This window comes from Esox lucius, chromosome 18 (genome assembly GCF_011004845.1).
Source record: "Esox lucius isolate fEsoLuc1 chromosome 18, fEsoLuc1.pri, whole genome shotgun sequence".
In the NCBI taxonomy this organism is placed as follows: Eukaryota; Metazoa; Chordata; class Actinopteri; order Esociformes; family Esocidae; genus Esox; species Esox lucius.
The window spans coordinates 1,635,557-1,923,914 of NC_047586.1; the positions used below are offsets into that span (position 1 = coordinate 1,635,557).

The 288,358-nt window shown below is 43.7% G+C and overlaps 7 protein-coding genes across 13 annotated transcripts; 4 read left to right on the plus strand and 3 right to left on the minus strand.

The window, feature by feature from the left end:
* Nucleotides 1-16,286: 16,286 nt before the first annotated feature.
* On the minus strand, nt 16,287-21,254 carry mtfr2 (mitochondrial fission regulator 2). The gene is made up of 8 exons (XM_010883072.3): nt 21,158-21,254; nt 20,674-20,911; nt 20,455-20,559; nt 20,210-20,337; nt 19,712-19,944; nt 19,032-19,374; nt 18,687-18,873; nt 16,287-17,601 (listed from the first exon to the last, which is right to left on the minus strand). The coding sequence occupies exons 2-8, from the start codon at nt 20,743-20,745 to the stop codon at nt 17,557-17,559; spliced, it is 1,113 nt and encodes a 370-aa protein (XP_010881374.2). The 5' UTR covers nt 20,746-20,911; nt 21,158-21,254; the 3' UTR covers nt 16,287-17,556.
* A 71-nt stretch (nt 21,255-21,325) lies between these two features.
* Nucleotides 21,326-25,541, plus strand: armc1l (armadillo repeat containing 1, like). The gene is made up of 7 exons (XM_010883071.4): nt 21,326-21,403; nt 21,919-22,096; nt 22,538-22,629; nt 22,846-23,017; nt 23,297-23,413; nt 24,165-24,239; nt 24,674-25,541. The coding sequence occupies exons 2-7, from the start codon at nt 21,944-21,946 to the stop codon at nt 24,866-24,868; spliced, it is 804 nt and encodes a 267-aa protein (XP_010881373.1). The 5' UTR covers nt 21,326-21,403; nt 21,919-21,943; the 3' UTR covers nt 24,869-25,541.
* Nucleotides 25,542-28,502: 2,961 nt separating this feature from the next.
* On the plus strand, nt 28,503-55,114 carry si:ch73-217b7.1 (ensconsin). Of its 6 annotated transcripts, none has more exons than XM_034287827.1 (20): nt 28,503-28,788; nt 35,646-35,789; nt 36,371-36,445; nt 39,014-39,177; nt 39,566-39,677; nt 40,266-40,370; nt 42,157-42,270; nt 42,483-42,578; nt 44,029-44,145; nt 46,469-46,623; nt 48,154-48,296; nt 49,076-49,326; nt 50,715-50,865; nt 50,937-51,108; nt 51,253-51,357; nt 51,577-51,627; nt 52,346-52,379; nt 52,572-52,692; nt 52,825-53,000; nt 53,267-55,114. In XM_034287827.1, the coding sequence occupies exons 3-20, from the start codon at nt 36,406-36,408 to the stop codon at nt 53,275-53,277; spliced, it is 2,118 nt and encodes a 705-aa protein (XP_034143718.1). In that variant the 5' UTR covers nt 28,503-28,788; nt 35,646-35,789; nt 36,371-36,405; the 3' UTR covers nt 53,278-55,114. The 6 variants fall into 6 exon arrangements, with proteins under 6 accessions (XP_034143718.1, XP_034143712.1, XP_034143713.1 ...); XM_034287821.1 differs by lacking the exon at nt 28,503-28,788 and adding an exon at nt 30,148-30,749; XM_034287822.1 differs by lacking the exon at nt 28,503-28,788 and adding an exon at nt 30,148-30,749 and having other exon boundaries at nt 46,493-46,623.
* A 695-nt stretch (nt 55,115-55,809) lies between these two features.
* On the plus strand, nt 55,810-74,590 carry ppp1r14c (protein phosphatase 1, regulatory (inhibitor) subunit 14C). The gene is made up of 4 exons (XM_029114709.2): nt 55,810-56,102; nt 65,412-65,495; nt 67,854-67,886; nt 70,471-74,590. Exons 1-4 carry the CDS (start codon nt 55,869-55,871, stop codon nt 70,543-70,545), a joined length of 426 nt encoding a protein of 141 aa, XP_028970542.1. The 5' UTR covers nt 55,810-55,868; the 3' UTR covers nt 70,546-74,590.
* Nucleotides 74,591-81,930: 7,340 nt separating this feature from the next.
* ddx1 (DEAD (Asp-Glu-Ala-Asp) box helicase 1) lies at nt 81,931-91,137 on the minus strand. Its single transcript, XM_010883068.3, has 26 exons — nt 91,036-91,137; nt 90,854-90,905; nt 90,564-90,627; nt 90,438-90,467; nt 90,020-90,116; nt 89,671-89,718; nt 89,349-89,432; nt 89,059-89,142; nt 88,815-88,891; nt 88,663-88,735; nt 88,385-88,461; nt 88,129-88,243; nt 87,691-87,829; nt 87,422-87,482; nt 87,050-87,148; nt 86,478-86,567; nt 86,092-86,283; nt 85,774-85,825; nt 85,383-85,529; nt 85,186-85,277; nt 83,931-84,003; nt 83,779-83,851; nt 83,438-83,480; nt 83,176-83,271; nt 82,685-82,805; nt 81,931-82,555 (listed from the first exon to the last, which is right to left on the minus strand). Exons 1-26 carry the CDS (start codon nt 91,049-91,051, stop codon nt 82,425-82,427), a joined length of 2,226 nt encoding a protein of 741 aa, XP_010881370.1. The 5' UTR covers nt 91,052-91,137; the 3' UTR covers nt 81,931-82,424.
* A 235-nt stretch (nt 91,138-91,372) lies between these two features.
* Nucleotides 91,373-236,807, plus strand: nbas (NBAS subunit of NRZ tethering complex). Of its 2 annotated transcripts, none has more exons than XM_034287943.1 (55): nt 91,373-91,475; nt 93,551-93,602; nt 94,009-94,045; nt 95,329-95,406; nt 96,192-96,239; nt 96,490-96,533; nt 102,984-103,117; nt 108,057-108,190; nt 111,211-111,309; nt 116,172-116,310; nt 116,409-116,471; nt 116,758-116,886; nt 117,296-117,359; nt 120,161-120,354; nt 123,730-124,002; nt 127,590-127,715; nt 128,976-129,127; nt 129,829-129,966; nt 135,322-135,400; nt 136,290-136,394; nt 136,544-136,680; nt 139,457-139,543; nt 139,799-139,952; nt 146,704-146,889; nt 147,199-147,372; nt 149,135-149,268; nt 156,128-156,190; nt 159,330-159,452; nt 159,531-159,633; nt 160,141-160,385; nt 174,144-174,256; nt 176,025-176,138; nt 183,683-183,796; nt 186,939-187,096; nt 187,258-187,341; nt 189,479-189,661; nt 190,175-190,282; nt 191,211-191,334; nt 196,499-196,575; nt 198,106-198,243; nt 200,790-200,924; nt 201,084-201,172; nt 201,560-201,670; nt 203,050-203,184; nt 203,308-203,423; nt 204,251-204,444; nt 204,623-204,763; nt 208,413-208,628; nt 209,696-209,898; nt 210,749-210,838; nt 211,606-211,789; nt 227,686-227,825; nt 231,686-231,839; nt 232,291-232,422; nt 236,230-236,807. In XM_034287943.1, the coding sequence occupies exons 1-55, from the start codon at nt 91,383-91,385 to the stop codon at nt 236,491-236,493; spliced, it is 7,104 nt and encodes a 2,367-aa protein (XP_034143834.1). In that variant the 5' UTR covers nt 91,373-91,382; the 3' UTR covers nt 236,494-236,807. The 2 variants fall into 2 exon arrangements, with proteins under 2 accessions (XP_034143834.1, XP_034143835.1); XM_034287944.1 differs by having other exon boundaries at nt 149,144-149,268.
* Nucleotides 236,808-278,323: 41,516 nt separating this feature from the next.
* Nucleotides 278,324-281,307, minus strand: lratd1 (LRAT domain containing 1). Its single transcript, XM_010883066.5, has 3 exons — nt 281,150-281,307; nt 280,351-280,522; nt 278,324-279,845 (listed from the first exon to the last, which is right to left on the minus strand). Exons 2-3 carry the CDS (start codon nt 280,477-280,479, stop codon nt 279,174-279,176), a joined length of 801 nt encoding a protein of 266 aa, XP_010881368.1. The 5' UTR covers nt 280,480-280,522; nt 281,150-281,307; the 3' UTR covers nt 278,324-279,173.
* Between the last annotated feature and the right edge of the window lie 7,051 nt (nt 281,308-288,358).

The following is a 288,358-nucleotide window of genomic DNA, read 5'->3' on the forward strand; positions in this document are numbered from 1 at the left end:
AGATTGAGGGAGTGAGATAACAGAAATATAAATCTCCTGGATGGGAATTTACCTACTTTTACTGGACACCATTAAGACAAGACAAACATTCCACTCATACACACAGAGACATTTAATTGGCCAAGATGACAGGGAATGCAAATATATGCAAATTTTATGCAAACACAACTCTCGGAAAACTCTGAGGTCAAACACCCAACAACTAGACTCTCATGACTTTAACTTTGGTGTGTGTGTATCTGTGTGACTAAAGTCTATATTTTTCATATATCCTGTTGTTTTACAAGGTAAGAATGCCAAAAACACATTCTTTACAGCAACGACCTGCGAACAGTGTATGTCACAACATGGGCCCACAAAGACAAAAACAAGCAAAACAAGACACTCAGTCTCCACTAGGAAAAAATTGGTTTTTGGTTTAGGGGTTAGATTTGGGGTAAAACATTTGGGGCCCGTTACTTATTTATTTTTAGGTTTAGGCGTAATTACTTATGGTTCTGTGTTAACGCTGTGTTAAGGCATGCGTGTTGGGTCATTGAGGTTAAGGGTAGGGTTGGGTTAGATTTAGAATTAGTATTAGTATTAGTATTAGTATTAGTATTAGTATTAGTATTAGGTGTAGGTCCAAAGGATAAGGAACATGGATTTCAGTTTTTTTGGTTCCCCAGGAGGATCGAAAATCCAAGACGTGTGTTTTCTTACTGCAACAATGTCATCTTTTCATAATTTCAATCAAATGGTGACTGGATTAGTGGATAATTTGAGGACTTGATGACTTATCGATTTCCACATGCACTTTTGATCAGGAAGGCTATGTAATGATATCTGCATTATTCCCATGTTCAAATCAGAATTTTGCATGACGCGAAGAGTAAAACGAGGTGAAAACATCACTTATACTTTTGTGTGTAATTTGGGTGAAGATTATGTGGTTCTCATTAAAAGTATAAAAATAATTATCTAAAATAATTAATATATATAGGTGTAGAAAGTCACCACTCCCTTTCAAATGTTCACCTTTTGTTGCCTTGCAGCCTGAAAGTATAAAACATGAAATCAGATGTTTTCACATTTTATATAAAGTCTCCTGTGAGGTCATCTGGGGCACCAGTTGCACGCCCTATTCCAGAGGTTAGAGTCCATGACGTCTCTCATTGTGTATAAAATACATTTTGGGGATTCAAGGTCAAAGGTCATATATGAAAGAAAAAACCTGTTTGACTCCTTCTCACTCCCGAAACCACTTAATTACCCCCGTAACACGGTCCCAGGTGTTAACACTTCCCTCCCACTCTCCCTCTTCCTCTCTCTCCTGCTCCCTCTTTCTCCTTATCACACTCCCCCCTTTCCCTCCCCCCTCTCCCTCCCCCCCCCATCTCCCCCTCTCCATCTCTTTATACACCAATGTCTGTCTCTTTCTGTTTCTATCTGTCACCTCGACCGAAAAACGCTGCAGGTTTTCTCGTGGGAAAATCGCGGAATGGCATGCGGTTCCACAAGGCCGGCCCGGCACCAGACAGGAATCACGTTTTTCCAGGTCCTGTCTCTCCCCATTGCAGCCTGTATGTTCCCAGTAGAGTCATGCCCTGACTCGCAGAGCCGAGTTGTTGAGAAACTCTCACTTTCGGTCTCGTTCCCTCTTTGAATACCTTTTCCTATAAGCTCCACCTCTCTTTCGGTCTCTCTTCACTGCCCTCCCTCTCTTTTTATGCCTGTAACACCGGTAATCTACCACTGGGCCCATAGGCCTCTGGCCAAATGAGTGCACTAAATAGAATAGGGTGCCTAAGCTTTGGTCTATAGTTGTTCACTATGTGGAATGGGGGCCATTTGGGACACCTGCGATAACAGGAACTATTTCAGTGAGCAGGAAACAGGAACATTTATATGATAATTCATATTTTCCCGTAGATGATATGAAGTGGTCTGGAAGAGAGAAGTACACACTGGATATCTTTTTCTTCTAAACACAAGCATTGTGTACACACAGACAGAGAGAAGAGGAGAAGAATAGAGAAAGGGACAGACAGGGAGACTGATAGAGACAGAGATGGAGGGAGAGACAGGGAGACTGATGGAGAGAGAGGGAGACAGCTATTGACAGGAAGACTTGGTAGATGAAAAAACACATGACGGATGCTTTAACCCTGAATGTTAACCCCTGACGGAGAAGAGTTAACCCCCATACAGAAAAGAATAAACACTCTGACAGAAAAGTTTACCCCAGCACAGAAAATAGTTAACCCACAGACAGAGAAGAGTTAACCCCTGACATAGAAGAGTTTACCCCCTGACATAGAACAGTTAACCCACAGACAGAGATGAGTAAAACCCCTGATATAGAAGAGTTTACCCCCTGACATAGAAGAGTTAAACCCCAGACAGAGAAGAGTTAACCCACAGTCAGAGAAGAGGTAACCCCCTGACATAGAAGAGTTAACCCCCAGACAGAAAAGAGTTAACCCACAGAGAGAGAAGAGTTAACCCCCAGACAGAGAAGAGTTAATCCCCAGACAGAGAAGAGTTAACCCACAGACAGAGAAGAGTTAACCCCCAGACAGAGAAGAGTTAACCCCCTGATATAGAAGAGTTTACCCCCTGACATAGAAGAGTTAACCCACAGACAGAGAAGAGTAAAACCCCTGATATAGAAGAAGTTTACCCCTGAACATAGAAGCGTTAACCCCCAGACAGAGAAGAGTTAACCCACAGTCAGAGAAGAGTTAACCCCCTGACAGAGAAGAGTTAACCCCCAGACAGAAAGGAGTTAACCCACAGACAGAGAAGAGTTAACCCCCAGACAGAGAAGAGTTAACCCCCTGACATAGAAGAGTTAACCCCCAGACAGAAAAGAGTCAACCCACAGACAGAGAAGAGTTAACATCCAGACAGAGAAGAGTTTACCACCAGGCTGAGAAGTGTTTACCTCCAGAGAGAGAAGAGTTAAACCCCAGACAGAGAAGCAATAACCTCCAGACAGAGAAGAATTAACCCCATGACAGAGAAGAGTTAACCCGCAGACCGAGAACAGTGTACTTCCAGACACAGAAGATTTAACCCCCATACAGAGAAGAGTTAACCCTCAAACAGAGAAGAGTTCATTCCAAGACAGAGAAGAGTTAACTCCCATACAGAGAAAAGTTAACCCCCAGATAGAGAAGATTTAACCCTCAGACAGAGAACAGTTTACCTCCAGACTGAGAAGAGTTTAGCAATGAGTTAAGAGAAGGTGCAGCAGGAGAATTATGTAGAGAGAGACAGACATAGAGAGATCGATGGATGCAAGGAGAGGCTGGATGGGAGAATAAGAACTGAAGAGATTTGACTAGACGCAGCAGAGAGTTAGGTGACTTACCTCAGTCACAGGAAGGTTCCCAGTGGAATAGTGATCTTCATCAGAGAGAGAGAAGACATAACGGAGACCAAGAGGAGAGCAGGAAGTGAGTGATATGAGTGTGGACAAGACTAGAAGGGAGATGGAACATCACTTCCTGGGTCAGTACACAGACACACCACACACACACATGCACACACACAAAAGCACGCACACAAAAGCACATACCGGAGAACCAACACACACATACCGACAGAAGGATTGCAATGTTCGATATTTATCGTATGTTTTTGTCATATGTTTTTTTCACGTGTTACTGTATGTGTCTCTGTATTATTATGAGTATTTGAATATGAACACAGCTGTCTGTGTTAAGGGAATCAAGGCCTAACCCAGAAGTACCTATGAGGAAGTCAAAGCACTTAAATTACATGACCTCCAGGGAAAGGGGAAGTTTCATTGGACCACATATCAAGTCATAATAGTGGCTAATAGCTTTATTTGCGTAGTGTTGATCTAGGCCAAATCTTAATCCCAATCTTTAACCCCAACCAAAACCCCTAACCTTGACCGTTAACCCTAACTCCAAATGTTCCCAATCTCTGAAGAGGCCGTGCTGATTTTCTCCTCCTTCAGAGATGCCATGGTCCCCCAGATATGTTTCACTCCCCCTGGACTAGTGGGAGCTGATGTCTCAGCCCCCTGGACTAATGGGAGCTGATGTCTCACTCCCCCTGGACAAAGATGGAATACAAACGGCAGCTGATGTCTCCCTCCCCCTGGACTAACGGAAGCTGATGTCTCCCTCCCCCTGGACTAACGGGAGCTGATGTCTCACTCCCCCTGGACTAACGGGAGCTGATGTCTCACTCCCCCTGGACTAACGGGAGTTGATGTCTCACTCTCCCTGGACTAACGGGAGCTGATGTCTCACTCCCCCTGGACTAACAGGAGCTGATGTCTCACTCCTCATGGACTAACGGGAGCTGATGTCTCACTCCCCATAGACTAACAGGAGCTGATGTCTCACTCCCTCTGGACTAACAGGAGCTGATGTCTCACTCCCCAAAGACTAACAGGAGCTGATGCCTCACTCCCTCTGGACTAACGGGAGCTGATATGTCTCCCTCCCCCCTGGGACTAACGGGCGCTGATGTCTCACTCCTCATGGACTAACAGGAGCTGATATCTCACTCCCTCTGGACTAATGGGAGCTGATGTCTCACTCTCCCTGGACTAATGGGAGCTGATGTCTCACTCCCCTTGGACAAATGGGCACTGAGATTGAGATAGGACCACACCCCCACACCAGCAGCATCAAACACAAATAAAAAAATTGGTATCTCCTGTAAAAGCAAAGCATAATGTGGAATGAAAAAGTTCCTCTGTTGGTGACAACTTCCTCTCCAGAGAGACCCTAACCCAACCCATACAGTATGCTGAACTATTATAATGGGGGAGAGGAGAGAGGGGCAGTGGGGGAGAGAGGAAGAAGAGAGAAGGAGAGAGAGAAGAAAGGGAAGGAGAGAGAAAGGGAGAGAAAGACAAATGGGAAGGCTGTCTATTTCACAACACTGTTAAAGGGAAGCACCAGAGAGGTGTTTCCCTATCTGTCAATCATTCTGATGCAACAGACGGAACACAGCTAGAGACTAAATAAGGAAGCAGGGAGTTCACTTTCTCTCTCACACACACACACACTCCTCGTTTCTCCTGACAAATGATGATTCAGCTCTGATGTAATGAAACACCTCGGTTCATTAAGATTGTAAAATTACCCTTTTCCTGAAAGAAGTACAGACAACTTAAAAGTTCCATTTTCAGCACAGTCATTGATTATGAAGGTCCTTGTTGACAAGTGGTGCTAAGTTGATGTCAATAGACCTCTTTTTCCACATGAGCAACTAGTTACAATGTAAACTCACACACTTATTGTTGTGACACCTACTGACCCAATAAAATGTTATAAATGTTTTTTTTTTCTTAATGACACACAACTAGTGCCATCACGTCTACTACATGGCAGGATTTACATATATTTTTGCTAATCAAATGTGTCTGCGTGTGTCTGTGCATGTAAGTGTGTGTGTGTGTCTGTGTGTGTCTGTGTGTGTGTGTGTGTGTCTGTGTGTGTCTGTGTGTGTGTGTGTGTGTACAGTAATGTACCATGCAACCAGTTTATGGTTTTTATTTTTCATTTTTCCTGTCGAAGAGTTCAGTTTGTTTTTCAGTTGAATTGTTCACATTATAGGTCAAATTAAAGTGGAAATGGTTCTGACATGATTTCTCTTTGTCTCATTCTTTTACATCATAAAAACCTAACATTTCCACAGGGGTGTGTAGATCTTTTATATCCACTCTATGTGTGTATGTGTGTGTGTATGTGTGTGTGTGTGTGTGTGTGTGTATGTAAATGAACTACCACAGAACTCCCCTCTCTGTCTTGGACAGTCCTCTTTAAATCATGATTCATTCTCTAACACACACTAATTTCTGCTGAATTCAACAACAACCAAGAAACTCTCATGCACACTCATGTACACATGCTAGCACACTCACCATAGTAATGGGTTAGGAATTGTGTTAGGAATTGTGTAGAATGGTAGAAGAAGTAAGGTTTGTTAATGTTGCTCTCTATAAAACCACAGATCAGTCCTTAAACCAATGCTAAAAACCACAGTGTGACAAAATGTCCAACCCATGAGTATTGTAGATAAATATGTTCTATGATACACAGACAACCCCTATAAGAAGATTATACAACTTTCTAACTGAGACCAGCTCTGTGTGTGTGTGTGTGTGTGAGAATGTGTGTGTGTGTGTGTGTGTGTGTGAGTGTGTGTGTGTATACACATGTCTGTGTAATAATGAAATTGATAAAAACATGCTTCAGGTGTGATGACAGCGAGACAGGTGAGACAGGTGAGACAGGTGAGACAGGTGAGACGGGTCAAACCAGACTGACAATAACAAGACATGACAGGACTAAAGAACCACGAGGGCCTTAGCCAGGAGACACAGACATCATCATCCTCTCTGAGACAAGGAAGCGTGAATGTAGCAGCTGCATTCAAGACAGCAGGACCCTGAGTGGTACGACAATTCACAGCCTCCAGATCATCACAAGAAACGTCTCATTGGCCACACTAAAAAGCCTTTGCCATGGCTATCCACATTTCTTGATCATACAATTGAAAACCAGGATCTGGAGAGATTTTGCATGGATGATTGACTCAGACCCTTTTCTATAGTTTTCCAACCTAATCAAACACTATATGAGAAGACATTGCTGTTGTAATAATTTCTGATTACAATTGATGCAGAAAAACTAATCCATGCTTTTGTCACTTCTACATTAGATTACTGCAATGCTCTTCTCTTCGCTTACCCTGATAAATCAAGAAATAAACTTCAATTAGTGCTGAACACAACTGCTAGAATCTTAACTAGAACTAAAATAATTGAACTTAATTTCTAAACAAACAGCTGGAGGCAGGGCTTTCTCTCATAGAGCTCCACTACTGTGTAATGATTTTCCAGTTACAGTTAGAAATGCAAACTCAGTGCAAACTTTCTCTACAGCATGGTCTATGATTAAGTGTAGTCTGGCCCAGGGGAGTGAAGGTGACCAGAAAGGCTTGATACTGTCCACCCTTGTAGTCTTGCCAGGTGGGCTCTCGTCGCCACTGGGATGCCCTACCTCCAATTAAATTCAGGGGCGGAGTCACTGGCTTGTTGTTGTCTCTCTGTTGTGCCCATTGTGCAGTTGGGCTGTCCTCTGCTGGCAATACTCGGCCCTCATTTCAGTGGGGTTGTGGTTGGTGGGGGTCCCTTTGGTTGATGCTTGGCAATGTGGGTGGATTGATTTCCTGCCTGTTGGGCCCTGCCCGGGGCCTCACCTGGTTAGGGCCACAGTGTCACTGGAACCCTGTCTCAGCCCCAAGGTCTTACGCTGCTATATTAATGTGCCAGGGGGAGGAGGGTCAGTTCTCCTTTCTAAATCGTTGTAAATCTTTTCTTGTCTTCTTCTCCGTTCATACTTAGGAGGACATGAGGTCTTGGCGCACACCTCCCGAGTACCAGGCTCTAAAGACTCGTTGCTGCCACTGTCCATATTCCTTCTCGTTGTGTTGCAGCTGCCAGTTTTTAACCTGGATTCAATAATCGATACGTTTGGGACACGTCTTAGATCTTCTGGTGGTTTAGGCCAGTTGTGAGCAGCATAACAGCTAAATGCTGCTTCGCCATGTTTAGTTTGGACTCTGGGCCCTGCTAGCTGACCTGAGTTCATGGATCTAAGAGCCCTGCTCAGTTTATACTCTTCAAACATATCAGAAATGTATTCAAGGCCTAAACCATTCAGTGATTTATAGACAAAAAGCACCAATTTAATGTATTCTGTTACTGACTGGGAGCCAGTGCAAAGATTTAAGAACCAGAGTGATGTGCTCTGTTCTCTTGGTCCTGGTTAACATTCTAGCAGCAGCATTCTAAGTGAGCTGCAGCAGTTTTACAGTCATTTTCATGAGTCCAGTTGAGAGGCCATTACAGTAGTCAACCCTGGTTTTAGGTTTCTTCCTATACTTAAGCCACTGCTTCAACACTGTTGCTGCTTGCTCCTTGGGGTTTCAGACTGAGTGTTTTGTAAAAGCACTTTGTGACAACTGCTGTTGTAAAAAAGGCTTTATAAATACATTTGATTGATTGATTGATGCCTGTAACATATAGCTGGGACAGAGGCAATAAAAGACTGGAAAAGTTGTGTAATGTTAAAAAGAACCTGGTGGAATATCTCATAACTAATTAGGTAATTAGCAACAGGTCAGAAACATAACTGGATGTAAAAAGAGCATCCCAGAGAGGATGACTCTTTCAGAAGTAAAGATGGGGAGGGGTTCACCACTCTGTGAAAGACTGCGCAGGCAAATAGTGCAACAATTTAAGAATAATATTTCTCAACGTAAAATTGCAAAGAGTTTGGGGATCTCATCATCCACGGTACATAATATCATTAAAAGATTCAGAGAATCCGGAGAAATCTCTGTACGCAAGGGACAAGGCAGAAAACCAGTATTGGATGGCCGTGATCTTTGGTCCCTCAAGCGGCACTGCATTAAAAACACACAGGATTCTGTAGTGGAAAAAACTGCATGGGCACAGAAACACTTCCGAAAACCATTGTCTGTGAACACAGTATGTCGCTGCATCCACAAATGCAAGTTAAAACTCTTCCATGAAAAGAAGAAACCATAGATGAACAAGATCCAGAAACGCTGTCGCCTTCTCTGGGCCCAAAGTCATTTATGAACTGAGGTGAAGTGGAAAACTGTCCTGTGGTCAGATGAATCGAGATTAGAAATTATTTTTGGGAATCATGGATATCGCACCTTCTGGGCCAAAGAGGAGAGGGAACATCCGGCTTGTATCAGCGCACAGTTCAAAAGCCAGCGTCTGTGATGGTATGGGGGTGCATTAGTGCACATGGCATGAGTGACTTGCACATCTGTGAAGGCACCATTAATGTTAAACAATATATTCAGGTTTTAAAGCAACATGTGCTGTCATCCAGATGACGTCTTTTTCAGGGAAGGCCTTGCTTATTTCAGCAAGACAATGCCAAACCACATTTTGAACATATTATAGCAGCATGACTCTGTAGTAAGAGTCCATGTGCTAAACTGGCCTGCCTGCAGTCCAGACCTGTCACCCACTGAAAACATTTGGTGCATTATGACACAGGTGACCCCAAACTGTTGAGCATCTAAAATCCTATAGCAAGCAAGAATGGAAAAACAAGTCACTTTCAAAACTAAAGCAACTGGTCTCCTCAGTTTCTAAACACTTACAGTGCTGTTAAATGAACTTTTTTGAAATGTGTTACTAACATTCAAAATGGGCATGTATTTTTCCAAAAACAATACAATTTCGATGTTTCAACATTTGGTATGCTGTCTTTGGGCTATTTAAAATTGTATTTAGGGATACATGTGGACATCATTGCATTCTGTTTTTATTTTAATTTTTCCCAACTTTTTGGGAAACAGTGTATACACAAAGGATAACACACAGCTATACACAAACACACCAACATATACACACGTATTTACATACACACACACACACACATACACATTTATACACATATATGCACAAATACACACACCCACACACAACTGTGCACACTAGTACAACACCAGTCAAAAGTTTGGAAGTGTCCAAACTATTGGCTGGTACTTTACATAAACATAATACGCTAATGTACTAAGTCTGTATTTCAGTCAGTGTGTCTGTTTGTGGGAGTTTATTAACAGTGTGAAATCTCCAGATTAACCCCTTAGTTTCTGCTCTTAGTCAGAGGATGTGTACGTTTTTACTTACAGCTAGAAACAGACGGGAAAACACCTGCTAATTCAAGAGGCAGAGAACCAAGGGTTAACACACACAACTCTGTGTGTTTCTGGGTGTGTGTATAAATGTATGTGTGTGTATGTGTGTGTCTGTGTGTGTGTATAAGTGTATGTGTGTGTGTCTGTGTGTGTGTGTTTGATTGCTATTGATAATGATGACTCACCTGCTCCAGATTCTATATTTCTTTCAAATAGAGAGACAACAATCAGAAACAAAGAAATGAAGAGTGAAGACTTCCCATGACCAGACCAGAATGTTGGAAGTGTTTAAGCAGGCTCTCATAAGGAACATCCTACAGCAGGACATGCATATATTATCATACATTTTGACTTAATTCCGGTCCTCAGTGGGATTTGAACACATAACCCCTGCACTGCAAACACCATACTCTGCCCACTGAGTAACATAGGGACACAAGCAGGCGGTCAAAAATTCCAAATGTATATAATATATACACAATTATTAGAAAAAAATACAAATTGCAAATGCATATAACATTTACACAATCATTAGACAGAACAAAATATGCATACACAGTTAGCATTGCAAAAGAAGTGAAAAGAGATGGAGAGAGAAGGGATGAGAGAGAAGGGATGAGAGAGAGAAAAGATGTAGGAGATTAGAGATTAGAGATTAGGGAGTGTGAGATGAAGAGATAGCGATGCCAATAAGAAGAAATGGAGAGAGAGATGGAGGGAGAGAGAGAGAGTAGGACACAATAAAGAGAAGGAAAGAGAGAGTGGAGAGGGAGAGAGAGAGATAGAGAAGAGGAGAATGATGTATGACTAAACCAAGGAGAACAATATGATTAACTCTCTCAGCTCTGGACTGAGACAAGAAACCTACAAGCCTACATACAGACCACAATTAGTTTCTGGGAAGATGAATGCTCACACACACACACACACACACAGACAGAACTAAAACTTCATTGGGCTGGTGTCTTTATCTGAATGATGAAAGACATTTTCAGGGAATAGTATGCGTGTGTTTGTGTTTGTGAAAAGCTTTTGCAGGACATTGTTTGATGTATAAATATTGGGTGTTGTTGTTTTGTATATCTCCCTGGCCAGGTTTATGGGTGTGTGTGTGCGTGTGTATACGTGTGTGTGTGCGTGTGTATACGTGTGTGTGTGTGTGTGTGCATGGACTGATGATTAGATTACATACTACATAAACCTGATCGACAGGCTTTTTAACCAGAGCCAATCAGAAGTCAGCAGGCCTTTCACCAAGAACCAATCAAAAATGTATTTATTTTAAACACACACTATGTCATTCTTTGTAGGCATGTGACTGTGTGTGTGTGTGTTTGTGTGTGTGTAAAAAGTAAAAAGTCTAACAAAGAGAACTGACCAAAGCTTTGAGATCCATTCTGGTGCGTTTGATCATAAAAAAGTCCCAAACTTTCACACTCTTGTCTAAGACTTGTGTTCCACTTGGGGTGAAACCCAATCTACATTCATTTCACTCTGTACTGCCCTCCAATATAGGACTGCTCAGGCTATAAGGTGTCATCTGTGACTCTGGCCGATGGCCTACAGTAACCCTGAACGTTTCCATGGGCCAGGAGTGTAAATGTGAACAATGGATGTGTCAGGTGACCAGTGGATCAGCCAATCAGAAAGGAGGGGTCCCCCACATTCTTGTTTGACTTGCAAATGACCCATATGCAAATTTAAGCTGAGAACAGTGAGTGTTGCTATAGTAGCTGCTGAACACTCCCTCTTTATCCTACTGGATCATTATTTATTCTCCCTTTCCTCTCCATTTCTCTTCATTGCTATTCCCCAGATCTTCTCTTCATACAAACATCCTGTGTCTGCCTCCTTCTCTCACATCACCGTCTCTCTGCATGGAAACTCTTTCTCTCCTCAGTTCCGTTCTCACCTCTCTACTGCTAGATTCCCTCATTGTAAACTTTAAGTCATGTTAGCACACATCTTCGAAGTTACTCCGCTCGAAGCAACGATAAAGTGACATGCTTATTTATTAACATGCTCTTTAAGGTTTAACACTTAACTATTTTGTTTTATGAGCTTGTATTTTGTCCTAGTGAAAGTAGAAAAATGTCAAGTCCTGTCCTAAAGATGTAGCTTAAGTTTACATTGCAAAATCATACACACTCATTTTATATTAGCAGAACAGAAACAAATAGCATTATATATACTCAATAACCTAATATAAAATAATTGTTTTGGCCACTACTCAATGACTTCAATAAGTTAGGCAGTTTTGTTTTACAGTGTACCCTCCTTCTTCCTGCCCCTCTTTTACTAATACCCCCTTTATTAGCCTACTTCCTCCACCCCCCACCACCCCCCGCCCCCCCGCCCCCCCGCCCCCCCCCCCCTCCCCCACTCCATTCAATCAGATAAGGTTATATTCCTCTGTGTTTTTGTTCAACACGGCACACCTTCCCGAATAACATTCATCATGTTTGTCGTCTACAACTCCACAAACATTAAAACTCTCTCTGGTCCATTACCACCTCAGATGCACCTTTGACCCGCCTCTCTGTTTACAGACAACAGGGGGAAGATGGTCAGATAGTCCTGGATTAAAGGTGCTGCTGGGTGAGGCCCAGTCCCAAGCAGAGAAAGAGTGAGGAGAAAGGAGAGAGTTAGTGAGAACTACTGAGACAGTGGGATGAAGGGCTCCTCCCTAATGAGAGAAATAAACACATTTCTCCAGATCTTCTGGGCCACATTCTGTTAGATATTAATAATAATGATCCAAGTACCAGGATCCCAAACATAAATCTGGCCAAAATACAGGTTCAACACCACAAATATCTCCACTACAATCACTGTCACCTTAGCTAGCCATGAATCTCAATGTTTGTAGTGTGGTTTTGGTGGCATACATGGCATAGTACACAACTGGCATAATACACAACTGTAAGAATTTGCAGGGACTGCAATTTGATTGGATGAAAGCCTCTTTTGCAAATCACACATAATGGGGTTGATGAATAAGCTAATAATTATAATGTTGAAACAATCAGCATAGAATGGAAACTGTACAAGCCACTTTAATGCAGACCTCATGTTAAATGTTTTGGTTCCTGTAGGGCATTTAAAATGCTTGATAACTGAACTTTAAAATAAAGAGTGTAGTGCATTTTTGGTATTACTTTCTTGAGTAGGGCATGTTTGCTGAAAACTGTAATAAAACAATATTCAAAAGAGGACCGGTCAATGAGGCTGTTTCAGGGCTAATGTACAGATGACAGGTCTGTTAAGAAGGCCTGCTCAATATGTGTTTTCACTGACATATAAGATGACAGGTCTGTTAAGAAGGCCTGCTCAATATGTGTTTTTCACTGACATATAAGATGACAGGTCTGTTAAGAAGGCCTGATCAATATGTGTTTTCACTGACATATAAGATGACAGGTCTGTTAAGAAGGCCTGATCAATATGTGTTTTCACTGACATATAAGATGACAGGTCTGTTAAGAAGGCCTGATCAATATGTGTTTTCACTGACATATAAGATGACAGGTCTGTTAAGAAGGCCTGATCAATATGTGTTTTCACTGACAAGAGGGGAATTTGAACTGAGGAGCTCTTGTGGACACAGCTAACCAACTGAGATCTTGCAGGCACAATTTTGCCAAGGTATTCTCATGGTATAACATCAAACTCCAAATAACGCTTTGAAAGTAAAATTAAGATGGTGAACACTAATGTTCAAAATCCAGAAAAGAACTGTTGAATTCACCACCCACTTAAAGGAAAGTGACTCTTAAATCTTCCATAACAAAGATCTCATCAACAGAGAGATGACGCTAGAGCGTCTCCGAAGCCAGCTGGTCATGGGGCTCCGTTCACAAACAAAAACTGTCCCAGGAGAACAAAAAAAGAGAACTTGGCACATCCGAAATAATCCACCAAAATGTTGCTAGAGGTTGTTCTGAGGGCCTGTAGGCACTCTTCTCACTCGTCTTAATATATCATCTCAACATCCCAGGCCAGTGGAGGGGACAATGCCCTGAGTAATGTGCTGGAGTGTTACATTACTGTCCTGATTCTCTGTAGTCACTAAGATCCCACAGCACTTCATTTAAGTGTAGAGTTCACCCTGGCCTCCTAATCATATCCAGCTTCCAGTTGAATCAATCATCCACTCTCCTCCCCTGCAACCAAATGAATATACTGGGCAGCAATGTCCATTCCAAAATGTGTTCATCACTAATGTAAGTCGTGCAAACGTGCAATCACAACACCAAGCTTTGTTATGACTCACACACGGTTCAAACACACGAGGCAATAGCGATCCTCTGATGAATGACTGAAGTGCAACAATGCAAAGCGTTCACCCATGCAGGGATTCAGTCTGCTAGCGCCATCTACAGGACATGGTTGTTTTTATTACGGACTCCACCTGATACCGCCCAGGGACATTTAGCAGGATGTTAATGCTTTGTCGGGTTTAGAAAACAATGAATGGTGAGGAAGCAGTGCCTGGAGTGCAGGACGCAGCCTAATGATGGCCATTCGAGGCTTCATTAGTGTTATTTTAGCAGCAGTGTGTTATGCTGTCAACACTCTGACTTTCTTTATCACAATAAAAGCCGTCATTTAAATTTATAAAGCAACATACAGTATCTCACAGAAGTGAGTACACCCCTCACATTTTTGCAAATATTTGATTATATCTTTTCATGTGACAACACTGAAGAAATGACACTTTGCTACAATGTAAAGTAGTGAGTGTACAGCTTTTAGAACAGTGTATGTTTGCTGTCCCCTCAAAATAACACAACACACAGCCATTAATGTCCAAACCGCTGGCACCCCTAAGTGAAAATGTCCAAATTGGGCCCAATTAACCATTTTCCCTCCCCGGTGTCATGTGACTCGTTAGTGTTACAAGGTCTCAGGTGTGAATGGGGAGCAGGTGTGTTAGATTTGGTGTTATCGCTCTCACACTCCCTCATATTGGTCACTGGAAGTTCAACATGGCACCTCATGGCAAAGAACTCTCTGAGGATCTAAAAAAAGAATAGTTGCTCAACATAAAGATGGCGTAGACTATAAGAAGATTGCCAAGACCCTGAAACTGAGCTGCAGCACGGTGGCCAAGACCATACAGCAGGACAGGTTCCACTCAGAACAGGCCTCGCCATGGTCGACCAAAGAAGTTGAGTGCACGTGCTCAGCGTCATATCCAGAGGTTGTCTTTGGGAAATAGATGTATGAGTGCTGCCAGCATTGCTGCAGAGGTTGAAGGGGTGGGGGGTCAGCCTGTCAGTGCTCAGACCATACGCCACACACTGCATCAAATTGGTCTGCATGGCTGTGGTCCCAGAAGGAAGCCTCTTCTAAAGATGATGCACAAGAAAGCCCGCAAACAGTTTGCTGAAGACAAGCAGACTAAGGACATGGATTACTGGAACCATGTCCTGTGGTCTGATGAGACCAAGATAAACTTATTTGGTTCAGATGGTGTCAAGCGTGTGTGGCAGCAACCAGGTGAGGAGTACAAAGACAAGTGTGTCTTGCCTACAGTCAAGCATGGTGGTGGGAGTGTCATGGTCTGGGGCTGCATGAGTGCTGCCGGCACTGGGGAGCTACATTTCATTGAGGGAACCATGAAGGCCAACATGTAGGGCATCTGTGGGGCATCCTCAAATGGAAGGTGGAGGAGCGCAAGGTCTCTAACATCCACCAGCTCTGTGATGTCGTCATGGAGGAGTGGAAGAAGACTCCAGTGGCAACCTGTGAAGCTCTGGTGAACTCCATACCCAAGAGGGTTAAGGCAGTGCTGGAAAATAATGGTGGCCACAAAAAAATATTGACACTTTGGGGCCAATTTGGACATTTTCACTTAGGGATGTACTCACTTCTGTTGCCAGCGGTGTAGACATTAATGACTGTGTGTTGTGTTGTTTTGAGGGGACAGCTAATTTACACTGTTATACAAGCTGTACACTCACTACTTCACATTGTAGCAAAGTGTCATTACTTCAGTGTTGTCACAATATTTACAAAAATGTGAGGGGTATACTCACTTTTGTGAGATTATGTAGTTAACAATCGAGTCTGTGAAAAAGAACAGACAAAAGTAACTTTGGAAAAGACTTTAAACATAAAATGTACAGACTCGATTGTTAACTCTATTGTTTTATATATTTCAATGATTGCTTTTATTCTAAAAATAAAATCTGAGTTAGCGCTGCTAGCATAATATCCTGCTGCTAGAAGAACCGTAACCACCAACGCAGCCTGACCCTCGTCCACAAGCCAGCGGTCCTTTGTTAATCCATCCGTTTATGGCATCTCAGAACAGAGATCGAAGCCAATACTGGGTGAAACACCTGACAGGCTGATTTCTCATTCCATCACTGTGGTGCCTTTTGAACTTCACTACTGCTTTGGCAGGTGTTTTGGTTTTTAGGTTGACTTCTTTTACACACCAAGCTAAATGTTTTTCTTTTTTGTACATATTTTTTAATGCTTTATTCATCAGGAAAGTAGGATGACATAAAGGTTTCTTGTTGAAAGAGCAAGGAGCTGGAAGTAGGAGCCCAGACAGCTGCAGTAAGACCGGTTTATTTATGGAGGTCAGTGAGTGTGGAACTCAACAAAGGCTTATTTGAACAAACATGTTGCCTGGCCTAAATTTACCAAGTTTGGAGAAAAACATGTATTAACCATGTATTAAAATTCCTTAATTTGGTCAGTGCATTTCAACCAAGCAGCAACTAATAACACAAAGAATAAAGGCAGCACTTTCACAGAGAAATCAGGCATTGCATGGAGAAAATTGTTACATTTGGGCATCACTGCCACCTCATTAAAACAGACTTCCCAGGACCCTAAAGGTGGTTAAACAGTTCTCAATCTTGTCCAAGGGGCCCGGGGCCCGGAAGAAAGCCTAGCTTTGGCACTACCCAGGCATTGATCATCTGCATCAGGTGTCCAGCCCTTTGGATAACCTAAACCGTGACAGAGAAACACAGGAGTAGTGCAATGTCCAGAAAACACCATTTAAGCCTCAGATTCAGAGACCAGCATACACTCAATCAGTAACTACATTTCCATAGAAACCCTATAACAGGAAGAAAACATTTCCATAGAAACCCTAGCACAGGAAGCAGCAGGTAGTATTGAACAAGCAGATAGATCTGTCACATTATTACTATAGACAGGTGCATGTTGGAACAGGAAGTAGTAATTGTAAGCATGAGTCGTATGTTCTCAGCCCCAGACAGAACAAAATAGACTTTAACAGGGAAGAAGCTGAAGAAGTCAAATATAAAAGGCTTGTTTTTGTCAGAAAAAATAAAACCCAGTAATTATAACCAAAAGAAACATTCAACTGTACAGTAGGAAGCATTGAAAAAAATGAAAACATATTTACAGCAAAATATGAACAATTGAAATGACTGCATGGAAAAACAATACATTAATTATCAACACCTTATATAATCATAATTAAGTCCTTATATAAACCAGTACCTGATGGAAGCATTTTTATTATGACATAACAGGTTGAAAATGGAGAAAAGTAAAAACTAAATGTCAACTGACAAAATCCCTGATTGGCCCAATCCTTTCTTCCTCAAGTGGGCACTCCATCACATAATGGAGTAGACAGTACGAACTGGGGAGTAGTGAGTGAGTGTACACTTCAGGGAAGGAGGAAGTACTTTTGGGATATGCTCTGTCAGCTATTGCAATAGTATTCGGCTGGAAGCATTAGGCTGTTGGTTTGACCTGCGGGGTCAACAGTCAGGTCACATGTGAAGTCAGCGGGAGGTGATAGGCTGTTGGTTTAGTTGACCTTGGGGGTTAACAGTCAGGTCACATGTGAAGACGTCCCTGGCTGCGTCTGAAATGCTGCGGAACCTGAATCAGAGAAAACAGGAAAAGTTCAGAAGCAGACTAAAGGAGATTCCTAAAACTAAAAGGAGTTCCCCAAAATCCTACTTTTCCCCTTCAGACATTCCTGTTGGAAGACAAGGAAACAGGCAGAAAATATGGGATCCTCATGGATTTCTGGAAAACCTGTGAAATTTGCAGCCAGAAGCCCTTACAAAACACTGGAATCCCTGTGTCAATTACAGAGCCAAAGACCATCAGGCCACTAGAGCAGAGAAACAGCTACCCCTGCTGGTCAACCAGACAACATAATACAGGAACCATCTGTTAGAAATCACATCATTGCCCAATGAAATGGATGCGACTCTCCAGTATGAACAATTCCTGGATTAGATATTTGTATCGATTTCATGGAGGAATTAGGATTTGGCACAGGATTGGTTAAAGGCAAAATGCTAAACCTACTTCACTTCATTGTTTTCATCAATGACCTTCAACAGACACAGACTTAAACAACCCTACGCATGAAAATATTATTCTAACAAAGAGCTCCAGTCAGCTTTTAGAATGGGTGAGTATAATAGCTGCTCTAGTAAAGGAAAGCTGCTCTTAGCTATAAAATTGTTGTATTTGAGACAAATCACTCAGTCAATACAGCCTCCTCTAGATATACTGCTGAATATGTGATCTGTCCAGAACACAAAGCTAAGCTGCCAGATCCAGAACAGACACTGGGAGATACCCTGAGGTCTCTGCACAGTCCCCAGGTGGGTGGGGGGTTAACGTCTGTAAAAAAAATACTGTGTTTGTTTTATATAAATACTGTGTTTGTTTTATGTAAATACTGTGTTTGTTTTATGTAAATACTGTGTTTGTTTTATGTAAATACTGTGTTTGTTTTATATAAATACTGTGTTTGTTTTATATAAATACTGTGTCTGTTTTATATAAATACTGTGTTTGTTTTATATAAATACTGTGTTTGTTTTATGTAAATACTGTGTGTGTTTTATATAAATACTGTGTGTGTTTTATATAAATACTGTGTGTGTTTTATATAAATACTGTGTGTGTTTTATATAAATACTGTGTTTGTGTGCCAGTGTACTTACACAAGGCGACACATCCGGGCTACCGAATGGCGAGAGCTCGGCAGAGCAGTTTTCCTTGTCGTAGGAGTCGTTGAGGCGATGATGAGTGAACTTCCTCTTCAGGGCCTCTGCGATCATAGCGGCAGGGTCGCCCGCACACACTGTGGCCTTCCTCCGCTGGGTTCTCACTGGCGTTCCGCCCGGCGACCTGGGTCAGGGAGAGCAGGACATCAGACACCAGCTACCAAACCTTTCCCCAGGGTCATGATCCTGGACCATGTGACAGAGCCTTTAACCGCACTGTCTCAAGTCTACAAAGCTGCTGCGGTTGAGCACAAATACATCACAGGTGGCCTCCACTCCTACCTCTCCACAGAGCGCAGTTTGACTTGGTTCAGGTCCTTCAGTACATCCAGCATGGAGGGGAGTGGGCCGGCAGACTCATCCTGGGGCTGTAGTAGAACGCCCAGCCCAGCCGGGTGGCCCTTCCCCTGGACATGACCCTTCCTGGCCTCTTTGCGCTGACGGATTAGATCCCCCACGTCAGTCGGGCCCACATGGGACCTGGTGGGAGGAGGGCCGGGAGGAGGAGGGCCGGGAGGAGGAGGGCCGGGAGGAGGAGGGCCGGGAGGAGGAGGTGGAGGGCAGCGCGGGGTGGATGTGAGCACGGGGGCCGTTACAGGGGTACCAACGATGTTCTGAGGACGGTCTGGAAATGGACCACAGGAAGACGGAGGACACTTTTTCAGTAAAATACATTTTGTTATTATGCAACTTTAGCCCCGGTTCTCCTCATCTAGTGTGTAGTTACAACAGTCTCATTGCGACAACTCCCAGCAGGCTTGGGAGAATCTACACCATTCAACTGACAACCCTTTGTTAAGCGTGCAGGTGCCCGACCAGCCAGAGGGGGTCACTTGACTTTGCTCCTGTGTAACTAAGCTGGTAACAGCCATACCAGGGCTGCAGGCTGGTATGGCTAGGATGTTTTCTAGAGTTATTAACAGTAAGGCCTAAAATGATTACATCCATAGATCTGGGTATACCTGACATTGGTGCTGTGACTATCATGGCGATTTGAGCTCTTAGTTTGAGCAGCTCGTCTTCCAGTGCTGTGATCTTCCGTAGGGCTACAGGGTCTGAGCCACGTTCCACAGGCACGCCCCTTGGCCGCGCTCGATTCCCAGCCAGCCCCGCGCCTCCTGGAGCTGGAGGGATTGGCACAGCCACATCCCCCAGACTCACACCCCCCCCTCGCTGGGACCAACGCACACAGTGCCTGTAAAGGACATGAGGGGATACAGTCACCTCCAGGCTGTCCCAGGAGGAACATGACTTTCATAATAAGCAGTACTGGTGTATATTTCTACTTGATCGGCGTGCGTGGATCAAGTAGAAATTTGGGTGATGCATTCTGGCTTCATACATCACCCATCTGGCAACCATTAAGGGCAGATGAAGTCTGTTTCCCCTGTGTAAAAGGCTTTAGACAGCAACTACTAACACCACAACCACCACTACTAATTACTACCTTTCGCCATTACCTGATAGTTGAAAAGCTGTCTCCTTCGTCCTCCGTCACCCACAGCACGTCAGCCAGCGAAGGGATGGCAGGGTGGGTGTCCAGCGTGGCGTCACAGTGTCCATATGGATGGGACGTGTGTAGAGGGATCTGTGGATGGAGGGAACAGCTGAAGACATGTCACACAAAAGAAGCAGGCATGTGCAGTCCCAGTGTGGGCAGAACAGGACATGAATCTGGCAGGAAGGGTGTTCCAGCAATAATGACCTGGAAGTGGTATCGCGGCGAGGGGGTCAAAGGAAGGTTGGAGCCGATCATTCGTACCAGACTCCGGTACTGGCCGCACAGCTTGTTCTCCCACACCGGAACCAGCTGAAAAACACAAGGAGAGAAAAAAAAAAACATCCTTCAAATGGTCAACTCTTGGGTATGACCACAACAAAAAAATGTGTTAACAGAGATGCCACGATGTTGAACTCCATTTACCATGTCCGGAGGTACTCCAAAATATTCAAGGACATTTTGCAACAAATCAAGCACATCTTCTAGCAAAGACATTGAAAATCCTTCTGAATTCCTAGCTGATGGATGCAGGTGTCGTGCTTTCTGCTGACAGCTCCGGTCGGCCGACAAGGACTCCCGTTTCACGTAGCACCAAATGTCCACATGGGACGCAAGTTCCGATTCGTGACCAAAGTCAAACAATTAGACACATTCTCATAACCTGGTGGGAGACAAAGGCAAAACCCCAAGCGAAAACGGTCAATACTGTACAGCACTTACAACAGCGATACCTTAAATTTTGCAGAACTAATGCAGGAACCTCGCCGCATAGAGCGACGCAGTCGCATTTTAAAAAGCTTGGATCAGCAAAACATCTCCCACGGAGCGGTAGAATAAAAATAAAATTGTAATACATTATCTAGGCAATTACGCTATATTGTAAATAACGCTAAACATAGTGTCTTACCATATCGATAATTTGCAAGTCTTGAAATAACCCTCGGACTCAACGCTCAAGCGTCCGGAACGATGAACTCAAATAAAGCCGCGCTAGCAAAACTCGCAATGATTGGGCATTTCTGCTGGAAGAAGATGCTACGCCAATGGCAATGACGGACCGTGCGATGTGACCGTAGCAATTGAACCAATAGGCTGTTCAGGAAATTGTGCACTAAATTCGTAATTTTTGGGTGCGCGAGCGGGTTCCACGGTGGTAAGATGTTCAAATAAAACCGTTGATTTAGACGGATTAAACTAACGTAGGGCATAGTTGTTTAAGTATTACATGTTACTTAAATAACTAGTTTGCTATACATTAACCAAAAATAGCCCACAACGAAATGTAACCTATTTAAGCTTAGTAACGTTAACCAGCTACTATAGCTAGCTAAGATAGAGGGCTTGTTTACAGTACCTACTTCTGTACAGTCAGTTGCTGTCTTAACTATCGAGGTGTTTAACGCACGCGAAGTTGGTTAACTTAACTAGCTATCAACGTTTCTTTCTAAACTGTCTAGCAACTGTAACTATGTAACCATATATAAGGACGTCGTATTTCTGACCTTACTAGGTTGTCTAACTACTGCGCGTAGTCGCCAGCCTTGCATGTGCAGCCCAAACGCGTGGGCATACAACGCCATTTGCGTGGCCAGTATTTTTTGACCTGAACATCATCAGCTACTCTGATCGATCTTAAAATAATCTGTGTTACGTTCTCTTTCCCTGTAGGGAACCTCTGCTTATCTCTGGGAACATGATGGATGCGCTATCTGTGGTGACTCAGCTCCGAGACCTGGCTTCCGAGCCTCAGAACCGGGAGCCCATAGTCCAGGACCAGGGCTGTCTCCCGGGACTGGTTCTCTTCCTGGATCACCCAGACCCACAAGTATTGTTCGCTACCCTGCAGGTCGGTATAATCTGAGATGTTATGAATTAGTCATCATTGTGTGGTATCACTGTTAATGGGTCGAACAGACTGGATATTTAGAAGTTGCTGCATTGCAGCAGTACTGTGGTAAAGTTTAAAACATTCAGAAATAAAAATATATAATCAAACCATGGCCTGGATTCAGTCTGAAAGCGAGTTTGTGGGCATTGTCTGTTGTTAAAGGCGTGATCACAGAGATCCCCTTCATGATAAAATTGTTTTGTGCATACTATAACACCCTTTTGATCTTAGACCAGGCCTAACCATTCTCATCTTAAGTGAAGCCTGGGTGTCTTGAGGCAAAATGTAACTAGACGCCCAACAAGACCCATTCTCAAACGCAATTTGTCAGCCTCATGTAAACTCATTGAGAGGGTGACATTGTGTGTCTTGATGTGTAAGCCCCTCTATCATCTGCAGACTCTTCGCTACCTGGCAGAATGGCCGCGGAACATCCCCACTATGAAGAACGAACTGGGCATGATGGTCAGCCTGGAGACACTGCAAGAGAGGTTAGTCAGTAGTTGTGTTCTGTCTGACTGCGGGTCTTGCATTTAAGCACTGAGTATCAAATGGTTGTACGCTTTCCTAAACATTCTCCCATCGTTGATTTACTTCCAGGACTTGAACACGTGTAGATTTTGGCGAGGGGGGGTTAGTTAGGGGTTACTGTTGGGGCCATTTGGGGTCCTCTATTGAGACACACAGTCCCCCTGTCTGTCTTGCAGGGCTGGGTTGTCAGATGACATCACTGTCCTGTCGAGGGAGGTGTATGATATCCTGAGTGTCCCCCCGGCACCTCCCAGCCCAGAGAGGAGAAATAGACCCCAGTTCTTCCTCAACTCTTCTAGGGGGAAGAACAAGTCGGTTACCCTGCTCATCCAGGGTCTGGACAGCACAGTGAGGAGCCACACACCGACACCAGGGCCATCCCAATGGACTGGCTGACTCTCCAACTAACCAACTGATTGATCTTCCTTTTAAACCTGTCATTTTCCACATAGACAAGCACCACAGTTGTTAACACACTGTTAGAGAAAAAAACTAAACCAGAATGACCTGTTACTCTCCAGACTTTTATGTAACATGCTCAGACAATGTCTTTATAATGTAGCCTGTGATTTGGCCGGTGCTTAGTCAGTGATAATTGACTGTGTGTGTGCTTGTGTTTGTCATCAGGACCAGCGAGGTGTGTGTGAGGAGGCTCTACTGCGTGTGAAAGGAGTCATCAGCTTCACCTTTCAGATGGCTTCTAAGAGATGCACCATCCGCATCCGCTCTGACCTGCCCACTGAGGTAAAACACCTCCCCTCACCGTCTGTCTCCGTCCTCTCTGACCTGCCCACTGAGGTAAAACACCTCCCCTCATCCATCTGTCTCCGTCCTCTCTGACCTGCCCACTGAGGTAAAACACCTCCCCTCATCCGTCTGTCTCCGTCCTCTCTGACCTGCCCACTGAGGTAAAACACCTCCCCTCACCTGTCTGTCTCCGTCCTCTCTGACCTGCCCACTGAGGTAAAACACCTCCCCTCATCCATCTGTCTCCGTCCTCTCTGACCTGCCCACTGAGGTAAAACACCTCCCCTCACCCCTCTGTCTCCGTCCTCTCTGACCTGCCCACTGAGGCAAAACACCTCCCCTCACCCGTCTGTCTCCGTCCTCTGACCTGCCCACTGAGGTAAAACACCTCCCCTCATCCGTCTGTCTCCGTCCTCTCTGACCTGCCCACTGAGGTAAAACACCTCCCCTCATCCGTCTGTCTCCGTCCTCTCTGACCTGCCCACTGAGGTAAAACACCTCCCCTCACCCGTCTGTCTCCGTCCTCTCTGACCTGCCCACTGAGGTAAAACACCTCCCGTCTGTCTCCGTCCTCTCTGACCTGCCCACTGAGGTAAAACACCTCCCCTCACCCGTCTGTCTCCGTCCTCTCTGACCTGCCCACTGAGGTAAAACACCTCCCCTCATCCGTCTGTCTCCGTCCTCTCTGACCTGCCCATTGAGGTAAAATACCTCCCCTCATCCGTCTGTCTCCATTCTCTCTCTCTAGACTCTGGCGTCAGCCATCGCTGCTACCAAGGTGCTGTCAGCCCAACAGGTGGTGAGGAACGAAGCGGGCGAGGAGGTGAGCCACTAACCTCTTGAAAACAAATACTTTTTTGACCCAGTGAACAGCCTGTTGATTACAGCCACTCACTTCATAGAGTCAATTTGGGTTATCTAGTGGCTACCTGGTGAAAATGTGTAAAACAGTCGGGAGACATAGTTTCTGTACACCCAACTTTAACATTTGTGTTGCATGCTTGCCATGGCTCTCTACAAATGTAATCCATGGATTCCTGGAAAAAATATCCATATTGACTAATTCAAGGTATACTCACATTGTGGCAGGACCCTGAACTGGTTACATTCCTGCCCTTCAGTTAGGGTCTGATTGGGACATCAGCTGAACTAGCAGGTAGAATAGAACACTAGCAGAACTCCAGGTCCCCCCGGCTCCAAGTTGAAACCTCTGTGTTTGTGCGTGATGGCATTCTGTTTTCTCCTCCCTCGACGCAGGTCCTGCTCCCCCTATATGCGAGTGGGGTGGAGGCGAGAGAGGAGAACCAGATGATACCAGACTACCTCCCAGAGGATGAGAGTCCCGAAATGGACCGGAGCCACGCCGTGTCCAGAACCGCAGCCAAGGACGACGCCTCCGGCAGCTGGCTCAGCTCAGCCGCCAGTTTCCTCACTAAGACGTTCTACTGGTGAACGTGGGAGATCTCTGTAAATATGAGGGGGTGGGGGGTTCTCCTGTAGACTGGTGTCAGGGTACAGTGATGGGCAGAGGAACATAGACATGATGTTGTACTTCATAAGTAGTGTTGTATACTGATTTTGGTCCCTACATTACACTATAGCTCAACAGGCCCTAGTCCAAAGTAGTGTACTAAATATGACATGGTATTCTATTTGGGACCAAGGCAGAGGGATCTCTGGATGTCTGATGAAGCTCTACTGAACATGATCCCTCCTGGCAGATCACTGTGATCCAGGAAATTAACTGAAATTCCAATGAAACAATTCAGAATATTTCATTTAAAAGATTTCTCAATGAAATTATAATTTTTTTGTTAAACTGGCATGTAACAATTTTATGAAATGTTTCATATTCAATTAAGTTCTAATTTAAATAACCTTGCCTGTTTTGGAATTAGCGCTCTCGTGGTGGTTGTACATATTATCCTGTGGAAATTGTTTCCATTTTGTAATTGGTCATTGTCTCTTAGTTTGACCTATGCCTATTTGACTATTCTTCTCTTATGTACAGATGTTTTGTATATTTTGTCTTTTTTTCTCTTACAGTTGAAAGTCTTAGCCTTGAAGTGAATTTATTTCATAGAAACTTTGCAATGAAAATTATGCAATAAAATGATACCTGTTATCAATGTGGCTGTCAAAACATGCTTAGAAAATATTCACATTGTCTACACAGAACAAATTCTGGTATTATATACAAAATTAGAGATCAAGTCAGTTGTAGACAAATCCATCCCTAATAACAATCATTGTTGCTTGATTAGGACACTAAGACAGTTAACTGTTTAGCCACTTCAGGAATCGAAGTACAATTTTTTTTTCTGTTCCGACTTGATTACTATTACCAGCAGATGTCACTGTAGATAAGGTTTTCTCAATTTCATTTTCTCACCTCTTGTGTCCTCCATGCACTCTGGCCTCTTCATGAAAAGTTCAAAGGTTCGAGAAGCTGTATATCCACACACTTCTTTGGTTGTGTTATGATCTTTACAGTGAATTATTTGTTACATTTCAAGTCGTTGGCCATTCAAGAAATGCATTATAACATGTGTCTGCAGACTGTGGGCTCATAAAACCTGAAGCAGCTTATTAATAGACTTCTCTACGGGAGGGGCATCAGATTCATTGAAAAACCGTCGACAATTTAGCTAATCGTAAACAGAGGCAGGAGTGGGTGTGGTGTGTGTTGCTGTCCCCCACCTGTACGCGAGGGGGGCCGGTCTCCGGGTGCCATTATAGTCCGCTCGGTCGCGCGGCTAATCCCTCAGCTGACGTCAGGACAAATGGCGGACAAGGATGGCAACGACGCGTCTCCGGCAGAAACCCAAGGTGAGCTCCCATCGAGGTGAAACTTTACTCGACAACTTCGCTGAAAGTTTCACGTGTGAGTTGACTTGGTGTGTCTATGGACCGGATAGTTTTTTTCTGTTTCGCCTGTCAACGACAATTAAAAGTGATTGGGAAAAGGCTAGACAACAGTAATGTAAACGGACTAGTCACGGGGACCGGATTAACTATCAACTCATAGAACACTGAACCCGTCGGTAATAATGAAACTAACCGTGTTTTGTTTCACACTGAAAACGATTATTTAACTAATCTTATGTCGCTCTGTATTTATTCGGTCTAATTATTTTCTCAATAGACGTTAGGTTGCGCGTAGTTTGGAACCCCTGTAGTCGTCTAATTCCCGGTATTCCCCGCTGAGTTGACATGGCACAGTACGGTGGAGCGGGTGGGAACAGGTCAAGGCACTTGGCAGGTGTATTTATCGTAACATGGATTTTTAAGTCTATGAAACGTACCTGTCATGTAACTTTCACGGGAGTGTTTGACACAAAGTAGACATCGTGAACACTGCTGCGACCAGGACAGGAGTCTGGCTGGACATAGGTTGCGTAAAGTGATTAAGGCTGGCTGCGTTTTTTTTGTTTGTCAAGGCCAAGTGTTTTCTGTTGACGGAAAAACTGGGATAGATTGGACTTGTCAGAAGCTCGAGTGCTGTTTTTCGATCACACTCTCCAGAATCTTTCTTTTGGTTGCATTTAGTTGTTGCCGGGAATAAGGAATATATCCCCACCATGTTCATTTTATTTGGTCTTGGACTGCGAATAACAACCTATTCTCAATACATTTCAAAGCCGTCTCTTGGGATGAAATTACATTTTGGGGATTTAGTGTGTGTGAGCAGGGTGTGTATATCTGGTTAAAGTGTAAGGTTTCAGTATGGAGTAATATTGAATGGGGGCAAAGATCAGATTGCTTTATAACTTGTGTGTGTGTGTGTGTGTGTGTGTGTGTGTGTGTGTGTGTGTGTGTGTGTGTGTGTGTGTGTGTGTGTGTGTGTGTGTGTGTGTGTGTGTGTGTGTGTGTGTGTGTGTGTGTGTGTGTGTGTGTGTGTGTGTGTGTGTGTGTGTGTGTGTGTGTGTGTGTGTGTGTGTGTGTGTGTGTGTGTGTGTGTTTGAGAGAGAGGAGGGAGAGGTAGAGAGAGACCGTGGGTGAAGCGAGTTGAATAATAGGAGACCCAGTAATAGGGGTGTGTTAAGGACAGGTTTGAAGCAGGTTTCACCTCTACAGAATGGCTCTGTTTTATTCTCTGCTCTAATATGACCGATTTTTACCCAATTCATTTTTTAACTTATGTATTATTTAACCACATGCAATATTTCCCCTGTCATTGCGTTAATTGATCACATCAGATGTTTCCACTTAATATTTTAACTTAATGTCTACCAAAATGTCAATAAATTAAAACATTGCAATTGGGCTGTCACTGTCTGTCTAAACAATAAAATGAACATATTAACAGTATTCTGTCTCTGGTCTAACTGGGCCTTAGAGGGTAGAACAAAGCAGATTCACAGATTGACCAATAGAATTAGGAGTTAGAATACCTAATGAGTTAGATTAATAGGATCTCTGTGGTTAGACAGAACATAACGTTTCCATCCCGGGTGTAACGCTTGAAGAGTGAATCGTATAACGTCCACTTTTTACCTGGTCTTTCCCATTGGCATCAGTAACATGCATTTTTTATAAAACCGCACTTGGGCGAATATTATACAGACACTAAGCCTACAATCCCTAAAAGCAAGCAATACGATTTTCGATTTCCTTTTGGTGGATTGTTTTATTTGTCCTTTTTCGCCAGTAAATATGTATTTATAATATAGTACACCCCGACTTAGTCTTAGGGCTTATTAACATTACGAAAGAGAGAATAAAGCGCTAAATAGACTGTTAAATATGAGCGCAAGGTAGACCGTTATATAAAGCGCTGGATGGGTATCTGACGCGTCTGGACTATAAACAAAGTCCACGTGCACACGTAGGCAACGGGTTAGGTGGCGCTAATTTTACGTTAATTAGCGCATCGCAACCGTATATTCAAGACGAACCATCTCTCAGGTTGAAATACATCTCATGCGGTAAAGCGAGTTCTTTTTAGATCGGCTTGTTTTTTTTTAAATTAACATATCGTTCTGGGCAACCGCGGTAGTCTGTGCTCCAACGTGTTGTCATCACTCACGCTGGCACGTGGTCGCAAACGGTCACTGGCCAATCACGTTCACCTGAAATTCCATCACGGTTGCTATGTCTCCTGTTCTGTGTCCGAACTGCGGGTGGTTTCAGCTGTATTTGAGCCCTCATGTAGTCTGCAAGCAGTTGGTTTGAGCCATCAGAACAGCAGTTGCGCAGGCAAATCCGTGTGTGTTCAGGCAGTAATACTGGAGATACCAGGTTGAAGAGAACGTCTGTTGGAGGCAATGTCTGTCTCCCTTTTGCCAGGATTGAGTATTGCCGGTCTTTGCTGAAACATGGTTATTTACCTTAATAACTGAAGCACTGCCTGCTAATGCAGTAAAGGTCTGGTAAGTATTAGAGGGAGGTGATGGAAACACAATAGTTCCTGTATCTCACAGACGCCTTCGATCTGTAATGCTATGGTACATGCTGTGTGGATAGACCAGGTACTTCCTGGGTTTTCGCCTTCGCTCCCTCCTTGCTTGTCTCATGTGTTTGTGTGTCTGTGTGGAAGGGTAGGTGCACATGTGCAAAGTACACTGTCTTATTTACCCACAGAGCTCAGGTTACTGCAGCGCCACTGCCAATGGGCTGGTGTGAATGTGTGGGTTTCTGTGTGTGTCATGAATGTGTGGAGGTGAAGACGTACTCCACAGTGTTGGACCACATCTCCAGCATCTTAGTCCTTTGAGGATATTTATACACTGTCCATAATCAGTCTGTGAGGATATACAGTATCTATAATGGACAGTCTCTGAGGATATACAGTATCTATAATGGACAGTCTCTGAGGATATACAGTATCTATTATGGACAGTCTCTGAGGATATACAGTATCTATAATGGACAGTCTCTGAGGATATACAGTATCTATAATGGACAGTCTCTGAGGATATACAGTATCTATAATGGACAGTCTCTGAGGATATACAGTATCTATAATGGACAGTCTCTGAGGATATACAGTATCTATAATGGACAGTCTCTGAGGATATACAGTATCTATAATGGACAGTCTCTGAGGATATACAGTATCTATAATGGACAGTCTGAGGCTATACAGTATCTATAATGGACAGTCTGAGGCTATACAGTATCTATAATGGACAGTCTCTGAGGCTATACAGTATCTATAATGGACAGTCTGAGGATATACAGTATCTATAATGGACAGTCTGAGGATATACAGTATCTATAATGGACAGTCTGAGGATATACAGTATCTATTGGATGAGGATATCAGTATCTATGATGGACAGTCTCTGAGGATATACAGTATCTATAATGGACAGTCTGAGGATATACAGTCATACGGTTGCTAGTAATGTTGGCATACAGAACACTTTGATGGCCAACCTGCCAGGTGATTGATAACGGTCAGTTATAGTATTGTATGCTGCAGTTTATCTAGAATGTTTTCAGATTTAATTCTTGACAAATGTTGTGAATAGTTTAGGTCATGTAATATGTTCATTAACAGTATGAAGTCTGAATTCAGTCTTGTTAGTTCCGGTCAGCTGTTGTCATCACTTGTTGTGCTGCTGGATTCTGTGTAGTTTCTCTTCTCTCTCCTCTCTTCTCTCTCTCTCTCTCGTCTGCGTGCAATTGTTGTCACGGAAACCATTTACTGGGACCAGCTCACGTTCCTCCGGTAGATCTGCCCTGAATATTTTAGGAGCCCTGTTGATGACAGAATGTGTGTGTGATAGAGGGTGAGAAAGAGATGCTGCGTTGCATTTGTGTCCTTAAGAGAGAGAGAATGGTTGTGATGAAGGAAGTGTGCAGTAGAACTGGCAGCATCTCCTGAAGGAGAGGGAACAGAGGGGAAGCGGTTATCTCTCCCTCCTCCTGGATTAAGGGTTTCTCTAAGCCGGGCTGGGAGCTGCCACTTCTGGTTCCTTCATTTTGGTCTCTCCTCTCTGTCACTCATATAGGCTGGCAGCGCTGTTCCTCTCTGTCTGTTTGGGTGAACGTGCTTCAGTCTCCCTGTCCCCTGCTGACTCGGGCGGCTGTTCTTCCGACGGGCACAGCGGAGCTAGCCTTGGCCGTCAGCCTTTAGCCTCAGGTCCTTTATTTCCACAACACCCCCGCCTCCAGCAGCTAGCGCTGGGGGGGGGGTCATCCTGCCTGTCGCCTGGTGGGGTGGGTCAAACAGGGTGCTGGGACGTAGTGATGCCAGGGCCCTACAGGAGAAGTCAGGAGCGCAAGGAGAGGCTCAGGAAGGGGGCCTGTCGCTCTGCCATCCCAGCCCTCTTCACCATCACTGAGGAAGAGGAGGGACACAGAGGAGCACGGAGGAGGCAGCGAGGTGAGGAGGATCGATGGTGTAGGACTGCAGGAGGGAGTATGAGCAGGAAAATGGAGAGTGTGAATTAGCATACTTCCTGCTGGCTAAGCAATTTCATATGTTAGTCAGCACTGTGTCTGTGTTTGTAGTGGAAGGCTGATAAGTTGCCGTGTTTGTGTCTGGGGTCCTTGTTTTACTACACATGTGAGGACTTGAAGTCCCCACAAAGACAGTTAAAAATTCAGTCCCTGCAAGGTTCTTTAGCCAGTCTGCACTAGGAAAAAAGTATTTCCAGGTAAAGTGTCATGTTATGATTGGGGGAAGTTTAGGCATTAGGGGTTATGTTGAGGAATAAATGTTAGGTTGTTAAGATTTAAGAAGAGGGGTAGGAGCTCTGGAAAATACAGAATCATTGTTATGATCCCCACATGGTTTAAAAATCAATGTGTGTCTGTGTCGTAAGACGCTGAGGAGATGGTGTGTGTACGAGGGAGTATCTGGGCTAGAGGGACGAGGGAACTCCCTCTGTCAGTCACAGCAACAGATATGTCCATCATATCATGTAACGATAGGCACTGTCTGTCCATCATATCATGTAACGATAGGCACTGTCTGTCCATCATACCATGTAACGATAGGCACGGTCTGTCCATCATATCATGTAACGATAGGCACTGTCTGTCCATCATATCATGTAACGATAGGCACTGTCTGTCCATCATACCATGTAACGATAGGCACTGTCTGTCCATCATACCATGTAACGATAGGCACTGTCTGTCCATCATACCATGTAACGATAGGCACTGTCTGTCCATCATATCATGTAACGATAGGCACTGTCTGTCCATCATACCATGTAACGATAGGCACTGTCTGTCCATCATACAATGTAACGATAGGCACTGTCTGTCCATCATACAATGTAACGATAGGCACTGTCTGTCCATCATACCATGTAACGATAGGCACGGTCTGTCCATCATATCATGTAACGATAGGCACTGTCTGTCCATCATATCAGGTAACGATAGGCGCTGTCTGTCCAGGATATCAGGTAACGATAGGCGCTGTCTGTCCATCATATCATGTAACGATAGGCACTGTCTGTCCATCATATCATGTAACGATAGGCACTGTCTGTCCATCATATTATGTAACGATAGGCACTGTCTGTCCATCATATCATGTAACGATAGGCACTGTCTGTCTATCATACCATGTAACGATAGGCACTGTCTGTCTATCATACCATGTAACGATAGGCACTGTCTGTCCATCATATCATGTAACGATAGGCACTGTCTGTCCATCATATCATGTAACGATAGGCACTGTCTGTCCATCATATCATGTAACGATAGGCACGGTCTGTCCATCATATCAGGTAACGATAGGCACTGTCTGTCCATCATACAATGTAACGATAGGCACTGTCTGTCCATCATATCAGGTAACGATAGGCACTGTCTGTCCATCATATCAGGTAACGATAGGCACTGTCTGTCCATCATATCAGGTAACGATAGGCACTGTCTGTCCATCATACAATGTAACGATAGGCACTGTCTGTCCATCATATCATGTAACGATAGGCACTGTCTGTCCATCATACCATGTAACGATAGGCACTGTCTGTCCATCATATCAGGTAACGATAGGCACTGTCTGTCCATCATATCATGTAACGATAGGCACTGTCTGTCCATCATATAATGTAACGATAGGCACTGTCTGTCCATCATATCATGTAACGATAGGCACTGTCTGTCCATCATATCATGTAACGATAGGCACTGTCTGTCCAGGATTAGACCGGAGGAAAGTCTGCCTGCCTAGGTCACTATAGATGTAGTTGTAGCAATTTGTAATGTAGAAATACTGTTCCATAGCTCATTCATTTTATTATTTTGGTTATAATTTTTGTGCTATAATAGTTGAATACATTTTGACTATATTATCAAAGTCAACTGTCTAGTTTATGATATACATACTAACAGTGACTATATTATGGTTGTGTGGCATTGTCTTCCTGTTTGTTCTGGGGGTGTGGCAGTTGACCTGTGTAGCCCCACCCTCTACCTGGCACATGAGATGACACAATAGGATGTGAGCGTCCGCTGACAGGCTCAGTGTGCTGACTGACACAAGGCCTGGTTGGGTATTACCGTTGGTTACGGTTGACAACCATTTGACTGCGGTTAATCTAGGTCAGCCACATGCTGTCCTCCCTGTCGTTGTGTCATCAAGGTGTGACACCCAGGTGCCAGGTGGAATGCCAGGAATGGAAGTAGCCCCGCCTGTTTGAGTCTGAGGACTGGCTCACCATCTCAGGCGGCGCTGCTGAGGTAAAAGCCCTCTCTTGTCCGCGCGGAGATGGGACTCATGCCCTGGCCGGCTCAGGGACCTTCTAGAGAGGGCTTTGAGAATGGGAGTTGTTTACCTTTATTCGTACAGAGAAGTCAACTGTTCTATAGCCAAGCCCTGCATCACTTCCAGTTTGTTTTTATCTTTATAAGATATTCATTATCAGGTGTTACAGGTTTGTACCTCACTGCTGCTCTCCCTGCCTTTCAGTTTCAATTAGCCTTCACTGAACCTTTAGAATTGCCATGGTACTTGTTGTCAGTTGTTACATACACATGTCTACCTCTGGGCCTCACTGCTCTCACTGCACATGCTACCTTACTCCTTCAGTTTGCCTCGATTGCACATCTAGAATTGCCATTTGTACCTGCACAACTATTCATCCCACTTGTAACATACACTATAGTTCATACTGCTCTCCTCTGTTTGCCTTAATTGCACATTTAGTATTGCCATTCGTACTGCAATTGCCTTCATTTCACATCTATACATTCCACTTGTAAAATGCATAAACTGACAATAAGACTTGAACAGCCTAGTCATGTCATACAGACCCCCACTCCTCAGGCTGTGTTTACCCAGCTCAGAGTGCCTGGTGTGGACAGGTCTCTGGTCCCTCTCCCCCTGCCGTCTGGAGCTTAGCATTAGCGGTGGCTAATCCTCTCAGTCTGCGCCGACAGAGGGTGCCTTCCTGCTGTTAGCCTGTCGCTACATTAGCCTAGCCTGCCACATACAGCAAGAGAGAGTTCGGCTGTAATCACTAACAGTGACCGTTTAATCTGAGCTGCGGCGGGAGGAGGGGAGGTCACACACACGCACACAGAAGCTGAAGTCGGGAACATACACACCATATGAACACACACACACACACACACCACACACATGGGAACGGCGGGCAGGATTACCAGGGGGTTGGGTGTGTGGATAAAGGCCATGCTTTGGTTATCACGCCTTATGATTTGACTAAACCCAGGTGACACCCTCCAGTCTCTCTCTCTTCTCTCACTATTTTTCTGTCTTACTTGAAGGCTTTATTGACTTGGAAAACATTATTTGTTAACACTGCCAGAGCAAGTCTCTCCTGAATAAATATAAAAAAAACAGATTTGTCCTTTGTATATTTTATACATATAAAATACTTTCTGCTATAGTTAAACTGTATTTTAGCTATAATAGATAATTAAAACAGATTGGGATCTGTTGACCTTGCCCCCCCCCCCCTATGAAATAAAAACCTATGCCCTTGTATAGATGTCTTTGCCTAAACAATAACTGGCTATAAGATTTCATGGATCCTTTTCATACTTTCCTGAGTATAGAAATGAGCTTCAGTATTATGGGATGGAGGATGATGTTCCAGGTTTTGGGGAATATCTAGGGCTATCATGACACTACTCAGGGGTCCAAATCTACCAGAATCACAGAGCCTACCTGAATAGGAGGCTGAGGGTGGAATCAATGGCCTTTCTGCACTTGGTTGCCAACTGTCATTCTCACATATCTTAAGATGGTGATAAACATTTTGTACATCTTAAGATATGGTGACTCATATTTCATAATGAAAATGCAATTTTATTATTTTATGTACTTTGTACAGTTAAATTGCATTCTGTTTTGATCCTCTTCTGTTTGTGCAGAAGGAGCAGTTGGTCAGATTCAAACATGTTGCTGTAGTACATGTGAAGCTGTGCTCTGCTCCACTGGGGAAAGGGGAGTGTGCGTGTGTGGTGAGGAGTGTGTGATGAGCCACTGGCTGGCAGAGAAAAGGAAGGTGTGGATGAAGGACTATTGATTTGTGTGAACTAAGAAACACTGTGACGCAGAAACAGATTGTCAATAAATGTAAAGAAATCCACCATTTTGCCCCGTCGGCGCACTCGCCTGGACAGCTCAGTGGCATAACTGGTGTCAGTCAGGTGCTGGGTCAGCGTCTTCCACCCTGGGCTTAGTAAGGCTTTTCAAGAGACCCAGCAAACAGACCCTGGGGTTAGTAAGGTTTTCAGGAGACCCAGCAAACAGACCCTGGGGTTAGTAAGGCTTTTCAAGAGACCCCGCAAACAGAGCCTGGAGTTATTAATGCTTTTCAAGAGACCCCGCAAACAGACCCTGGGGTTAGTAATGCTTTTCAAGAGACCCCGCAAACAGACCCTGGGGTTAGTAATGCTTTTCAAGAGACCCCGCAAAGACCCCCTGGGGTTAGTAAGGCTTTTCAAGAGACCCAGCAAACAGACCCTGGGCTTAGTAAGGCTTTTCAGGAGACCCAGCAAACAGACCCTGGGCTTAGTAAGGCTTTTCAGGAGACCCAGCAAACAGACCCTGGGCTTAGTAAGGCTTTTCAGGAGACCCAGCAAACAGACCCTGGGCTTAGTAAGGCTTTTCAGGAGACCCAGCAAACAGACCCTGGGGTTAGTAAGGCTTTTCAAGAGACCCAGCAAACAGACCCTGGGGTTAGTAATGACGTTCCAGGTCCATCCTCGCTACACGTCTCGGTGGTTGCAGGAGTCTGGGTACCATTACAAAGCCTTATTGACCTGCCATTTTTGTCCCCAGTCTCTGACTCACAGAACCAGACAGCGGAGAGAAGAGCGTCCAGTGGACCTGATTCTTCATCATCAGGCCAGGCCCTGTCCAACACTCCTGCCCTGACACTCTCTCCAACACCTACTCCCAGCCACAATGCTGCTAACAAACCAGGTGATAAATCACTCCTGCCCTGACACTCTCTCCAACACCTACTCCCAGCCACAATGCTGCTAACAAACCACTCTCTCACTTTACTGACATGTTGCGTATATAATTATACACAGGTGGTTTGAATCCTGAATGCTGATTGGCTAATTGCCGGGGTGTCGTATATAATGATTGTATATAATGGGTATGACATTGCATCACTCTTTTTTGCTCTGTATTGACATACAATTTATAAGAGCAATACAGTATTTTGGTGGTTTATGGTATATTACCACAACTAAGTGTCCAGGCCTAAGAACTGCACTTGGCTGTGGTATATTGGCCATATGTCAACTTTAAAGAGATGTTGCACAACAAGTAAAACGTACGTAGATTTAGTCTTCAGTGTTTGGTCTGACTAAAAGGTCACAGGTTTGAATCCCACAGCAGATTAGGTTAAACCATGTTTTTGTGTTAGTATAATTTTTTTCCCCTGTCAGCTCTGGGATTCAAACCAAGTGACGTTTCAGTTCCTTCATGTCTCCTTTAAGTGACATGGGGTAAGAGTCTGTGCTGTGTTACTAGTATGTGTCTGTTTGTTACAGAGCTGCTGGTCCTCAAGGTCGATGAGAGACAGAGGATGGCCCGGGAACGTCGCGAGGAGAAGGAGAAACAGATTGGTGTGTATCCTGTAGAGAGAGCAGCAGAAGGGCTTCTGTTTTCTTCTTCTTTGCCCGGAAACAGAAAGGCTTAAAAGAGAAAAGTGCAGCAGAAATAAATGGTGATTCCCCTATCGTATAGAATTAGATTATTCATCCTGACATTTTTTGGCAATGTTTTTGGTCCTCTTGGGAAGAGTTCTCCACAGTCTGTAATTCACCTTGACAAGGCAGCTTGACCGCTATCGATTTGCCAGATTGGATCTCCTAACCAGCAAAATGTTATTCTAGTGCCACTTTGATCAAGTAGGCATTGGACAATAACAAGCTTTTTCACATGATATGTCATGTTATTTCAACTAAATACCAATAAGAAAATGCTCGTATAAATTTGTCACATGCCTAGTTTTCACTGCAGTGACTTATTTGTCCAATACATATCCACTTTCCCATTCTACTTTGCTATAGCATTCCCACAATGCCTTGCTCTACCTTGTGTCGTTTAACATTTGATGTCATTATGGTATAAGTTCCATAATCTTAATTAACAACTTTCTCAATATTTAAATGTCATCTGACATTTGATTCAGTCATTTATGGCCATCATAGCGTGTCAACAAAATAAAAATGGATTGACATTTGATATCGGCAGATACTCAAAGTTCAGTATCCGGATCAACAATGGAAAAAGCATCATTATATATACATCTTAATCATTTAGCAAATGTTCTTATTCAGAGCGACTTACAATAAGTACAGTCCTCTTGAGGTGTCTTGGAAAACCAACATCTGACAATCATAATAAATTTACTTTCCTTCATCAAAGCCATCTGTTGGCAAAGTCAGTGCCAGATAAATCAAAATGAAGTGCATTTTATTTAAAATGTTTATATATTTATTTTTGACAGACCGCGTAAGTGGAGCTGGCTAAGAAGAGCGAATGTCTCTTACTGAGTGACTGACTGACTGACTTTCCCTTGTTAAATAACATAGTGGTCAGATAAGCGGACTTGTGAACTATAGGTCCCGTGTTCGTATCTCCTCGCAGGCGAAAAAAAGTAGGTATTGTGAATTATTCCATATAGATGAAAACTTTGCTGGCTAAAACCGGAAACTGTATACGTTTATACAGTTGCGACTGTTTCTGCCATGGAATAGTTCAATGCTCAATTCTCCCTGTTAAAACAGAAAGTGGCAAATGCAATACAGTTCATAGATGCAATTTGTGGTGGAGGTAAACTTAATGAGAAACATTAGTCAGTTTAACACAATCCTCAATGGAGTCTAGTGACTGCTAAAACATGTAATGCTGTGGGTTAGTGGTTAAAGACAGCACCTAAGTTCGAATCTGAGAGCAACGGCATTCATTAATTATTTCTGGTAGATTGCACGTTTATCGTCGCCTTTATTAATAGTTATTGTATAAATGTAATTCACGAATGGAAGAAAAAAGTATGTTGTTTTGACATCAAAGAAATAAATATGTTCTTATGCCATGAAGTGAAAGCTTTTGCAGACTCGCTAGCAATTGCTCAATTCTTATGAGTATTCCAGTAAGTTAGTAGATACCGGTAAGGCTTATTACTGGCTAATACGCTATTCAAACGGCCAATGGCAAACGCAATACATAGTAGGAAACATTAGTCAGTTTAATTGTATCAGTGTCATTCATCAATGACAACTGTTCAAACGGCCAACGGCAAAAATGGATTTGTTCAAGATCGAGACAAAAGGCAATACTGACACCCTGCAAATGTGCAGCTCTGTGGCGTAGTGGTTAACGACACAGCCCTTCACGTGGGCGAGTTCGAAACTCGAGGTAGCAACATTTTCTATTGTGGTCAGGCTGAACTGGGTTCGCCTGGTTTCTTGTGTATAATATGTATTGGTGCATTCTTACATTATACAATGCATATATAAATGTAGTTAATAAGGTATCTGACTCTCAACAAAACTTGAACAGAGGACAAATAATAACAATGGAACAATGGAAAAATCACTAGATTAACCCTGGTTTCTCAACCACTTCTTACTGAAACTAGCAGAAAACTGCTTTTAGCTCCAGATGTGGAATTTTCCTTTGTGTTCCTCATAGGACCAGCAGCTCTGGGCAAGGCAGGGAGAACAGCCTCACACACGTAGTGGCTATCTGATAGGTCAGATCTGGGTCATGTGATGGAGCTTTAGTGCTGAACGATACAAAGAAAATCCCTCTGTTTCACATACTACCCCTCCTCCGTGCCAAAACTCATCTCACCCCCCTGCTAGCCGATCATCCAGACTGGGTCCAGACTGGGTCAAACCCCTCGCCCCCCTTCCACATGTTGGGCTGCTCTTATGAAACCAGGGTACCATGGCAACAACAGGACCTTTTTTATGTTCGGGAGCTTAAACCACAGCATCAACGCGCATTCTGTCAGTAACGCTAAGAACGGGTGTTTTCAGTTAAATGAAGATGAAGAGATGGAAGAAGTTCTGAACTCAACCGATGCTCTTCTGTCTTCTTTATCTGCCTGTCTGCCTGCCAACCTGCCTGTCTACCAACCTGCCTGTCTGCCAACCTGCCTGTCTGTCTGCTTGTCTTTGTAGCTGCGAGAGAGTTGGCGTGGCAGGAGAAAGAGGAGAAGGCCAAGCAGTACTATGAGAAGCACTTAGAGGAGCGGAGGAGGAGGCTGGAGGAGCAGAGGATGAAGGAGGACAAGAGACGAGCAGCTGTGGAGGAGAAGAGACGCCACAAATTGGAGGAGGAGAAAGTGTGGACACGCGCACACACACACACACACACACACACATTAATTTTTTTGCCCACATTTGTAGGTCAGATAAATTACTCCATATTTTCCATATTCCTTACCCTTAATAACTTAATCTTCAAGCTATCACAAACCCTGAACCAAACACCTCTAAAACTTTAACTAACACCAGTTCTAATTCTAACCCCAAATGTTCCAGTTCTAACCCCAAATGTTCCAGTTCTAACCCCGACTGTACCAGTTCCGACTCTAACCCCAAATGTACCAGTGGGAGGCTGGGTTACGTTAATGTAGATAACTAATGTGATAGTCCTTCGTGACCACGACAAGCCTGCAGCTAATTGAATGACCATTCATGTTATCTTGTCTTCCTGCCGTGGTGTTGTAGGCCCGCCATGAAGCGGTTCTCCGTCGGACAGTGGAGAGGAGTCAAAGAGCTAAACAGAACCGCTGGTCCTGGGGCGGGGCCCTGCCCGTGAACACGCCCACCACACCCCGGGGTAAACAAATGCACCGATGGACGACTATTTAACCCCCTAAAATACTTTATTTAAAAAAAAAATGTAGAGGCTACAGCTAGATATTTAGTGTAGATATACAGCTGCTGGTTTCATAGATGGCAAGCGATGTGAATCACTTAAGGCTAGGTAAAGTATTCAGAGCTTAGTCAGTGTTATCCAGAGTTAGCGTGCATTTCTTATTGCCAGTCAGATACATAGCCAAGTTCCCCTGTAGTAGTCAAACGTGGATTTGGGCCAGGTTGAAACAGAAGCAGGCAGACTAGCTAGCTCTGGCTAGCTGAAGGTCTTGTGTTGTCGATATTTGTGTCCGATCAGGACTGGTATGTTTGTAAATTAAGGACGTCTCCCTTTAGTCATTTTACGTATTTGCGACTTTTGTGGGTTTAGCTGATGCTTTCTAACAACCTAAAGTAAATTTTTTGCCTTTAAACACATAGTTCAGGTCAAAGAGAGTGTGTTTCATTTATTTGAATCTGTGCTGTGTGTTCAGCCTCTGGTGGCCCCTGTATTCTGACTCATACCCTACTCTGCCCCCCTTTCTGTTTGGTTATTTCTCTCCTGGTGCAGGTTTTGTCGAGTCGTCTTTTCTCTATCCCCTCGACCTAGCAGGCCTGGAGCACCACCTCCAGGGTGCTTTCAGTGTCTACCGCCGATACGGCCTGAGCCACCAATGTGAATATTTGCCTCTGTTAGTGGTAGCACTAGCCTGATAACTAGCAATAGATAGCATTAGCTGAGAACTAGCGCAACTGAATGCTGATGTACCACTCAGTTAGCCTTAAAGTAATGACAATGTACCGTTTGCATGTTGGGTTTGTTACGTTTGTACAGATTCATTACTTGTAGAGAACATTTGACTAGTTTCATCCTCATCGTTTAGAATTAATAATAACCTATTGATGGTAACTAGCATTTTGGGACCGTTTCCTCTGAGCTAGCCTTGTAAAGGTAACACAGTTATCAGGTCCACCATGCTAATTAACCTGGTTTTATGGTAGAGTTATTGGCCCTCATTTATCATTCTTGCGTAGAAACGGGCGTATATGTTGGCATAAGATTTTGCTTACACTCCTCTCACCGCCTGATTTATGAAACTGTGCATACCTTTAAAATCCAGGTGTACGCAATACCTGCCCTTGCTAAATGCCGCGGCTGAAAATGATCGTCATTAGAATAACACGCCCCTATATATTCAAGTCTCCGCTTCCCCCACGCCCTCATTTTACGCCATGGACACACGGAAGACGGCAAAAAAGAGAAACTTCTCTGACGTGGAGATTGAGACGATCACCAGGGAGGTAGAAAGAGTTTAAAAAGCGGAATAAAAGATGATGATGTGATGTGGAGTACCATTCATTCACATTAATAATTGCATGACAATTTGTAATATTCGTCTTATTATTTTATGATATTTATTATTAATTACGTTTATTGTTATTTAGAAGAAGAATGTCGTTATTATTATTATTTCTATTATTATTTAAAAGAAAAAGAATGTCATTTTTATTATTTTGTCAGTCTGAATTATATTTTGGTCATTAAAAGCCTTTTATTACTGAACCCAGTCCGTGTGCAACTGCCGGGCCTAACCCTGAAACGTCATGTAAAGCGCACAGGCTCGCATCTGAAGGAATACATATAAATCAAATGCTTTGGTAAAGTCACACAAATTAAACATTGAAGTCCATGTTGCACAAAAATAAACACTGAAGTTTGTAATTATTATGTAGTTGTTTTTTTTACAGTGGGTCATAATATATCATATCTTTTAGTTTGTCAGTGCGTTAACTCAAAACGTGCGTACACCACCTCCTGAGCTGGCGTAGGATTTGAGAGTGCCGTACGCCAACGTCCATATTGATAAATCTCAAAGTCACCGTGGTTTTGGGTGTACGCCAGGTGTACGCTGGAAATTTGGTGCACGCACTTTTGATAAATGAGGGCCATTGTGTGTAGCAGTAGAATAGTTTGATTGCTGCTGTTCCTCCCAGCACTCTCTTGTCGCTTTCAGAGTGCTTCCTCTGTTTTTGTTATCAGCACTCTTATCTGTGTTTTTGTAGATGTTAACAGGAGGTCTCTGTGCCCGTCTGTAGATAGTGACGGGAGGTCTCCGTGTGTCGGTCTGTAGATGCTGAAAGGCGGTCTGTGTGTCTCTCTGTAGATGCTGAAAGGCGGTCTGTGTGTCTCTCTGTAGATGCTGAAAGGCGGTCTGTGTGTCTCTCTGTAGATGCTGAAAGGCGGTCTGTGTGTCTCTCTGTAGATGCTGAAAGGCGGTCTGTGTGTCTCTCTGTAGATGCTGAAAGGCGGTCTGTGTGTCTCTCTGTAGATGCTGAAAGGCGGTCTGTGTGTCTCTCTGTAGATGCTGAAAGGCGGTCTGTGTGTCTCTCTGTAGATGCTGAAAGGCGGTCTGTGTGTCTCTCTGTAGATGCTGAAAGGCGGTCTGTGTGTCTCTCTGTAGATGCTGAAAGGCGGTCTGTGTCGACTATGAATCTCTCCAAACACCCAGCTGATCAGGTCATAACCAAGAGACTGTCCTACTCTTCTGCAACATTATTACACTCTCCTGACCGAGGTAAACACTTTGTCCATGTTAAGGTATGGTGTCTCTACAGCAAGTCACACCTGTGCTTCTCATCTGTCTGTGATGGTGGTGGTTTGATTCGTAGACTACTCCTTTAGATTGGCCAGTGTCATTTGAACTGTATATTGTTGTGGCATCATGATGGTATTGAATGTGCTGGTTTGTTCTGATGTTGTGGGTGTGTCTGTCACGGCTCCTCCTAGCATTGCAGAAGAGGACCTCATCTTCACCCTTCCTTAGCAAATCACAGTCCAAACTCCGCCCATCAGGGGGAAAGGCCACAAATGACAGTCCTGCAGGTGGTTCTGGGAAAATTCGATTTTCTTTCCCCCTCCATGTTCCACCGCCCTCGCTTCACCACAACTAATCTATCAGACCATCGGCTGGAAACTGATCTGTTACATTTACAGAAGAATGCCTTTAATGTCCACCTGAAATCCATCCAAAGATGTTGACTACTACAGAAAACATTGTCTGGGTATTTCAGCACTACAATGATAAAGCAAATTATTTCTTAGTAGACAGATTAGATTCTAGATTCCCGCTTGTCTGTAATGGGGTCAGGGGTCAGAACATGGGGGTTTGTACCCTCCTTTCACCACCCATTCCTTTAATCCAGTCCAGAGGATAATCTGTTTGTTTTTGTGGAGGGACTCATTCTCCTTCTCCTTCCTCCATCCTTTGGGTCTCGACCGTCAGGACTGAATCTGCAGTAGAGTTCTCAGGTTCAGACCTTCTGTCTACATTCATAGTCTGGTCCTTTTAGGTCAATTGGTTAAGTAAAATGACAGCTGAATCTGTCCTAAATGGGGCCTGATTTGAAGTAGTGAACTATAAAGAAAACTGAGTAATTGGGTTGAAGGAGCGCTGTGCTGGTTGGATTGTTGGTCAGTTTTCAGCCGTTCGGTGTGTCTGTCTTGTCTGGGGCGTGGGTCTAAATCCTCCAAGCGTTCTGTCCCAGACACATCGAGGCACAGAGCTTCAGCATGTTTGTGTCTTTACTCTCACTCACAACCCGATGAGTGGGTTTGGTTTTTAATCTGAGGAGAAATGATTTGACCAACCTGCATGAATCTCCCCAATCCAGTCATGTTTGTCTCTCGCAAATGAAGCCCTTGCCAGCAACATACTTTTTTGGGTGGACAAAGGATTCAGAACTCACAAGTCTGTCAGTTAGACTAATAATGATCTCATAGGCCGAAACGTTTTCCTAAGGCTTCCGAGGCCTATTCTTTTAATTTTTGCAGTACTGAAGGCAAGGCAGAAATAAGCAGAGGAACGCAGAGCAAGAAAATGCTGTCTCCAGTGTTTGAGAGGTCTGGGGGTGATTACTGTATGACCAGGCTATCATATTAATGTTGAGTTTTTGAGCTAACATCCCATTTGTTTTGGGCAGTGTGGAATCAGCTCAATACGTAGCTAAGCTACCCCGAACCTAGTTTATTTAAAGTTAGGCCTCTTTCTCTCTGGCATGAGGTCATGCTCTGCTCTCCTCCAGGGTGGGGGCATGGTGAGGGCATGGTAATTCACCCCTTCACAGCACTCGTCATGGGAGCATGTTGTTGCTTTCCAGCTAACTGGGTGCGTGTGTTCCAGGCATGCGTCGCATGTTGTTGCCTTCCAGCTAACTGGGTGCGTGTGTTCCAGGCATGCGTCGCATGTTGTTGCCTTCCAGCTAACTGGGTGCGTGTGTTCCAGGCATGCGTCGCATGTTGTTGCCTTCCAGCTAACTGGGTGCGTGTGTTCCAGGCATGCGTCGTATGCCGTTGACCCCTTGGGAGAACACAGTGGTTAGTCGTCTGCTTCAGCCAACACACTCCTACCTGGCACGCAGCCGGAGCGCAGTCAGCCTGTCAGGAGACGCAGGTAAGACACACACATTTTAGGAATCTCTGTCCAGGCTGTTCACAGTAATGATGGGGTGAGTGGTGAGGTTGTATTTGTAGATTAGACTGTAGCACAGTAATGATGGGGTGAGTGGTGAGGTTGTATTTGTAGTTCAGACTGTAGCACAGTAATGATGGGGTGAGTGGTGAGGTTGTATTTGTAGTTCAGACTGTAGCACAGTAATGATGGGGTGAGTGGTGAGGTTGTATTTGTAGTTCAGACTGTAGCACAGTAATGATGGGGTGAGTGGTGAGGTTGTATTTGTAGTTCAGACTGTAGCACAGTAATGATGGGGTGAGTGGTGAGGTTGTATTTGTAGTTCAGACTGTAGCACAGTAATGATGGGGTGAGTGGTGAGGTTGTATTTGTAGTTCAGACTGTAGCACAGTAATGATGGGGTGAGTGGTGAGGTTGTATTTGTAGTTCAGACTGTAGCACAGTAATGATGGGGTGAGTGGTGAGGTTGTATTTGTAGTTCAGACTGTAGCCCAGTAATGATGGGGTGAGTGGTGAGGTTTGAAACCCCCTGTGCCTCTCAAGGCTTTTGTAAGACTTAGCTGACTCTTATACTCTCCCAGCCATCTGTATCCAAGCCAACAGACCTCCAAGTTTCAGCATGACTCCTTGGCCCTCTGTGTTACTACAGCAACCATGTGTGTTGCCTGGCCGGAGCCACAGAGTATGTGTGTATGTGTGTATGTGTGTATGTGTGTGTGTGTGTGTGTGTGTGTGTGTGTGTGTGTGTGTGTGTGTGTGTGTGTGTGCACTGATCAGCCATGACATTATGACAGGTGAAGTGAATAACACTGATAATCTTGTTACCATGGCACCTGTCAGTGGGTGGGATATATTAGGCAGCAAGTAAACATTCAGGCCTCAAAGTTGATGTGTTAAAAGCAAGAAATTGGTCCAAAGAAGGAAAAGCAGTGAACTGGTGACCGGGTCATGGGCGGCCAAGGCTCATTGATGCACGTGGGGAGTGAAGGCTGGCCCATGTGGTCCGATCCAACAGATGAGCTACTGTAGCTCCAAATGCTGAAAAAGTTAATGCTGGTCCTGATAGAAAGGTGTCAGAACACACAGTGCATCGCAGTTCGTTGCGTAAGGGGCTGCGTAGCCACAGACCAGTCTGGGTACCCATGCTGACACCTGTCCACTGCAGAAACTACAATGGACACAAGAGCATCAGAACTGGACCACGGAGCAATGGAAGAAAGCGGCCTGGTCTGATGAATCACGTTTCCTTCTACATCACATGGATGGCCTGGTGCGTGTGCATCGCTTACCTGGAGAACACATGGCACCAGGATGCATTATGGGAAGGGGGCAAGCCAGCAGCTTTGGGCAATGTTCAGCTGGGAAACCTTTGGGTCCTGCCATTGATGTGGATGTTACTTCAACACGTACTACCTACCTGAGCATTGTTGCAGACCATGTGCACATTTTCATGGCAACGGTATTCCCTGATGGCATTGGCCTATTTCAGCAGGATAATGCGCCCTGCCACAAAGCGAAAATGCTTCAGGAATGGTTTGAGGAACACAACTAGTTCAAGGTGTTGACTTGGCCTCCAAATTTCCCAGATCTTGATGTTATGGCTGATCGGTGTGTATAATATCAGTGATGTCATAATGGGCTGTGTAGTTTCTACCAGTAAAACATCCCAACAGAGGTTGTGTACATTCTGTTTCCTGTCTGTCCAGGCAACTCTTTTCTCTCTCTTACACTCTACGCACGTGCATGTTTTACTAACCCGATGTACTGTGCTTGGTTGACTTGGTGTGGGAGGCGGAGTCTGCATTTCAGACCGCTGAAGCCCGGAGGGGTCATTTGACCTGGGTTGGTGGGTGGGCCTACCTCAAACCCTAAACTTAACCCCTTGGCCTGACCTCAAACCCTAAACTTAACCCCTTGGCCTGACCTCAAACCTGAACAGTTTTTAAATGTAACCTTCAGTTGAGTGACTGGAGAGTTGGGATGTCAGCTTCACTAATCTTATTCATTTATTCCTGCCTCAAGCATGTTTGAATAAACCCTCTGTCTTGGCCTCTCTGCCCCTCTAGACAGGCTGGTAACAGGAGGTTTAGTCTGCTGTGGTAGCCCTAACAAAGACTCTTCTCTCTTCTCCCTCTCCTTCCGTGCCGTCTGTCTTTCTCACCTCCTTCCTTTCGTCATTTCCTGCATCGCTCCTTTTTCTCATCCTGTCCGTCTTTTAACCTCTGATTGGTCAAACCTGGTGACCCTACCCTGATTGGTCCAAACCTGGTGACCCTACCCTGATTGGTCCAAACCTGGTGACTAGCCCTTCCTGTGTGTCCTCGCTCAGTGTCTTGCCACCCAATGGGATCCACTTCCTTTAAGTCCATCCAATCCCAACCTCTGGCTCCTTGCCGCAACCATGAGCCACGGCTCCCCAAGGACGTGACCAACCGGAGGAAGACCACGGGAAACCTGCTGGTAAGACGCATGGCATTATCAATATGCCTACGTAAGGCTGTTCCCTTTTTAGTTGGTAATTTCAATACATTATGGTGTCAGTATCACCTGGGCGCAACTGAACACATTATACAATACTGACCTTCTGTCTCTTTGGTGGTGATAGTAGAGTTACCTTCTGTCCCTCTGGTGGTGATAGTAGAGTTACCTTCTGTCTCTCTGGTGGTGATAGTAGAGTTACCTTCTGTCCCTCTGGTGGTGATAGTAGAGTTACCTTCTGTCCCTCTGGTGGTGATAGTAGAGTTACCTTCTGTCCCTCTGGTGGTGATAGTAGAGTTACCTTCTGTCCCTCTGGTGGTGATAGTAGAGTTACCTTCTGTCCCTCTGGTGGTGATAGTAGAGTTATCTTCTGTCCCTCTGGAGGTGATAGTAGAGTTACCTTCTGTCCCTCTGGTGGTGATAGTAGAGTTCCCTTCTGTCTCTCTCTGTTGACATTTGTTGATATTAATCTTGAGAAAGTGGGTGGTTGATGTAGCACAAGCAGCTGTGACAAATCCACTTGAAACGGCTATCAAATAGTAATTTCTGTACTCTCTGTGGTAGTTTTCTGGACCCATTAATCCTGGACTAGAAAAAGCAATTTACCAAAAGAGTCTAAAAGTGTAAATAGTCTGGAATGATGGGTTCTCTACCGCTCCGCTCATACAAAGGAAATAACAGATTGCAGTGAAAAACCGACCGTCACACATGACATCACCAAACTGCACTGGTGACACACATCATCATCATCATCATCATCATCATCATCATGCGCTCTGAGCCTTGATGCATGTGCTTGTAAAGGCACAGATCTGTCAGACACAGGAGATCAGTTCTCATCATCCTCTGGCCTGGGTCAGGTACTGTCTCAGACTGTCTTGATCTGTTGGTCTGTCTGATGTATTATGTCATTAAAGACTTAGAGCCACTGACCTTTCTCTCTGCATTGCTCATGCACACACACACACGCACACACACTCTGTCAGTCTGGTGTCAACCGACTCCGTACGTTCAGAATATGGAAATAGTCCTTGTTGTCATTTTGGACCCTCTGTGTATGTATGTGGATCCTCTGTGACAGAAAGGTATTGCAGGTCTTTGTCCAGAGCAGTGTCCTGACCTGGAACCGGTCCACTGTGACCTGAGGATCAGAACCGAGATGTTTCACGATCAATTGTGACCGACTGACTCACAAATATAAATATAATGAAGTTGTTAGATGAGTCAGTTGTCTGGGTAACAAACCGCTTGATCCATCTACAGGCTAGCTGTCTATCTGGGATTCTCTGTCTGTCTGTCTGTCTGTCTGTCTGTCTATCTGGGATTGTCTGTCTGTCTGTCTATCTGGGATTGTCTGTCTGTCTGTCTATCTGGGATTGTCTGTCTGTCTGTCTATCTGGGATTGTCTGTCTGTCTGTCTATCTGGGATTGTCTGTCTGTCTGTCTGGGATTGTCTGTCTGTGTGTGTTCTCATGTGTGTTCTCATGTGTGTGTTCTTTGCCCGTTCTTAAGGAAAAGCATAAGGACTTTGTCAGGAAGTCTTGGACCAACCTGTCACTCCCTCTGACCACTCCCCCTCGGAATCTGCCACCTGCCAAGAGGTCCCAGTCACCAGGGAAACAGCAGAGCAGAGTGACAGCGCCCTCACCTGGAAGGTTGGTGGAATAGCAGCTTCAAGTGCTTACAGGATCAATCAATTGAGGGTCTCTTTCGTGGACCCACATTAGATTAGATTAACCAAAAGTGCAAATAGAAGAGGGCAGGATATTTACAAGTATTAAATGTAGTCTATGTTACAAATGGAATGTATAGGTGTGCAATAAAGGCAAATACAGTGCAAATGGCAATTCTAAATGTGCAATGAAGGCAAATAGGGGAGGCCAGAGAATGGCAGCAGTGAGGTTTTCGAGGTAGACATGTACACATAACCTCTGAAAAATGCAAGTACAAAGGCCATTCTATGTGCATATTCAGGGACAAGAAATGAAGCTCAATGGAACACCCCAAACCTGGCCAGTGTATTTAATTTTCAGCCACATTACTAGTCTGTGTCAAGTCTAAATTAAATCCTGGTTTTAACCTACATTTCTTTCACTTAAAATTCCTTATAATTACTCAATGTCAAAATGTAATGTTTTAGAAAATCCTGTCCATAGTTTTTTGTCTCTGTCGCTCTTGTTCGCTGTGTGTGTTTTACCCCCTGTCTCTCTCTCTGCCCCATGGCTGTCTGTGTCTTACCCCCCTGTCTCTCTCTCTGCCCCGTGGCTGTCTGTGTCTTACCCCCCCTGTCACTCTCTCTGCCCCGTGTATGTCTGTGTCTTACCCCCCCTGTCTCTCTCTCTGCCCCGTGGCTGTCTGTGTCTTACCCCCCTGTCTCTCTCTCTGCCCCGTGGCTGTCTGTGTCTTACCCCCCCTGTCTCTCTCTCTGCCCCAGACCTCGTCAGAAACCGTCTCCTCGCCCCCCCCCCCCGAAGCAGCTGCATTCTCCCAGTGGAGAGGATGTAGGGAACCTGAGGCCCAGCAGGGTGGCGCCAGAGAGCTTCTCTCTGATTGGACCACAGCCAGGAGGAGGACCTGAGGGAGACCAGGCGGGTTTAACTCCTTCTCCCATGCAGCCCCGCCCCCAAACCCAGGGCCAACTGAAAGCCAGCCTCCACACAGACACTGATGACACAACAGTCAACCGTGAGTGGACCTTGCATACAGTATCTCCCTGCTCTAACCCCCCCTCCGTCTCCTCTCTAACCCCCCCCTCCGTCTCCTCTCTAACCCCCCCCTCCGTCTCCTCTCTAACCCCCCCCCTCCGTCTCCTCTCTAACCCCCCCCCCGTCTCCTCTCTAACCCCCCCCCTCCGTCTCCTCTCTAACCCCCCCCCCTCCGTCTCCTCTCTAACCCCCCCCCCCGTCTCCTCTCTAACCCCCCCCCCGTCTCCTCTCTAACCCCCCCCCTCCGTCTCCTCTCTAACCCCCCCCCCCTCCGTCTCCATCTCTAACCCCCCCCCCCCCTCCGTCTCCTCTCTAACCCCCCCCCCCCTTCGTCTCCTCTCTAACCCCCCCCCCCCCCCTTCTCGTCTCCTCTCTAACCCCCCCCCACCTTCGTCTCCTCTCTAACCCCCCCCCCCCCCTTCGTCTCCTCTCTAACCCCCCCCCCCTCCGTTTCCTCTCTAACCCCTCCCCCCTCCGTTTCCTCTCTAACCCCTCCCCCCTCCGTCTCCTCTCTAAACCCCCCCCCCTTCGTCTCCTCTCTGCCCCCAATGGTGACTGGTGTTTTGTAAGTACTGTTTAATGAATCTGCCAGTTGAGATGTCTGTTTCTCCAACTATGTCCTCTGGCTCCTTTGAAAATCAGCCATAGATAGTACAATAGTCATTCATAATATTAACAATGTCCAAACTGTATTGTGGATCAATTTGATCTCATTTTAATGCTTTCATTTAACAACAACATTTTAAGTGACCCCAAACTTTTTAACGATATTGCATTTATCAGATTTTGTTCAGTATACAGATGGATAGAGCGAAGGTATATAAATATCAGGAAATCAGTTTTTCAGATTGGCACCAGCCTATGACGTTGTCTACTATGGTACAATACAGACCGTTAAATGGTACAATTTAAACAATAAGTTGTCTTGTCTTAAGAGCATCACACATCAGTGTATTAATTATTTCATAGAACCAGCCCAAAAACAATTACCATTTTCAGTTTTTCTTAGCAGTGATTTAGTAATCCATGTTACTTTAGTCGTGATTAGTCAAAAAGCTTGTTAGAGGTGTAAAATGGTGATTCAAACTGCCAGGAGGCTTTCATTTCAAGTTCTCAAGCATAGTGGATGTGTCCAGGAGAGAGACGAGCATAGTGGATGTGTCCAGGGAGAGAGCGAGCATGGTGGATGTGTCCAGGGAGGGAGACGAGCATGGTGGATGTGTCACAGGGAGGGAGACGAGCATGGTGGATGTGTCCAGGAGAGAGACGAGCATGGTGGATGTGTCCAGGGAGAGAGACGAGCATGGTGGTTTAAATAGAGACTGGACATGACTCTGTCTCTGTCTGTGTGCGTGTCTGTCTGTGTAGAGTGTGTGGACAGTCCTCCAGCCCAAAGGCCTACAACAGGCACCACTGACCCAGAGGAGGCCACTCGTATCTTGGCTGAGAAACGAAGACAAGCCCGGGAACAGAGGGAGAAAGAGGAGCAGGAGAGGAGAGAACAGGAAGAACAGGAGAGGTAGAGTTGGGTAGAGGTGTATATGCTATGTGTTGGTGTTTATGTAATGTGTAACATGAATGTTTGTTTAGGCGTGGCAAAGAGGAGATGGCCCGGCGTAAGGCAGAGGAGCGACAGAGGAGAGAGGAGGAGGCCCAACGGCAGGCGGAGGAAAAGAATAGAAGGGAGGAGGAGGAGCGACAAGAGGAGGAGAAGAGGGTTCAGCAGCAGGAGGAGGAGGAGGCACAGAGACAACAACAACTGGTCAGATATACACCTGCATATTTGTTTAAAAATTTTAAACAAATATAAATTAAAACAACCCTGCATTCTCTCGCTCTCTTTTACCCTGTCTCTCTTTCAACCTGTCTCGCTCTTTCTCTGTCGCCCTGTCTGTCTGTCTCTCAGAGAGACGAGGAGGAGTATCGTCAGAAGGAGGAGGCAGAGAAACTGAGGATGGAGAGAGAAAAGCACTTTCAGAAAGAAGAGGCAGAAAGAATGGAGAGGAAGAAGGTCATAGATCCACACACATGGATGAATCCATAGTCACATGTTTACTGAGCTGTTGGGGACACCCTGTGTTTACTGGCCCCTAACCAGAACCCTAATCAACCCCATTCACACTGTCATTTCTATACTCCTGAGGACACACAACTGACCAGATGTACTGTCTAAGAGCCAGGTTTGAACAGGTTACAAACTGTTTCACTGTGTTTGACTGTCCTCTGATAGCGTCTGGAGGAGATCATGAAAAGGACGCGTCGCTCAGACCCAGCTGAGAAGGTATGTAGGTTCAGACTGAGAAGAGAGGGTAGACTCAATCTAACCTGGGGACGAGAGGGTAGACTGTGTCTATCTAACCTGGGGACGGGAGGGTAGACTGTGTCTATCTAACCTGGGGACGAGAGGGTCGACTGTGTCTATCTAACCTGGGGACGAGAGGGTCGACTGTGTCTATCTAACCTGGGGACGAGAGGGTCGACTGTGTCTATCTAACCTGGGGACGAGAGGGTCGACTGTGTCTATCTAACCTGGGGACGAGAGGGTCGACTGTGTCTATCTTACCTGGGGACGAGAGGGTAGACTGTGTCTATCTTACCTGGGGACGAGAGGGTAGACTGTGTCTATCTAACCTGGGGACGAGAGGGTAGACTGTGTCTATCTAACCAGAGGACGAGAGGGTAGACTGTGTCTATCTAACCTGGAGACGAGAGGGTAGACTGTGTCTATCTAACCTGGGGACGAGAGGGTAGACTGTGTCTATCTAACCTGGGGACGAGAGGGTAGACTGTGTCTATCTAACCTGGGGACGAGAGGGTAGACTGTGTCTATCTAACCTGGGGACGAGAGGGTAGACTGTGTCTATCTAACCTGGGGACGAGAGGGTAGACTGTGTCTATCTAACCAGAGGTCTGTCATTTTTCTGCCACCATGTTATTAGTTGTGACCCTTTACAATGAAAAGCTTTTAAATAATTGATATCTGTTCCTCTCTGCTCCAGAAAACCAACCCTCCGAAGACTGGAGATCAATCAGGTAGCTCTCTTTACCACCCTGCAAGATCAGGTGTCTAATTAAGGTTTTCATTATTGGTTTCCTCTCTAGACCAGTGTCTATATTTTACTGTGTATTATATATTTCTTTTAAAAGGTAACAACACCTGATTTACTGCAACAACCTGGGGTTTCTGTCAACCCAAATGTTTCTGATTGGTTGTGTTTTTTCCAGCGCCGCCCCCTTCAGTGAGTTTGTCAGAGGCAGAGGTCGAGCACAGTGACAGTAATGGGCACGGAGCTCCTGACCCCAACCGTGACCTCAATATATCAATGCTGCCCCCTACTGAGGAGAGGTGGGACAGCAGGAATAAATCTAATAGAATGTCACATTTAATATGGTGTTAACGACGACTCAAAGACCCTGTTCATAAGGTAGTAATAATGCACCCAAGAATGTTCCTGACAATTTGTCTCCACTCACTCAGCGAGGACGGGTCGTTTGAGGAGGTGCTGTTTCTCCCATCGGAGTCCAGACCACCACCTTCTGGTGAGGAGGATGAGGAGCATGACCACCACCTCCCTGTCATCGCCTTTCGTGAAAACGGCATCGTCAAGCCAATGAGTGGGGGAACAGACAACGTGTCACTACAACACAGGGCAGGTCTGTAGCCTTCAACACAACACAGGGCAGGTCTGTAGCCTTCAACACAACACAGGGCAGGTCTGTAGCCGTCAACACAACACAGGGCATGTCTGTAGCCGTCAACACAACACAGGGCAGGTCTGTAGCCTTCAACACAACACAGATCTGGAAGCGCTAGAATAAAGTGCCAAAAGCATCACTTTCAAAATACTTGTGGAGTTGGTATTTTAAATGTGCTATCAGCCTCTTAACATTCAACACTGACCGTGTTCTCGGCCTGGCAGATGTTGTCTGATGATTGGAAACCGAAGGAGATGGAGGTGGACGGATGGAGGTGGACAGCCACGGACCGTAAGAGGAACCGTTCACAACTCAACCCACCCCCACAACCATCCACCAGCCCCCTGTATGACAGAGACCCAGTTATGGGTCAAACCATTATTTGACTGTAATGGGGGTGGGGGGGGTTCAGGTGATTGCTGCGACCTGTTCTGAGATCAGTCATCTAATCTTATACTTGAAGAATTCCTATTGCTGTAGAGATAATAGGCCACACCCTAGATGGGTCTCTTTCCCCTCTAAGAAGTAGTGAAGTATGTAGGGAATAGTGTTCCATTTGTGTCGGCGATTCAAAGGTGGATGACCACAGGAAGGGTGTATCGTTGAGTTTAAGTTAAACAAAAGGTTTGTTTCCTCTCAGTAAAACACAAATACACTGTACGCTACTGATTTAATCATGTTTAGTTTTATAATTACTGCTGTGAAGATAGTGATTACTTTTCTGTTTTTATTAATGTAGAGCATAGATCTGTCTACTTTTGTTCCTATGATTCTGAGATTGGTTGACCTCTGCACCCAAAGGACCCGCCCATGTCTCACAGTATCTGTCAGATGATTGGCTTCTCTGTCAAAAGCTGGACATTGTTTAAATCCTATCAACCAATCCACACATCGTCAGGACATCATCCTGTCGTCTGAAGGACATTTGGTCCATGAAGGAAGGAGATGAATGTCTGTTGTTTGGGTCAAAAAGCCACAAGAGGGATTCAATATTGAACATTCATTGACAAAGAATCACTCCCCTTACATAATGTGTATCTGGGTGTGGTGTGTAGATCAGTAATTCTGCAGGTGGACCTCAATAATCAGTACAAAAAAATGTATTCCCAACAGAACACATCTGTTACCACACGACACTGTCTCTCTCCAGGACTCGGTTCTCCAAGTTCACACCTACATTGTTTCATGTACAGATGGAACCCTCCGACCTAGTGTAGAACCCTTTAAAATGAAACCCATAATGATCCTTTGAGGTTAGTTCTTCCAGGGATCTGTCCTGGGCAAGATTGAGGCCTTCTAGCCACAACTCTTATAAACCAATTAACTCAGACTCAGCTCAGTCCTAGATTATAAGGCATTCCTATTGGAGTACCTCCACTAGAAGAACTTCTTAGTCCAGGACTAGACTTAATCTGGGCCCAGTACAGCCCTACAATTTTGAGAAACAGATCGCCCTTTATTATGTCTGCTAGTGATGAAGGTTTGAAGTGGATAAAGGGGAAGTTCACGGAGTGAAAACCTAAAGATGAAGTTCAACGGTTGTAAGTTCTTCCCTGAGCACCAGTCTGTTCATTGTCCTTATAATGGCTGTCCTGACAATGAAGTGCTGCTGTGGAGCACCACTGATCTGTTGGCTGGATTCACAACATGTAACTCTGTTGTCACAGACTCTGATTAAGTCTAGTCAAGCACAAAAAACATCACGATCCTTGACAATGCTTAATCAGGGTTTGCGAAACAGGCACATAAATACTGTTATAATACATAGCTAGAAGTTATATTGTGTATAAATAATAAAGGTTCTATTTTATTAAGACTAACCATGAGTTCTCAGTCCTAACACCAAGAAGATAAAATGGGTCTGGAACCTTTTGGTGGGTTCTGGGGCAGAACTTATAGTTGTAAAACCACAGATTGCTCCTGTTTCAGAATTCAAGTGGTTCTACAGAGAGGTCTTTCTGCGTCTATTTGTGTTCTGCTTCTTGTCTGTTCATAGTAAGAATTGTCAAACATTTCCCAACTTTCCCGCCTGTATAGCATGTGAATAAAACACTTCTTGTCTTCACGATGAATGGGAGTGATTTCTCAGATGTTCTAATAAATCTGTCCAGCAGAGGGCACACTAAACGAGGAGACATTTGTGTGCAACTATACTATGATGACGAAAATGTCCCCAAACTGTTTTTAAATCAGAGAAATTATGAATGCGGACTTTCCTGCTCGTTCCGCTGTGACGCATTGTGTGATATGTGGACTGCGGGAGAACGTGGCCCACTTGAATCCAATTTCGACTTGCCCAAAGTTTGGACCCCAAACTATACATGCGTAATTGGTTAAGAAGCTCGATGTGCTACTGAATGACTACGTCTGGACACGAGGGATTAAAATCGGTCCTAAATCGATGTGTTCTTCCCTACAGCAGATGTAGACCTGGGGATGTAACACATTCTAAGACTGTTAGCAACAATCCTGTCAAATATCATGTTTTATGAAGGGTTTAAAATATGTCATTAGCCAAGCTTCATTTGTCTTTCAAAGTTGCTTAGCATCCAGGTTTTCGTTCTATCCCACCACTAACACATTTAAATCAAAATAACGAATGGTCTATTCGTCACTAAGAGGCTATGAACAGTATCTAATTTCACCGCGAGAAAATGGTTACAGAATGGAGCTCCATTGAGGGAATTCGGATGGCACGCTCCGCCCACTTAGGTGTCCTGTCCGCGCGCTGCGCTTTAAATAGCAGGTGTTTAAAAACGGTGTTCATTCTCAGCTCGGCAGTCTGCGCTACCCCTGCCGCTCTCCAAATCACACAACACGCACGCAATGTCGGTGGCCAGCACAGAGACGAGTGCCCCGTTGCCCGCGGCCGCCAGCCGGGTGTTCTTCCAGCCACCGGCCGGGGTAGGGTGCGCTGGGTCCGGCCCAATGCCGCGCGACGACCCGGTCCAGAGGAAGCAGGGGAAAGTGACGGTTAAATATGACAGGAAGGAACTGCGGAAGAGACTCATACTAGAAGAATGGATAATTGAACAACTCAGCGATCTTTACGACTGTGAGGTGAGCTGCAGTAGGAAACGATGGGGGCTTCTTTGACCCGCATGACAAGGGCTGATGTAGTTGCTATATGTATTGCAGAGCAAATACGGGACTAACCTATACAGTGTTGTATAGATTATTACATGCTGGCGTCATGTATCCTGCTTTAGCAGCGGTGACCACTAGGTCGGATGCGCTTAGTCAATTAATTTTTTTAACATTTGAAGCCCATGTTTCTTGCATGGTGAGGCATTGAATGATGTGCAGTTAATGCGGCCTGGCCCGAAAGATTGATCTATGTACAGACCTGCTACCACAAACTCATAACGGGCTTTTTGTGCGGTTCAGTTTTGGGTTCAGTACTATTTCGGGGAAATTTGGAATTAGCAAAATAATTGGTGAATAAAATGTAGGCTTTGGGGTTTTGGGGGAAGGGGGGCGGGGAGGCGTGTTGGTTCGGTGGGTCTGAATCCGCTGCTCTCCGGCCCATGTCTCCCCCTGGGCAAGGAATCCGCGCAGATTAGGGTCGAGCATGCCAGATCAATGACGGACTGAGGTCGTGAAAGACACCACACAGCTGCGCTGTATGGGTCAGAAGCCATAAGTAGCCTTCTAACAGTTTCTTTGTTTTCTACCCACATCTTTGTTTTCTACCCGGCACGCTTTTACTGTCAGTTCATAAATGGATGGTTTGTCTGTTACTATGAGCGGGCAGGCAACCATGCCGGTAGACAAGACAGACAAATCGACATACTATCTAAATTAGTAATTTGGCCTATTTCACTGTACTGGTTACAGAATGGCCATAATTTTGTAATAAAGATGTAGGGCATTCTGCGCAAGTGCAGGATTCTCTATCAAGCGTCCTCTCCAGTCACTGAACTGGCCAGTCTGGTGATTTTCAGTAATACATGGTAAATGGTAATTGTTTTATTGAAGTTATATCAAAGCTACATCAAAGTAGGATGGCATTTTTTGATTGTGTTTTAGGGTTGTGATGACGTCTTCCCAATTCGTTTTAAGATTTCGACCGCAGAGCACAAAAGCAGGATACTTACAAAATATTTATATTTCGTTTTATTTGTTCATTTTAGTCATAGCTAAAAAATATTATATTTTTGGTTATAATAGAATTGCTGTGCTCTTCAGGTTTGTCATTCGTGTTTATTTTACTTAACCAATTGTGTGACTTGATTTGGAACCTTTCTTTAATCTCCGGGTGGCGGGGGAGCCGGGTTGACGATACTGACCGAGACATTGGCATGCGTTCTCACGCACTCACAGAGCTGAGGAAATGTCTTCACCGTGTGTGTTCTCCATATCAGAGTGGAAAGAGGGGGATGGGGCTTGAAGAGAATGATATGATAGGAGTGGAAAGAAGAAGGGCAGTGGGTTAAATGACTAGATGCTGTGCTTCTCTTCGTTCACCAATGAGCTCCTCGCTCTTTGGACTTTACCGTGGACGGACGGACACACAAAGCAGCAGCCCTTCATCACTGACAGCCGTCCAGAAGCAATTGAGAATGCTAGTGTGTGCATTGGTGTGTATCCTCTGTGTCAAAGACAGAGGATGGGGGATGCCTGACTGTGTGTGTGGGGTCATTATATCTGTACCAATAAGAGCCAGTCAGTATTAGCACAGCTGTAGTTAGTTTTGTGTGTGCTTGTATGTGTCAGTAGTAAAGCTGGGGGGCAAAAAGCCATATTCATATGAATTGCTTGAAATGATTCAATTATAGTTTATTGGTTGAAATGCTTTAATATAAATGTTCACCCCTTTTTTTATTAACCTGTAAACTACTAATAAGAGATTTATTTTAGCCATCAGTCATCCCACTGACAATCAACCACATTGACCAATTGATTTCATTGTCAAATTTGACATTTCTGTAACATATGGTGAGAGAAAGGTTACCTATCTTAATGAACTATAAGTGGTCCGCGTTTTCACTGTTGATCATTTTCGTTTCATTGTCTTAACTCCAAGGAAGTGTTAAAGAGAGAGCAGGTTTTCACAAGGCCTCTTATGAAGGTTGGCCAGACTGTGGCTCTGGAAATCAGAATATTTCGAATCGGTTATTGGATCTCCAGATCACCTGGAGCTCTGCACAGCTGATTGTGTTAAACATTCCCGTTGTTTTGTTACACTGTGCTTGAGACAGGAAGTCACACCTACCTAATAGTGAAAACTTCCACGTCCAGACAGACAAAACAATATCGACTGTGTGTGTGTGTTTGCCTTAAGTGGTGAGGTTAAGTCCCTCCTGCTAAACAGAAGACTGTATGACTAAGAGAGATACACTGACACTGTGCTGAAGGATGAGAGTGGGATGAGAGTGGGATGAGAGTGGGATGAGAGTGGGATGAGAGTGGGATGAGAGAGGGATGAGAGAGGGATCTAGGGAGTGGGATGAGATGTTCAGCTTGTGCTTATATGATTTTATTAATGTGTAATTATGTATTTTGTATACTTTGACTGTTTTCACATACACCTTGTTCTGGGCATTGATCATATTATGGACACCAATGAGCTTTTATTTAAATAGTATTTTCCTTTAAAAATGTTTATCGTGTGTGTGTGTGTGTGTGTGTGTGTGTGTGTGTACGGGTGTACATGCTCTGTAGAAACGAAAGGCATATACAGTTTAATAAATTTGACATTTGAAGTATTCAACATGATTTCTCCCTTAACAACAAATTGAAAGCTTGATAAACTGTGTGACTGAGAGAAACAATCCATGTTACAGACATTTCCCCCTCAGATTACACAGTGCAGGGCCAGTCAGCATTGGGGGCTGAAGCTGTGCAGGGCCAGTCAGGGTAGAAGGGTTGTGGTTAACACACTTCAGGCACTGGGGGTCTGGCTCATTGTATTTTTCTGTTGTGGTTTGTCTGGACCAAATGGAGCAGAAGGAGTGGTAGACAGTTAGTGAGCTTCAGGCATCAGACACAATCCATCTACTCATGGTTATTACAGACATGCACACAGACGTGTGTTTTCTGTCTCTCTGTCTCCACTTTATTTGTCCTGCCCTGTGTGGGAGGTTTCAGTCCGTCTGAGGATCTTGTGAGTAAGATGGAGGAAAAGGCTTAGGGGATTCTGACCTTCTGCCTTTCGCCATCTAACGCTGTCAGAGTAGAACTGGAGCAGCTTGTCTCTCTCGTGTGTATGGAACAGGACTGATCTCTCCCTGCTCTCTGTCTCTATCCACCACTGTCTCTCTCTGCTGTGACATTGGCAGTAACCTATCTTTCTCTCTCCATCTCTCTCTCTCTCACTCACTCTAAATTAAAGTAAAATTGCTTTATTGGCATGACACAGCAATGTATATATTGTAATAGAATATTCTGGAAATAACATGGTTTGAATCCTCAATGCTGTTTGGCTGATAAGACATGAGGGGGTGTGGAAAATGGCCAGTGTACCACAGATCAAAGCATCATGCAGCGCTTAGCTGTGATTTATTGGCAATACATCACAAACACCCAAAATGCCAGATTGTGCTTATGAACAGGATACCAACCTGATTAGGGCTCATACCAGGGGCCATATCAGTCGGCTGAGGATTTTATTCCTGCCACAGAGCATGATGGGATGTTAATTACTTAATTGTATCATGCAGTACACCTGTATAGAATCATCCATTAGATTTGTTCCTCTGCTCGTTTATTCAGGTTCTTTAATCTGTATAAAACCAATGTATCGGAAAGAGGCATCAGGCATCCAGTTACATTCATTATATGAAGCTATACTGAGATTATTATGTTATTAGATTATGCTGAACCTTTATGAACAGTTCCAAATACCAGGCAATTTTGGCACAAAACCTTCAGGCGTCCGTTAGAGGTTCACCTTTCAGCACGACAACGACCTAAAGCACAGGCCTGAATCCAATTGAACATCTGTGGGGTGATCTGAAGAGGGCTGTGCACAGGAGATGTTCTCACAATCTGACAGATTCAGAGCGCTTTTGCAAAGAAGAGTGGGCAAATATTGCCACGTCAAAATGTGCCATGCTAATAGACTGCTACCCAAAAAGACTGAGTGCTGTAATAAAATTCAAAGGTGCTTCAACAAAGTATTAGTTTAAGTGGTGTGCACACTTATGCAACCAGGTTATTGTGAGTTTTAATTTTTCTCAAAGATTTCAGTTTGTTTTTCAATTGAATTGTTCACGTTATAGGTCACATCAAAGGTGGAAAAAGTTCAGACATGATTTATCTTTGTCTTATTCTTTTACATCACAAAAACCTGGCATTTTAACAGGGGTGTGTAGACTTTTTATATCCACTGTACTTGCATGGTCGCCATGGTGGCTGCCCCTGGAAGGATCCGGAACCTGCGTTCACAGAACAATGTGCCACAGAAAATACTAACACGAAAATGACCTAACAGAGAAACAAATACTCCCACTCCAATGCAGGCACTAGATAGTTCACCTGTCAAAAATCAGCCTAAAGATTACAGACAAAGGAGGCTTCTGGCAAGACAGACTTCATGTCGATGGACACAACTAGCCAAATACAGTACCAGACAATACTAGATTAAGACAAAGGTATACTTATCACCACTAAGTAGAGTAGGACACACTGACTATTGATCTTTGACATCATTTATTAGGTCTTGCAAGTGACCCAGGCAGTCTGATTGACAGGTCAGGCCTGAGGGGAGCAAGCTCATTGATTGGATGGCTGTTTTAACAGCAGACCCTGATATGTTTACTTAGCTGAGGGGTTTGAAGGGGTGAAGAATTATCACTCACAATTGAAAGTCTTTTTTTACTTGACAAAAAACATGTGCCCCATTAGTTTTCTCACCTCTGGCATGCCACAACTGGGATATGAACACCTGGCCGTAATGTTGCTGCTGTGCTGTGAAGTCCCCAGTCAGAGGCCCTTTTCATTGTGCCAGTGATATTATAATATGACTGTATATTCAGTCCTGTTGTGTAGGAAATGTTGATCATTGAGGGATCTTGAGTAAACAGATTCAGAAGTCCTGTCCTGCTTCAGCCATAAAAGCCTACCATTTCAGACCTGAAATTAATCCAGCTTCTGTAGAACACTGACTGGAATGGGTGTGGTGCGTGCGTGCGTGTGCATGCTTGTCAACAAGTCTGTTGTGCTATGGCGCTGGTGTTGTATCATGTATCCGGAGGTGCCACCCTACCCTGGCACACACACACACGCACACACACACTCAGAGCTGGCTAACTGTCAAATATGTTCAACTCAACTAGAATAGAAAGTTCTAGATTGTTTACACTTTTGCCCGCTCTCTAACTCTGTCTTTCATTTTTTCGCTCTTTCTCTCTGACTCTCCCTCTCTTCTGCTCTTTCTCTCAGCAAAGTCAGAGCTGTTAGGAAAAGACATGTTTATTTAAAAAAATATATCTTTACAGTAGCAAGTGAGAGATGGAGAGTGTGGGGAAACCCTGGGAGGGACAGAGGGGTCTGTCAGGGGGAGGGACAGAGGGGTCTGTCAGGGGGAGGGCAGAGGGGTCTGTCAGGGGGGAGGGACAGAGGGGTCTGTCGGGGGGAGGGACAGAGGGGTCTGTCGGGGGGAGGGACAGAGGGGTCTGTCAGGGGGGAGGGACAGAGTTGTCTGTTAGGGGGGAGGGACAGAGGGTTCAGTCAGGGGGGAGGGACAGAGGGGTCTGTCAGGGGGGAGGGACAGAGGGGTCTGTCAGGGGGGAGGGACAGAGGGGTCTGTCAGGGGGAGGGACAGAGGGGTCTGTCAGGGGGAGGGACAGAGGGGTCTGTCAGGCCAGTTGTACTGGATATAAATATATACAACAATGACTTGCATTAACATTGGCTCACCTCTTGGGGGAGAATAAAGTGTGTGGTTGTTTATGCGGAGGGTGACCTTATTGTTTACTTGGTGTTACAAACACACATAAAAACACATACTAACACGTTCAGAGACGTGGGAGGGGAGGAGATGGGGGAGAGTGGAGGAGATGGAGGAGAGGAAAGGAAGGGGGGCGGGAGAGGGGAGGAGATGGGGGGGGCGGGAGAGGAGATGGGGAGGAGATGGGGGAGAGTGGAGGAGATGGAGGAGAGGAAAGGAGGGGGGGGCGGGAGAGGGGAGGAGATGGGGAGAGGAGAGGGGGGGACGGGAGAGGAGATGGGGGAGGGTTCTCTTGCAGCATAAAGTGTTCTGTCTTGAGCCTTCCAGCGGGCAAGAGAGAAAAAGAAAAAGAGCAGCTCAGCTTCAACTCGATCTTTCTCTCTTCCTCTTTCTCTGAGGGATGGACAGATCTGCTCAGCTGTGGCATGGAGGGACCGAGCATATAACACCAGTTCATGTGTTGTCAGTCCCACAGACCAGATCTAATCACCATGACCCGTCTGTCTGTGTAAATGTCTGAGCTGTCTGTCTGTCTGTGTAGATGTCTGAGCTGTCTGTCTGTGTAGATGTCTGAGCTGTCTGTCTGTCTGTGTAGATGTCTGAGCTGTCTGTCTGTCTGTGTAGATGTCTGAGCTGTCTGTCTGTCTGTGTAGATGTCTGAGCTGTCTGTCTGTCTGTGTAGATGTCTGAGCTGTCTGTCTGTCTATACTACTGTCTTGCTCCTGTATCTGTGATGTTTGGCAGGTGAATATGTTCTTCTCAGACAGTCAGTCAGTCTTGTTCCTTGGAACAGACATTTGGAATGAATCACTTGTTTGAGTCAGCAAACTGACTCCAATCACATGTGCATGTGTGCGCATGCATGTGTGTGTGTTGGCGCATTTTTTGCAATGTGAAGGCCACATACTGTCTCCCACAGTAATGTGTTTCTGCTATGATCATGTGGTGGTATTACAGGACACACAACACAAACGTGTGTATGTGTGTGTCCGTTTATATTTTGGACTGCATTCACTCTCTTCTGTCAGTCTGATGTTTTTCCAGATATCTAAATTAAAATGATTTCCTTCCAGTGTGAGGATGGGGTGAAGCTAACAGTGTGAGGATGGGGTGAAGCTAACAGTGTGAGGATGGGGTGAAGCTAACAGTGTGAGGATGGGTTGAAGCTAACAGTGTGAGGATGGGTTGAAGCTAACAGTGTGAGGATGGGGTGAAGCTAACAGTGTGAGGATGGGGTGAAGCTAACAGTGTGAGGATGGGGTGAAGCTAACAGTGTGAGGATGGGGTGAAGCTAACAGTGTGAGGATGGGGTGAAGCTAACAGTGTGAGGATGGGGTGAAGCTAACAGTGTGAGGATGGGGTGAAGCTAACAGTGTGGACTATTTTAGGAGCACTAAACACCCTTGGCCGATGGCAAATATGTTTGGTAGGCTTAAACACCTCTTTCCTCTCCCCCTCACCCACTCACACCCACACACTCCCACTCTCCCCCTCACTCACTCACTCACTCACTCACAGAAACTGAGTCCTGTGGTTTTGCATGTGGCAGCCATCAGTGTCCACACGTCACCATCACCACTTGGGACAGACAGATGACCAGTCAGCTGTCAGAAGGGAGGGACAGTGAAGGATGACCAATCAGCTGTCAGAAGGGAGGGACAGTGAAGGATGACCAATCAGCTGTCAGAAGGGAGGGACAGTGAAGGAGGAGCAGTTAGGAGAAGAGAGGTTATTCTTTTGAGATAAATCCGCCCCTCCATCTCCGTGCCTTGGTCTTTCCTTGTGTCTTTCTGTCTCTCAATTTATGTGGCTTTATTAGCATGGGAAACAATAGTTTTATTGTCAAAGCAATAGGAAAATGAGAATTATAAAAATGTAATAACTTAAGTGGAGAAGAACATTATCGAACTAATCATTAAACACACATTTCAAAGGATAAAGTAAGGTAAAAAAAAATACATAATATAATTAATTATATACATTGTTTTCAATAGTTAACATTTTATCTTAGGCAAAATAAAGACATAAATGTTTACAATGTTATGTTCCACTGTTAGCTCGTTTCTGATTGCAATGTGGAAATATTTTATCTTTTTCGGTTCAGTCTCAGGGCTCTGGTACTCCGTCAGTGTTTACTCACATTCCATTCTGCCCCGTTTTTCCTCATGGTTTGCTGGGGTCTGTTCTGCTGTCCAGGGACTCTGCTTATGATTGCGGTGTGGTTGAGAGTTGCTTTCCTTCAGTTTGGTGTGAAATTTACCATCTCCTCTCTGCAATTCGATATTTTGTGTGTAATTTCCTAATTCTGCTTTGCATGCATTATTTTGTGTTTTGAGTTTGCTTCATGAATACTGTTGCTGCACACAGTGTCTCAACTGGGTTTTAATTTCGTTTTTTTTTGTTATTGGGTGGAAGATGGATCCCAGACCTCAAAACCATAGAGGGCAATGAGCTCTCTGTGTCTGTGTCTCTCTCTCTTTATCTTTCTGTCTCTTAGTTTCTGTTATGAAGTAGCAAACTAATAAATAATAATGAAATAGTAATGAAACAGAGTTTCATCATAATATCGATGACATTACAAGTGTGTAAATAAGCAGTAGAGTTTTATAACTGAGTAGAAGAACAATGGCTTAGTCAGCCTTGAGTCCACCTCCTCCTCTGTTTCAGTCTCTCCTGGATGTGTAGTTTTCCATATGACCTGCTTTTCGGAAGCTATAAGACTGGTATTCTAATATCCATACAACTCAGAAAAGCTCTGCCAGAGAACAGTCAAAATAACGGGTTTCCTAATGTCTCAGAGAACAGTCAGAATAACGGTGTCTCAGGATGTGTCAGAGAACAGTCAGAATTACGGTCTCAGAGAACAGCCAGAATAACGGTCTCAGAGAACCGCCAGAATAACGGTGTCTCAGAGAACAGTCAGAATAGCGGTCTCAGAGAACAGTCAGAATAGCGGTCTCAGAGAACAGCCAGAATAACGGTGTCTCAGAATGGTGTAATCGTTCTCTGGCAGCGAGGGATTATAATCTTTGTGTTTGTTAATGAGGAGGATGTCAGAGTATCTGGACACTCTTCTTAATTTATAGATTTTTTTTGCAAGGCTTTTATTGACCGCAGGAGTCATAGGGAGACAGTTCAAGGGGTGGAGACCCAGAGGTGAGGGGTGGAGACCCAGAGGTGAGGGGTGGAGACCCAGAGGTGAGGGGTGGAGACCCAGAGGTGAGGGGAGGAGACTGTTTTTGAATCCTGCTCTCTGTTAGGGAGACATACTGGACCAGGACCCGACACGAGGGAGTCTCTATAGACCGGCTGATGAAGACCAGTCTCACCATGGTGGAGATATGCAGTGTATTATATTGACCGTGTGTGTGTGTGTGTGTGTGTGTGTGTGTGTGTGTGTGTGTGTGTGTGTGTGTGTGTGTGTGTGTGTGTGTGTGTGTGTGTGCACGTGCGTGCATGCGTATGCATGTGCCCAGGAGGAGGAGATGCCAGAAGTGGAAATAGACATTGATGACCTGCTGGAGGTCAACAGTGAAGACGAGAGAGCTGTCAAACTACAGGTGAACTAATACTACATAAAAACTACAATATATGATACTGCATAGGAATTACATAATACTGCATAAAACGATGTAATGCTGCAAAAAGCACATTTAAAAAATATTTTTCATGCAATACTTAATAAAAATTTGCCACTCATAAAGATCCAAAACAAAAATAAGTCATCAAGCTAAAATAGTAAAGACAAAATCGTCTCCACTGGAAGTAAAAACTTCCTGTCATCTGCAAGTAGAACTCACACTGACCGTTACCTCAAAATTAGAATGGCTGAGAGCTTCAATAGTCATCGCAGAGCTTCCTTACATCTGAATGGCTGAGAGCTTCAATAGTCATCGCAGAGCTTCCTTACATCTGAATGGCTGAGAGCTTCAATAGCCATCGTCAGAGCTTCCTCGCATCTGAATCTGAATGGCTGAGAACTTCAATAGTCAACATCAGAGCTTCCTCGCATCTGAATGGCTGAGAGCTTCAATAGTCATCGTCAGAGCTTCCTCACATCTGAATCTGAATGGCTGAGAGCTTCAATAGTCATCATCAGAGCTTCCTCGCATCTGAATGGCTGAGAGCTTCAATAGTCATCGTCAGAGCTTCCTCGCATCTGAATGGCTGAGAGCTTCAATAGTCATCGTCAGAGCTTCCTCACATCTGAATCTGAATGGCTGAGAGCTTCAATAGTCATCATCAGAGCTTCCTCGCATCTGAATGGCTGAGAGCTTCAATAGTCATCATCAGAGTTTCCTCGCATCTGAATGGCTGAGAGCTTCAATAGTCATCGTCAGAGCTTCCTCACATCTGAATCTAAATGGCTGAGAGCTTCAATAGTCATCATCAGAGCTTCCTCGCATCTGAATGGCTGAGAGCTTCAATAGTCATCATCAGAGCTTCCTCACATCTGAATCTAAATGGCTGAGAGCTTCAATAGTCATCGTGTGTTCCACAGAGTCCCTAATAACTGTCAGAATGTCTTTTTCAAACTAATAGGTCACCTGATGTGAAAATGATGTTGTGCAATGGGAATTGATCATATTGATGTTGCCTCACCTTTTTGACAGGTCAATAAAAAACTATTCATAGCAAAATGTGCTTTTGGGACAAAAGTATGGAAACCACTAGCTTATAACTTGATAAGGCCTCATAAGAACACCATATCACTTTAATTATAGCTAATAACACATCAGAAGGCATCATAAGAACTCCATGTAACTTATAGAATAGCCAATAATACACATGGCCTCATATGAACTTCATATATAATTTCTATAACAGCCAAAAAGAAATGCTTCATAATGTTTGTGACTAGTATTAGAGTGTTTTGTGTGCGACACCCTCGCTGATTGAAGTGTATTTGAATGACTCAGGTAAAACACTTGTCCGTCCTGTTCTACACGATGCCCTCACACCATCAAACAGTCCCCGTTCTCCAGTGAGAGCATTCTTTCCATACACTCATCACTTTAACCTGCTCCACGAGATCAGCGACTATTTGAAAGGTCCTACTGGCCTAGACACTAACAACACGTTAGCTACCCCCGACAACACGTTAGCTACCCCCGACAACACGTTAGCTCCCCCCGACAACACGTTAGCTACCCCCGACAACACTTTAGCTACCCCCGACAACACGTTAGCTACCCCCGACAACACGTTAGCTACCCCCGACAACACGTTAGCTACCCCAGACAAGAGGTTAGCTACCCCCGACAACAACGTTAGTTTCCCCCTGACAACACGTTAGCTACCCCCTGACAACAACGTTCCATTCCCCCCGACAAAACGTTAGCTACCCCCCGACAACAACGTTCCTTTCCCCCCGACAACACGTTAGCTACCCCCTGACAACACGTTAGTTTCCCCCCGACAACACGTTAGTTACCCCCGACAACACATTAACTACCATGTGGGGCCACTCGTCTCCAGTAGACTGACCGTAACGCCAGCTTATGATGCGTCCTGAACAATAGTAACTAATGACAGCTACTCCAGTGTCCGCTTTCCACCCATCAAACTACATATAATATTTGTATAACTGTTAGCCATTTTTGCCAATCAGTGGCTGTCTTCATAAACTGTAACTGTCTGCTACGACACCCCCCACTCAGTTAGGGAGGAGGATCTTGGGAGTTATTTAATGTTTGCACTGATTTCTGCACAGTGCTGTGGCAGACAATTCAATTCAATTCAATTAAAGGAATGAAAAATGTTTTGGGAACTCAAACAGGAATGTCGGGGCTATCAAAGCTGGATATCTAGACTCAGACGTCGTTTTGTTATGCATAATGTTTGCAAAACCACTGAGTTACTCAGGGATACTTATTAATTCTTAAATTTTTGTTATTCTCTACCCCCCCCCCCAACAGGAATCTTTAATAGACTGCTATAAACCCACAGAGGTGAGTATACGTGTGAGTGTTAATGGAGGGTCTGAGTTGTGCATGTGTCATTCCTCTCTCAGACATTAACCCCTGTCACTCTCTGTCTCTCTCTCTCTGTGTCTCTCTCTCTCTGTGTCTCTCTCTCTCTGTGTGTCTCTCTCTCTGTGTCTCTCACTCTCTGTGTCTCTCACTCTCTGTGTCTCTCTCACTCTCTGTGTCTCTCTCACTCTCTGTGTCTCTCTCACTCTCTGTGTCTCTCTCTCTCTGTGTCTCTCTCTCTGTGTCTCTCTCTGTCTCTCTCTCTCTCTCTCTCTGTCGCTCTCTCTGTGTGTCTCTCTCTCTGTGTGTCTCTCTCTCTGTGTCTGTCTCTCTCTCTGTGTCTCTCTGTGTGTGTGTGTCTCTCTCTCTGTCTCTCTCTGTCTCTCTCTCTCTGTCTCTGCCATATACATTAACAGGACATATACGTAGTCCAGTATCTGTCCATACAAAACCGCATGTGTGTATCTCAGTTGACCGTACCTTTTATTTTGAGATTTGTGTGTATGTGTGTGTGTGCGTGTGTGCATGTGTGCGCGCTTGCGTTAGTGTGTGTGTGTGTGTCTGATACCCGATGGCTTTTGGTCAATATGTGACAGCACTGAAGCCACTGAAATACATGATGGGTGGCCAGGCAAGCTGACAGAATTTGACATGACACACACACACTCCACTAATCTCTAGAGGACGTTGGGAAACAGGCACTGAAGTCCAAACTACAGAAAAGTGACAGGAGAGAGAGATCAGGGCTGGGAGCTGTCAAAGACACCACAATACAACCATATCTGCACCCTGATGGACCCAGGCAACATGCATCGCAGTTCTCACAGTCCTGTAATGACACGGATGGACTGTATCTGCATGGCGTGTTCCTCACATGTTGGTCACGCGTGTCTGCTGCAGAGAAATGGCAGAGAGCCAAGAGCAGAACTCCTCTAAAACAGGAGAACGTGCTACGAAGGAGGAATAGTGGCATTTTGGTGTAGGTGATACAGCAAACTAGTTCAAAAACGATCAAGTGATATTTTCAAAATGACACATATCATCAAAGAGAGAGAGAGGGAGGGGGGAGAGAGGGGGGGGAGAGGGGGGGGGGACTGTACTATGCCAACTGCACTATTTCTTCCGTGTATCTGAGTCCAGTAAGAAACACATGAACAGAAATACCACAGGTTATAATGTTATTTTCCTGTTGGTCAGTTAATAGTGGTGGTTACGACACATCCTGAAGTTAACTTTTACAGAAGGTAAAGAAAAGGTCACATTTGTTTGGTTTGGTTATGTCATAGTTTGTGTGAAGGTCATGGTGTGAATGAGAGGGTCAGAAGCAGAGATGCAGGTAAATCTTCAGGAATTTCAAAAAGGTACTTGTGATATCCATTACGAAGGACGATAACAAAAGACCTTCTCACTCAACATCCAGGGTTCCATCGTCTCCCCTGCACCCAGGTCCGCAACCTTGGAATCATCCTTGACCCCACCCTCTCGTTCCTACCTCACGTCAACCAAGTCACTAAAACGCCCTTTTTCCACCTCAGGAACATTGCCCGCACTTGGCCCTCCCTGTCCTCTACCGCTGCTTAAACACTCATCCATGCCCCCATAACATCCAGACTGAACACTCATCCATGCCCCCATAACGTCCAGACTGAACACTCATCCATGCCCCCATAACGTCCAGACTGAACACTCATCCATGCCCCTATAACGTCCAGACTGAACACTCATCCATGCCCCCATAACGTCCAGACTGAACACTCATCCATGCCCCCATAACTTCCAGACTGAACACTCATCCACGCCCCCATAACGTCCAGACTGAACACTCATCCACGCCCCCATAACGTCCAGACTGAACACTCATCCACGCCCCCATAACGTCCAGACTGAACACTCATCCATGCCCCCATAACGTCCAGACTAAACACTCATCCATGCCCCATAACGTCCAGACTAAACACTCATCCACGCCCCCATAACGTCCAGACTAAACACTCATCCATGCCCCCATAACGTCCAGACTGAACACTCATCCATGCCCCATAACGTCCAGACTGAACACTCATCCATGCCCCCATAACGTCCAGACTGAACACTCATCCATGCCCCCATAACGTCCAGACTAAACACTCATCCACGCCCCCATAACGTCCAGACTAAACACTCATCCACGCCCCCATAACGTCCAGACTAAACACTCATCCACTCCCCCATAACGTCTAGACTAAACATACATCAATTGGTGTCTATTAGATCTTTTAATGGCATAGAAAATCTCCATTTGCCTTATTTTTTAATTCCTTCATGGACAGGTTGAAGGTCCCTCTGAAGCAAAACATATTTGTTTTAGTAATAAAAATAATCTGCATGTTTATTTGATGAAATAATTTTGATCCACCCTCACCACTTTGAATTAATTTCAGTAAAAGGCCTTCATGCCAAATTATATCAAATGCTTAACGGGAAACCTAGAGAGCAGGATAATGTTTTTTGGATTTACATGTTTGCCTTCCTCTCTTCCTCCTCTCTCTACCCCCCCCATCTCTCCATCTCTCCATCTCTCCAGGTCTTTGTCAGTGAGCTGTTGGGGAGAATAAGAGGAATGAGGAAGCTCAGTGCTCCCAGTAAGAAAGGTCTATAATGGACCAGGAACTGCAAATCGACCACATCCGCAACACATCAGAACTCAATTGCCACCTTACTGAAATTGAATCTAATTTCATACTCAACAAAACACAAATTGTCAAACACATCATCCATCATGTGAATTAACCTCGACTCAAAACTCAACCACAACTCAACAAGATCGTTCAAGTCAAAACAACACTGAACACCTGACCATCGTCACAAAACTCCACACTCTTACACAACTTAAACATCTGAACATTATAACGCTGAACCGGTGAACATCATAAAACAACTGAACACTGAACACTACAGCCATAACTAAATATAATGACAAGGCCACAAATCAAAGTGAATAGCCTTGTTACAGTAGAACCCATCCGAACACTTTAAGAGGACAACATACCAACGTCACCACTCAAAACATGCTAACCAAAACTACAAACCAAAACATGATGCTAACACTGTCCCTTCGAGCTACACTGCTACCATGAACAGCCGTAGTTTCAGAACTCACCACCAAGAGTTTTCTTTGTCACCAAAATCTTTTTTTAATCAAGATTAATAGTGTGTTTACATTGTCACCTAGCCAGTCGAACTGTAAAAGATACACACACTTGGTTTGATAGTTTTTTTTGTTTTTAATTAGTTGTTTTGGTGTAACAGAATTACTTTTTCTTTACCATTGTGGTAATACACTGTAATGTTAGGACTAGCCAGGTCAACTACAACGACTCTCTCTGGGGTTAAAGGTCACTGAGAAGTAAACAGGAGCCTTCTGGAATTTGTCCAAGAGAAATTCTCATTTTCGTTTTATTTTCTATATTTTTTTTAATGAAACAAAACTCTATTTAAGTCATTCAGCAGAGGCTCCAGTGCGACTTGCAGTAGGGAGCACATATATTTACATACAGTTATATCCATTTTGTACAAGGAACTTTTTTTTCCTATGGTACGTAAACATCCTTAAAGACCTACAGAGCTGGAGGACCTGGATTGGAATAACCAATGTGGACATGGGAAAGGTTTTTGGAGTCCTCCCCGTCTTGCTAAAACCAGTGGTCCCTTTAGTTGGTTCCAGAACAATCTAAACAGTCAAAAGCTGTCGATATATCTAGGACATCAGTGGAACTTGACAAAAACTATGGAAATGTTTTTATCAGTGAAATGAACAACTATCCTACATACAAAAGCAACCACCAGTTTCTGTATACTGGTTATGTTACCAGCTTGATTTGAATAGGAGGGACCATTTAGTCATCACTTAACCAGAAAAAGACAATGCAGTAAAAACAGCCAAATATAATTTAACCCGATAATTTAACTGGGCCTGTTACAACAAATAACTCACATGTCAACTTGGACAAATATCCACTCTATTAGATCATATTTATTTGGACGATACGCCAATGATGGTGTCCTTCCATCCCTCGTAGGCTTAGTTCCATTGACCTCTTTATTGTATCTATCATTTTTCACACTGATCAGAACTGCCCTCACTCAAGAGGGGCCTGATGGGTACTGTAGTTCTTACTGAAAGCATTGTATTGCTAATCACATGACTGCCATTGTTTCCTACCTTAGATGTTTCTGTGAATAGTTACCTATGTAATTTCCATTTGACGGCTAATTAGTTGATGTAATCTTCTGGTAGTCAATGATGTAACATGCCAAACATATCTACTGATCCATAGTGTGGGGTTTGTTCGAAGGAACTTTGTCAAATGGTATTAACGGAGTCAGCCCTTCTCATCAGGAACAATTACAGTGGATCCCAAAATACATGTACAAAGTAATAAAAACAGGTGAGTTGTAAAATACATTTTAAAAATAGTAGCAGCATATTGTTTTTAAAGTGTGTACATGCTTTCTCCATTGACAAAAGACAATTTCAAGGAGGACAAGGCAGAGCTTTTCTCCAGTAGTTTAACCATCAGAATCCTCAACAACATGCCCACTAGCCTGCTAATGAGGTAACATCACCTCAACCTAAGTGAGAAAACCCTGCTGTCAGAACACTTACGGTGCCATTTTAAACTGCCCGTTTCACTCACCTCTGTACTCGGGTCAGAGGCCATAGTGACATTATCAAGGTCAACTTGTCAAAGGTCAAATAAACTTTTGTCGTGACAGAACAGAAATTTAGGAGAATGTTCAGTTTGGTCCATGAGACGCTGTTTTTTTTAAGAATATGTTTTAATTCATGCTGTACTTTTTAAATTCATACTGTACTTTTTAATTCATGCTGTACTTTTTAAATTCATACTGTACTTTTTAATTCATGCTGTACTTTTTAAATTCATACTGTACTTTTTAATTCATACACTACCTTTTAATTCATACTCTACTTTTTATGTGAAATAAGCTCAGATTTCTATAGTGGAGAGTACTACTGTTATTTATTGTAGATGTATATTGTTTTTCTTCTATACCACCAACTACACCCACAGCCCCTGGAAACAAACACTACTCTTTAACTGGCCCCAGTCCATTCCAGTTCAGATATCTGAATAGAAACGGAATGTGTCCGGACTCTGCTCTAGAACTTCAGCAGCCAAAGACAGAAACAGGGCAACATTTGTTAACTTCCTGTAGGGATGAATTGGTTTAAAACAGGACAATGTTAACTTCCTGTAGGGATGAATTGGTTTAAAACAGGACAATGTTAACTTCCTGTAGGGATGAATTGGTTTAAAACAGGACAATGTTAACTTCCTGTAGGGATGAATTGGTTTAAAACAGGACAATGTTAACTTCCTGTAGGGATGAATTGGTTTAAAACAGGACAATGTTAACTTCCTGTAGGTATGAATTGGTTTAAAACAGGACAATGTTAACTTCCTGTAGGGATGAATTGGTTTAAAACAGGACATTGTTAACTTCTCTGAAATAAACGGGTTTTGCATGTAAAGATCAGAGGCCTTATGAAAATAAGAGTAGCTGTATTATCAACTTGTAAACAAGCATCAAAAAGGTTTTCATTTTTCTCAACTAAATGATGACATACCCAATGAGTGTTAGGAAAGGAATCCAGGAACTAATATGGTGCTTTTTCATTGGTGTTCTCTGTTTTGTTAACAGTTTGATTTAACATGTGTTTTTAGTTTTGAGGCTCAATTCAATCAAACCCACATTGATGTATTTACGCAGCAACATTTTCAAAAGCTCAAATGAACTACTAGACTAGTCTTAAGTACACAAACCTACGTAGGCTCCCTCAGACGTCTGCCTGGACAAATCAGAGAAGTCATTTGGCACTGGATTAATATAACATAAATAAAGGTGCTGCTTAAACATTGCTATGGCAGGTTGGATTGACTCCTGGGCTTGGTTTATGACCAGGTTTTTTGAGGTGTGTGCGCGCTCATAAAGTCAGTCTTTGTTGATACAAATAGTCTAAATCTTCATCTCCAGTTATTTCATCTTCACCTCTCATTATTCCTCTTTCCTTCTCTCATCTTCTCTCCTTCACATCTGCTCAGTTCTGCTCCCTATATCTTCTGTCAGCTCCTTCATCTGTTAATGAATTGAACAGGTGCAAAGCTCACTGAGCAGCTGCCATTTTATTTTTGTAGAATTCTGTGTGGTCAGATGAATGCTGATGTGACAACTTGAGGAACCAATGAGAGGAGAGGAAGCCACAGCAGATGTCAGCTGGGGTCAAAACATGAATTCTGTTGCAAAAATTTTTCTAATAATTGAAGCTAAAGGAGTGAAACTGGGACCTGAATTTGTCCAACAGACAACAGTTTGCAAACAGTCGGCAGAATGAACACACCCCGCTGACAAGAGACTGGTCAGTGTCCCTCCAGGGCCTCGTTTGTTCAGGGCTGCTGATGTTTTATTGAGTACATGAAGAAGTGTTCTGAGAGTGTCTGTGTCCTTTGATTGGGGAGCTTTCAGTTTGCATGTTTTACTAGCACTTTTTTTCTACCGTATTATAAAGACTGTCCTGGGAGCAGGAGTGTTGTGTAGCTGACGTCAACTCCAGGCGTCCCTGTTTTGAAACTGTAATGTGTGGTGTTCTAATAAATAGACAGAAAGACCTGTCTGGCAACAGTGTTCATTCATTTATTTTTAGAAGGCATTGTGTTCCAGAGTTTAATTTAGACATTACTGGGTGTGTGTGTGTGTGGTGTGTGTGTGTGTGTGTGTGTGAGCTGTCATTAGTCACTGTAACTTGTGGAAACTAGTACAGTTTTCTGACAAACACAACACTGCCCGCCTGGTTTATACAGCTTTTTGTTTCCTTTCCAAAAAAGTCGAAAAGGAAGGTTTTGAGTGAGGAAGAGAAGCATTAAAATTAGGAGACCACTGCAAATTGAACGCTTCTGTTCCTCACTCAAAACTTTCCTTTTCAACTTTTTGGGAAAGGAAAGAAAAAGGTGCAGTGGTTAGTGTACATCACTAACCAGTATTACAGATGCAGTGTCGTTTTTTTATAAGTAAAGAATTGGTGGGGCACAAACCATTTCAAAATATAGGACACATACCAGTAAAGCTACAAAACTCCATCTTGCTCCTCGTGTGTTTATTTAACACCAATAAACAGCGTGGCTCCACAAAACACTTTTAACGACAGAGCGGCTTGGTATTGCGAGTGAAGGTTTTTGCACCTCTTCAAGGTGGAAAAGTTCCTCTCTGACTCAGATGTTGTCATAAGTGTTATGATAATTTTCAGCAGAGTGATGGTCTCAGCAAAAGCCTCCTCTAGGTTGTTCTCATGGATGGATCTTAACAGAGACAGGGCTGTCTTACCAGTGTGAAGCTCAGTGTGGCGGGACAGAGTGGTCAGCTCAGACTTCAACTTTTCCTTGTTTCCTAGAGGTCATAGTTTCACCAGTCAAGCTCAGATGTAGGGAATGACAAAACAAATTGTGGGAAGAGCGAGCTGTCAACCAGCTTGGCAGCGATCAGGTGGTCACTTTGTGAAAACCTCTGCTCCCCCTGGGAGATGACTGTGTCGCACACCACCTTCATCACCGGCGCTGTGTTGGTTACTCGTTGGCCTGGCTCGTCTGTTCCATCGTGAACAGTGGCAGCCCATTCATCAGTTTGCTTCCGCATATTCTGGACATTCTCCTTGAAACGGGTGAGCGCACTGCTAATCCCAGATGCATCGATGCTCCGTTTTTGCAGAGTGTTGTATAAAACAACTTCTGGCATAAGGAAGAGAAAAAAAATCCAGCAGCTGCAGAAAGGCTTGGTCCCTGAGTTTCTTTGACAGGCCATATGCCTCACTTATGGTGGCCTCACCCCATCCTGGTTGTGTGCGTATGACCTCCATACACAGGAGCAGCGCAGCACGGTTTTCCCAAACTGCATTGACAGTTCCACTTTTAAAGCTCCATCGTACAGCGGGTGGCCTTGGAATGCGTCTCTGTGTTGCCTCAGCAAGTGCTGCAACACGTTTTGGAGCGCCAGAGAAAAAGGTGGCAAAAAATCTGCAAGAAACACCTCAGGATGCTCATCCTTGCTGAACAAAGTTGCTGCAAGGTCAGGTTCAGCTGGTGAGCATAGCAGTGAACAAACTGGGCATGTGGGTATGTCTCTTTCATTAGCGTCTGTACCCCTCTGACGTTTTTACTCATTACAGCCGCACCTTCATAAGTCTGAGCAGTGGTTCCAGCACACCCATGATGCTATTAAAGAGGCCGAGTCCAGTTTTATCTTTGACTTCCACAAACTCCAAAAACCTCTCTGTCACTGTATTGTCAGGGCAACATGTATCACAAAACAACCACCATTTGTGATTTACAGGAGACATCAGTTGTTTAATCTGCATGTATGACAACAAATTATGTCTCATCCACTTGTTTGGATATCTCCTCGCAGTACACTTCATACATACAGTCTAATAGTCCGTTTTGTACAGTTCTAGATGTCCCTTTGAAGATGGGCTGAACGTCATAGTGCCTCTGAAGTCTCGAATCGTCCTCACACATAATCTCGAAAATCCATCCATCCATCCATCATCTTCCGCTTATCCGGGGCCGGGTCGCGGGGGCAGCAGTCTAAGCAGAGATGCCCAGACTTCCCTCTCCCCAGACACTTCCTCTAGCTCTTCCGGGGGGACACCGAGGCGTTCCCAGGCCAGCCGGGAGACATAGTCCCTCCAGTGTGTCCTAGGTCTTCCCCAGGGTCTCCTCCAGGTGGGACGGGACCGGAACACCTTCCCAGGAAGGCGTCCAGGAGGCATCCGAAACAGATGCCCAAGCCACCTCAGCTGACCCCTCTCGATGTGGAGGAGCAGCGGCTCTACTCTGAGCTCCTCCCGGGTGACCGAGCTTCTCACCCTATCTCTAAGGGATCGCCCAGCCACCCTGCGGAGAAAGCTCATTTCGGCCGCCTGATCCGGGATCATTGCCGGCAATCTCGAAAATGCATCTGATATTGCAGGATTCAGGGAGTCCACCGACTCCTCATGTCCTCGCAGTGCAGTTTCACATTTTCCACACAGTTTCATACGTTATGCTCCGACTGAGAACGTACCTGTTTTCCACCACCTGTTTGTAATGCTGCTCAATGGAGCGCCTGTATGCACTGTCAACTTGGGCTGCGACATTTACCCTTCCAAGTAAGCCCAATTTCACAGCATTGTCCAGATGACACCCGCTGCGCTCATGTTTTGCAATCCTCTCAGAAGGATGTTTCAAATCTTTGTAACCCGTCCTCGACCAAGTACCATCTCCACCAAATAGCAGACATGGAAAACAGAAGAGTGCATTATTTTGTATGCTAACCGTTAGCCACTTTTTATTCAAAAACCACTCCATGTGAAACCCACGGTTACTTTTACCAGCAGTTTGAGTGATGACAATATCCCGTGGCTGATGGGCACCAAGTCGCTTTACTTCAAGTTTCTCCTCCAAATGAAGGGTTTCAAACCGATGCTCGAGTATGAAATCCATTCTATTAATTGCCTCAAGTTGTCTGGTGTTTGTGAAGCTAACAAGCTAGCTAAGACAATCTACCCTCCTCGCTCTTCTTGACGACTAATGTTGGTGCCAGACAGGCAGACAGTCAATCAGGTCTGAAATGACGCTGTAGTGGGGCTACTGGCTGTCAGCCCCACTTGGCATCAAATTTGTGTGATCTACATTGATCACACTAACATAATATTTTCACACGTACAATGTACATTGCATTGTGAGAGAGGGGCTAGCCCCACTTTCATGCTTAGCCTATGGCCTATTACTGCGAACTCAAATTGACAGAACAAAGTCTGAAGCAGCAAGGTAGGGACCAATAAACTGTACTCGACACCACTGTACTGTACTTTGCACCACTCTACTGTAATCTAGTCAACACCACTGTACTGTAATCTAGTCAACACCACTGTACTGTACTTTACACCACTCTACTGTAATCTAGTCAACACCACTGTACTGTACTCTACACCACTGTACTGTACTCTATTCAGCACCACTGTACTGTAATCTACACCACTGTACTGTACTCTACACCACTCTACACCACTTTGCTGTTTACTGGGGATTATAAATCACCTGCTTGATTTCTGGAATAAATAGTTTCACAACGAGGACAGAACAAAATGTCATATGATACCATAACATTGAGAAAAGGGTAATTGTGAAAAACAAGTTGGGTATGTGACCCAGGAACATGACAACTGTGTTTCCCATGAGGATTTCTGGCTTGGGGAATAGGTTTTGGCTAAAACATACATTCAGAGTTACTGTTCGCTAGAATTTGTGTCATTTTTAAGTTGAGGTGTTATGGGTTAGACATAGTGTTAGGTTAGGTTTAGGATTGGGATAGGCAAGCATGGATTTCCAGAAGAATAAACGTCTGGGTATCTTGTACACCCCAGAGTCTGAGCATGTTGCGACCTGCGTATAGATGGGGGGGGGGGGGGCGCTAACATATCGCTTCGCCTTTAAATCCAGTGACCCACTTTCGCGGCTGGCTTTCGGGGAGCATGAACATTGGCTGAATAATTGGGACTGCAAGGTGAATGTGAAGAGAATTGCAAATGACAGCCGTTCCCACCCCACGCATGTGCTGGTAACTGGCGTCGGCAGGCTAGGGATGGGTACCTCACCAGCACAGCCGTGAGCCTTCACGTCAAACCACGAAAGTCATCAATTTTTGTCACGAATCCCTTCACAAGGTTTGAGTATTGGTGTGTCCGTCATATTGTAGCTACTACTGTTAAGACTGTTATTAGGATATTTGCGTAAAGCTGTTAGTCATCTACGGGAGAGGTTTAACGCGGTCGTTCATGTAACCTGAAAGACATTTAGAGACATGACGGCTGGTTTGTTACAACGTGGCAGCAAAGCAATACTCCGAGAAAATGTCAACATCACATATTTTTCTTTTATGTCCCACCCCCCTCTGTGTTATTCCCTCTCTATCGCCCTCATTTTTCTCTCCTATATCTCTCCTCTCCATCCCCCTCTTCCTGTCATCTTTTTACGCCCTGTGTTTTCTGATGTATCCCTCCGTTTTTACTCTAAGGACCCGTGATCCATCAAGCTGGGATTTAGGAGTGAGAGCAGAGGAAACAACATGCTACTTCTATTTGTCTGTATAATCCAGTTCAGATACCCAGTGTCCTTCGAATAATACAAAAATATTTAATCAGCTTCAGAAAAATACACAAGACATATATTTTTTGGCACACCTAAAAGCTAGAAATGTGTCTCAGAATTTGTAAGGGTGGCAATAATAAAATGCATTTTCAATAGTACCCCCCCTCCCCCCCACACACACGTATCAGTGGTGCCAATAATTCCAAAGGGAACTACTGTATATGCCTACGCTTTATTTTATTTTGGCATGAAAAGCCTTCCCTCGCGCCCTATTTTGCCAATCTGGTTGTTCCTTACTCTGTGAGTCTTCCACCCTGTCAGGGTCTGGGCCTTTATGTTCCAATATTTTGTGCATTTTTATAATTTTTTACAAATCTGCTCTTTGCTGAGTTGTTGTTACCATCTCCAGTATGTTAAAGGGGTTTGCGGAGAGTGAGGGAAGTTTCCACAGCATGTTTGGTTCCTGAATCAGAGGGTTCTGCAGTGGTCTCATGGTATTGAGTTGATAAATGTTGTGGTCAGTAAATGTGTCCTTCACTGAACTGTCTCTTCTAAGGCGAGAAATGCCATTATATTAAATTATATTATATGATATAGGTCGGATGTTCTCTTTCAACACAAATCCACTACGGCTGACAGAGACGTTCGCTGTTTGATCATGGCAGGAGAGATCCACTCCGCCGTCTCCCCTTACATGCAATTCTTGTTCCCCCCAACAAATGTGTGTGTATAAGTGTGTGTGTGTTATTGAGTGTGTGAGAGTATGTGAGTGTCTAAGTGAATGTGTACATGTGTGTGTGTGGTGTGTAAGTGAATGTGTATTTATGGTGTGTGTGTGTGGTGTGTAAGTGAATGTGTACGTGTGTGTGTGGTGTGTAAGTGAATGTGTATTTATGGTGTGTGTGTGGTGTCTAAGGGAATGTGTGTGTGTGGTGTGTAAGTGAATGTGTATTCATGGTGTGTGTGTGTGGTGTGTAAGTGAGTGTGTATTTATGGTGTGTGTGTGTGAATGTGTATTCATGGTGTGTGTGTGTGTGGTGTGTAAGTGAATGTGTATTTATGGTGTGTGTGTGTGGTGTGTAAGTGAATGTGTATTTATGCTGTGTGTGTGGTGTGTAAGTGAGTGTGTACATGTGTGTGTGTGGTGTGTAAGTGAGTGTGTACATGTGTGTACACTAGTGGTGAATATTTTAAACCTTCCTATTAACCCAGTTCTTCTCCCTCAGCCAACTGCCCTCTGGGGGTCCTGGAGCAGGGTTATTGGAGGGGGGTGGGGTGCCCTGGGGGGGGGGTCAGACTGTACGATTATAACGATACCATCTGGTTGTGTCAATGAAGCTCTTAAAGATAAACAAGCCGTAGTAGTGGATGACTCCAGACTGATGGTAGCATGGCGACGTCATACCTCAGTGGTGAGAAGTAACAACAACAACCGCATTGTCTTCACCATGGAAACCATGTAGAACGCCGCTACTGCTCCTGACAGCGATCACGAAGGTCATATCGATGATCAGGAAGGTCATCCTGATGTATATTGTTCCCTGTCTTCTGTCTGTCTGCTTGCTAAGACAGGTTTGAATCATTTCCAGCCTAAATTAGGGTCAACCTAGCTCTCCCTCTTTCCTGCTACTGTGCTATAGCAGGCAGGTGTGTGTGTGTAATAGTAAGTCTTTGTGTGTGTTTTATTGATTAAACATCAAGGCTCAACTCAACACTACAGACAACCCCCCCCCCTTCTCCCCCTCCCCTGGGAGCCAATTAAAACCAACCAGACAGTCACTTTGAAGACTTTCACCCTTAACACTCAGACCACATGGCAGTATCTCCCATTGCACCATGGGTGTTTTGTAGACAGCATGAAAGCTATAAGAGAGTATGTGCTGAAATACCAGCTTGCTGGAATGATACACAAAGTCCAGAGGCAGTGGCTTAGAGCACCTGACCTTCTACGGACACTAAAGTGCCCTACTTTTAATAAGCCATCGGAGTAATTATTTTGAGATGTTTTTTTCTCAACGGTTAGCATTTAGCTAATACTGCCCTCTAGTGAGGGTTCTGTGGTATTACACTATTGAAATCTTGGACATGGAAGCAGCACGTCAAAATGTTTTGAAAACAAAATTGTAAAGACACAATTATATTTAATATTCAGGTTTTGGTAAATATCTAAAAGTAATACACAATACATTTTGCGAGGAAAACAATCGTCGACGCAGTTTCCGTTGTGTACTAGTTATCACGTTTGCCTAACAGCGAACTTGCAATATTGAACATGTACTGTCCCAACCCCCCTGCGTTGTGCTGTTTTACATGAGGATCTCAAGTGGGGTCATTGATTTGGTCAACACCACCCTCTAGTGCGGGTTCTTTGGGATTACACATCATTGACATTAGCATGGATGCAACAGGTGAGAACATTTGAAATGTTTGGAAAACAAGCGTGTACTGTAAAGCTTTTGTGCATTTAAACGCAAATCCCGAGATGAATGTATCCGGTCAAAGATGTTAGGACCCGGAGTTAAATGAACCGGTGTTCATTTTTAATAGGTTCGCTGGCTAGCTTGTTAACGTTAGCTATGATGTTTGCATTTGAATGGTTAGAGAAAATTATTTGGTGTAGTGTCAATAAATTGTCAATTTTTGTAGTAAAGACCACAAGAGAACACATTACATTTACAGAGAAACACTGTCGTCATATGGAATTACAGTAAATTTAGCAAATACCATAATACCCGTGAGATAGTACGGAGTACTGTAATGAGAGCTCATTTAAAAAATATATACCCTGATAACTACAACACTGGACACAGTTGAGTTCACATATAAACAACTTAAATACAACATTCCTGCTCAATGAATGACCGTGCATAAGAAGAAACACGATCGGAATCCATATTTATTTCAAGTCATAACAGAGCATAGTTATATTCTTATGTAGCTTTGTTAATTATATTGAGACAGTTGCTTGAAAGGTAATGCTTCACTGAAACAAAGTGTTGGAATCAGAGTCATAAAATTAAACGAAAACAAGAGGCCGTTGCCATATCAATATTTTTTCCCCCCCATCTTAAATATACCAGTTCCTTTGGTAAATGTCCAGACGATGGGCCACATTTTATTTCAAACTTAATTTCATACTATATTAAATAAATCTATGACATCTGTTACCCCCAAATAAGTAAAATCTTGAGCATCCTGTAGACTTACTGCATTCTGCTTTCAGTATTGGGTTGTTGTAAACAGCGAAAGGTTGACTGCTAGTCTTCTCATTGGAGGATCTGATTACAGCACAGACACACACCAGGTGAGTGCATGTGGTTTTGACAGGTGTGTGTGTTTAGAAGGCTTTGAACAGCTGGTTGGGCAGGTACCCAAGACGGAGGAAGGAGGTTTGAGCTTCTCTCTCCAGGTTGGCTAACTCCTGAACTGTGGGAGCTAATGCATCCACATGTCCACTGTGGACTCCCGCTGGAAGAGAGACGAGGAAATGGTTGAATTCAACCAAGTCTACATTATATTAAACCATTAGTGATGTTCTCCAAGGGAACACTGCACAGCTAAATCATAAGCAGATTACACACGTGTAAACACACATACCTCCTGTTGCTCTGCGCTTGCCGTAGGTAACCTTCCCATCAAATTCATCGATTGGGACCTTGATGTCAGGTTCACACTGAGTAACGGTGCATTTCAGATGCTCCTCTACGTCTGACAGAAGCTGGAGACCGGAGACGGGACAATGAAGACCATGTGTGTCAGTAGTGTTGAGGAGTAGCTGTGTGTCAGTGTAGTGTTGAGGAGTAGCTGTGTGTCAGAGTAGTGTTGAGGAGTAGCTGTGTGTCAGAGTAGTGTTGAGGAGTAGCTGTGTGTCAGAGTAGTGTTGAGGAGTGCGCTGTGTGTCAGAGTAGTGTTGAGGAGTAGCTGTGTGTCAGAGTAGTGTTGAGGAGTAGCTGTGTGTCAGAGTAGTGTTGAGGAGTAGCTGTGTGTCAGTGTAGTGTTGAGGAGTAGCTGTGTGTCAGTGTAGTGTTGAGGAGTAGCTGTGTGTCAGTGTAGTGTTGAGGAGTAGCTGTGTGTCAGTGTTTCCTAACCTCCTTCTCGTTGTACCAGATGGTACATCCTCCATCTTCCTTCAGTCTGGTGTTGTAACAGCCCCTGCCCCGGTTCGCACACGTATGATACCACACCTACACACACACAGACACACAGACACACAAGACACACAGACACACAGACACACAAGACACACAGACACACAGACACACAGACACACAGACACACACACAAACATTCAGCATAGAGTCTCTGGGAGATTACATATTTACAACATGTAACTACAAATTGTGGCCTTACTTTTTCTTTCTCCATGGCAACAAGGGAGATAGCCAAGCCCATCCTGAGACAAACAGAAAGTTATTTTAGATTTTCTTCAGACTTGTTGTCACAGTGTACCATTTTTCTCCCTATTTGTTAGTCGGTCAGCCTCTGCCAGTTGGTCTGTCAGTCGGTCTCTGCCGGTCGGTCGGTCAGTCGGTCTCTGCCGGTCGGTCGGTCAGTCGGTCTCTGCCGGTCGGTCGGTCAGTCGGTCTCTGCCGGTCGGTCGGTCAGTCAGTCTCTGCCGGTCAGTCAGTCTCTGCCGGTCAGTCAGTCTCTGCCGGTCAGTCAGTCTCTGCCGGTCAGTCTGTGTTTCTGACCTCTCGGCTCTCCCCACTCGGCCAATGCGATGGACGTAGTTCTGCTTCTCATCTGGCAGCGTAACGTTGATCACTGGAAAACATCCATTATTGTTTAATCACACTAGGAATCTGCACAGATCAGGAACACCGAAGGGATGTGTGTCTCTCACCATAGGGAACCCCATGGATGTCGATGCCCCTGGCCGCCACGTCTGTGCAGATCAAGAATTTAACTTCTTGTTTCTAGATGGGCAGATGGAAATAAATAAAAGTGTCACTATACAGAGGAACTGTATAGTTATAAACACTTATCAACATAGTACATTAAGTAAGTTATGTTTATTTTGATGGGTTGAAGTCTGGAAACCGTCACATCAGGATGTCATAGTTACAAACCCACACAACTAAAGATAATGGCCCTCCAACATGTCTGTGTACAGCATTATGCCCATATCATCTAAGGCAAGTCATATCGAACATGGCTAACTATCGTAGCTAACTGTATCACCATGTCGTCTAGCGTCGCTAACGTGGCTAACTGTATCACCATGTCGTCTAGCGTCGCTAACGTGGCTAACTGTATCACCATGTCGTCTAGCGTTGCTAACGTGGCTAACTGTATCACCATGTCGTCTAGCGTTGCTAACGTGGCTAACTGTATCACCATGTCGTCTAGCGTTGCTAACGTGGCTAACTGTATCACCATGTCGTCTAGCGTTGCTAACGTGGCTAACTGTATCACCATGTCGTCTAGCGTTGCTAACGTGGCTAACTGTATCACCATGTCGTCTAGCGTTGCTAACGTGGCTAACTGTATCACCATGTCGTCTAGCGTTGCTAACGTGGCTAACTGTATCACCATGTCGTCTAGCGTTGCTAACGTGGCTAACTGTATCACCATGTCGTCTAGCGTTGCTAACGTGGCTAACTGTATCACCATGTCGTCTAGCGTTGCTAACGTGGCTAACTGTATCACCATGTCGTCTAGCGTTGCTAACGTGGCTAACTGTATCACCATGTCGTCAAAGGTAGCTAACATGACTTTGTCCACAGTGGTGGATTTATTGTTATTATTATCACCGGGATACATCCAGGCACCAGGTCCTTCTCTGCAGCATGCTGATCATTGCTGTGGACCCTAATAGTCATTATCACTGGAACATCTAACCGCGCATTAAGTAATTGATATAACTACTACTCTCATTGGCTTCGGACAACATCCCATCTCCCGTAGGTTTCAGCAGAGCACCAGGACATCCCGCTACACGTTTTTGCACTAGCTCTCACACACCTGATTCAAATTTATAGATAGACAGTGATAGGTTGATTACATCAATCAAGTGTGTGCATGCTAGGGGCAAAAACTTGCCCCCTTTGGGTCCTGAGGACCAGGATTGGGAAACACTGCGCTATGGTGTGAGTTACCTTGAACCGCTCCAGGTTGGTCTTGCGTTCATTGGGCTTCCTGTCACCATGGAGACAGACGCAGGAAAACTGGTGTCCTTTTTTATCTGGGCCTAATGAAGAGAGAGCGAGTTTATGTATCTAGTACTACTAATGGGTGTAGCACAAAATTCTGGGCCCTGTGCTTAGGCAGTCTCCTTGCTGTATAAAGTACTGACCTCCTCCTTGCTGTATAAAGTACTGCTCCATGTTGTCACAGTCTATCTTGGTGCGACAGAAGATGATGGCTTGGTCCATCTTGTGTTCTTTAATGGCCCTGACGGTGTACTCCCCCTTCAACACCTTGATGGCCTCCGACCACATCTCTACACACACACACACGCACACACACACACGCACACACGCACACACGCACACACGCACACACACACAGTCCATATACTAAACTCCCCTCATGTGTTATTAGTGAGTGCTAAAGGAAGTGGACTGAATGCTGTGGTACTGCGGCTGAGTGACGGGCAAGACATTTATTTGAACTGTTGTAGTTGTGTTGGTCTCTAACAGAATGAGGCATCTCAGTCTGTGTGACAGGGTTCTGCTCGGTCTGACCTGAGGAGTTGGTTCCTGGTCTGGTGTTGTCTTTAGCATGGACCTCATCAGTCTGATATATAACCCGAAGGGAGATGATGATGGATGGACACAGAAAGAGAGGGATGTAGGAGGAGAGGAGGAGGAGGGAGGGAGGAGGGAGAAACAGCGACGAGGGAGCAAGAGGGGAAGAAAGAGAGGAGGGAGTAGACAGAATATTAAATAGTAGTAGAACAAATGTAATCATCACCTCCCGTAGCGTAGCCAGCTATATTATTACAAACACATTCATGGCCCATTATCGACCCAGAAGGGGTTCCATTCTGATCCCAGACTGACCTGGATATGTTTCTTGCGGTCGAGATGCTCCCAGCTCCGGTCCACTTTGGGGTTGACCGGGACGACTACGTGGTGGACGGTCTCCGGGACCGAGTCCTCCCCCTTCAGGTCCACCCAGGTGGGGAAGTGCATGATGCGTTCAGACAGCTTCTTCACGTCAAAGGAGTGTAGCGTGGCTGAGCAAACGATCACCTGGTGGGAGGAGCAGCAGGGCTTTATACAAACACACTCGGGTACACTGTTCTTTGGAGTCTTCTGATACATGGAATGTCTGGGGTCTTTCCCGGAGACGACTGACAAGCACCAACTTAAATAAGCAGTTTGGTGTTTGGCTCAGTACAACTCCTGGTTGTAAAAGGATCTCCGGGACCTGGGAAACAGTGTACCTGCAGTCTCTTGCCATCGGAGGTGACTTGGGGTATCTGGTTATAGACTCGCATGATGAAGTCTGTGTAGCCGGCAGTCAGCAGCCCATCCTGCAGTCAGAAAACAAAGGTCACAACACAGGTCAGAGTCCTTCCCGGTCAACATTCCTCGGATGACCTTGGATCATCTGCCTTGACGACACAAGCGACTCTCCTCGTTGTTTGTTTTAGTTCTGCGTGGTTTACTGGAACGCCCTGGGATTCAAAGATGTGCAACGGAAGAAAAAAAAGGATCCTCCTTTGCAAAAGGAGGCTCAGATAACTACCCCATTTCCAATTCCACCTGTGTATTGTGAGCAAAAAGTAAATTTAATTTTTCATTACATGTTAATCTAAAGCATATATTTTTTACTTCTATGGAAATTTTGCACAATTATGATGAATTCGATAAGAAATCAGTTGCTGCTTCTTGTAAATCACCATAAAACCATTTAATTTGTTCACAAGAGATAACAAAAAACTAGCAGCTGAGTGGAAAACACTGCAAGCTAAGAAAACAAACACTGTTACACAAGAGCATTTGGGGTACGTACACACTCATCCAGAACCAGGAAGCGGACTTGGGACAAGGTGAGTTTCCCAGTAGAGATGAGGTCATCCAAACGTCCTGGGGTTCCCACCACGATGTCCACCTGAGAGGAGAGACAGAGGAGATGGATAGACAGGAAGTTACCCAAGGCAGTAGACCACTCATAGTGTTAATAAATGCAATAGCTACTTACCGGGATATTTAATTCACAAACAATCTGAGTATTTTGCTCATTAGTCCATTATTATAAACATTATAGTTATTCTTATTAATCACATATAATTGAAATGCATTACTGCTTACTTTAACCCATTTCTGAGTTACCTAAAAGTACTTTCAGAAAAACACCTCTGTAATAACAGGATAATAAACCTACGCCATGTTCCAGAGTGGACAGTTGGTCTTTAGCAGGGACACCGCCGATGATCAGCAAATCTCTGCAACAAAGACACATTCAAACGTTGTTTTCAATCAGTGTGTCTGATTTATTTTAGCAGTCAGAGTCCCACCTAAGAACATTGTAGCTACTTTGAAATGTGCCACCCTGAGTAGAAAGAGACACTGATGAGAAGAGCGAGATGAAGACGCAGAGATGATAAGAGAGAGACAGATGAGAAGAGACCAGAAAAGATAGATTAGCTGTACCTGAGTTTGGGGTTTTCCACGTATTTCTTACACAGGTTCACGTTGTTGAGTGTCTGTTCAGCCAGCTCTTTAGAGGGCTCAATGATCAGAGCCTTGGGACCACTGGACGAGGCTTTTACCTCCGACATCTTCGCAGTACCTGGGGAGGAGTAGAACAGGAGACAACACTGCAGTATACTCTCCTCAAACCTCCATCTGCCTGGAACAGGAGACTGATGACATCCACACCTTATTCACTAAACCTAATGTATCCTCTGTTTTCTAACAGAGTCTCTCTGGAGACCATCTCCCACTCCTCACCCCCCTCATCAACTCCCCCTTGAACGCTGCTTCCCTCTGAGAGTCACCCTCTCCTCGCAGCAAATATAAAGCTGCTGACTGACTTGTACATCCCTAACCCCCTTCTATCCACAGCCCCAGTGTGACCACAGCACATACCTGTCTGGCTGGACTTGACCACATGTCCATCCTGGGCCTGTTGGAGCGCTACGAAGCCTGTTTTAGGAGCGTTCTTAAACTCCTCCCCCCCAAAATTAAACTTCAGCTCTGCATTCTGACAAAAAAAAGAGAAAGGAAGTGTGTGGGGGTTATTAAATGTTAGTCAGAACACATTGTATGATTTATTTTGAGGGTATTTCACAGTTTGGTTATTAAGGGAAATATAGACCAGGTACAGAGTTTAACATATCATTACCTTGAGAACACAGGACGCAAAGAACGGCTGGTTCTTCAGATGAGCTGGGATATCAAACGCCAAGCCTAAATCCATACCTGATAGAGACAGATTGTAAGAGAGACTGTGTGTGTGACAGTAACCCATAATCAGACCTCCCGTTGACATGTTCCCTCCTAAAACACATTGTGCTCCTGACCGGGGTTTTCACATTTCTCTGAAGGCATCATGCCAATCTAAAAAGAGTGAGAGGACACTTCCCTGGGGATCGTACGGGATGTTTCGGGATGGTATCGTACCATTCTTGGAGAAGGACATGTGTCCGTTGTCGAGGTCCAGGTAGCATCCTATGGTGTCATGCATGGTGAACTCCTAGAAAACACACACGTAAAAAGAAGTGCCATGTATACCGTTGACTTCTTAAGATGTCTCACTGTCTGCAGTAACCCACCTCTCCATAGCTGTCAAACTGTTTGTTGTGCGATTTCTTCCCAGTTCCTCCAAAGCCAAAACTGTACTTATCAGTACCTAGTAACGACAACCATGTTGATGGTTAAAACCCCAAAACTGACAGCTAAACACATGCTGCTTCATTACGATTTACTCAAGAAGCACAGACGTTTCACAGCAGTTCAGACTCAAATGAACTGAAGTGCGTAGACATAGTGTGTGTGTGTGGTTTGTGAGATACTTGCCCAAGTCCAGAGATGCCTGGCTGGTGGACCAACCGATCCGGCACAGTCCCTGATCATGACAAGTCACCTCATAGTAGTACTTTCCTGGAAGGCAGACAGACACAGGGCGAGGCAGACAGACACAGAGCGAGGCAGATTTAAAATATTTTTGGTGACAGCTTTGGTAGAGTATGGTGTGTGTTTCTGTATCCTACCCTTGGTGACAGCTTTGGTAGAGTATGGTGTGTGTTTCTGTATCCTACCCATGGTGACAGCTTTGGTAGAGTATGGTGTGTGTTTCTGTATCCTACCCTTGGTGATAGCTTTGGTAGAGCGACATCCATGCCATTCCTTGAACTCCCTGCTTTGGCAACACAGTCCGTCCGGCCCAATGGCTAAAGAGACAGAACAATAAACACAGGCAGTCGTCTTTACAGAATGTATCCCCTTTGGTCACCCAAACACAGGCATCCTTACACTTTATTATGCAATATCCATGATCAGCTGCAACTGAAAACCTCAGGCTCTGCATCTTGTAGGGTTAGACTTAATTCATCTTTAATCTAGTAGGTTATTCATTTTCCAGTGCATCTTACATAACAGGCAAAGCTCATCCTTTACTTGCAGACATACCAAAAGCTGTGCTTCGGTCATATGGGTTCATCTGCCATTTGTTGAAGACTGAAACAGGCAAAACACAGACAGACAGATAAAATGTATGGTTGACAAAACATCAGTTTATTTTGGTACTCTTTATATTTTTGAGGCAGTATTATATAAGAGGGGCCATTATGTGTCCACATCGCCTGCACGGTCTCTGCTGGTGCTACTGAATGGGTACGACTTTTCTGGAAAGACATCAAACTTCATTGTAAGGCAGACCATTATATGAGCCAAATCAAGGAAATACGCGGCTCGCGAAGCAGGCAGTGTAAAGGACCTTTACATCAGTGAAGATGTGCCTGCCTTCTGTGGGACGTACCTGGTCCACCTGTCTTCACGGCAGCCCTCCCTTTCTTCCCTTCCTGCTGGTCCTTCAAAGTCTCAAAGACAATCTGGATCACTGGGATACTGAAAGCCTGGTGAGGGGAGGAGAGGTTTCACCTTTCAGTCAAAATATGTCAATATTACCCCTACTGGGAGCCAGTCTTTTCCTTCAGGTCACAGTTGGCAGACTCATTCCATGGAGGGCAGAGTGTCTAAAGATTCTCTCCTCTTTTGCACTTGATCAATGAATAAAGATCACTAATCAGTAGGGAGTCTGGTTGTCTAGGTCTTAATTGAAACATAAATAAAAAAAAAAACAGCAGACACTCAGCTCTCCACAAAAGAGATTTGACAGCTGGTTGTAATATGAGATAGTAGGTGATGGGTTTTCACAGAAACTCCATGGTACTCACCCCTGTCTTCCCGCTGCCAGTCTCAGCCGCCTCGAGACAATAACAACAGAATCATGAATCAACGCACTGAATGGGGGAGGAGTCATAATTGGGAATGTTTTATTTAATTAACGATTAGCGTCTCACCATGAGGACATCTCCGCCTCCCAAAATCAGAGGGATTGACTCTGCCTGGATGTCCGTAGGGAGGCTGCAAAAGTCCGACAACAGTTATATATTTGGGTGAGGGGGGCTACGTGTGTACGATCTGAAAGTTATGGTCAAGGGGTGATACAAAGGGAGTTCCGTTTTTTAACACTGACTGTCACATTGCAAACATGGCTAAATCAACAGACAAGAATAATACCTAAGGACACAGCAGGTTTTCTAGTAATTTATCTGATTAGTTAGCTAATTAAGCAGCCTACAATACTTACAGCCATCCCATCTCCTCGATAGCCTGGGCGATCTCAGGCATAACACCCATTTCTGTGGACCAGAGAGAGCCGTCATTGACACAGACTAGCAGAACAACATTCACATAAGTGTTTCATATGTTCCATTACAAAAGACACATTTATTTGCCCTGTCAATACACTAAGAATAGATAAAACACTACCAGAAAACGCCGCCATAACTGCCAACGAGTTTGATGAATCCGGATGTGAAGTTATCAGCGTGCATCAAATGTAAAAAGGTCGGCTTGGTGGTCGTTCCTTTTAGTATTGTGTTCCTGCTTTTCGATGTCTTCGAAGGCATTCCATTAAAGCCATATACATGTTCTAATTTTAAGTTACATATTTAATGTATATACAATACAAAAACATACATTAATAAGGTCGCAATAATTTTATTTTATATAGTATTTTATTATTTACAACCTGCTTTCGTAAAAACCCGTTTCACGTAACAACGCTTTTTTTACCACAGCGTGCTCCGTAGTTTGTGACATCTGTCACTGCAAACATGGCTGAAGATAGTAAGACTGAAGTAGAAGAGGAAAACATTTTGTATGATTTACTAATAAATACCGAATGGCCACCGGAGACCGACACTCAGGTTTGTACGAAATCTGATTTCGTTACTTCCTAGTGTGATAGTGGACGTAAAAGGCATGACACGTTCAGTAAAATGTTAATGGACACCCATGCAAGTTTGCTGCTGCAAGTCAACTAACGTTAGCTAACTAGCTATATGAGCTAGCCATCAAAATTAGCCACGTCGCACAAATATGTCCACTCACTCATTGTTGATATCGTATTTTGAATTGGCATTGAATCACCATTAATTCGTGTAGCTGTCTTTCTATATAATATTAATTGATTATAAATATGTAAGATTAATAACTTGTGTTGATGTCAATATTGCTAAAATGTTAGTTTTTGTAGTCATTAACTAGTTTGCAATATTCTGTACTTTGTCCCTACTATCATTAGAATCATAATGTAATTCAGGTGGTGTAAATCTGACTGTTTTATTTTGCCTATTCCTTTGTAATTCACAAGAAAACATACAAATTCATTAAGGTGGTTGCCAGAAACATTCTGGCAACACCTAGGTTGGTGTAGTCCTAACTCAAATTTTTTTTTTATTATTATAACTTTTGTGTTGAAGCGCAGTTAAATGGAAATGTCTTCCATTGACTAACCCAATGAGGTTGTGTATTATTATTACACACCTCCTTACTAAAGCAATTAGTCTTGGAGACTGGTCCTATTACTGACAAGAACATTATCGTTGATGCTTTTAATAGACAGTTTATTAGAGCAGACAACCTCTTTGAAAAACATTCTACTTCTGCCTCATATGATAATATGAATATTGAATATTTTGGCAGAAAACTTTTTAAGATAGTCAAGATTTCTTCCTAAGACCATTCTCAGAAAATGAAGTGCTGGATGCTTTGATAACTATAAATGCTAGGGAATCGACAGGTCCTGATAAATTAGACCCATACTTGCTGGTCAAGGCAGCACTGTTTATCCTCAGGGGCAATAACACATATTGAATCAAACTTTGTCAGCTGGTATAATTCCAATGATTTGGAAAACTGCATATGTGCACCTCTACATAAAGGTGGCAATACTAGTGTCATGTGCTGCCTCGACATAAAGGTGGAGGCACTAGTGTCATGTGTTGCCTCGACACAAAGGTGGAGACACTAGTGTCATGTGTTGCCTCGACATAAAGGTGGAGACACTAGTGTCATGTGTTGCCTCGACATAAAGGTGGAGGCACTAGTGTCATGTGTTGCCTCGACATAAAGGTGGAGGCACTAGTGTCATGTGTTGCCTCGACATAAAGGTGGAGGCACTAGTGTCATGTGTTGCCTCGACATAAAGGTGGAGGCACTAGTGTCATGTGTTGCCTCGACATAAAGGTGGAGGCACTAGTGTCATGTGTTGCCTCGACATAAAGGTGGAGACACTAGTGTCATGTGTTGCCTCGACATAAAGGTGGAGGCACTAGTGTCATGTGTTGCCTCGACATAAAGGTGGAGACACTAGTGTCATGTGTTGGCTCGACATAAAGGTGGAGGCACTAGTGTCATGTGCTGCCTCTACATAAAGATGGAGATACTATTGTCCTTGATAATTATCCACATATTTCTAAATTGTCTTTTCTTCCTAAGATATTGGAGTCACTAGTAAACATACCGCTGTGTTCATTTTTAACTGAAAATTGTGTATTGAACACATTTCAATTTGGTTTTAGACCAGGGCACAATACTATTACTGCATCCATGTTGTTTGTAGATTATATTGCTAAGGCCTTGGATAGAACTAAGTTGTGTGGCTTTATTTATTGACCTATCCAAGGCATTTGACAATGTTGACCACTCTGTCTAGCTGGAAAACATTTCTTAATTGGGCATGACAAGGAATACTTGTTTATGCTTTCAAAACGATCTTATATATAATGTATTCATTTTTTTTAACTTATTATTTCACGTTTAGACGAAACACAGTAGGTATGTTACAATGCATGGTATACAATCAGGAAGATATTAGGGGGCTCTTAACACCCCCCCCGCCCCCCCACTCACTCAACTGCATAGTATCGTAAAGAGACAATGAAGAAGTCAGTGTAGGCCAAGGGGAAAGTAATAATCTGCAACTCTCTGCCTTTTGTAGTTACGGGGCAACAAGGAGCACAGCTCGTCTGTAATTGCCAAGGCCGTGACAGGTAAGATATCTTGTTATTATAGCCTGCACCGAACTCCATCCTCAATCGGTTTTAAACATGCTAAGAAAGGATTGATCACATTTGATAGCAGGTCCAAGACGGGTCAGCAACCAGAACCCAACATTCCACCCAGAACAGTAAACAATAGTCACCTTAATTGGGGAGGACAGCTCATGAAATGAATAAGAATAATTAAATCATTTGTTCGAATTCATTCCAGCCCTTCTTGTGAACTTTTCATCTCTAATTAAGGTGCCACAGGTGTCCTGTTTGAACAGAGCCTGTAGGTTTGAGGGGCGTCACTTGGAATTCACCGAAAGGTCACTGGGATTTGCTTATGTATTGAAAGATGTGATTGTGAACTGGACATACGCCCCCTAATTGCTCTGTTCTCTGTCTGTGATAGGCCCTTTTAGGTTCATCCTACACTATCTGTGGTACAGGTAAGCTTTTCATGTTACATTAGTTAACAATTTCTTATAAATTATTCCTTAAACACATGGTGTATTTTCTGCTATGTTTTTCACTCTACTAAAACCATTAGGGATGCATCAATAAGAAAATTCTTAGCCAATGCCAATCCTAAATAAGTCTGATAATGACTGGAAATTGTATAAATAATATGATAAATACACATTCCCTTATATACATTATACAAGGCCTGGATATGAATGTAATAAATAATGTAGGCATGGTATTTAAATCTCAAAACCTCTTTAACAAATGCCATTATTGGTCTTTGGATAGGGAGTAATTTGCTAAAGAGTAATTTGCTGCCAAGTAGATAAAATAAATATACCAGCCACACATTTTGGCAGGCAGGCCCTATCACATTTGACCATAAAACAGAAAACAAACGAGTATAACGGTTTGTGATTCAAAAAAAATATTTATAGTAACAAGGAGCGTGGTTTTGCTGGTCAATTGACAAACAATCTGGTAACCAACCTGACTCCACTGTTAGACAACATATCACGGAAATGTTCAGCCGCGCCTGAAAGGAGGTTACCCTGGCAACGGAGACAACAGCACGTGAGTGCATCTGTCTGTTTGCCGCCACTCGCTAGCTAATTTGAATCCGCTAGATCCGACTGTCCTGAGGTAATTTGACGTTGGTGCAACCAGTCGCCGTTAAACTAAAACTAAAATTGAAACCACCATGCTTGTGAACAAAATAATTAAGAATCACTTTCGGGTGAGAAGTAACTTTCGATGGAAATTAATCTTTCAACGATAAAACACGGTTAGACTACTGTGAGGTACAGGACCCGTTTTTGCTACAGGCACCACGCTCACTCTGAATTCGAAGTTGCTCGCGCGGGTATCCTGCATAGAGTGTGCGGGATTCATTGGCTCTGTTTATCAAGTCCCACATGAATACAATAGCACCAGGAGCTCAATAACTCGTATATCGACATATTATCTAAATAAGAAATGGCAATTAATCTTTACAACAAAAAGTTCATGTCCGGATTTTTCTTTTCTTGCTGTGTTGGCTATGGTTTTGGCATGCGGGTCCCGCTGTTTAACGAACACAGCAGAAACGCGAGGAAGCACAATCGGTTTTAAATGTCACGCAAATGTAAAAACTATGAACATTGCTGGCCGATATGTCGGTGTGCTTCTTTATGAACTTTACATAGCATTGTAATATTAATGTTGTATTGGTCCCTGTGTCGTTGGTTGTTTAAGTGGTATAATGGCTGACTGCTTAATCCTGTATTAGCCCTTCTAGCTCCTCTCTGCCCCCTGGCCTGGTCCGATTGGCAAACAAGCAGATCAACTGGCAACTGGTGCTTGCAAGGTACAGTGCACTGGTTTAAACTACATGGCACTGCATCACAAAACACTGCAGCACACTGCTCTGCATCAGGCCACACAACACTGCCATCGCACCACATCACACCACAAGGTGCCTCATCACACCTCACTGCACCACACTGCATCACATTACAGTGTGCTGCATCATACCGCACTGCATCACATCACACTGTACAACACTGGTTAATGCCTTGGTCTCGAAGTGCTGGCTGGGTAAAAGCATGACAGTCACTGCACTTCCCCAGCACGAATGCTAGGGGGTGCCAGAGGCCTTTATGACACAGGACAATCAAAAAACTCCATATATCCATTGTTTATCACCCCATGATTAATACTATAATAACAGTTCATGGAATGGTCTTTGTTTAAAAAATGGTATGTAACTGCACACCTGTCATTTAAATTACAACCCAATATTTTGATTAATGAAATGCTCCATGGCAAGAACAAAACATCTGTTCTAGAAGTCTCTCCCTAACCTGTCACCATCCTTTCTTCCTACTCTCTGTCTCTCTCTCTCTTTGTTTTGTTCCTGTCTGTCTGCCTCTGTTAATTTTGTGTCTGTCTGTCTCCCTGTTTTGTCTCTGGCTGTCTGTTTTGTCTCTGGCTGTCTGTCTCTGCTTGTTTTGTGTCTGTCTGTCTTTGTTTTGTCTCTGTTTGGCTGTTTGTTTTGTTTTTGTCTGTCTTTGTTTTGTCTCTGTCTCTCTGTTTGTTTTACCTCTGTCTGTCTGTTTTTCTTTTTTTCGTCTGTCTGTCTCTCTTTCTCAGTAATGGGAAGCTGCTTGCTGTAGTCCAAGACCTGTGTGTGGAGATCAGGTAGGTGTTTGTGTGTGTGTGTGTGTGTGAGAGTCAGTTGGTCTATGCCTCTGTCCTAAACTCTGCATTTCACTTGTTTAGTTAACTGTGTAAAATATCTGGTTTACTCAGCAATCAGATGGGTGCTGTGTAATGATGACTAAACTTAATTCCTAATAAACAATCAATATTAATTCACCTGACCAATTTTCAGTTTGTTCTGTTAAAGTCTGCTCAATGCTCATGTGTGTGTGTACGTGTGTGTGTACAGGTCTGCAAGAGATGACTTTGGCTCGGTCATTGGAAAATGTCAGGGTAAGAACACTGGCGTATGTTTTATAACTCATAAATCATGTTTGACTGACTGGATAAAACACACACATGCTCGCCTTTTAGTCTGTCTATGGTTGTCATATCTTTCCCTGACTGAATAAGAAATAACCCAAACACACACACCTATAAAGTGTGTGTGTGTGTGTTTATTTTTCTGACCTGGTGTGTGGAGAGTGATTGAGGACAGACAGGTCCAGAGGAAGTTCTGACTGTTCCATTTCCAGTCTCTAATCCGGCCCACAGGGTTGGAAGAGAAATGAACATAGTTCAGTCTAGCTGTTGTACATTAAAACGTGTGTGTTCTGATCGGCTTAACTGGTGGCTTTCCCATAAACGCCAGTGTGACGGTAGCAGCCTGTTGTCAGCTTAGTCCACTGACTTCCATTAAAACAGACAAAAAAGAGAAGGCTTGGAGTGAAGATTGTATTTGTGTGTGTGTGTGTGTGTGTGTATGGGTGTCAGATGATTTGAGTGTGTGTGTCTCTGATGGTTTGAGTGTGTGTGTCTCTGATGGTTTGTGTGTGTGTCTCTGATGGTTTGTGTGTGTGTCTCTGATGGTTTGAGTGTGTGTCTCTGATGGTTTGAGTGTGTGTCTCTGATGGTTTGAGTGTGTGTCTCTGATGGTTTGTGTGTGTGTCTCTGATGGTTTGTGTGTGTGTCTCTGATGGTTTGTGTGTGTGTCTCTGATGGTTTCTGTGTGTGTCTCTGATGGTTTGTGTGTGTGTCTCTGATGGTTTGTGTGTGTGTCTCTGATGGTTTGAGTGTGCATCCTGTAGGTTAAGGGTTTTCAACTCTGACCATATGAAGTCTGCAAACCGGCTGGTTTTCTGTTTTAGGTTATAATGAATTGTTCCCTCCTGGTGTCCTGTGTCTAAATCTCTCCCTGATTATAGATCTACCTACTTAATTAGCTGGTTATAACACACACACACATGCACACACACACACACACACACAACCTGAAGACAGTAGAATAAACAGACATGGTCAATAACTATTGCTGAGTGAATTCTCATACACTATAACTCCTTCAGATATTAAAGTGACTCATCTCTCTCTCTCTCTCTGTCTCTCTCTCTCTCTCTGTCTCTCTCTCTGTCTCTCTCTCTCTCTGTCTCTCTCTCTGTCTCTTTGTCTGTCTCTTCCCTCCCTCTCTGTGGGTCATACAATTAGCTGTAGTATAATAAGAGTTTATAGTGTGTGTCGAGGGATTGCCCCTAGGTCCGTGTAAACTCCAGCCACTCTCTTCTTTCATTTATTTTCATTTAATCTTCTTTCATTTCAGTTTTACTTCATTTCATTTCACGGAGAAGTGTTTTATGGATTTCAGTATGATCCAGCAGCTATAATGAAATTCAGTTTCTAATGGGTATTGTGTGTGTGTGTGTGTGTGTGTGTGTGTGTGTGTGTGCGTGTGCGTGTGCGTGTGCGTGTGCGTGTGCGTGTGCGTGTGCGTGTGCGTGTGCGTGTGCGTGTGCGTGCGCGCGCGCGCGCGTGCGCGTGCGCGTGCGCGTGTGCGTGTGCGTGCGTGCGTGTGGGTGTGTGTGTGTGTGTGTGTGTGTCGATACATATGTCTTTGTAAAAGTACACCCCCTTCACTTTGTGTCGTCTTCACTTCAGCACTATTGACAGATAAAGGTGACAGAATTTAACAAATGTCAATGGAACATTATACTTTGCAATCATTTATTCATCAAACATCTACAGAAATGCAATTTTATATTGGAGAAAAATTAAGACCCCCCCTCCTCCAATAGCAGGTTGTGTCCCCTTTTCTGAAATACCTGATGTATCTAACTGTGTATTACTCTCATACATCGATTGGGACGAACTTTGGCCCCTCTGCTTTACAACACTGGATTAAATTGGTTTATAATGCAGTGCTTTGAGAATTATTCAGACATTTTATTTTGTAACTCTGAAACTCAATCTGTTATCTTGAGGTGAAATTGGTTTTATGTTCGTAATCATTTGTAAAATATATTTTTTTAATATGTTGCTGGCATTCGTCTCTGCTGTGAAACCTCCCAGTTTGCACGGATGAAGGATATGACCCTAATGAGGACATTACGTTACTTCTTTTGCCTCCACCTGTAAACCATTGAAGTAGCTGTCACATTTTCTGCATTAACTCCCACCATAGAAGGATCATTGGTCAGGCCGTTAATCTGAATAACAATAAAGACCAAAGAGCCTTTTACCCAACTTATAGATGAAGTAATGTGATGTGTCCGGGTTTGTCCGGTGCCTCTATGTTTAAGGTTTGATGGTTTTCTGCATAGTTGCACCCCGCCGAGCAATGTGGCTTTGTGTGTGTGTGTTCAAGACAGTAATAGCCAATTTTCTACCCCAGAAAGCCATCTATGTGGAAATGAAACAAATAAAAGTCATGATGGTTAGGGAGGGAATGAGAGAGAGAGAGAAAGAGAAGAATTGAGAGGGAAAGAGAGTGTGAAGCAAGAGGCTGAGACTGGCGGTCATGTTCCCTTAATGCTCAGTTGTTTTCTTCTACTCCTGCGTGGCTTTGAGGTGCTGTTAAATTGCCTCCTTCCTGGGGCGTTCCTTGATAGTTGGACCTAAACATTTGGCCACTATTATTTTTCTCTGTGGGTGTCATCTCTCTTCCTAACTCTTTCTCCCTCCCACACCCCATTTCAATTTTAAAGGGGCTTTATTGGCATGAGAAATGGATGTTTACATTGCCCAAGTGGGGGAAAGAACACAATAAACAAAATGGCCATAATGGACCATTATCAGTAAACATTAAGTCCTATATATACCTGTCAGACACCCATCAGGTTGCATTCCAACACTGCCAGGACCAACAGGGTTTGCCCTTGTCCCGCCCCTGACCTCACTAGCAGTTACCATCTGATCCTATGTTCCTGAGGGGGCTGGACACAAAGGGGCAGTCTTCTGAGGCAGGAATTTGGAAAAATTTCTTGATTAGTGCTTTGATTGGTCTAAATGCTTGATTAGTTGTTGGTTCTGCCAATGATGACTTCTCGGTCAGATCGAATGGTCATGAGTGGAGAGATGCCAGCTGTGCAACACATACACGGTAAACGCTGGCCTTGCTTTAAATTAGAGTAAAGACATGAACATTTGAGGCGATTATTTTATAAACACTTCCTTGTGTTCTCTTGGTTTTCAAATAGTAGTTCTTATGTCAGCCTAAATAATGTTGCATTTTTGTTGTCTGAATTTTGTGTGGAACGTAAGGCAACTGCAGACTAGTGAGTGTAATGTTGTTAGATCCCTAAAATCGTTAATTCTGTTCCTATGCCAGGTATTAAACCTAATAGTTCCTACTCTAGGTCATTGCTGTAGACAATAGTGTTCTTAGTCAACTTGTTAAAAAAGAAAAATTACAAGAAATGTGGCCGCAGTAGGCCTCATGATTTTTTTTTCTTCTCTGATTTGCCTACTGGAAAATAATAAGCCACTGAAAATATTATAGGATGAATGATGACAGGAATTGGCCACATTTCATGAAGCATAATGCATTTATTCTGAGTCTCCACATGCTTGCTGGCTGCATACATCTTCTGTTCCACCTGATTGACAAGATGCAGTCCAAATGGGTTTGGACTATTTTAGGAAGCTTTCTGAATGGGCATACTGTGCTGCAGAGAGAACGAGCCAACTCATTCATCTGAAAGGACCCATCAGTCAAAGTCACCTGCATTGCATATCACTCTGACACAGGTGCTAAGCACAATCCCAATCGCCCTTAAAGAAAACATTCTATACCTTAGCATCCGTTCTGTGGGGTATGAGGGAGCAATTGAGATTTACCAGCTCGCTTCGGCACCGAACAGCAGATTTTATTTTTTTATTTTTTGTTTTACGCTAGCTGTCAGATGTTTTAACATTGCTAATATTACACCTGATACAGGTTTGAATTTGGAATTATTTAGCTTTTTCCTGAAACACCCTTTGAGAGTTTATATCTCACTCCCATAAATAATCTCAGAGATTTGGTTTATATCCCACATTCCCTGAAATAACCTCAGAGATTTGGTTTATATCCCACACTCCCTGAAATAACCTCAGAGATTTGGTTTATATCCCACACTCCCTGAAATAACCTCAGAGATTTGGTTTATATCCCACACTCCCTGAAATAACCTCAGAGATTTGGTTTATATCCCACACTCCCTGAAATAACCTCAGAGATTTGGTTTACATCCCACACTCCCTGAAATAACCTCAGAGATTTGGTTTATATCCCACACTCCCTGAAATAACCTTATGGAGTTGGTTTGTAGCCATGGGATCACACATTATTGATGGAATTATGACACATATTTTACCTTGTCAGCTCAAGATCGATCCAGCAACCTTTCGGTTTGGCAATATTTGACCATTCTTTACGAAACCGTTCAGTCTCTGTCAGGTTCCTCTGGTGATTGTCGATGGGTAGTGCTCTTCAAGTCATGCCACAAATGTTTGATTAGATTCAGATCACAGCTTTCACTGAGCCTCTCAAAGAGGTTAGTCTAGATGGATTCTCTGGGACAATTTCAAGCTTTTTGTGTGTAAAAGACTATTTAGATGCAACAATATTTAATGGTATCTAACCTTTGTGACTGTGTTAGTTTAAATGGTCTTCTACACACCAATTTTTCATAGGGTTAAAAAATGTCTCTGCTTGGCGTTAATAATTGTCCGCTTGTCCGGCTCCAGTAAAAAATAAAATTATATATATATATATATATATATATATATATATATATATATTACTGGGATTTCATGGACTGAACAAATTAATCTGGAAGATGCTGGCTGTTAATGTCTGTTAGTTGTCATCTGTTTGTGTCTGCGTTCTAAAATGTTGTATTCCCATTAATGACATCTGATTTTACAAGGTCTTGTTTGTGTTTTGGTAGATGATGTCACCATGGTCTAAGGAGCAGCCGTTTAGTTGCTAAGATAAAACATTTATTTTATAATATTTCTCCGCCATTTAATTAGAAAAGAGCTGTTCTATTGCCTTAATTTATTTTTATTTCTGTCTGCTCACCCCAGACTTTCAGCTTTCAGTTTACTCAGTATTAATTGTCTTCAGACTGTTCTAGAAGCAGTATTGTTTTTTATTCATTATTATAAGTTAAGTAATTTTTCCCTTTAGGTATTTATGATTGCTGTTCCACTGTCCGATATACATGCACACATGCACACGCGTGCGTGCACAGATATCATATCCATTTCCCTGTCTTTCAATAGAGGACACATGGTGGCTTGTGACTTGGCCTAATTTATCTTCATCCCCTGAGGGTGTCGTGTGTGTGTGTGTGTGTGTGTGTGTGTGTAATAATGAGCCTGGGTATGTTTAACTGTGTGTGTGTGTGTGTGTGTGTGTGTAATAATGAGCCTGGGTATGTTTAACTGTGTGTGTGTGTGTGTGTAATAATGAGCCTGGGTATGTTTAACTGTGTGTGTGTGTGTGTGTAATAATGAGCCTGGGTATGTTTAACTGTGTGTGTGTGTGTGTGTAATAATGAGCCTGGGTATGTTTAACTGTGTGTGTGTGTGTGTGTGTGTGTAATAATGAGCGTGGATATGTTTAACTGTGTGTGTGTGTGTAATAATGAGCCTGGATATGTTTAACTGTGTGTGTGTGTGTGTGTGTGTGTGTGTAACAATGAGCGTGGATATGTTTAACTGTGTGTGTGTGTGTAATAATGAGCGTGGATATGTTTAACTGTGTGTGTGGGTGTGTGTAATAATGAGCGTGGATATGTTTAACTGTGTGTGTGTGTGTGTAATAATGAGCGTGGATATGTTTAACTGTGTGTGTGTGTGTGTGTGTGTAATAATGAGTGTGGATATGTTAAACTGTGTGTGTGTGTGTGTGTGTAATAATGAGCGTGGATATGTTTAACTGTGTGTGTGTGTGTAATAATGAGCCTGGATATGTTTAACTGTGTGTGTGTGTGTGTGTGTGTGTGTGTAATAATGAGCGTGGATATGTTTAACTGTGTGTGTGTGTGTGTAATAATGAGTGTGGATATGTTAAACTGTGTGTGTGTGTGTGTGTGTGTGTGTGTGTGTGTGTGTGTGCTAATGAGTGTGGATATGTTTAACTGTGTGTGTGTGTGTGTGTAATAATGAGCGTGGATATGTTTAACTGTGTGTGTGTGTGTGTGTAATAATGAGTGTGGATATGTTAAACTGTGTGTGTGTGTGTGCTAATGAGTGTGGATATGTTTAACTGTGTGTGTGTGTGTGTGCTAATGAGTGTGGATATGTTTAACTGTGTGTGTGTGTGTAATAATGAGCCTGGATATGTTTAACTGTGTGTGTGTGTGTGTGTGTGTGTGTGTGTGTGTGTGTGTGTGTGTAATAATGAGTATGGATATTTTTAACTGTGTGTGTGTGTTCGCTGAAGCATGCACGTTTGTATCTAAATGTGTGTGTGTGTTCCAGTGCCCAAGGACCCCAGTCCCCAGTGGCGTCGGGTGGCTTGGTCACATGACTGCACCCTGCTGGCGTTCGCCGACAGTACCGGCACGGTTCGTGTCTTCGACCTTATGGGCAGCGAACTGTTCATCATCCCCCCGGTAACTAACCACACCCACACACAACATTACACACACACACAACATTACACACACACACACACAGCATTACACACCTAAACACATAAAGACACACACACACACACACAGCATTACACACCTAAACACATAAAGACACACACACACACACAACCTTACACACCTAAACACATAAAGACACAAACACACACACACAGCATTACACACCTAAACACATAAAGACACAAACACACACACAGCATTACACACCTAAACACATAAAGACACACACAGAACATTACACACCTAAACACATAAAGACACAAACACACACAACATTACACACCTAAACACATAAAGACACAAACACACACAACATTACACACCTAAACACATAAAGACACAATTTCCCGTTAATGGGGAAACTGAGGAAGCTTGTTAGTGAAATTAAATCTTATTGAAATTCAGAGCGATTGTGTTCACCATTTTCCTGTTTCCACACTTTATTAGTATACGATATTTCCACACTGTAATGCGAGCTACCATGGACCTGTTATCAGGCCTACCATGGACCTGTTATCCGGCCTACCATGGACCTGTTATCAGGCCTACCATGGACCTGTTATCAGGCCTACCATGGACCTGTTATCAGGCCTACCATGGACCTGTTATCAGGCCTACCATGGACCTGTTATCAGGCCTACCATGGACTCTCCCTGGGCAACATACCTGTCCCAATCAAACAACCCCTCCCTGGGCTCTCTGTCACCATGTCATGTGACCGCATTACCTATTTGATCTATGACAATAACATGGTGGCTTTGGATAACAGTCACTGAGTTCTGTATAGCCTGTCTACTGAAGGGATTCCCATTTCTTGCTAGTTTGCTCCTGCTCAGGGCCTTCATGCACTGGTAGATTTCCCTAGAGGCTCCTATATGCCTTCTAGCTAGTTATAGGCTACTGTAGCCACCAAAAAGCGATGTGGGATCTGGGGGAAAGTAGCCCATCCAAATGACATCCTTGTTGTGTACTAACTAGGTTGTGTTTGTTTTTTTGCCTCCAGCCTTATGGGAGTTCACTGTTTCATTTTAAATGACTCCATATTATAGACAAACTGACAAAATATGTGTGGGAATGTCAACCGAAGCAGGTTGTGATGATCATGAATCGGTTGAAATAGGACAAGCTCACTGATGTTGTTTTGTTGGCTGGTTCCGCTCTGTTTAGACAGTCATTTTATAAACTAGTTAATAGTTACCTAGTTATGTTAATTACGTGTAACAGTAGCATGAATTGGGGCATGCTTTGCCAGTATTGCTTGTTTAGCTGGTTTATGGTGCTGCGCCATGTTGAGTTTTTTTTTTTCTCTTTCCACTTTCGGTGCTGAACGGGTTTCTCGGATCTGGACCTGTACAGGTATGTTTCTCGTGTTTTTCAGTCTTGCTTTTGGAACGGATCTCCTTGTCATCAGGTCAATTCCAAACAGGTCCTCCCCCCTCATTTGTATCCCTTTGTATCGGCTCAGGAAGACTTGAGTAGTTAACCTGTAGTTAACTCCCCCAGTCTTAGGACAGATGCCACTGAATCTTCAGTGACCACATTCCACACATCCTCCAACACACACACACAGACCACAGACACACACTGTATTTGTGTGTTTCTGACTCTAGGCTCCAGAGAGGGGGTCAGTCAGGCGATGCAGCCCAAGCGTGGAGCACATTTTCTGGCTGCTTGAAGCCCTAAGCCCCCCTGCTCCTCTGGAGGGTTAATCCTTTTCAAAAGTCCAAAATTTTCTCTCTCTCTCTCTCTCTCCCTCCCTCTCTCTCTGTCTTTCTCTGACTCACTATTTGTCTCTCTCTATCACATCACTCTTTCCCCTTAAGTCATAACTGTCTGTATAATTTAAGATTCAAGTCCTTCAGCTTTTCTTTACACTCTCCTTCTCTCTCCCTCTCTCCTCTCATGCACTTCCTGTCCTTTCACATTATGATCCCCTCTCCATCTTCCTCTCTCCCCTCTCCATATTGCTCTCTCCCCTCTCCATCTTCCTCTCTCCCCTCTCCATCTTCCTCTCTCCCCTCTCCATCTTCCTCTCTCCCCTCTCCATCTTCCTCTCTCCCCTCTCCATCTTCCTCTCTCCCCTCTCCATCTTCCTCTCTCCCCTCTCCATCTTCCTCTCTCCCCTCTCCATCTTCCTCTCTCCCCTCTCCATCTTCCTCTCTCCCCTCTCCATCTTCCTCTCTCCCCTCTCCATCTTCCTCTCTCCCCTCTCCATCTTCCTCTCTCCCCTCTCCATCTTCCTCTCTCCCCTCTCCATCTTCCTCTCTCCCCTCTCCATCTCTGTCCGGCTGTCAGGGATAGTAACTCTGGTCACACATCTCTCTGTCACATTCTGCTATTGTCTGAAGACATCTTCAATTCTTAATCTCTCTCCTCCTCCCTCTCTGTCTCTTAGTCTCTCTTACACACTCTCAATTCAATTCAATGGGGCTTATTGGATTGTCTGGGAAATAAGAAAACTTTTGTTGTACAAAAGTAAAAAGAAAATACATTCCAAAAGTTATATTATTAGCTTTATCCATTACAGCATTATAACAACTACGAGCTAAAGTATTTTTAATATGGATGAAAGGTAAATTATAAGTGATATATTGGTTATACACTACCAATCAAATGTTTGGGCACAAGTGTGTCCAAACATCTGACTTCTGCTGTATATACAACATTGTGTTCTGCTGTTAGTCATTGGCTGAAGGCAATGGGTCACAAATCTTCCTGCTGTGAGAGAGCTGATTGGTGACCCAATGGGCTCGGAGTACAACATTTTTACTTTTCTCAACTTTTGTCTCTGAACTGGGTCGGGTTTGGCATAATTTCAATGGGTCTTGGGTCTGTGCAATTATAATGTATTTTCTGACTGGACCTGCCTTTTGTTAATTATGTGTTCGAGGTAATCAGAGAAATGTGTGGAGAAAGGCGTTGGAATATTCTTATCAAATAGTAGAACTGACTGCATTTAAACACTGTTTACTCTTATTAAAATTGTTTCAGAAATACAAGAAATGTTCTCTATCCTCTTCAGATTTTCTGACAAGCAATTACATAGATGTGGTAATTTTCACATTTCCATACTTCCCTATACAATGTTTCCAAAGGCCTTACTTCATGTCACTAAACATTACATTAATGTAAACGGAAAAATAACGAAATAAGAATATTTTCAGCATGTGCAACTGTTTTCACACCAAACCCACTTTGGATGTTTATGGAATTGTGTTTTCTCATCTGGTCATAATATCTAGTTTCAATTAAGTTGTAATAAAGCTCAAGATAGGACCTGGAGTTTGTATTGATGAGAGTAGAGGTTTTCCTCTGGGGAAGATATCCAAATAGCTTTTTGGCATGGATGTGCTGTCTAATTGCATATTTAGAGCCTTGGTGACCTCAAGATTCAACCAACTTCTGCAATTCTCCACTACCTCCTACCAATCCCCTCTACTCCCCACCACCTCCTACTACTCCCCACTACCTCCTACCACTCCCCTCTACTCCCCACCACCTCCTACTACTCCCCTCTACTCCCCACCACCTCCTACTACTCCCCTCCCCACCACCTCCTACTACTCCCCTCCCCACCACCTCCTACTACTCCCCTCTACTCCCCACCACCTCCTACCAATCCCCTCTACTCCCCACCACCTCCTACTACTCCCCTCTACTCCCCACTACCTCCTACTACTCCCCTCTACTCCCCACCACCTCCTACTACTCCCCTCCTCACCACCTCCTACTACTCCCCTCCCCACCACCTCCTACTACTCCCCTCTACTCCCCACCACCTCCTACCAATCCCCTCTACTCCCCACCACCTCCTACTACTCCCCTCTACTCCCCACTACCTCCTACTACTCCCCTCTACTCCCCACCACCTCCTACTACTCCCCTCTACTCCCCACCACCTCCTACCAATCCCCTCTACTCCCCACCACCTCCTACTACTCCCCACCACCTCCTACTACTCCCCTCTACTCCCCACTACCTCCTACTACTCCCCTCTACTCCCCACCACCTCCTACTACTCCCCTCCTCACCACCTCCTACTACTCCCCTCCCCACCACCTCCTACTACTCCCCTCTACTCCCCACCACCTCCTACCAATCCCCTCTACTCCCCACCACCTCCTACTACTCCCCTCTACTCCCCACTACCTCCTACTACTCCCCTCTACTCCCCACCACCTCCTACTACTCCCCTCTACTCCCCACCACCTCCTACTAATCCCCTATACACCCCACCACCTCCTACTAATCCCGTCTACTCCCCACCACCTCCTACTACTCCCCTCTACTCCCCACCACCTCCTACTACTCCCCTCTACTCCCCACCACCTCCTACTACTCCCCTCTACTCCCCACCACCTCCTACTACTCCCCTCTACTCCCCACCACCTCGTACTACTCCCCTCTACTCCCCACCACCTCCTACTACTCCCCTCTACTCCCCACTACCTCCTACTACTCCCCTCTACTCCCCACCACCTCCTACTACTCCCCTCTACTCCCCACCACCTCCTACTACTCCCCTGTACACCCCACCACCTCCTACTACTCCCCTCTACTCCCCACCACCTCCTACTACTCCCCTCTACTCCCCACCACCTCCTACTACTCCCCTCTACACCCCACCACCTCCTACTACTCCCCTCTACACCCCACCACCTCCTACTACTCCCCTCTACACCCCACCACCTCCTACTACTCCCCTCTACTCCCCACCACCTCCCACTACTCCCCTCTACTCCCCACTACCTCCTACTACTCCCCTCTACTCCCCACTACCTCCTACTACTCCCCTCTACACCCCACTATTGGCCTTGTGCAACGTCCTTCTCCTCGAGTCACATTAAACAGCGTTGCTGCTGTTGTGTCCTGACGGTGTTGTTTTAATGTTTCCCTCCAGGTGGCCCGTTTCCCGGGCGACTTCAGCTATGCGGCAGCCGGCCTGATCTTTCTGGAATACACGGTCAGTGCTCAGTGGTCCGCAGAGCTGCTCGTCATCACATACGGGGGTGGGCTCAAGAGCTACCTGGTCAGGTATTGGTCCCTGTCTTGACTTTCAAACCTCTACTTAGGAGTTTACTGTTTCTATGTGTGTGAATATGTACTGTGTGTGTGTGCGTCCCATTTGGCCAATGTGTATATTTGTATTATGTAAGTGTGTAGGGTGGTATGGTAAGCGTGTCATAAGGTGTGTATACATGTGCATAGGTGTGTGTGTGTGTGTGTGTGTGTGTGTGTGTCTTTGAGTGTGTGTGGGTGTATATTAGGATTACACAATGAATCGAATTATGATCAAAAATGCCATTTTGAAATGTGCAATATCCAAATCGCCATCTTGCGTGATTTGTAGCTCCAAATAAAGGTGAATGATATGCGCAACAATACACTGGAGGCAACGGCATGCATCGTACGTCCGTAATAGTTTTTATTGTGGGGGCTGTAGGTATTTTTATACATTCCTTAAATTCTTGGAGTCATTTTGTTAAAATACTTGATGGTTTTTGCCGGACCGCGTAAGCATAGCCAATGTCTCTTACTGACTGACTGACTGACTGACTGAGTGCCTGACTAACTACCCCATGTTAAATAACGTAGTGGTCAGAGAAGCGGACTTGTGAACTATAGGTCCCGAGTTCGTATATCCTCGTAGGCAATGCGAAATATGCATTGTGAATTTTTCCATATTGGTGAAAACTTTGCAGGCTAAAACCGAAACCTGAAACTATATTATATTGCGACCGTTGCTGGCATGGAATAGTTCATCTTCAGTCTCGCTAGAAATTGCTCAATTCTTATGATTATTCCTGGGAGGTTAGTAGATACTAGTAAGCCTATACTGACACCCAGCAACTTTACAGCTCGGTGCTGTAGTGGTTAACGACTCAGCCTTTCACGTGGGCGACCTGATTTCTAATCTCGAGGTGGCAACATTTTCTATTGCGGGCCGGCTGAACTAGGCTGGCCTGGTTTCTTGTTCAATATTAGTTTGACCTAACACTGCAAATGCAAGCGAAGACGTCTGCTTCCAGTTAGTGAGTGACACCAAGATATATTGTCCCACATACACAACAGCATGCTTATTAAAAGTTTCGGCTTTAATGTCGGTGATTACAAACACACTTAATATGGGAGAAAATATACCTCAAGGGTTGAGAAATGTTGCCTAACCAGCTATGGCAACGGCACAAGTATAGCAAATGCCGAAAACACCATTGCATGAAATTAGTTTGCACCTTGAAATTGTTAATAAGGGTAAAATTGAAACACTGAATTTTAACTTGATTTTTATTCAGTCTACATGATGTGCTATTAAACTATGATCTCTGTTTTAAATTGAGATTATCTATGCTGAATGTTTGAAAATCACAAATCATAAACGCAATGTAAAATATTTGTCAAATAAACCATGATTCAATTTTTTATCCAAATCGCGCAGCCCTAGTGCGTAATCTATTTCTGCCCTCAGGATAGATTAGGGTTTGGTGTAGATTAACAATAGGCATTTTGGGTTACGGTTAGCTTTTGGAGTGTTTTTAATGGGTTTACATTTTTTGTCCTGTAAAAGTAGAAATTGTTATTCTGTGTGTGTAGCTTGTGTGTTTGTGTGGGAGTTTGTCCACGTCTCTTGGCTGATGAGAAGTTAGATGGGCAGCATCTCAAACAGGGATTGATATCTGTAATGAGTCTCCACCCACACAGGTCTGCCAGGGAGATTCACACTATTTATATCTTTGGCGTTATTTCCAAGTTTTCCAAAATCAATTACTCAACTATTCTGGTCCTTTGCCAAACGCTTCGATTCCCAGAGTAGTGATGTGTCCTCAATGGGCGCACTTCTTCCTGTGGTGCCCCACTATGTAACTAGGGTGCACAAAGGGTAATGTGCCATTTATCAGCTAAAGTATCCAAGGATTTATTCCCAAGTGTTTCCAAATTAATTCCATTTAAATACCCTGGATTGTGGCCAAACATTAGTCTGAAAGACGTGGTGTGTTCCAGGGGAAGTTCATTTGTTTTAAATGCTTATAAGGCATATGCATTTTAACAAGCATGCAGCCTTGCAGAGAGACCGGCTGATTTCTGTATGGACAATTATTTCAAGGCTGATGAAAGACTTTGTGTGCCTGCTACGGAGCATAAACTGTGTGAGAAATAATGTAAAAAGCGGCCTTAAGTTGAGTTTGAGTTTAAAGACAGTGGAAGCTGCCTCAACAGTCTCCATGGTTGGCTACTGATCTGCTATCATGTTGAAAAAGCTACTTACTAACGCACACACACCCCCTCTCATAATTACAGAACTCAAAGCCATCTGTAAACTTCAATGCTCTCGCTGGGAAATGAGCAAATAAACAAAAAGTAAAGGAATTAATCTGTTTAGTTGGAGTTGTTTGCCGGCAGGATGTGAACAAGTTTTGATTTAAAGTTGTGAAATTGTGGGCGTGTGATGATGAGATGTTATCCTGAGGAGCCTTTTTGTTCAATTCAGTAGAGTGTGGTTAGAGTGTGGTTAGAGTGTGGTTAGAGTGTGGTTAGAGTGTGGTTAGAGTGTGGTTGGAGTGTGGTTGGAGTGTGGTTGGAGTGTGGTTGGAGTTTGGTTGGAGTGTGGTTGGGGCTTGGTTGGGGCCTGGTTGGAGCGTGGTTGGGGCCTGGTTGGGGCCTGGTTGGGGCCTGGTTGGAGCGTGGTTGGGGCCTGGTTGGAGCGTGGTTGGAGTGTGGTTGGGGCCTGGTTGGAGTTGCCGGTTCACTCAGGATGTGGAATCTGTCCTGGATTCTAACACATTAAGGATTTTAAAGGACTTCAATAATTTGTTACATATTTATATGGACTACTTTTTTGGTAATAATATGCAAATGTATTCATATATATTAATTAGTTAATCATAATTTTTACCATGTGGGTAAGAATTAGATAATCATATTGATCAATATGGAAATAATTAGATTACAGTATGTTACGTATTTGTCATTTAAATTGATTTAAAATTAATGGGATTTATTTAAATATTTCTATTTAATAATAAGTGTTTTGTGTGTGTGTGTTTGTCTCTTCTAAGTGTGGGGACCAATCAGAGCTACCAGGAGAACCACAGCTTCAGTTTCACTTGTCACTACTCCCACGGCATCACCGCAGCCTTATACCACCCTGGTCATCGGTACGTCACCACGCACAATGCACAATATATTTATTAGTCCTGGTAGTGGTTTAAACTGTCTTTACATCAATATATATATTAGTCCTGGTAGTAGTGTAAACTTTCTTTACATCAATATATATATTAGTCCTGGTAGTAGTGTTAACTGTCTTTACATCAATATATATATTAGTCCTGTTAGTGGTGTTAACTGTCTTTACGTCAATATATGTATTAGTCCTGGTAGTTGTGTTTAACTGTCTTTACATCAATATATATATGTTAGTCCTGGTAGTTGTGTTAACTGCCTTTACATCAATATATATATTAGTCCTGGTAGTTGTGTTAACTGTCTTTACATCAATATATATATTAGTCCTGGTAGTGGTGTTAGCTGTCTTTACATCAGTATACACTCACCTAAAGGATTATTAGGAACACCTGTTCAATTTCTCATTAATGCAATTATCTAATCAACCCATCACATGGCAGTTGCTTCAATGCATTTAGGTGTGTGGTCCTGGTCAAGACAAACTCCTGAACTCCAAACTGAATGTCAGAATGGGAAAGAAAGGTGATTTAAGCAATTTTGAGCGTGGCATGGTTGTTGGTGCCAGACGGGCCGGTCTGAGTATTTCACAATCTGCTCAGTTACTGGGATTTTCAAGTACAACCATTTCTAGGGTTTACAAAGAATGGTGTGAAAAGGGAAAAACATCCAGTATGCGGCAGTCCTGTGGGCGAAAATGCCTTGTTGATGCTAGAGGTCAGAGGAGAATGGGCCGAATGATTCAAGCTGATAAAAGAGCAACTTTGACTGAAATAACCACTCGTTACAACCGAGGTATGCAGCAAAGCATTTGTGAAGCCACAACACGCACAACCTTGAGGCAGATGGGCTAGAACAGCAGAAGACCCCACCGGGTACCACTCATCTCCACTACAAATAGGAAAAAGAGGCTACAATTTGCATGAGCTCACCAAAATTGGACAGTTGAAGACTGGAAGAATGTTGCCTGGTCTGATGAGTCTCGATTTCTGTTGAGACATTCAGATGGTAGATTCAGAATTTGGCGTAAACAGAATGAGAACATGGATCCATCATGTCTTGTTACCACTGTGCAGGCTGGTGGTGGTGGTGTAATGGTGTGGGGGATGTTTTCTTGGCACACTTTAGGCCCCCTAGTGCCAATTGGGCATTGTTTAAATGCCACGGCCTACCTGAGCATTGTTTCTGACCATGTCCATCCCTTTTTGACCACCATGTACCCATCCTCTGATGGCTACTTCCTGCAGGATAATGCACCATGTCACAAAGCTTGAATCATTTCAAATTGGTTTCTTGAACATGACAATGAGTTCACTGTACTGAAATGGCCCCCACAGTCACCAGATCTCAACCCAATAGAGGATCTTTGTGATGTGGTGGAATGGGAGCTTTGTGCCCTGGATGTGCATCCTACAAATCTCCATCAACTGCAAGATGCTATCCTATCAATATGGGACAACATTTCTAAAGAATGCTTTCAGCAGCTTGTTGAATCAATTCCACGTAGAATTAAGGCAGTTCTGAAGGCAAAGGGGGTCAAACACTGTATTAGTATGGTGTTCCTAATAATCCTTTAGGTGAGTGTATATTGAAAGGTCTACGCACCCCTGTTAAAATGCCAGGTTCTTGTGATGTAAAAGAATGCGAAAAAGATAAATCATGTCAGAACTTATTCCACCTTTAATGTGACCTATTACGTGAACAATTCAATTGAAAAACCAACTGAAATCTTTGAGGGGGAAAAAAAATAACTCACAATAACCTGGTTGCATAAGTGTGCACACCCTTAACCTAGTACTTTGTTGAAGCACCTTTTGATTTAATTACAGCACTCAGTCTTTTTGGGTAGGAGTCTATTAGCATGGCACATCTTGACTAGGCAATATTTGCCCACTCTTCTTTACAAAAGTGCTCCAAATCTGTCAGAGGACATCTCCTGTGCACAGCCTTCTTCAGATCAGCCCACAGATGTTCAATTGGATTCTGGTCTGGGCTCTGGCTGAGCCATTCCAAAACGTTAATCTTCTTCTGGTGAAGCCATGCTTTTGTGCATTTGGATGTGTGCTTTGGGTTGTTTTCGTACTGAAAGGTGAACTTCCTCTTCAGCTTTCTAATGTATGCCTGAAGGTTTTGTGCCAAAATTGCCTGGTATTTGGAACTGTTCATAATTCCCTCCACCCTGACTAAGGTTCCACCCTGACCCTGTTCCAGCTGAATAGAAACAGCCCCAAAGCATGATGCTGCCACCACCATGCTTCACATTGGGTGTGGTGTTCTTTGAGTGATGTGCAGTGTTGTTTTTGTGCCAAACATACCTTTTGGTATTATGGCCAAAAAGTTCAACCTTTGTTTCATCAGACTACAACACATTTTCCCACATGCTTTTGAGAGACTTGATGTTTGTATTTGTAAACTTCAGCCGTGATTGGATGTTTTTCTTTGTAAGAAAGGGCTTCCGTCTTGCCACCCTACCCCATAGTCCATTCATATGAAGAATACAGGAGATTGTTGTCACGTGTAGCACACAGCCAGTACTAGCCAGAAATTTAATGTTGCTGTAGGCCTCTTCTAATCCTCCCTGACCAGTTTTCTTCTAGTCTTTTCATACATTTTGGAGGGACGTCCAGTTCTTGCTAATGTCTCTGTTGTGCCATATTTTCTCCACTTGATAATGACTGTCTTCACTGTGTTCCATGGTATATCTAATGCTTTGGAAATTCTTTGTACCCTTCTCCTGACTGTTATCTTTCAACAATGAGATCCCTCTGATGCTTTGGAAGCTCTCTGCAGACCATGGCTTTTGCTCTGAGATGCAACTAAGAAAATGTCAGGAAAATCCTACTAGAACAGCTGAACTTTATTTGTGATTAATCAGAGTCCCTTTAAATTATGGCTGGTGTGTAATGACTTCTATTTAACATGAGTTTGAATGTGATTGGTTAATTCTGAACACAGTTATAAGGTTATGCAACCAGGTTATTTTTAGGTTTTTATTTTTCATTTTTCCCCCTCGAAGATTTCAGTTTGTTTTTCAATTGAATTGTTCCCATTGTAGGTCACATTAAAAGTGGAAAAAGTTCTGACATGATTTATCTTTGTCTCATTCTTTTACGTCACAAAAACCTGGCATTTTAACAGGGGTGTGAAGACTTTATATATCCATTGTGTATAGTCCTGGTAGTGGTGTTAGCTGTCTTTACATTAATATATATATATATATATTCTGGCACATACAGGTGCTGGTCATAAAATTAGAATATCATCAGAAAGTTGATTTATTTCAGTATTTCCATTCAAAAAGTGAAACTTCTATAATGTATACATTCATTCTACACAGACTGATATATTTCAAGTGTTTATTTTTTTTATTTTGATGATTATGACTGACAACTAACACCTGAGCAGTGTCACAGACTGATTGACTCCATGCCACGCCGCAGAGCCCCAACTAAGTATTGAGTGCTGTACATGCTCATACTTTTCATGTTCATACTTTTCAGTTGGCCAACATTTCTAAAAATCTTTTTTTTTTTATTGGTCTTAAGTATTACTCAAATTTTCTGAGATACCGAATTTGGGATTTTCATTAGTTGTCAGTTATAATCATCACAATTAAAATAAATAAACATCTGAAATATATCAGTCTGTGCGTAATGAATGAATATAATATGCAAGTTTCACTTTTTGAATGGAATTACTGAAATAAATCAACTTTTTGATGATATTCAAATTTTATGACCAGCACCTGTATATATTGCCCTGGTCACCACGTTTGATAGTTTCTGACCACTGCAGACCGGGAACACCCCACAAGGGCTGCAGTTTTAGAGATGTTCCCACTTAGTGTCTAGGCATCACAATTTGGTCCTTGTCACTCAGATCCTTACACTTGCCCATTTTTCCTGCTTCTAACACATCATCTTTGAGGACAGAATTTTCACTTGCTGCCTGATATATCCCACCCACTGACAGGTGCCATGATAACGAGATTTTCAGTGTTATTCACTTCACCTGTCAGTGGTCATAATGTTATGGCTGATGGGTGTATCAGTGTTATTCACTTCACCTGTCAGTGGTCATAATGTTATGGCTGATGGGTGTATCAGTGTTATTCACTTCACCTGTCAGTGGTCATAATGTTATGGCTGATGGGTGTATCAGTGTTATTCACTTCACCTGTCAGTGGTCATAATGTTATGGCTGATGGGTGTATCAGTGTTATTCACTTCACCTGTCAGTGGTCATAATTTTATGACTGATTGGTGTGCAGCCCTGGTAGTGGTGTTAGCTGTCTTCATGTATGCCCAATAGAGGGTGCTAAGGAGCCAGACAGGACTGTTGTTTCTGACATTGTCACAACCTGGCCAATTATTCTGTTTACAAAGAGTAAATAACAGTAATGACCAGAGTAATGACTCATGTTGGCCTATATGCTGGCTGTGTGTGTCTGTCAGGTTGAAGAGTAAATAACAGTAATGACCAGAGTAATGACTCATGTTGGCCTGTATGCTGGCTGTGTGTGTCTGTCAGGTTGAAGAGTAAATAACAGTAATGACCAGAGTAATGACTCATGTTGGCCTATATGCTGGCTGTGTGTGTCTGTCAGGTTGAAGAGTAAATAACAGTAATGACCAGAGTAATGATTCATGTTGGCCTGTATGCTGGCTGTGTGTGTCTGTCAGGTTGAATAGTGAATAACAGAAATGACCAGAGTAATGACTCATGTTGGCCTGTATGCTGGCTGTGTGTGTCTGTCAGGTTGAATAGTGAATAACAGTAATGACCAGAGTAATGACTCATGTTGGCCTGTATGCTGGCTGTGTGTGTCTGTCAGGTTGTTGCTGGTGGGGGGGTGTGAGTCATCTGCTGACGGTGTGTCCAGGGCAACGAGGTTCGGTCTCACGGCCTGGCGAGCTCTGTCCGGCCCCCCTCACTACAAACAGGTCACCAGCTACGAGGACGACGCCAGCGCTGTGAGACAGACACACACACACACACAGACACACACACAGACACACACCAAGTGTATTGTACTGTAACTCTGTCTCTCTGTATCCATCTGGTTTTTAAGCAAAGTAAAGGTTTCTTCAGGATGCCAAGCTTCAGACTGTTCTCCAGGCACAGCAATGAACAGGTGCTCTGAACCCCATCCTCCATTCCTCCGCCATTGCTCCCTCTGGTGCTCGTTCCTTCCCACTCTCCTCCTCTGTCTCACTCTTTCTGTGGGGTTACATGGATGCTGTTTTTGTGTGCGACACATTTCTTGTCAACTCTGATGTTTTGACTGTATGTAAGTGCATGAATATTTAACTGTTAAATACATGTTTTTAAAAACTGAATCTCTCTATCTCTCCCTATTTTCAGGCAGTTATTTCTGCTTTTCCAGTTTGTAACTGTGTGTGTGTGTGTGTGTTTTCCAGGACGGTGTGTTTCGTATGAGTCTATCTCCTGACGGTTCCCTCCTGGCCGTCCTCCACTTCTCTGGCCGCCTGTCTGTCTGGAACCTCCCTTCACTCAGACAGGCAGCGTCCTGGGAGCAAGAGCAACAGGTAACCAGCCGTGTGTGTGTTCTCTATAATGTGTGTGTGGGTGTGTTTAATTCTCTATAATATATGTGTGTGATTGTATGTGTGTATGTGTGTGCTCCTGGTCCTGTGATGGAAGATGAGTTGGTCTGCACAGGGTAACCTCTGTCCCCCTCTCTCTCCCCTATCTGCCCCTCTCTCTCCCCTATCTGCCCCTCTCTCTCCCTTATCTGCCCCTCTCTCTCCCCTATCTGCCCCCCTCTCTCCCCTATCTGCCCCCCCCTCTCTCCCTTATCTGCCCCCCTCTCTCTCCCTTATCTGCCCCCCCTCTCCCCTATCTGCCCCTCTCTCTCCCCGATCTGTCCCTCTCTCTCCCCTATTTGTCCCCCTCTCTCCTATCTGTCCTTCCATATCTCCCCCACTCCTCCCCCAGCCAGGATATGAGGAGATCAACCCCCAGTGGAAGACCTCTCTAGAGAAGAGGAGGAAGATAAAAGGTGACATGGTCTTCAAGGCAAAGACACAGTTACTGAGACAACTTCTAGTGTTTGTGTGTTGGTCTGTTTGTTTGTAGTTGTGTATGTGTGTTTGTGTCTGTTTGTTTGTAGTTTTGTATGTGTGTTTGTGTCTGTTTGTAGTTGTGTGTGATTGAGATTGTTTGTTTGTAGTTGTGTGTGTGTGTGTGTTTGTGTCTGTTTGTTTGTAGTTGTGTGTGATTTTGTTTGTTTGTTTGTTTGTAGTTGTGTATGTGTGTTTGTGTCTGTTTGTTTGTAGTAGGACTGCCCCATGTTAGAGATACAGCCAGAACCCAAATAGACTGGCAACCACACACATTCAAACTGGGGATTGGCAACTTGCTATTTAACCAGAACGGTATTAAATGAAAGGGATTTAATGGCAAATATTTACAATTTATCTTAGTAATTGTCCGACTGTCTCTCTGTGTGCACAACTCCCTCATTCAGGGTGAGCATGCTGAAGCTAGCACGAGCGCAGCGTCATCTGGTTGCATTGCTCTCCCCCATTGATGCGGTTTGATGGAACTTTGGAATAACCATATTATCTCCCTGAAACCAAACGGGTCGAAACAGCAGAAATGACTGGCCACCCCCAATCAATAGCAGGTCCCCATTAGGGTATAATAAAAGCATTCCACCTGTTTTGTCTCCTCCTTTAAAAAGATATAGATATATTTGCAATAGTTGGTGTTAAAAAACCAAAATGACAGAATTCGTTTATAGTTCTCATTTTCTGCGGGTCCCTCAGGTGGGAGGACACATTGTAGGTTCAGCTGAGGTCCTTTCTGTGAAATGCCATATTTGGTTCGCAGACATAACAGGTGCTATTTTGGCCGAAAGAGTCTTAGAAATGACCTTGTAACCTTTTCCAGACTGATAGAAATAAACAACCGGTTTTAGAAGGTCTTTAGAAATTGTTTTTGATCCTGCCTTCTGATGATCTTACTTTAGAACCTGTTATGTGCTGACAACACAGTTCTGATGGTAGTATTGGACTGGTCCAAATCAGGCCTCGTATTCAGACAGTTGACCCTTGCTCTGCAAAATGACTTAAATTTTTGAAAAACAATAATCAAACCAGTAGACTACTGGTCATTTGCGTTGATGCCATTTATAAAAATAAAGAAAACACAAAATATGTTGCGGGAGGAAAGGTTGCTCATGCACTGTAGTAGGCATTGCCAACAGAAACCAAGAACGGGCAGAATCTAATCTAAAGTGGAACCAATAAATATATACATTATAGAAAAAGCGAGACGTAACCATGGTGAACATGTATTTTAGCTGGTGAAATCCAACACATGAATCTTCTCAATTTGTTATTCCTTTTAAAGAGTAACCGTTTTGGGGACACATGCCTTTTACTTTGCTCATTTGGGAAAATATTATGTTCCACATCATTGTACATGTTCCATTATAGACCTGCTTTGGATGAGACTATTAATTATTGACCTAAAATGTTTGTTTCCGCTAAATTATCATTAAATTATAAGGCTGTGTGTTATTGTTATACAACCCTAATCAACGGTCCACAACCAGCGATTGGGACAAGACCCACTAAAGGGGGAGCTGCAACATGTCTTTTTACCTCTCAGTTAAATAAGCACCACCAAGACAGACCAATGCCAGGTTTTAATGAAATCATCTTATGCATCATGTTTATACTGTTAAAGTCCTTAAACATTAAATGCACCCTTGGTGTCAGATTCAGTCTGATCCTAGTAAATACACCCTTGGTGTCAGATTCAGTCTGATCCTAGTAAATACACCCTTGGTGTCAGATTCAGTCTGATCCTAGTGAATACACCCTTGGTGTCAGATTCAGTCTGATCCTAGTAAATACACCCTTGGTGTCAGATTCAGTCTGATCCTAGTGAATACACCCTTGGTGTCAGATTCAGTCTGATCCTAGTAAATACACCCTTGGTGTCAGATTCAGTCTGATCCTAGTAAATACACCCTTGGTGTCTGATTCAGTCTGATCCTAGTAAATACACCCTTGGTGTCTGATTCAGTCTGATCCTAGTAAATACACCCTTGGTGTCAGATTCAGTCTGATCCTAGTGAATACACCCTTGGTGTCAGATTCAGTCTGATCCTAGTAAATACACCCTTGGTGTCAGATTCAGTCTGATCCTAGTAAATACACCCTTGGTGTCAGATTCAGTCTGATCCTAGTAAATACACCCTTGGTGTCAGATTCAGTCTGATCCTAGTAAATACACCCTTGGTGTCTGATTCAGACTGATCCTAGTAAATACACCTTTGGTGTCAGATTCAGTCTGATCCTAGTGAATACACCCTTGGTGTCAGATTCAGTCTGATCCTAGTGAATACACCCTTGGTGTCAGATTTAGTCTGATCCTAGTGAATACAACCTTGGTACCAGCTTCAGTCTGATCCTACTGCCAGCGTATGTGAGTATAATATATGTGTGGCAAAGAAAGTATGTTTCTTTGGATTTACCTGTATTTCTGCTTTAATTGGTCATCACATTTGATCTGGTCACAACAATAGAGAATCATAGTGTGTTTAAACTAATAACACACACAATGATCTCTTTCCATGTCTTTATTGAGCACAAGTGTGTGCCAAGCTGTCATCAAGGCAAACAGTGGTTACTTTGAAGAAACTAAAATGTATTTTGTGTTTAACAAATCTGTTTAACATTTGTTTGGTTGCTGGATCATTCCATGTGTGTAATTTAATAGATTTGTCTTCACTATTATTCTACAATGTGAAGCATGTTATGTGTGTTTGTGTGTGTGTGTGTTCTCCAGATAAGGAGCAGTACTACTCTCTTTGTGATGTGGCGTGGTGGTCTGAGTGTGTGTTGATCTTGGCCCGCTGTTCCGGTTCTCTGAGCGTGTCGTCTGTCAGAACCCTACGGAACCTCCTGGGGAAGAGCTGCGAGTGGTTCGAACCCTCCCCAAGGGTGACCTCTGCCCATGACGGGGGCTTCCTCAGTCTGGAGGTAAGGACTGTGTGGATCTGGTCATGAGGTGTGTGTTGTGTCTGTGTGTGTTGTGTCTGTGTGTGTTGTGTCTGTGTGTGAAGTGTGTGTTGTGTCTGTGTGTGAAGTGTGTGTTGTTTCTGTGTGTGAAGTGTGTGTTGTGTCTGTGTGTGAAGTGTGTGTTGTGTCTGTGTGTGAAGTGTGTGTTGTGTCTGTGTGAAGTGTGTGTTGTTTCTGTGTATGTGTGTGAAGTGTGTTTTCGTGTCTGTGTATGTGTGTGGGTGTGTGTCCTGTCTGTGTATGTGTGTGTCCTGTCTGTGTATGTGTGTGGGTGTGTGTCCTGTCTGTGTATGTGTGTGGGTGTGTGTCCTGTCTGTGTATGTGTGTGGGTGTGTGTCCTGTCTGTGTATGTGTGTGTCCTGTCTGTGTATGTGTGTGGGTGTGTGTCCTGTCTGTGTATGTGTGTGTCCTGTCTGTGTATGTGTGTGTCCTGTCTGTGTATGTGTGTGGGTGTGTGTCCTGTCTGTGTATGTGTGTGGGTGTGTGTCCTGTCTGTGTATGTGTGTGGGTGTGTGTCCTGTCTGTGTATGTGTGTGGGTGTGTGTCCTGTCTGTGTATGTGTGTGGGTGTGTGTCCTATGTGTGTAGGGTGTGTGTGTGATCTCTAGAGAGTAACATGAAAGAGGAGTCAGAGAGAGAGTAGAATATGGGGGGGGGGGGGGGTATGAGGTTTTATCTCCTGCCAATTTCAGAGAAAATTTCATCACACTACAGGGAGGCCTCTACTCTTGGGTTTGTAAAAGTGTAAATGTGACTGAAGCCCCTTTCATTGCTTGCTTGTAGGGCAGTAGGTAAATGTTCCCAGGGTCCTAAATGTTCCAAGGGTTCTAAATGTTCCCAAGGTTCTAAATGTTCCCAAGGTTCTAAATGTTCCCAGGGTCCTAAATGTTTCCAGGGTTCTAAATGTTTCCAGGGTTCTAAATGTTTCCAGGGTTCTAAATGTTCTCAGGGTGTTTTAGGCACCTTGGTGTACCAGCTAAGCTATACGGGACCCACACATCCAAAAACACACATCCAAAATAACTGACAACAAACACACACACACACACACAGTAACTGAGAAGTACACACACACCATTTTATTCTCAACTCACTGTGTGTAGGGCTGTTTGTGCAATCAAACCCCTTCAAACCATTCAGGATGCTGTAGTCTACCTGATGTTCAACCTTTTCAAGTTCTCCCTTGTCACCCCACTCCTGCCCCCAGGACACTGTAAGGTTGTTCTTTGCTGAGGGGCTGGAAGGTTTGAGTCTTGTTAGGGTGGTGAAGATCTCTTTAAAAGAGAGAACAGAGGAATTGGTCAGACAGCAGAAAGAGAAGACAGAAGGAGTACTGGAGGTTTTTGAAGGCAGAGAGGTCAAGTGATGATTTCTTGAGGAGGAGAGTGACCTAGCTTAAAGTCAACCTGGGGTTAATCTTTGATGTATAGACTGTTCATTTACATGCTGATCTGTCATGGAACCACAGTGGACTGAGAAACACTAGCCACACAATTTAATTGGAAATGAACGGAGTCAACGTGGTTAATGAATGAAAAACAATTATGGGAGAGACCAGTGGACTGTGTGGGGTGTAGAGGTCATCAACTTTCTTCAAAAGGGGTAGAGAGGGAAGTGGGGGAGAAGATGGCAAAGACCTAAATGGACTTAGAGGAAGAAGCTTGATTTTGGGAGAGATAGAAAGAGGATTTAGAGAACATGAGGAGGTAGCAGAGAGGGAATGAAAGAATGACAGATCATGGAGTTCTCCGCCTGCAGCCCTGTTCTCTGACCTCTCATTGAGTCACTCTGCCACAGGTCAGGAGAGCAGGGCTGAGCCGACCAGGAGGAGACAGTACAGAAGAGGAAGGCTGAGCTGACCAGGAGGAGAGGTCATACAGGAGAGTCATAGGATATAGAGAGGGAGGAGTGTGGGGTGGAAGAGGGGATAGATGATAGGGCAGGATTGAGAAGATGGAAGAGAGAACGAGGGTGACCGAGGACACAGGAGGGAACAGGTGGGGGGGGAAATGGAGGAAAGTAGTGAGCAGAGACCTGGAATTGAGTTTAGTTAACCTGACAGGCAGCGTCTAGTTAGGATGACGTCCAGTGAATTGCCTTTGTTATGAGTGGAAAGGCTCTGGAACATTGGGAAAAACAGATAAAGAAAGAAAAGAGCAGTATTTTCTGGGTTAATCCATGTCTCTGTCAGGAAGCATAGATTAACTTGTTCACCACAGATTGGAAGTATGATTAGATTCAACTTTGTCTTTGAACAAGTACAAGTACAGTACAATGAAATGCAGTTTGCGTCTAACCAGCAGTGCAAAAAGAATGATACCCTGCCACAGATGATCATTGTCACCTTGTGGTCAATCTTTGTTTCTTTGACCTCACTCCAAGGCCTGATACTCTGACTGTTGGATGCAGGACATTGTTGCTTTGCTGCAATGGTAAACTGCGTGCGATGGTGCAGATTATCTAGTCGACATTCCTACCTGTGACAGGCAACAGCTTCTAAGTGTAAATGAAGGCAGCTTCCACCTTATGAAAGCAGTTTGATGCCGTTTTCATTGTGGACTGAAAGGCAACAGTCAGCAGTTTCAGTAGTCATCACTGCATCCTCTGGCACGTCCGTTGGATCTTACGCATGTTGATTAATACGTTGTTTTCATTGATAAAAAACTCCCACTGTACCTACCCTCATTATTAAGCTTTAAATATGAGTTACCAAACCTACCCTCATTATTAAGCTTTAATTATGAGTTACCAAACCTACCCTCATTATTAAGCTTTAAATATGAGTTACCAAACCTACCCTCATTATTAAGCTTTAATTATGAGTTACCATACCTACCCTCATTATTAAGCTTTAATTATGAGTTACCATACCTACCCTCATTATTAAGCTTTAATTATGAGTTACCAAACCTACCCTCATTATTAAGCTTTAATTATGAGTTACCATACCTGCCCTCAATATTAAGCTTTAAATATGAGTTACCAAACCTACCCTCATTATTAAGCTTTAATTATGAGTTACCATACCTGCCCTCATTATTAAGCTTTAAATATGAGTTACCAAACCTACCCTCATTATTAAGCTTTAGACAAATGGGCTACCAGACCCATGGATAATAACTCCGGATGTTTCTTTGGTCTTTACAGAGTTAGGAAAATCTGCTTTTAATTTCCCTGTATCTTTTTTTGGTCAAAGAACCATGTTAAAAACATGTTTTTAAATGCAATTTTTTGATGCCTCTAGTATCCACTAAGCTGATTGAGGACCTGATTGAGGAATATTCTTCTTTGCTAAAGAGATTTTTTTGGCATTTAAAAAAAAATCTCATTTCCCCAGTGTGAGGTCCATCTTGCCCACAAGAGAGGTCGTCTCGACACTAACCAGGTGGGTGTGGCTACCGAGGAAGAGGAAGGAGAGGAAGGTGACTCTGAATCCGACGAAGAGTCCTCAGCCAAGGCCCGTTACTCCGGTTACGTGAAGCAGGGACTGTACTACATCACCGAGATGGAACGTTTTGCGCCACCACGCAAACGTCCCCGTACCGTCGTCAAGAATTATCGTTTGGTCAGTTTGCGCTCCACCACTCCAGAGGAGCTGTACCAGAGAAAGGTAGGTGACTGTGAGGAAATCTCTCTCCGATTAGGGGGAACGTCATGCTTTTTGCCTTTTAACTGAAATCCCCTTCATCTGATGATTATTGTTCTTTCTGGGTTTGATCTAGTAATTTGTTTGACATTCCTCAGTAATAATTGTCTATAGTTAGTTTAAGGGTTTGATCAAGAAATATGTCAGTTTAGGATTTCACCCCCATTTCAGAAGGGAACCGTTTTGACCATTTTGAATTTCAAAAGTCAGAGGTCTTACGCTCCAACCACAGGTGAACATTTATTGATATTAAATGGCTGCTTTACGGTCTTCATATAAATGTGGCAAATATGCTGCTTTAAAAATAAAAGGAATACTGTTTTATGGTGAACCTGAAAAGCCGCACAATGTTTTGTTCCCTCTCGTAGCCTATAAAACTCTACCAGTGGAAGACATCACTACAGCTCTTTAGTTGTCAGACCTGGAGGTTAATTACTATAACTAAACATTATAAATAGAATACAGGGTTATTCAAGTGGCTACTAAAGTAGAGTGTACAACAATTTACTGGAAGGTTGAGAATTATTCTCAAAACGGGGGAAAATAAAATGAGTGAAGACTTCGGGGAGCAGCCATCTTGTTCGGTCTGAATGGATTTCATGCTGGTTTCATGTTAGATTTGGATCGGTTCTGGCGCTGGCTAACCAGTGCCCTTGAGTCTTTACCTTTCGAACCGGGGATCTTGGGGATCCACGCCTGTCTGTGAATTGCTTCGTCTTTATTGATTAGACCTGGCCGCTGTAGTCATCTCACTGGAGGCTCTTTACATTGTGAAACAGCTCTATTGTTCGTTCTGCGTTATTTCAGCGCCTGTCTGGGAGAGTATAGATGGCCACTGTAACTAAATTAGTAAACACAATATTCTCTCTAAAACTGAGCACAAAGGAAACCTTTTTTTTTTCTGGACAGCTTCACGAGTCATAACAGAGAAAGGCACTCACCTCAATTCAGCACCTCGAAAATCCAATTAATGCCTCCCCAAAACACATTGAATAAAGAAAATTAACTGCTCTGCAGTGGCTTAATAAGTCGTTGGTTGTGTGATGTGCTGCAGGGCCTCCAATCATAAAGCTTCTTGCAGTGGTGGGTTGTCAAGGCCTGTGTGTAGCCCACAGTTTGAAGAATGTATTTTGTTTAGCAGAAATATCCCATGTTTTTCACCAGGTCCATTTCCTTTGAAAGGAATTATAACAAAACATGATTACTAAAAACATTATGCTTGAAATATATATATATACTTTAAATATTCTTTTTTTTTTTTACAGTAGTTGTGCCTTTTTATCATTTTGCCTGCAGGCACTCCAACTTCCTGCAGCTGCACACGTCCACACAGGTTTTCCTATGATTTTGAGGGACAGCGATTTCGTACCATTAAAAAATATAACCCTAATATAACCCTAAACCTAATCTAAAACTAACCTACATTTCAACGTCTTCACTTTGATGCCTAAACCAAACCCCAGTTCTCTTTATTGTCCTCACTTTGATAGTAGAGAACTTTGTGGTCCTCACTTTGATAGGAATTCGAGGACACAAACAACCAGGCGTCGACTGACTGACTGACTGACTGACTGATGTTGCTGAGCAGTCGGGTGAATTATTGGAAGATCAGACAACCCTCTTCTTCAGGTTTAATGTTACCCAGAAAAAGCCAAGTTGTTACCTTAATTTTCACCAATCATCATCACTTCAGTCAGTAGCACCATACAGAACCTCTGTGTGTGTATTAATGTTGAGTACTCTTCATCTATCTGTTTCTAGCCCTTCATCAATAGTGTGTATTCTAGTGAGAACGCTCCCAGGTCTGTCTGAGTCTTCACAGGTTTAAATCCCCTTTACCCCCCCTGTGAAACCCGGCCCTGGGGAGGGGGGGCCTGGGGTTGGTTTAACATGCAGAACCACGCTGTTGTGTGGTAATAATCAGGACAGGCTGCATAGCTGAGGGCCGGTGGACGAGGAAGGCAAGGAGGAGGGGTTTATTCCCTCCAGTCTGGAACCTGTGTTTAAAGACGTCCTTATCATGGTCTGTGTCCTTGTCTGACCAGATGGGGACGTTTTGGCGGTCCCTGTGAGTAAAAAAGTTAAACTTGTGGTTTATGAATATGGCCTTGTCCGGTGCTGGACTCCCGAGAGTTGTTCTGATGCCTTAAGGATTGGAAAACCTGGCCGCTCTTAACCACTCCCACCCGGTTAAGAGAGAAAAACAGACAGACCAGCACACAGACAAGCAGACAGACTGTTAAACCAAGCAGGCAGACTGTTAGACCAAGCAGGCAGACTGTTAAACCAAGCAGGCAGACTGTTAGACCAAGCAGGCAGACTGTTAAACCAAGCAAGCAGACTCTTAAACCCAGCAGGCAGACTGTTAAACCCAGCAGGCAGACTATTAAACCCAGCAGGCAGACTGTTAGACCAAGCAGGCAGACTGTTAGACCAAGCAGGCAGACTGTTAGACCAAGCAGGCAGACTGTTAAACCCAGCAGGCAGACTGTTAAACCAAGCAAGCAGACTGTTAAACCCAGCAGGCAGACTGTTAAACCCAGCAGGCAGACTGTTAGACCAAGCAGGCAGACTGTTAAACCCAGCAGGCAGACTGTTAGACCAAGCAGGCAGACTGTTAAACCCAGCAGGCAGACTGTTAAACCCAGCAGGCAGACTGTTAAACCCAGCAGGCAGACTGTTAAACCAAGCAAGCAGACTGTTAAACCAAGCAAGCAGACTGTTAAACCCAGCAGGCAGACTGTTAAACCCAGCAGGCAGACTGTTAGACCAAGCAGGCAGACTGTTAGACCATGCAGGCAGACTGTTAGACCATGCAGGCAGACTGTTAGACCATGCAGGCAGACTGTTAGACCATGCAGGCAGACTGTTAGACCATGCAGGCAGACTGTTAGACCAAGCAGGCAGACTGTTAGACCAAGCAGGCAGACTGTTAGACCAAGCAGGCAGACTGTTAAACCCAGCAGGCAGACTGTTAAACCCAGCAGGCAGACTGTTAAACCCAGCAGGCAGACTGTTAAACCCAGCAGGCAGACTGTTAAACCCAGCAGGCAGACTGTTAAACCCAGCAGGCAGACTGTTAAACCCAGCAGGCAGACTGTTAGACTAAGCAGGCAGACTGTTAGACTAAGCAGGCAGACTGTTAGACTAAGCAGGCAGACTGTTAGACTAAGCAGGCAGACTGTTAGACTAAGCAGGCAGACTGTTAGACTAAGCAGGCAGACTGTTAGACTAAGCAGGCAGACTGTTAGACTAAGCAGGCAGACTGTTAGACTAAGCAGGCAGACTGTTAGACTAAGCAGGCAGACTGTTAGACCATGCAGGCAGACTGTTAGACCATGCAGGCAGACTGTTAGACCATGCAGGCAGACTGTTAGACCATGCAGGCAGACTGTTAAACCCAGCAGGCAGACTGTTAAACCCAGCAGGCAGACTGTTAAACCCAGCAGGCAGACTGTTAAACCCAGCAGGCAGACCAGCAGATGGGCAAGTGGTGAATGACTATTGAGGTAAAACAACTGCAGGATAATGAGTGTCTGTGTGTGTGTCAGATTGACAGTGAGGAGTATGGTGAAGCATTGTCCCTGGCCCAGGCGTACGGGTTGGACTCAGACCTGGTTTACCAGAGGCAGTGGAGGAAAAGCACCGTCAGCATCGCATCTATACAAGACTACCTGGTAGGATAACACACAGCTATCTCTGTTCTATACCAGACTACCTGGTAGGATAACACACAGCTATCTCTGTACTATACAAGACTACCTGGTAGGATAACACACAGTTATCTCTGTTCTATACAAGACTACCTGGTAGGATAACACACAGCTATCTCTGTTCTATACCAGACTACCTGGTAGGATAACACACAGCTATCTCTGTTCTATACAAGACTACCTGGTAGGATAACACACAGCTATCTCTGTTCTATACCAGACTACCTGGTAGGATAACACACAGCTATCTCTGTTCTATACCAGACTACCTGGTAGGATAACACACAGTTATCTCTGTTCTATACAAGACGACCTGGTAGGATAACACACAGGTATCTCTGTTCTATGGGTGTAATGGTACGCAAAAGTCACGGTTTGGTACGTACCTAAACGTTTAAGTTACGTTCAGTAGGATTTGGGAACAGTGGGTAATTCTATTTTTCATATTATTATTCGGAACTTCATTCTCTATCGGGCATTGGTGCTGAACGCATTCTGACCGGTGAGTAATTGCAAAATGTTGTAATTGTTTTATTTTACTGAACAAATCTGACCTAATGCATGCTCTAAATTAATGAAAATATATATTATGTTTAGCTTTTTTTTTCCATAGTGAACATGACCTTAAAGTTTCGGTACCAAACCGTGACTTCTTCGTACCATTACACCCCCTGTTCTATACCAGAATACCTGCTGGGGTAACACTGCTATCTGTCTCTGTGTTTATGTTTTCTCCCACTCCACCCCTCCCTCTCCCGTCTGCATGTCTCCCCCCCCCCCGTCTCCCTGTCTCCCCCTCTGTCTGCTTGTCTCCCCCTCTGTCTGCTTGTCTCCCCCTCTGTCTGCCTGTCTCCCCCTCTGTCTGCCTGTCTCCCCCTCTGTCTGCTTGTCTCCCCCTCTGTCTGCCTGTCTCCCCCTCTGTCTGCTTGTCTCCCCCTCTGTCTGCCTGTCTCCCCCTCTGTCTGCTTGTCTCCCCCTCTGTCTGCTTGTCTCCCCCTCTGTCTGCTTGTCTCCCCCTCTGTCTGCTTGTCTCCCCCTCTGTCTGCCTGTCTCTCGCTCTGTCTGCCTGTCTCTCGCTCTCTTTTTCAGGTTGAGTTTCTGTCAAACCTTTTTTGTGAATAGTTATGATGGAATATTGCTATGCTGTGTAAATATTACATAAATCTCACACACTCTGTTTCTATCTGTGTGTGTGTGTGTGTGTGTGTCTGTCTGTGTGTGTAGAGTAAGATTCGTAAGCGGTCTTGGGTTCTCCATGAGTGTGTGGAGCGCGTCCCGGAGAACGTGGACGCTGCCAAGGAGCTTCTGCAGTATGGTCTGAAGGGAACCGACCTGGAGGCCCTCATCGCTATTGGAAACAGAGAGGATGGGGGCAGGTAATGACAAACACCTGCACATTACCACACACACGCCTACACACACACACCTACACACTATCTCACACACACCTACGCACTACCTCACACACACACCTACACACTACCACACACACACACACACACTACCACACACACACCTACATACTGCCACACACACCTTTACACTACCACACACACACCTACACACTACCTCACACACACACCTACACACTACCACACACACACCTACAGACACACACCTACACACTACCACACACAAACCTACACACTGCCACACACACCTACACACTGCCACACACACCTACACACTACCTCACACAAACCTACACACTACCACACACACCTACACACTGCCACACACACCTACACACTACCTCACACACACCTACACACTACCACACACACACCTACACACTTCCACACACACACACACCTACACACTACTGCGCACACACCAACACACAACCGTGAACACACACCTCCACAACGGACTGGAAATGTAGGATGCTTAAAACCTGTCCTAGTCCACAATAAATACACGTTTTACCATAAACACAACCCCAAGCCTGAAATAATGTTCAAACGTTCTTCACTTTCCCAGAATATTTGAACTTAATCACTGATTGCAGTTTGAGTACATACCTCACAAACACATTTAATGATGATATTTTAATGAAACAAGGCCTCTCTTTCCTCAGGTTCATCTTGTCAGGTGACTTGGATGTAGCTGACGTTCCATATGAAGAGCTTCTGTCTGTGGAAGAGGAGATGAAGATGAAGAGCGAAAGGGAGAACAGGAAGAGGCAGGAGCTACTGGCCAAGATAAACTTCAAACGGTCAGAACACACTGGGTGACTGGTCAGAACCCACTGTTTGACTGGTCAGAACCCACTGTTTGACTGGTCAGAACCCACTGTTTGACTGGTTAGAACACACTGTTTGACTGGTTAGAACACATTGGGTGACTGGTCAGAACCCACTGGTTGACTGGTCAGAACACATTGGGTGACTGGTCAGAACCCACTGGTTGACTGGTCAGAACACATTGGGTGACTGGTCAGAACCCACTGGTTGACTGGTGAGAACCCACTGGTTGACTGGTGAGAACCCACTGGTTGACTGGTCAGAACACACTGGTTGACTGGTCAGAACACATTGGGTGACTGGTCAGAACCCACTGGTTGACTGGTCAGAACACATTGGGTGACTGGTCAGAACCCACTGGTTGACTGGTCAGAACCCACTGGTTGACTGGTCAGATCCCACTGGTTGACTGGTCAGAACACACTGGTTGACTGGTCAGAACACATTGGGTGACTGGTCAGAACCCACTGGTTGACTGGTCAGAACCCACTGGTTGACTGGTCAGAACACATTGGGTGACTGGTCAGAACCCACTGTTTGACTGGTCAGAACCCACTGGTCGGTGTCCCAGTTGGTCAGGAGTGTCCCAGTATAAAGAAAGGTTAGGAAAAGGACAGGGGTTGTTTGGAGAGGTGTTAATGAGGAGTGGAGAGAGAGAGAGGGAGAAGGAGAGAGAGAGAAGGAGGGAGAGAGGGAGAGATTAGGGGAGGACAAGAGGGTTCTAGAGATTAGTGATAATCTTTAGGAGATAATTTATGCCTTTGTTGTCCGAGCCAAGGGAAAAACTAATGAAAAACCCTTTAGTGATCGCTAATCGCATGCACGCACACACACATGCACACACACGCACACCCACACAAACATGCGCACACATGCGCACGTGCACACACACTCACACACTGGTAAAACAGAGAGTACTGAGACAGCATTGTGGGAGCAGTGTTGTATCATCTAGAACTGCTTTATTGATATGCAGATAGAAAGCTCTGCAGAATTTAATCAGCTCTGCACACACACACACACAGACAGTTACACACACACACCTACACACAGACACAGACACTTACACACACACAGACATAGACACAGACACTTACACACACACACTTACACACAGACACAGACACACCCACACAGACACAGACACATACACACCCACACACACAGACACATAGTGGGCTGGTTTTCCTCTCACCCTCCTCTATCTCTCTATATCTCTATCTCTCTATCTCTTTCTATGTCTCTCTGTCTCTTTCTTGCTATTTCTTCCTCTCATTCTGTATATCTCCTGCTCAGTTGCCTGCTAGGCCTAAACATGACAGATACTTTAAGCACCCAGAGAAACTGTCTGTGCGTGTCTGTTCGTGTTTGTGCGTGTATTTGTGTCTGTTCGTGTATTCGTGTCTGTGCGTGTGTGTGTTCGTGTCTGTGCATGTGTGGGTTCGTGTCTGTGCGTGTGTGTGTTCGTGTCTGTGCGTGTGTGTGTTCGTGTCTGTGCATGTGTGTGTTCGTGTCTGTGCGTGTGTGTGTTCGTGTCTGCGCGTGTGTGTGTTCGTGTCTGCGCGTGTGTGTGTTCGTGTCTGCGCGTGTGTGTGTTCGTGTCTGCGCGTGTGTGCGTTCGTGTCTGCGCGCGTGTGTGTTCCTGTGTATGCGTGTGTTTGTGTGTAGAGGACAGGTCCAGGCAGAGACAGATAATAATTCTACTAATTTCTTTTTAACTGCAGACACACACACACACAGCCTGAATCGATCAATGCTACACTGTGTGTGTGTGTGTGTGTGTGTGTGTGTGTGTGTGTGTGTGTGTGTGTGTGTGTGTGTGTGTGTGTGATGTTCCGTAAGGCCATTTTCCGTCACAGCGCTGCGGAAAGCAGTGTGTAATCATTCCGGATGGTGTCAGGCGAAAGATTGGCCCGGATCATTGAAGCAAAGCTAGGAGAACGTTTAGAGAACGCTATTCATCAGCTCTAAAGCCTGGGAATCGAGATTAGAACGGCAGCCTCCCAAATGGCCCCGCTCCCTCCTGAGTGCATGGCTTTTGATCGTAGGCCTTTCGGTAAAGTCCACTATGTAGGGAAAAGCTTGCTGTTTGTAAGTCTGTTAATATCCTGTGGAAGAAATCCTACTCGGTGATGTTTAACTCTGCTTTGTACTGGTTGAAAAGTCCCACTGGTTCATATGAATACTGGTAGAAGAACGGTTCCACTGTTCCAAAACTCTTGAGCGTGCTCTCAGAACATCTCTTCTGTTATGGCTGTAACCAGTCAGGCTTTAAGGAGTTTCAGTTAACCAAGGCCTTGATGTGACAGGGGATCTCTGCCCGTCTACCCATACTGCCCTTCTGCCCGTCTACCCATACTGCCCTTCTGCCCGTCTACCCATACTGCCCTTCTGCCCGTCTACCCATACTGCCCTTCTGCCCGTCTACCCATACTGCCCTTCTGCCCGTCTACCCATACTGCCCTTCTGCCCGTCTACCCATACTGCCCTTCTGCCCGTCTACCCATACTGCCCTTCTGCCCGTCTACCCATACTGCCCTTCTGCCCGTCTACCCATACTGCCCTTCTGCCCGTCTACCCATACTGCCCTTCTGCCCGTCTACCCATACTGCCCTTCTGCCCGTCTACCCATACTGCCCTTCTGCCCGTCTACCCATACTGCCCTTCTGCCCGTCTACCCATACTGCCTTTCTGCCCGTCTACCCATACTGCCCTTCTGCCCGTCTACCCATACTGCCCTTCTGCCCGTCTACCCATACTGCCCTTCTGCCCGTCTACCCATACTGCCCTTCTGCCCGTCTACCCATACTGCCCTTCTGCCCGTCTACCCATACTGCCTTTCTGCCCGTCTACCCATACTGCCTTTCTGCCCGTCTACCCATACTGCCCTTCTGCCCGTCTACCCATACTGCCCTTCTGCCCATACTGCCCTTCTGCCCGTCTGCCCATACTGCCCTTCTGCCCGTCTACCCATACTGCCCTTCTGCCCACTACCCATACTCCCCTGCAGCCTTGTCAGCTGTTGTGGGCGTTGTGTGTGTGTGGGGCAGGTGAAGAGACCGCTGCTAAACAGAACTGTTCTGAACAACAAGTACAGCTAAAATTATTTATCTTTGTAATAATGACATCTCAGCAAATACTAGTTTCTTCTTCTAGTTAACTTCTGAAAACACCACTAAACCACTAAAGCCTGGGTTCACGTGAATACCAGTAGAAACTATGTTTGTGCCTTCTTTCCTCACCTTGACAGGCACTGACGTGTTAGGCCAGGAAATGATAACAGCACCAGATCTGCTACCAGGCTAGAGGAAGAACTCTACAATAAACCCCATAATATGCATTGATATAGAGGCTAGTCACGCCCAGGAGATGGAATGATTGGAGTGTGTGTGTGTGTGTGTGTGTGTTTATGCACAAATGAGTTTCACTATTTATGCAGTTCAATTTTGTCCTCCATACAATGTGATAATCGCTTTCTGGGTGTGGTGTGGTTTGTATATGTGTGTGTGTGTGTGTGTGTGTGTGTGTGTGTGTGTGTGTGCGCGCGAGTGGGTGTGTGAGGGTGTGTGTGTCAGAGTGTGTGTGTCTGTGTGTGTGTTTTAGGTCTAACTGTACTCATGGGGACCAAAAGTCCCCATTAATATAGTAAAACCTTTTTCCGGTCCCCATGAAGCAAAAGTACATTTCCGGCTCAGGGTTTAGGTTTAGGGTCCAACTTTCATTTTAGAGTTAGAATTGGGGTTTCTTTAAGGTCCAGGCATTGTTGGTTAAGTTTAGGGTTAAGGTTAGGCATTACATCTAGGTAAAGTTTAGGCATAAATGTTTGAGGTTAAGTTTAGGGTTTGATTAGGGTTAGGTTTAGGTTAGGGCAAGGGAGCAATTTCTATTTTCTGGTCCCCATGAGGATAGCCATACAAACGTGTGTGTGTGTGTGTGTGTGTGTGTGTGTGTGTGTGTGTTGCGCTTGCATGCTTATGCGTTCAATCTCCTTGTGATGCAGTAGTGTTTCAAGGTTTCCACGGTGATGGAGAAATGGCAAACAAATCAGATTGTAATAAGCTGAACATCTGATAGCTTTGACACACAAACACACACACACACACACACACACACACTTTAAATGCTTTATTTGGCTCCACAAATCAAATTTACATTCAAATAGGATTTGAACATTATAACAGCCTTCATCGGCACAGACACTTAGGAATACAAACCTCTGCTCCATTGACATGGTGTGTCACATGACCACCTGCTCCTGTGTCCTGACAGTATGAAGGGCGCGTGTGGATGGACCCGGTTCAGATCAGTCTTTAATAAGCCCTAGGTCTGATACGTGTGAAACACACACAGCGTATGGGAAAAGCTATTATAACTAAATTGAACTGCATAAGTAGATAGTAAAACATACACAAATGTTTTATTCAGGTGCCATTCTGCTTTATTAAACCTTGTCTGATAGGACATGGTCTAAAGTAGTGTACTATATAGGGAATATGAGGCTAGGGCTCTGGTCTAAAGTAGTGTACTATATAGGGAATATGGCGCTCCGTCTGTGGTCTAAAATAGTGTACTATATAGGGAATATGGGGCTAGGGCTCTGATCTAAAGTAGTGTACTATATAGGGAATATGGTGCTAGGGCTCTGGTCTAAAATAGTGTACTATATAGGGAATATGGGGCTAGGGTTCTGGTCTAAAGTAGTGTACTATATAGGGAATATGGTGCTAGGGCTCTGGTCTAAAGTAGTGTACTATATAGGGAATATGGTGCTAGGGCTCTGGTCTAAAGTAGTGTACTATATAGGGATTTTTTTAATTTAGTGTCTTGGCGTGCGTGCACACACACAGAGATTGATATTGGGTGTTAGGGCGATTGTTTTTTCAGGAAGCCGGGTTTTTACTCTTTATCAAACTAGGGTTTCTGTAAAAAAAATTGGGGAATATTGCTGGAATTTTGCATGTGTGTCCTTTTTGCAAGTGTGTCCTGTGTGGTTGACATGCAGTTACCTTACGGTTGAGTGGTGGTTGGTTGGTCCTGTGTGGTTGACATGCGGTTGTCTTATGGTTGAATGGTGGTTGGTTGGTCCTGTGTGGTTGACATGCAGTTGTCTTACGGTTGAATGGTGGTTGGTTGGTCCTGTGTGGTTGACATGCGGTTGTCTTACGGTTGAGTGGTGGTTGGTTGGTCCTGTGTGGTTGACATGCGGTTGTCTTACGGTTGAATGGTGGTTGGTTGGTCCTGTGTGGTTGACATGCAGTTGTCTTACAGTTGAGTGGTGGTTGATTGGTCCTGTGTGGTTGACATGTGGTTGCGTTGCGGTCCTGCAGGTTGACCCTGGAGCAGAAGGAGTTGTGTCGAAGCCGACTGAAGCTGCTGTCTTACCTGGATCGTCTGGACACCTACGAGGTCAGGTCATAACCCTACGTGGTCACTGTCATAGTAACAGTCAGTCAGGTCATAACCCTACGTGGTCACTGTCATAGTAACAGTCAGTCAGGTCATAACCCTACGTGGTCACTGTCATAGTAACAGTCAGTCAGGTCATAACCCTACGTGGTCACTGTCATAGTAACAGTCAGTCAGGTCATAACCCTACGTGGTCACTGTCATAGTAACAGTCAGTCAGGTCATAACCCTACAAGGTCACTGTCATAGTAACAGTCAGTCAGGTCATAACCCTATGAGGTCACTGTCATAGTAACAGTCAGTCGGGTCATAACCCTACAAGGTCACTGTCATAGTAACAGTCAGTCAGGTCATAACCCTACGAGGTCACTGTCATAGTAACAGTCAGTCAGGTCATAACCCTACAAGGTCACTGTCATAGTAACAGTCAGTCAGGTCATAACCCTACGAGGTCACTGTCATAGTAACCGTCAGTCAGGTCATAACCCTACGAGGTCACTGTCATAGTAACCGTCAGTCAGGTCATAACCCTACAAGGTCACTGTCATAGTAACAGTCAGTCAGGTCATAACCCTACGATGTCACTGTCATAGTAACAGTCAGTCGGGTCATAACCCTACGAGGTCATAGTTGTAGAAACAGTTTCCTAGTCGTACTCTGCTCTTAGGGTTCCAGGATTAAGGTTGAGACACTCCAGTAGCAGGAAGTGAAAATTCTCTGCTTTTGCCTTTTACCGTGCCAGGACATTCAACTGTACCGTTCTCCCTCTCTTTCTCTGTCTGTCTCTCTTTATATCTCTCTCTGTCTTTATTTCTCTCTTGGTCTCTGTCCCGGACTCTTCCCGTCTCCCGCTCGACTTGTCACCCTCTCTTTCTCTCTCTCTCTCTAGGAGATATTAGGAGGCCCCCAGTCTGCTGAAGAGAGATACGATGCAGAATTTTTTAAAAAGTTCCGGAACCAGAATATTGTTCTGTCAGCAAGAACCTACGCCAGGGTATCTCCTAACTTCTATAGTCTGACCCTCTCTCACTGTCTGTCATTCTCTCTTCTCTCTCTTTTGCTCCTTTTTTGAATGTGCCAGTTTTCTAAAATAGGAAATGATTATCTGTGTCCTGTCATCCCTCTATTGAACTCCCTCCTCAGGAGAGTAACGTCCAGGCGTTGGATATCCTGTTCTCCTTCCACGGAGCCGAGCTTCTCCAACACCGACTGGCTATCCTCTACAACTTTCCAGAAACCACCTCACCACACGAGTACACCCACCTGCTGCCTGAGGCCTGGTATAACTATAAACACACATATCAACAGTTACTGTAGATTTAAAATGTTTTTAAAGTCAGATTTACAGATTAATACCTTTATATCGGATAGACACCCATTTTATACCTCTGATCATGTACATTAGATAAGGTCAACTGCATTCTGCCAGCAACATGTGTTCAGGACTCCTTACCCTCCATTGGGTTTGGGAGAGGGGAGGTGTCATGCGTTCAGGACTCCTTACCCTCCACAGGGTTTGGGTGAGGGGAGGTGTCATGCGTTCAGGACTCCTTACCCTCCATTGGGTTTGGGTGAGGGGAGGTGTCATGCGTTCAGGACTCCTTACCCTCCACAGGGTTTGGGTGAGGGGAGGTGTCATGCGTTCAGGACTCCTTACCCTCCAAAGGGTTTGGGTGAGGGGAGGTGTCATGCGTTCAGGACTCCCTACCCTCCACAGGGTTTGGGTGAGGGGAGGTGTCATTCCATACTATGTGGTTCTGTTCTTCTGTGTTCCATATTATATGGTTCTGTTTTTGTCTGTACTGTCCTGCTGTGCTCTGTTCTTCATTGTTCCATACTGTTAACTTTCTGTACATACTGTTTTTGTCTGTACTGTTGTGTTTGTGTCTGTACTGTACTGTTGTGTTTGTGTCTGTACTGTACTGTTGTGTTTGTGTCTGTGCTGTACTGCTCTACTCTGTTCTGCTGTGTGGAGGCCAGGCCGGCAGGCTTCTCTGCAGTGGGCATCCATCATGGCTATGTGGCTTTGAGCTGTAGGGTAGTTTCCTGCTTTCACCAGTCTCAGAGTGATAACTGCTCCCCATCATGGCTCCGCTGGTTCCACACTGCAGCAGAGCAGACAGCCAAGCAAGCTGACTCTCCCTCCATCTGTCTGCTCTGATCCCTGAGAGAAAGAGCTCCATTTCTTCTTAATATTGAGGGGCTCTATGACTCTCTCCCTCCCCAATTTTATCTCTCTTGTGTGTGGAAGATGTAGTTTTAGTGTGTGGGGGGGTAGTGTAATGAGGATGTCTAATTAAAGTAAGACAGTCAAAGACTCCCCCTCTGTTTCTCTCTGGTAGAGGTTGATGTAGACTAGATTAGTGGGACATGGGAAGAATAATTCATGTGTTTCATCGATGTCTGCTAGCTTTCTTTATTTCTCCCTCTCTTTCTCCCTCTCCCTCTCTCTTTTTCTTTTCTCGATCCTCCCTTCTCTCTCTTTCTCCTCACACCTCCTCCCCGCTCCAGGCGTCACTAGATATATTCCCTCTACAGACACTTAAAAAAGTACAAAAACAGAGGAATACATAAATCACACAGATAAAACCTAAAAACATGGCTTGTTTCCCATCAAGCCCTTTTTTTTCTCTCAGGGTCGTTGTCGTGGCGAGGAGGGGAGAATAGAATGGGGGGAGGGGTGGGTGTCATCGTCGTGGCGAGGATGAGCGGGAAAAAAGAGGGGAGTGGGAAGCTGCAGGCGCGGAGACGTTGCCTGACATTGGTTTTGCTCCGTTCTCCCGTTTTTCTTTTTCTGTGCCTTTTTTATCAGGCTCAGATGTGTCATTCTCAAGGACGAGGGGGAAGAGTTAGAGCATTGTGCGAACAAGCTTTTAGAGAATAAAAGTGTGTTATTTATATCCCAGACATGCTCTCCTTTTAGAAAATAAAAGTGCAGTAGTTATTTATTGCTGGTCTGGGTCCCTCCCGAATGCTATGCTATGCTATGCCCTACACAGCAGACTGCACCAACCCATGCCCTACACCTCCTCATTACCACCCTATGGCCTACACACCAGACTGCACCACCCCATGCCCTACACCTCCTCTTTGCCACCCTTTGCCCTACACCTCTTCTATGCCACTCTTTGCCCTACACCTCCTCTATGCCACCCTTTGCCCTACACCTCCTCTATGCTACTCTTTGCCCTACACCTCCTCTATGCCACCCTTTGCCCTACACCTCCTCTATGCTACTCTTTGCCCTACACCTCCTCTATGCCACCCTTTGCCCTACACCTCTTCTATGCTACTCTTTGCCCTACACCTCCTCTATGCCACTCTTTGCCCTACACCTCCTCTATGCCACTCTTTGCCCCACACCTCCTCTATGCCACTCTTTTCCTACACCTCCTCTATGCTACTCTTTGCCCTACACCTCCTCTATGCCACTCTTTGCCCTACACCTCCTCTATGCCACTCTTTGCCCTACACCTCCTCTATGCCACTCTTTTCCCACACCTCCTCTATGCTACTCTTTCCCTACACCTCCTCTATGCTACTCTTTCCCTACACCTCCTCTATGCTACTCTTTCCCTACACGGCAGGTTGTACTTCTCCCGGGCCCACAGAGCTAATGGGAATAGGGCGACACTAAATCTTTGTCGCTGTTCCCTCCTGTTTCTCACCCGTCGTAGTTTTCTCTGATTCATGCTAAGCTCTTAGCGGTGGGGAGTGATTCTTGTCGCCCACTGCGCTCTGTTCTGCTCCTTTGGGTTTCTCAATGTATTTCCTGGGTGTCTTGTGTGTGTGGGGCCAATAGGCTGGGCCCGACCATGAGCTGGGTTGTTCAGTGTTTTTATTCTGGACATTAAATCTGAAGTGGAGATATAGGCCTCATTATCAGAAGTGTGGGGGTTGATTCAGCGAGACAAAATGGGGAGAAACAAGCGGCTTTTGGCCTGCTGTATGTGATACCCTCTCACTCTCTGTCTCTCTCCCTCCCTCACCATCTCTCCCCCTTCCTCCCTTTCTTTCCCCTGTCCTCGTCCCTCTCTCCCTCCCCACCTCCCTTAGTGTGCACGAAACAGGTGGTCTGAGTTTGATCCCCTGGGAGGAGCAGAGGCACAGAGAAACTGACTGGTGTGAAGATGAGGAGTGCAGGTAGGACACATCACTGTGACGTCATCACTGTGATGTCATCACTGTGATGTCATCACTGTGACGTCATCACTGTGACGTCATCACTGTCGCCAGGATCAGTGTGATATAATCAGTTAACCATTTGTTCAGTTAGATTGAGCTTCAGGGTTACGTTTAGTTTTAGGGAAAATGTATAATATTCTTTAACAGTACTGAAGTGCCTGTCCTCACTTTAAAGTAATACTCTGAAAACTGCTTATTCGGTTTCCCCCCTAGGATCGTACTGGACCAGAATCTCGAGGACACCGCCCACTTCCTGTATGAGGATACTCCTGATTTGCTGCGGTTCCGTACGGCCACACCCTCTATTGACCTCCTGACTGAATGGTATCTGAGTCGTGCCCAGGACATTGACGCCTGCTCTAGACAGGTACACGCACAGGGAAGGATTTTACTGTTGCACACATGGCTTTGATTAAGAATTGTGGGGAAGATATTTAGTGTCGCACACATTGTTTTTAATAAGAATTTAGGGAAGAGTTTTAGTGTTGCACACACCTTTATTAATAATAATAATAATAATACATTTATTTTGTATAGCGCCTTTAAAAGTAGCTTTCTCAAAGCGCTTTACAGACAAGCATAGCAGAAACAGTACAATTTAAATCAAGTAAAAGCAATCCTGAAATAAAATGTTTTAAGAAGAGATTTAAAAGTCGCTAGTGTATTTGCTTCTCTGATGTCAGCCGGGAGGGAATTCCAAAGCTTAGGAGCATAGACAGAGAAAGCGCGATCACCCCTAGTATGAAGCCGTGTCTTAGGAACGACTAAGAGACCGCTTCGTGAGGAACGCAGGTTCCGACAAGGTGTGTAAGGCATTAATAAATCAGTCAAGTACTGAGGTGCCAGGTGGTGCAAAGATTTATAAGCCAACATAAGGATTTTAAAATCAATGCGGTATCAATATATGTAGGGTTATTTCTGCAGGGTGTAGAATGTGTCTCCCAGACACATATCGCCTCATCCTAGAGCTGCACAATTAATCAAAATATCATAAAAATTGCAATATTGACATCTGCGATATCCAAATCACCAACTTACACGATTTCCAGCTCCAAACAATGCGAATGATATGCGCTTCACGCGAGGCAACGCATCGTGCGTCCGTAATTGTTTTTCTTGCGGGTGCTATAGGTATATTTGTAGATTACTTATATCCCTGGACTCATTGTGTTTTTCAGTGTTAGTTTGAGTTAACGCTGCACCTGCTAGCGACGACGTCTGCAAAAGTTAGCGAGTGGCACCAGGATATATTGTCCCACATATACGACTGCATGGTTACTAAAAGTTTATTAAAAGTTGTGCCTTCAAACACTTAAAATGGGAAAATATACCTCAAGGGTTGAGAAGCTTTGCCTAACCAACCAAGGCAACGGCACAAACGGCAAACGCCGCCAACGCCCGTGCATTCACTGAGCCGTCAAACGAATAGTTGGACCCAGGCTGCTCCTTCAAATTGGCAATAAGGGTGAAATAGAAACACTGAACTTTTAAAGTAAGATCATCTATGAGGTTTTTCGGTGAGATTATCTACACACCCGTGTTTGAAAATCGCAAATCATAACCGTAATTGTAATATAATTGAAATCGCCGTTCAATAGTTTACCCAAATTGTGCAGTCCTGCCTCATCCCATATCCTCCCGAAACACACAGCACGAACCAGGATACCATGACAACCACCACGACCTCTGACCTGTCACCACTAGACCAGTTCTGCACCCTGTTCCTTTAGTTCTGTGGGCCCGTATAAGTCGACTTGGCACCTCGGAAACTCACCGCTGTAATCCAAACCAGCCGGCGTTTCTGTCGCCATACAGATGACCCGGTTTAACGACCCGGTTTCTGACTCATCAAGGCCACGCTGACCGTTTTCAAAGGGATTACTTGATATTCAGTGGTGGTCAGTTTTTTGAAGAGATGTTTACTGAAAGACTGAGTAATTAATTACTGACTGCTGTCTCTCCCCTCCATTTCCTTCTGTCCTGCTCTTTTTCCCGCTCAGTTCAGTTCAATGGGTTTTATTGACATTAGAAACAGATGTAAAAAAAAAAAGGTGTAGAGTGTAGACAATAAACAGAAATTAACAGCAAACCGTACACTCTCAAAAGGTAATTTGTAATTGGATTATAAATGATGTTGGTAATAATTGAGTTTCTCTTTTTGTCTTGGGGAAGGAGGATAGGTTGTGTGCGATTTGATTCCTGGTAACATCAGACTTTCTTTGTTCTTCTGTCAAGCAATGAACTGGCTTCTTCTTCTTTTAATTAGTAGGCGTGTTTCTCTTCACATATTACTATGGTAGACTCCTGGGAGCACATCTCCTCCCCCTTTCCTCTCCCCACTCTCCCTCCCCTCTCCTTTCTGCCTTTGTTTGAATTTTTGCCCCGATTCTGGTCCTCTACCTATTGCTCCTCTTCTCCTGCTCCTCCTCCTTTTCCTCCTTGTTTCCTCCTTTCTTCAATCTCCTTTTCTCTCTTTCTTCTTAATCCTTCCCCTCTTCTCTTCGTCCTGCTGTGTTTTCACTGAAATGCGTTATAATGGTATTTGATTAACAGCTTACGCATCAGAGGAGTGAGCTAAAACAATCATGCATCATAGGAGCGGGCGGAACCAATCACGCATCAGAGGAGCGGGCTAAACCAATCATGGCCAGCTGCAGTGGGGAAGTATCAAGGTTGGGGGGGGGGGGGGCTCAGGGGGAAAGTCATGGGTGGGGGAGGCTCAGGAAGGAAGGAATTTAGAATTCAAGGGGAAGAGAGAAAGATAATATGGATTGATTGGAAGGAAATGGAATCAGTAGTAAAACCAATGTTTTATATAAGGGAGGAGAAACGGAGCTGGGAGGATGCGAGAGAGGGGAGGGGCGGGGTTGAGGTGAGGGGGAGAGAGAGGGGAGGGGCAGAGAAAGGGGAGGGTCGGGGTTGAGGTGAGGGGGAGAGAGAGGGGAGGGGCAGAGAAAGGGGAGGTGAGGGGGAGAGAGGGGAGGGAAAGAGAAAGGGGAGGTGAGGGGGAGAGAGAGGGGAGGGGAAGAGAAAGGGGAGGGGCGGGGTTGAGGTGAGGGGGAGAGAGAGGGGAGGGAAAGAGAAAGGGGAGGGGCGGGGTTGAGGTGAGGGGGAGAGAGAGGGGAGGGGCGGGGTTGAGGTGAGGGGGAGAGAGGGAGGGGGCAGGGTTGAATTGAGGGGGAGACAGAGGGGAGCTGGGAGAGTGGAGGGGTAGGGAGAGGGGAGGGTGGTGGATACTGGATTGAAGTAGAGGAGTTATAGGGGGAAAATTGGGGGACCGGGTGGAATTAAGGAGTGTTGTTAAGGAATGAAAGTGAAACCATTGATGAGCAAAATGGAAGGATAGAGGGACTGAGAGAGAGAGGATGGATAGAGCGACCCTTCTTTAATGAAGAGTGATACTGATAATTAAAGGGAGATTTTTGCATTGAATTCCTCCACTGCTAACTAGGAAATAACTCTGAAAGACTGACAACACAGGAGGAGGAGTGCGAAGAATAGGAGTGATAGAAAAACAGGATGAAAGAAGGAGAGGACAGAAGCTTCGATCAATAGATTCTCTCAGCTTGGTTTAATTGTTCAGATCGAGGGCCGAGGTGTGTGAGCGTGTGTGAGCGTGTGTGAGCGTGTGTGTGCGCGTGTACGTGTGTGTGTGCGCGTGTGTGTGTATATATATGTGTGTGTTTGCTTCTACCTGCTGAGCCAAAGGGTTTGTCTCCCATGAAGGAGCACTGATCATCACCCATGTGACCTGGAGGTGTACCGCCATCGATTGGCCGAGCACATCGTCTATCCGTAAGTCACTGCACATCGATTGGTCAGGCTTGCTGTCCTCACACGTGTGGACGGCATTGATTGGTTGGAGTGAATTCTGTACACACAGTGGCGTGTCGGTCTTTGTTAAGAGGCTGTGGTGTGTTTGTATCTTGTTTCCTCTCAGAGTATCATTGGCTGCGTTAGGAATTGGTTGCGTTAGAGCCTGGATGTTTGTGCTGTTCCTCTAATCTCCTATTGGTTGGTTGTTCCATCCGTATATCTGGATGGTCTGGGGTTTGCTGATTGGCTGTCGGTTAATTGCTGTAAGACTTGGAACGATTGTGTAGTTGGGTCAAATTCTGTTATCTTGTCCTTCAACTCTGTTTCTAGGCAGACTTTGATTCTGTCCCAGTTTTATTCCCTCGCTCCCAAGTGTGGACTTGTTCACTTCTCTTCATGTATTTAGTGTGGACATAAGAACACCCGCGCCACTGCTACCTGCAGTCATGAGTCAAGGATGATACCAAAGACCTGATCCTTCGTGAGGGTAATTATTACTCTCAGGAAGGTAAAAGTGACCACAACGACTAAACCTTTAGGTCAGTTCCATACTAAACTACACAGGCTACATTCTATCCGTATTCCATCAATAATGAATCCCAGTTATCGTTACACAGTATAAAACATACACGCCGAGAAACTACATGACCTGCCGATGTTCTGACCATCTTCTGAGTTTCTTCAGATGGTGGCTCGATGCGATGTTAGAAACAGACTGTGGGGTGGTCCGCTTCACATACCCGGAGGTGTTGTTCCACTGAGCAGCGGAGGTGTTGTTTCTACGGTTACCTCTGTCCAAGTTAAACTAGTTACAACGCTATCGAGGGGACAGGTTGTGGATCATTTCATGGACCAGACAATACTTTATTGATTGCTGTGTTTTTTTCCCTCCACTTTGAGCTTTTAAAGTGTGAATGAAGGTCGTTGCATGCAGAAATTCTCAGAATTGTCCTGACTAATTTGTTCTGGGATGTCTGCACTATGCACATTTTCAGGAAGAGCGTCTGTAGCCAACATGACATTGAAAGAGGTCTCTGGGAATTTTTATGTTTTTGCCAGATTCTTATTCTGTGGTTGAATTTGGAGAGGCATTCGGTGCCAAATTTCCCCCTTGCGACACATCCCAATAACCCTAAAGTCACACTCATAAATATTCTAGCACGTTGTTTTTAAATCCCTACCTTGGTAAACAGAACCATGTATCTTTCCATGGGCGTATATGACATTCAGCCAGGTGTTTTGTAAAAGCACTTTGTGACAAATGCTGATGTAAAAAGGCCTTTTTATAAATACATTTGATTGATTGATTGATTGATTGAGCTCTCAAAAAAATTAAGAGACAATTCCAATTTTTTTTAAATCAGGATCTTTACATGTATGGCAGCCATTCCATTCCAGTGTCTGTTAAATTCCAACACAGGCACACCTCATTTTACTTAATGAGGTTCTGATTAGGTGATTACCTGAACCAAATCTAATTTAACGAGGAAAAGTAGAAAAAACATTGCTGTGGTCATCACTATCCTCTTTCAATAGGACCAGCTAGATGGCAAAAACCGTACAAGTAGTATCTCAAAGGTCATGTGAATAAAACAATTACTATTCAGCATGATAAAAGAGTTGAAAAGAAAAGCTTTGAGTGAGGAAAAGTTTCCACTTCTGGCTTTACTGGCAGAGTAATACAGTGAAGCTCAGGTTGCTTCCATCCTGAAAATTTCAAAGACGGCGATTAATAAGAACAAGGTCAAGCAACAGACATTGGGGACAACAAAGCTACAGACTGGCAGAGGGTGAAAATGACTGTCCACTGACTGAGATGACCGTCAACTCATTCAAATGTCACTCAATAACCATAGGATGACATCAAGTGACCTACAAAAAGAATGACAAACAGCAGCTGGAGTGAAGCGCACAGCGAGGACGGTTCGAAACAGGCTCGTAGGGGCAGGGCTGAAGTCATGCAAAGCTAGAAAAAAGCCCTTCATCAGTGAGAAGCAAAGAGCCAGGCTGAAGTTTGCAAAAGACCATAAGGATTGTACCATAGAGGAATGGAGTAAGGTCATCTTCTCTGACAAGTCAAATTTTCAGCTTTGCCCAACACCTGGTCGTCTAATGGTTATATGGAGTCCTGGAGTGTCCTACAAGCCACAATGTCTCAAACCCACTGTGAAATTTGGTGGAGGATTAGTGATGATCTGGGGATGCTTCAGCAAGGCTGGAATCGGGCAGATTTGTCTTTGTGAAGGACGCATGAATCAAGTCAAGTACAAGGTTATCCTGGAAGAACACCTGCTTCCTCTGCTCTGACAATGTTCCCCAACTCTGAGAATTTTTTTTTCCAGCAGGACAATGCTCCATGCCACACAGCCAGGTCAATGAAGGTGTGGATGGAGGACCACCAGATCAAGACCCTGTCATGGCCAGCCCAATCTCCAGACCTGAAACCCACTGAAAACCTCTGGAGTTTTGATAAAGAGGAAGATAGATGGTCACAAGGCATCAAACAAAGCTGAGCTACTAGAATTTTTGTGCCAGGAGTGGCATAAAGTCACCCAACATCAATGTGACAGACTGGTGGAGAGCATGCCAAGACGCATGAAAGCTGTGATTAAAAAGGGTTATTCCACCAAATATTGATTTCTGATCTTCCTAAGTAAAAACATTAGTGTTTTGTTGTTGGAAAATGAATATTAATTTATTTTCTTTGCATTATTTGAGGTCTGAAAACAATGCATATTTTTTTGGTTATTTTGACCAGTTGTTATTTTCTGCAAATAAATACTCTAAATAACAATATCTTCATTGGAATTTGGGAGTAATGTTATCAGTAGTTTATAGAATAAACCAAACATACCTATGAAAAGTAAAACCAGAGAAACTGATAATTTTGCAGTGGTCTCTTAATTTTCCCAGAACTGTGTATTTATTAGTCTTTTAAAATGCCCCGTCTTTGGCGAGGAGGGGAGTCAAGCGTTTCCATGCCTGTGGACCAGTGCAGAATGGGTTCTGTTCTTCCACCTGTCAGCCGTTTACTTACATTTATACGTTTTGCACTGAAGATCTTTCTGAGCCGTTACTCAGCCAGAGTCATTTGCACTGAGGAACTAGATGATACATAATAATGGGAGTTAAATTGAGAGGTGAATCCGGCACCAGGAAATGCCCTCTGCAGTCAAGGATGTCGAGTGGTGACATGGTCTTGTAAGTCAGAACACTCCATGGGGAAAGGAGATGTTCTTGGGACACACCCTTCAAATGGCTCACAGGTATTCCCTGATTGGTTGTCCTTCTCTGTCCGTCAGGTGGACTGTGCGCTGTCATTGGTTCGCCTAGGGAAGGAGCGGAAGATCCCTGGCCTGGAGCGGATGTGTGACGACCTGGTCACCATGGAGACGTTGGTGTATGAGTCGGCGTGTGAGCTCAACCTGACCCTGCGGGACCTGCAGCAACTCAGTGACATCAACAAGCTCCGCCTCCTCATGAAGAACGTATGCACTGGCTCCTCCCATCCTAGCACACACACACACACTCCGTGTCATTTTGTTTTTAGCCCTGTTGTCTTCCCAAGACTCCATAAGAGTCAGAAGTTCAGGGTGAATGTTTGGGGGCTTGAGGTCAGATTGGACACAGGTTGAGGTAAATTGATTTGGCTGCATGTTATGTCAGTGTCCAACCCAAACGGCACACAGCTGTAAATGCATCCTATTCACCAGGGCTCCTAGAACGGAGGAAATAAGGTGCCGTTTCAGGCCTGAGTTGCTGACTTCCTGTGCGTCTGTGTTTGTCCATCCCTCCAGTCCAGTCCTGAGCGCTACGTCAAAGACGTGTTCCAGTGGCTGGTTCCCTTCCTGCACCGCTGTGAGAAACAGAAAGGGGGCGCTAGCGAGGCGCTCCTCAGAGAATACCTGGTCACTCTCTCCATCCACGACCTCTCACTGCCCCTGGCTGTCTTCCAGCACTCCAGGCCTGACGTTAGTACACACACACACAGAGAAATACAGAGACACACACACAGAGAAATACAGAGACAGACACACACACAGAAATACAGAGACACACACACACACAGAAATACAGAGACAGACACACACACAGAAATACAGAGACACACACACACACAGAAATACAGAGACAGACACACACACAGAAATACAGAGACACACACACACACACAGAAATACAGAGAGACACACATAAATACAGAGACAGACACACACACATAAATATAGAGACGCACACACACACACACAGAGAAATACAGAGACACACACACAGAAATACAGAGACACACACACAGAAATACAGAGAGACACACACACACACACACACACACACAGAGAAATACAGAGACAGAAACACACACAGAAATACAAAGACACACACACACAGAAATACAGAGAGACACACATAAATACAGAGACAGACACACACACATCAATATAGAGAGACACACACACACACACAAATACAGAGACACACACAGAACACTCTGTCAGCATCCCGTCCTTCGCATGAGGGTCATAAATATGGTTGAGGTCACTACATTCACATGATATACACTTATGGCCTCACACACACACGTGTATATACACACACACACACACACACACCATTGTATTGTAGGGATGTTGTAGCTCTGCTGAGGAGATGCATACAGCGGCTGCATGTGTGCTGGTAGAAGGGATTTATTGATTGGCTGGTGAAACTATTCAATTTACTAGTGAATATATTTACACTTTTCTGTCAATATTTTATCATAAAAAAATCTAAAAGCTACGGATCAGGCAGGTCCTTCTCCTAACCATGTGACGGTGTGACCATGTTACGGTCTGGGCTGTGACCATGTTACCATGTGACTGCGTGACCATGTTACCATGTTACAGTCTGGGCTGTGACCATGTTACCATGTGACTGCGTGACCATGTTACAGTCTGGGCTGTGACCATGTTACCATGTGACTGCGTGACCATGTTACAGTCTGGGCTGTGACCATGTTACCATGTGACTGCGTGACCATGTTACCATGTGACTGCGTGACCATGTTACAGTCTGGGCTGTGACCATGTTACCATGTGACTGCGTGACCATGTTACGGTCTGGGCCGTTACACCTCATCCTTAATGATGCAAACAGTTCACACCCAAACATGTCAGAAACTCCATCTGCCGCTCCTATTCTACAGCGCTAGCCAGGTATAACCAGTCAGGAGCAACAGCCCACGTTCACTCAACATTGACATAACAGAGCAAGCAGACACCCAAACCAAGGACCTTGATGAATTAAATAGACCAAAACCTCTTCATCACTGCTGTTGAGCAGTTTGAGGTGTGACAACGAGAACTGAGGATGTAGGCTGACAGTATAATTAAGGAATGACTGTACAGAAATTACCATAACCAAACATTCTGGATTAATCTGGAATCGGCCATGTTTCTACAACGGAAACCATACATACGCATGCAAATTGGCAGATGGCAGTTTGCTGTAGCGACAAACAGAAATGTCCATGATGTGTCTTTAACTGCATTCACATTGGGGTCATGCACAGTCACACATGCACAGTCACACATGCACAGTCACACATGCACAGTCACACATGCACAGTCACACATGCACAGTCACAGAACTGCGGCGTGTCACATTCTGACATGCAGCGTTCACACACGCAGAAATGGCCAATCCTAAACAAAAAAAGACTGTGAAGGATGATGATGTTGACTGTCTGTGTGTCAGAGCAAACAGAAGGTTCTAGGAGACCCGGACCAGTTGATGAGCGTCGCCCTGGAGTGCATCTACAGCTGTGAGAGAGACGACCAGCTCTCCCTGTGCTACGACATCCTGGAGTGTCTTCCTCAGAGGGGCTATGGGTGAGACTCCACAACATTCCCGCCTGTTCTCTCAGCCTGGGGGGAGAGCATCTCTTTCTCATCCCATCCTCTAGATTGGGGAGAGGGAAAAACCTCTTATGGGGGTAGAGAAAGAGGGAGCATTGAGAAGATAGGGAAAGGAAGCAAAATAGAGAAAGAGAGAGAGGGAAAGGAAGCAAGAGAGAGAGGGTGAGTATGTAATGTAGACATTTTCCAAAAACAACTGGCCAACAACATATTTAGTATATTTTTGATAACTTCCTGGACCATGCTTATCACGACTGTGGATACTTGGCGGAAGAAAGCCTCAATAGCATATGTCACATTTAAAATGGTCAACCAAACCAGCGAGTGAAATTACGAATGGTTTGATGGAGAATGGTTTGATGGAGAAAGCCCAAGTTTAAGGAAGAAACTGATGAACATATCCAACCTGAGACAGACTCAGAAAACCAAGCTCAGCCCAATCCACAAAAGTGGAGGTAAATTTATCCCCAATACCTACCAGGGAATCTGTCAACAACAACCTCTTAAATTTTAAACAAAAGAAATGTCTTTTCACGCTCAAGTAAGTTTTGAATTCAATTTGGGCAGGATGATCTGCTGCACAAATTGATTCTGGGCTGGAGCAGGGGCATTAAATATCATAAAATATACACAAAAACTGCAAGTGTGTGGATAAAATTAGCAACAGGCACATATTTCCTCCCTCAGGGTGGGGTGGTAAGACAGGGATGCTGCTTGAGGTTCCACCCACATGTACTGTTTAAAACCCTGTGTCAGGACCATCTGGCTTCATGACCCCTGGCTGACCCTGTCCAAAGGCCTGAATTGCAGATCTAGTTTCTGGCTGATGACACCTGGTGGTCCCTGTCATTGCCCTCCTAGTTATTTTGGATCTGGATTCTGCCTACAGATTTTGGGCAGGCCACTTTGAACATGCAAAATATTGTCGTGGGGCAAATAGGTCATGTACTATTATGATCTTCACTTGGCACAGCCAGAAGTGGACTGGCCACCCCTCCCAGTCTGGCTCCTCTCTAGGTTTCTTCCTAGGTTCCGACCCCTTTAGAGTGTTTTTACTGAGCACTTTAGATCCATTTCTTGTTGTTGCTTGCTTTTTGTGGTTTCAGGCTTGGTGTTTGTGTTAGCACTTTTAATGCACTGCGATTAATGCGGAAGTAAAAAGGGCTTTTATGAAATATATTGGAAAAGTGTGCTGTGCCAGGCCTAATCTGTGCCAGGCCTAATCTGTGCCAGGCCTAATCTGTACTGTGCCTAATCCCAATGAACTCAAACAACTTAATGTGACCGTCCACTGTTCACAGATTATATATCACTTCTGTTGCCTACGAAAGGTGGCCACCTGCTGTACCAAATCTGCTGTGCCAGATTCTGTCAGGCTTGGGCCCTGACAGTGAATATCAGAAGAGAAATGTTTTTTCAACTACATTGTAATCAAAACAAACAAAAATTATTTGTGCATTGGAAAGCATTAATAAAAAAACTGCCTGTTGGAATGCTAACTTGCCTTAAACAAAAATGACACATTTACAGAATACCTATCTAATGTGGCTGGCCTTGGCTGTTCAGTCTTGCTATCCAGAGTGGCCAGCAGAATAGGCTCTCGAGGAAGTGTGATAAGTGCCTACTCCCAACCAATTGAGGTGGAATCCGAGCAGCACTTTTTAACCTGGTAAAAGTAAGATGACATTAGTCAATCAATTAATCACATTTATTTTATAAAGCCCTTTTTACATCAGCCATTGTCACAAAGTGAAAAACACCCAGCTTGAAACCCCAAAGAGAAAGCAACTACAGGGTTGATGCAGAGTGGCTGGGAAAAACTCCCTAAAAGTGTCAAAACCTAGGAAGAAACCTAGAGAGGAACCAGGCTCTGGGGGAGTGGCCAGTCCTCTGCTTGTTGTTCCAGGTGAGCACTCACTTAAATGATTAATAAATGCATGTGGGCTGTGTCCAGAGGGACTCGTGTCTAAGTGTCTAACACAGTGTAAATGAAGCAAGACACAAGAAACATTTAGACCGTGCATTCCTTAGATTTACGAAGGAGAACTGACCCTTCTCCACTGCGCGATCATTGTGCAGCGTATAACCTTGGGTCCCGTGACGCCATGGTAACCCCAGACAGGGCCCAACAGGCAGGAAGTCACTCCACCCACCTTGCCAAGCATTACTTATTTCCTACCAAACATACAGACCCAAAAATGTTTTGAAAACATATCAAACATTGATAAAATCTGTGGGGTAAAATACTGCAATGTGCAATCACAGCATCAAAATGTGTGACCCGTTGCCATGAGAAATGGGCAGAGAGAGTGGGAGGGGGGAGGAGACAGACAAGTATGGAGCTGTTTGTGTATGGGGTCAGGAACCATTCTGCCTGACCCAGAATCCCTTGCCCTGAGGCACAGCAGTGCATCATGGGGGTTTATTTTTAGAGAGGGACTATAGAGCCTCGCTGACACACACACCAGGATTTCCTGTGTCCTGCAATTTTTACGCTGAACTTTTAGTTAAATGAAAAGTCGACAAATTGTCTGAGAGAAAATGAAATCCCATTGTATCTCGAGGAAGACCTCAGTGCCATGAGGGAGATCAGACCAAACTGCAGTAGACCCTCAAACGATTCTCAAGTTTGATTGTTTAGCTGATGTTATTTTGGTTCAGCAAATATTTGTCCATCCATGGTCTCTTGCAGACCGATGCAGGATGTCCTTTAGTAGTTTCCTATATTTGGCTCCTATATTGGTCCTATATTTTCCTATATCCATCTTGCTCGATTTAATCCTTTCTCAGTTCCTGACTATGAAAACTCCCCCATAACATGATGCTGCCGCCATCATGTTTCACTGTTGGGATGGTGTTTTCAGGGAAATAAGCCATGTTGGCTTGTAATCACAGATGGTGTTTTGCATTTTATCCAAAAAGTTCGGTTTCATTATGAACAAACCTTTTGCCATATCTTTGCTGTGCCTTTCCACATACCTGTGGTTTAATCACATTTTGTATGATTGTAATGTCTTTCTCTGGGCCATACTGTGAAGCTCCTTTTAAGGGACTCCGCTGGCCTATCGGACCACCCAGCTCCTTGCCTGCTCATCCTGCCGGTGACACCCTGCTCTAGACAGAGTTGTGGTTGTTCTGTATCCTTTTCAGTTGTCTTTTAATGGATGTGACCGTTCTGTGGGGAAGTTCAAAGTTTCTGGTATTTAGCTCAACTCTGTCTTTTTTTCCTGGGACCCTTTCTTGGACTTGCTTTAAAAGCTCTTCTGTCTGTCGTGGTTGATTGGAAGTGCTCTCCATACTCTGGGGCCTTTCAAGAACCAGTGTGTTTAGTGAGAGCTTAAGTAACAATTTAATTTGAAACAGGTGGACTTTTCAAGTAATTATGTGACTTCTGAAAGCAATTGGCTGCACCACAGCTTATTATCAGTTTTTATTTGTAGTTAATCAAAAAAGTTTACTTTTGTCCCCAACACTGACATTATGTAATACTTTGTGTAGATCAGTGACAGAAAATCCCAATTAAATCAATGTTATCACCACGTACGTACCATTACAAAATGTGAAAAAGTCCCTTGGGGAGGATCAGATATATTTTTGGCTTATGATTAATTTGGCTGCATATTTTTCCTGCTGAGGCAATGATTCAATTTTAAGTTCCAGTTTTGCATTTTAATGATCATATCAACAAAATAGATAAGGTATTCACCTTCCAACAAATACTATCTTGCCTTACAGTGCCAAAACAATAGAATAGTAGTGTAAATAAATACATAAAAAGTAAATACAGTAATAACATACTAATAAGTTGATGTGTATATAAAAAATTTTAAACAAATATAAGGACAGCTATAAACAGAGTACTGTATTTGTGTATTAGGTAGGTGGTTGGCTATGTTTAATTTGTGCTTTGATAAATAGTTTCAGAACTGACCAGTAATGAATAGTAAAAAGAAGTCTGCTAGCAGTTAAATGATGTGTTTATGGAAATACTGCATACAGTGTCTCTCCGTGGCAAAACCCCCTAATTAAATCCATTTTGATTTCAAGTTGTAAAGCAAAATGCCGGAAAGTCCAACCAAGGGGAGGTGAATACTTTTGAGAGCAAATGTGTATACTGTCTATTCTAAGCTAAATGAATGTCGGATTAAATGGAGCACTGACTGGAGAGGACATCAGACAGTATATCATAGAGGACACCAGACAGTATATCATAGAGGACACCAGACAGTTTATCATAGAGGACACCAGACAGTTTATCATAGAGGACACCAGACAGTTTATCATAGAGGACACCAGACACTATATCATAGAGGACACCAGACAGTATATCATAGAGGACACCAGTCAGTATATCATAGAGGACACCAGACAGTATATCATAGAGGACACCAGACAGTTTATCATAGAGGACACCAGACAGTTTATCATAGAGGACACCAGTCAGTATATCATAGAGGACACCAGACAGTATATCATAGAGGACACCAGACAGTATATCATAGAGGACACCAGACAGTATATCATAGAGGACACCAGACAGTTTATCATGGAGGACACCAGACAGTTTATCATGGAGGACACCAGACAGTATATCATAGAGGACACCAGGCTGATGGGGACTAAGGCACTCAAAAAATCTCTGAATTTTTAATCCCTTTTGAAGCTTGCAGCAGTCATGAGATTCTGTAGCTGTTTGGCAAAAAAAAAATTGTGGTCTGATAAAGAACTAAAACGGCATGTCACCCAAAGTACACCACCCCTTCTGTGAAACAGTGTTGAAATCATCATCATGTATTTAAATGTCAGAGACTGTTAGGATAGAAGTGAAAATGAACACAGCAATGTATAGAGAAGTCCTTGAAAAAAAACCTGCTGCTCTTTGGAAAAAAAGCCCAAACTGGGACAGAAGTTCACCATTCAGCATGACAACAACCTAAAGCTCACAGCCAAAGTTACAGTGGAGTGGCAAAGGAATCTTAAGATAAATCTACCGGAGTAGCCTATTCTGAGCTCGATCTTAATTGAATCAAAATTGTGTTATGACTTCAAGATTGCCATCCATTGATGGATCTCAAGACACTTGACAACGCCTAAACAGTTTTGACAAGAAGAATAGTCAAACAGCACCAAATGTAGGTATGCATTATAGGTTGGCAAAATATGTTTTGCCCTGTGTTGGTTTTTGTAGAGTCGTCTGTAAACAAATGAAACCAAGTGCTTTTATTATGCTTCATTTACCTCATTACAAATCACTCTGAAGCCGCAAATACAGCCTCCATTCAACAAACGGAAACAAGCACATGGACCATACTGGGCTGAAGAGTGGAATGTCTTTAAGCCAGACAGACTTGTTTGTCAAACTGACAAATGATGTTTTTTAGCTTCTTAAAATATGAGAAATACAATATTTTACAATCAGCAAGACAAAACATTTGTCCCCCAACATTTTCTGTCGACAGAATGCTGACCATGGCATAATTATCTCCCCTGGTCCTGCAAGGTATCCTGCGGTAATGCAAACGTTTAACCTAAATCATTGTTGTGCTTTCCCAAGATTTTTTCATTTATATATATTTTTTAACTTGTCCTGGACTGAAGGACAAGCGTAATGTCAAGCCCTAGGTAACGCACCCAATGCAAATGGATAACTGGTACATTTCTCAAATGTCTGGAAAATGTTGGTCTTCCTGGTCACTAGTCTGGCGCCAGACACTCACTCATCCGGGCACACACAAGGACACACGCACACCACAGACACACACGTCATGGACACAGACACACCACAGACACACACTTCATGGACACAGACACACCACAGGCACACTATAAATTATTCCATGAAATTGTCTCCCCCCTCTCTGCACCCATTGTTTTTGTTTGACTACACAGTGCTTAATACTGTATGACGTTGACTACACAGTGCTTTAAACTGTATGACATTGACTACACAGTGCTTAATACGGTATGACGTTGACTAAACAGTGCTTAATACTGTATGACTTTGACTACACAGTGCTTTAAACTGTATGACATTGACTACACAGTGCTTAATAAGGTATGACGTTGACTACACAGTGCTGAATACTGTATGACGTTGACTACACAGTGCTTAATACTGTATGACGTTGACTACACAGTGCTTAATACTGTATGACATTGACTACACAGTGCTTAATACTGTATGACATTGACTACACAGTGCTTTAAACTGTATGACATTGACTACACAGTGCTTAATATGGTATGACGTTGACTACACAGTGCTTAATACTGTATGACTTTGACTACACAGTGCTTTAAACTGTATGACATTGACTACACAGTGCTTAATACGGTATGACGTTGACTACACAGTGCTTAATACTGTATGACGTTGACTACACAGTGCTTAATACTGTATGACGTTGACTACACAGTGCTTAATACTGTATGACATTGACTACACAGTGCTTAATACTGTATGACATTGACTACACAGTGCTTAATACTGTAAGACGTTGACTACACAGTGCTTAATACGGTATGACGTTAACTACACAGTGCTTAATACGGTATGACGTTAACTACACAGTGCTTTATACTGTATGACGTTGACTACACAGTGCTTTATACTGTATGACGTTGACTACACAGTGCTTAATACTGTATGACGTTGAATACACAGTGCTTAATACTGTAAGACGTTGAATACACAGTGCTTTATACTGTATGACGTTGAATACACAGTGCTTTATACTGTATGACGTTGACTACACAGTGCTTTATACTGTATGACTTTGAATACACAGTGCTTTATACTGTATGACGTTTGTTTATTTGTTTGCTCCCCCAGGCCGGAGACGCATGCCACCGCTTCACTTCACGATCAGGTGGACAAACTGGAAAAACACCTCAGGTAACACAGAAGGTTTCAGGCTTCAGTGAGCTTAATTAGAGGAGCTTGGCTCATTCTAGTTGAAGCCCTGTGCTTGCCGCTGGTAACTATCAGAAACTCCTGGCCATTTACTTATGGAATACCCCTTTGTAGGTTTACAGTGACCTAAACTCTGCAGAAAGTGCTTTTAGAACACAATTAAAATATGTTGGGACGGAGTTCCACAGCTGGTTACCTGAGGACCCCAACACCATGTGGAAAACCAGCCCCGGACCAGCCCCTGATTTATCACCACCACCCAATCACCAACCAAAACATGTTGGGTCAGCTAAACATTAGCATTGTAACATTTAGAGAGATTAACATGTCCAAGTTAATCTCTTGGACAAACCAACCAATCAAACCAAGCATCTTTTTAACACATTACCCCTACACTCAACGTATTGTTGACACATTACCCCTACACTCAACGTATTGTTGACACATTACCCCTACACTTAACGTATTGTTGACACATTACTCCTACACTCAGCCTGTTGTTGACACATTTCCCCAACACTCAACGTGTTGTTGACACATTACCCCTACACTCAACGTATTGTTGACACATTACTCCTACACTCAACGTGTTGTTGACACATTACTCCTACACTCAGCCTGTTGTTGACACATTACCCCTACACTCAACGTATTGTTGACACATTACTCCTACACTCAGCCTGTTGTTGACACATTACCCCTACACTAAGCCTGTTGTTGACACATTACTCCTACACTCAGCCTGTTGTTGACACATTACCCCTACACTCAGCACATTAACACATTACCCCTGCACTCAGTACATTGTTAACCCATTACCCCTACACTCAGCCTGTTGTTAACCCATTACCCCTACACTCAGCACATTGTTAACCCATTACCCCTGCACTCAGTAAATTGTTAACCCATTACCCCTACACTCAGCCTGTTGTTAACCCATTACCCCTACACTCAGCACATTGTTAACCCATTACCCCTGCACTCAGTACATTGTTAACCCATTACCCCTACACTCAGCCTGTTGTTAACCCATTACCCCTACACTCTGCATGATGTTATCACATTACCTCTACGCTCAGTGCATTGTTAACACATTACCCCTACACTCAGCCTGTTGTTAACCCATTACCCCTACTCTACGCAAGGGCTAGAAGTTCCATGTGATGGTCAATATCAGCCAAAATACTGGCAGACATATTTATAACTTTTGCGTCAATGTCACAATGTATTTCTGCACATAAAAAACAAACAAAAAAACACTTGAACTATGTATGCATGTGTTCTTTTATAATTTGACCTGTCAAAATACAATTAATACAAATTACTGATCTGTCTAAAAATGGTGTTCATTCACCTTTAATGGCGTTAATACCCCTTTTATTTTTCACCCCTAGAATTAGTTTGTCAATGTTTCTATTAGGGTGTTTGAAAGACGGACATGATACAGTCTAGGATGTTAGGTATTCTTACTGGCAGGACAAGAAGACCCCTATATCAAATAATCCAATATCAAATCATCCAATATCAGCTCCTGTAGATTTTTACATAAAATTCTTAAACAGTGAAATGATCCTTTAGCAGCTGAAGTGTTGACACGCTTTAGACAGATAGTTGATTAGATTTTACTCCTCTGCTGTGAATCATCCATCAGTGAGATGATTAGCTGATCCAAGACGGAAATGTTAGCTTAGTAGCATTAATTATTAACCACCTTGCTCCCCGAGACTCCCTGGGGAATGGCTCCTACCCCCTCCTGGCGCTCACACACACACACACATGCACACAAAGCGCCACATATATGAAAGGCGGGAGAGTGGGTCCCATGATAATCAGACTGCCACAGGCTTTAGCTGGGACAGGTTAAACCCCATGTCCCCTGTGGCAGTCCCTTCACACCCCCTCAATCCTTTGTCTCACATCCCTCACCTCTTTCTCACATCCCTCACCTCTGTCTCTCTCCCTCCCTTCAGCATTCTCCATCGCTCTTTCTTTGTCTCCATCTCTTTGTCGCTCTCTCATCTGTGTCTCTTTCTACTCTCTCATCTCCTTTTCCGCCTGCCTCTCTGTCTCTCTCTTCATGGGGAAAAACTAAGCAAATACGGTTTAGAAGGAGACGAGGCGGAGGAGGAATAAATATCTCAGACAAGGAGGGAAAATAAAGGGATAAGTAGAGGAGGAGGAGGAAATGAGGATAAGGGGGAGGTGTGGGTATTCTGTACTCCACGTTGAAGCTTAGTTTTGGGGGTTTTGGCTCATACGCATGCAGGATGAAAGGGGTGTAAATGTGTGGATGTTCAAAAACTTGTTATCCGATCCTGCCGCCGCTCCGCTCGCTGTTGCATAAATTTGTGTATGGAAAGCCTATGCACGCACGCGCATGCACACACACCCGCACACGCACGCACGCACACACACACACACGCACTGACTGCACCTGTTTGCTATGGTAATGAGGCCTTGCAGAGAGAGAAAATCTGTAGAGGTGCAACTCTGACGAGACTTGTGCTACGATAATACACCCCCGACACGCGTAAATAAACAAACACATACGCGTAAACGCGCACGCGTGCATGCACACACACACACGCACACTCACTCTCTCTCAGGCCCATATATCAGGGGTGTATTCTACTAGTGTTTTCTCCTTCAGTAAATCTCATTTTATTGTCCATTTGCAATGTCTCCGCGTAGCGGAGTATTTTAATATCTGTTTCTCCCTCTCCTCCCTCCCTTATCCTCCCCCTCTACTCTACTCCCCTCTCCTCCCTCCCTTATCCTCCCCCTCTACTCCCCTCTCCTCCCTCCCTTATCCTCCCCCTCTACCCCCCTCTCCCTCTCCTCCCTCCCTTATCCTCCCCCTCTACTCTACTCCCCTCTCCTCCCTCCCTTATCCTCCCCCTCTACCCCCCTCTCCCTCTCCTCCCTCCCTTATCCTCCCCCTCTACTCTACTCACCTCTCCTCCCTCCCTTATCCTCCCCCTCTACCCCCCTCTCCCCTCTCCTCACTCCCTTATCCTCCCCCTCTACCCCCCTCTCCCCTCTCCTCCCTCCCTTATCCTCCCACTCTACCCCCCTCTCCTCCCCTCCCCTCCCCTCCCCTCCCCTCTCCTCCCCCACCCAGTGTGGTGGAGGTGCTGGAGAAGCATGGTCTCCAGAAGTCTGTCTCCTACGTGAGGAGCAGCCAGACCAGCGCTGAAGAGGCTCACGCTGTAATGGTCAAGCTCTGCCGCCACACGGGACGCAGGTATGACGTGAACACGCCAAGCGGTCGTAGCCGTGGCGACCTACATGTGACTGACGGTCTCACCTGTTGATTCTCCAGAACTGCCCCCGGTAGTGAGTCTGTGTGGAGAGGTCTCCTTCAGGATCTATTGGACATGCAGAGCAATGTCTACACCTGCCTACAACCTGATATCTGTTACCAGGTAACACACACCAAATCATGATGGTTCACATATCTGCACATACATGACATGATACATGGTTTTACACCACCACTTGACATGATACCCAGTTTTACACCACCACTTGACAAGATACATGGTTTTACACCACCACTTGACATGATACATGGTTTTACACCACCACTTGACATGATACATGGTTTTACACCACCACTTGACATGATACATGGTTTTACACCACCACTAGACATGTTACACGGTTTTACACCACCACTTGACATGATACATGGTTTTACACCACCACTTGACATGATACATGGTTTTACACCACCACTTGACATGATACATGGTTTTACACCACCACTTGACATGATACATGGTTTTACACCACCACTTGACATGATACATGGTTTTACACCACCACTTGACATGATACAACACCACTTTTACCACTGCTTGTCAAAAATCCCATCATGCAAATAACTCCACTAAACTAAGTCAACTGTCTGATTCATCTCTCCCCGTCAGATATTCGTTGAGTCGTTGCTGTGCAGTAGTCACGTGGAAAACGTGGTTCTGGCCGGTCAGCTGATGCACTGTTCAGCGTCTGGCCAGGACGTGCAGCCTGTGGGAGTGTCGTTCAGGGAGCGGAGTCGGGCTGGGTTCACGGCGAGGGTCGGGTACGACACAGCAGTGGAGCTAGTCCTGGCCGCTGCCAGGGAATATTTCAACTCATCCACCACCCTCACAGACCCGTGCATGGGCCTGGCCCGGTGAGTTTGCGCAGTGTGTGTTCGGCGGGGACTGTGTGCGCATGCGTGCGTGTGTGTGTGGGATAGTTGTCCCAGTTTTCAAAGATGTGTGTTAATGGCTGTGATATATCTGTGTATCTCTGTCGGCCGGGCAGGGGAAGTGGGTCAGTAATTGGGTCGTCACTCTTTACAGAAACCCGTGGAGTAACTGACAGTGTGTAACTGACAGTATGGTGGTGAATTGGGAAGGTTAGAGAGACTCCAGAGAGACTGACAACACCCCACTCACCTGCCTAAAACTCTCTTATAACATCACGTCAACATACCCTGGGGGGAATAGACAAAACCAAACACTTATGACACGCTTATAACAGTGTTGTGACTCTACATTGCTTACCCCGGGGATGACAACACCACATTCACGCTTATAACATTCTTATAACACTACGTCAACATACCCCAGGGAATGGACAACACTACCCTTGTAGGCTTATAAACACTTATGGCATGCTTATAAAAGTTTTAAAACACTACATTACCTCCCCCAATGGGATGAAGAGAGAGGAAGAGGGTGGAGGATACAGGGATAGAGAATGGCATGGGACAGTAGAATAGAAGACCCACATGACTTGAGATTAGAAGACCCGCATGACTTGAGAATAGGAGACCCGCATGACGGGAATAGAATCCCTGCATTACAGGAGAATAGAAGACCTGCATGACTTGAGGATAGGAGACCCGCATGACAGTTGAATAGAAGACTCGCATGACAGTGGAAAAGAAGACTCACATGACAGTGGAATATAATTCCTGCATGACAGGGGAATAGAAGACCCGCATGATAGTGGAATAGAATTCCTGCATGACAGGAGAATAGAAGACCCGCATGACAGGAGAATAGAAAACTTGCATGACAGAAGAATAGAAGACCCGCATGACAGGAGAATAGAAAACTTGCATGACAGAAGAATAGAAGACCCGCATGACAGGAGAATAGAATCCCGGCATGACTGGAGAGTAGAATAAAAAACGACAGGTTAGGGTCTAAACCTGTTCACCACAACTCAGAGAGAAAACCTCAATGTTCATGTATTGGTGTAATTGCTTGGAGATAAGGGTTTTCTTATCGTTGGCAGGGACTGGAGTGTTTGTCAGGATCAAAAGAAATATTAAAGGAACAAAGCACAGGTAATGTCTCGCTGATAATGTAAAATCACAGAGCTAGGTTCTCTCAAGGTGTCACACTAAGCATTATGACTAGCCCACACTAGAATTGCTTTATTTCAAAACATCTTTGATAGAGCCAGGGAAAGACAAAGGATGCCATATTGAAAGTAGGGGACTGGATTTGAACTCATGCTGCTGCACTACATGTTCCACATATGAAGGGGCCAAACCACTGAAGTTTCACAGTAATAATTAGAAGAACAAACTACATGTTGCTTTTACTCAAGTCATGTGTATTGTTGTATTAATGTTATTAGTGTTAATTATGTACAGTGTTCAGAAAGAGAATGTGTATTTATTATCACAATGTATTCATTCTCCATTTATTATCAGACTTATTGTTGCAAGTCTTTTGTTATTATATAGAAAGATAACCTAGGCATGATTCAGTTTGGATTATGTTGAAATTTGAAGTATCATCAGAAGAGTTTTAGTCTTAAATCATACCACTGAACACAGATACAGAAATGACAAGATTTTGGACATGATTGGGCTGATTGAGTTACATGAATATTGGTATCGTCGGTAGGTTAGGGAAACTACTTAAGTACTCCTAAATGCCTGATACTTTGAGGTGGTGATGAAGCAAAATGGTCAAAGGGATGAAGAATTTACAGTCATGTGAGAGTACTTAGTCATGTGAGAAAGTTAGCACCCCCTCTGGAAGGTGAATTTTTTAACATATTTAGACACATGGATATTTAAGTCCAACTGCATTTATTGATAAGTTAATCCCAATTCAACAAAACACATTAAAAACTACTTTGATACAATAGAAGTCTTCAAGATCCCCAGGCTAATGCCACGGCTTAGCCAAGCTTCTCTTGCCCCAATCAATGTAGATGGGCATTAATCAACTGTAAGAGACTGCACAAAAGTGGCCTACGTGAGATTTCTGAAAAGAAGAATCCTCTGACCTCTAAAAAATATGTACACATTACTGACATTTGCCGGAAAACACCTGGGTAAAAACTAAAACTACTGGAACATTGTGCCCTGGACAGATGAGTCAAATATTCGTTTGGCCACAAAGCCAGATGCCATGTTTGACAAAAAACAAAATACTGCCCTTGAGCAGAGGAACCTGATACCCAACCGTAAAACACAGAGGTGGTGGCATTATGATTTGGGGCTGCTTTGCCTCTTCAGTGCTTGTTCTTGCTATCCTGGACTCAACCGTGAATTAAATTTTGTAATTCAGCAAATTCTCGCGGAGAATGTGAGGCCATGTGTCTGAAGGCTAAAGCTGCACTGAACTTGGATCTTACAACATGACGATGATCCAAAACACAAGCAAAGCTACAACAGAATAAGAAGGTGGGATGGAGTCCAGGTCTCAATTCTATGTTTATGCTGTGGGGGGACTTAAAGCCAGCCCTGCATGCAAGAAAGCCCTCAAACACGACACACTTGAAGCAGTGTAAAGAAGACTGTGTAAATTTAAGAGACTGAACAGTTACAAGAAACAGGTGCATTAAGTAATTTCAACCAGAGCAGACTACACCTGCTTTTGAAGCTTGGGGATTGCTTACTTTCTCAACACTGAAAAAGCATTTCTGCAGATATTTGATAAAGAAAGTATAATGTTTTAGAGTCATTTGTTCAATTAGGTCACATTCGTCTGTCAGTAGTGTTGAAGATTGCACGTCTTCAACAATACTGGGGGTGCTCTTTTTCACATGACTCTAGGACTACATTTCTCTGCGGTGTGAACTCATCTGGGGAACACTGGATTAGTTGAAATGTCATGTTGCAAGACAACACAACGTAACACAAACATCATTACAAATGTGACTGGCTTGCCTTACTCTTCTAATAGGACCATGAGATCCCAAAACTGTGCTGAGCTTGACTCCCCACTGGTTGAATGAGCTGCTGTAATTTTGCAGTGGCAGGATACATTCCTCTCAAAAGAGGCAGCTAAACATTATCGTCCTCCCAGCAGTCTGTGTCATTTTGTAAATGCCACATCTCTGTGATGAGATGAATCATTCCCTATTTACTTCAGTAAAAAACACATTGTTGAGTTTTTGGGGCCAAAAAAATACATGTATACTCAGAAGTCATATTGCCGGAGGGTTTATAATACATTACATCATCTACACACTTTCATGCAGAAAAAGGAAAACAAGTACCTCTAAAAACTTTTTGGACAAGGCCTTATTTTCCTGATCTGTGCTCTTTTCAATGGCCTGTTGGGTTTGTTTATCTCGGTAGCATCCAGGCTAGCCTGTCTCGGTCAAAGCAACCTGTCCGTTAGGTAATGTCTGCAGTCATGTAGAGTAGCTTGGAATTGCTTAAAATCTTTCAAAGTAAAGGCAATTTTTCCTTGGACTCACAAATAATACAGATAATATCCCTGAAAAAATGTGTTGAAGTATAATGGTGATCGTTGACAGATGTGTGAACTTAAAGAACATTTGTCTGGTATATGAATACATCATTCAGATGCTAGCCTTGTACACGATGACATGAAGGATGGCTCAGTTAATATGTGTGGACTGTCCTGATAATGGGTGGTTGCACAGGGATTAGGCACATTTACTCAAGTCAGTCATAAACAACATGGCCCGCGTTCCTGCACTAAATTCCATCAAGGGTTGATGATGAGGGCTTTAGACCGCGTTGTTCATATGTCTATAAAACCCATCATTCTCATCTTCATCACCCTGCTGCGTTCTGCTTCCCACCTCCTTGCGTTCTTCCTTAATTAGATTTTCTACGCCGTTTCTGTATTGTCATAATGCATCATTGTCTGCTGGATTTAAAGGTGAACTGTGATTTTTAATAGGTTTCTTAGGAACAGGGAAATGTCGTTTGCTTTTGTGTTTGAGGTGCCGTGGTGGGTTTGATGGATGTGTTTTTAGAGTGGTCGCTGCACACGTTTGCTAATTATCCATTACGAACATATCCTAAGGAGCCTGTCTTCTGTGGACCAATATTGTGTAGCTGATAATGAGAAAACAAAAATGAAGTGCCATGGTGATCAGTGGAGGCGAGGGATGATGACAGGTGCTTGTTTTGCATGTCACTCCGTGTTCAGCTGAACCCTGAAACTAAAGTAAATCGAATTCCTGTCCTGATTGAATCATTGTGTAAAAACTCCCTTAGCCAGTAATAGGGGTCCTTATCTCTTTGGAACAACATGGTTCCATTGCCTCCACGTGAACAAGATGGTTCCATTGCCTCCACGTGAACAAGATGGTTCCATTGCCCCCACATGAACAAGATGGTTCCATTGCCTCCACGTGAACAACATGGTTCCAGTGCCTCCACGTGAACAAGATGGTTCCATTGCCCCCACGTGAACAAGATGGTTCCATTGCCCCCACGTGAACAAGATGGTTCCATTGCCCCCACATGAACAAGATGGTTCCATTGCCTCCACGTGAACATCTTGGTTCCGTTGCCCCACATGAACAAGATGGTTCCATTGCCCCCACATGAACATCTTGGTTCTGTTGCCCCCACATGAACAATTTGGTTCTGTTGCCCCCACATGAACAATTTGGTTCTGTTGCCCCTTTGTGCTACATGTCGCAACTTGCATATATTCATACTTGACTTGAGTGTTTTTGTTCCAACAAAGCAAGATCCCAGTGGGACCACCTCCATCCCATTGATTGATTGATTGACCACCTCCATCCCATTGATTGATTGATTGACCACCTCCATCCCATTGATTGATTGATTGACCACCTCCATCCCATTGATTGATTGATTGACCACCTCCATGCCTTTGATTGATTGATTGACCATCTCCATCCCATTGATTGATTGATTGATTGACCACAACCATCCAGGTGGGTGAAACATTCTACCTGCCAAAATCCACACACAAAAGAAAATACTCTTGGTGTCAGTCTATCATAATATGTGGTTGAACACAAAATAGCGATACTATCTATTCCCCACCCCTAATAATGAACTCTGTTACTAAGTTATATTCATTCCCTGGTTTTAAAATGTTTCATCATTTGGTAATTAGTAAATAATATACTTAGTAAATTACCTTAATAGAAAATAATGGCAGGGAACAAGTGTGTGAGGGAGAACAAAGAAACATTTGTAGAAAAAGAGACGTTTTTCAGTATTACCATGACAGCGAACACAGGGAAGAATAAGCTCAATATTCACTAGTAATAAGTAAAAATAGTACAAATAAATTAAGTTCACAAACCTGTTTAATTTACACTTTGAACAGATCGTAATGGTCCAAATTAGAAACGCAAAAAATACAACCTCATGACACATTGGGAAACAAACCAGCACAAAGCACCATGTCGTGTGATCTGTTCCTAAAACGACACCACAGCAAACTACCTGACCTTGGTTACAGATCAACACCTTGAAAACACTTTGACGAGGGGCCGGCTTAGTGAGCACATCCTTGCCATTGAGATGGGAAGACACCGGAAAACCTGACTCCCTGTAGATGAAAGGCTGTACTGTAGAAAACCTGGCTCCCTGTAGATGAAAGGCTGTACTGTAGAAAACCTGGCTCCCTGTAGATGAAAGGCTGTACTGTAGAAAACCTGGCTCCCTGTAGATGAAAGGCTGTACTGTAGAAAACCTGGCTCCCTGTAGGTGAAAGTCTGTACTGTAGATACTGTACCATAGCAGAACCCATTAGAGCTGCATTTCTGGCCATTCTGACAAAATGTTATTTAAGTTATATAACATTCTAAAATTATTTCCACTAATGTGACACTATTCAAGATTTCACAGACGTCTCTGATGGAAACAGCCAACCCATCCTTTAGGGAGGACAGAGAGCCTCCCTGCTGCCTCTCTGTAAATAAGGAACATTTTGGGGAGGACAGAGAGCTACCCTGCTGCCTCTCTGTAAATAAGGAACAGTTTCAGACAGACCAACAGCCCTGTCTTATATAATTGTTTTTATATTGTGTTATTTTATTTAGAACGTTTTTTTTTTCTTGGCTATTGTTCTGCTGATTGTCCTGTCAAAAACTGTGATTATGCATTTTTTACTTTGATGGTTTAACATTGTAAATTAAATTAGTGTTATTCCCAGAGTACACTCTGGCAGTATGTACATTATGTCAAGCAAATAACGTTATTTGAATTGAGGAAGATGTGTAGAGAGGGAGAGAGATGTGTAGAGAGGGAAAGAGATGTGCAGAGAGGGAGAGAGATGTGTAGAGAGGGAAAGAGTTGTGTAGAGAGGGAAAGAGTTGTGTAGAGAGGGAAAGAGATGTGTAGAGAGGGAGAGAGATGTGTAGAGAGGGAAAGAGTTGTGTAGAGAGGGAAAGAGATGTGTAGAGAGGGAGAGAGATGTGTAGAGAGGGAAAGAGATGTGTAGAGAGGGAAAGAGATGTGTAGAGAGGGAAAGAGATGTGTAGAGAGGGAAAGAGATGTGTAGAGAGGGAGAGAGATGTGTAGAGAGGGAAAGAGATGTGTAGAGAGGGAAAGAGATGTGTAGAGAGGGAAAGAGATGTGTAGAGAGGGAGAGAGATGTGTAGAGAGGGAAAGAGATGTGTAGAGAGGGAAAGAGATGTGTAGAGAGGGAGAGAGATGTGTAGAGAGGGAGAGAGATGTGTAGAGAGGGAGAGAGATGTGTAAAGAGGGAAAGAGATGTGTAGAGAGGGAAAGAGATGTGTAGCGGAAAGAGGTCTGATAAAACATGTTGCTGCTGTTGTTTACCTGTAAGTAGCGATAGTCCCCTTGGAGGACTTCAGAAGAGAGAAGAGAGGGAGGATGATTTGAGAATGAGATGGAACTTTGGAGAGAGAGCAGTAGAGAGAGTGGTCTGGAGAAATGGAGAAAGAGGAGTGGGGAAATGTGGAGAGAGAGGAGTAGAGAAGTATAGAGTGAGAGCAGTGGAGAAAGGAGTGGATTAATATTGAGAGAGCAGTGGAGAAGTGGAGAGAGAGGAGTAGGGAAATGGAGAGGGAGAGAGGACTGGAGAAATGGAGAGGGAGAGAGGATAAATGGAGAGAGAGAGGAGTTGAGAGTACGACAGAGGCCAGGTGACTGGGTACATTAGCATGTCTCTTATCTGTGGGAGCGAGACAGGCGTTTGGCTGATGCTCCTTTAGCAGGAGGATTTTTGTGTGTCTGATGCTCCTTTAGCAGGAGGGTTTTTGTGTGTCTGATGCTCCTTTAGCAGGAGGGTTTTTGTGTGTCTGATGCTCCTTTAGCAGGAGGGTTTTTGTGTGTCTGATGCTCCTTTAGCAGGAGGGTTTTTGTGTGTCTGATGCTCCTTTAGCAGGAGGGTTTGTGTGTCTGATGCTCCTTTAGCAGGAGGGTTTGTGTGTCTGTCTGTGTGCTGCCAGTGTGTAGGAGTATAACATCTACTTGGGAAATGCTAATCTATCCACTTATACTTCAGTCTCTATTCTTTTCCTTCTCCCACTCTTTTCTCTCCCTCTCATTTTCTTTCTCCCGTCTTCTCTTGCTTCTTTCTCTCTTCCTGTCTCTCTGGCTGTGAAATGGGATTAAAAATCCCCCCCGACACATACAGTTCTCCTCTTCTATCATTTTCTTACCCCCAATCTTTTCCTTTTACATATCCTCCTGCCAGCAACCCTCTCTCCTTCTCTTCTCCCTCTCCTCCATCTCTCCCCCTTCCTCTCCTCATCTTCTCCCCTCGCCTCCCTTTCCACCTCCTCTCCTCCTTTCCTCCCCTCTCCACTCTCGTTTCAGTAAAATGGTTTCCTATGCAGTTTGAAGTTGTGTTCAATTGTTCCATGGTGTGTGGTGGAGGGAATTGAAGTACCCCGCGTTCATATCCACCCTCCTGGCTGGACAGAGTTTTTGTCCCCTACCAATGTTGCGCTGCACTTCAACAGCTGAACCTCAAGGCTTACAGTTTGTTAATTAATAACATCTCAAATGCTTTTTTTGAGCGAGGGAGACAGCATGTCCTTGAGTCTAAAAGAAGAGTTAGTAATGAAACTAATGTATTAATAATAATTGGTTGGTGTTTTTTTTTTTGTTCTCCTCTGCATGTGGATGTGTCGTTGACGCGTCTGTGAATAGGACATTAGTTGTTACTGCGTATCCCAGGTCACCTTGGGGCTCAGAGAGGAAGTTGTCAGGATGTGACCTAAGAGAAGGTTCTGACTTCCATTCTAGAATGACTCTTTAACCAGCATCCTCTCTTTTGTCATCCTTCTTAAGGTATAAAATAAACACTCTTGAACTGTCAAATAACTATTCTTGAGATGTAAAACAAAATTACTCATAGCTCCACACACTCAAACTTTTATATGGATTGAAAGCTTCGGACTCTGATAAGAGCCTAAATTGCAGCTCAGTGTCTGTACAGTAACTACTAGTATGTTGTCTTTTTTCCTCAGTGGCAGCACCAGGAGAGTTTATAAACAGCACCTTACTCTAGTTGAAAGCTTTTCTATCTGTCATGAAAATGTATTACAATGTGTTCACCTCCGATTTGTGGGTGGCCAATTGGAGACCCCTGTTAGATCTCACCCAAATCATTCAGGAGCAAACTCGCCTCGCCCCCCCTGACGTTCTCTAGGGCGTACATCTTCTTGAACGCAGCCGGGGTTGTTTCAGCCGGGGTTGTTTCAGCCGGGGTTGTTTCAGCCGGGGTTGTTTCAGCCGGGGTTGTTTCAGCCGGGGTTGTTTCAGCCGGGGTTGTTTCAGCCGGGGTTGTTTCAGCCGGGGTTGTTTCAGGCGGGGTTGTTTCAGCCGGGGTTGTTTCAGCCGGGGTTGTTTCAGCCGGGGTTGTTTCAGCCGGAGTTGTTTCAGCCGGAGTTGTTTCAGCCGGGGTTGTTTCAGCCGGAGTTGTGTCAGGTGAAATGTCCCTTCATTTTATTTTAGTTGTTTTCCAAACCCTGGAAAGTGTTCTTCATTGATTGCTACCATAGCTGTATGTATGTTTTCATATAGCCTCTTTAAGAACAGCAGCGTTGACCTTTCAGGCCCATTTCCATGAGTCTGCCGTCAGGGGTTACGATGCAAAGGAAAAGAGAGGCATCTCCTTGGCTGTTCCACCACTGGCCCAACTATCCAACTCTGCTTCATCAGCTGTATTTAAAATGCCTGTTTCATCTCGGGGCTTGTTTTTCTAAATAAATCATTTTCCTGTGTTGTTGTCAATGTTGCTGTTGACTCCTCTCCTCCGCTGCTGTAGTGATGAAATGAGGAACAGCTAAATGAAATGAGAAAGGATCCCCCGCAGACTAATCCCAAATGGCACCATATTTACTGTATGAAGTCCTGTGGGCCTCGGGTGGAGGCAGTGCGCTATGTAGTGTGTAGGCAGTGGTTTGGAACGCTGCTGCCTGGTGAATAAGCATAAGACGGTGCTCAGTGGTGAAGCTACATAATCTCATCAGCACTGCTGTTAGTGGGCTGCGTTCTGCAGGAACCTGATACCCTGTCTCTCTCTCTCTCTCTCTCTCTGTCTCTCTCTCTCTCTCTCTGTCTCGTTGTCTCTCTTTGTCTGTCTGTTTTTGGCCTTTTGTCTTTTTATCTGTGAGTCTGCTATTCATATGCATTAACAACAGGTGGAATGTGTACAGTCTGTCTGCTAGTATAGAACAGTCTGTGTGTGGAAGCATAGAGAACAGTCTGTGTCTGGTGTTTAGTCTCAGGGTCCAGTAACAGAGGGAGGTGTTTAGTTTCAGGGTTCAGTTACAGAGGGAGGTGTTTAGTCACAGGGTCCAGTAACAGAGGGAGGTGTTTAGTTTCAGGGTTCAGTAACAGAGGGAGGTGTTTAGTCTCAGGGTCCAGTAACAGAGGGAGGTGTTTAGTCTCAGGGTCCAGTAACAGAGGGAGGTGTTTAGTCTCAGGGTCCAGTAACAGAGGGAGGTGTTTAGTCTCAGGGTCCAGTAACAGAGGGAGGTGTTTTGTCTCAGGGTCCTGAGATGAGTTATAAGTCTGGATGGTGTTATGGTTTTGAATTCTGGAGATATAGTCCCAGGTATTCCAACATACAGTGGGGAGAACAAGTATTTGATACACTGCCGATGTTGCAGGTTTTCCAACTTACAAAGCATGTAGAGGTCTGTTATTTGTATCATAGTGTGGCAAGCCCAGGGGTGTGGGCTTCCACGTCACCAGTTCAAAAACACAAGCCAGCACTAGGAGTACAGTTTCAACACAGTTGGAAAGTTTATTAAGGATAATTCACAGCATAGGGTGGGATTTTGCCACTACTTCACCGTCCACTGCTTCACGGTCCACAATCCATTCTCGTCGTCTTCGATCCACAGGTAATCCACAAACAGGTCCTCATCCAAAACAGTTCGGTTAGTCAGCCAGTCCAGGTCACACCACTTAGTCACACAGTTTAGTTCAATATTCTCTTCACTACTCTGCACACGCTGTCCCACTCCGTCTTTTCTCCCCCTCTCTCGTTCTCTGTCCTCTCTCCCCATTCAAAACCACCTGCTTCCCTTTTTCCCTCCAAAACCTAATCACCCAATTAATCCCAGCCTCTCCGTGTTGGAAGAGGAAGTCCATATAAGGCTCGGGGTGGAGCCAACATTCCTTCAGTTACCACTCCCCTCACCTCCCTGTAATCTGCCACAACAGGAACTCTTCAACTGTGAGTGACGGAATCTAAAACAAAAATCCAGAAAATCACACTGTATGATTTTTAAGTGATTAATTTGCATTTTATTGCATGACATAAGTGTTTGATACATCAGAAAAGCAGAACTTAATATTTGGTACAGAAACCTTTTTTTGCAATTATAAAAAGTGATAAAAGATAGAAGAGGAGAACTGTTTTGCAATTACAGAGAGCATCTGTTTCCTGTAGTTCTTGACCAGGTTTGCGCACACTGCGGCAGGGATTTTGGCCCACTCCTCCATACAGACCTTCTCCAGATCCTTCAGGTTTCGGGGCTGTCGCTGGGCAATACAGACTTTCAGCTCCCTCCAAAGATTTTCTATTGGGTTCAGGTCTGGAGACTGGCTAGGCCACTCTAGGACCATGAGATGCTTCTTACGGTGCCACTCCTTAGTTGCCAAGGCTGTGTGTTTTGGGTCGTTGTCATGATGGAAGACCCATCCACGACCCATCTTCAATGCTGTTACTGAGGGAAGGAGGTTGTTGGCCAAGATCTCGCGATACATGGCCCCATCCATCCTCCCCTCAATACGGTGCAGTCGTCCTGTCCCCTTTGCAGAAAAGCATACCCAAAGAATGATGTTTCCACCTCCATGCTTCACGGTTGGGATGGTGTTCTTGGGGTTGTACTCATCCTTCTTCTTCCTCCAAACACGGTGAGTGGAGTTTAGACCAAAAAGCTTTATTTTTGTCTCATCAGACCACATGACCTTCTCCCATTCCTCCTCTGTATCATCCAGGTGGTCATTGGCCGAGGGAGATTGACCGTGATCTTGAACTTCTTCCATTTTCTAATAATTGCACCAACAGTTGTTGCCTTCTCATCAAGCTGCTTGCCTATTGTCCTGTAGCCCATCCCAGCCTTGTGCAGGTCTACAATTTTATCCCTGAAGTCCTTACACAGCTCTCTGGTCTTGGCCATTGTGGAGAGGTTGGAGTCTGTTTGATTGAGTGTGTGGACAGGTGTCTTTTATACAGGTAACGAGTTCAAACAGGTGCAGTTAATACAGGTAATGAGTGGAGAACAGGAGGGCTTCTTAAAGAAAAACGAACAGGTCTGTGAGACCCGGAATTCTTACTGGTTGGTGATCAAATACTTACGTCATGCAATAAAATGCAAATTAATTATTTAAAAATCATACAATGTGATTTTCTGGATGTTCTTTTTTCTGGACAGTTGAAGTGTACCTATGATTAAAATACAGACCTCTACATGCTTTGTAAGTGTGGAATCTGGGCATTAACAATTACAATATGAATGTACATTTCATTGGAAGTGCATATGTCACAATAATGAGAACAACAGAAACATCTTTGTTTAGATTATCTCTCTGTAGGTTGTGCTTGAATGACCAGAGGAATGTTTACGATGGCCATATGGCATGGGGGGTTGACTTCTAAAAACATGGTCTTTGCTAGTTAGAAACGCCTTCAGTGTATATATCAGCTTGTAACCAACATTACAGTGAGAAGATAATGGAACGTTCACCGAATGACATCTGTGCTGCAATTCTCCAATAAACTTGAGCGAACTTCTCCCTCGATTTGATACGGGTTCTACATTATTTTACCACTATACGTAACCGCCGATTTCTAACATAAGTAAGAAAACCTGCAAAATCGGCAGTGTATCAAATACTTGTTCTCCCCACTGTAGGTATTCCTCTTATCCATATGAAAGAATGTGGAGTGCATTGTCTTTGGATCTGTTGTGTTGCTAATTGTTGTGGGTCCAGGGTTTCTGGAATGACAGTGTTGTGAGCTGTCCTCAGCCGAGAAATAATTTCATCACTATCCATGCGAGTGTGACTATAGTATTCATACTGGTTGCCTTGGCCTTTTAGGGCACAGGGATGATGGTGATCTGCCTGAAGCTGTTTGGCATTATGGTCTGGGTCAGGGAGAGGTTGAAGGCTTCCCTGAAGTGTCCTGCCAGGGGTTTACATGTGTTCTGTGTGCATACCTGTGTATCCATACGGCCTGAAGACCTTGTGAATGTCTACCTGTTTGAAAGGTTTATCGTCATCCTCATCGTGGTGACCCGAACAGTCTGCCAGCCTCTGTCCTCCTGGCTGCTTTTCCACTTTCATTTGATCAGTAAATTATTGTTATTTCTTTCTTTATTTTTTTTCAATTTTTGAAGACTGGTTGTTTGTTCATAAGGTTTGGTTGTGTGTTTCAGGACAGTATCTGGTTAGTTGTGTGTTTCAGGACAGGATCTGGTTGGTTGTGTGTTTCAGGACAGTATCTGGTTAGTTGTGTGTTTCAGGACAGGATCTGGTTGGTTGTTTGTTTACTGATTGGTTGTGTGTTTCAGGACAGTATCTGGTTGGTTATGTATTTCAGGACAGTATCTGGTTGGTTGTGTGTTTCAGGACAGTATCTGGTTGGTTGTGTGTTTCAGGACAGTATCTGGTTGGTTGTGTGTTTCAGGACAGTATCTGGTTGGTTGTGTGTTTCAGGACAGTATCTGGTTGGCTGTTTGTTTCAGGACAGTAACTGGTTGGTTGTGTGTCTCATGGCAGTATCTAGTTGGTTGTCTGTTTCAGGGCAGTATCTTGTTGGTTGTCTGTTTCAGGGCAGTATCTGGTTGGTTGTCTGTTTCACGGCAGTATCTGGTTGGTTGTCTGTTTCAGGGCAGTATCTTGTTGGTTGTCTGTTTCAGGGCAGTATCTGGTTGGTTGTGTGTTTCAGGACAGTATCTGGTTGGTTGTCTGTTTCAGGGCAGTATCTGGTTGGTTGTCTGTTTCAGGGCAGTATCTTGTTGGTTGTCTGTTTCAGGGCAGTATCTGGTTGGTTGTGTGTTTCAGGACAGTATCTGGTTGGTTGTCTGTTTCAGGGCAGTATCTGGTTGGTTGTCTGTTTCAGGGCAGTATCTTGTTGGTTGTCTGTTTCAGGGCAGTATCTTGTTGGTTGTCTGTTTCAGGGCAGTATCTGGTTGGTTGTGTGTTTCAGGACAGTATCTGGTTGGTTGTCTGTTTCAGGGCCTGTCTCCAGCTGATTTCTGATTGTCCGGCTGCAGTTCAAGAGGAGCTGGATCTGATCAGCGCCCTCTCTGTCCTGGAGGACCTAAACGTCAAAATACTGCCACTACAAGGTACTGTCTGCATGTCTATCTCTTAATCTGTCTGTCTGCCTGTCTGTCTGCCCAGCTGTGTGTATGAGGTTTGTTAAAGAGTTGCCATGGCAAACACGGATGGGGTAGTATATAGTTTGCTCCCCCTCCCTCCCTCCCTCCCTCATTCCCTCCCTCCCTCTGATATCTTAATATATGGTTATTTATGGATCAACTGTTGAGCAAACAACATCTGTCTGATGCTCCAGTTGGAGCTGAGGTTGGTGCTCATGTTCAGATGTGTGTGTGTTGGCTGTGTGCGTGTTGAGGTCTGTCTGTCTGTGTGAGCAGCTGGGAAGAGGGTGATGGGTAGGGTGAGGAGGGAGGGAGAGTGGGTGGGTGGGAGGGAGGTTAGGGAGGGAGGGAGGGAGGGTGGGTGGGAGGGAGGTTAGGGAGGGTGGGTAGCTTGTGTCTGTCAAAGTAGATAAGCCAGACACTGCTCACTTTGTTTGTTTCGAGGTGTTTATTTTGACTGCAGGTCTACTCTGTATACTTCTTTCTTTCCCTTGCATACCTGTAGGCGTGTGTGTGTGTGTGTGTGTGTGTGTGTGTTCAGCCTCACACAGTGATTAGAATCCACAGGGTGCCAGTTTCTAGGTAGACCTACTGTGACACAGGAAACTGAAGAACCACAATGGACCCTGCTGTGGTGTTGGTTAATGCTGCTGAGGCCTGTCTCTCCACCTCTCTGTCGGTCTCTCCTCCTCTCTGTCGGTCTCTCCTCCTCTGTCTCTCCACCTCTCTGCCTGTCTCTCCACCTCTCTGCCTGTCTCTCCACCTCACTGCCTGTCTCTCCACCTCTCTGCCTGTCTCCACCTCTTTGCCTGTCTCTCCACCTATCTATCTGTCTGTCTCTCCACCTCTGTGTCACTCCACCTCTGTGTCACTCCACCTCTGTGTCACTCCACCTCTGTGTCTCTCCACCTCTGTCTCTCCACGTCTCTCTCTGTCTCTCCACCTCTCTGTCGGTCTCTCCTCCTCTGTCTCTCCATGTCTCTCTCTGTCTCTCCACCTCTCTGCCTGTCTCTCCACCTATCTCTCTCTGTCTCTCCATGTCTCTCTCTGTCTCTCCACCTCTCTGTCGGTCTCTCCTCCTCTGTCTCTCCTCCTCTCTGCCTGTCTCTCCACCTCTCTGCCTGTCTCTCCACCTCTTTGCCTGTCTCTCCACCTATCTATCAGTCTGTCTCTCCACCTCTGTGTCACTCCACCTCTGTGTCTCTCCACCTCTGTCTCTCCACCTCTGTCTCTCCACGTCTCTCTCTGTCTCTCCACCTCTCTGTCGGTCTCTCCACCTCTGTCTCTCCACCTCTGTGTCTGTCTCTCCACCTCTGTGTCTCTCCACATTCTGCCCATTCTGTGTTCATGTGTTTCCTCTCTGCAGGTCTTGTTTTTCTCTGTCTTTTTGCACTCTGAGAGATTGACGACCCCGCCCCCCCCCCCGCTGGTTAGGAGGGATAGAAGGTGTTGGCCTGTGGGGGCAGGGGGTTAATAAAGGAATAGTGCCAGACTGTACCATTTGTCCTGGATAGTGGTTAGGTTGAGACCCCCCAGGCCCATTGGGGGCTGTCAGAAGTAGTGCATCATGTGGGCCATTTGTGAGTTGACCAGAGAGGGTTAAACTGACCGGTCTGGATAAAGAGGGTTAAACTGACCGGTCTGGATAGAGAGGGTTAAACTGACCGGTCTGGATAGAGAGGGTTAAACTGACCGGTCTGGATTGAATTTGACGTGTCTGTGTGTGCATCCTCAGTGCGTCTCCGTCCCGACCGGCTGTCCATTGTGAAGGAGTGTGTGTCTCAGTGTCCTTCAGCCTACAGACAATCAGCCCTCCTCCTGGACCTGGCTACACAACTCAGGGTTGCAGGTAACACACACACACATCCAGGCACACCCTAGGGGGTAACACTGGGTATTAGGGGGTAACACTGGGTATTAGGGGGTAACACTGGGTATTAGGGGGTAACACTGGGTATTAGGGGGTAACACTAGGTATTAGGGGGTAACACTAGGTATTCGGGGGTAACACTAGGTATTAGGGGGTAACACTAGGTATTAGGGGGTAACACTAGGTATTAGGGGGTAACACTAGGTAACACTAGGTATTGGGGGTAACACTAGGTATTAGGGGGTAACACTAGGTATTAGGGGGTAACACTAGGTATTAGGGGGTAACACCAGGTATTAGGGGGGGTAACACTAGGTATTAGGGGGTAACACTAGGTATTAGGGGGTAACACTAGGTATTAGGGGGTAACACTGGGTATTAGGGGGTAACACTAGGTATTAGGGGTAACACCAGGTATTAGGGGGTAACACTGGGTATTAGGGGGTAACACTGGGTATTAGGGGGTAACACTAGGTATTAGGGGTAACACCAGGTATTAGGGGGTAACACTGGGTATTAGGGGGTAACACTAGGTATTCGGGGGTAACACTAGGTATTAGGGGGATTTGAATGCTTTTTCTAATCATGTGTACCTGATGTGATACACCTGTGTGTGATTTCAGCCTTTTTAAGTGGGACAAAATGTGGGAGTGTCCTAATTTATTCCTCACCAGAAATTGCATGTTTATATTATTTTACAGGAAGTTTTAAAAAGTATTTTCTTCTGTTTTACTTGTTTAGTTATATTACTTGAATCTCTCAGTATTGTGAAAATGTATGTTAAATATCCATATGTCTAAATATGTTAAAAAACACACGTTTTCATAGGGTGTCCTAATTTGTTCACACGACTGTACATCCAGGCACATACACTTATACATAGATATACATAAATACACACACACATACACACCAACATACATTTTAATTTAATTGTATAAATAAAGGTAATTACATACATAAAACATCCATGTTTTTTCAAGATGATGATTGTGTCTCAAAAATTTCAACAGAAATATAAATAGTCAAATTCCATGTAAGGACATTACTTTCCTGTTGCTAGTGTTGAACATGATTGCTAGAAGTGTGATAGACAGACTAATTAAATTATATCTAATAGCTTTTTAATATTCACAAGTGTTGCTTTTTTAACTTTGTAGTGGTAAAACATACAATGTGTCGGGGGCATTGGACACTTGCCCAGCCTCGAGGATGCTTTTAATTACAAAGAACACTATATAGCAATAACTTGTGTTAACCCTGAACATTACTGAACACTACTGAACATTACTGAACACCGCCTGCATGCTGGACAATCCTTTTATACACTCACCTAAAGGATTATTAGGAACACCATACTAATACTGTGTTTGACCCCCTTTGCCTTCAGAACTGCCTTAATTCTACGTGGCATTGATTCAACAAGGTGCTGAAAGTATTCTTTAGAAATGTTGGCCCATATTGATAGGATAGCATCTTGCAGTTGATGGAGATTTGTGGGATGCACATCCAGGGCCCGAAGCTCACGTTCCACCACATCCCAAAGATGCTCTATTGGGTTGAGATCTGGTGACTGTGGGGGCCATTTCAGTACAGTGAACTCATTGTTATGTTCAAGAAACCAATTTGAAATTATTCGAGCTTTGTGACATGGTGCATTATCCTGCTGGAAGTAGCCATCAGAGGATGGGTACATGGTGGTCATAAAGGGATGGACATGGTCAGAAACAATGCTCAGGTAGGCCGTGGCATTTAAACGATGCCCAATTGGCACTAAGGGGCCTAAAGTGTGCCAAGAAAACATCCCCCACACCATTACACCACCACCACCAACCTGCACAGTGGTAACACGGCATGATGGATCCATGTTCTCATTCTGTTTACGCCAAATTCTGAATCTACCATCTGAATGTCTCAACAGAAATCGAGACTTATCAGACCAGGCAACATTCTTCCAGTCTTCAACTGTCCAATTTTGGTGAGCTTGTGCAAATTGTAGCCTCTTTTTCCTATTTGTAGTGGAGATGAGTGGTACCCGGTGGAGTCTTCTGCTGTTGTAGCCCATCCGCCTCAAGGTTGTGCGTGTTGTGGCTTCACAAATGCTTTGCTGCATACCTCGGTTGTAACGAGTGGTTATTTCAGTCAAAGTTGCTCTTCTATCAGCTTGAATTAGTCGGCCCATTCTCCTCTGACCTCTAGCATCAACAAGGCATTTTCGCCCACAGGACTGCCGCATACTGGATATTTTTCCCTTTTCACACCATTCTTTGTAAACCCTAGAAATGGTTGTGCGTGAAAATCCCAGTAACTGAGCAGATTGTGAAATACTCAGACCGGCCAGTTTGGCACATATAACCATGCCACGCTCAAAATTGCTTAAATCACCTTTCTTTCCCATTCTGACATTCATTTTGGAGTTCAGGAGTTTGTCTTGACCAGGGCCACATCCCTAAATGCATTGAAGCAACTGCCATGTGATTGGTTGATTAGATAATTGCATTAATGAGAAATTGAACAGGTGTTCCTAATAATCCTTTAGGTGAGTGTATGTGAAAACTGCAGTTATGTTAGCGAGCTACAAGCAGGGGTAATTGGACCGCAGGAGTGGCTTCGAGAAAGGGAATTCAACAGCCACCTTCGGTGAAGAGCTGGTTGAGGTAGAAGAGAAAGGTTGCAGGGAAATCTTTCTGCCGTCTCAGGCATCGGAGGATCCTCTTCCAATCCCAAATAGATTTGCTTTGCTTGTTGACACCCTGCGAAAGGATGTCCCAGCGTTTGATTCTCCCTTGACACTCTCCAGAGGGAACGCTGTCGATTACCGTACTCAGGGTGGCCTGATATTCGGCATGTGTAGTGGACTTAATTGGAGTGTTTTCCGACCGTCAAAAACTGCTTCCTCCGGCAGAACGATTTCTGAGGTGAACACACTGATCTAATAGCATCCTTTTCGACATCAGAAGTGCTAATCCTGGGTGAATATAATCTGGATTGGTGATTACAGGACTCTTCTGTGTGGATCTTAACTTTAGAATTCTACATATGTAAAGGCTAGTAAAACCAACACCAATCCTGATTGGCTCTTGTCTAAGCAATTGAATAATCTATGCATAATGCAGTTCTGAAAAGCTGAGTCAGGACACTATGTGAACACCAATTGGAAAGGAAATCCTGCAAAAGTTGGGAAAACCGTTAAAAGCCTAAAGAACAGTTATTCTTCTGTTCTACCACAACAAATAATTTCAGCCACTGATTCTGTTACTGATGAAGATGCTATTATTGCTGCATTTAATCGTCATATAATTTCATCTCTTAAAAGACAATCTGTTGCTATTTGTAGTGGGACGGATTAAGCTGCAATTGTTCCTATTGCACAGGACTTTTCACAAAACCTTTTTTTTACCCCTTCTGTTTATACTAAATGAAGTCCTAAATGCAATACTAGATAAAGATACAAGGAAACCCACTCAGGCAAAACAAACTGGAGACAGGTTTACTTTTATATGCAGCATATTTTGTGAGCCCAATGGCCCATTTATTTTGGATCAGTCAGGCTTTAGACCAGGGCACGGTACTGTGATTGCAACCACACTGATTGTAAATGATATCGCCAGAGCTCTCGACAAAAAGCTGTGCTGCCTTGTTTATAGACCCATCAAACGACTTTGATGTAGTATATCATTCACTGTAATTAGACGGTTGAGGTCATTAGGCCTGAGTTTTGATGCCTGCTTATGGTATCAGGATGAAGTGATAGAACTCAGGGTTATGGTGACCGAAATATTCATTTATTGAAGTGCATAAAGGTGTGCCTTGGGTGAATTTAGGGTCTTCTGTTAATCATTCTGTGTGTAAATGACATTGGGGATGTTGTGAAAAATGGTATCATTAATTTTGATGGTGATGATACCATACTATATTCCACTGCATCATCTGTAAATCAGTCTGTTGCCTACTCGGAACTAAATAACTGTCAGATAACGTCTCCGGACAGTTCACAAATGATTTAGCTGTTATACATGTCTTGGTGTTTGGCTTGATGACACATTTTCTTTTAAAATTACATGTAATGGACTTTTTTCAAAATAGAGCCTATCTTTTGGTGATGAAAAGGAGAAACATATCTGTTTTGGATTATGGGGATGTAATGTAAATACAAGCTGCAGCTCTTCACTTAAACCATACAATGTTCCCTGTCACTGTGTCCTTCGATTTATATCAGGGAAAGTTATTAACTCATCATTATACTTTATATGGAAACATAGAAGAGCCTATCTGTATGTGAGACGAGAGAAGCGCTTTTTGTTTAATTACAAGGCACTCTTTCAGAAACCTCCAGGACATATCACAGGTCTTATTGAGGCTAAGAGTGTTTATTATAGCACGAGGGCAGGATCGGTTAGTTCTTGATACGATAGGGACAACCTCTGAATGAGGGAGAACTGCTTTTACTTTTCTTGCCCCACTGAGAGGGAAAAAGCTGCAGAAATTAGCCCATTCTTGAATGCGTTGTACTCATTAATACATTCAGGTCCTTGCTGGAGGTCTTAACTGTACCGTTATTGTAAAGAATTACTGGTTCTCAACGGCTCTCCTCTTTAACGAAAGGAAAATATGAGCAATATATATCTATATCTATCTATATCTATATCTAATTGAGGAATATCTACCAGGTTTATAGAGACACTAGTGAGAGGCTGCTGTTTCTGCTGCTGTCAACACTGGGTGCATATGCACAACCACTCCTACCTGGGGGACAAATATAACCGTAACGCACCCGAGCAGAAAAGTTTATCCGTGACACACCTTGGGGAAGAGTATAATTGTGACACACCCGGGGAAGGAGTTCAACTGTGACATCCTGTTAATACAGCAGCAGCACGTCGTGGGACGGCGTTTCACCGAAGAAATAAACAAAACTTAACATAAAGGGGGAAGGATATAACCGTGACACACCCCAGGGAACCATTTAACTGTGACACATCATGGAGAAATTGTTTGTCCCCCTATTAAAATACTTCTTGATATACACTACAGGCAGAATCTCCAGCCAGTTTCCCTGTCTGTAACCTATAATAAGTACTGTCATTGTCTGCATGCCTGTCTGTCTCATCCTCTATCGGTTTTTTCTTCTGTCTTTCTGTTTTTCTGTATGTCTGTCCTTTGTCACACTGTCTGTCCCCTTTGCCAGTTTGCCTGTGTTTGTGGCTGTTTGTCTGTTTGCCTGTCTGTCTGCCCACATGTCTGTCTGCTTGCCTGTGTTTGTGGCTGTTTTCGGGCAGTGTTCTTGGCTATCCTTTTAGGATGCTTGGCTCTCCTGTCTGTCTCTCGAAACCCTGACAGCCTGCGGTGTCTGAGCTAGAGAGGGGGAATAAACAAATCTGGAAATAAAAAAATAAAGTCCGGGGAAGGTTTTGAAGAGCGCACAGCCTGAGGGCTTGCTAGTAAATATTTTATAGAGGCTGTTGGACGAACGTAGTGCTGGGTTAACCCTCAGGACCTAGTGTGTGTGTGTGTGTGTGTGTGTGTGTGTGTGTGTGTGTGTGTGTGTGTTAACCCCTCATGACCTGCAACATTGTGGTGGAGTCCTACATGGCATCCTATTCCCTACATAGTACACTACTCACCAGAGACCTAACATCCTATTCCCTATATAGTACACTACATTAGACCAGAGCCCTAGCCCCATATCCCCAATATAGTACACTACTATAGACCAGAGACCTACCACCCATTTTCCCAATATAGTACACTACTTAAGACCAGAGTCCTAGCCCCATTTTGCCTATATAGTACATGTCTATCTCTCTGTCTATCCAGCTCGTTCTCTCCCCATGTCTCGAAAGTGTAATAAACAGATTTGTTTAGAAAGCACCAGAAGTGTTTTACATCATACAAACACAGTCTGTCTTTCTCTCCCTCTCCCTCTCTCTCTCTCTATACCTCTCTGTGTGTCTGTCTGTGTGTCTGTTTGTGTGTCTGTTTGTGTGTCTGTTTGTGTGTCTGTTTGTCTGTTTGTGTGTCTGTTTGTCTGTGTGTCTGTTTGTGTGTCTGTTTATGTGTCTGTTTGTCTGTGTGTCTGTCTGTGTGTCTGTTTGTGAGTGTGTTTGTCTGTGTGTCTGTCTGTGTGTCTGTTTGTCTGTGTGTCTGTTTGTGTGTCTGTTTGTGTGTCTGTTTGTGTGTCTGTTTGTGAGTGTGTTTGTCTGTGTGTCTGTTTGTCTGTGTGTCTGTTTGTCTGTGTGTCTGTTTGTGAGTGTGTTTGTCTGTGTGTCTGTTTGTGAGTGTGTTTGTCTGTGTGTCTGTTTGTGAGTGTGTTTGTCTGTGTGTCTGTTTGTGAGTGTGTTTGTCTGTGTGTCTGTTTGTGAGTGTGTGTGTCTGTGTCTGTGTCTGTGTCTGTGTGTGTGTGTGTGTGTGTGTGTGTTAGCTTGAGGATCAAAAGCTGAACTCTAATTCTGTTAAAGATACTGACAGAAGACCGCTATTTTATTTTTTTCTCATCTTTTGTCAGATGTTGTTTCTCCGTTGCTCTCCTTGTCCAATGGGAGTTATCTCTGTGGCTGATACTCTGCCCTCTTTCAGGGTGATTGGTTGGTTGGTGTCCCTTTGGTTGATGCTTGGCAATGGGTCGAGTTTCGTCCGGGTTTACCCTCGTATAGGGCCACAGTGTCTCTGGACCCCCCTGTCTCAGCCCCAAGGTTTTACGCTGCAAAATTATTGTTCTGGAGGGAGTAGGGTCAGTTCACCTTCTCACTGTAAATCCTTGTAAATCTATGGAATGTGCTCTCTAAATGTTCCTTGTGTCCTGCTCCATTAAAAATTAGGAGGACATGAGCTCTTGGACCACACCTCAGGACAACCAGGCCTGAAAGAGCTGTCCCTGTCCAAAGTCCTCCTGGTTGTGTTAGCAGCTGCCACTCCCGCTGAAACCCCCCGGTGTTTTGACACTTAGAGTTTTTCCTAGACACTGTGCTTCAACATTGTTGTTGCTTGCTCCTTGGGGTTTCAGGCTCCTTGGGTTTTTGGCACTTTGTGCCAACTGCTGATGATAAAAGGACTTTATATTATATTTTCATTGATTGATTGAGATATGCTGGTGCAGTATAAGAAATATATCAGATATTCTGGTGCAGTATAAGATGGATATCAGATATTCTGGTGCAGTATAAGAAAGATATCAGATATTCTAGTGAAGTATAAGATGGATATCAGATATTCTGGTGCAGTATATTTATATATGAGCTCATCAGGACAGCAGATTAACATTGCCAGTCTGCTGCCATCTGCATTGGCTCTGTTCATCTCAATAACACTTCCACTGTCTGTTGATAGGGTCTGTAGTGAACATGATCGGGTATATATATATATATATATATATATATATATATATATATATATATATATGGTCTAGAGAAGTACACTTTCTCTAGGATTAGGATTTCATTTGGGATACACACTAAGATAAATAGGATGTTTCACTGTGACTTAACCTGTTTTTGATTTTGTGTGTGTATGTGTGTATTCTGTAGGTGGTGATGAATGGCGTCGCCGAGGACAAGTGTTAACTCTGTTAGCAGAACAAGCTCTGCAGGCGTTGGACTTCAACACCTCCTACATTCATTGTCAGGACCTTATGGCTTCAGGTGGGTCCCGTCCACCCAAATCAGACTGAATTCAAAGCAGAGTAATAAAGAGGAGAAAACAGTATCTTGAGATTTTAGAGATTTCATCTTGCAAGTGTTTTATCTTTTAGTCAGTGATTAATTACTTGCAGGACTGGGGGAGGTTGCCTGGAACAGCCTTTGGCAGTAATGTGTCTATGTACTTCACTGAGATGTCTTACTGCTGTTGAAGACTGGCTACCAACACAATTAGAACTGTAAAAAGTATATTTCTCTGGTCAACTGTGAATTTTCCTTCGATGCGTCCTCAATGGGAGCTCATGAATGCGTAACTGGAGCTTGATAATACCACACCAAGGAAGGCAGACCGTTAGTAGCTGAGCCTTTTATTGTCCACCCAATTTTAGTTAGCTAATGTTAGCATATTTATACTAATATCATTTATACTAATATTTCCATACGTTAGCAGTGTTGTTGTATTACCAATCCACTATATTGTCATTTAGACAAAATGATAAATAGCTGTTTGAAGTCACTGGACTGGTTGAACATCTGGTCATCCATATCACTGTAGCGTCTGTAACATGTTAGTGATTGGGGCAATAATGAAGAAATGGAGCTGCAAACCACGAATCCCTGAATAAACCAGGCATGGTATATTAGCCATATACTACACCCCTTTGTGACTTACTGCAGAAATATACCACAGCGTTTAGCCAATCAGCATTCAGGGTTTAAACCATCTGGTTTATAATGTCTCCTTTTGTATTCTGTTTCGACCTTCCTCTGTCACTCTCTACCCCCCCCCCCTCGCTGTCCCCTCTTTCTCTCCCATCTTAATTTCTCTCTCTCACTCTCTCCATCCCTCTCTCTCACTCTCTCCATCCCTCTCTCTCACTCTGTCTCCAAGTCTCTCCCTCAGAGAGGTGATAAATCACAGTGGATGTTTGTTCCTAATACCACTACTCATCATAGTCAGACAAACAAACACACGCTACACAGCGGAAGACAAACTGGTTGTTTTGTTCTGTGTGTTGAGGACACTGGATAACACCATGACTCTGTAGTGTAGCACATCGTGGCGGTGATTATCCAGGTTATGGAGATGTTTGTCAGGTCTAATGATATGTCATGGTGGTGATTTTCCAGGTTATGGAGATGTTTGTCAGGTCTAATGATATGTCATGGTGGTGATGTTCCAGGTTATGGAGATGTTTGTCAGGTCTAATGATATGTCATGGTGGTGATGTTCCAGGTTATGGAGATGTCTGGGAGGTCTAATGATATGTCATGGTGATGATGTTCCAGGTTATGGAGATGCCTGGGAGGTCTAATGGTATGTCATGGTGGTGATGTTCCAGGTTATGGAGATGCCTGGGAGGTCTAATGGTATGTCATTGTGGTGATGTTCCAGGTTATGGAGATGCCTGGGAGGTCTAATGATATGTCATTGTGGTGATGTTCCAGGTTATGGAGATGTTTGGGAGGTCTAATGATATGTCATTGTGGTGATGTTCCAGGTTATGGAGATGCTTGGGAGGTCTAATGATATGTCATTGTGGTGATGTTCCAGGTTATGGAGATGCCTGGGATGTCTAATGATATGTCATTGTGGTGATGTTCCAGGTTATGGAGATGTTTGGGATGTCTAATGGTATGTCATGGTGGTGATGTTCCAGGTTATGGAGATGCCTGGGAGGTCTAATGATATGTCATTGTGGTGATGTTCCAGGTTATGGAGATGCCTGGGATGTCTAATGATATGTCATTGTGGTGATGTTCCAGGTTATGGAGATGTTTGGGATGTCTAATGGTATGTCATGGTGGTGATGTTCCAGGTTATGGAGATGCCTGGGAGGTCTAATGATATGTCATTGTGGTGATGTTCCAGGTTATGGAGATGCCTGGGATGTCTAATGATATGTCATTGTGGTGATGTTCCAGGTTATGGAGATGTTTGGGATGTCTAATGGTGTGTCATGGTGGTGATGTTCCAGGTTATGGAGATGCCTGGGAGGTCTAATGATATGTCATTGTGGTGATGTTCCAGGTTATGGAGATGTTTGGGAGGTCTAATGGTATGTCATGGTGGTGATGTTCCAGGTTATGGAGATGTTTGTCAGGTCTAATGATATGTCATGGTGGTGATGTTCCAGGTTATGGAGATGTCTGGGAGGTCTAATGATATGTCATGGTGATGATGTTCCAGGTTATGGAGATGCCTGGGAGGTCTAATGGTATGTCATGGTGGTGATGTTCCAGGTTATGGAGATGCCTGGGAGGTCTAATGGTATGTCATTGTGGTGATGTTCCAGGTTATGGAGATGCCTGGGAGGTCTAATGATATGTCATTGTGGTGATGTTCCAGGTTATGGAGATGTTTGGGAGGTCTAATGATATGTCATTGTGGTGATGTTCCAGGTTATGGAGATGCTTGGGAGGTCTAATGATATGTCATTGTGGTGATGTTCCAGGTTATGGAGATGCCTGGGATGTCTAATGATATGTCATTGTGGTGATGTTCCAGGTTATGGAGATGTTTGGGATGTCTAATGGTATGTCATGGTGGTGATGTTCCAGGTTATGGAGATGCCTGGGAGGTCTAATGATATGTCATTGTGGTGATGTTCCAGGTTATGGAGATGCCTGGGATGTCTAATGATATGTCATTGTGGTGATGTTCCAGGTTATGGAGATGTTTGGGATGTCTAATGGTATGTCATGGTGGTGATGTTCCAGGTTATGGAGATGCCTGGGAGGTTTAATGATATGTCATTGTGGTGATGTTCCAGGTTATGGAGATGCCTGGGATGTCTAATGATATGTCATTGTGGTGATGTTCCAGGTTATGGAGATGTTTGGGATGTCTAATGGTGTGTCATGGTGGTGATGTTCCAGGTTATGGAGATGCCTGGGAGGTCTAATGATATGTCATTGTGGTGATGTTCCAGGTTATGGAGATGTTTGGGAGGTCTAATGGTATGTCATGGTGGTGATGTTCCAGGTTATGGAGATGCCTGGGAGGTCTAATGATATGTCATTGTGGTGATGTTCCAGGTTATGGAGATGTTTGGGAGGTCTAATGATATGTCACTGTGGTGATGTTCCAGGTTATGGAGATGTTTGGGAGGTCTAATGATATGTCACTGTGGTGATGTTCCAGGTTATGGAGATGCCTGGGAGGTGTGCAGCCTGCTGGGACAGTGTGAGGGATATTTGGACCTCCGTGCGCGCCGTGAGCTGCTGGCCTTCTCTCTCACACACTGTCCCCCCGCTAGCATCTACCCCCTACTGGCTGCCTCCAGTGACCTCCAGACGCAGGTAACCGTTCACCTTTGATCCCTCACCTCAAGTTTCATTTTTGATATCCCGGCAACCTGTGCAGGATAAACATTGACCCAGAACCCTGCAGTCTTCTGGAGAAAAATGTTGAATGAAACCCCCATTATTTCTTGGTGACGTGTTTGACTCCTCCCCTCCAGGTGTTGTACCAGGATGTCAACTTCCAGAGGAGCAGGCCTGAAGCTCAGAGTGGATATGAAGAAGCCCAGACTGACTTCATACAGGTATGTGTGACGCCCAACCCCTCCGCACGCGACGTGACAATGACTATTACTCAAAAATAATCCATTTGTCTGATTCCACCTGATTCCAACTTGTGCTTTGGGTTGCTCAGGGGGGTTTACGTCCACCTGTCTGATGAAATAATTAAGAGAAGGACGTTTGTAACGTGGCTCAAACACATTTAGGGGATGCGGAAACCCTCTTCTCTTTCTGTCATCCGCTGCAAACAGTAGCATATCTGCTGCAATAAAAACACTTATTGCTCCTGTCATGTCTTTAGCAGGATCACACTCCTCTGCCAAAGCTGCTTGAATGCACTGGGGAGCCGGTCGTCTTGTCTCTCCCGGTTTCCATGGTACTCTAGGGATTCTGACACCGACGTGATGTGTACGTGTGTCAACGTTTTCGAGCAGCTTTGTTGGCTTTTTTTGTCCAGCGTTTGTCAACAACAACAGTCTGTCCATCCCCTGGAATGAAAAAACGCTGCTGATTCTGAGTACGTCTCACAAAACAGTAGTGTAGAAGAGTTAGAGCAGAAAAGTGAAAACAGAATAGCCTGGTATGTTTTTTTTGTTTTTTTATTCAGGGGGCATTCACCACAGCGTAGGTGTTATTTCTGAAAGGTTTTAATGTATTAACTCGGGTGTGAACCATAAAGATCTCTCCGTATGGTGCAGCAACAGCTCTAATGTTTCTACACTCTGTATGTGTTTTTGCTCATTTGCCTGTGTGAAACCATATGTATGTATGTAGGTATGTTAGGGTCTGCCTGCTAATCAGGGATAACTCCAGCATTGGTTTTCCAGCCCCACTCACCCCTCCCCCTCAAAATGTGCCGTCTCCCTGATGCCATAGCTACCTATCAATATTTCACTGAGTAGAAGGGTTTGTGTCCATTGTTCCCGAGTAGAATAAAGTATTAATGAGAGCCACTAAATGTTCTGGACAGGCTCCTGAAGCTTCATGAGTACCGACACTAAGTGCTGTGTGTGTGTGTTGGCCCGGTCCCTGACTGTGTGGTTGGTGTGTGTGTGTGTGTGTACGATCCAGATCCGTCATCTCTCTCACTTCACTTAGAAAACCACCGTCAAAAATCAGTACTCAGAAACATCCCGACGCAACCCTTAAAGCATCACGACTCGACACTAAAGCATCACGACTCGACACTAAAGCATCACGACTCGACACTAAAGCATCACGATTCGACACTATAGCATCACGATTCGACACTAAAGCATCACGACTCGACACTAAAGCATCACGACTCGACACTAAAGCATCACGACTCGACACTAAAGCATCACGATTCGACACTATAGCATCACGATTCGACACTAAAGCATCACGACTCGACACTAAAGCATCACGACTCGACACTAAAGCATCACGACTCGACACTAAAGCATCACGACTCGACACTAAAGCATCACGACTCGACACTAAAGCATCACGACTCGACACTAAAGCATCACGACTCGACACTAAAGCATCACGACTCGACACTAAAGCATCACGGATTCAACACTAAAGCATCACGATTCGACACTAAAGCATCACGACTCGACACTAAAGCATCACGATTCGACACTAAAGCATCACGATTCGACACTAAAGCATCACGACTCGACATTAAAGCATCACGACGCGACACTAAAGTATCACAATTCAACACTTAAACGCCACGACGCAACCCTTAAAATATCATGATGCGACACTAGAACATCACAACACTGTACTGTCTAAAGCATTACAGCATCTCATCAAACACACGAACTCCAACTCTGGCCTGCAATCATGTCTATATTTAGTTTATTGATCTGAAGGCACATATAGAGTTTGGGTAAAAACATTCCAGTTCCCATGTCTTTCCACCTGGAACCAACCTCCATACGCTTGTCCCTCTGAATGAGAGTTTAAGTGCTGATGAACAGTTGTGGAGGTCTTTCAATGTCTGTACCACACTCCCCCGGTGACTCTCACCTTCATTTGTGTATCTTGGAGCTTTGTGTTTTAAGAGGTTGTTAAACTGTTTGCTATTATTATTATTTTTATTGTCTTAAACATATCTCCAAAACATCAACACAACCCAACACATCAACACTTTCTCAGTCCACCTGCATTCCCCTCTGCCCTCCCCAGCCTGGTGGTCCTCCCAGCTCTGCGTCCTCAGTAGGTGGCGCTGCAGGAGACCTGCTCCATCGTACCACCACCAGAACCATGGAGGCGCTGACTAGCACCACCCTGACCACCAAGGCTGTTCTGACCGCCGTGGGCGACCACGCCTGGTGGAAGAACCAACTCCAGTACCTCAGACCACTGCATGTAAGAGCCCACGGACACACCCCTTCTCTGACCGCTTCATATAGGACCACTGTTTCTGTGTGTTTGTCTGTCTGTCTGTTTGTGTACCTGCCTGTCTGTCTTTCTCTGTGTGTGTTATCTCTGTGTGTGCCTGTCTGTCTTTCTCTGTGTGTGTGTGTGTGTGTCTGTGTGTGTTTTTATCTATATGTATGTCTGTGTGTGTATCTCTCTGTTTGTGTATCTCTCTGTGCATGCATCTGTGTGTGTGTGTGTGTGTGTAACACGCATATCCCAGAAGCGTCCTCCTAAAACAGCCAATCAGAAACTCATCCGTTCAATATTTAATTAGCCCCATTGAATATTTCAATTATTCACTGTTGCTAAGGGGGTCTCCCGGTGGCCAGGGCTGAGAGTTATGGCGCCTTGGGCCTTGGCAATGCCTTGCAAAGTCAGACGGAAAACAAATTGCAGACACTGAGAGAGCCGCACATAGACTAGCAGGCCTAAGTGTGTTTTGTCTGTCTCCTGGATCAGGGTGGAGGGTCAAAGGTCGAGGTTGGAGAAGAGGGGAACAGTGCTCTAGAGAGACAGGGTGTGAACCCATTCTACCAGGGACTGTTTGATGACCCCTACATAGACCAGGTGAGCTGTGTATTTGTGTGTGTGTGTGTGTGTGTGTGTGTGTGTCCGTTCTAGGAGCAACCAATCATTTTCAGGTCATACTTCAACCATCAGGGCGTCTTAATGGGTCTCTCTGTTTCTCCCTCTCTCCCACCTTGATTACAGTATTATATAAAGGCACTAATGTATATATATGTGTGTGTATATATATATATTTATATACACAGTGGATATAAAAAGTCTACACAGGTTTTTGCCAGGTTTTTGTGATGTAAAAGGGTGAGACAAAGATAAATCATGTCAGAACTTTTTCCACTTTTAATGTGACCTATAATGTGAACATATCTTCGAGGGGGAAAAATCTAACAATAACCTGGTTGCAGAAGTGTGCACACCCTCTTATAACTGGGGATGTGGCTGTGTTCAGAATTAACCAGTCACGTTCAAACTCATGTTAAATAGAAGAAAACTGGTCAGAGAAGCTTTCAAGAGGCCCACAGCAACATTAAAGGAACTGCAGGAATTTTTGGCAAGTACTGGCTGTGTGCTACATGTGACAACAATCTCCCGTGTTCTTCATATGAATGGGCTATGAGGTAGGGTGGCAAGACGGAAGCCTTTTCTTACAAAGTAAAACATCCAAGCCCAGCTGAAGTTTGCAAAAACAAACATCAACGCTTTGGTTGCCCCTGTGCTGCACCCCTCAAACACAGGGCTCTTTTCACACCGAGTCTAATGAAACATCACGTCGCCTCAACACCTGACCGATCCCTGCAGCTGCACTGCTGCCCAGCCTCTGATCGTCTCCCCGCACCGCGGTGGGGGAATGTGCCGGAACTGGAAATCCTCCCATAATCATTGCCCTCCCCGGTTCTGGTCAGTGTCAATGAGTAGGACCGTGGACCCATTCTAACCCGGTTTCTCTCCATTGTCTCCCTGGTCCCGGCAGAGTGAAGATGTTTACGGATCGTACGACAACGTTCCCCGGGAGCGTTTCGCCGAGGTTCTGATCCAGACCGGGAAGCTGGCAGAGACCCAGTCTGAGGGAAAAACGATATTCCCTGCCACTGAGGGTAAGTCTCCCACAAACATGATGCACTGGGAGAAGGGAGGTTATTAAGAAGGAATGAGACTTAAGGCAGAACACTGCTGGAGTCTTAGAGAAGAACAAGATCATTCCTGTCTCACCCCTCCCGCCATCTCTCATTCCTGCCTCACCCCTCCCTCCATCTCTTATCTCTCTCTCACCCCTCTTCCCTCCCTTTCCATTTCTCTCCTCACTGACAGTGATAGAGAGAAGGTAGAGAGGGATGAGAGTCAGAGAGGGGGATGAGATTCAGATGAGAGCGATGGATGAGGGATGGAAACTAGAGACATAAGAGAGATGACAGTGGCCGGATCTCAGAATGTGTATTTGGGTCATTCTTATTATGCAGTGCCATTTGGACCTTCATATGGTGTCAGAAAAAGGTCATGTTTGACTGTCAGAGAGACATCTTGGGCAAACTCAGGCGCTTGAATCCTCATAAATATTGGCGGATTGTTCACATGAGACTGAGATCCTGTTGGACATACGTTGTTATGTCTTTCAAATAGTTATGCGTTTAAAGACATCAAAGCTATATTCAACTATTATTATTGAGTAAAATTTTCAGAACCAGCATTTTATTTGCAACCTATTTGTCCTAATAAAACATTTCTATATATTGAACCATTCACCCTGTTAGGACCGTGTTCCACTCTGTTAGGACCGTGTTCCGCTCTGTTAGGACCGTGTTCCACTCTGTTAGGACCGTGTTCCGCCCTGTTAGGACCGTGTTCCTGTTAGGACCGTGTTCCGCCCTGTTAGGACCGTGTTCCTGTTAGGACCGTGTTCCGCCCTGTTAGGACCGTGTTCCGCCCTGTTAGGACCGTGTTCCGCCCTGTTAGGACCGTGTTCCGTCCTGTTAGGACCGTGTTCCGTCCTGTTAGGACCGTGTTCCGTCCTGTTAGGACCGTGTGCCGATGAACACTTCACAAGGATTTCAGCTTCTCTATCAAAAAAACTTTTGAATTATGAAACCTAGTTATTGTCCTATATAATATGGAAACATATGAGTGAGAATGAAAGATTAACATATTGAAACACTGAAAAAGAGGTTGAACCGAGATGAAATATTTGCTTAGCTTTGAGCTGTTGTTCTCCCACCTAGAAAGTAAGTATACTTCCTGTTTGTGATGTTGCGGCAAGGGACTTTTTAATTGAAGTAGAACTACTGTCGAACAGTGATTTCAAGGACACGCAAATGTCAAATATTATTAAAATAATTAGAATATTCATGGGAAAATCCTGTTTGATGAGATATTTTAACTAGGACTACTTAAAAAAAACATAATGCATTTATATTTTGCGTTGTAACGGTGAACGCCACCTGCCCAACTTTTGCTATTGGCAATTTAATATTGAAATGACATCACATTGCATGAACGGCCAACTTCCCTGCTGACGGATCCGGTTCTTCTAAGTGTGCTCCTCTAAAAACCCAGAAGATGCAACACCAGGACCAGTTTTGAAACCCAGCCAGCGTCTCCTGAACGTTTCCCTCCTGTCGTCCAATCACCTCCACGTTATTCAGAGAGGAACAAAATACATATTGAATATAATAACCGTGGAAACGAGGCCCCTCCCTGTCTCTCCATTGTTGCTCTTTGGAACCCGGGGACAGATAGGCAGAATACAGTCGTATAGATTAATTAACGAATGTCTGCATGTTCCTCTCCTCCATATCTCCTCTGTCCTGCTTTGTATCGTACAGCTGTGTGTGTGTGTGTGTGTGATGGATCACCCTGCCACCTGAATCAATGCTAGAGGAAGAAAAAGAAAAAAACGGTCGCTCGACAGACGATGCAACACACACCGCCTTGCGTTAAATGTGCACACACACACACACACAAGCACTTTGGCAGTGAAGGAATTTGCACCCACTCACATGAGAACATCATGCAAACGAAATGCAAATGCGTGCACACACGCGCGCACACATCCTTCAGCAGTGAAAACATTAGCATGCCCCACACATGAACACACAGTATGCCAATGAAATGCACACATACACACTCACACACACACTCAGCCCCTGGCCTACAGCAAGCTTTAGTTGTACAACCTCTACCCAGAATTCATCTGAACATCTCTCCCTAAGGTCACCTTCCTGTCAGAGTGAATGCACTCACTCATACACACACACTCACTTAAATACACACACTCACTCAAACACACGTTCACTCAAACACACACTCGCTCAAATACACACACACTCACTCACTCCAGCACTCTCTCACTCAAACACACCCACACACACACTCAAACACACACACACAGTGACCTAGCTGTCAGAGGGACAGAGAGAGAGGAACGTGGTCTGAAAGAGAACACAGGCAACACAACTGCTGGACCCAGATAACGCTGTTGGATTAATGAGTTGAGAGGTGTTTGTATGTGATGAATGAGTGCATCATTGGGTTGGGACATGGATAATCAACATATCCTTTAGTTAACAGACACTTGAGCAGTGTATTCACCTCTAGAGATTAGGCTGGGCAAGTGACTGATCCCATCACCCCTCTGTAAACTTGCTATTACATTTCAGAGTTCAGCAACCCTCTGGTAGAGTTCAGGGGTCAGTGACCCTGTAGTTGGTTACATAGGTTAACTATCCTAGGTTTGAGGGGTGTTGTTATATGTTAGGTGGAGGTTATATGTAACCTAATAACCTCTTGGTTAATTGTAGTGGTAATATGTAATCTAATTACCTCCTGGTTAGTTGTAGTGGTTATACTGTATGTAATCTAATTAACTCCTGGTTAGTTGTAGTGTTTATATGTAATCTAATTACCTCCTGGTTAGTTGTAGTGGTTATATGTAATATAATAACCTCTTGGTTAGTTGTAGTGGTTATATGTAATCTAATGACCTCCTGGTTATATGTTGTGGTAATATGTAATCTAATAACCTCTTGGTTAGTTGTAGTGGTTATATGTAATCTAATTACATCCTGGTTAGTTGTAGTGGTTATAGGTAATCTAATGACCTCATGGTTAGTTGTAGTGGTTATATGTAATCAAATTAACTCCTGGTTAGTTGTAGTGTGTATATGTTATCTAATAAGCTCTTGGTTAGTTGTAGTGGCTATATGTAATCTAATTGTAATCTAATGGGTTTTAGTGGTTAGGGTTATAATGGGTTTTAGTGGTTAGGATTATAATGGGTTTTAGTGGTTAGTGTTATAATGGGTTTTAGTGGTTGAGGTTAGGGTTATAATGGGTTTTAGTGGTTAGGGTTATAATGGGTTTTAGTGGTTAGGGTTATAATGGGTTTTAGTGGTTAGGGTTATAATGGGTTTTAGTGGTTAGTGTTATAATGGGTTTTAGTGGTTAGTGTTATAATGGGTTTTAGTGGTTAGGGTTATAATGGGTTTAAGTGGTTGAGGTTAGGGTTATAATGGGTTTAAGTGGTTGAGGTTAGGGTTATATAATGGATTTTAGTGGTTAGGGTTATAATGGGTTTAAGTGGTTGAGGTTAGGGTTATAATGGGTTTTAGTGGTTAGTGTTATAATGGGTTTTAGTGGTTAGGGTTATAATGGGTTTAAGTGGTTGAGGTTAGGGTTATAATGGGTTTAAGTGGTTGAGGTTAGGGTTATAATGGGTTTTAGTGGTTGAGGTTAGGGTTATAATGGGTTTTAGTGGTTAGTGTTATAATGGGTTTTAGTGGTTAGGGTTATAATGGGTTTAAGTGGTTGAGGTTAGGGTTATATAATGGATTTTAGTGGTTAAGGTTAGGGTTATAATGGGTTTTAGTGGTTAGGGTTATAATGGGTTTTAGTGGTTTTAGGGTGTAGAAAGGATAGAATTTTTAATGGAAATCTATTCTGATCCCAATATGCTTTGTAAATCTAGCGTGTCTGTGCCTGTTTCTGTCTTTGAGTGTCAGTTTGTGTGTGTGTGTGTGTGTGTGTGTGTGAGTCCCTGCTTTGGTTTTGTCTGTCTGTTCCACTTTACTTCAGTCTGTCCCCTCCAGCTCTCCTCTCTCTCTCTTTCTCTGTCTTTCGTCTCTCTCTCCCTCCTCTTTCTGTTTCTCTCTCTCTTTGTTTTAACTACAGACGTGTGTTGGTTGTGTCTTTGTGTGTCCTCTGTAGTCCTGGCAGTTGGCAGGACGATGGTTGCCGGGGGCAGCCTGCTGGTGTGTCTCAGATAGACCTGGGGTGGGATGGGGGGGAGTAGTGTTTCTAGATGTAGGGTGTATCCCCAATCCCAGTGCCCTGTAGTGTTTCTGGATGTAGGGTGTATCCCCAATCCCAGTGCCCTGTAGTGTTTCTGGATGTAGGGTGTATCCCCAATCCCAGTGCCCTGTAGTGTTTCTGGATGTAGGGTGTATCCCCAATCCCAGTGCCCTGTAGTGTTTCTGGATGTAGGGTGTATCCCCAATCCCAGTGCCCTGTAGTGTTACTGGATGTAGGGTGTATCCCCAATCCCAGTACCCTGTAGTGTTTCTAGATGTAGGGTGTATCCCCAATCCCAGTACCCTGTAGTGTTTCTAGATGTAGGGTGTATCCCCAATCCCAGTACCCTGTAGTGTTTCTATATAGAGGTTATTTGCCTCCATTGTTTCATTGGACCCATTTTTACTGTGCAGAAATGTCAGAATGAATATTTTTGTCAAAATCAGAGTGTAATAACCAGAGATGGGGACAAGTCATGTGACTTCTGGTAATAACTGAGTGGTTGTTGGTCCTCAGTCAATCTCCTCAGTGCTTCCTACCGATGATCAATAGTTGTTCCGGGTCTATCAGACCCCAGGAAGAGAAGCTGCTGCTTGTGGCAGTATATAATTGGTATCTACTTAAAATCCTGATCCTAACCCTGAGCACGTCCGAGATGATCTTAAGCAAATACCAGACCAGTAAAACATGAAGAAATAAAGATTTTAAAGAAATAGCAGAACCAAAGGACATGCAGTACAGCTGAACTGTGCCAACAATAGCCTTCACACAGCCTTTTTAATCATTATATTACTGATTGTTTTTTTGTTTTGTGTACTTTTTTTCTTGATTTGTTTCTCTTTATTATGTGTGCGTGTGTGGGCGTGCGTGAGAGAATTGTTGTCTGTCTGTCACATCTGTCGTCTAGACAAGAGGGGAAAACCTCAACCAGGAGATATAATATTCTGGAGTATTATATATTCATATCTCTCTCCTCAGTGTTACTACAACTGGCTATGGATGCATTTCCCAGAGATATGACGCTAGCTCTGGCCTACTTACTGGCCCTGCCACAGGTAACGCACACACACACACGTGTTAAATACTTAAATTCTCACTGTACTTGCTGTGTCTATGCTGGGTCCAAACTGTACGGTCAGGAAAATCATGTGTGGGAGGGATGCGATCACCAACAGAGTCAGGGGTTTGGATATAATTATAATAATTGGTATGCTGAAAATGTACCCGAGATAAAGCCAGAAAGAATATTTTAATGGAAAATATTGATAATGTTCCGTCTCCTAAAGTTTATGCACCATTGTTTTTTCAAATTTATTTTGAGGTAGAGGTTGTTGCCCTGACACCATCTTATGTTGAGGTAGAGGGTGTTTACATTACACCTCCTTTGGTTGAGGTAGAGGGTATTTTCCTGACACTTCCTTTCATTGAGGTAGAGGTTGTTGACCTGACACCACCTTATGTTGAGGTAGATTGTGTTTACCTGACACCTCCTTTGGTTGAGGTAGAGGATATTTACCTGACACTTCCTTATTTTGAGGTAGAGGGTATTTACCTGACACCTCGTTATGTTGAGGTAGAGGGTGTTTACCTGGCACCACCTTATGTGGAGGTAGAGGGTGTTTACCTGACACCTCCTTATGTTGAGATAAAGGTTGTTGACCTGAAATCTCCTTATGTTGAGGTAGAGGTAGTTCACCTGGCACCACCTTATGCGGAGGTAGAGGGTGTTTACCTGACACCTCCTTTTGTTGAGATAAAGGTTGTTGACCTGAAATCTCCTTATGTTGAGGTAGAGGTAGTTCACCTGGCACCACCTTATGCGGAGGTAGAGGGTGTTTACCTGACACCTCCTTTTGTTGAGGTACCTGGCACCACTTTCTCATGGTCATTGGACATCAGGTTACCCCTGTAGTGGTGTCAGTGTACAATGCAGTGAAAACATGACCTCTGACCAGTATCCAAGAGCATGTTGTCTGATGACAGACACAACATGAAGGTCACCTGGTCATTCACATGGTTCAGTGAAACATCATGATCCAATACATTATGACTCAATAATAGCATTATTATATTGCGGTTCAATTGGATGTTTGTCCTACGTCTTCCGTTCAGTTTGACTGGCCCTATAACCTCATTTGCTTGTTTGAAGGAAATGCCAGTTTTTCTCTTTGAGTTTATTCTCTGCTTTAGTATTTAATATTAATTAGCAGCCATTAGCATTATCCATTAGCATTAGCCACGTTATGAGATGTGGTTTTACCACGTTATGAAATGTGATTGGACCACGTTATGAGATGTGATTGGACCACGTTATGAGATGTGATTGGACCACGTTATGAGATGTGATTGGACCACGTTATGAGATGTGATTGGACCACGTTATGAGATGTGATTGGACCACGTTATGAGATGTGATTGGACCACGTTATGAGATGTGATTGGACCACGTTATGAGATGTGATTGGACCACGTTATGAGAAGTGTTGTGTTGTTCAAAGTGAATTTCTTTCGGTGTTCCTGGCATGTTGACCTCACTGTTCCGTGCTCAGTGTTCAGGGTCGGTGTGGTTCTTCTCCCTGTTCCAGGTGCTGGATGCCAACAGGTGTTTTGAGAAGCAGAGCCACTCGGCTCTCAGCCTTCAGCTGGCTGCTTTCTACTACAGCCTGCAGATCTACACCCGTCTGGCGCCGTGTTTCAAGGACAGGACCCACCCGCTCTACAGAGTGAGACCCCGGGGCAACATGGACGCTGTGGGAGGGAGGGAGGGGCTAATAATCCTGACCTTTACCTGGAGTGGAATTGTTTTGTTTTGAGGGAAGAAGGGGGGAGGGGCAGGGGGATGGAGAGGAGGGAACTAAATGTAACAAAATGAAGGAACGCGTCAGACAGAGTGCTGGGTAAGTGTGACAGTGTTTCAAGGTCACCCCCCCCCCCGCCTACGACTCCCCCATACTAATGGTCTGGCCTCATCCAGCTTCTGCACAAGTTCAAATCCATTATCTGCCAAAGAGACAACGTTTCCCTCCCCCTGACCCCCCTCCTCCTCTCCCCCCCACCTCCCTCCCCCTGAGCTCCCTCCTTGTCTCCCCCACTAATACTAAGTGTCATATTTGTGTGGGTGGGTGTGTGCACGGTGGGGGGGGGCGGTTAATTATAATCTGATCTGTCAATTGACTCCCTCTTCTACTCCAGCACAAACACACACAAACACACACAGACACAGACACACACAAACACACATACCAGTTAGTTAACACAGGTGTAATTAGGCTGTAACGAGCTGTGAGACCTGGAGAGAAGAGCTGAATGCTATTCATTAGGATCACAACTACTCACTGTGTGTGTGTGTGTGTTGGTATGTATGTGTGGGTGGGTGTGGGCATGTGTGTGTGTGTGTGTCTGGGTATGTATGTGTGGGTATGTGTGTGTGTGTGTCTGGGTATGTATGTGTGTGTGGGTGGGTGGGTGTGCACTCAATCCTTTTTCACTGTCTGAGTTTTGGTCCCCCCCATGATAGTAAGAAAATCAGTGGACATTTGGCCGGTCCTTGCTTCAACTAGATGGTCCTCACCTTGTTACAAAAATGTTTGTGTGTATGTGTGGGTCAAGATGTCTTTTAAAAAGAGAGTCATACAGCGAAGGAGAGGAGGGAGTGGGGATGGAGGCAGTGGGTATAAATCCTCTATGTTTACACACTGTTTACACACTGTTTACACACTGCATACATAATGGAGAAACAAAACAAAAGATTGGTCTTCTAGTGCTTTGTTGATTTAAAAAATATATAAAAATAAAAAGTGATTTAGCAAGTGGGTGTTTGCTGGGTTCGGTCTCTGCTGTAGAAATAATAGAGCGCAGAGTCCGGGAGCAAACAGACAGTACTATAAATTCAGTATCCACAACAAGTGTGTAGCATAATTGGCAATAAACACAATATACAGTGGCTTCATATTCCCTTCACTTCCTCTGCAATTTGTTGTGTTATAGAATGAATTTGTATTTTATTGTATTAAAAAAAGCTATTAGTCTACACACGGTATCCTGTAATGACATAGCGTAAACACATTTTGGCCAATTTACTGAAAATAAAAGATCTGTACATAAATATTGAGACCATTTATTTGTTACTTTATGTAACCTTTCCCCCGTGATTACACCTTGGAGTATTCTTAGGAATGTTTCAAGTATTTTTGGGAATCAAATTGGATGGGGGCTGTCAATGAGTTGATGTTCAGTAGGGTTCATATCCGGGCTTTGACTGGGCCACTCAAGGATTTTCACCGATTTATCATCAAGACACCCCAGCGTTGTCTTGCCTGTGTGCTTTGGGTTTGTTGTTGTGCTGAAAGAGGAATCTTTGCCTCAGTCGGAGGTCCTGTGAGCTCGGGATCAGATTGTCTCAGAGGACGTCCCTGTATTTTGCTTTCTTCATCCCTCCCACAATCCTGACCAGTCTCCCAGTTCCTGCCGCTGCAAAGCATCCCCATAGCATGATGCTCCCACCACCACGCTTAAACGCAGGGATGGTATTAGCCAGGTTATGAGTGGTACCTCGTTTATGCCAGACATAGCACTAGGCATGCTGGCCTAAGAGTTAGATTTTGGTCCCATCAGAAAAGAGAATATTTTTCCTCACCCTAGCTATGCTCCACAAACTCTGTCAGACATGGGCCCTTACAGAAAGGCTGTGTGTGTGTTTAGGGGTGTGATGGACAGATTTTGAGAGGATAATGAAAGGTGGGAGGGAGAAATAGCTGAAGGCACGTGGAGAGAGAAATATGGAGAGAGTGACAAAGAGATGAAGATGTTTTATCTTGTCATTTATACTGGTACTGACAACAGCTAGATACTTCCGTCTGTCCCTTACCACCCCATCATCCCCCCATCTTCTCCCTCCCCCACCCTCTTCCCCCTGTTACTCCCCCCTACAGTATTTTGCCTCATCCTCCGTTTGCTTGTCCCTCTCACCATGTGTTCCTAAGTGCTGTTATCTTCCATGAAGATGAAGATTCTGAGTGTAAAACTGACACTGAATGATAATAACAGTGTACCAAAAGACCTGTGATATCCACACACAAACACACCCAAACACACCCACAAAGATGAGTGAGAGGAAATGTGTGGTGTCAGAACAAGCAGATGCTTGTTTCATCTGATTGCGGAAGACGTGCTTGGGTTTAAATGTAGACTTTTCTGGTCTGGTCTGACTGGAGGTGGTCTGAAAGCTGCACTTCCTTTTACAGTACATTATGTCTCTGCTTGTTGTCAGGTTGACCCCAAGGAGCTGATCCGATTGGTCACCCAGCATGTCACGGCCCACTCCGATTGGCCAGCCGACGTGGAGCTGCTGATTGGTCAGCTGCAGGTGTATAACGAGCGTCTAACGGATCTGACTCAGGCCCAGGTGTGTTTCCTCCCACTTTCTTTTAACACATATTTTGTCCACTCATACTTTTCAGTCTTTCCCACATCCTCTTTTTTTCTTTGTGACTCCATCCCTCCCTCCATCTCTCCCTCCATCCCTCCCTCCCTCGCTCCCCCCGTTCCTCCCTCCTCCTCCCAGGTCTTACAGGGTCTTGGTCGTGGTGTGGATGTTCAACGGTTCAGTTCCGACAGAGACTACAAAAAACACACCATTTTGGGACTAGCTGAGTACGTTCTAATTCAACACTGTGCTCAGACTAAATGAGTGCTGTATTACCACTGTACTAGGACAAACCAAATATTGGTTTAACACTGTACTAAGATCAGCTGAGTTCTGGCTTAACATTTTACTAAGATCAGCTGAGTTCTGGTTTAACGTACTAAGATCAGCTGAGTTCTGGTTTAACATACTAAGATCAGCTGAGTTCTGGTTTAACATACTAAGATCAGCTGAGTTCTGGTTTAACATTATACTAAGATCAGCTGAGTTCTGGTTTAACATTATACTAAGATCAGCTGAGTTCTGTTTTAGTACCGGGGCCAAATACATTGGTGTGTCATGGTTACCTTGGTTCTACTATGCATTTGTTTAAAGGTGTGTGTGTGTGTCATCAGGACTCTTGATGATAGTGTGTGGCGGATCAGTGTTTCCCTTGCCCATCGCTACAACATCCCACTGTGGGACATTTACATGACGCACCTGGAGTATCTGTTCACTGACAGCAGGTAACACACACACAACCCTGATCTTAACCCCCACTATAACCCTAACCTTAACCACTAAACCCCTACTATAACCCTAACCTTAACCACTAAACCCCTACTATAACCCTAACCTTAACCACTAAACCCCTACTATAACCCTAACCTTAACCACTAAACCCCTACTATAACCCTAACCTTAACCACTAAACCCCTACTATAACCCTAACCTTAACCACTAAACCCCTACTATAACCCTAACCTTAACCACTAAACCCCTACTATAACCCTAACCTTAACCACTAAACCCCTACTATAACCCTAACCTTAACCACTTAACCCCTATTATAACCCTAACCTTAACCACTAAACCCCTACTATAACCCTAACCTTAATCACTAAACCCCTACTATAACCCTAACCTTAACCACTAAACCCCTACTATAACCTTAACCACTAAACCCCCACTATAACCCTAACCTTAACCATTAAACCCCCACTATAACCTTAACCACTAAACCCCCACTATAGCCCTAACCTCAACCCTCGGGTGTGGGGTCTGGTGTGGGGATCTGGAGGGGATTTTTTTTGTGTACGTGAGATGATTTGTTTACAAATGATCCTGTTATTTACAACAAACAAGCAGGAGGGGATGAACAGGGTTGATCTGTGTTGAGATTCAGCCAATTAAATTGGAGCTGTTCACTGTCTTCTAAAGTAATGAAATACTGGTAACACCATGGCCATTTACATGTGTATTTACAATTAAACAGGACCAAAGAAAAGAGTGAAAAATAGTGTTGGGAGGATCCAAAATGACCAGGAAGCAGTTGATCGTTTCTCAGTATTAGTTTGATTTATTACCGGCTAAAGTTGTGTTCAATTTGCAGTGTACACGTTTTCTTAGTAATTATGCTGCAGTCCACTGAGCGTAGAGCAGCAGATAACTGCCCCTGGCTGCATGTAGTTTACCCTGCTGTAAAACATCTCCTGCATCAGAATGCAAAGAATCCATGACAGGGGACATCTATCTCACACACACACACACACACACACACACACACACTATTAAAGCAAGGTGCAGAGGTAGTCAAATCCCAAGCTATGAAGTAAGAGAACAAATAAATTATGGAAATAGATAGACACACACACACACACTCCCAGAGTCTACATCCAATGTGTGATTTAAGTGTCTATTTAAAACGTGTTTTACGAGGTAGAGTTTTGTCGTAACTCACCATAATGTTAGTGCTTTTTCACGTTCACAAGTTTATTTCTTAGTTATTAACTTTTTTAAGGTAAAACAGAAGTGAAAAGTGGGGAGGGGAACTCTGTGTCTGTAACGTTTTTCTGTCTCTGTTTGTTCAATCCTTCTGTCTGCCTGCCCCCCCCCCCCCCCCCAGTCTCTCTACGAAGGAGATTGAAGTTCGTGTGGACACCTTAGGCCTGTTGGCCACATTGAAGTCTGACCCTGACGCGTTCTACAGTCACATGTCCAAATATGTTCTGCCCAGTGTGGAAGGAACTGACCTGGCTAGGTACCGAGTCCTTCATTCTGATTGGATCATTGATCCATTGGCTGGAATGTTGATTGGTTGATGGATTAGTTGTTTGATTGTTTGGCTAAATTGTATATTAAGTCTCCTCTCTCTCCTATCTAGACTGTTGTTTTTCTATACTTTGTTGGAGGCGTGTGGTTGTGGTTGCCACGCCTCTTCTACCATTTCTCCTGACATCCACGTCAAGCTGCTTAAGAAGCTACGCGCCATCGCTAACGGTAACCCTACGTACACACTGTCCACTCGCTACTGTACAAAGAGGCACGCTTTCATTCATTTCCAACAAGAGACAGCAAATCACGGCGACAGCGGTCAGAGCTAATCTCGGAAACCAAATCTCCCAGCTACAGTTGAGACATTTTCAACTTTATGCTAATTTCCAGCGAGCGAGCAGTGACGGAGTTCAGCGACTACCAATGGGACGGCAGATGTTCTCTGCGTCTTGACGTCCCTTCTCTATTCTGCTCGCTAGCTAAAAACGTACTGGCTAGCTAAAAACAATTGACGAGAGAGAAACTTATAATTGCAGTATTCGGTTTCCCTGTTATTTCTGGTGCTTCTCTGGCCTCAAACACAGATATAATTCTAAAAAAATTGATGCATGGAAGGTTTCAGAGATTGTTAAATTGCTATTTGAACACTGACAAATCATTGACTCTGCACCGTCGTAATACATTTTTAGTAGTAGAGTCACGCAAATACTAACTACATTTTATTTGGAGAGACAGATGTTTCCCCTTTACTGATTGACTGGTTGTCTCTGGCATAAATGAGGAAGATACTCCCCACCCGAACGGGCATGTGAGATGGAGCAATTTGTAAATTGAGCGAGTGGGCAGTGTGCACGTAGCATGAGAGTCCTGCCCAGAATAACTCCCAGAATTGTTTTAACGTTATATATATTATTTTAACTTTAAGTGCTTTATTCGTTATTTTAATGTTACACAAATGTTATGTTATTTATTATTTTACAATTGTATGAATGTTATATTAGTTATTTTAACTTCGTATGAATGGTTTATTTGTTATTTTGATGTTCCCTCAGGGCTAAACTACCACAAGCTTACAGACGAGATGTCTGACCCCTTGGACGCTCTGGAACCAGTTCTAACCAGTCAGAATGTCCTGTCTATTTCCAAACTGGCCAATCGGCTTCCTCGCCCAGGAGGAGGCGTGGTCTCAGCCAGCGCGGTTCATGCTACATGGCTGAAGAAGCTGTTTTGGATGGGCGACCCACAGGTTTTATTTCTGTTATATTAAACCTGCATCATTTAGTTGATTAACAATAATGAACAGTAATTATACTAATATTATTAACAGAAAGGAATTACCCCAACATTATTAACAACCCATCAACCCCCAAAAAACATCTTTTAGGTGTTATATAGAGATGATGATGATGATGATGCCCCCCCAGGTGTTGAAGAGACCCCCCCAGACAGACCAGGATTTCCTTCATGCGTACGACACCTGTGCCAAATACCTGGACAGACTTCTCCCTGCTGACGCTGTCCACTTCCTGGATGAAATCACGTTCTCTGAGCAAGCAGCCAATAAGGTAAGGATATGTGGATGGTTACATTAGGTCAGACTGAACAACAGGAATGCATGGGTGTCGATGTCAAGCCCTGATAGACTGACCTACTCACCAGGAGGTGTGCAGTCTCACCCTCCTCCTTCTATTAGCTGTTGTCTCTCCTCTTCCTCTCTCTGTCCCTTCTTCTACTTCCCTTTTCTTTTCCTCCTTCCATCTCTCTGCATGCTGTTCCTCCTCTTCTCTCTTTACACGCTCCTCCTCCCTCTCTCTCTTGCATGCTGTTCCTCCTCTCTTTACACGCTCCTCCTCCCTCTCTCTCTCTTGCATGCTGTTCCTCCTCTCTCTTTACACGCTCCTCCTCCCTCTCTCTCTTGCATGCTGTTCCTCCTCTCTCTTTACACGCTCATCCTCCCTCTCTCTCTTGCATGCTGTTCCTCCTCTCTCTTTACACGCTCATCCTCCCTCTCTCTCTTGCATGCTGTTCCTCCTCTTCTCTCTTTACACGCTCCTCCTCCCTCTCTCTCTTGCATGCTGTTCCTCCTCTCTCTTTACATGCTCCTCCTCCCTCTCTCTCTGTACATGCTCCTCCTCCCTCTCTCTCTCTTGCATGCTGTTCTTCCTCTCTCTTTACACGCTCCTCCTCCCTCTCTCTTGCATGCTGTTCCTCCTCTCTCTTTACATGCTCCTCCTCCCTCTCTCTCTTTACTCGCTCTTCCTCCATTTCTGTCTTTGCATGCTGTTCGTCCCTCCCTCTTTACTCGCTGTTCCTCCTTCTCCATCTCTGCATGCTGTTCCTCCCTCCCTCTTACTTGCTGTTGCGTTTGGTCTCTCTTATTTTCTCCAGGAGAGATGATTACCCATAACCCATCACAGGGCCTGTCTCTCTGATTTTGTCATACATTTGTCAGATGTTTAGCAGCACTGTTCCACACAGCCTGTCTTCTCTCCAGACCAGGGGTGTCTGATAGCCAGGCCTTGATCACTGAGTCCATAGTAGGTACATAGTCAAGTTTTTTCTTATTTTGGGGCCTGTCACAGGTATTCTTCAACTGTGTCGTCACTGTGAAGAGCAAGGAATCATTCTAATTTGCTTAATGCTTTCCAATGCGGAGCTCTACGCTGGCATTTTGTTTGTTGAAGAATCTAGGTGGACACTAATCCATTTTGGAGCACAGTTACCTTGCTGATGGTTGAGTTTCAATTGTCTGTGGTGCCCTGTCCGGGGCCTCCCCCGGGTAGGGCCACAGTGTCACCGGACCCCCCCCGTCTCAGTTTCCAAGGTGTTACGCTGCTATATTATTGTGCTGGGGGACATGAGGGATGTACTACTAACTTTTCTCAGTTTCCTCCAATTTTAAATTTTAGAAGGAGAGGACCCAGGCTCACCCCTCTGAGCCTGGGTCCTCTCTAGGTTTCTTCCTAAAATTCGACCTTCTTAGGGAGTTTTTCCTAGCCACTGAAATTCAACACTACTGTTGTTTGCTCCTTGGGGTTTAAGGCCGGGTGTCTCTGTAAAGCACTTTGTGACAACTGCTGTTGTAAAAAGCGCTTTATAAATAAATGTTGATTGATTGATTGATTGATTGGTGCTGACAATTAACCACAGCTATAACAGGACTATAATAGAGAGTGTCAACAGACATACCATGTATGTCCTTTAGAGCTACCTTCCAGGGAACTGTTCTCTGTACTGTGCTTTTTTCTGTCAATATACCTGGGCTACTAAACTGTTATAAAAGCCGTAAAACATCTGTTTGATTTCTGTCAGACATTATTTCCCCAAATTCAGTTTGTATTACAAATAATCATTGCGGGAAAAAAATTTGACGTCAGGAAAATAAGGCAAATGTTGATCTGGAAAATGAGACATTATCAGTGTAATTGTCCTTTAACAGGGATTCTGTCCAGCGCTTCTGTCAGGAATATGTGTCGTCTCTGATGAATGTAGCCAACATCTGCTGCTTTTTCGTACAAATAATCAATAGACCCTGATGGTGTTTTTCTGTACAATTGCCGCCCTGAGGTAACATTTACGCATAGCGAACAGGCAAGCCCAGTAGCTCCGATAATCACACGCAAAGCAGACAGGACAAGCAACGTGCCGGGCTAAGCAATGTGCAGTTTAGCAGCGAAACACGTGCATTTATTACGGAATAGTTTGGTGAGCTATGTTACATAACATTGCCACTGCTGGGAGAGCATCAATGTGTCGCGCTCGACGAGAGACGGGTGCTTCGTTTCCACGACATGGAATTAGTTCGCGCACATACATTTTTTGTTAAACTTGCGAGTGGAATTGGCATTGTAGATCCCTGGAATGTCTCAAGTAATTATCTTTTTGTTTTCTCATGATTTGGTCGGCTCTAATTGTTTTGCAGTCTCTGGGCTCTGAGCAGTTTGTTTGTGCACAGAGACCCACAACCATCTGCTGAGTGGGCTCTTGTCTAGATTAATCTCTCTGTAGATGAGGGCTTTGTTATGGAAGGTTTGAATATAATTTACCTTTAGGTGGTTGTGGAATTTAACATCTCTTTTACAAATGTTGATAATTCTCAGGTATAATCGGAGATGCACTTTTGTAATACTGTAGGAGATAACCTATATTTGGTTGTAAAGGGCCTCTGTTAGCAGGACTATGGCTGCTTGGTGTTTGGGACCCAGAGTTAAGAGGGTCATCAAGGAGACTGATGGGAGAGGGCGCGGTCCGCTGGGAGAGGGCGCGGTCCGCTGGGAGAGGGAGCGGTCCGCTGGGAGAGGGACCGCTCGTCGTTCTTCCTCCCTCCCCTCTTCAGACGGTTGTCTTGGTCTTTGTTTACCTGCTATTCCAGCTCCACCTTTTTTTCCTCTTTCCGTCTAATTAATAACAACACGCTGACTTCTGTCCCACACATCCCCCCCCCCCCCCCAGAGGTGTCACCTCTCCGTTACTGTTCATGGGTGTTGCACAATTGACCAAGGCTTTGCTGGTGTCCCCATCGTCCACAGTTCTGATTGTCCCGTTCACTGCAGCCGCCCGGGGCCTAGCATAGGATTGCCTGGGGATGGGCTTTGTGGGAAATGTGGTGTCTAATGTGGTCTCATCCTTTTCCCGAAAGAGGTTTTGTCTGTAATTATTCTGTGCCTTTTCATCTTTCATTTCTCAGGGGTGCTGGATTATGGCAACACAGGTGACCCTGGTCATGAATCCTTGGAGGGGGTGCACTTTGTTCGGGTGCTTGTTCTGATTCTATTTCATTACTACATTTTTTATAGACTCATTGCTTTTTTGTGGCATTTTATGCTCTTCACAGAGAAGTGAAAGTGGGAAATATGGGCGGGGGGGGGGGTACAAACTGAAGCCCAGGGTACAGTGTCACAGTGGAGCCAGGTTACAGCCCCCCAGACAAAGACCTTCATGTGTCCCTCTTCACTCAAGATTTGGAGTTTGATTTGGCGTGAACAGTTATTTTAGAGAGCCTAGTTACCTTTTATCCAACTCTATTTGTGTTTCCAATTCTCATCCAACACGGGGGAGAGAAAAGAACACAGTAAGGAAGTGCATATGTGTGTTACCCATCTTTTAATTCAATGAGATGTAAAGAGCTTCATTGGCATGGAAAACATCTGTTTACATTGCCAAAGGCAGTGGGGAACAAGCCAGATATAATAGATGTGAAAACCTGTCTCCTAGCTAAGTGTTGGTGTTCGTTCGGAGGTGATGAAGAGGGCGATGAAGGCTCTGCGCCAGCTGGGAGAGAAGACAAAGAAAAGGGGTGGGGCCATCGGGGAACATGACGGAAGCTCTGCCATTGGCTTCGATGATGCCCTCTCTCACCTGCAACAGTCCCTGGCCCACCTGGACTCGCTTGGTGACGCCTTCATCCAGTCATTGAAAGGCAGCAACCAGGTTACAAATCAACTGCCCCCAAACACTTCCCCCTTCATCCAACTCCTCCCCTTTCATTGAATCCCCCCTCCCCCAGTCTGATCCTGTTGTTTCTACTTTGACATTCACTGTTACACTGAACACACACTGAATTGCCTCAGAATTAAGTCCCTCCTCAACCCTGATCTACATCATAACTAAGTCCCTCATCATCCCTGATCTACATCATAACTAAGTCCCTCCTCATCCCTGATCTACATCATAACTAAGTCCCTCCTCATCCCTGATCTACATCATAACTCAGTCCCTCCTCATCCCTGATCTACATCATAACTCAGTCCCTCCTCAACCCTGATCTACATCATAACTCAGTCCCTCCTCAACCCTGATCTACATCATAACTCAGTCCCTCCTCAACCCAGATCTACATCATAACTAAGTCACTCCTCATCTCTGATCTACATCATAACTAAGTCCCTCCTCATCCCTGATCTACATCATAACTAAGTCCCTCCTCATCCCTGATCTACATCACAACTAAAGTCCCTCCTCAACCCAGATCTACATCACAACTAAAGTCCCTCCTCAACCCAGATCTACATCACAACTAAGTCCCTCCTCAACCCAGATCTACATCATAACTAAGTCCATCCTCAACCCAGATCTACATCATAACTAAGTCCCTCCTCAACCCAGATCTACATCATAACTAAGTCCCTCCTCATCCCTGATCTACATCACAACTAAAGTCCCTCCTCAACCCAGATCTACATCATAACTAAGTCCCTCCTCAACCCAGATCTACATCACAACTAAGTCCCTCCTCAACCCAGATCTACATCATAACTAAGTCCCTCCTCATCCCAGATCTACCTAACAACTAAGTCCCTCCTCATCCTCAATCTTCTTCAGAACTAAGTCCCTCCTCAACCCTGATCTACACTCAACACACTCAGTCACACACACAATCACACACACATTCACACACCCTCGTCACACACACATTCCCACTCTCAATCATACACACAATCACACACTCAGTCACACACACAATCTCCCTCATCTCCATCTCTCGCTTCCTCTCTCAGGGTCGTCTGCAGGCCTATGGCCGTGCTTATGACCTGTCCCGTTCGGACCGCTCCCAGGTCCAGGCGCTGGCCGTCACCATGGCAACAGATGGGGAGCCGCTGGACCGAATTGGAGCTCTGTTGCGGGTCGCCGTGGGTGACCTGGACCTGTCAATCAATTCCATTCTTCAGGTGGCTGTAGGGAAAATAGTCTCCGCCCTCAGGTACACACAGTTCTCCTTATATCTCCTCCCTCTCTGAAGACAGTGAAGGAAATTAAAGGCATGTTCAGTTGGATTCAAATCTGGAGATTGTCTTGACTAACATGTATTGGCCCTGAAAATATTCCTGGTTGTTAGTGTGTCTGGGGTAACGATCTTGCTGTAGGATGAAATGCTGTCCAATGAGTTGGCAGTCATTTGCTTTTACTTCAGCAGAGTATTTCTGAACACCTCAGACTTCGTTCAGCCGCTGCTGTCAACATTTACAAGCATGTTTTTTGGGACTATCGGTAGCGTATTGTTTGTTACACTTTACTTTGAGACCCCATTTTCGTCTTTTGATGTTCTATAGATAAAAATACTGACAACAAACTTTCATCAACCAATCTGTTGATAAGCAACTGCTTGCTAAGGTTAAGGTTAGCTTTATTGTTTTTTAAAAGTTTCATTTTATTGTTTCTGGGTGTGTTTGGGTGTGTGTTTGTGTGTGTGTGTGTGTGTGTGTGTTTGTATGTGTGTGTGTGTGTGTGTGTGTGTGTGTGTGTGTGTGTGTGTGTGTGTATATGTGTGAGTGTTTCTGGGTGTGTGTGTATGTGTGTGTTTTGTAGCAGAGTGGAGTTGAGTCAGGGGAAATTACGTTTTTCTTCTCTGTCGTTGTGAAGAATGGGCCTCCTCTGGCGACACAAACAAACACATACACACACACACACACACACACACACACACACACAATTCCTCCACTGCAAAGCCAGAAAGTGCTGTACTGAACCTGCTGAAGTGCGCACAGACACACACAGATAGTAGTATGATCATCTGTCTGACCTGAAGCATGTATGTATGTTCTGGTTGCCAGTGGAGACGAAGAGGCACTGAAGGATTACCCAGAACCCCTCAGGGTTTTGGAGGCGATTGTCACAGCCGTGCACAACAATGTTCAGAGCGGGTGAGACGAGCACAGACAAAAACACACCAATACTAACAGACACACAGACAAAAACACACCAATACTAACAGACACACAGACAAAAACACACCAATACTAACAGACACACAGACAAAAACACACCAATACTAACAGACACACAGACAAAAACACACCAATACTAACAGACACACAGACAAAAACACACCAATACTAACAGACACACAGACAAAAACACTCCAATACTAACAGACACACAGACAAAAACACACCAATACTAACAGACACACAGACAAAAACACTCCAATACTAACAGACACACAGACAAAAACACACCAATACTAACAGACACACAGACAAAAACACTCCAATACTAACAGACACACAGACAAAAACACTCCAATACTAACAGACACACAGACAAAAACACACCAATACTAACAGACACACAGACAAAAACACTCCAATACTAACAGACACACAGACAAAAACACACCAATACTAACACACACATGCAGACAAACACACACATACTAACACACAGACAATTACTACTACACAATTACCTGTTTTACTGTGCCTTTGAGGACATTCATGGGTAAAAAATTTATTACCATAAAAAAAAAGAAATATCCTAAAACTTACGTGTAATCCAAATGTTTACCCTAAGCACGCACGCCCACAAACACACACATAGACACACAAACACACACAAACACTTTCACACAGTTGTCATTTCCGGTGTACGTGGTTGCTGGGTGACTTCGTCCTCTGTCTCACTCCCACAGGGAATCTGTGGTTGGTTCTGATGATTTGTTGGCGTGGTTACGGCCGTTCTGTGGCGACAGTTCTCTAGCGGTACGGCCCCGCATCGAGGTTCTCCAGATCCTGGAGAACAACTTCAGTCTGCGAGACAGTGATGTCCGTCTACTGCTGCTTTACAGAACCCAAGCCGTGCTGAAAAATACACAGGTAACGCGCGCGCGCACGAAAACACACTCCTGAACAAACAGACACTCAGTGCCTGAGAAGACCTGGTGTCAGTGGTCAGTGACACTAATATAGCAAGCTGTTAAACAATGATTTCATACTTTTAGTGGAAAAGCTTCTCTGTGTGTGTGAGAGCGATGTGTGTGCGTGAGAAAGGTGTGTGCGAGAGGTGTGTGTCTGCGCTCATGCGTGTGTGTGTTTGTTTGTGTGTGTGTGCATGCGAGAGAGTGGTGCGTTTTGTTTTCGTTTACTGTATGGAGAGTTTCAGCAGGAATCTGGGTCACTGTCGAGGCTTTTTAGGCCTCCACTTTAAAATCTGGACCTCCAAGACGGTTCCCGATTTAATCCAGATTGGTGCAATAATGAGGTAGAACAGAGAAGCAGCGGTCTCCAGAGCTCGTAGGGTAATGGCTAGAAAAGAAAAACAATCCGGACCTGGTAGGGTGATGGTTAACCTCTGGTTCAGAGTGGACCGTATACTATACATGTCATGCTGATCTGAAGCTCTTTGTTAAAACCAAGAAACATTCCTCAGTTCATTATTTTATTTTTTATAGCTGTTAGCCTTTCTTACTAACAAAGAAACACATCTGACACACACACACACACACACACACACTGACAGTCAGCTCTTGTGAACCCCTAGATCTCCATAATCAGTTAATGAATCTTGTTTTGTTTTTTTACCCAGCGTGGATCGCTCTGATATGAAGTACTGCAAAAGACGTCTTTCACCCCGCAGCCGTGTTCAGTGTTCAGGGGAATTCTCCCTTTTTCACTGAGCATTTGTTCCAATATTCTTTCTTAATTTCTTCTTCTGTGTGGTGGTGTTGAGTGAGACATGAGGGGAGTGAGTGGAGCATGGCTTGAGGGAGCAACAGATGACGAGGGGAGAGGGCGGTGTGGGGGGAGGTGTTAGTATTGTCGCTCTGCCCCCCCAGGTCCCCAAACTAATCAGTACCACTCTGAAATGGCCCTTCAGCTAGCAATGACACACACACACACACACACTCAGTCTCTCAGTCTCTCCCTAGCCTGCTATGCCAGACAGCCTCCCTATGACAACTTGAAGACCCCAATCTGAGAAGATTTATTTGCCTTTTTCTTTCTCCATCCGTTCATCTCTCCAATTTTCTATCTTTTCTTGTTGGTTGCCACGTGGTTTCGTTGGAAACATCAGAACCGTGCTGTTGGATTTGTTCAAAGGCAAAACGTGAGTTTAAACAAACACGCGCAACTAACAGACGCAGAAACAAACCCTTTAACGGGTAGGGGAGATGAGACAGGTGCAGTGGGGGACAGATGATGAGGAAAGACGACAAGGTAGTGATCAAAGATGGAGTATCTGGAGGTGCCATTTGAAACTACCTGAGGGGGTTGTACTCGTTAAATGAGCGACGAGCCATCATCAGGAAATGAGCTCATCAAGGTGTCGACTTTATTGTGGGTCACCTGGAGAATGGTGGATGACAACAGTGTTCACCTTGAATGGGTTACGTCCACAGCCAGGAATTCAAAAGACAACGTAGCAAATAAACACTAGACGAATTGAGTAGTGAGGTGGGGCCTCCGCTAACACGGCACGGCTACCAACGCTACCACGGCGACCGCCGCTACCACGGCCAGATCCTCATGGACTATGGGAAAGAAACACCCAGAGCTAGAGAGAGCAGGTGGTGTAGCTGTGGTTTCTAGTGTAATCTGTGTTTAATCTGGGGTTTTCTATCCTTGTGTGGGACTGGGAACCCAGAAATCCAAGTTTCCTCAATCTATCTCAAATCCTAAAACTGTTAATGGCTAAACCTAAAAGTAAGCCCAGTTCTAACACTGTCCAGTTGTACTATTTTACTCCAAATCAATCAATCGAACAAATGTATTTATAAACCCTTTTTACAACAGTAGTTGTCACAAAGTGCTTTTACAGAGACACCCGGCCTTAAACCCCAAGGAGCAAACAACAGTAGTTTTGAATTTCAGTGGCTAGGAAAAACTCCCTAAGAAGGCTGAATTTTAGGAAGAAACCTAGAGAGGACCCAGGCTCAGAGGGGTGACCAGTCCTCTTCTGGCTGTGCCCGGTGAGATATTAAGAGTCCAATTGGAATGATTAATACATTTATCTAGTCTAAATCCAGAGTCTATTTAAATTTAGACTAGGTCAGAAGTATGACCAGATGGATAAGGACAGGGACAGCAACGGGCCCCACAAACCAGGTACTCCTGAGCTGGAGTGGGAACCTGTTTAAAAGCCCTGTGGAGACCCAATTGTGAGGTTCTACTATCTTTTTGGGGACATACACACATCCACACACGCACACACACACACACATATAGCCTTGATGTTGAGTATTAATGAGTCCTATTCAAATCCTGACATTTGGGCAGTTGGGCACCGAAGGGATAGAGGGTAGGGGGGGGGGTGATGGGATAGATGGATGGATGAGGGCCGCGAGGAATGGATTTTGTGACTTAGTTGAGGAGACAGAAAGGCGACGAAATGTCAATCCTGTCTGTTGATGGAGAAACAAAATAAGACTCTACAGTCATATAAAATAACATATACCTCCTAATAATCTACCATGTTTGTTATAAAATACCATAAACCTTGTAATAATCTATCATGTTTGTTATAAAATACCATAAACCTTGTAATAATCTATCATGTTTGTTACAAAATACCATAAACCTCCTAATAATCTACCCAGTTATGAAATATGCCTGTATTGACGATAATCGTGATATTTAAAAAAAATCTTTAATTTTATTACATTTTTTAGCGACATCTGTTAAAAACCTTTTCTAAGTTTTGACAAAGTAATCTGCTTAGACAGAATATGGAGTTGAATGAGTGAGAAGAGAGTTTGAAACTGGCATGAAGCTTCCTGGGGTTAGTGGAAGAAATGTAAAAAAATTGTGACGGAACAGAAGGCAGCAGTTTGAATGGAATAGAAGGTATGCCGAGAGAGTGTAAGGAAGTTTCCTGTATCTCAATTTTTGCTCAGCTGCCCGCAGCCCTGTTCAGTGAGCTATGAGTTTGTCAATCAGCCCCAGAACTGTCGGAGAGGGCCGAGTGCCCTGGATGGAAGGGGAGGCTGAGAATCATAGGCTGTGGAGAGGGAAGAGAGCAGGATTGAAGAGGCAGATTTGTGTGAAAAAATAATGTTTTAGACAGTGGGAGAGAGAAGTTAGTGTCTGACAGGGTCTGGCTGTTGGAGAGAGCAGGGACCAAGCAGTGGAGGGAGTTGCAGTGCGTCATCCCCATAATTGACATTGTTATTTAATACCAGAAACATAATAATTGACCTTGTTGCAAAATACTATAGTTCACCTAAAAACCTACATCATGAAACACCATAAACCTCCTAATAATCTACCTCCATTTTAAAGGACCACACATCTACATCTCCCTCATTATAACGTAACATAAACCTCTAAATATTAAACCTAACCAAACCAACCACTTTACAATACGCATTCTAATTACCTCAGCTGTGCACACACACCCCAACAGTTGTAATATTGTTGTGGATATACCATTTTCCTACCCTAATCCCCAAATAGTAGGAACATGCTGTTTTAGTGGATCATGACATATAACTGAATCACAAAGATTACCAGGTGGAATTTATGATAATGATAACTGCTAGCCAAAACCTAACCTTAACACTAAAACCAACAGTTAACCAAAACCTAACCTTAACCATTACTACCAAGCCAAAATCGAACTGCTAACCAATTCTAAAACTAAACCAATTCTTAAACTAAATGTGAACCAAAACCTAACCTGAAGCCACGTGGATTCATGTGACTGGCTCCTCCATGTGGATTCATGTGACTGGCTCCTCCATGTGGATTCATGTGACTGGCTCCTCCATGTGGATTCATGTGACTGGCTCCTCCATGTGGATTCATGTGACTGGCTCCTCCATGTGGATTCATGTGACTGGCTCCTCCATGTGGATTCATGTGACTGGCTCCTCCATGTGGATTCATGTGACTGGCTCCTCCATGTGGATTCATGTGACTGGCTCCTCCATGTGGATTCATGTGACTGGCTCTTCCATGTGGATTCATGTGACTGGCTCCTCCATGTGGATTCATGTGACTGGCTCCTCCATGTGGATTCATGTGACTGGCTCCTCCATGTGGATTCATGTGACTGGCTCCTCCATGTGGATTCATGTGATTGGCTCCTCCATGTGGATTAATGCAACATTATTGTACACACAAACATACAAAATGCACACACACTTCATTCTGATTCATGGAGACACACAGAATGTATCACACCCATTTCTACTAAAACACAATTCTGTTTTTCTCACACACACACACACACACACAAAATCTTGCGTAGTATACACCTCCCTTCCTCTGTATGTTGTCCCTCTTCTCCCTCCTCGCCTCACTCCTCTGTCTCCCTCCTCCCCTCACTCCTCTGTCTCCCTCCTCCCCTCACTCCTCTGTCTCCCACCTCCCCTCACTCCTCTGTCTCCCTCCTCGCCTCACTCCTCTGTCTCCCTCCTCCCCTCACTCCTCTGTCTCCCTCCTCCCCTCACTCCTCTGTCTCCCTCCTCCCCTCACTCCTCTGTCTCCCTCCTCCCCTCACTCCTCTGTCTCTCCTTCTCTCTCGGTCTTCGTTCCTTCACACAGCATTTCTCTCTGTCATGTTAACTGGTTCATACCCTATTGTTCAAAAGTTTACGGACACTTAGAAAATGTATTTGTTTTCGAAAGAAAAGCAAACAAATGTGTCAATTAGAATAACAAATTTGATCAGCAATACAATGTAGACATTGGTAATGTTGTAAATGACTACTGTAGCTGGAAATGGATGATTTTCAATGGAATATCTATGTAGGCGTACAGAGGCCCATTATCAGCAACCATCTCACTCCTGTTTTCCAATGGCACATTGTGTTTGCTAATTTAAGTTTATAATTTTAAAAGGCTAATTGATCATTAAACCCTTTTGCAATTTGCAAAACCCTTTTGTAATTATGTTAGCACAGCTGGAAAATGTTCTGCTGATTAAAGAAGCAATAATACTGGCCTTTAGACTAGTTGAGTGTCTGGAGCATTAGCAATTGTGAGTTCAATTGCATGCTCAAAATGTCCAGAAACAAAGAACTTTCTTCTGAAACTCATCAGTCTGTTCTTGTTCTGAGAAATGAAGACTATTCCATGCAAGAAATTGTACAATGCTGTGTACTACTCCCTTCATAGAACAGAACAAACCAGAATAGAAAGAGGAGTGGGAGTCCCCGGAGCCCAACTGAGGAAAAAAACTAATACATTAGTGTCTAGTTTGAGAAACAGATGCCTGACAGGTCATCAACTAGCAGCTTTATTAAATTTCACCTGCAAAAAACTATCTCAACGTCAACAGTGTGTGCTGTCTCTGTGGCTTGCTGTCTCTGTGGCTTGCTGTCTCTGTGGCTTGCTGTCTCGGTGGCTTGCGGTCTCGGTGGCGTGCTGACTCTGTGGCGTGCTGTCTCTGTGGCGTGCTGTCTCTGTGGCGTGCTGTCTCTGTGGCGTGCTGTCTCTGTGGCGTGCTGTCTCTGTGGCGTGCTGTCTCTGTGGCGTGCTGTCTCTGTGGCGTGCTGTCTTGGTGCAGACAGTTGGATTGTGCTGACCACTCAGCACAAATGGTTGTGCACACACACAGACGAGCATGCGTGCGCACACACACAGACGTGCATGAGTGCGCACACACACAGACGAGCATGCGTGCGCACACACAGTGACAGACAGACAGATGCACATTACATCTGCAATGAATACTGATGCTCAGTAAGTGGATGGAATATTACTGAAATGTGGTAGACACAGAAATGGGGAGGAAGAAGTGGAGGCAGAGAGAAAAGGGAGGCAGAGAGAGACAGGATGAGAATGACAGACAGAGAAAGAGAAGGAGAGCAAGAGACAGGGAGGTGGAGTGGGATGCAGAGAGAATAAAGAGCGATTGGGAGAGGAAGGGAGACAGAAGCAGTGTGAGAGATAGAGAAGCTGCACATGACACCAAGGGCGTATTCACTAGGATCAGACTGAATCTGACACCAAGGGTGTATTCACTAGGATCAGACTGAATCTGACACCCAGGGTGTATTCACTAGGATCAGACTGAATCTAACACCAAGGGTGTATTCACTAGGATCAGACTGAATCTGACACCAAGGGTGTATTCACTAGGATCAGACTGAATCTGGCACCAAGGGTGTATTCACTAGGATCAGACTGAATCTGGCACCAAGGGTGTATTCACTAGGATCAGACTGAATCTGACACCAAGGGTGTATTCACTAGGATCAGACTGAATCTGACAGCATGGGTGTATTTACTAGGATCAGACTGAATCAGACACCAAGGGTGTATTTACTAGGATCAGACTGAATCTGACACCAAGGGTGTATTTACTAGGATCAGACTGAATCTGACACCAAGGGTGTATTCACTAGGATCAGACTGAATCTGACACCAAGGGTGTATTCACTAGGATCAGACTGAATCTGACACCAAGGGTGTATTCACTAGGATCAGACTGAATCTGACACCAAGGGTGTATTCACTAGGATCAGACTGAATCTGACCCCAAGGATGTGTTCACTTTACTCTACTAGACAAGGAGTCGCTTTTGAGTTTAGGGGAATAACCGTAAATATGCAAAATGTGTACTTTGGAAAAAATTGCTGGACTCTTTCTAAGAATGTTGAACATTTAAATAAAATATAAATGTTGCTCTCCCAAGGTGATTTTGTGCTCCATATTGAAGCGCTAGATAAAACTCTGTGAAATTTACGAGAAGCTGGAAATATTTAGCCATGAAAGCATCTCCACATTAAACACCAGTATTACATGTATGTTAGCGCCTGGATGGAAACACGGTTTCAGTTTCATGCCTGTATGGGCCTGACAAACAAGCACAGATATTCTTTTATGGGTCTAATAATTGACGTTGGTTGGAGAATCCTTATTAGTTTAGTTTGATCTCCGGTTGCTGCGAGTCCCAGTAAAGATTTGTCATATTGTCGTATCACAGTATCACTCCATAGTGAGACACAACCAGTAATTATGTTCTGATTGTCAAAATCGCTTCAAACACATTTCCTTTTGGCCGTCCACTCACAGACATCCCTGTCAACACGGAACTTGATGAATGAATAGAGAAATCTTCAAAAAGTTCTAATGATATTCAGATAACTCAGTGTTTACAGAGTTACAGTTCTGATAAGGAAATCAGTCAACTGAAATGATTGAAAATAATGAGATTAGTCCCTGGTCTATGGATGTCACATGACTGGAAATACACATCTGGTGGTCACAGGTACCTTTGATCCGGAGATTGCCAAGCCTGCTCACCAGGGGACTCATCTACCGACGGCGCAGATCAAGAACTAGAATAATTTCCAGCATTTCAGTGTTGTTTACAGATCCTTGTGACATGGGTCTGTGCAATATCCTGCTGAATCGTGTTGATGGAGGTGGAAAAAGCCAGATACAGGGACCCCGGTTCGACGTGGTCACATCAGGTCTGCTGTTGTGAGGCCGGTTACCATTCATTTCTCTGGTGTCGGCGGTTGGCTTTCCTGCCTCTGGCTGTACCACTCCCACAGACCATGAGACATCCGTGGCGTTGTGTTGTATTGTGGCCTTTTACGGTCCCCAACATAAGGCTCCCCTCTGGGAGGATTGTGATGTATCAAACAAAACGAAAGCACCAAAACATTTATGACCATTTTTTACTTGGATGGTGCCTTTTCATTAGCAGGAGCGTCAGGGGGTTTTCAGGGCGTGCGAAATGCAAGCTGGTAATTATGATCTCACCTCCAATGCTGAGGTGTGTTTATATAAAATAGCAAAAAAACTTTCATTTTCTGGTTGAAGATTTTGGAGGGTGCAGAAACCTATGGGGGGAGCAGAAACCTATGGGGGGAGCAGCTGCCAGCAGTCAGGGAGCTGATATTGATTAGAGACATGTTCTCCTCCAATCACACGGACACACAGAGAGTTTCCAATCAGGCATTGATGAACTTCTTTAGCATTTATGCGAAATACCGCAATGTTTATTCACAGAGGCAAGATTCGTGACCCGTTTTCATAAGGATAAAACAACCAGCGTAGCTCAAACTACACCATAAACGTAATCAATATATATTTGTAATTATTTTCCTTTTTCATTCACACCAACAATTTGCTAATTTTTTTACAATCCTTGACATAGCTATGACATTTGAAATGCAGTTAACCTATTTGAAACCTTTGTGTAAATAGTACTTATTTTCCTCCCACTTTAGTTATTTATTTTTCATTTTATCTTATTTTCCACTTGCTTTAGCAATGTAAATAAATGTTTCCCTGTGCTAATAAACCCCATAAAATGTATTTGAGAGGGGGAGGCAGAAACACGGAGGGGGACAGAGAGGAACATCAGAGAGAGCGATAGAGAGACTTGGAGAGACACTGAGGTGGAACATCTCCTGAATATACATGCTGTCTTTCTCTTCAGTACAGGGATGATGGATGAGCTGGACCGGGACAGGAGGTTTGCGGTGTCGCGACACAAATGGGTTTAATATTAAAATATTAACGCTGGTTAGGAGAATCTCTTGAATTTGAATGACCAATGTCAAGATGTTACAAGTGACTTCTATCTGTCTCGCTTACTCGCTCTCTCTGCCTCTCTCTCTTTGCCTCTCTCTCTTTGCCTCTCACTCTCTCTCTCTGCCTCTCTCTCTCTCTCTCTCTGCCTCTCTCTCACTCTGCCTCTATCTGCCTCTCTCTCTCTATCTGCCTCTCTCTCTCTATCTGCCTCTCTCTCTCTCTATGCCTCTCTCTCACTATCTGCTTCTCTCTATCTCTAATTCAATTCAGCTTTATTAGCATGACAGTTATTACAACCATATTGCCAAAGTTAGAGGTAAAGTAAGAAGGAGTCTACACGGTAGCAGCCCCATTTAAGGTGACATCAAGAACAACAATAACCAGCATTGTCTCTATCTGCCTCTCTCTATCTATCTGCCTCTCTCTATCTATCTGCCTCTCTCTCTATCTGCCTCTTGCTCTTTCTGTCTCTGTCTTTGTGTCTTTTTCGCAGTCTCTTTCACGCTGTCTCTCGCTCTGTTTCTTTCTGTCTCCATATTTCCAGGACTACTGTCTTTTCTCCTTTTCTTTTTTCATTTTCTTTTTTTCTCCTATCCTTCTGTCCTCCATTCTTCCTCCCCAAAATCTTTCCTCTTCTCCCTCTCTCCTTGTCTCCTCTCCTCTGCCCCTCCCCCAAAACATCTCAACTTCACATCCTTTCTAATGGGATCATCTCTTTTTATCTCTCTGTGTCTTTCTTTATCTATATAAGTCTCTGTCTCTGTTTCTCTTTTCCAATTCAAAATCATTTATTGCAGTAATAAATTCCATTAGGAAAGGACACAGGCCTTCAGAAGGTATTCAGACCCCTTTCAATTTCTCCACATTTTGTTTTGTTATAGACTGAATCTTTATTAATTTAGTTAGAATTCTTATTAATTCACTTTATTAATCTAGCCTTTGGCAGCGATCACTTTGAGCCTTTCTTGGGTATGCCTCTATGACATTTGCAGACCTGGCTTTGGGCAATTTCATCTATTCTTCCTTGTATATCCTCTCAAGGTCTGTCTGATTGGATCTGACATTGGACCTGCAATCTTCATGTCTCACCACAGGTTCGATAGGGTTCTAGTCTGATCTCTGGCTGGGCCATTGAAAGGCTTGTACCGAAGCCACTCCAGTGTTGTCTTGGCTTTGCGTTTTGGATCCATGTCTTGCTGAAAGATTCATTTTGTCCCCAGTCTGAGATCCTTGATGAACACTCTGGATCAGATTTTCATCAAGGATCTGTCTTTATTTTGCTCCGTCTGCTTTGACTGAAATTGGCGCAAATTTTGAAAAAACTGTTTTTTCTTTTTCATTATTGGATATTGTGTTTAGATTGAGGGCAGACAAATATTTGATAAATTATTCATTATGTTTAAAGAGTTCTGAATACTTTCTGAAGGCATCGTACAGTGGATATAAAATGTCTACACACCCCTGCCAGGTTCTTGTGATGTAAAAGAATGAGACAAAGAATAATCATGTCAGAACTTTGGGTCGTTGTCGTGCTCAAAGGTGAACTTCATCTTCAGCTTTCGGACGCCTGAAGGTTTTGTGCCAAAATTGCCTGGTATTTGGAACTGTTCATAATTCCCTCCACCCTGACTAAGGCCCCGGTTACAGCTGAAGAAAAACAGCCCCAAAGCATGATGCTGCCATCACCATCCTTCACTGTGGGTATTGTGTTCTTTTGGTGATGTGCAGTGTTGTTTTTGTGTCAAACATACCTTTTGGAATTATGGGCAAAAAGTTCTACCTTGGTTTCAGACCATAACAATTTTTTTCACGTGCTTTTGGATGACTTGATGTTTGTTTTTGCAAACTTCAGCCGGGCTTGGATGTTTATCTTTGTAAGAAAAGGCTTCCGTCTTGCCACCCTACCCCATAGACCATCAATATGAAGAATACAGGAGATTGTTGTCACATGTAGCACACAGCCAGTACTTGCCAGAAATTCCTGTAGCTCCTCTAATGTTGCTGTAGGTCTCTTGGAAGCTTCCCTGACCAGTTTTCTTCTCGTCTTTTCATAAATTTTGGAGGGACGTCCAGTTCTTGCTAATGTCTCTGTTGTGCCATATTTTCTCCACTTGATAATGACTGTCTTCACTGTGTTCCATGGTATATCTAATGCTTTGGAAATTCTTTGTACTCTTCTCCTGACTGATATCTTTCAACAATGAGATCCCTCTGATGCTTTGGATCTCTCTGCGGACCATGGCTTTTCCTCTGAGATACAACTAAGAAAATGTCTGGGAAATCCTACTAGTACAGCTGAACTTTATTTGTGATTAATCAGAGTCACTTTAAATGATGGCAGGTGTGTAATGACTTCTATTTCACATGAGTTCATTCTGAACACAGCCACATCCCCAGTTATAAGAGGGTGTGCACACTTATGCAACCAGGTTATTGTAAGGTTTATATTTATCATTTTTCCCCCTCAAAGGTTTTTCAGTGGAATTGTTCACATTATAGATTTCTCTTTGTCTCATTCTTTTACATTCCAAAAACTTGCCATTTCCACAGGGATGTGTAGATTTTTTATATCCACTGTACATATGAAGTGTCAAACCAAAACCCGAAATTTGACAACAGCAATAATTGAAATGTTAGTAATATGAACAGTTACTGCTCAGTGCATTGTCATGAGCCTGAAAGTGAATACAAGCAATAGTCGCAGGCCAGTGTCAACATGACTGAAAAGCCACACAGCACAAAACCCCCTCAGGTTGTGACTGTCTCCTGGGTTTTGTGACTAGTTTGGGTGTGTTTAGTTTGGGTTTGTTTTATTGGTTTAGTTTGGGTTTGTTTTATTGGTTTAGTTTGGGTTTGTTTTATTGGTTTAGTTTGGTTGGAGGACTGCGCCTCAGAACCAGCTGCAGGAGGTCTTCTCTTTTCAACACTTGTCATTTCGTGCCTTTATGATGAAGCCTATTATGTCACTTGGTTTTAGATGGTAGTTGCAATTTGGCTTTTTCTGTGTAATTGGAGTCAAAACACATTATGCCTTAGGATTTGTTCAGGACTGACAAAAACTTTGCAACCTTCGGTAGATATGTTATAGAAAGCCTAAAATAAAACAGTTCTGGTGGATATTAGGATTTGTTCAGGATAGACAAAAACTTTGCTGCCTACACTTTTCTCTCATCTTTACGCTCAGTTGTGGTGGAGGTAAACTTAATAAGAAATGTTAGTCAGTTTAACACAATGCTTAATGGTGAAATAGTGAAATATTCAAATTGTGTGATGTTAATGGGTGACTAAATGATCCAATATCAAGACACTATGCCGACACTAGATAAGCATGCTGTTCCATGGCGTAGTGGCTAGAGACAGCCTCTCATGTGGCTCATGTGGTTTGAATCCAGTGCAGGCCACACATTTCGGCTGAACTTGGCTTGCCTGGCTCCTTTTCTGGTTAAGAATGTGGAATAAATAAGCTTTATTTGCCCACTTCTGCTCTGCATTATGTTTGTTTTCATTGCACTTGTAACACACTGACAGTTATTTACAACTGATTGGATTTTTTTTTTATTGATCCTAATTGGCTTTAATATACCTTTCAGGGGAATGAATTGCTTTTCTTTCCTTTTCTATCAACTTTAGTTTTTGGGTTAACTGTCAGAGCTGAAATTTGACAGAGATCTGCAGGGATCTGGTCCCTGATGAACCCCTTCCTCTTCCAGTAGAGGATCTGCTCCCTGTCTGACAGCAGCAGGTTATCATGCAGAGACTCTTCAGTTCACTGTGGTTTGGGGTCCAACCAGGTACAGCAGATTCTTTAATGTGTTTGCCAAATTTTTATGTACATGTTAAATAATGGACTAATTGGTTGACAGAAAGTGTGTTTGCTTGTTGCCAGTATTATGTGCACTTTTTTTGGATGTACATTGATTTAATTTCATTGTGTTTTTCCTCCAATACTGTGGGTGTGGCTTGTGGCTGCTGTACGTGTGCTGTCTTTTGTGTGGGTGTGGCTTGTGGGTGTGGTTTGTGGGTGCTGTACATGTGCTGTAAGTGTCTTTTGTGTGGGTGTGGCTTGTGGGTGCTGTATGTGTGCTGTCTTTAGTGTGGGTGTGGCTTGTGGGTGCTGTATGTGTGCTGTCTTTTGTGTGGGTGTGGCTTGTGGGTGTGGCTTGTGGGTGCTGTACGTGTGCTGTAAGTGTCTTTTGTGTGGGTGTGGCTTGTGGGTGCTGTATGTGTGCTGTGTGTAAGTGTCTTTAGTGTGTGTGTGTGGAGCGCCATAGGAGAAGTAGAGATTGTTCTCTCCTCTCCTCCGTTTAGCCTCCTGTCACCTCCCATCAGTCCCTGGGTTAGCTCTTCATCTCGTCCTGTCACCTCCCATCAGTCCCTGGGTTAGCTCTTCATCTCGTCCTGTCACCTACAGGCCTGTCAGCTACACACACACTCACAAACACACACACACACACTCCAGAGTTGGATTTGTGTTAGAGGTTGAATAAACACACGGACTCGCTCACTCTCTATCTCACTCTCCTCCTCCCTCGCCACAGCTCAGGGTGTTTTTAAGAGTTATTTCAGCCTCTTGACAAGTGCTAGGTTCTATCAATTAATTCCCCCCACGGCACCTTGGATAACAGCCTTCTCTCTCTCTGCTTTTCTTTCCCTCCTTTTCTTTCTCTGCTATTATTTCTCTCTCCTTGTTTCCTTTAATTCTTTCCTCCTGTTTTCCTCATTTTGGCAGGGTGGTTAAGGTGGACAGCACTACAGTGTTAATCGATTCATCCCTACTGTGACTTCACACACATGCCTGTGAGTGTGTCTGTGTGTGTCTGTGTGTGTGTGTGTGTGTGTGTGTGTGTGTGTGTGTGTGTGCCTGCATGGTGCTTAACACCTGGAGGTAGAATGAATGAGTGAATTTGCTTTTTGAAGTCATCACATCTTCACATCCAAACCTGTTGGTACAGGACCCACAACGACCCACCCTGGTGTGGATCCATCCCGTAACTGAGTTCCAATGAAAGGAGAGGGAGGAGGGGAGTGGGAGACAGGTGTGAGGAAAAGGCATGGGGGGGGGGGTCATAGAGAGATGCAGTCGCTTTCTTTCCCTCTCCTTTACCCCCCACCGCTCGCTCCTCTCTCATCTTTTCCTAATCTCTCTGTCTATGGTGGACACTACCGAAGGACAGAGAGACACCTTCAGTGGTAGTGTGGATTTCAATCAGACTGATAATTCCTCACTGCCTCATTAGGTTAGAAAAACTCAGAGCTGCATTGGTCTGAAAATGACATTTTCTGTGTGTGTGTGTGTGTGTGTGTGTGTGTGTGAGAGAGAGAGAGAGTGAGCCTCTAAACAGCACATTTTAACGATTGCAATCACACCATTTTTGACAACTGAATCAAAAGATTGTGCCAAAATACAAACTTTACCCAGAATGAAAGCTCAACATGTTCATCAACACCTCCTGTATGTCAGTATGGATGGAACTGCCTGTGAGGAGATGTTTTACCTGACTGCCTGGTATTTCATTATATTCTGGCTGTAAAAGGAGTGTTTGATGACTGTGGTTTTACTGACCTACATGAACAAGTAGATTTTATTGGCATGATGCGGCCTTTGTGTTCTGAAATAACCATCTTAACATCATAAAGCTTTCCATGACCTTCGTAAAGGAAATACTAATGGATTTCTTTCTGACAGTATTGACCTGTGTGGGTTCTTTAGCCTGCTGCTCGCAGCTTTTTGGGAGTGAGTCAACTTTGGGACGTTCTTATATTTAATGTGTTCTACTCACGGCACTTTGAAGAAATGCTCCATAAAATGTTTTATCGGTTCCCATCTCAGAAGTCTTCTGTACTCTAAAATAACACTGCTGCAGCACCAGGCTTTCAAGGTTCATTCATGAACTCACAACACAGAGGATGGTCAAGACAGCCAGAGTGTTAATCTGCTTCTGGGGCAGTGAGTGGACCTGCCATATAAATATGCCTATTTAATAGAGCATTCCGTCAGAATAATAATGTCCCAGCCCTCATGTCTGAAGAATTTCAACCCATCCAATTAAATAGCATTCAGTGCTTTATGGAACTCTGTCAGTGGCCAGCAGCCAAAAGAAGCTGATTTAGGACATCAATCGACAGGTGAATGAAGGTTTGTGAGAGAAAACAAGGGTTGTTTCTTTTAGACCTTTCCCCCCTTCGATTGATCTATTGGGAAGGAAAGCGGTGAAAGTAAGTAGAGGGATTCTGGTAAAATAACAGTGGGCTTGGTTCTGACTGAGGATGCAGTTGTTCCCCAAACCAGACCCCCCCAAACCAGACCCCCTGACCCCCAGACCAGATCCCCAAACCAGACACCCTGACCCCCAAACCAGAACCCCAGACTCCCAAACCAGACTCTCTGACCCCCAAACCAGACCCCCAAACCACACCCCCAGACTCCCTGACCCCCAAACCAGACCCCCAAACCCCCTTAGGACGCAAGCCTTCGGAACATTAATCTTTTTCAGTTGTGTATTTTTAAGCAGTTTCCCTTGAAATGCAACAGCGACTGTTGTCCGGGGATTGTAAAGCCCTTCCTTAATAGATGGTACGATGGCTCTCAAAAGTATTCACCCCCTTGAACTCTCCCACGTTTCATTGTGTTACAACATGATCCATAACGTCAAAGTGAAAATCACATCTACAACTTGTTCTAAATTAATTGCAAATATAAAACAAAGTTATTGATCGCAACTAGTAACCAGTTAACTAGTTGACCCTCTCCTCACTTGAGAATCTACGTGTGTGTGTGTGTGTGTGTGTGTGTGTGTGTGTGTGTGTGTGTGTGTGTGTATGTTCACATGTACTGTAGAACAGGACCCTGTCTTAGCTTTAACAATTTTTATATTTCCCCTCTGAAATCAGTTGTTCTCTGAACTGTTCACACAGACACACACACACACACACACACACACACACCGTTCAGCTGCTTTTTGAACTGTTAAATCACATTGAAACTCAACCTCAGATGAAATTAATTGCTTCATATTCCTCTCTCACCCTGTCTTTCTCCCTCTCTCACTCTCTTTCTCCCTCTCTCTCACTCTCTTTCTCCCTCTCTCACCCTGTCTTTCTCCCTCTCTCACCCTGTCTTTCTCCCTCTCTCACCCTGTCTTTCTCCCTCTCTCACCCTGTCTTTCTCCCTCTCTCACTCTGTTTCTCCCTATTTTTCTTTCTACTTATTTTTCTCTTCCCTTTATTTTCTGCCTGTCTCCCTCTCTCACCCTCTCTCTCTTTCTCTCTCTTCCTGTCAGGTGGAAATGGACTCCATAGAGGATGAGGACAAGAGGTATTCTCTCTTCCTCCAGCTGCTAGGCAACAGCAGTAAGTGGGAGGAGTTTCAGCAGCTGATGCTCCTCCTACAAGCATGGCCTCCTATGATGAAACAGGAAGTGTAAGTTTTTTCTGTTTAATTGTTCTTCTCTGTTACCCTTAAACACACTTTCAGGCATGTAGACCAATACAAAAGCTTGAGATAAATATTTTATGGTGTGGTGACAGTTAGTTACAGACAGTTAGCTAGGTGTGAACCTAGCTAACTGTCTGTAAACATAGCTAGCTAGAACTTACCAACCTGAGGTCTGTCACTTGGGATGGTATCTTGTAGCTGCCATATAAAATTATATATTGTTTTTCATTTATTTCCATAACAATGAAAGATTTATTTGTGTTATTGGAACACATCCTAACATGCTCCATTAGAATGCAGAGGTCTGGATACACGGAATGCTGACCAATGGAATTCAACTTCCAATAAATGTTGCCCCATGAGACTTGATCAAAATGTGTGGGTGAATTTGTTTTCACTAAATTTTTAATAGGCAGTACAGGAACGCCCCTGACAGCGAGCGCTTGATTGCCTATCACTTTGTGTAGCCATTAGTCATTCTGTTAATGTAATAACTGTTTTTTGTAGATAAAAAGCCTTTCTGAAAGAAAAACACTCTTATACCTGGCTGAATAACGATCATGGTCATTGAGTTGTGATTTATTTGGGAAACTGCAGTCGTGCGTGGCTACAGAAACCCTGAAATTATACGTTGGTTAGTGGCGTCTCTTCAATTGCATTTTCTGGTAACGATGTTCATATTTTTAGAGCAAAAGGTTGTTTCCTGATTTCACTGGTTTAACTTAGAACATCCAGTTTAATTATTTTCCAAAAAAACGAATTGCGTTTTGAGAGGTAATCACCCATAAAACAGAGGGAAATCAGAAAACTGTAAAAACAAACACAAAAAACTGATTTAGACAAAAAAATATAACAGGTTTTATGGGGCCCTAAAGTAAATGACACAGCATGTTATAAAGAGCCCAGTAACATTCCAAACCAACTAAAAAACTGAAAGTGTGAGACATTATTGGAGAGAGGTGGAGTTTTTTACAGAGAGAAAGAAAGGGGGGAAGATTTAAAATGGGGAGAGAAGGGAAGGCTTCAGAGAGACAGGCAGAGAGAGTTGGGAGAGAAAAATAAGAGGAGGCCATTAAAATGGTAGTAGGAGGGAGAGGAGAAACAGGGTAGAGAAAAAAGGCTGAGAGAGGGAGGTGATGGAAGTGTGACAGGACTCAAAGCTCTGGTTTAATTTCTCTGACAGTGTTTCCAGATGATAACTAATCACATCCAAGTCCGGCATGTTCACAGTTTGTTCGAAGTTAGATGTAGCATAATTTCTTTAAATTAATAGATAAAAATGCATTGATGTAAATTTTAAACTAAAATGACTATGATTTTTATCACATTTATCCATTGTGTTTTTTTGGTTTAATAATGAACATTTAGGTTCCATCTAACTTCCATCATGTGCTCAAGTAGACTGATTTGAGTTCTAGTAGACTGATTAAAACTCAAACTAAGTAAGACTTAATGAACACTGCACCCCACCAATCGTCACTAAAATGCTACAGATAGTACAAACCAGTTGGTTCAAATCCTAAATGCTGATTGCCTTCTCTGTGCCCAAGCTCATTTAAGATGGACTGAGGCGAAGTGCAAAACTGTGGTCTGAAGAATCAAAAACGTAAAATAATGTTTGTGAATTGTGGACGCAGAGGAGAAGGACCATCCAACTTGTTGTTTGCGCACAGTTTAAAAGCCAGTATCTGTGATGGTATGGGGGTGCATTAGTGCACATGGCATTGGTGACTTGCACATCTGTGAAAGCACCATTAATGCTGAACAATATATATCGGTTTTGGAGCAACGTATGCAGCCATCTAGACATCTTTTTCAGGGAAGGCCTTGCTTATTTCAGCAAGACAATACCAAACCAAATTCTGCACATTACAACAGCGTGGCTCTGTAGTAAAAGAGTCCAGGTGCTAAACTGTCCGGCCTCCAGTCCAGACCTATCAGCCACTGAAAACATTTTGTGCGTTATGAAACAAAAAATACAAAGGATACCTGACCTGTTGAGCAGTTGAAATCCTATATCAAGCAAGAATAGGAAAACATGTCACTTATAAAACTGCAGCAATTGGTCTCTTCAGTTCCCGAGCGCTTACAGAGCGTTGTTAAAAGAATAGGTGATGCAACACAGTGGTAAACATGCCCCAGTCCCAACTTTCTTGAAACGTGTTGCTGGCATCAAATTCAAAGTGGTCATGTATTTTTCCAAAAACAATAACATTTCTCAGTTTCAACATTTGATATATTGTCTTTGTATTATTTTCAATTAAATGTAGGGATAAATGATTTGCATCATTGCATTCTGTTTTATTTTTACATTTTACACAGTGTCCAAATGTTTTTGGAAACAAGATTGAAGTTAGGCCTTTAACTAGTTGACATTAGCTGGATTTTTTGCATTTATTTCTCAGGTATTTACAAAATTGTAGTAAATGATGGATGGAAAATAGTTTGAAAGCAAGAGGGTGTCTACCATGGCCAGCAGAAATAGATTTCGTACCTTCAAGAAGGTGAATTGTTCTGGCACCTTGGTCAGGAGCTTCAGAGACAAAGACATCCCTGAACCAGTTAAAACACTTATGGGAAATTCTGGAGTGGCGCCAACAACAAAACAACAGATTATCGAATTTCTCTGAATGCTTTAATTAAAGATCTATAGAGAAATGATGAGGTGCCGTGAGGAATGTCAGACAGCTTGACCAGGATCAGCAATCATTCACGTCCTGAAGAATGTGCCTCAACAAACATGGCTCGTCTCAGTGCCCAGCTAAACCTCCTGATTTTGTTGTCGTCTTCACCTCTTGCTCTCCTCCGCCTCCTCCGCCTCCTCTCATCTACTCCTGTTTCATGTTTAACCACAGCAGCTGTCTTGTAAAGGGAGTCGTTAGCGTGACATTGTTACAGTAACACTTGGTCAAGGTGGCTTGTCGGAAAACCTTAGTCAGCTCTCATTATCACCATGGTAATGTGTGGTAGTTGCACGGTTACACGTAGCGGGTTGTCAGGTCACATTGTTGTTTTGTTGTTCTGACACCATTATAATTTTTCGCTTTCTCGCGCTCTCTTTCATTCTGCCTTCCCCCCTCCGCCTTCCATTCCATTAATATTAATATCTATCTGGCTAGCAGCTAGCTCCTGGCTGTCTGTTTTTATCTGTGCAGAATGTTAGGAGAGATAATAGGATTCGTTAGGGTTAGCATTAGCAGCATCGCTATGGCTCACACAGGAAACCTCTTTTGACATACTAGCGGCTAGCATTAGCTGTTAGCAACGGTTGAGATTAGGTTTGTTGTGCTATTTGGCCGAGTCGTGTTTGGTATAATTCTGTATGTCGTCCATCTATCTGTACGTCAGCGTCTGTACACCAGGTAATCCAGGCCAATTCTAACTCCAGGACAGACAGACACACTCACACTACGTTATTGTAGCAGCTTAATGGACTTCTGTGTTTCTGTGGAATTACATCAGTTAGATAATGCTACTCACTCCTGCTACTAGTTTCCTCAAATTCAGTCTCTCTCTCTCTCTCTCTCTTTCTCTCTCTCTCTGTTTGTTTTACTGAGAGTTGTTATAAATTGAGGTGTTATCTGTACCTCAAAGTGCCTTCTCATCTAGAGACTGTGAAAATATTAGGATTTTTTTATTCTAAATGTCGTTCATTTTCTGAGAGGTGTGTGTGTGTGAGGGAGCGAGGGAGGGAGGGCGATGGAAAGAGGGAAACTTGGTGTTTAATATTAACACCAAAGAGTACTCCCTCCTTTCCTCTCTCCTTGTTTCCTAAGTAAAACTGTTTTCTGTTACAGTTATGCACACACACAGAGCCCAGAAACAACCCTCTCTCCTCTCCACAGGGCTGAGAGTGAGCATAACCCCTGGGTGCTGTTGACCTCTAACCTGATGGAACACTGCAGAAGTCAGAGGTTGGAGGTCACTCTTGACCTGGGTCAGGAGATCATCGACATGGTCCGCTCCCTCTACCCCTCCAAACACAGATTACCTTTACAGGTAACTCCTGTGTGTGTGTGTGTGTGTGTGTGTGTGTGTGTGTGTGTGTGTGTGTGTGTGTGCGCGTTCGCACTTGTGTTCTGTATAGCACTGTAGGTTTTCTGTCCAGCCCTAACAAAACCCTGGTAAAGGTCTAGAGGAAGAGAGATGGGTAGGGGAGAGAGGGGTGGGGGAGAGGAAGAGAGAGGGGTGGGGGAGAGGAAGAGAGATGGGTGGGGGAGAGAAAGGGGAGTGACATTTCTAATTCCAAGCTGATCATGATGGGAGCATTAGATTGCGTTGTGATATCCATACAGTATACTAGTGTGTTATTTACTGATCTTAAAAGTCTACGCCTGTCATATGTCCATGTGAGTGTTTTACCTCTTATTTTAACATTATTCTCCCCCTTTCTACTCTCTGTCTTCTCTGTTTCTCCCACTCTCCTCTAACTCTCTGTTCACTCTAACAGTGTATCAGACACATATCATTTCTTCTTCTGGAACAGCCAGGCCTGAAGCTTCCTGCTCTCAAACTGATGACTGAGAGTAAAGACCCACAGCTCTTAGAGCTGACCCTGGATCAGATTAAAAACCTCACGGAGGTAAGGACACACACACGCGCGCACACACACACAGAGTTAAGTTAAACTGTTCCAGGATCAGATAAGAGCCAACGGCCAGAGAAGCAGTTTAATATAGCAGAGACCCGTATCTCCTCATCTGAACAGTGGAGGGAGGAGACATGTAGGAGAAGAGCAATATAAAGTGGGGTTGCTCGTCTTGTTCAGTGTTAATCCACCTGAGATGTGTTGGAACAATGGTTCACAATATAATAACACTAAAAATAGAGATGCCTTGTGAAGACACACACACCCTACCTCCTGTTTACAGATGAGAATGTATTAGCTGTGCTGTAGCTTTGACAGTTGCTCCATTCATAGTGAACTACTTTGTACCAGAGTCCATGGTGTACTCATTAGGGAATAGAGTGCTGTTTGGAACACAGGTCAGGAGATGTTATTTAAAACAAATCATGTGAAACTCATTAGTAAGGAAATGTAATGAAATGAATCACACTTTGCTAGTAGTCTTTTGTATATTCTTGGTATGCGTCAGCGACAGTTTTGCAGATGGTACTGGACTGGTCAAGGTAGTGCAGCTCGATTTCCATCCAGTTTTCTCAGGTCTGCCTATGGTGGCCTCTCTATAGCAAGGCCATGTCCACTGAGCCTGTACACCGTCAGGCTTTTCTTTAATTTTGTGTCAGTCACAGTGGTCTGGTCTTCATTTTGGGTTGGTCACACTGGTCTGATCTTCATTTTGGTTTGGTCACACTGTTCTGGGCTTCATTTTGGGTTGGTCACAGTGGTCTGGGCTTCATTTTGGGTTGGTCACGCTGGTCTGGTCTTCATTTTGGGTCAGTCACAGTGGTCTGGTCTTCATTTTGGGTCAGTCACAGTGGTCTGGTCTTCATTTTGGGTTGGTCACGCTGGACTGGTCTTCATTTTGGGTCAGTCACGCTGGTCTGGTCTTCATTTTGGGTCAGTCACAGTGGTCTGGTCTTCATTTTGGGTTGGTCACGCTGGTCTTTATTTTGGGTCAGTCACAGTGGTCTGGTCTTTATTTTGGGTTGGTCACGCTGGTCTGGTCTTCATTTTGGGTCAGTCACAGTAATCGGATTTCCTTCTGTTCCTTTCATAATTTATTTAAATTTTCTTGCCAATGTATCAAGTAATTATCTTTTTGTTTTCTTATGATTTGGTCGACTCTAATTGTTTTTCTATCCTGGGGCTCGGAGCAGTGTGTTTGTGAGAGACACAAGACCACCTAGCTCAGAAGACAGTTCTCTACTTTCATCTCTCTGTAGACTGTTCTGGAAGGTTTGAATTACCTTCAGGTAGAACTGAACAACAATTTTTGGGTGTGGTTATCAGTATTGTTCTATGGTCCTAATTCTGCTCTGCATGGATTTGGGGTTTTGCGGTGTTACTCAGAGGATCAGTTCATGGATTTGGGGTTTTGCAGTGTTACTCAGAGGATCATTTCATGGATTTGGGGTTTTGCGGTGTTACTCATGACATTCCTTTATCCCCGTCAATGAATTACTGAGTATTTGGAGGGAGAGAGGGGGGACCAGAGGCTGGGGGTGAGGGGGACCAGAGGGAGAGAGGAGAGGGAGGCAGAGACAAAATAGAGGCGAAAAGAGGAGGAAGAGGATGGAGGAGGGTGGAAAGAAGAGGAAAGAAAGAATCCCACACAGCATAGTAATGATGAATCTCTTCTGTTACACAGTGACAGTGTGGTCCAGTAGGCTCTGTGCACAAGCGTATGGACGAAGTTTTGCTTTAGCCAGATGTCGGCATATCAGTTTCCGGTTTACTTAAGGCGATCACCCGCGTCGCCAAAAATTTCAGTTTTTAGTAGATGTCTCCAAGACCTGCCTAAAACAAGCATTAGTGATGTCCATCGAATTGTTGATGCCTGGTCCCCTGCTCCAACAAGCAAGCGGAACAAGGGATTCAAACTCTACGTATCGAGTTATCTGCTCAACTATGAGGGTAAGTTGTTTACTGTGGTGTGCCGGCCGGCTATCGGCTAAGGTAGTTAGCGATGTGTTCCTTTTTAGTGTAGTATTAGGCAGGACAATAGAACGCATAATAATTCACCCTAGCCTCAAAAACGTCAAAAGAACGCTGGCTGAGCTGGAACGCTAGCGCGTCCCCATAGCAAGTGAACTGAAACAAACCTTCGTTCAGCCTCTTCTAACCTGAATGAAGCTTAAAATTCCATAGCCTCAAAAAAGCACCAAAACAGATCTCCTCTTTTATTTTACTACTGTAACCTCATTTCACAACCAAACTGAAAAATAACAACTGGCATAGGAAGTAAACATCTGGTCCTATATGGTATTAATTGTGCTTAAACCTGCGTTACGTGGAAGTATATAAAAAATCGCCTTTTCTTACTATTTCTAGTCTAGCGTTTGAAGTCATTGAATGGCGCAAGCCATATTTTATTAAAAAGAGGACATTCTCCTGATTAAAATGATGCCCCACTTGTACCTTGAAACTTAAATGAGTCACGTACATTATATTTCTTTTTACAGCATCACTCATCTTGTTGTGAGTTTAGGTGTTTACTAATGCAGATGAGTATTAGTAAGTAAACCGGAACCTGCAATACCGACTTCTAGACAAAAGCGGAGGTTCGTCACTACGCTGGAGTCTATTAAGCATTGACACAGACAAGACCAGACATACTCCACTGAGATAGAGAGGCGAAGGAAGACAATTAGGACATAGAAAGTCCTTTAATGGCACTTCTGTGCACCTTGTTCATAAAACATACAATAGACAAATACTCAACCAGAACACCTTCTGAGGTGACAGAGAGAGACAGAGGGAAATCGAGTTTTGATGTTATGTCATGAATTAATTATCAAACAGTAGTTATGTATACACTCTGTCACTTATACCTTCATCAACTCTCTTTAACTCCAGCAAGCTGTCAATCATTCTGACTCTTACATTTCCAAAAAACACCCTATTCCCTATGTAGTACACTACTTTAGATAACAACCTTAGCACCCTATTCCCTATGTAGTACACTACTTTAGATAACAACCTTAGCACCCTATTCCCTATGTAGTACACTACTTTAGATAACAACCTTAGCCCCCTATTCCCTATGTAGTACACTACCTTAGATAACAACCTTAGCCCCATATTCCCTATGTAGTACACTACCTTTGATAACAGCCCTAGCCCCCTATTCCCTATGTAGTACAGTATGTATGGTGTGTGAGGAGGGGGGTTTGGATGAGTCTTCCTGTTGATACAGGAGCTTGTCAATGTTTGATTAATTCTCCTATTCAGTCTGGGTCTCTCTGGGTAATGTGAGGGAAGGATCTCCATTTGTGGCACATAGACTGTGTTCTTGAATGCTGTACTTTCTTTTCTCCAGTCACGCTCTCTTTCTCTGGAGCGATGGATAAATGGATGGGTGGATGGATGGATAAATGGATGGATGGATGATGGATGGATGGGTCATGGATGGATGGATGATGGATGGATGGGTAGATGCCTCCCTTTACTTGTCATCTGTTCTATATTCCAAACTCTCTCTCTCTCTCCGTCCCTTTCAGTTTCTTTCTCTCCCCTTCTCTCTCTCTTTCTCCTCTCTCTTGTGTGTCTGTGTGTGTGTGTCTGTGTGTGTGTGTGTGTCTGTGTGTCTGTGTGTGTGTGTGTTTTGGGTATAGCAGCAGCTAAAGGTTAGTGCAGGAAGTGACCTCAGTGTGACCTCATCAGGCTTCTATTACCACACAAGCAGTCACAACCAGGGGAGCGCCAAGGTCACTGTGTGAAGTCCGTCATGATGAGAAACCCTGACTCCTCCCGTCTCCCTCGAAGGTGTCTGACCCGGAGCTGTTGTCTCTGCTGCTGGACGCTGGTCTGCTGGTGGATTGCGTGTCCTCGCCGCTCTACGCCGCTCTCAGCACCCACCTGCTCTCCAGCCACCAGGAGGGGTGCTGGGACGTGGAGAAGGCCGCCGCGGAGCTACTGCATGCCGGGTTCAAGGCTCAGGCCGGCTCCCTGCTTCTGGCCCACCGTGGGACTCACCCGGGCCTCAGCACGTTTAGCACGGCTCTGACTGTCCTCAGGAAGTGGCTGTAACACACACTCACGTCACGTCCATACGTTTCTATGCTGACATACATACTCCGTGTGTTCATACATCCCAGCAGACACCATCCCTCCTTGGGTTAGATAATTTAGCATAGCCACCCATTTAATTCTGTTCCTCTATTAATTGTTGTCTAATAAACTAATTGACCCCAGAGCCCCATGCTGAGGACCTGAGCACAGCGAGGTAATTGGCCACTAATAGGGTGTAAGTTGTTCTTGTGCATGTAATTACAGGAAGCCGTGTGCGTGATTGGCTGTTCAGTGTTCTGAAACAAAAATAAATAAACATAAATTCATTCTAATGGTTGTGAGTTAATGGTTGTGAGTTATGTGGAAGACGTTGTGGTGTGTGGCGTTGTGGTGCGTGGCGTTGTGGTGGAAGACGTTGTGGTGTGTGGCGTTGTGGTGCGTGGCGTTGTGGTGGAAGACGTTGTGGTGCGTGGCGTTGTGGTGCGTGGCGTTGTGGTGGAAGACGTTGTGGTGTGTGGCGTTGTGGTGCGTGGCGTTGTGGTGGAAGACGTTGTGGTGTGTGGTGTGTGGCGTTGTGGTGCGTGGCGTTGTGGTGGAAGACGTTGTGGTGTGTGGCGTCTAACCGGCCAGGATGTAGAATCATCTTGACACACTGGAGGTAGGATGACATCTGAAACTTACAGCGTAAGCTGTCAAGCACTCTCCCTTTGTGAACGAGAGAGAACATATTGAACATAGAGAGTGGAGCGAGATGAGAGACCATGGCAAGACAGAGGGAGTACGTAGAGCAAAGGAGCAGAAAGAGCCAGAATAACGAGAGCAAAGAGAGAGAGCGAGAAGGAAAATAACATTGGCCCCTAAGGGGAACAGAACAAGGAGAGATGTTAAAGAGGATCCCTCAGGCAGGGAGAGAGGTTATCTCTTCATAACAAGGCATTTAACTCCCGTCTACAAGTCCTTTGAACAAGGAAACCAACGGAGAAGAGTATGAAAACAAGTGCATTCCAGGGAATCCCTTGTTTCTGTCTATTCTGCTGACAGAATGGAAGGGAATCTCTCGTCTCTGAGGACACTGGCGGTTTTCCTTTCTTTCTTGACTTTGTCCGTATCCCCTCCACACCTCCTCCACACCTCCTCCACACCTCTTTCACATTTTCATATTTCATCCACCACTGTTCTCTACTGCCTCCCTCACACCTCCTCCACACCAACCTCCTCCACACCAACCTCCTCTACACCAACCTCCTCTACACCAACCTCCTCCACACTGACCTCCTCTACACCGACCTCCTCTACACGACCTCCTCCACGCCAACCTCCTCCACACCAACCTCCTCCACGCCAACCTCCTCCACACCAACCTCCTCCACACCAACCTCCTCCACACCAACCTCCTCCACACCAACCTCCTCCACTCCAACCTCCTCCACACCGACCTCCTCTACACTGACCTCCTCCACGCCAACCTCCTCCACACCAACCTCCTCCACACCAACCTCCTCTATGCCAACCTCTTTCACATGACCATCCTCCACAAATCCTACATACCTCCAAACCTCCCTCTACCTGCAGTTCTATAGCACATCCAGACCTATTTCTACCTTTAACCCCTTCAAAGTTCCGCAACTCGTCCTTATCTCCTCCTACCTCCACAACTCCATACCTTGCCCTCCTCCACACTTCCCTCTACCTTCTCCATCCTCAATCCACGCCTCCTCAATCACAAGTGAGGGGGAAAAGGTAGGGAGACTAACAGTGAGAGAGCGATGGAAAGAGAGGTTTAAAGATAAAGGTCAGTGAAAGATGAAATGTGGTTCCACCAAATTAGTGGCTTTAATATTTTATTGCAACTGTTTTATTGAAGCATGGAATCATGAACAATTGTTTTAAAGTGAAAGCTTCATTTTTCACGTAAATGTAAAACCAGGAAAGAAACAAATCAAATTAGAAGGTCAAGAAAAGTTATTCATTTATTAATGTTTATCTCCACAATATGTCTTTAGTAATAACCATAATATGGCTGCACTAATAAACATGGTATGGCTGCATTAATAACCATGAAATGTCTTCAGTAATAACCTTGATTTTTCTGCAGTAATAACCATGATATTTCTGCTGTAATAACCTTGATATATCTGCAGTAGTAAGCATGATGTGTCTTTATTAATAACCATGATGTGTCTGCAGTAATAACCATGATATGTCTTTAGTAATAACCATGGCATTACTGCTGTAATAACCATGATGTTTTATTAATAACCATGATGTGTTTGCAGTAATAACCATGACGTGCAGGATTAAACACATGTCTGCAGTGATAAACATGACATGTCTTCAATAATAACCATGACATTATTGCAGTAACAAGCATGATATGTCTTTATTAATAACCATGATGTGTCTGCAGTAATAACCATGACATGTTTTTAGTAATAACCTTGATATATCTGCAGTAATAAGCATGATATGCCTTTATTAATAACCATGATGTATCTGCAGTAAAAATCATGATATTTCTTTAATAACCATGATGTCTGCAGTAATAACATGATGTCTTTAGTAATAACCAACATCTGTCTTTAGTAATAACCTTGACATGTATTCAGTAATAACCATGGCATGTATTCAGTAACAACATGACAAGTGCAGTAATAACCATGATGTCTGCAGTAATAACTATATGTCTGCATTATTAACCATTACGTATTCAGTAATCACCATGACTTCTGCAGTAATCATCATGATGTCTTTAGTAATAACAATGACGTCTTTAGTAATAACCATAATGTCTTTAGTAGTAATTATGACATGTCTTCAGTAATAATCATTACGTATCTGTAATGGTAACCATGACGTCTTTTACAATAACCACAACTTCTTTAGTAATAACCATCACATCTGCAGTAATAACCCTAATTTTTTTAGTAAATACCATGAAAGGTCTGCAATATTAATCATAAGTAACCATGACATCTTTTATATTAACCACAACGTCTGCAGTAATAACCATCACGTCTGCAGTAATAACCATAATTTCTTTAGTAATTACCATGACATGTCTGCAGTAATAATCATAATGTTTTTAGTAGTAACCATGACGTCTTTTATAATAACCACGACACTTTAGTAATAACCATCACATCTGCAGTAATAACCATAATGTCTTTAGTAATAACCATCACGTCTTCAGTAATAACCATAATGTCTTTAGTAATAACCATCACGTCTGCAGTAATAACCATAATGTCTTTAGTAATAACCATCACGTCTTCAGTAATAACCATAACGTCTTTAGTAATAACCATCACGTCTGCAGTAATAACCATAATGTCTTTAGTAATAACCATCACGTCTGCAGTAATAACCATAATGTCTTTAGTAGTAACCATGACATGTCTTCAGTAATAACCAGAATGTCTTTGGTAGTATCCATGACATGTCTGCAGTAATAGTATGTTGGAATTGATAAAGGACAACAAATGGTGATGTTTAAATTATGATTATGGCCCAGCCTGGCATCTTCCAGCTGACTCGACAGTTATGCCAATAAAGATGCGGTCAAAAAAGAATTAGTACATCAAAGTGAACGTAACAAAGATGCTGTATATAATCTACAACGCAGGCAATATCGTAATATTCCCAATGTGGACTATATAGGAATTCCTTAATTGGTTCAATTCTTCAAATCTCTTACCCTCACAGTTATTATCAAAGTTATCCCCGATCTGTTTCATAATCTGTATTCCCTCCCCATGCATTTTCCTGGTATTCGTTTAAGGGTGTGTGAAGCCCTTTGAAAGGAATTGTAGAATGCTCCTCCTATGGACTGCTGTGTTCCATGCCATCATATTTCCAAGCCCCTGAGTGTGACATACTAAACCGTAATTAGCTCCTGTTCCTAGTCCTTAGCCCTCGTTGTCTGTGGCCTCTTTAGGACGTTAATTGAAATGTTAAGATGCTATCGACTGCCAGGTGAACCCAGGAACAGAGGAGCTCCTGAGGAGAATGGGAGGTGTGTCAGAGGTTCCTCTTGAACCTGCTGTGATAGAGATTTCTGAGAAGTCAGAGGGAGTGGGAGAAGAGGAGAGAGGGAGTAGGAGCGGAGGAGAGGGAGAATGACGAGAGGGGAGGGAGAAGGACAAGAGGAGAGGGAGAACAGAAGAGAGGGGAGGAAGAACAAAAGAGAGGGGAGGGACAAGAGGAGAGGGAGAACAGAAGAGAATGAGTAGAGTGAGATAGAGATGTGTGTGAGTGTGTATAAAAGCTAGCAGACAAGACTGTAAATATGTCTGAAACGCTGTAACGTGACAAACTACAGCTATGAAAATCAAACTATGACTGTTTTTGTCCAGTTAAAAGGGTGTGAATGTTAGGTTGTGTTTCATAGATGTTTCCAGAGGAGAATTAAGTTCATAGTTCACGATATTGACTGGGACATTGGGCTGTAAGGAGCACACTCAGGCACGCACCCACAGACACACACCTCTGGTGCTTAAGACTTGTTCTTGTCTTCATGTTCAAATCATCTGTGATGCAATTTGATTGGCTGTTATTCCCAGTAGTACCAGACCAATCAAAAACAGATATTCTTTTGAACCAGCACACATATTCTCACACACACACATAGACAGACAGCCTGAAGATGAAAGCTGAAGTGTGTCTGCACTAATATACCCTGCCAAGGGTAAATGTAGTTATTGGGCTCTTCAAATTTATTTCTACTCTTCCTGAATACGCGTACAGTACAGACACACACATACACCCACACTGTATGGAACACACACACACCTATTTTACCATCCCACGCATGCACAAACACTGACACAAACTTTAAATGCCAGGTTTAACTAAAAGACAGCATTCTGTCTAAATGGGGTCTGGACCTCCAATTCTTTGGAATACGAGACGAAGACTCAGCTGTAAGTGGATGCTAAGTGTGTGGGATGAGAAGACTCGTCGGAACACGAAGGGACATCATGAAACGGCGAACCGCGTGTTCAACGCCGTGATGTTCCAACGCTCCGGGCGATAATTGCAGGAAAGGAAGTTGTCATCATTAAGTTGTTTGTTTCAGCGCCGTCTCAGCGATCCATCTCAAACTTCCACGGATGGATAACCAGGCTGACACATTCAATGTGTGAGTCAAGTGTGTTTAGTACTCCTGAATATAGTATGTCTGTAATCAGTTTATAATTGACAGATGTGTGTTAGTACTCCTGAATATAGTATATCTGTACTGTAATTCATTTATAATTGACAGAAGTTTGTTTGTAGCTTTAACAAAACCTCTCTTACTCCTTCTACTCTTCCTCATCTTCTTCTTCCTCGTCTCCCTACCTTGCTCCTCGCTTTTCCTCTCTCCACCTTCTCTTCTTCCTTCACTTTGTCTTCCTCTTCCCTCTTACTCTTCCTCCTCTCCTATTCCCTTCTCATCCTCAGCCTCTTCCTCGATCTTTAATAGCGTGTCTTCTGGATAAGACTTTTCACACATACTCACTAACCCATGTCATCACACAAACACGCGCTTACAAACCAGCGTCATCATACACACACACACACACACACACACACGTGTGCCAGTGTGAGTTCATAAATAATCTATTTACCGCCCAATTCAGCTGAGCGCACACAATCGCCTTGACGATAAACAGACTAATTTAAAAGCTCTCTCTCAATCAGTGTTTGGTTCTGGCGCTGGTGACGCCACTCGGCCCAAATGGTTCCGGTAATAGCTGGGGTTTCCGAGCGCTTTAACAGCTAATTCTTCTGCACTGGGTTGGATAAGAAGCAAATAAACGTAAAACGCTTGTTGATGAAAAAGGCGGAGTGTGGAATGACAACAAACCACACCGAATATAAACAATGTTTATCTGAGTGTATTGCAATTCACAAAGCAATTTACAGCTACTTACCGAAATACAACCAAAAAACTGAGCAAATTGCAATGCTCCCTTGTCCTTAACAGAGTACACAGAGGCAGAATGCCTGACCACTTTTTGCTCCCCAAAATTATCAAAAACCTTGACTGTTATGTATTGACTGAATGGAGAATCCTGCTTTGGAGAGAAAACTGCCCCCAAAATGAGATGGAAAAGGTGGAAACAGAGCTGCACTTACTAACCTCTGGCCGAATGTATAACCACATCAGATACACGCTGTATTTCCAAAAGATGTCCAATCCCAGTGGCAAGATTTGAGACTGGTTGTGATAAAAAGTGGGCAAAGAGTGCCACAAATATTTTCTGTTTATTTTTGTAATTTCTTAACTATTTACAGTTTAGATTTTCCACTTTGGCGTTATGGACAAAGCAGGAAATGTAACTCTTTGAATCCCAATGCACCAGCCATTTTCTGCTGATATCCACTCTTTCTCCACGCCTCTCTTCCACTCTCTCTCTCTTCCTCTCCCTCTGCTCTTTCTCCCGTCCTCTTCCTCTCATTCTCCCTCACCCTTTCTCTCCAGTTCATAGCCTGGGCTGTCTTTGTGATTTATAGGCAGCTAGAGAAGCACGCTGTTGAAATCCTGCCACTATGGTTACAGTCCTGCTACCTGCTGAGCCAGGGTGGGTGTGTCTGTGTTGTGGTAAGCTGTTATACTCTGATAGGATAACCAGGGTTCTGGCAGACTGGATTGATGGATGTACAGCCAACATTTATCTAGAACATTTTACCTGAAAATACAATACTAAGCCTTTTGACTTGTCAACTACTTCTCCACCTGTATGTTATAAGAAAAATACAGAAGGGTGACCAATTAAAGGAAAAACCTGAATTAATGAGAGGAGGAACATAACTAATGAATGATTCTATACAGGTGTACTGCATGATACAATTAAGTAATTAACATCCCATCATGCTCTCTGGCAGGAATAGAATCCTCAGCCGACTCAGTTGACATCGATTCTGGATCAAAATGGTAAGAGGAAAGGAGAATTATTTTTCGGGTCTCTTCCAGGATGACAATCCACAGGCCATGAGGGGTTAATGAATGGATTGATGAAGATGATGTGAATCATATGTTATGTCCTTCACAGTCACCAGATCTCAACCCAACTGAACATCTATGGCAGATTTCGGACCGATGTGTTGGACAGCGCTGTCCACCACCATCACTAAAACACCAAATGAGGGAATATGTGTTTGGAAGAATGGTGTCCCATCCTTGCTGTTCTGGCGTCTCGTGGTCCAACACCCTACCGAGACACATTATGTTGGGTTTTCCTCAAATGTATCACCCTTCTGTATATAGTGATACTGAAGCCTGGGTGTATGCTTTTGGCAAGGACTCTTAGGGGGGAAAACACATAAAATAGATAAACAGAGATGCTTCAGGACCTGTGTGTGTGTGTGTCTTATTGGTTTTGTTTGAATCATACATTTGTGAATCATGCATTTCTGTGTCCATGCATGATAGACAAAGAGAGAGATGCAGACATAGAGATAGACGGAAAGAGATGCAGACAGAGATAGACGGAAAGAGATTACAGACATAGAGATAGATGGAAAGAGATGCAGACATAGAGATAGATGGAAAGAGATGCAGACATAGATGGAAAGAGATTACAGACATAGATGGAAAGAGATGCAGACATAGAGATAGACGGAAAGAGATGCAGACATAGAGATAGACGGAAAGAGATGCAGACATAGAGATAGACGGAAAGAGATGCAGACATAGAGATAGACGGAAAGAGATGCAGACAGAGATAGACGGAAAGAGATGCAGACAGAGATAGACGGAAAGAGATGCAGACATAGAGATAGACGGAAAGAGATGCAGACATAGAGATAGACGGAAAGAGATGCAGACATAGAGATAGACGGAAAGAGATGCAGACATAGAGATAGACGGAAAGAGATGCAGACATAGAGATAGACGGAAAGAGATGCAGACATTGAGATAGACGGAAAGAGATGCAGACATTGAGATAGACGGAAAGAGATGCAGACATTGAGATAGACGGAAAGAGATGCAGACATTGAGATAGACGGAAAGAGATGCAGACATAGAGATAGACGGAAAGAGATGCAGACATAGAGATAGACGGAAAGAGATGCAGACATAGAGATAGACGGAAAGAGATGCAGACATAGAGATAGACGGAAAGAGATGCAGACATAGAGATAGACGGAAAGAGATGCAGACATAGAGATAGACGGAAAGAGATGCAGACATAGAGATAGACGGAAAGAGATGCAGACATAGAGATAGACGGAAAGAGATGCAGACATAGAGATAGACGGAAAGAGATGCAGACAGAGATAGACGGAAAGAGATATAGAGATAGACAGAAAGAGAAATTCAGAGAGATGGAAAGAGGGAGATGTAGAGAGAGATGAAAATAGAGATATAGTCATATATATACAAGTAGAGATACAATGCCAGAGAATGAAAGAATTACAAAGAAGTACAGACAGAGAGAAAGCAAAGCAGAGAAAGAGGGAAGCAGAGAGACATACTGAAAGTGAGAAACAGAGAGAGGGAGAGAGAGAGAGAGAGAGAGAGAGAGACAGAAACAGAGTGAAACAGACAGAACGAGAGAGAAAGCAGAGAGAGACGTGTCATATTCAGATAATTATTCTCAGCAGGATCTCCAGTCTAAAACAGCTCATGCATTAATCTCCTAGCACACCTCAGGAAACCTGCTGTTTCTGCACACTGCCCTCCTGCTGGCACTGTGTGTGTGTGTGTGTGTGTCGGCGTGTATGTGTGTGGGGGGGGGGTTGCTCTGGTTTAGTTCTGTTACCACAAAGTAACATTGGTGTCTTCAATAATGTATAGAACGTATAACAGGTTGCTGTGGAAACTGAGCTTCTTTCAGAAAAAAACATCTAAGTGTGTGTGTGTCTATCCATTCCATGGTAAGCAGGATTAATTTAAAAAGATCTGAAAGATCAGAAATGGACTGCCTATATCAAAACAGTGGAATCTTCTCTGCATTCTGATTGTGTCCATATTGTAGCAATTAACACTCTGCACATGGTGGTACGATGGGAATTATATTGCTTTGTGGCCAGATTTCCTGGTAAATCAATCTCAGCTTCAGGACTTTTGAAAGTTGATTATATATATAAGACAAAAAAGATCAAAAATGGTTTCCAGAACATCTCTCCAAGAGGAAGAGCTTAACTGTTGAATGTGCTGTTACATCTTCAAGGGCCCTGTTATTTTGTCACAAACCTATGACTTCTATAAAATATGTTCAAGGAAACACCAAAAGCAGGGCTACATCCTCATAGATGAGGAAGCCAGATGGATTGATTCAACCTACAGAAGGAGCTCCAGTCAGTAAAGGAGTGGGTCACTAGCAATACCATTGTCCTAAATATCACAAAAACGATAGGATTGGTTTTGGGACAAATCTTTCACTCAACACTGAACCTTATCTTGGTCTAGTCCTGAACCTTATCTTGGTCGAGTCCTGAACCTAATCTTGGTCTAGTCCTGAACCTTATCTTGGTCTAGTCCTGAACCTAATCTTGGTCTAGTCCTGAACCTAATCTTGGTCTAGTCCTGAACCTTATCTTGGTCTAGTCCTGAACCTTATCTTGGTCTAGTCCTGAACCTAATCTTGGTCTAGTCCTGAACCTTATCTTGGTCTAGTCCTGAACCTTATCTTGGTCTAGTCCTGAACCTAATCTTGGTCTAGTCCTGAACCTTATCTTGGTCTAGTCCTGAACCTTATCTTGGTCTAGTCCTGAACCTTATCTTGGTCTAGTCCTGAACCTTATCTTGGTCTAGTCCTGAACCTTATCTTGGTCTAGTCCTGAACCAAGTGGAGACTGAGGGGACTAATTCACTGACTGCAGAGGTTGCATGCTGACTTGGTCTAAACATGCAGATTCTGAGGTTGATAAGATGTGGAGATACACCTCAAGTCTGTGATTAAACCACGCTCTGCTGCCCAGACATCGCAATCGACCAAACCAGTCCTGCAGTGCGGACCCTAGTTTTATCACACCTGGACCGCTGCCCAGACGGATTATAAGTGCAAGAAAGACGGACGTAGGCAATCTGCAGTCTGTGCCGAGCAGAACAGAACAGAACAGCGAGTAAAGCCCACAGGTATGTACTCAGAGACCTAATGTCAATGGCCTGCATGTCAGCCCTTCCAGGCGCTGAGGAGAGATTGACTGCATCAATATTGCACCAAACGCGATGCTGGAGGTCTTTTCATGGCCTTCCAAGTCCCAAACCCGGGCCAGAAGGAGCACAGTGCTGGAGCCGTGAACCATGTGTATCTCCCTGCCACACAAAGGAAAGTTTAACTACTAGATAAAACAACACCAAGTGGCATGAATAGGACGGTGTGGAGACAGGTGAACGAGGTTCGCTTTTCAGTGTTGTACTCTTGTTATGTATGTTTCATCGTGTGGCTTGTATGTTGTATACATTATGTTTGTATACAATATGTTTGTTTACATTATGTTTGTTTACATTATTTGTGTATATTGTGTATGTATTATGTATGTATATTATTATATATATTATGAATGTATATTATTATATATATTGTGTATGTATATTATGTATGTATATTGTGTGGCTAATGGGGATACTAATAAAAACACATACAAAGATGGTGGAACAACTCTTTCATTTGTTTTTCAGACAGTGTTCCATAAAACACAAGTATGGCTTTCTAAGATGTATTAGTTATCCTCCTTAAGCACTATTGTCTACAGGGAACCAGACACAGCTGTTGATTAGGTTAGAACTTAAATACCTAAACTGGTGTAAATGTGCGATTTAATGTTGGACAACTACATGTTGTTTGATTCCAGGTGGAATTTCAGCCCTCAGATGTGGCAGATGCTGTAGTTTGAGCATATGGCCAATAACTTAAAGGTTACTAGATCAAAATTAAGGGGTGGCAATAATTTGTGAAAAATAATAGATTTCAAAAAAATATAGATTTTATGAGAATACAATTTCTTTAATTTAAATATTTTAAATGAAAGAACAACAGGGCAAACAGTGAGGACATTTATTTCAGAGCACGTTTTGCTCATATTTACACAGGGTGCCAACATTATTGGAGGGCCCAGTAGATGTTTAAGAAGCTGCACCAATTTCTACAAGAGGAAAGGGATCTGCGTACTAGGAGAAAAAGACGTATAAGAATGGTGGATTGATGAATGAGAAAGTTCAGGCGCTGAGAGATGTCATCACTTTCAGACACAATCAGAGCCATAAAGGAAAACCTGGGAGCTGAAAACATCTATCTCATTCCTGCAGGCAGAGATTTCTTCCACAATAATCAATCAGTATTATTACAAATGTATTGGAAACTGACTGATCACTTCACAGTGATACTATTGCTTATACTATTACTAAGCTCTCATTTATATTTATTGGAGGACTTCAAGTCCACATTGTAAAGGTAACTGATCTGCCTAATTTAAATTCAATGTATTTTACAAAGTGCTTATGAAGTCACCCAGCCCTAAATATCCAAGCACTGCAGCAATAATTACATTATCTAGAAAAAATGTAAGAAGAAACCAAGAGAGGAGCCAAGCTCTGGGGGTTGACTTTTCCTTTTTGTGCTGGGTGGGGATTTAAAAAGTATGGTAGGCCCTTTAAAGGCCAAATGGTTCCTGGTGACATTCAAACGTTCAGATTTCTGACTAGTCTAAAATACACTACTCCTCTGGAGTAATTGTAAATGTCTCAAGTGTAGAAAGAAAAAACTGTGTTACGGAGGCTCCTTGTCCTATGGGGAAAATGTTTATGTCAGCGTTTACAGGTTGACACAAATATACCAATGTGACCAGACAAGCATTACACCAGACCGGACAGACTTACCTGAATCAGCCGGCATTACCACATCCTGAAACCAGGCCGGGAGACACTGTGGTCCACAGACAACCTGCACCGGGGCAACCAGGAGGTCAATAGCCCCTACCACTCTGCCCGGCACAGCCCTCACATTTCCAGAGTCGACATCAGGAGATCACCAACTACCCTGAGACAAGGCCGATCAGTCTGCAGCAGGGCGTCAGCGGGGCGTCAGGCTTTTTACCAGAAGGAAGTACTGAACTCAGGGTCGTGTGCTAGAAATTCAGTATATCTGTATATATTTTCATTTCCGTGGTGTTTCAGTCTTAAAGTGATGTTTATGTTTTTCACTCTCTCTCACCCTTCTTTGCTTTTTTTCCCCTTCTGTCCTCCCTCTGATTAAATCTGGTTTACTGCAGCAACTTACTTTGATGGTGAATTGCTTGGTGAGAGCAGTGTGTTTGTGTGTGCGTTTGTATGTACCCCCATGTGTATGACTTTGTGTGCCTTTGTGTGTTTCGTGTGTGTGTCTACATAAACACACCTGTTATTGGTCTTGGATTCTCTCTGAGGAAAATGGGGGAAGGATTTATTGTTTCCTCACCTGCTCAGTCCACCACTGACCAGCAATACACTGAGAACAATGACCTGTGTATGCGCGGGTGCAGCCAGCTATAAAAGTCTTTAGTTACCTTACTGTTTACCACAGGGCGTCTTCGGCACTGACCTTTACCACAGGGCATCTTCGGCACTGACCTTTACCACAGGGCATCTTCGGCACTGACCTTTACCATAGGGCATCTTCAGCCCTGACCTTACTATTGGTTGGTGATTAAGAGAAGTGTTCATTGTTTTAGGGCAGGCTGATTTAAAATCTTCTGTGCTGTTGAAGGTTTGTCATGGTCGATTCAGCTCTGAAAATGAGTCTCTCACCAGTCTGTAGCCAGCCCCAGATAATGGACAAGCCTAACCAGACAGTAGGCATATTTTGCCGTGTGGTCTGGCATTGTCATGTCTTCTTGTCAAGGTCTTCCCTGAAAGAGACAACGTCTGGATGGGAGCATATGTTGTTCTAGAACTTGGATATAACTGTCAGCATTGATGGTGCCTTTCCAGATGTGTAGGCTGCCCATGCCACACGCACTCATGCAACCCCATACCATCAGAGATGCAGGCTTCTGAACTGAGCGCTGATAACAACTTGAGTTGTCCTTGTCCTCTTTAGTCCGGATGACATGTTTACTCCCAGTTTTCCAAAATGAACTTAAAATTTTGATTCGTCTGACCACAGAACACTTTTCCAATTTGCCACAGTCCATTTTAAATTATCCTTGGCCCAGAGAAAAAGCCTGCACTACTGGATCCTGTTTAGATACAGCTTCTTTTTTGACCTATAGAGTTTTAGCCGGCAACGGCGAATGGCACGGTGGATTGTGTTCACCGACACTGTTTTCTGGAAGTATTCCTGAGCCCATGTTGTGATTTCCATTACAGTGTCATTCCTGTATGTGCAGTGCCGTCTGAGGGCCCGAAGATCACAGGCATCCAGTATGGTCTTGACCCTTACGCCATAGAGATTGTTCCAGATTCTCTGAATCTTTGGATGATATTATGCGCTGTGGATGATGATAACTTCAAACTCGTTGCAATTTTTCTCTGAGAAACTCCTTTCTGATATTGCTCCACTATTTTTCGCTGCAGCATTGGGGGAATTGGTGATCCTCTGCCCATCTTGACTTTTGAGAGACACTGCCACTCTGAGAGGCTCTTTTTATACCCAATCATGTTGCCAATTGACATAATAAGTTGCAAATTGGTCCTCCAACTGTTCCTTATTTGTACATTTAACTTTTCCGGCCTCTTATTGCTACCTGTCCCAACTTTTTTGGAATGTGTAGCTCTCATGAAATCCAAAATGAGCCAATATTTGGCATGACCTTACAAAATGTCTCAATTTCAACATTCGATATGTTATCTATATTCTATTGTGAATTAAATATAAGTTTATGAGATTTGTAAATTATTCCATTCCTTTTTTACTCACAATTTGTACAGTGTCCCAACTTTTTTTGGGAATCGGGTTTGTAATTAGTCAACCGTAACTCACGAACAACTCGCCAACCAGGCTCTCACTAATATGCTGGCCATCTTGAACAAAAAAAATACAGCTTCGAAAAGGATTGTATTGGATGAGTATTGGGTAGCATGAATACATTTAATAAACTAGGCTACTGAAAACTATTTCTTTAAGTCAGTGTCCAGACTGGGAATGGGAAAAAAAGAGAGGTAGCCTACGGTAGGAAAACTGTGTCTACAGCACACAGTCAGTTGTCTGACTTGAGGCATAGAGGTCTATAGATCAGAGGGGCATATAATACGCTTCCATGAGGTTTAATGAAAGGTATTGAAATTGAAATGAGATTTTGTGGCTGAAAAGGTGTGAGGCAGCCAACCACTAATGACAATCTCTCTCAGTTGATTGAAGGGAGAACGCAACTCCTACCATGATTCCTGTGTTTTGTCTGCTTTCACAGACTCGTTGTCTACTGACACCTCTGACTTGCTTGGGATGAGGCATCTCTGTCTGAAAAGAACCTTTGAGAATTGGATTTATAGATTGTTACACATCGCTGCTCCTCCACATCGAGAGGGGTCAGCTGAGGTGGCTTGGGCATCTTTTTCGGATGCCTCCGGAACGCCTTCCTGGGAAGGTGTTCCGGTCCCGTCCCACCGGGAGGAGACCCCGGGGAAGACCTAGGACACGCTGGAGGGACTATGTCTCCCGGCTGGCCTGGGAACGCCTCGGTGTCCCCCCGGAAGAGCTAGAGGAAGTGTCTGGGGAGAGGGAAGTCTGGGCATCTCTGCTTAGACTGCTGCCCCCGCGACCCGGCCCCGGATAAGCGGAAGAAGATGGTATGGTATGATTGTTACACATGTCCTTAAAAATACTTTTCTCATTTATTTGGATAATGTTTTTGGTGTAAAGGATTTCAGGTAACCAATGAGCTTGCATTCCTCTTGACCAGGAAGGTAAACTAGGAGTTCCCATTGAAGTCAATCCCATTGAACCCCATTGCTATATCAATGTAAAAAACAGAAAAGCCTATTTTCTGTTTCATAATTACAAAAGTCATTAATAAGTTGGATTCATGTAAGTACTGTGTAAGAACAAAATGTGTCTAAATGTTCAGTCTTTAGGAGACAACTGGAAGAATACCACCTGTCACAGAACAGGAAACCTCCTGTAATTACATTGTGAGGAGAAGCATACAGAAGTTATAGTATATTCAATATTTTACCAAATGTTTTGTTTCAACACCCAGCCTGAAACCCCAACGAGAAAGCAAAACCAGTGTTAAAGCACAGTGGCTAAGAAAAACTTCCTAAAAGGACCCGAAATTTAAGAAGAAACCTGGAGAGGAACCAGGCTCGGAGGGGTGAAACTCTAACCCTAACAAGAGTACAAACTGTAATAATTAATAAATGTATGTGGGCCCTGTCCAGAGTCTATAAAACTTAATCCAGGTCAGAAGCATGATCAGATGGACAAGGACAGGGATGACCAGGGGGGTCAGCAGAGTGGCAGATGGAATCGTCAGGTATCGTCTTGATCTACAGCTCAACCAGGACTTTGGACAGGGGCAGCAAAAAGTCTTTAGAGCCTGGTACTCGTCAGGTGTGGGCCAAGACCTCATGTCCTCCTAAGTTTACACGGAGGAGGAAACAAGGAAACATTTTGAGTACAGTCCTTAGGATAACAAAGATTTAGAGTGGACAAGCAGAACTGACCCTACTCCCCCAACACAATAATATAGCAGCGTAAGACCTTGGGGCTGAGACAGGGGGGTCCAGTGTCACGGTGGCCCTACCCAGGGGAGGCCCCGGACAATGACCAACAGGCAGGAACTCAATTCACCCACATTGCCAGGCATGAACCAAAATGACACCAACCAACCGCAACCACCCTGAAAATAGAAGAGTTCACCCCAATTGCACAATGTGCGCAATGGAGAGACAACAACAAGCCAGTGACTCCACCCCTGAATGTTATTGGAGGGAGGGCATCCCAGTGGCGATGAGAGCCCACCTGGCAAGACAACATGGGTGGACAGTATCAAGCCTTTCCATTCACTTTCACACCCCTGGGCCAGACTGCACTTAATCATAGACCATGCTGAAGAGATGAGTCTTTAGTAGACCCAAAGTTTGCACTGAATCTGCATTTCTAACCCTAATTTGCAGATCATCCCACTGTAGTGGAGCTCTATGAGAGAAAGCCCTGCCTCCAGCTGTTTGTTTAGAAATTATAGGTACAGTTAGAAGGCCTGCATCTCATAGTTGTCTTCACTATTATTCTAAAATGTGTAAAATAGTACAACTAAAGCAATACCCTTGAATTTCTATGTGTCCAAACGTTTGACTGGTGCTATATATACTGTGCCCACACACACACACACACACGTACATAATCAGTATTTGTATAATTAATGAATCTATTTTTGAATTTGATTGACATTTTAATATTTTTATCTTGAATAATAACAGCATGTTTACAGTTGAAACATGTCTGTTAAGTTGATTTTATAAGCTTTCATAGGAAAGGGAGAAATCAAAATATTGTGGCTGCAACCAGGATGAGTTGTATCTTTAGAGTTTCAGGGTGTGTTCCAATATCCAAGATGTTCTGACACGTTTGTGAAAGAGAGGCACAAGTCCCAGGCTGGACACAGATGGTCTGGATCATTAGTCCATTGACTATACTAACGCTCCCTTTTTAAACAGTCAATAGATAAGCTGTCTTCTGAGCGTTTAGAGATAATAGACTGCAGTTGTTTTGACTGGCCTGGAAGTGATTAGAGCCTCAGGAGGAGGACTTATAACTTGGAGTAACTAGGGGATTTGGGGCAGTAATAGATTTAGAGGACCATGTATCTAGAGCTTCTCCACTGTGGATCATGTATCAAGAGCTTCTCCACTGAGGATCATGTATCTAGAGCTTCTCCACTGAGGACCATGTATCTAGAGCTTCTCCACTGAGGATCATGTATCTAGAGTATTTATTGACTTAGGAGTCTGTATCTAGAGCTTCTGTATTGAGGACTGTACTCCTCCCAGACCTGGATCAGGGCATCAGTGAGCTCCTGGACAGTCTGTGGCGCTACTTGGTGGCATCAGATGCACCGATACATAACATCCCCAAGGTTTTCAATAGGATTCAGGTCTGGGGAACACGAGGGCCAGTCAATGGCATCATCCAGGAACTGCCTACACACTCTGGCCATGTGAGGCCGGGCCTTGTCCTGCACCAGGAGGAACACAGGGACCACTGCACCAGCATAAGGTCTGATGATGAGTCTGAGGATTTCATCCCGGTACCTAACAGCAGTCAGGGTACCGTTGGCTAGCACGTGGAGGTCTGTGCGACCCTCCAAGGACATGCCTCCCCAGACCATCACTGACCCACCGCCAAACTGCTCATGCTGGATGACATGGCAACGTTCAACACGTGTCTCCAGACTCTTTCATGTCCGTCACATGTGCTCAATGTGAACCTGCTGTCGTCTGTGAAAAGGCAGAGACGCCAATGTTCTCTGGTGAATGCCAGTTGAGCTGCATGGTGCTGGGCTGTGAGCACAGGTCTCACTAGAGGACATCGGGCCCTCATGCCACCCTCATGGAGTCTGTTTCTGACAGTTTGGTCAGAAACATGCACACCAGTTGCCCGCTTGAGGTAATTTAATAGGGCTCTCGCAGTGCTCCTCCTGTTTCTCCTCGCACAAAGGAGCAGATACCGTTCCTACTTCTAGGTTAATGCCCTTCTATGGCCCTTTCCAGCTCTCCACGTGTAACAGCCCATCTCCTGGTATCTCCACAATGCTCTTGAGATTGTACTGGGAGACACAGCAAACCTTCTTGCGATGGTGCATATGGATGTGCCATCCTGCAGGAGCTGGACTACCTGTGCAACCTGAATGGGCTGCAGGTACTGCCTCATGCTAGTAATGACAAGGACACTAGCAAAACTATAGAAGAATCAGTCAGGAAGGATGAGAGAGCAATTGTCTGTGGCCACCACCTGCAAAACCATTCCCTTTTTGGGGGTTGTCCTACTGTTCCCTCTCCAGTGCCCCTGTTGTCACTTTCATTTGCATCAAATCAGGTGACACTGATTCACAATCATGCTTCCTAACTGCACAGATTGATCTCCCTGAAGTTTAATAAACTTGGTGTTGTAATGTGATGATTATGTGTTCCCTTAATGTATTTGAGCAGTGTAGTTTATTTTTAGCCTGTATGTACCTAGTGTTGTCTTGCACTGTCGCTCCTTTGGCCAAGTCGTCATAGCAAATGGAAATTTGTTTTCAATTGTCTTACTTGGTAAAATATAGGTACATTCAATAACGAAAAAATCATTAAAATCTGAGCTCTGCTCCTTCAAGAGGGAGAGAGAGAATGAGTGGAGAAAAGAAAGACCTGAAAGGGCTGTGTGTTTCTGTTGAAATATAATAATAATTATAATAATAACATGGTCTCACATTACATTAGATTTATCTTATAAAGTATTTTTAAGACCTTCAGGCATTACATAATTATGTTGCAAACCATCTATAACATTATGTCATTATAAAGTGTTTATAAATGTGTAATATAAACCCCAATCAGTCAAATGTGACACGACCCATTACGAGAACTATTACATAAAACGTGCTATAACGGTGCTATCGGCATAACAAAGGCTTTATCAATCATTCTTAATTGAACGCAAAGCGTTCATGACATCGCACATTGCCTCTTGGTAGAGCGTCGCGATGCCAGGACGTTGGGCTGTGTTCCCAGGACCACCCATAGTAATGTATGCATGCTACCACGATTCCCAGGTTACGTTCGCGTTCCAAGACGAGTGAGAGAGTTAGTTGCGCGGAAGGCGGCCAGGCGAGTGGGCCCAAGTGGAAGGGGGAGCATCTCTAATTCACATATGAGCTGCAGGTTGGCAAAATGTTTGTTTACAGCAAAGAGCATAGTGTTTGCGCTGGCAGACGAAAATCGTGGATAATTACAAAAGGAACAGAGGTGTGTCACTCGACCCTCCCTGCCAGCCATCCACTCAGTGTTTCACGACCCTCATCAAGACAAGCCTCAGGAAGTTACAGCAGGGACAGCAAGCCACGAGTCAACCAGCGCATCACTGAGGGCTTAAAAGCTGCTGCTAAATGACATATTTTAGCATATATTATTGTACCTAAATCAAATTATAATTCAGACGGTCCAACCTTTCTCCTTGGTGCATAGTTTATATTTGAGTACCTTCGACTGCAACTACCATAGCTACTGTTAAAGTCAGCTAATCTTTCGTTTTTAAAAGTGACATGGATTTACATAAAAGTTAATTACATTCAAACCCCAGGATGGTAAGTACAGTCCAGAGACTATACATGCCTTCATTGACGAGAAACCTGTTTTTGCAGAGCCCTAAACCGTTTCAATTTAAATAACTTTTCTGTAAACTTATGTAACCCTCTGCTAAAGGTAACATTTAACTCTTGTCATAACCATGTCAAAACATGTTATGTCAGCTGTCATAACATGTCATATCCTGTCATAACATGGTCACTGTAATGACACATAGTTAGAAATATTATTTCATACATTGCATTATTTTATGACTGGTTATGACACTTATGCAAGTCTGTCAAAACATAACTAACCATTCTGTAACATCAGTCTTCAATATATCAATATAATTATGCATGAGGTGATATTTACCTTCCCTACTGCTTTGTGGAAGGTGACTGAGATGCCAGCAGCACATTTCAGGAGCAGGACATCCTCTTCGTGACTAATGACCAACATATGGGCATGTACATCTAAGTGATAGGCTGGTTTGTATCTGGTATCTGGTTTGTATGATTATGGTCATGATGCTTCTATTGTGACAAACAGCTAACCCAAAATTCTGATAGATTCGTTTCCAAAATCTGATCTGTATCCATCAATAATTGGGATCAATCGTAAAACAGTGAACACATTTCACGGTTCTAGATTTCTGGATAAGAAACGCAGTTTGCTACACCTCTAGATTATAAAATGGTTCTTGGTAGAACCCTTCATACAGTGTTCTAGTTAGAACCATATGCAGGGATTTCTTTGAAGAACTCTTTATTAAACCCTCTGCCAAGAGTTATTTAAACAAAGGTTCCACTTAGGACCTACAGTATTTCACAAAAGTGAGTATAGCCCACAAATTCTTGGAAATATTTTATTACACATTTTCATGTGACAACACTGAAGAAATGACACTTTGCTACAATGTAAAGTAGTGAGTGTACAGCTTGTGTAACAGTGTACATTTGCTGTCCCCTCAAAATAACACAACACACAGCCATTAATGTCTAAACCGCTTAATCCAATACCAATTAATCCAATAAACCTCGATCTTCCAGAATCTTACTTTTTATCTGAGCATAACCCAAAATCTAATGATGCATAAGCCGGTTCTGTTATTTGTGTTTTATTCATCTTTTTATTTGCTTCAAAACATTGTTGAAAAATAAATGTCAATTACTCGAAAAGGGTATTGACATTGTTGTATATTAAAAATAAGCTATTCACGCATAAACTAAATCTGCAGTAGTCTGATGATTTGCTCCACATCCAACATTGTGAAAATGTTGAAGTAACCCCCGTCACGCGAATGCACGTTTGCAATCGTGAACACCCGTATAGAAATAAGATTTACCCGCGCGAACGTAACCTGCGATGTGACGGATTTTCAAAACGCCAATGAAAGAAATAAACTGTGATTATAAACCTGCACTCTTATCTTAAAGTAAATGACGTCAGCAGCCAATGATAACCAATGAGCACAATTTTCAGAGATGCAAAGCTAGCAGAATCACATGGCCTACCTTTGTGGACCGAGTTGATGTGACTGCGTCTTATGCAAATAATCATCCTTTGGCAGAGTGCTTCCCAACACACCTTTTCTCCTCAAATGTCGTGGTAAATTATATATAATGTTTTATTTTGAAGGCAGCGCCACGTTACAGCTATCTAACAAATAGTTGCCTAATCTATTAAACAATTCCTGTAAAAGTTTTTCGGTGCAACTCGGTGCATTTGACAAATAAACCTTGAAAAATATATAATACCAGGGAGGCCTATTGCCTATCATTGTTCTGAGAATTATGCGTCGAGTAGATAACTAAATAACATGGCTTGGCTAATATTATGGAAGACTCTGTTTATCAGCGCTTCCTCCGTCACTCAACTGGTTATTTGCGTCTACCTTGATCACACACACAGCTGAGGCGCGCAATTTATATTTTGGTTCAAATAATTATGTTTTCATAACATTAAATAATAAACTCAATCATATAATGTGTCATAATAATTTTTCAATTGAAGTAGTTTTTCTGTAATCCGTCACATGTAATCCGTTATTCCCCAACTCTGCATATAGAGCCAGCTAAAAACATAACGTAACAAATGTACAGTGATGGCTATTTTAGCTTTCTGCAAGCTAACACTACTAGGTGTTGAAGTTTAACACTTCCCGAGTTGGTTTGTTGGAAAGGAGAATAAAATACCAGGAGTCAGGTCAATTACCGTATCGTATATTCCGTTTATTACAAAAGCTTTTGGAGACAAGTGTCGCAGCACAATATCTAAGGATCAACAGTCAAAACATTTTTATACTTCTACTCCGCCCAAAAAGATAGAGGCGTTAACTTACAAAGCAAGTGTGTCCTTGGCCCAATCCCAGTTCTATTCCTTATAGGATAACTGCAAGTATCCCCTTGGCCCCCCTTGTGGTGTCTGTGTTGTCTGTCCGACTGTGTGTGTGTGTGTCTCTAACCTGTGTCCTGTTTCTCACAAAACAGACATACTAAATCTTTCTCTCCCAGGCAACCGCTCGAACAGGGCCTCCTATTCTCCCACTTGCTCCCTCAGCTTCAGCTCATATTACAAACAATTAATATTCTGTTTCATTGGTTACAACAGCTTATAACAGTTCACTAACTTATACAATCAATACATCTACATTGGTTACAACAGCTTATAACAGTTCACTAACTAATACAATCAATACATCTACAGTAGTTAAAAAAAAGTAAGTTATCAAACATTTTACATTCTTGTTAGCTATAGCTATCCAGGCCAAGCAGCAAAGGTAGGCTTAGCCAACATCCGTTGAAGTTTTAGCACCCATATATGTCCATGTATCTACGTTGTAATGCTGGTTGGTGCAAAGTCTGTCAGCGGAAGGAGCGCGCCTTCGAAGTGTGTTCGTTTGTTTGCGTAGCTGGGTTCGGGTATTTAGGTAGCTATGACTTCTTCAGGATGATGGAATTGCACGGAAATATCAAACTTATTGTTTTTTTCAAAGCTATAGGTTGAATGTTGTCAGGAAATAGCCTTTTCATCACCACATGTAGCTAATTATGTTAACAAGGATGTAGGCATTGGGGCAAAGATTTGATTATTTTTGCTCGTTTCATGAAATTGCATGTTAATACACAGACCATGCAAATGTAGGGATGACTGCAATCAAACTATTTGATTTCAACTAAAAACGTTATAACTTCATAGCTACATTACAAAATAACATGGCTAAAATAATCTGACATTTTCAAAAAAAAATTATGTGTGAGGAAATACCTGCACCAGAGACCTCAGAAGTGTTGTTTCCTATCAGGCCTTGTCTACAGACAGTTTACCGGTTGAGGAAACAAATGGGTCATTGTGTGAATTAAGGTGAGTTATCTGATTTAATATAAATACAATTGCAATGTTTACAGGCCAGCCTCCCTGTAGCATCTCCAGTTAATGGTAAGAAGTTATGTAAGGAGTCAAATGTAAAAGATAGATTGGTTAGATAAGATTAGATTGAACAGTACACGTAGAGAACAACGAAATGCAGTTAGCATCTAACCAGAAGTGCAAAAAGTGCAAATTGATACACTCAAAACTTCTGTTTATGTTTTTATTGTTTTATTCTTCAAACTTTGCTTTTAGTAAAAAAAAAGAATCTTCCATTTGCAGCAATTACAGCCTTGCTGACCATTCTAGTCAGTTTCATGTCAGTTTGTTGAGGTAATCTGAATAGATTTCACTGCATGCTAACTGAAGCACCTCCCACTAGTTGGATTGGCTTGATGGGCACTAATGTACCATACGGTCAAGCTGCTCCCACAACAGCTCAGTAGGGTTGAGATCCGGTGACTGTGCTGACCACTCCATTATAGACAGAATACCAGCAGACTGCTTCTTCCTTAAATCGTTTTTGCCCAGTTTGGATCTGTGCTTTGGGGTCATTATCCTGTAGTAGGAGGAAATTGGCTTCAATCAAGCACCATCCACAGGGTATGGCATGGTGTTGCAAAATGGAGTGATAGTCTTCCTTCTTCCAGTTCCTTTTCTTTTACCCTGTACACATCTCCCGCTTTACCACCATCTTTATGATCTGAACACCTCAAACTTAGATTTTAAAAATTGTATTGGCCATCCTGAGGTATGGCTTTTTCTTTGCAACTCTGCCTAGAAGGTCAGCATCTTGGAGTCACCTCTTCATTGTTGATGTTGAGACTGGTGTTTTTACAGGTACTTTTAAATGAAACTGCCAGTTGAAGACCTATGAGGCATCTGTTTCTCAAACTATTTATTCTAATGTATTCGTCCTGTTTCTCAGTTGTGCAGTGGGGCCTCTTTCTATTCTGGTTAGATGCTGTTTGCCCTGTTCTGTGAAGGGAGAAGTACACACCATTGTACGAGATCTTCAGTTTCTTGGCAATTTCTTGCATGGAATAGTCTTAATTTCTCAGAACAAAAATAGACTGACAAGTTTCCAAATAACGTTCTTTGTTTCTGGCCATTTTGAGCCTTTAATCAAACCCACAATTGCTGTTGCTCCAGATACTCAACTAGTCTAAAGGAGGCCAGTTTTCATCTGTGCAAGCATAAAGAATGGTTTTCTAATGATCAATTAGCCTTTTAAAATTCTAAACAAACACAAATATGATGATTGTTGATGAATGGGCCTCTGTACGTCTGTGAAGATATTCCATAAAAAATTCCAGCTACAATAGTGATTTACAACAATAACAATATCTTCACTGTATTTCTGATGAATTTGATGTTATATTAATGGACATAAAATGCTTTTATTTCAGAACAAGGACATTTTTAAGTGGCCCCAAACTTTGGAACGGTAGTATATACATACATATGTGTGTGTGTTGTACCTTAACTTTAGACTAAATGAGACCATGCTAGTCATGCAATTGATGATAGTGTAGATATATATATATATATATATATATATATATGTATACTATAGAAAGTGATGTGCCTTGACACTCCTGTCATATTGTTTTGAATAAATAACTAAACATTGTGTCAGTTTACTTGAACTGACAAAATACAGTTTACAGTATGACGATGCAAAAGAAGCATTATGACCATAATCATTGGAACCAGATTGGCCGATCACCTCCTGTACATGCCCTTATGCTGGTCATTAGTCACAAAGAGAATGTCATGTCCTGCTCCTGAAATGTGCTGCTGGCATCCTAGTCATGAGAAACATCTGCTATCACTTAATGCATGATTATATTGATATTAAGCATTTATAATGAAATATAGCAATACGATACTGTTTATAAGAAGACTGGTGTTAAAGAATGGTTTGTAATGTTTTGACAGACTTACGTAGGTGTCATAACAGTCACAAAATAATGCAGTATATGTGATAATATTTCTAAATGTGTCATTACAATGTTGTGACCATGTTATGACAGGATAGGACATGTTATGTAAGGTGACATGATTATGACAGAGTTATGACCACGTTATGACACTACACTGCAAGTAATGTGTGTTACCAAAATAGCAAATATCTAGCAAGCTACTTTAGTTAATGTCAAAGCTAAAGTTGGACCTAGCCCCAACTATCCCCAAAATGCTGTGTTGCAGGATGGCAAAACAAATGACAAAATATCCCCTAGGCTTTTTAAAATCTTTTCTGGATTCCCTCAAGTTTTTCCTTTTTAATCCCCAGTTTGTTTTGTGTTTGTTCTCCACACATCGCCGTTACAGGCCCCCTGGTCAAGCCTCTAAAAATGCCAGTCACTAAATCAGTAGCCTGACAACGTTCTTCAGCATTCCATAAACTCAGTGGAGAAATCACCTTCTCCCCATTCAGCTGCAGTTGATATGCTCCCCTCCAATGAGGATTGTTTCTTTAAAAACTGCATCAAATCCCCTTGATCCCTTTAATAACCGGGCCAATCATATGCTTTAATTTGCCGCGGATCAAAGTGCTGCGGCATCTCAGTGTTTTGTAAAGGCTGTGCTGGCTGAGTAGTAATCAACCCATGAAATTGTCAAAAATTACAAATATAAATTGTCAAATGAATCGGTTTCACCTACAGTCAGGAGGTTTGACCATTCTGCAGCATTAAATCACAGATATTTGGGACCAGGTGCAACCTTTGAGGGAATATATATATATGTATGTATTACAGATATTTTATTTAAATGTATTGAGGGGAGGTGTATTTTGATCTTCCTTGAACAATTCCATCTGTTATGTCGTTGTCATGTTCATTGTACCTGGGGTGTGTTGTGAAGGTGTGAAATCAGTCAGACTTCAAAGAACATCATCATTTGAAAAAAGGCGTTTATGTAAATTTTATGAATGACCGAAGGAGTCTGACGAAGAGAAGTTTAGCGTCATATGAAATAAGGCGTTTATGTAAATGTTATGAATGACCAAGGGGGACTGACTAAGTAGAACAGCATCATACAATATGGAGTATTTATGGATGTTATAAATCAGTGGTTCTTGGCGCCAACGCCTCTGGACTCGGCACACTGCTGTGTTTCATTCCAGCCCTGGGGCTTGATCAGAACCAGTTACAACAGTGCCAGAATGTGTTGCCTGATCTTTTGGTGGAGGAGTGGGAGAACGTCTGAATGATCTGCCGGCACCCCTCATCACACAGCCTGGTTCATTATGATGCATGTCTGGCTGGAGCGCGGAGAACCGTGTAACTTGGCTCTGGAAGAAAGACGCGTTTAATGTCCTTATGTTGGGGGCCTTTCGTCAAGGTAAGTGATTTTTGTAGATGTGACTAACATGACTTCACTGCTGTGTGTGTGTTAGTGTGTGTTAGTGTGTGTGTATGTGTGTGTGTGTGTAATCCTGTAGCACAACATGTTAGACTTAATAATGCACAAGTTTGTCATATTTGCCATAGTGGGCTTTATCACATTTGTGAATATGTCGCACTGTTATGGCACATATGTACCCTTTATAAAGGATGACATTTGGTTAAAGAGGCTTTGGGCGACATGTACTATGTGGTGCTTATCAGTGCTTGACTTGGGCCAGAACGGTCCTTCTAATTTTAGGCAAACAGTGTTTCGGGTTCCTTTCTTAGCCAGGCCTTATTAACACATACCTTTTCATGAACATAGTCTAATTTGCAATTTGTCAGTTCATGCACTTGTTTTAAGTCAAGTGCTGGTGCTTATTAATGCTTTATGAAGGCTTTACAAGCTGAACATTGTTTACAGAGGGACCAGTACTCCTTAACTGTCCTGCATAATACAAACAAAATGTGTATAACAATAGGCAGTATGCTTCAGGTCATTCCGAAAAAGTGTGTTGGCTTGTGAATTGATTTGACCAAATTATGCAGTAAAAATGCAGTTATTGTTTAAAATTGTCAGCCTAGTTTTTGTGCTGAGACGGTGGGTCCATTTTATACAATATTAATGTAATGCTTTGACAGGTTATGGAGAAATTGTGCTGTGCTTGTTCAAATAGTTCAATTCTCTCAAGAAGTTGATTTCCAATAGTTTTAGTTGATAGAACACTAAACACCCAGTTCTTCTTCAAAGAACTAAGAAGAATTCGGTCTTAGCTCATCAGTCAGTAAGTTTGACAGGTCCTTTCCTATACTGCAAGAGGTCACACAGTGTTTTCCACCAGACAAACTCGAAGTGAAGGTAGGGATGATCCCACAGCTAAGGCCTCAGATCACAAAGGTATTGAACATGACCAACGCTACGACTAAATCCCCATTGACAGAGAAGAGATGAGATCCTTTGAATCTTGGCACAGATAATGGCACAGTAGATTGACACAAACAAACGGTTGACCAAAGACCAACCAACCACGAGAACTTCAGAAGTTCCCAAGACTGCAAAGCACCCGCACCCCTTGACCGCAGCCTGAGGTAAAGATGAGACAACACCCGTCGTCTACCCAGAGGAAAAGCCACACTACAGAGGACTACCAGGGAGCACCCTCAGAACTCCCCACTGAGTTCCCGAAAATTCTGCTGTGCGGGTCTCTGGAGCTCAGCTTGAGAGATATGCTGAAATAGCATGCAGGCCCAAAAAGCCTGCAGCATCTGAACTTAATGAGATAAGATTGTGAATATCATCTGCAGTCGAGTGTGGCATTAATTATTCATTCAGGAATTTAAGATTTACTCATGTCTAGTCCAGATAGAATAACAGACTCTAAAGGCTTTAAAATGGTACATGTCGCTTGTTACTCAAAATACAAAACTGTATCTAAATAAATCATAAAATAAACAAATTGTTCAGCGACAGACAGTCATATCAGGGATTTATCTTGTTTGACAGACGTAGTTGAATATCAACATTTAAGACACTGAGTTAAAAAGATCCAGGATACCATGTAGAATAGATTTCTGTTAAAGAGATTTCCCTTGAAACTGCCCTGTTAGTCAATGAAGGTTTATTTCTTAACATAACTCTACATGACAACAAGTCACTGATGATTGATGACATTAGCATACCACCCAACACCCTGCCAACTCTATAATAAATCTTAAAATAGAAAAGAAAATCAAAAGTATTTATACTTTTTTTTTTAGGCCTTCACTAATCAGTGAAGGCCTACAGCTCCCACCAGGAAGCTCAGTCTACCCATTTTGGGGGCGTGCCCGCTAGACTGGGAACCTGTACTCTGTCAAATCTGCTCAACAAGCCTTTTACAACCAAGAAAATTTCTTTTGTATTTAAATATATTAGTGACCCCTGTTCATGAAAAAGGAAATGCCTTTGACCTTATTCACTCATCAAATGAACTGATTTAGTTGATCAGTCTGTGTGTGCATGGTTTCTCCAAACTATGTCCCTGAGTAACTTCTAGAAAACAATGTCCCTGAATAACTTCTAGAAAACAATGTCCCCGAATAACTTGTAGTGAACAATGTCCCTGTAAATGGATGGACAAACCTACAACTTATTGGACTAAGGAAGGGTGTGCCTCCTGGTTTGGTATTGGCCTTCCTATATTTCTCTTATTTACCCGTACAGTCGACTTCAGCATTATTTGCACCATTGATACCCACTATAGACTGAAAGAGCATGAGACCTGATACTCACTATAGACTGAAATAGCATGAGACCTGATACCCACTATAGACTGAAATAGCATGAGACCTGATACTCACTATAGACTGAAATAGCATGAGACCTGATACTCACTATAGACTGAAATAGCATGAGACCTGATACCCACTATAGATTGAAATAGCATGAGACCTGATAACAACTATATACTGAAATAGTATGAGACCTGATACCCACTATAGACTGAAATAGCATGAGACCTGATGCCCACTATAGACTGAAATAGCATGAGACCTGATAACCACTATAGACTGAAATAGCATGAGACCTGATAACCACTATAGACTGAAATAGTATGAGACCTGATACCCACTATAGACTGAAATAGAATGAGACCTGATACCCACTATAGACTGAAATAGTACGAGTCATAAGCCCCATAAAACCTAGCGACGCAATTGGAAAACCATTCATTTCTTCCACAGGGAATCTTTTGATCCACTTCAAATAAGGTCTGTGTTTCGTGAAGGCTCACACCACCTCTCCATTTTCACAGTGGTGTAAATATCTACAGGACAAGCTTACTTTTATCAATACTGGCTAAAAATAAGCAAATATTGAGATTTACATGGTTGTCAAAATGCCAGGGAAGCCGAAACACAACACAGGCCTTATTGGAATCCATTCTAAAATTCCTTATGGGATAAATGAATGGTGAAATGTGAAAAGAACCAGTTATCACATTTTGCCGCTAGGTAATGGGGATTGTGACGCATCAGCTATTTCAGTATGTACAATGAAGCGGTATATCCCCATGGGGCACTTCTCAGGTAATCTACCAAGAACGAGGATATTTTAGCCCAAAATCTGGTTGCCTCTGACAAGAGGTTGAGTCGGGCCCCGCAAGTGGATCATTCAGCGAGACAATGTCCCGAAGCACACATCGAAATTCACAAATAAACTGCTAATCGACCACAAAATCAACGTTTTGCGATGGACTTAAATCCATTGGTTGAAATTGACATGGGCAGTCTATGTGTTCAGAAAGAACGATGTCAAGAATCTGTAAATATTCTTTAAGAAAGGAATGTTCTAAGATCCTTTTCAATGTGTTTTCCAATATCATCAAATATTAAAGGAAAAAGATCTGTATCCCTGGGTTGGGGAGGACACAGTTCTCAAAACAACAATGTCTGGAAAATATTGTAATCCATAATTAATAATGGTAGATTCTCTAGACTAAAAAATGTAAATATAACTTGTCACCTGTGTTTATATTAAATAGCCTCAAGGGTGCCAATCATGACTGTAACAAGAGTATATTGTGTGTTTCAATTACTATATTTTTTGTCACTGTCACCCAATGTAATATTTCCAATGTTTTAGACAGTTTTAGACCAGTGTTAGTTACAATCAATGTGAGCAAATCAAAGAGCTAAAACACGCTTCTCTAGTCATCTTATTCCCAGCTAAAGAGCTCAGCCAGCATCTTAAATATCAGCTGTCACAGTCCCAGGTGAAAGACTTCATGACTAATGAGGTGACCTGCCCAGGTGAAATACATGCTGACTAACGAGACATCATCTAAATGAAAACAATTGGAATTGGACAAAAAAGTTGGCCATAATAAAGGACCATAATAAGGACCAACACAATGAATATAAATAGACATTTATCAGTTAGAAAACGGAATGTCTGATTTTATGTTAAGGCTAGAGAACTGTTAAATACTGCATAGTATTCAAACATTTCTCTATTTACAGGGGTTTGCCTATCCAGTCATATTGTGGCTGAACAAAACTGTTCCACTTATCCTGGGTAGAGAGTGGCATGAAAGACACCTTCTATCAACACCTTCAGAGTGTACACCTTCATAGAGTCCACATCTTCACAGTCAACACCATCAAAGTGTACACCTTCACAGAGTCCACATCTTCACAGTCAACACTTTCAGAGTGTACAACCTCACAGAATCTGCACCTTCCCAGAATTACCTTCACAGAGGCTACATCTTCACAGAGACTACATCTTAAGTCTAAAGTACATCTTCACAGAGGCTACATTCTAGATACTTTCAGTCTATGCCTTCACAGGGCCTACCCCTTCAGAGTCACATCTTCACAGAGTCTACCCCAAGGCAGGTCAATCCTGTTCCTGATCTACCATCCTGTAGGTTTTCTCTCCAACCCCAGTTGTGACTAACCTGACTTTGCTTTTCATCCAGATCATTATTGTAATCAGGTGTAGTAAATCCGGGTTGGAGAGAAAGCCTACAGTCATTCCTCAAGGAAAATCTAAGAGGGAAAATGAATGAATGAATCAGTGGGATGAGGAAATGTTCTTCACATTATTAACTAACTAGGTAATATAAAACTGAAACATTCACGTAAGAAATATTAAAGACTAGAGCTCTTCCAGAGAATACAGTGAGGGAAATATTTTTTGGATCCCCTGCTGATTTTGTACGTTTGCCCACTGACAAAGAAATGATCAGTCTATAATTTTAATGGTAGATTTATTTGAAAAGTGAGAGACAGAATAACAACAGAATTATCCAAAAAAACGCATGTCAAAAATGTTATAAATTGATTTGCATTTTAATGAGTGAAATAAGCATTCGACCCCTCTGCAAAACATGACTTAGCAATTGGTGGCAAAACCCTTGTTGGCAATCACAGGTCAGACGTTTCTGGTTGTTGGCCACCAGCTCTTTGCAACTCTTCTCCAAGTCATTAAGGTTTTGAGGCTGATGTTTGGCAACTCAGCTCCCTCCACAGATTTTCTATAGAATTGAGGTCTGGAGACTGGCTAGGCCACTCCAGGACTTTAATGTGCTTCTTCTTGAGCCACTCCTTTATTGCCTTGTCTGTGTGTTTTGGGTTATTGTCATATTGGAACAACTATCCATGGTCCATTTTCAATGCCCTGGCTGAGGGAAGGATGTTCTCATCCAACATTTGATGGTACATGGCTCCATCCATCATCCCTTTGATGCTGTGAAGTTGTTCTGTCCCCTTAGCAGAAAAACACCCCCAAAGCATAATGTTTCCACCTCCATGTTTGACGGTGGGGATGGTGTTCTTGGGGTCATAGGCAGCATTCCTCCTCCTCCAAACACGGCGAGTGGAATTGATGCCAAAGTGTTCGATTTTGGTCAAATCTGACCACAACGCTTTCACCCAGTTCTCCTCTGAATCATTCAGATGTTCATTGGCAAACTTCAGACAAACTTGGACAGTACATGCTTTCTTGAGCAGGGGGACCTTGCGGGCGCTGCAGGATTTCAGTCCTTCATGGTGTAGTGTGTTACCAATTGTTTTCTTGGTGACTATGGTCCCAGCTGCCTTGATCATTGACAAGATCCTCCTATGTAGTTCTGGGCTGATTCCTCACCGTTCTCATGATCATTGCAACTCCATGAGGTGAGATCTTGGAGCCCTAGACAGAGGGAGATTGACAGATTTTTTGTGTTTCTTCCATTTGCAAATAATCGCACCGTTGTCACCTTCTCACCAAGCTGCTTGGCGATGGTCTTGTAGCCCATTCCAGCCTTGTGTTGGTCTACAATCTTGTCCCTGACATCCTTGAACAGCTCTTTGGTCTTGGCCAATTTGGGAGAGTTTGGAATCTGATTGATTGATTGCTTCTGTGGACAGGTGTTTTATATAGGTGACAAGTTGAGATTAGGAGCACTCCTTTTAAGAGTGTGCTCCTAATTTCAGCTTGTTACCTGTATAAAAGACACCTGGGAGCCAGAAATCTTTCTGATTGAGAGGGGATCAAATATGTATTTCACTCATTAAAATGCAAATCAGTGTATAACATTTTTGACATGCGTTTTTCTGGAGTTCTTTGTTGTTATTCTGTCTCTCACTGTTCAAATAAACTTACCATAAAAATTATAGACTCATCCTTTTTTTGTCAGTGGGCAAGTGTACAAAATCAGCAGGGGATCAAATAATTTTTTCCCTCACTGTAGATGATTAACTTAAAATCTTCTCCAAAATAATTTGAACAGAAATATCTTGAATGTAGGCCTACTCTACAAAAATTAACAGTTTGATTTCTAAACCTCTAAGTGGCTCTGGACAAGAGCATCTGCTAAATTAATCAAATGTAAATGTATCATGTACTATTCTAGGCGCGCATTAATGTTGGATGCGTTAGAATATAAGTTATAAATTATAATTGAAGTGATTGAAATGTACGGAGACTGATAAAAAGCTGATCCCGTCCCTGCAGGACCACAGGAACCCCGTGGGTTTGTTCCAACAGGGAGCCACCCTGAGCTACCCAGTTAGCTGAATGATTGGTCATCATGGCCGCCGTCTGGGAAAATGTGTGTGTCTCTCATTGCTTCAAGCAGCACTCGACCAAAACGAGGCAAGGTTTGTTGGGTGCGAATGACGTTAAAGAATATTTTGTGGAAACTGGATATTACGCGCAGATAGTTAGGTAACGTAGAAAGTACTCAAGCAAACCGGATACATTTTTTGTGTTCTGAGTCAGTTAAAACAGAAACATTAGGTTTTTGAGGCAATTGAGATTTAACACCTAGGTCGGGGCAGCATGTTTGGTGGTAATCAAAATGTTTCTGGATCGCTGCAGTTACCAACAGTGAATCTGTGTTTAACCACTCTGGGCCACATACAGCTTCAGGATCTGACCTGTTGGACCGAAATTTCCAATCTTTCCCCCTGACTGTGGGTGGGATCGTGGTTTTCCTTTCCTCTTCAGACATTTATAAAATTGTACATACATATTAACGACAATAGAGAAATTAGATTAGATTCAACTTTATTGTCATTGAACAGTACAACGAAATGCAGTTAACATCTAACCAGAAGTCCAAATAGAAGAGGGCAGGATATTTACAAGTATTAAATGTAGTGTGTGTTACAAATGGAATGTATAGTATTATGTATTAAGTGTATGTATGTGCTAGTAGGAATTAATAGTTGTGCAATGAAGCAAATGCAAATACAAATGGTCATTCGAGCAAGTTGGAGGTGTAAGGTAGCATGTGCAACTGCAATGTAGGGACAGCAGAAATGAGGTTCCCAAGGTAGACAAGTCGTACAGTACAAGGACAGTAGTGCAACAAGGTCCCTGAGAGGCAGTACTAAGGGGTGGGTGGGGGGGTCTGGTTAGTGATGGGTCACAGAGTTCAGCAGGTTTACAGTGGATGAGAAGCCTGCTGGTGTGGGAATGAAGCAGAGGCGTCGCTGGGATCACAATACATTCCGGGCTTAGCCCACCCCACACCCAGAATGCAGAGTAAAGCCTAGGACCAGACTGTCAACCAAAATCCACACAGAAAAAAAGGCTACAAGCAAATGCTCATTAGGTGGCAGTTTCTAAACAGGGAAGTGAGGTTTAGTTCAAGCTGCTACAATTCTCTTCACAGGTGAGTGAATCAGCCTGTGTTTGCTGAATAGCACTTTGTTTTCCCCAGGGAGCAGGACAAAGGAAGAGAAGATAATGAATTAAATAAATACGGACTTTATTTTTTTCTCCTTAGAGCTAGAAAGTGAAAATCCTGACAGTGTAATGATAATGCTCTGCAATCATCCTACTCCGACTGTTAACAGAGATAATGCGCTCTTTCTCACTTGTCAGTCTGCGTGATACTAAATGAATGGGTCCTGTCTGGACAACTGAATTAGCCTGACGCTAATTGTCCTATAGATTTTTGTACTATTAAATTATTACATGGAATGAATTAGAGATAAAACGCTCCCTGTCTCAGACTTACAAGCTTGCTGTGGGTAACACCACCTGCCCCAGCCACCTGGCGAACCCCCCCCCCCCCGTGTGTAATGTCAATGAGCTTCTACATTCATGTAGTCTTTGAATAGGACGTGTGTTTTTTGCATCGTCTCAAACCTCAGAGAATGGTGTCGCTGTGGATGACCCTTGAGCAATTAACGTGAACAGCTATATGTTTGAGCTCTAACTCCTACTGGCTAGGTGTGTGTGTGTGTGTGTTACCCCTTTTTAATATATGCAGGGCAGCTATATTTTCAGAAATCACATTCCTCATCAATATTTTACGGTCTGCACTCCTCTCTTCTTCCTCAATCCTCCTTCTCTCTTCTTCCTCTTATCCTGTTGTCTTCTTTCATGTTCTCTCCTCCCTCATGTCTTCTCATCTCTCTCTGGCTGCAGTGTATGCTCCACCATGCCTCCTTCCATGCCACCTCAGAATGGGAAGTGTACGTGTGTGTGTGTGTGTGCGCGTGTATGTGCAAGGATTCTTGACGCATAAAACGACACCCCAGTTGCGGTCGTGAACTAACTTGCTGAGTTAATTAATTGTATGGTCTTCTTTCCAGCCCTGACTTTTGTTGGATAACTAATTAATTGAGTAGAATGCACTCATTACTACTGGGTTGTGTGGTTTTTCCACCTGGCTATCTTAAAATTAACCAGGCTTGGAGGGGTGACCAGTCCTCTTCTGGCTGTGCCGGGTGAAGATTTTAAGAGTATAAATTGTAATAATTAATAAATGCAAGTGGGCTGTGTCCAGAGTCAATTCCAGGAAGAAGCACGTCAGGCATCGTCTTGATCTGCAACACAACCAGGAGGACTTTGGACAGGTACTCCGTAGGTGTGGGCCTAGACCTCATGTCCTCCTAAGTTTAAACTGAATATTTAGAGTGCGCATTCCTTAGATTTACAAGGATTTACAATGGAGAAGGAGAACTGACCCTACTCCCCAGTAATGTAGCAGTGTAAAACCCTGGGGCTGAGACCGGGGGGTCCAGAGACACTGCGGACCACCCATTGTACATAACTGTATAAAAACATTTCGTGTTTTCAGCCCGTCTGTGGTGTCTACCAGTGTCACATCTTCACACCAGGTAACAGAACACTCTGTGTCTGTGTCTTACTGATTAAAGGTCAGTCTGTTCACAATCTGAACTTGTCATGCACTAAAAAGCATGCTCAGTAGAGATTATTTAAGCGTGTAAGCGTGTCTTTCTCAACAGTATTATTACTTACAATAACCCACCTGTAAAACCATCCACACGTTTGGGATGACTTTCAAAGCGCTGTGCTAGTAAAGACAGCTGAAACCCAACCTATCGCACCCCAGGTGCATGTTAATAGTCATGCAAATACCTCAGTACAAAGAACCAACCGTCAAACCCAAGACAGAACCAACCAGTTCTTGGTGTAAACCCAAGTATGTTGAAACCAGATTTACCTGTTGGAACAGGCTATCAAGAGAACATCAAATGTTACACTCTTTTTAAGAACAATGAATTGTATATCCTTAACACGTTTTGAAGTAAAATCTTCTAATTTAATTCTTCAACTTTAAGGCAATCTAGACAAAAATCGTGTTTTTTTTTCATGTTGCCACAGACACGACCGGGTATTTTTCTCGTAGTTGCGAAGTGAGAGAAGTCGGTTCCGACTGAACTAGTAGTAATTGGGACCTATTTAACGTCCTTGTTACTTTCTAGCTAGCTGTCCCACTTGTTCAGTCACGTCAATCAAGCTACTGGCCGTGACTAGCTGCATTCATTATGTTTTACCTTTTCTGTCTGTATTTACGTGGCTGTATCAATGACACGTTGATTTATGATTTTGTCAGAAATTAAGTAATTTTGTCTCGTCTGCAAAGTGCGCACCCTTTACTCACGGGTTGTCAAGGCCAAAGTCAATTTAGCATTACGGAAGTGAAACAAATCTTCAGCTCAACGTGTCACCCGTGTCATACCGCTAGTCTTATAGCTAGACTTTTACATCCCTATACTGATGGGCATGACCACTGTTCAACAAATATCCATGAGGATATTTACAGCATGGCTTAGAATGCTGCTCATCCAATCAGCATCCAGGATCAAGACAACCTTTTTTTATGAATATCTTACAATAAGGTGTTATTATACTGTATTTAATTGTTATAATGGGATAATACTGCTATTGCACAGATATAATGTTACAGTACTGTTATAGTACTATTATAATGTGATAGTACTGTTACAGTACATTTATATAGTTATATAACTCTTACCATAGTCTCAGAATGTATTAATACTCTTATAATACTGTTTTAACATTATAATAACATTAGAGAACTAAAGTTACAGTACTGTTTTTTTTTTTAACATGTATTACTATAGTTGCTGTTAATAATTCAAGGTTCAAGGTAACTTTATTATCCCCAAGGGGCAATTTAGATTGCAGCCAGCAGTAACAACATACATATTAACAATGAATACAAACCACAAGAACTTTAAATTAAATTAAACTAAATTTACATTTACAGGGTGATATTAACAATAGTGATCACAGTCGGAATAAATTACCTTTTTAATCTGTTTGTATGTGAATGTGATTTTATAGTACTCTTATAGTACTGTGACAATGTTGTAGCACTGTTATAGTACTGTTACAGTCTGTATTGTTACAATGTTATAATACCTTCTATGAAAAAGGACACCCAAAGCATTGTGGATTCCATTTATTCAACCATATACTTTTAATTGACATTTTAGATGCATTTTCTACCTTAGTCTTAAATTAAACTAATTGCAAATCAAACTAGTTAATATCAAAAGGTCTTTAATGTCAGAAGATTCTGTCTCTCACTGTCTGTGCATACATTGTGTCTCTGTGTGTGTGTGTGTGTGTGTGTGTGTCTCTTAAGGTTGTAACTAGTGTTGTCTTCAAATGATGATGAAACCTTTTAAAGGAAATGCTTTTAGTGTTTCACCCCCCCACTTCTCTCTGTCCATCCATATTCCCTGGTCCCTCAGTGACCCAGTAGTTTCATATTGTCTTACCACAAACACACACACACCACGCAAACCACACCACATGCACCACACAACACACACACACCACACACAGACAAACACCACACACAGACACACACCACACACACAGACACACACACCACACAAACACACACACATTAAAGACTCACACAAACTGTGGTTCGTAGCTCTGTAGGGGGTTCAGTAGCTGATGGTTACCCCAGAGAGGAAAGTGAGAAGAGATGGAGGGAGACAACAGAAGAAAGAGATAAAAGGAGAGACGGGAAGAGAGGGAACAAGATGGACAGAGCAGAGAGAAGAGTGACAGAATAGAGAGAAGTAGAGAGAGAGGGAGAGTGGAGAGACAGGAATGAGAGAGAGAGCGGGAGGGAAAGAAAATGAGAACAGAGACGAGTATTATGGGTAATCCTTTTAAGGGGTCCTTAATACATTGTCATTATGTGTGTAATTACTTTTAAAATGAGGGCCGGTTTTCAGGATCGGTTCTGTGCTGTAGGAGAACAAATTAACTACAGGCGAGTAGCTCTGTCCCGTGTAACAACTGGTAATTACATTAGTCTAAAGCACATTGTATATAGAATGTACTAAGCTGCATGACAGTGTCCTGCACCTCGTCTGGGTTGGCACAAGTATTGGTTTCCTGGAGATTGCCTTTCAAGGTCAATACAGTTAACTTACACTTTATCTGAAGGCAAGTGCCAGTAACAACACTGACTGGAGATGTGTTGCATTTTTAACAGTGCCCAATCATAGACAATCGTCATTAGAGCCATTTGAGAAAAGGCCGAAGTCTCTCAGACAACCTGCGCAATGATTGCGACAAAAACAATTACTTATGGAAACCTCCAAATTAGTGGCATCCCCCGTGGCACAGTCAAGACGGAGTGCTTGGAGCAGCGGGTGGTGACTGCCCGGATTAGGTCAGCAGGCCAGAGGAGGGGGAGGGATGGTCAGCAGGTCTGGGGAGTGGGGAGGCTTGGTCAGCCGGCCAGGGGAGGGGGGAGGCTTGGTCAGCCGGCCAGGGGAGGGGGAGGCTTGGTCAGCAGGCCAGGGGAGTGGGGAGGCTTGGTCAGCCGGCCAGGGGAGGGGGAGGCTTGGTCAGCAGGGGAGGGGGAGACATCGTCAGCAGTGTTTTCCTGGTCTCGTCATGCTGAAAGCGACTCCCTTAGGCAGCTCGGTCACATGTGAAGTTGACTGAGGTCTTCAGGGGCATGGCAAGCACACCCCTCACACCTGATTACCCACATCACTTCCTGAATGGAGGAGCAGAGGGGAAGAAAGCGGAATGACAATGAGAAGCTTTCCGCAATTTTCAACTGTCCAAAATCTGGTCCCTGATTAGAGGGTTGCAGTGAATTATTTTTGTGGAACTGGCTTTGAGGTCAAAAGGTGAAAACCCCTGCTGTAGAGCAACCTTTCTCAACAACAAATTAATCTTCATGTGAAATACACACTGACAGCATGCATTAGGGTATATTTGAAGCTTATCCGGGGACTTTGGTAATGCTAGTTTTGCATCCTCTGGTTCTAGAGATAGTTCTTGTGGATGTGTCATGGGTTTACTTCAGATTTTATGACTGCATGTGTGGTCAGAATTACACCATTTCAAATGTAATATATGTCTTCTATAGGTGTGTTATAGAAATAGATTTATTAGATCCACACCATGGAGAAGTGAAAAAGATAAGATGTTTCCATGAGTGTGAGGAACAATAATTTAGTAGAAATGTATTATGAAACAGAGAAGAAAATAGAATAGAGTAGGAGAGATAGAGGTGAGAGAGAGGAGAGAAAGATAGAGAAAAAGGAAGAGTGACACAAAGAGAGCGAGAAAGAGGAGGATTATGCAGAGACTGATTAAACACTTATAATTTGAACTTCTACGGGGGAACCGTCTGATGACCAATGTTCACCATAATCACACAATATAATGACAACCTTTCCCCTTAATACTCCATTACTGCTCAGTGTAGAACAGGCCAGACAGAGGGACAGACAGGCAGAGAGACAGACAGACAGACAGACCGATGGACAGGCAGACGGTGACAGACAGACAGGTAGAGAGACAGAGACAGACAGGCAGAGAGACGGACAGGCAGACACAGAGACAGACAGAGAGACCGACAGACAGACAGATAGATTACCATGCAGAGAGGTAGACAGAAAACCAGGCAGACAGGCAGACAGACAGGCAGGCAGTTAAGGAGACAGACAAAACAGATGAACTAACGTTCTGGTCAGACTGTCAGGACTCCAGAGGAAAGACGTTACTAACCCATCATTTAATCTGCCATGTGTCTGCTCCCCAATCATCCTCCTCTTATTTTCTCCTCACCCCACGTCCTCCTCGCTATCCTCCAAGTCCTCTCCTCACCCCTCCTCCTCCCCCCTCGTCTTCCGCCCCTAAGGGTGTTCAGTACACCCTCTGTTTTGTCAGTTGGTTCTAAACCAGCTAAAGCTCCATATTAAGGTTTTAAATCTGGGCAGCGATGCACAAGTGCGACAGCATGTGTACGGTGTGTTTGTGTGTGTGTGTGTGTGTGTATGTTTGTGAGTGTGTGTGTGTACGATGTAAGTTTGTGTGTGTGTGTGTGTGTGTAGGGTGGGGGGGCTGTCCTTGTAAATGGGATTTGTTTTCCTTGACTTGTGGGAACACACTGAAAACGTTGCCCTTTACTACTCCATTTTACCCAGTCTTTTTAATCTGACCGCATTTTCATTCAAGTTATTTTGCTATTGCGTTTATCCAGAGCAACTTACAGTATTGAGTTCATGTTTTAATACTTCTCACTGACCCCCCCCCGACCCCTGTTGGAATGACATCTACAGGCCTGCCGTTGTCAGCCATGAGTTCTACCAACCGTGCTGATCAAACTCTGCTTTACACAAGCCATATACGCAAAGCATGAGCAACTTAATAAACACACTGCGTATCTGTGGTCATTTGCACAGGAATGTGTTAGTCCTGGGGGTGACTTTTGTCACAAAATGACAAAACTAGACAAAACTATTTGCACGTTCAGTATTCAATTCATCCTTTGGGAATCTGAAAGAGCCAGATGTAAGTCTCCAGCGCAAAAACACAGCGAACCGTACATTGGATAACATGTGGAAGTCACACCGTCTCATGGGTGAGACAACTGGACTCTTGATGTATCAAGTAAAAGAAACAACTGTACATTTGACAACATTTTACTACGGTTACAACTATTCAGTGTTTCCAGATTTCAATGAAAAATCTAATTACTGACAATACAGTTGTTTTTTCTGATGGTTATTAATGGTATGTTGAAAGGCAGCTGTGTAGGAATGATGTGGTCCCAGCCAGTAATAATAACACCCTTGATTGGCCTGTTTATCTTTATTTGAACTGCTGAGTGGCCAACTCATCTTCCTCAGAAGTGTTTCAACGTATATCATATAAGGTTTTTTTGTGGGGGGGTGGGCAGTTTGTCTCCAGGTTTTCGCATTTTCTCATTACACAAAGAGATGACAGAATATTAAAGTTTTAAAGGGAGATTTTGAGTCAGGTGGTTGGGCTGAATAACTACACAGACACACACACGTCTGGAACTGCAGTTCTATTGTTCCATTGTGCATCAGAGTGGATGTAATCCCCCAGGGGGGGTTTGGCTTTCTGTCTGTTGAGTGGTAGAATCCTGAAGGGACTTTGTGGCTGTTTACGGCTTAATTTAAAAAGAGAAATATAGTGTTCTAATAGACCTGGGGTTGTGTTCTAATAGACCTGGGGTTGTGTTCTAATAGACCTGGGGTTGTGTTCTAATAGATCTGGGGTTGTGTTCTAATAGACCTGGGGTTGTGTTCTAATAGACCTGGGGTTGTGTTCTAATATATCTGGTGTTGTGTTCTAATATATCTGGTGTTGTGTTCTAATATATCTGGTGTTGTGTTCTAATATATCTGGTGTTGTGTTCTAATATATCTGGTGTTGTGTTCTAATAGACCTGGGGCTGTGTTCTTATAGAACTAGGATTGTGTTCTAATCTATGGTAATTTTCACAGGAACGTTTCATGCTACTCAAGGTTTCCTGGTGGTTACTTTTGTCACAAAACTATTTGTGTGTTCACTGTTCAATTCATCTTCATACCAGACATTACCTGTCCTTTGTTGATCCAGAGGATCCCCAGAAGGTGGAAATATTTTACCCATGTACAATGGTCCCATCAGTTAATACAATGTTTTGGCTGAGCATAAAAATGAACAAAGCATGATTGCTTTTGCCTGCTAGCTAAAGACACAATAATTGCAAAAAGCTCTCACAACATTCAAGGTCTGTTAGCTACACAAAGGGCATTGCTGACCTTTGTGACAAATGTAGAGCATTTCCACAGCTTGGTCTGTATTATTACCACAGCTCTAGTGCAGACAGTGTTCTACAGCCACAGAAAAATGTGTAACCATTGTAGCCAAGATTTTATGAGAATACCTCAAGTTACAAAAGTTCCCCCAAATGTGCAATGATTTAGACATCTGTCCTTTGATCTATAATATTTACCATATAACTTTCAAAAGTTTTCAGTCACAAAGTATTCATTAACTCGTCGACAAAATTACCCTGAAACATTAGAGTTCCATTTTCTGGGTCATGGAATTTTTTTTGTCAAGTCTTTTTTGAGAGGTGGTCCCAGGACAATAAAACATCTCAGTTCCTGCTGGTCACATTTCCATCCTGGAGGAGGACCATTACAGAAACCCTATAGGCACGATGGGAGAGCCATGCTGGCTGGCGTGAGGCAGGGGCATGCACAAATACATGTTTACCTTTCTTTAATGTATCTAATGTGTGTCTTGGTGTGTGTGTTTGGTGTGTGGGTGTGTCTGTGTGCACTCCCAAGACAACCAATGTTCAGACCAGAACAGTTTCATATTGCAACTTCCTGTTTATTAGAACAGAAAAATCAACCAGGGAGAAATGTCAGCCCACTCAAATACAAAACAACGTATGAGTACACCTCCAACCCCAGGACGGAAAAAACATAATATCAACATTTGGAGATGAGGGCTTCAACCAGCCAGATGCTTTGTGTGGGATCTGTCTGTCTGTCTGTCTGTCAGACTACAACATGAATAGGTGTGTAGGCGGCTGGAGCCGTGTGTTTTTTCGGTCCCAGGGTTATCTTAGGTAATGTGGGAGCTAGGAGTAAAAAAATAGAACACGGACTCTCTGAGGCCATCCAACAAGCATCTCTCCTTGTCTCCCCCTCTTTCTCTCTCTCTCCCTCTCTCACTTCGTTGCTCTCTCACCCTCTCCCCTTCCTCTGGGTGTAGACTGCCGCAGCAACCTCCCCCTTTGCAGAGAGAGTGATAGAGAGCGGAGGGAGAATTCCATTATCCTTAAAAAAAAAAAGATTTGAGTCGTGCTGTGTGGCTTTTAAAGGTACAGGGTGATGGGAGCGGTGCTCCGACAAACAAGAGCAGCTGTCCACGTTTCCGTGAGCCTCCCTTCTGATTGGTCGTTCAGATCCCTCTGTCTCTGCTGCAGTGTAATCACAGCCTTTCCTGCAGGGGTTCTGACGCACCTCCCATCCGTCTGTCCACAGAAGCCAGACTGCACACAACAGGTCCCTCCTCTCGGCCCCCCCCCCCCCCCGCCCCACTCTCCCACTCAGTATATGTGTGTCTGTCTCCACATCTTTATCACGGGGAGGGTGGCTGGAGGTGAGGAGGTGGTGGAGAGTCACGTCGCTCCAAGAGGAACGCCGAATCGGAATCACTCTTTGTCGCCGCTGACCCCTAAAGACAACTCCGTTAGGATCCCGCTGGCGTCGACGCGCCTCCGCTCCCTGATCATGTCCTCCAGGCTGCGGAACACCAGCGTGTGCCCGCCACCGCTCCGAGCCTCAGCGCCAAGGTGCACTTTGAGGAAGTACTGCTGCTCCGCCGAGTGGGCCTCGCCGTCCGCCTTGAACTCCCGCTTGCCGAAGCGGCACCAGGCTGCGAAACTCTCCGAGTTGGTCCAGCAGATGTCCCCGCTGTTCAGGCCCAGGTGACCGGCGGCGTTCTGCACCACCAGGTCGGCGGGCAGCGGTCGATAGCGATAGCGGCTGTTGACGATGCGTCCGTGCCGTCCCTGTCCGATATCCGTAAGCCTGTCTTTGCGTATCTGGCCCTGGTGGAGGTGGATGACCTGGTTGTCATGCTCATACACAGCCCAGTGAGGCGCCTGAGCGCTGGACAGTATCTCCACGAGGTCTCCGGGTCTGCACATGGAGAGGAGCGTTTTGGCCGAGTACACGGTCAAGTCCTGGTTTTCGCGCAGCTTGGAGAAGATGCATTCCTGGGAACAGAAGGCTGAGTACTCCAGCTCTCGGGCCGCTCCGGGGCTCTCGTGACTGGGGCAGGGGGTTATGGTGTAGCCCACACCTCCTCCTCCGTCGTCCACCTAGAATCACATCATTTATATTCATTCAATCAAATGTATTTTAGGAAATTACTTTCACAGCAGCAGTACTAAAAGAGATAACTATCAAAAAAGTCTAAGTTAAGACATGTACTCCTGTTTGGAGGAGTTAATGGAAGACCACAACAAAATGTTTACTTTAATGTGTCCAGCCTACAGTGCAGAGCTAAACAATAGTAGAAATAATACTAGCTTTTTAAAACTACAATGAAATAACAAACCTAGTTATTAGAATAATACAAACCAATACAGACAGCGATAGAAATAGAAAAAAGTACAAATAATAATAAAAATAATTCACAAAGATATGAAAGATATTAAAAAAGACATAGGGCTATTGAAAAAAAACATTGGGTTTTCATTGATAGTTTGAGAAAAAGATTAAACGAGTTCATCAAACGAGTTTGTCAAAATACACACACGTACATATAGCGTCTATACTACATACAGAAATAGAATATTTACAAATGTAGGCTATAATATTCACCTCCTCCTCTTCGTCGGAGAAGAAGTAAGCCACGCCGACCCTTAGCTCCTCCTTCTCCAGGCCGGAAGGATCTCCGGTGGGCAGCTCGCTGTAGCTGAGGTGGGTTATCCGATCCAGGTGGTTGCCCATCAATGACGAGGCACCGACAAAGGAAAGGCATGGAATACGGTGTCTAAGAGGAGTAAGAGTGTGAGAGGGTGGGGTGGGTAGGCAGGGGAGCGAGAGAGCAGAGAGGGGGAGACAGGATTGATAGAGGTGGAGTGAGATAAGGTGACAGGTGGAAGAGTAGGCTACTGTTCTGTTGTAGTTGTAGAAACACGAAATACTATAACCAGAGTAATGTCGTTGGAGGTTAGAATGGCATTCCAACCTGACTTTTCTGTTTGGTTAATAGTAACCCAGAAACACTCCAGCATCCAGGAAAATAACTAAGCAGTCAACAGTCACCCAGCGAAGTAGCCTAAAAGATCAACACTCTCCAGTTATTGAGCGGAATTCCTTTGAAAGGGACCGCAATCAATGATTTAGTCCTCTGCTCTCAACTCATCCGGTGGCTTAAGCTAGTCATTTACCTACTGTGGTGGACGGACTGAAAAAACGGTCATTCTGGGAAAAAAGAGAAAGGGAGCTGACCACACCGGCAAACGTAAAGAAATGTAAAGAAAATAGAGAGTGGGGGGGGGGGGCAGTCTTCCACGTAGAAGAGAAAAGCGCTCTCTGACAGAAAGCAACGTGGGAAAATAAGTGATAATTCAGAGCCCATTACGCACCGGGGAAACGGAGGTAAAGAAGCGGTTACCTGCGCGCGACCCGGGCGAACGGTTATATATCCTGTAGTTCCATCAATGCCCCGGGAAGCACGATATTCTCCACTCCTTCCGTCCCTTTCACTCTGTCTCTCCCTCTTTCCCGTTTTTCTGCGTTTTGTCTCGAGTTTCTTCCTAGCGTATCTCAGCCTGTGCGAGTAACTTGTGTGTTTTTTCGACAGGGCTATTGTTTAAGTACCACGGAGAGCTCCGCCTTCGGTAGAAACACCCGCCTCCAGAGATCAATTGGTCCAGGGCCGCTTTCCCAATCTGGCTCGGCCAATCACAATGTGTAATCCCCACGTCGATCAAGGCAGCCTCCAATAGTGTAGGGGCAGAACTGCGCGTGGTAATAGGGGTTTGTTACTGTGGCGTGGTGTTGTGGTTTGAGCGAGCTGAAACACTAGACAGAGATGTGGTTCGTGGTGTGTGTTTGTGTGTGTGTGGTTTTGATTTGTGTTCATGTGTTTAACGGAGCTGGAATACTAGTGTGTGTGTGTGTTTGTGGTATGTGTTTTGCGCTGTGTATGTTGTCAGTGGGAGGAGTAAATCTACTGCTAGACAGAGAAGCTTAGAAACATGCTGCTATTGTATAATAATACCCAGGGACTATATATTTTATGTGTGAATTTATTAAACTCTTATTCTACCTGAGAACATGTCCTCCTTTACAGCGACAACCTGGGGAATAGTTACAATGGAGGGGAGAGGGGATGAATCAGCCAGTTGGAAGGCTTAGGTGGCAATGAACATGCCGCTACTCCACATCTCTATAGTAGTAGTAGTAGTAGTGTTAGTAGTAGTAGTGGTAGTAGTAGTCGTAGTAGTAGTCATAGTAGTAATGGTAGTAGTAGTGGTAGTAGTCGTCGTAGAAGTAGTGTTAGTAGTAGTAGTGGTAGAAGTAGTAGTAGTGTTAGTAGAAGTAGTAGTAGTGTTAGTGGTGGTAGTAGTTGTAGTCATAGTAGTAGTAGCAGGAGTACTATTTGGTAATTGTAGAAGAGGTAGTCATGCAAAAAGGTCATGCAAAAAAAATGCTAATTGGAATGTTGTCCTAAACAGAGACTATACAGACAAAGAATATCTGACCACTAAGGCTAATCAAAAACGAAGATGAACCTTGACAGATTCAGTGCATGGCCTTGCTATAAAGTCCACTATAGCTCTGGATGGCTCTCAGGAGAAGACATTGCCCACAAAATCTCATGGAAACAGAGCTGCAGTTCTGAACCTCATAATCATACAAATCCTAACCTGTAAGATCATAGAGACCTACAAATAATTTGAAACCAAATCAAATACAGATATTGAACTCCTTTATCAGTTAGGCAAAATAAAATGTGTAATCAGAGCAGTGAGATTGGTGACTGGATGCAATGACAAAAGAGCCCATGCAGAACAAACAGGATTGTGAACCTAAGCAATATATGAATATTTTCATTTATTTTCTGCTGTCATTTATTAAAATACTGTACAGCCCAAATAATCAGTTGAAATTCCTTTATCTTTCTGATATGTGTCTACTTAAGTACCACGGAGTAGATCTTTGAGTAACTTAGTTTTGCGATGTAAACAAACGTTTCCATGCCATTGAAGCCCTTTGAATTGATTTGAAAGTGTATCAAGTTGTTTTCCCAAACTGGATATTCAGTACATAATCATCTAATACATGTTGATCTGGGGTGATCTGGGGTGATCTAGGGCGATCACAGGGGGGATTGGTAATTACTAACTGCTTTATTGACAGATGCACTCTGACAGACAGATACACACACACACACACACACACACAGAGAGAGTCTGTCAAAGGGAGAAGGGCATTTGCTGTCTGGAATAAATATGTCCTAGTCAGAACCTCTCTCTCTATCCTTTTCTCTAATTTTCTCTCAAGTGAGAGAGAGATTGGTATTCTGTGTGTGTGTGTGTTTGTGTGAGTGTTTGTGTGGCCTGTGTATGCTGAAGGAGGATAAAACTATAATCAGGGCCAGGGAAGTAGCTTGTGTCCTGGAGCTCAAATGTGCCAACATCAGCAACACTACTAGAATAGGACCAGACCATGGCCTGTGTGTGTGTAAGTGTGTGTGTGGCCTCAGCATTAGGGTCATATAAAGGTCAGTGAACTGCAGGTCTGTCAAGTGTTTTATTGTAATCATACATCCTGTATGTTATACTCTATGGATGTACTGTAGAGCTATACACTGAACAAAATTATAAACACAACACTTTTGTTTTTGCCCTCATTTATCAGCTGAACTCAAAAGATTCAAGACTTTCTCTATGTACACAAAAGGCCTATGTCTTTCAAATATTGTTCACAAATCTGTCTAAATCTGTGTTAGTGAGCGATTCTCCTTTGCAGAGATAATCCATCCACCTCACAGGTGTGGCATATCAAGATGCTGATTAGACTGCATGATTATTGCACAGGTGTGCCTTAGGCTGGCTACAATAAAAGGCCACAAATTGGTAGCATGCAACATCTAGTCAAATCGAGTCAAATTATTTTGAAATATAATATTGCCCAATTCCTCATTGTATTAGCAAAGCAATATCTGAAGCAGACAGTGAAACTGGAGGGTCCAAAATAGTGATAGTTATAGCAATCAACTATTCAGCTATCATTATCAGAAATTCTGCTATAACTACCAACTATTGAGCTATCATTATCAGTTATCCAGCTACCATTATCAACTACTGAGCTATCATTATCAGTAATCCAGCTATCATTATCAGTAATCCAGCTATCATTATCAGTTATCCAGCTATCATTATCAGTTATCCAGCTATCATTATCACCTATTAATCTATGAACTTTTCAGCTGTCACGATCAACTAATTGGGTATCATTATCAACTATCCATCTATAATTATCAACTATTCAGCTGTAACTATCAACTAGTGGTCATTATCAACTTTTCATCTATGAACTATTCAGCTATCACTATCAACTAATTAGTTATCATTATCAACTATCCATCTATTATTAGCAACTATTCTGCTATCACTGTTCTGGGCCCTCCAGTTTCCCTGTCTGTTTCAGATATCGCTTTGCAAATACAATGAGGAATTAGACTATATTCAATTTCAAATTTCAATTAGCTAGATCGCGTCCTACCGATTTACAAAATCATTGTAAAGTTCGTAGTTATTTATAGTGGTTGATGACCACACCATGAGTAGAAAAAGAAGTATACATAGACATGCAGTGGACGTACACACCTTAATGTTTCAGTACTGTAGAACTAAAAGCAGAGAGACCCAGAGTGTTTTGAGTGTAGTGTAGTACAGCCATTTAGTTTACAGTTTGAAGGTGGAGGGAATCCGTGAGCACAATCTCACTAGTCTCCATCCTTATTACAACGCATGTAATAAGGACTTTCTGTTTGAGCTGAAGAGAAAAACAGTGCAGCTCCGCTCGTCTCGGTGGCGAGTTAACTCAGTAAAGACAATCAGCAGGACATCCCCTCTACATTATTCATGCTACATTGATTGGATGGAGGTTTTTCGTGGAGGGTGGCACAGTTGCTGCTGTCCAACCGCAACCAGGGGGTGTGTGCAGCGCGCGGACAAGCTAATATTTAAGCTACATATTGCGCATTTGGTAAAGTGGACACTGCTAATCGTGGGATAGTGTGTGTTATCGTGTGTGTGAGTTTGTGTGTCCGTGTGTATGTTTATAGAACCAGGGGTTACAAAACATCCAAGTTTAAGAAGGAAACCATAACCTTGTAGGGGTGTTTTGTCCAGTTTCCCAGATGAAACTGGGTATTTTAGTCTTAGGTGTTGTGCTTAGGGAAATGGTTACAGTTTGGGTTAAGGATTGGAGCAATGCTTGATTCATGATCGGTATCACAGTTCCTCGCGTGGCCACTCCTTCCTCTTGCTCTTCTCTGATCTATCGTTCTTCGTGGCTGGGTTAGGGTTAGGGTTAGGCCTAGCCGCAACCGTTCCATAATTCCCATCTTGAACTTGAACGCATCCCTGGACTGTCTCGTTTTATTGTAGAAGCCTGCTCTCAATATTCTCCCTTATCTTTGTCAAGTTAGTTTACGCTTTACGCAGTTCATTGTTATTGTTGTGTTTTACGTTCCTTGTTACTACACCCTTCATACCCACCCCCATTCTGAGTATTTTGAATCCCTCAAAAATATCTAAATGACAGATACATTGACACAACTGAAAATCTGATTAAACCAGAAAAGGAACCAGACAAGCCTAGTTCACGTGGCCCGCAATTAGAAAGGAATGTTTTGTCCCTGCTGGTTTCAATCCACAGTTTTCTATGTGGCAAACTGTGTCTTAACCATTACGCTATTTAAACAGCGGGAATCTGAGCGGGGAATTGAATCAGGGTCAAAACATTGAAGGTCAGGGATGTTCCCACAAGACAGGGCTTGCTGGTGGTCAGTCCACCTCCATATCTTCAAAATGCTATTTTTATCCCAACCATTACATATTTGCTGAAATAATGTGGGCAACAGGAACGTTTATTAACGGTACTTAAGTGTACTCTTGTACAAAGATTTCTGTAGGTTGTCCATACAATAACAGTTGAATAGCTAACCACTACGCTATGTGAACTACGAGAAAATGGAAAGCATTGTTTGAATCTCAAATCGCATACTACATACTACATAGGCCTACTACAAGTATGTACTTCGCGGATGATGGTGAAGTATGTACGTATATAATAAGCTAATGTGCCAGTATTGGGATTGATTAAGTTTGAATGTTTAGCTATACACCATTAAACATTGTGTTAAACTAATGTTTCTTATTAAGTTTACTTCCAAAACAAATAGCATATATGAACTGTATGGCTTTTATTAGCCAGTAATAGGCCTACTAGTATCTACTAATTTACTACTTGGAATAGTCATAAGAATTGAGCAGTTGCTGGCAAGACTGAAGAGAAACTTTACCCTGCCAAAGCTATTTAATTTCAAGGCACAACAACGTTAGTTTCATTGGTGAATTGCATTACAATAACTATCAACAATATGGTGACGATAACTGAGTTTATTGTCAAGTGAAAAGACGATAGAATCGTGGAAACCCCTCCTCTTTTACTGCACAAGGGGTTGTGGTCTATATTAGCCCCAAAAGCATGCACGGATGCATGCTTGAAAAATCCACCAGAAATAGTTGCAATATAACAGTTTTATTTTAGGCTTACTATAACTCAGCTACTGAAGCTTGTAGCCAGCAAAGTTTTTGTCTATTCTGAAAAAATCCTAATGCACACTTTGTTCTCTCCGTGGCGAGGAGCAAACAACGGTCGCCCACATGGCAGTCTGTGTCTCTAACATCTACACTATTTAACAAAGGGTAGTCAATCACTCACTCACTCACTCACTCAGTAAGAGACTTTCGCTGTTCTCCGCTTAAGCAGAACGGCAAAAAAAAAAGTCCCATTAATTGTTTACTCCAGATGACTAGGTACAGTCAACTCAAGAAGAACCTCTTGAGTTTTAATCGCCAATGTCCTTCAGATAAATCATTAGCAATGGCTGATGTGTCTGAGCCAAAAGCCCCACACTCTTGTTCAGAAAATAATTTTCTTAAACTTATGCTAAGTCTACTGATATTTTAGTATCTTCTTTTTTGGCAGGAGTTTGAGATTCACTGACTGGTTTGCTGCTAGGATATGATTGGTCCACACATTTATAGGCATTTAAAAAACAACTATTGATCCTGTCTGGCTAAATTATCGGCATACTTGTGGTTATTCTGAATGATTTCCGTCTGACCTGACAGCAGTAGCTGTCCCAGTTCTAAACACTGGAGAATGTATTTCCATTCATCAGGAGTTCCTCCGGAAGCTTCCCGCAGGCCACAGCTACAGTATGACTGCTGTATAACAGGACGTACATGATGAAGCGCTGCGCTGGAGACGTGACATGCTCACTGGCGTTTGCGCTTTTCTCCCTCTCACCACGGCGCTTTGTTCTTAAGGGAATCTCCGTTAACACGGAACTCAGAAGTCTCGCATAACTGGTCTGACGCTTGGGTTCATAAAGCCGGGCTTTAATCAAAAAAATTGGATGTTAGAACTGTAAAATTGGTGAGAAAAACGAGGTAAACGTGCAATTAAATGGGTGAGTGTGTCCAAACTTTTGACTGGTACTCTACATATATTGGGTCAACATCAATATTGATCACAGCATTGATCAAAACTCAGAAAGCCTATATTCTTAATCTGCCAGAGTAATACCCGACTCCGCTAACAAGCTTTATGGTTTGTTCGTTATGTTAATCTGCAGGGGTGTTCTCAGTGGATTTAGTCTGTTCTGAAATATGTTCTCCGCCCACTCAAAACGTAACTTCACGTGTCAATGTGTGAGTTTGTGTGCGTGTGTGTGCGTGTGTGTGTGTGTGTGTGCGTGTGTGTGTGAGGGTAATAGTTAGAACCAGAACTGAATCCTGGAAAACATCATGTGCCTTATTCATCTCTGCATGTATTACTTCATACTCTGTTTCAACTCATGGTGTACGTTATTGATCTGCTTATTATGTTGTTTCTGTGTGTTTAATTGTTATGTATGTGGTTAAATTTGTGTTATCTTGCAATTGTTAGGCATTTGGCCAGGGTCATTGAAATTGTGAATTAGTTATTAATTCACTTACTTGGGTAAAATACAAGTAACAAATAAATAGGGGTTATCTTTAGTGTTGGAGATGCATTTTGGAGTTAGGGTTATTGGGTTTGTTGTGGTAATAGGGTAAACTTTTAAAAAGTTAAAAATTATGTTTAAAATGAAAATGCACTAAATAATAATCATCATTGTTGGTGGGATTGCTTTTTTAGGTCCTATAACTCCATATGAAACTCATCCACAGTATCTCCATCTTAAAATAATTCTGTTAACAAATGTGTGTGTCTGTGTGCATTTGTGTCCACGCAAGCTTGTGTGTGTGCGTGTGTGTGTAAGAGCATGTGATGGCCACAATGGGTGGTCTATGGTCCAGCCAGACTAATCTGCCATCAAACACCTCAATCCCTCACCCCCTAGCCTGCCTGTATACCTCCGATTAGTGTGTGTATGTCTGTCTTTGTGTGTGCGGTAAGGTGATGCAGGGAGTTCAGTTCTGGGTCACATCCCAGTGGGTCTTAAAGACACACAACACACACACTCATACTAACACAGGCAGACACACTAATACAAACACACAGTTAGACTGCTCTTTAAATAAACACAAAAATC

Coding starts and splice junctions, on each gene's coding strand:
- nbas (XM_034287943.1), top strand. CDS start 91,383: ATGGCTGAAGATAGTAAGACTGAAGTAGAAGAGGAAAACATTTTGTAT. Junction 103,118..108,056: donor AACTGTTCATCATCCCCCCG/GTAACTAACCAC, acceptor GTTTCCCTCCAG/GTGGCCCGTTTCCCGGGCGA. Junction 174,257..176,024: donor CAAAATACTGCCACTACAAG/GTACTGTCTGCA, acceptor GTGCATCCTCAG/TGCGTCTCCGTCCCGACCGG.
- ddx1 (XM_010883068.3), bottom strand. Junction 88,462..88,662: donor CATGTCCTTCTCCAAGAATG/GTACGATACCAT, acceptor TGTCTCTATCAG/GTATGGATTTAGGCTTGGCG. Junction 87,483..87,690: donor GTGGAAAACCCCAAACTCAG/GTACAGCTAATC, acceptor TCTTTGTTGCAG/AGATTTGCTGATCATCGGCG.
- ppp1r14c (XM_029114709.2), top strand. CDS start 55,869: ATGTCGGTGGCCAGCACAGAGACGAGTGCCCCGTTGCCCGCGGCCGCC. Junction 65,496..67,853: donor AGAGAGCTGTCAAACTACAG/GTGAACTAATAC, acceptor CCCCCCCAACAG/GAATCTTTAATAGACTGCTA. Junction 67,887..70,470: donor ACTGCTATAAACCCACAGAG/GTGAGTATACGT, acceptor CCATCTCTCCAG/GTCTTTGTCAGTGAGCTGTT.
- mtfr2 (XM_010883072.3), bottom strand. CDS start 20,745: ATGTCTTTGCTAGAAGATGTGCTTGATTTGTTGCAAAATGTCCTTGAA. Junction 19,945..20,209: donor GACAGCTTTTCAACTATCAG/GTAATGGCGAAA, acceptor TGTCCTTTACAG/GCACTGTGTGCGTTGGTCCC. Junction 18,874..19,031: donor AAACTGCGCTCTGTGGAGAG/GTAGGAGTGGAG, acceptor TCCCTGACCCAG/GTCGCCGGGCGGAACGCCAG.
- si:ch73-217b7.1 (XM_034287821.1), top strand. CDS start 30,614: ATGCCAGGGCCCTACAGGAGAAGTCAGGAGCGCAAGGAGAGGCTCAGG. Junction 42,271..42,482: donor ATTACACTCTCCTGACCGAG/GTAAACACTTTG, acceptor GGCTCCTCCTAG/CATTGCAGAAGAGGACCTCA. Junction 46,624..48,153: donor AGACCACGGGAAACCTGCTG/GTAAGACGCATG, acceptor CCCGTTCTTAAG/GAAAAGCATAAGGACTTTGT.
- lratd1 (XM_010883066.5), bottom strand. CDS start 280,479: ATGGGCAACCACCTGGATCGGATAACCCACCTCAGCTACAGCGAGCTG. Junction 279,846..280,350: donor TCTCCGACGAAGAGGAGGAG/GTGAATATTATA, acceptor ATGTGATTCTAG/GTGGACGACGGAGGAGGAGG.
- armc1l (XM_010883071.4), top strand. CDS start 21,944: ATGATGGATGCGCTATCTGTGGTGACTCAGCTCCGAGACCTGGCTTCC. Junction 23,018..23,296: donor TCCAGGGTCTGGACAGCACA/GTGAGGAGCCAC, acceptor GTTTGTCATCAG/GACCAGCGAGGTGTGTGTGA. Junction 24,240..24,673: donor GGAACGAAGCGGGCGAGGAG/GTGAGCCACTAA, acceptor CCCTCGACGCAG/GTCCTGCTCCCCCTATATGC.